The 288,358-nt window shown below is 41.1% G+C and overlaps 2 protein-coding genes across 4 annotated transcripts; one reads left to right on the forward strand and one right to left on the reverse strand.

Moving 5' to 3' along the window:
• The first annotated feature begins 48,217 nt into the window (after positions 1–48,217).
• BHLHE41 (basic helix-loop-helix family member e41) lies at positions 48,218–54,476 on the forward strand. Of its 2 annotated transcripts, none has more exons than XM_080659004.1 (6): positions 48,218–48,484; positions 49,213–49,927; positions 50,068–50,131; positions 50,460–50,567; positions 50,885–50,996; positions 51,472–54,476. In XM_080659004.1, the coding sequence occupies exons 2-6, from the start codon at positions 49,866–49,868 to the stop codon at positions 52,545–52,547; spliced, it is 1,422 nt and encodes a 473-aa protein (XP_080515130.1). In that variant the 5' UTR covers positions 48,218–48,484; positions 49,213–49,865; the 3' UTR covers positions 52,548–54,476. The 2 variants fall into 2 exon arrangements, with proteins under 2 accessions (XP_080515130.1, XP_080515131.1); XM_080659005.1 differs by lacking the exon at positions 48,218–48,484 and having other exon boundaries at positions 49,602–49,654; positions 49,808–49,927; positions 51,472–54,253.
• A 37,715-nt stretch (positions 54,477–92,191) lies between these two features.
• On the reverse strand, positions 92,192–201,735 carry RASSF8 (Ras association domain family member 8). Of its 2 annotated transcripts, XM_080660629.1 has the most exons (6): positions 201,177–201,735; positions 165,452–165,530; positions 106,617–106,821; positions 99,109–99,998; positions 96,959–97,103; positions 92,192–96,344 (listed from the first exon to the last, which is right to left on the reverse strand). In XM_080660629.1, exons 3-6 carry the CDS (start codon positions 106,717–106,719, stop codon positions 96,223–96,225), a joined length of 1,260 nt encoding a protein of 419 aa, XP_080516755.1. In that variant the 5' UTR covers positions 106,720–106,821; positions 165,452–165,530; positions 201,177–201,735; the 3' UTR covers positions 92,192–96,222. The 2 variants fall into 2 exon arrangements, with proteins under 2 accessions (XP_080516755.1, XP_080516756.1); XM_080660630.1 differs by lacking the exon at positions 165,452–165,530.
• Between the last annotated feature and the right edge of the window lie 86,623 nt (positions 201,736–288,358).

Raw genomic sequence — 288,358 nt, forward strand, 5'->3', positions numbered from 1 at the left:
AAAGTGGAAACAACCACAGGGAAGAACTGCAAAGTAATTAGTCCAAGAGAAAATATCCAGACCCAAAAGTACACACAGTGTTAAGATATCCTAGAAAGAAATGCACTAACCTATAGTGGCAGAAAGCAGATCAGTGGTTTCTTGGAGATGGCAGTGGAACTGAGGAGAGGCAGGAGAGTTGAACTGCAAAGAGAGGAGAAGTTTTTAGAGAGTGATGGATATGTTCATTATCTTGATTATGGTGATGATTTCATAGGTGTAAACATATGTCAAAACTTACTAAATTTCTGCTTTTAAGATTCCCTCTTTGTCTTTAACCTTTGGCATTTTAATTATAATGTGTATTTGAGTTCATCTTGTTTGGGACTCTGCATTTCCTGGACTTGTAAGCCTATTTATTTCACCAGGTAGGGGAAGTTTTCTATCATCATTTCTTCAAATAGCCTTTCAATCTCTCTCTCTCTCCCTCTCTCTCTCTCTCTCTCTCTCTCTCTCTCTCTCTCTCTCTCTCATCTCCTTCTGACACTCCCATGATGCAAAGAAGCAAGAAAAAAGCAGTTAGTTACCTACAATGAAGACCCATCTGACTGTCAGCTAATTTATCAACAGAAACTTTGCAGGCCAGAAAGGAGTGGCAAGAAATATTCAAAGTGATAAATATCAAGGACCGACAATCAAGATTACTATACCCAGCAAAGCTATCATTTAGAATTGAAGGTCAGATAAAGAGCTTCACAGACAAGAAAAAGCTAAAGGAGTTCATTACCACCAAACCAGTATTATGAAATGTTGAAGGGTATTCTTTAAGAAGAAAAAAAGAGATAAAAATATGAATAATACAATGGCAATAAATACATATCTATCAACAATTGAATCTAAAAATCAAAATAAATGAACAAGCAATCTAATGAACAAAATAAACTGATGAATAAAATAGATCCAGAGGCATGGAAACATGGAACAGATGGATGAATCTCAGAGGGAAGGAGAGATGGGGGCAGGAAGAGATTAACCAAAGAACTTATATGCATATATGCATTACCTATGGATGCAGAAAATAGGATGGTGAAGGCCTGGGGCTGCGGTAGGGGGAGAAAACCAGGTAGAACTGGGCAATGAGGGTAAAAAAGGGGGACATCTGTAATACTCTCAACAATAAAGATTAAAAAAATAAAAACTAAAACAAAAATAACTTATTAAATTATATGCTTGCAATATGTACCATTTATTATATATCAATCATATCTCAATAAAGCTGTTAAAAATGAAAAAAAAAATAGGTAGATGTGATCAGTACTTGTAGTTTAAGTGGAGCCTGAAGAACAATCAATATTTAAACAAGATAGTATTTAAAGATCAGGTGTGTAGAATAAATTAGTGATGATGCCCTGAAAGTGTGATTTCAACCTCCAAATAATGTCTAACATTTTTCTTGGCTACTGCAAGGAAGTTTCCTGATTTATTTTTACTTCATCTTTACTAGGTTGTAAACAAGGTATATTTATTTTCTTGGTGACCAATGAAACCCTGGCCATTTCCTCCCAAGCACTCTTTCAACCATGAGAGTTCTGCCTTCCATGTCCTATGATGTTCCACTGAAAGAAATTTGTGAACTTAAGACAGAAATCACATGTATCACATATTTTATTTGAGTTTTTGAGATGGATGCAAATAAATTTTTCCTTGTTTACAAGTTTTATAGTATTAAATAAATCTTCATTTCTTTATTTATCCTTGAACACACCATATAAGTTTAATCATCCACATGTGTGAGCCACCATCAACATAATACCAAAAAGAAATAAGAAAAATGATCAGGGAAATATATTTTAATGTTATTTTAATGTGCTGGGATTTAGCTTCTAAATTTCTTGAAACAGAAAATTTGAAGATACAATGGCTGGTCCATCAATTCCCTAAAAAAGCTGTCTAAGAGAAATACCAGGGGCTTCTGATACAAGATAATGATTAAGCATATGCATTTGCTTATCCTTCCCAAGACCCTATTTAATTGGCCATAAAGAAGTGTAAAAGAAGAAAAAGAATAAGCCTATAAGAGTAGAGAAAAAGGGGAAGAAAACATCTGCCTATGAAAGACATCAACAAATATCTGGACATTGGGAAGACTAAGTGAGCATGTTAACAGGAGTAGTAGACCTGGTTATCCCCCAAAAGAAGGGTTGTGAGTCAGGATTTCAAGTAGAGCTGTAGGCCCTAGGCTCTGAATCTGTAGGTATAGAGGGCAAAGTTCAGAGGTGGCCCTGAAAACTGGGGACTTAACTAAAGATCTCTTTATAGAACAGTTGCACCCATCATCCCTATCTCCACCTCCACTCTTCAATGCAGAAAAAACCTTCATTCCACCCTGAAATCTATCCCCACACTCTTTTATAAGGAAATGAAACAAACAGATTCCTAGGATGGCAGATCATGCTCCAGAGTAAAGTTTCCCCAATTCTGGAAGTTGGAAGTCACCCGAAGTCTGCCAGTCATTGTATCCTGTCCCTTTGTCTAAGTATGAACAGACACCCAAGGATCACAGAATCTATATATATAAAAGCTGAAGCGACTGGCTGATTAGCCGACCAGCCAACTGGCCGGTAACTATGATGTGCACTGACCACCAAGGGGCAGACGCTCAATGCAGGAGCAGAAACCACAAGCATGGAAACATGGAACAGACTGATGAATCTCAGAGGGAAGGGGGGAGGGAGGAGGATGGGAAGAGATTAACCAAAGATCTTATATGCATACTAGAGGTCTGGTGCACAGATTTGTGCACCCATGGGGTCCCTCGACCTGGCCTGCAGAGATCAGGCTGAAACCAGATCTCTGACATCCCCCGAGGGGTCCTGGATGCGAGAGGGTGTAGGCCAGGCCAAGGGACCCCACTGGTGCATGAATTCGTGCACCGGGCCTCTAGTGTATAAATAAAATCAACAGGACAAAACAGAAGGATGCAAATGAACAGCCCTCTAAAAGAACAGGGAGAATCTCAGAAACAGAAGAGAAGTAGCTAAAAATTTTCATCAGTGTCCTCACACCTATCAATAAAGATATGGCATCCAAAACATAAGAATTGGAAACAATCAAAATAGCAGATTAGAACAAGAGGTCTGATGATTCAGAGAGAGAATGAGCAAGAAATCACCCATATGACTGAATAAGTGGGAAAAGGACTTATTCAATAAGTATTTATTCAATGAATTCAAAACAAAATATCAGATTCTGAATTGAAGCAAATTTCCTCTAGCTTACTTGGAATTAGCAAATCATAGACCACAGAGAAAAATTAGAGTAATGACAATAGATGATTAGAGAACAAAAAGTGGAGCATACAATCCAGGGATGTTCATATAGAATTTTTTTTATAGTGCTTTGATATTTTGAAAGGATTTCCAATAGTGTTCATCAATCTACTTGTTTGGGTCTTAGTAAATACATGAAGACTTTTAAAATAGCACTATATTCTGAAGTCTATTTTTAATATAATTGGACAAAGATGATTTATTATTGGCATAGGATATTTCTTACTGAGAGCAATTGGAATTAATGCCATACATTTGAAGACAGGTTTCTTAGTGTAGCTTTATCCAAGATTTATAGAGTTACACTGAGCATAGTATATTCCAATCAATCCTCATTTAACTCCTAATTTTAAGGATGTGTAGCAGTGGTTAATATACACTAACATTGTATATACTCAGATATACGAAGAAATACAGTTTATTTCATTATAATTTTTCAGATTTTTTCCTGAGTCCCACATTGTTAAGGAATTGGAGATATGTGGGGTGGCTGGTGGGTACATATTTTGCTCAATCTGCAGATGTTTATCCTGTCCAATCATTTGCAGTCTTTTCAGATAACTCACCTCCTTCTTGGATGACCTCAGATAAGTGCTCAGGCATTCAGAAGTCAGCTCTGTCCTTCTGGGTGTAGGAAAGGGGCCTGAGGTTACTGCATCCTTAATAGATGCTTAGGAGAGATGCAGGGAGCTGGACTGCTTTCTGGACTGGTGACTGCTGAGGTGTGACAAATGCTACCTTGCTTTTGAACCTGGTGGGGGTGGGTACGGGAGGCAACCAACTGATCAATGTTTCTCTCTCACATCAATGTTTCTCTCTCTCTCTCCCTCTCACTTTCTCTCTCTCTAAAAAATCAATAAAAATATATTTTAATCGCTTTCTTTTTTTACCTTTTAATCTTGCTAATGGCACATTTCTCCAACATGTCTAAGGCACAAATTCTGCCCTCAGAGAAATTTGTATGTAATGTCCCCTATCTAATCAGTCACTAAATCATATATTCCTCTGAAATGTGTCTCATGGTCCTCTTATTCCTCTTTTCTATTGTCATCATCTCCTTATATCTGAATCACAGCCAGAGTAGTTCAATGCCCCACCCCCTCTACACTGCCCTCGTTCTGTCACTAAGAGCACAACACCATCTTCACTTATTTCTTGACCCCAATGTTGCTGGTGCTCAATAAATATTATTAGATATATTTCAGTTTCCCAGTCCCCACATGGATGTGTCTGAGAAGCATAGGAACTGCATCCACAGGGAGGGAGAGAGGGCTCTCTCTAACATCAGTGTCACTTCCCTCATGTGGAGCAGCTGTCAGTGATGGCCCTTACTCCCACTAGGTTGTCCCAATACCGCCCTGACAGCCTCAGAACACTGGGTTGGGTGGATCACTCTGGCATTTTTTTAAACTTCTTTTCTTCATCTTTCTACAGATGCCTTATAGGTGCATAATAATTCCTTAGTGCCTTTGCCTTCAGTGTTTTGTGCCAGTCATATAGTTCATCCTAAGAATGTTGCCCTTGTTATTAATTCCATCCTACTATGTCTTGAAATATTGAAAAAGCAATGTTAAGGAATGGTGATACGATTATTGTAAAGATACAGTGTAATTTCATGAATGGCCATTTTCCTGACAAAAGGGGAGGGGGAAACGAGCAGAGTGTTCAGTATCTAGGCTCCCGGACCAGTTCCCCTTCAGAAAAACCCCCATTCAGCTTTCCTCAGGACTGCCTTCTGTGGCCATTCATTGTGAAGGACACAGAACACTGCTTAAATCTCTTCAGAGAAGGAGTGGCAGTGTGCTCAGATGGTACAACTGTTGGTAAATAAGCCTGGTTGTGTATTTTGAATGAATACTGGCTCCCTGGGTTGCTGAGGATAGAAAGCAGGCAAGACTTTAACCGGAAGCTTGCTCTTTTCTTTTCTAAAGAGCAGTGTGGTAAAGGAGGAGATGGAGACTGGGAAACTGCTGAAGTGGAGCAGGCCGCGGTCCCCTGTGTCAGGGGTCCTCTGCGAGCCCCCCAGGCAGCTTCCGTCCGGTAGAGAGCTGCTCTATTGTCCTTTTGTGCAGTCTCATGCTTTTTCCAATCTTTCTTAGTAAGATTTTTAATATGCAAGCAATGTAAACATCCTACAGGGGAAAAAATTGAAATAAAGATATTTTTAAAATCAACGAAGTCGATCACTTCTACCCAGTCACTATAAACCACTTCTAGGTTTTTATTTCTCTCATGTATATGGTATATGACTCAATAATATTCTACCCTCTAATAAATGTTTGTTGGATAACGGAAAGTAATTGAATGATTAAAGGATATACTCATATACTTACATCAGTTTGTGCTCTGATTTTTTTTTCTACTGTAACAAAACCATTTTATTTTTCAATATTGGTAGATAGTCATTGCTTTCATTTTATGGTTTTGAAAAGTTCCATTGAGTGGCTATGACACAACTTACTGAATAATACCATAGACTGGGAAATGTTGACATTTTTCTCGATTTTTTTGATTATAGATAACACTGTGACAACATGCTTATTCCACATTTTGTGGTCCACTTCTTGATAGATTCTCTAGATCAGGGGGAGGGAAACTTTTCCTGTACAGGGACAGATAATGAATATTTCTGGCTTTGAAGGCCCTATGGTCTCTGTCTCAGCTACTCAGCTCTGCTGCTGTAGTGTAAAAACAGTTATAAACCATACATAAAAGAACAAGCATGTCTATGTTCAAGTAAAACGTTATGTATGTGCAATGAAATCTGAACGTATTTCGTTTTCAGAGGGTCATGAATGCTATTCTCTTTTGATTTTGTTTCAACCAGGTAAAAAATGTAAAACCATTTTTAGTCCACAAGTTGCACAAAAGTTGGCAGCAGGCTGGATGTGGCCGGCTGGCCTACAGTTTGCTCTATCGCCCAGGGATTTCTGGGTCAAATGATGTGCCATCGGTCAAGTCCTTGCTGGTAATTCTGATGGTTACCTTCAACTATAGCTCTTGGTTGTTAAATTTCTGCATTCAGGCATTTCAATAGTCAGCGTTCCCATCCTGGATCACATAATTATCAAGAGACTTAGGCCAAAGAACCACTCTTGCAGTTTATGATGTCTGGCCGGTAACTTAGAGTGACAAGACTGTAGGAGAGGTCATCTGATCCAACCTCCTGCGGTGGCCACCTGAAGCAAGAGCAGTTAAAATGTGTCAGAAAGGGCTCTCCAGGATTTCATCACCTAACCTAAAGCTTCCCAACTCAAGCACATTTCGTTCTAATGCTTCCGTTGAGCCTGAGCACACCTGGCCAGCTGCCACCTTCAGACACAGAGATAATTATGACGTTAATCTCTCTGCATTTCTTTCTCTATCCTGGGCTGATAATGGTGAACAAGAACTATTTCCTTTTGTGGATTGTGAAACTGAAGTACAAACGTGCCTTTTCTCTGCTAGGATGGTGACTCAGAGGAAAGGAAAACCACGTCCCCTGCCTCCAGGGATAACTGTCAGGATCATGTTCATATTTATTAAGCATCTACTGGTTGCATGCCACTGAGTGAGGCACAATGGCAATTAGTCCCATTCATTACTATATATTTTTATTTTTTTCCCCAACTTATTAAACTGTAGCCTGGGTGATTAGATTGCTTCGGGACATAAGTATAGAATTTAAAATATTCAATTAGGACACAGAATGAGGCAGCAGCAGTTAAAACACTGTGTATTAAAATATCAGCTTTACTTACCATTACGATTCTCTAAATCTAGGAGAGGCAGATTGTAAGATGTGCTGAAGGCCAGAGGACTTGGTCAGACCAGGAAGGAGAGCCCCCTGCTAGGAGGAAACCTTTCCCCAGCTCCCTGCAGATGGCATTTGCAAGTAGCTTATCTCATCTGCCAGTTTTCTAAATTATTTCTTCATTTTAAGATACAAAGCACAGTTCTCGTTCATATTCCAGCAAGTTAGTATTTTTCAACTCAAAATGCTCATTCAAGAACTCTTGCTTATATATCCCTCCACCAGCATGTTCTATGTATATTTTACAGCATGTTTGTACAAAACAGGTAATCAATTACATATGAAGAAAATAGCCATTTCTTTTTATTGGAATGTCATAGAATCTAAGGCCAAAGTTGCTCATGGCTGAGGGTCACTAATGGGTAGAGTGTTATTTCACTATTATTCCACAGTCTTGGGGGGGGGTAAGGTAAGGGAGGGGGTTGCTTGTCTTTATCTTTACAAATAAAAGAAGAGAAGAGATCAAATGTGGGCTTAGTGATGATGTGACTGGTTCTAAGTCACACAGGGCTGTTTAGGCTGCAGAGAAAAGAGGTGAATTCAAAATTGCTTTGACCAGATTTTTTAATGTTTTTCCAAAAACAGGATGAACTGTAATATGGACAAGTATAAAATGATATACCTTCAGGGGAAGGAAAAGTCAACCAAGAATACATACACAATATAGGAAAGAATCACCGATTAGACCTCAATACAATAGGAAAGAACTCGGGATCATGTTCCACAATACACTGACTGAAATCAACAACGATGCTCCTGGAAGGTAAGCCGATATAAATTTAGGATATTTTGATGTTTGCCATCATGTCATCGGTTCCGATGTACAAAAACCATTCTCTGTTAAACAGCAGGATTCTAAAACAGCACTTGAGAATATCACCTGGAGAGTCTTTAAAACAAAGACTCTGGCGCCCAACACTGTAAATATGATATAGTAAGCTCTTGAGAAGGGTCCCGAGAATCTGCATTTTAAACGCGCTGGCACCACGGTTCCTATGCAGGGTGCTTTCCGGAGCACACGCTGAGATCTAGAGGGGGGTGAATTCCTCCCAGTCCCTCTGCGCGCGGTTCAGGTGTTGGCCGTTAGTGTCAGTGCTGCTGACTGTCCATTGAGTGAGCTGCCTACTGGGCTTTGCACAGACCTCAGAATGAAGACAATGCATTCGTGTGCAGGCCACCCACTTCTGCTTTTCATCCCTTTAACCAATATAACTGTATTGTTTAACTGTTCACACGACATGCTCAAATGATCTGACCATTTCTCCGTTCTCTAAGCTTCTTGAACACGGGGAGTGTTTTGTTCACCCTCGTGGCCTTAGTGCTTCGCACGGTGGAGTCCAAATATATTTTTTATTTTTGGAATTTTTGGATGCTAAGTACAACATTATTGATTTTTTAATGTTATAAGATATGATGTGACATATATCTGTATTTAAAGGAATATAAATCTCTGAGTAACAAGTTCCACTTATATTCAATCTTTATCACCATGAATGGAAATCTTTTTCTCATTTATTCTTGTGCTTGGCTTTCCCCCAATTCTACCTGCTCCACCTCTTTTCTTCAGTCACATAATTACTAAGCCCGCATTTGATTTCTTCTCTTCTTTTATTTGTAAAGATAAAGACAAGCAACCCCCCTCCTAATCTTTCTTTCGAGCCATTTCAGATTACCTTCACAACTAATTACAATTGATCACAGAGAAGGTATTAATTGCCTTCTTAAAAACAGCACTGCGTTTCCTCCCCTTCCTCCAGTCAGGTTTAAACCTGTCTTCTCTCAAGAAACAACTGCTTTCAGTTTCTTCGTGCTGTGATCTGTGGCCACTTTTACATCTAGCTTCTATGGTCCTAGGCCTCAGGCTTTCTTCTCCTTTTGTGTATCTCTCTCTCTCTCTCTCTCTCTCTCTCTCTCTCTCTCTCTCTCTATCTATCTCTCTCTCTCTCTCTCTCTTACACACACACACACACACACACATTGAAGCATACCAGTACACTATTTGATTCTGCACATTCCTCTTCTTCTCTTGTCCATTCTAGTTAAATATCTTCTTACCCACTTAGCAACTTCATTTGGGTGTTACCTTGTATATTATTTTTCATATAATGTATAAGCTTTCCCATTATTTTGAAGTTGTAAGGTAATGGGATTTCTCCTTCTGACATGAACATTTTATGTTTAAACCAAGCGAAATTCTTTTAAATCAAGTTCTACTGTGGTTTCTTCAAAAAGGCAATCTTTGCTCACCACTGAGTTTGAGCTTCATTGAACTGTTGCATTCCTTAAGTTGCCATGGCATGCTGCAGAAAAAAAAATTATATCCCCTGGAGATAGATGAGTGATGTTGGGGAGCTGTTTCCTTTAGAGACCAGAATGTTGAGGGGCAGCTGTACTTTCTTCAGTTATACGAAGAGCTTTGGGGGACACAATGTTACTAGTTATCCATGTCTAGCAAGAATAAATACGAGAAATAAAATAAATAAAAATGAATAAAATAAATAAGGGTTTAAGTTAGAGAGCTGCAAGTTTAACAGCGGGAAGAACTCAGCTACAATAGTCACCTGAGGATGAGAATAGCAAACTCATGTGAAAACTTCGGATTTTCACTTGCCCAGAGCAAGGCCTGGCTGAGAGACTCTCCTGAAGCCTCGCTTAACTGAATGGATTCCAAAGAGGAAGCACGACTACGTGGATGAATATGAAAATGGTTTTTCTCAGGTTAAAACAAAACACAAAAAAGGAGTACTTGATATTATTTGCATACTAGTTCATCAACTGAGATGCAGCAGGTGCCCAACGAGTGAATGGGGTCGTGGCCAAAAGGACTGGCCAGGCATTTGTGACACAGAAGGACGACAGAGATGTGGATGGTCTAATATGCACTGAAAACACACATCTGTTCGCTTAGTCCTCCGCTGCCAGGGCTGACCAGCAGACCCTGAGCGGCGGAGGAACAGATTGCTCTGACACAGGTTTCTGTGAAAGAGAGGCTAAGGGACTGTTGTACTTTATAAGTAAAAAGCAGTCCTGTTCGCCTACCTTTTTAGGCTTTTATTGTCATAACAGCTCAATTAAAATTAACCTTTAGGTACAATTAGCAGGGTAGGTATTCTTGAGAAAGTATATGCTTTTACAAGGTCGGGTCTTTAAAGACTAAACATAGAATGCTAGCAAAACTTCCCGGGGGATTGGACTTGTTTGGAAAAGTCAAGGTAGGGGCTGTCGCCTTCGGCAAGGTCCCCTCAGAGGTCTCCCGACCTTTCAGAGAATTTTTCTTACAGACATTCCAACCAAGTCCCGTGCTTGTGCTTCCCCACAATCAACAACATGCACTGGGTGTGTATTGCATGCCCAGTACTATTCTAGGCACATGAACAAAATAGAGATCCCTGCAGTTTCCACGCAGTTTGAGAATAAAGAATAAATATAATAAGGAAATCATGAAGTATGTTAAGAAGTGATAAATAATGAGAAAGAATAATAAAGTAGGGCTAATTAAGGGGAGACAGGAGTGCAGAGGAAGGTGCTAAATTGCAGAATCAGAGTAGTTGGGACAGGCCTCACTGAGAACGAAGATGTGAGCAAAGATTTGCAGGAGAGAGAGAGCCCAGAGGCTGACCTGGGGGAAGACTAAAACAAAGACCCTCCCCATCCCCCACCCTTGCACAAGGCACTTGATGGGTTCAAGGAACAGGAAGGAGGCCACTGGCTGCAAGGGAGTAAGGAAAGAGAAGCAGAGGAGTCGGAGGTAAGAGGGGTGGAAGCAGATGAAGGGATGTGCAGACCTAGGTCAGTACTGTGAATTTTACTGTGAGTGAAATGGGAGCCATGGCAAGGTTGCAAGCGGAGGAGTGACAGGAGATGATTTTTATTCTAAATGCTCACTCCAACTGCTGTGTTGGGAACAGGTGGGAGAATGAAAGGGCAGAAGCAGAGAGACTTTCTGAGACGTAAGATGAGAGATGACAGTGGCTCTGGCCAGAGTGGCAGCAGGAGAGGTGAGAAGTCAGGGGGAACCAAGGGGATAGCAGATTACAAAAAGGAAGGAGGCCCAGCCGGTGTGGCTCAGCGATTGAGCATCGACCCAGGAACCAAGAGGTCACCAGTTCAATTCTAGATCAGGGCCAGGGTTTCCAGCTCAATTCCCAATTGGGGGGAGTGAGGGAGGCAGTCAATCAATTATGTTTTGTTTTCTTATGAATGTTTCTGTCTCTCTATCCCTCTCCCTTCCTCTATCTCTAAAATAAAATCAATTAAAAACATATGTGTTTTTTTATTAAAAAAAAAAAAAAGGAAGGAAAATGGTTGAAGAGCTGCCACAGACAAGTAGTACCTATAAAGCAAAAAATCAAGCATTCCCTTTTTTGTCAAGGAAACAAAGCAAACCACGATATTTGTATGGTTTCTGTTGAATGCTGCTGCTTGCATTTCTCCAAATGACTGACATCCTTTTGCTGTAAAGACAAGTTTGCTCCGGCAGCTATGGTTGAATAGCGGCGTAATTTATCTTACAACATAACACACCCATGGTAAGTGTGTGTTTCCATTGCAGTGATCACTGGGGTCTGCAAACAATGTAATCTTGACTTAAAAAGTAAAGTGGCAGCTCGTTTGAAAGGAAAAGCCCCTTTGGGGGCAGGGGTAAATGAGGAATAGAAAACACAGGTCCATTTGTCCACAAGGGCATTTTTCTGTTTTCTTTATCTTGATCAAATATTGACTGTCATGGACTGTCCAAAGGCACACACCATGCTCCCGGGTTCTCTCTTTCAAAATGGAATTCACATATTCTCTGCAGCCCACACATCCACCACAGCGCCTGCTCCACTCCCCAAGCAGGTCTGGTTTCACTTCCCACCCTTTCTGCACCCCCAGGCCTCCGTGCAGTCAGAGGGAAAGGATTCCTGCTGCAGGCAAGATGTTCACTGAGATCTGCAGAACCATCCAGGATTGCTCCTCAGGGCACAGATGTCAGACCCAATGCCTTCTTCACCCAGGCCCTTTCTGGGGGATCCTTTCTCAGCAACAGACCCTCATCGAGGGCCGTCCATTCCGTGAGTGGGGACTGTGTCCCAGGCACTGTGCTGGTGGCTGAGAATACCATTCAGGACGCACTTGTTGCTGCTGGAAGGTTAGAAAATCGGTTTTTCTCATTCAATCAACATATGTCTCTTGGTAAATTCTGCCTGCCTCTGAGATTCTTCTGGACATGAATATTCAAAGACCATGTCTATTCCTATTCCAATATCCACACATGAGCCCTTTCTGTGTCTGTAGACATGATCAACTTCAGGAATGGGTACAGAACGAACCCAGCTGGGCACTACCCCCTGTGCTGCTCTACCTGCCTGAGAGCACACACCCATCACTCCAGACAGACCCCTGAGACACTGCACCCACCCCCATGTTCCCCTGGTGGCCAATCTCTAGCTTGGTCATGTTGCCATAGGCTTCTGCCCTGCCTATCCCAGTTTCCTCATTTTTACTACCCATAATGCCTAGGGTATCAGCGAAACTCCTGCTTGAGTGACTCAGTTAATTCTTCGGACAGAGAGTTAGCCTGGGGGCCTCTCTGCTGCCCTATATGACCCTCCCGCCTACCAGGGCATGTTGCAGCAGGGTGAGACCTCTTGGCCTCAGTATCCTCTGCCGATCTGTTTATCACACCCTGGAGACTGATTCTGCACTCCAGCCAGCGCCCTGTCCCCTCCCCACTCAGTATGGCCAGGGCTGAGTGAAACTAGCCTCCAGCCATGGGGCAGTACTGCCTTTCCTGACCATAGCGCTGGTCACGTGGCTGTGGTGTCCATGAGGAGTTTTAATTAAAGGCAATAGAGCAGAGGAGACTGTGGCCCACCCCAGGTGCTGGCAGGCCACCCTTGGTCTTGTCAGTTGAAATGAAAGATATCCTGACCTCAGCTACCTACCCCTGTGCCTCTGAGCTGGACCACACTATGAACTATATTGGCAGGATAGATGTCAATGTCATGTCCATGGTATGAGGTCAGTCTTTCAACAGCATTCAACTGGGACTCCCAACCCCTGGTTTTCAAGGGGCCACTATGTGGCAGTGGGGAAATCAGAGAGTCCTAGACATAAAAAGTACATGGGACCCTAGGGGTCTGCAATGAGAGCAACCCTGTCTGTGAGGGCTCCTCAACTCTTTGTGCAGTGACCCGCCATCAAGCCTCCCTCAACTGGGGCCTTATCTGCCTTTCTGATTATAAAGGGAATTGCCAGGCCTTCTCAGAGTCAATAAGCATAGTCGGAGATCCTGTAATGCAGATTGTAAGAAACCCCTGTCATTCGGAGCCCGAAAATGTCACAACCAAGCTATTGGACCTGCTCCATCCTGACCAGCTTATTAGTGTCTGGGGATGTCAGGTGTGGCCAGGAAGGTTACATGTCTGTTTACAGAACCTGGGCAAGGTGGGCTCCTGCATGGCCATGTCCTGGGGAAGAGGAGGCCCAGAGCGGGAAGTAGGTGAGGCTGTGCAAATACAGAAGAATTAAAAAAAAAAAAAAAAGAAGGAAGACAGGGAGAGAGGAAGGGAGGGAAGGAGGGCAGGAGGGGAGGAGGAAGGGAGGAATCACACGTTTCAACATCACTGAACACTACGTGTGATGACTGACAGAAGTGTCTCTGTGGGCCTTTCTGAGCCACTTGATTTCTTTATTTTTTCACTCAGAGCCTTGACGTCCTCTTAGGCCAAAGGAAAAACAGGTGGTGTGGGCCTAATTATCACCCTGTGGTCCTCCCTTTCTCATTTCCCTTTTTTGTCTTTCTAGTCATGCCTTATTTGCATTTTTACCCCACCACTCGAAGGAGATGTCATTTCTGCTCTCTCACACCCAGTCTTAGCACTTCCTTTCCCAAGGCAGCTGTTCGAATGGAAATACTGTGGGCTTTCTAATGCTTGCTGCAGACGGGCCATTCTAATCCTGGCTCTGGTATTTATGAACTAAGTGGTTAACGGGTGACTTCTCTGCATTTCTATCCCTTCATCTGTGTAAGTGAAAATCATGTCTATTTCAACGGGTTCATGTGTGATGAAAGAGAATGTGCACCTGAGTCATTCAAGGTGATCAATAAGTGTTAGCTCCCTTACTCCTGTATAGATGCTTTCTTCTTTTTATTTTCGTGGTGTCTTACTTTTACTCTAAGATTCTTTAACATAAAATTCTTTGTACCTTTCCTTCCCAGTCCTTTCCCTATCTCATCACCTTCTCTCTGCCCTTTGGGGATCCCGGCTGAATGGTTAAGTATATGCGCTTTTGTAGAGAACCCAGAGGCAGAACTCAGATCCCCTACCTCCCAGCTCTCTCACCACAAACAAGACACCAACTTGCCCTGTTAAATGGGGATAAGCACAAAGTTCACCTTATAAGTTGGAATGGGTACAGAATGAACCCTGCTGCTTGAACGACACCTGAGCCACCCTCGAATAGCTCCTGTAGTTATCCAGAAAGACAGTCAAAGTGGCTCAGCTGGGCACCCCCTGTGCTGCTCTACCTGCCCCAAGATTTAATTTATTATTAAATCTTGCTCTTTGCTTTATAGTCATTGTGAATTATTTGCCTTCATGTTCTTCTAACCTCAAATTTCCTCTTTCAGGTTAACTCTTCCCCTTTCTGCCAAATTACTCTCTCGCCTACACATGTATTACAAAACCTTGCAAGGGGCGTTGGTCTATTACTACGCCAAAGGACATTTTCTTAAATGTTAAGATTTTTATTCCTTTTGAGGTCTTACAGTTGTATGCATGGCCATTTAAGGATAAAGCTAGGGTCATTTTTATATTGTTGAAGGCTTACTTATTTCTCATTTTTCCCTCTGCCCTCCCACAAGACAATACAATCCCCTTCTATTTCAGATACCTGCTCCCATCCCCTTCATCTGTGGCCCTCTATTGTGTTCACAATTATTTCTTTAATTTTCACCCCTTATCTACTGATTCACCCTTTCCTGATCAATCTGCTCCAGTAACTTTAACTCACGATCCACTCTCTATTATTTGATCTACCCAATATAAGAAGAAATAAGTGTTTCCCCAGTGGCCTTACATTATAGGATGAATACACTAGTCATTAGTTTAAAATCAGCCAGCTGCCAACTTCTAATTCAATGGTCATAGAACATGGTTTAGCTTTTTATTTTCTAATAAGTAGATATTCCATGAAGAACAGAGATTCTCCAGTAGTTTGAAAGAGATCCAGATATCGCTCCCAATAAAAGGTATCTCACCCATGAAAACTGATCTACTTCTGGGTCCAATGGGCTGTTCTCTCTATTATGATACTGTCATGCCCAGCTTCCTCACCACACCTACCATTGCAGTGCCCCAACTTCTAGGCCCAAACCCCACTTCTTCCCAAAAAAACTCTGGCTCCAGATCTTCTATGGCCCTATGTAATTGGACCCAATTCTACCCTGCTCTACATATACTCCACCTCTCAGTATGCTTGCTGATAACATGCAAACAAAAAGCAAAAAAGCACTCCACAAGATTCCTATCAACAGCTTCCAGTAATTGAACAAACAGTAGATACCACATTCTGGGCTAAAACATTTATTTACTCTGTCTCAGTTAGTTCTCATAGGTGCCATTTTATTTCCATGTTACAGATTAGAAAACTCAGAGATGTTAAGTACCTTCCTCAAAGCCATTTAACTAGTCATTTAACTCCTGTCAGAACCTGAAGCCCGATCTGTCTGATCCCAAGGTCTGCTCTTTTCTGCTCAGTGCTTCCTGAAAAAGAATTGGTGAAAAGGAGGAGGTGGGCTATTCAGAATTTCTGACCCCTAGAACTTTACAGAGCTTCACCAAAGCCCTGCTTTCTAGAATTTCAGGTGCCATATTGATGGTATTCAGAACATGGGAATCATGTCTTTCATCCTCAGGTTATTATTCATTGACTAGAGGCCCGGTGCATGAAATTTGTGCACGGGGGGGGAGGGATGTCCCTCAGCCCAGCCTGTACCCTCTCCAATCTGGGGCCCCTTGAGGGATGTCCAACTGCACGTTTAGGCCCTAAACGGGCAGTCAGACATCCCTCTCACAATCCAGGACTGCTGGCTCCCAATGGCTCGCCTGCCTGCCTTCCTGATTGCCCCTAACCACTTCTGCCTGCCAGCCTGATCACCCCCTAACCACTCCCCTGCCAGCCTGATTGATGCCTAACTGCTCCCCTGCCAGCCTGTTTGGCCCTAACTGCCCTCCCCTGCAGGATTGGTCCCCCCCAACTGCTCTCCTCTGCCGGCCTGGTCACCCCCAACTGCCCTCCCTTTCAGGCCTGATCACCCACAACTGCCCTCTCTTGCAGGCCTGGTCCCTCCCAACTGCCCTCCCCTGCTGGTCATCTTGTGGTGGCCATCTTTGACCACATGGGGGCAGCCATCTTGTGTGCTGGAGTGATGGTCAATTTGCATATTACTCTTTTATTAGATAGGATAGGTACAGAGTGCTAGGTACCCAGTATGCAATGATAAGGGAGATGTGCAGTCTAATCTCAAAAAGCTCACAGCAGTATGAAAAACACTTGGTTTTCCAGATCAACAGGGGGTGAGTTGCAGAAATCTTCATGAACCTTACCATCTTTGGACATATCAGGGATCTACATGAAAAATGAAAAATATGGAAACAGGCCTTTCTAAATTGCCTTCTTGAGCAACTGCTCAGGTTCAAGATAGGTGCATTCGAGATAAGGTTTTTGCCCTAGATAATCTATCTGCTCTAAATACAACCACTAAAAAGAAAACTTTGGAAACCTTCTTGAGGCTACGCCAAGATCTTCCACAAGATAACCATTGCAGAGCCTCTCCAATAGGGAGAACAAAGGTTCTGAGTCATTCCTGAAGCATCAGGCCTCAGAAATCTCAAAGTCCTTGTTCTGCCTCTGGACTCATTCATTACTATGGATGTAAGTTCTAGTTCTCACAACTTCAACTTTACTATACAAGCTGAGTCTAGCCACGATATGACTGATGATTGAGATCATAGGGGCATCACCGATGTGGCACTCATGAAGGACCAGTACCCAGGATTCATAGAAGCCCTGGCTGATAGGTGGCAGGAGTCAAGGAAATCTACCACATACAGATAAGGCTGTCCCTTTCAATAATGCTGATTATAAGCCTTTTTGATACTTTTTTCCTAAAAATAAACCAAGACTCTGAGTGGTGTCACCACCAGTTCTTGTGTTTATTCATTTAACAAACATTCATTCAGGAACTATTTAAGTACTTAGTGTGTGCCAGGCACTATTTTAGGTGATGGGATACAGCAATACATAAGTCATTTCAAGGTCACTGTTCTCCAGTGGAGGAGACAGAAAGTAAACATACAAACAAATAAGTGCACAAAATACTTTTAGGCAGCAATAAGTATTTTGAATACTTCAGTAACAATAATAACTGATAATATCAGTGCTTAATATGATTCAGGCAATGTTAAAAGTGGTTTACATAAATTAACTCATTTGATCTTCCACAACCCTATGAGGGAAGTATTACAGTTACTTCTGTTTAACAAATTATAAAATTGAGCCACGAAGAGGCTAAGTAATTTGCCTGAGTTCATGGAAATAAGATAATGTGACAGAGAGTGATGATATGGGAGAGAGGGCTACTTCGGATGAAATAGTCAGGGCAGACCTCTCCTAAGACATTTTATTAGACAGAATTCTCCAAAGAACTGAAGAAATAGGAGAGGAATGTTTGCACTCACACACATATAAATGTGTGTGTGTGTGTGTGTGTGTGGTGTTGTATGTGTGTTGGTGTGGGGAGAGAGACAGAGAGAGAGAGAGACACACACACACACACACACAGATTATTACCAGGTACTGAAACATGTGATTATGGAGGCTGAGAAGTCTCACGATCTGCCATCTGTAAACTGGAGACCAGGAAAGCCTGTGGGTGAGTTCAAAGGCCTGAGAGCCAGAGAGCTGATGGTGTAGGTCCAAGTCTGAAGGCCTGAGAACTAGGAGCACCAAAAACAGATGACCTATGTTCCAGCTCCAACAATCTGGCAGAGTGACTTCCTTGCCTTTTAGTTCCATTCATGTCCTCAATGGATTAGATGACGACCATCCACATTGGGGAGGGCCATTTGCTTTACTGCCAACCCATTCAAATGCTAATCTCTTCCAGAAACACCCTCACAAACACACCCAGAAATAGCGTTTAACCAGATGTCTGGGCATCCTATAGTCCAGTCAAACTGACCCGTAAAATTAACCATCACAGTGATGACAGATATTTCACTGGAACCCGATGAGAAGGAGTCAGCCCTGGAATGTTGGGAGGGAAGAGCATTCTTGGAAAGGGTGCATCTGTATTACTTTCAACAATAAAGATAATTTTTTAAAAAAGAACATTCTTGGCAGAGAGAACAAGCACAAAGGCCCTGAGGTTACTACAAAACTACGTGTGCTTTAGGAAAAGAAAGGCCAGTGTTGCTGGAATGTAGAGTTTGAATGAGATGGTGGCAGATGATGTAGAGCGGTATTGGACATGCTAAGAGCTTGGGTTTCTTCTAAGGACTATGGGAAGATGTTGAACAGTTTAAGATGAGAAGTGCTATGATATGGTGTACATTTTTAAAACATATGGAAAATGGGCTGTAGACCTATTAGGAGTGAAGACGGAGTAGTTAAGAGGCTTTTGCAGGAATATGAGTGAAAGGTGATGGTGATGAAAACTATGATGTAGTAGAGAAGTGAGCAATTCAAGATGTATTTTAGAGATAGAATTAACCTGATTTGCTTTTGGATTGAAGGACAGCAATAAAGAAATTAAAGAGATCATTTATGACTACTATGCTTTCAGCCTGACATAGTGTCTTGTGATAATCAATTATATTTTTAGAAAATTTCCAAGACAGTTATTAAACATATCATTAAAAGTTAAATTATATAAATGTATAAGGCCATAAATCATATTTTTAAAAAGTTGATAAATATTCAAAACATCACTTCCTAATTATTTACTTTTACTACATGTTTACTAGTATCTACGACCTTGAAGTTATTTATGATGATCTAACTGCTTGGTGGAAATATTACAGACTGGTGAGTGGTTGCACATCTTCTATACATTCGGTGACATCACATTGGTAGCGTGAAATCAGCTACAGCAGGAGTATTTACACCATGGAAATTGCAAATGCTCTAGTTAGGACTTGATTTATTGTTTTGTTGGTAGTCTAGACTTAAGAAAGTGATGGGGGAAACAATAATGCAGATTAGACTTGAAAGTATGTTGTGTCTATTGTCGCTGAATTATGAATAGCACAAAATGCTGAGTAGTCTTCCAGCATTCAGAAGTCTTGTCTGATGCACTGCCTCTTCCCTCTCCCTCTTTATTTCAACCTAGTGACTAAGTGCTATCCAAAAGCAATGGTTAAATGGTGGTTTACATTGAATGAGAAAAAAAAAAACTAGCTGTTTTTTTTAATTTCTTTATTGATTAAAGTATACATATGTGTCCTTATTCCCCCATTACCCCCCACCTCCCATTTATGACCCCACCCCCCTGTTTTCAGTGTCCATTGATTAGGCTTATATGCATGCATGTAAGTCCTTCGGTTGATCTCTCCCCCTTTCCCCCACCCTCTCCTACCTTCCCTGAGGTTTGACGTGCTGATTAATGTTTCTCTGTCTCTGGATCTATTTTTGTTCATTATATTCCACAAATGAGTGAGATCATGTGATATTTATCTTTCTCTGCCTGGCTTATTTCACTTAGCATAATGCTCTCCATCTCCATCCATGTTGTTGCAAATGGTAAGAACTCCTTCATTTTTACCGCAGCTTAGTATTCTGTTGTGTAGATGTACCACAGTTTTTTAATCCACTCATCTGCTGATGGGCACTTAGGCTGTTTCCAAATCTTAGCTATGGTGAATTGTGCTGCTATGAACATAGGGGTGCATATATCCTTTCTGATTTGTGTTTCTAGTTTCTTGGGATATATTCCTAGCAGTGGGATCACTGGGTCAAATGGGAGTTCCATTTTTAGTTTTTGAGGAAACTCCATACTGTTCTCCACAGTGGCTGCACCAGTCTGCATTCCCACCAGCAGTGCACGAGGGTTCCTTTTTCTCCACATCCTCGCCAGCACTTGTCATTTGTTGATTTGTTGATAATAGCCATTCTGACAGGTATGAGATGGTACCACATTGTCGTTTTGATTTGCATCTCTCTGATGATTAGTGACTTTGAGCAGGTTTTCATATGTCTCTTGGCCTTCCTTCTGTCTTCTTTCAAAAAGTGTCTATTTAGATCAGTTGCCCATTTTTTGATTGGGTTGTTTATCTTCTTTTTGTTAAACTGCATGAGTTCCCTGTAAATGTTGCAGATTAAACCCTTATCATTGATATCATTGGAAAATATGTTCTCCCATGCAGTCGGCTTTCTTGTTGTTTTATTGATGGTCTCCTTTGCTGTGCAAAAGCTTTTTATTTTGATGTAGTCCCATTTGTTTATTTTCTCTTTAGTTTCCATTGCCCTAGGAGCAGTATCAGTGAAGAAATTGCTTTGGCATATGTCAGAGATTTTTCTGCCTGTGGATTCCTCTAGTATTTTTATGGTTTCTCGTCGTATGTTTAAGTCCTTGATCCATTTTGAGTTTATTTTTGTGTATGGTGTAAGTTGGTGGTCTAGTTTCATTTTTTTGCATGTATCTGTCCAATTTTCCCAACACCATTTATTGAAGAGACTGTCTTGACTCCATTGTATGTTCATGACTCCTTTGTCAAATATTAATTGAGCATAGTGATTTGGGTCAATTTCTGAGTTCTCTATTCTATGCCATTGATCTATGTCTGTTCTTGTGCCAGTACCAGGCAGTTTTGAGAACAGTGGCTTTGTAGTACAGCTTGAAATCTGGTATTGAGATCCCATCTACTTTGTTCTTCTTTCTCAGGATTGCTGTGGCTATTCGGGGTCTTTTTTCATTCCAGACGAATTTTTGGAGAGTTCTTTCTAGGTCTGTAAAATATGTCGTTGGTATTTTAATGGGGAGTGCATTGAATCTATAGATTGCTTTGGGTAGTATGGACATTTTAATGATGTTGATTCTACCAATCCTTGGTATGTTCTTCCATCTGTTTACGTCTTCCTCTATCTCTTTTTTCAGTGTCCTGTAGTTTTCTGCATATAGGTCTTTTACCTCCTTAGTTAATTTTATTCCTAGGTATCTTAATTTTTTTGGTGTGATGGTAAATGGGATTGCTCTTTTAGTCTCTCTTTCTGTAAGTTCACTATTGGTGTATAGAAATGCCATAAATTTCTTGGCGTTAATTTTGTATCCTGCTACATTACCGAATTCATTTATTAAGTCTATTAGTTTTTGGATGGAGTCTTTTGGTTTTTTTATGTACAATATCATGTCATCTACAAAAAAGGACAGCTTTACTTCTTCTTTTCCAATTTGGATGCCTTTTATTTCTTCTCCTTGTCTAATTGCAAAGGCTAATACTTCCAGTACTATGTCGAACAGGAGTGGTGAGAGTGGGCATCCCTGCCTTGTTCCTGTTCTTAGGGGGAATGGTTTTAGTTTTTGCCCATTGAGTATGATGTTAGCTGTGGGTTTATCATATATGGCTTTTATTATGTTGAGATATGATCCTTCTATTCCCACCTTGTTGAGAGTTTTTATCAAGAAAGGGTGTTGGATTTTGTCAAATGCTTTTTCTGCATCAATTGATATGACTATGAGATTTTTATCTCTCAATTTGTTTATGTGATGTATCACGTTTATTGATTTGCAGATATTGTGCCATCCTTGCATTCCTGGGATAAATCCTACTTGGTCATGGTGTATGATCTTTCTGATGTACTGCTGGATCTGATTTGCTAGAATTTTGTTGAGGATTTTGGCATCATGTTCATGAGGGATATTGGCCTGTAATTCTCTTTCATTGTGTTGTCTTTATCTGGTTTTGGTATTAGGGTGATGCTGACTTCATAGAAGGAGCTTGGAAGTGTTCCTTCCTCTTGAATTTTTTGGAATTGTCTGAGGAGGATAGGTTTTAGTTATTCCTTGAATGTTTGGTAAAACTCCCCTGTGAAGCTGTCTGGCCCCGGGCTTTTGTTTGCTGGAAGCTTTTTGATGAGTGCTTCAATTTCTTCCATAGTTATTGGCCTATTGAGATGTTTAGATTCTTCCTGATTGAGTTTTGGAAGGTTATATTTTTCTAGTAATATGTTCATTTCCTCCAGGTTGTCCAGTTTGTTGGAATAGAGTTGTTCATAGTATTTTTTAACAATCCTTTGTATTTCAGTGGGTCTGTTGTTATTTCACCTCTTTCATTTCTGATTTTGTTTATTTGGGTCCTCTCTCTTTGCTTCTTGGTGAGCCTGGCTAGAGGTTCATCAATCTTGTTTATCCTTTCAAAGAACCAGCTCTTGGTTTTGTTGATCTTCTGTATTGTTGGTTTGGTCTCAATGTCATTTATCTCCACTCTGATCTTTATTATTTCCTTCCTTCTGCTTACACTGGGCTTTTCTTGTTGCTCTCTTTCTAACTCTTTGAGTTGTAAGGTTAGGTAATTTATTACCATTGTTTCTTGTTTTTTGCAGTAGGCTTGTAGAGCTATGAACTTCCCTCTCAAGACTGCTTTCACTGTGTCCCATAGATTTTGGATTGTTGTGTTTTTATTGTCATTTGTTGCCATGATGTTTTTTATTTCTTCCTTGATCTCTCTGGTAACCCAGTCATTGTTTAATAGCATGCTGTTTAGTCTCCATGAGTTTGATTTCTTTGGTTTTTATTGTAGTTTATTTCCAGTTTTATGCCACTGTGATCTGAGAAGATGCTTGATATGATTTCTATATTCTTGAATTTGAAGAGACTTTGCCTATGACCCAACATATGGTCTATCTTTGAAAATGACCTATGTGCACTTGAGAAGAATGTATATTCTGTGGCTTTGGGGTGAAATGTTCTGAAGATGTCAATTAATTCCATCTGGTCTAGTGAGTCATTTAGGATTGATGTTTCTTTGCTGATTTTTTTGTTTAGAGGATTTGTCCAATGGTGATAGTGGGGTATTAAAATCTCCTACTATTATTGTATTGCTGTCAATTTCTCCTTTGATATCCTCCAGGAGTTTTTTTATGTATTTGGGTGCTCCTGTATTGAGTGCATATATGTTTACCAGAGTTATTTCTTCTTGTTGGATTGTTACCTTTAGTATTATGAAGTGGCCTTCCTTATCTCTTGTTATGTCCTTCACTTTGAGATCTAATTTGTCAGATATAAGTATTGATACCCCAGCTTTTTTTTCATTTCCATTCACCTGAAATGCCTTTTTCCATCCCTTCACCCTCAGTCTGTGTGCGTCTTTTTTTCTGAGGTGGGTTTCTTGTAGACAGCAGATATATGGGTCGTGTTTTCTTATCCAATCCATTACCCTATGTCTTTTGATTGGGGCATTTAATCCATTTACATTTAAAGTTATTATTGATAGGTACTTATTTGTTGCCATTTTTATTCTTTACCCCTGTGTTCCTTCTTCACTTCCTATTTCTTTTTTTTACAGCAGACCCTTTAGCATTTCTTGCATTGCTGGTTTGGTGGTAATAAATTCCCTTAGTCCTTTTTTGTCTGTGAAGCTCCTGATTTCCCCTTCTGTTTTGATTGATAGCCTTGTTGGGTACAGTATTCTTGAATTCAGACCCTTCTTTTGCATGACTTTGTATATTTCATTCCATTCCCTTCTGGCCTGATGAGTTTCTGTTGAGAAATCAGTTGCTAGTCTGATGGGGGTTCCTTTATAGGTAACTTTCTGTCTCTCTCTGGTCGCTTTTAAGATTCTTACTTTGTCGTTGGTGTTTGCCAATTTAATTATAATGTGCCTTGGTGTCGGTTTTTTGGGGTTCATTTTGCTTGGGACTCTGTGAGCTTCTTGGATTTGTGTGGATTTTTTCTTCCCTATATCAGGGAAGTTTTCTGTCATTATTTCTTCAAACAGGTTTTCTATTCCTTGCTCAGTTTCCTCTCCTTCTGGAACCTTTATTATGTGGATGTTGTTTTATTTCGTGTTGTCCCAAAGTTCCCTTAGGCTCTCCTCCTGCTTTTTAATATTTTTTTCTAGAAGCTGCTCTACTTGGGTATTTTTTCCCATCTTGTCTTCTAGCTCACTGATACGGTCCTCTACTTCTTCTAGTCTACTCTTGATGCTTTCTATTGAATTCTTTACAGCAGCGATGTCATTTTTCATTTCTTCTTGGTTCTTCTTCATTTCCTCTTGGTTCTTACTCATATTGTTGAACAAGCTCCAGGAGGGCAGGCGGCTTTGTCTGTTCACTGACTGAGACCTGAAACACTGGCTGACACACACTAACTATTGAATAAATATGTGTTGGTTGAATAAATGATTTTTAAAATTGTGATAGTGAAAGTTTATATGAAAAAAGTGCCTCTGAGCAGAAGTTTAGGGACCCAACTGAGGATGTTAAGCAGCAGTCATGCTGGATGACAGGAAGAGAAGAATTAATACCATGTATATGACTATTTCTCATGGTAGAGAGGAAATCTGATATAAATATCCCAGAGTCACTCTATCTCCCTTCACTTTCTCCTCTTGCTTCCTTCTAGCATCTCCACAAGGATTTAGTCATGTTTGATGGTTTTGTTCAGGTGTTTTAACAAAAGCTGATCTCATGTTAGCATTATAGCAAGATTATTTAAAAACAACAACAACAAAAACCTGTTCAAAACAGGGTACTTACAAGTTATCTGAAAGAATAGTCATGGAGATTTCTAAAATACTAACCTCTTCATTTCCAAGTCCCACCTGAAAACCCCACTAGGATTTGACATTCAAGTGCCCAAAAAGCAATGTAGAATTTCTGTACCTTAAAATCCCTGGAAGTAATTGTCACAGCAAATTATTTCTCAACCATGGCTCACACTGGGCGATGAAGAGCATTCTTGAGTCCTCTGGGGAGCAGGGCCAAACCAGTGACTTCAGACTTCAAAACCCAGGAGTGATCGTGGCCTAGCTCTGACTTTCCCAAAGGCAGAATTATCCTCATGCAGCATACATCACAATCCCAGCGACATCTGTCTCTTTCCAGGTTTTAGGAAGGGTCTAAAAACACAAGAGCCTTATGCCTCCTTCCAAAATCCACCAGCACTCACAGCATTGAGCTTTTTGCTCATTTATTGCAAAGTATTCTGGGGTCTCAAGGGTCTCCCTGAACATATTTTTTTAGTAGGCACCTAGATTATAATGATTATTATAATCGATGAGTCCTCAAATTAAAAATTTACAAGGATTTTCCCTAAAAGGAAAAATAGAACTTTCACTGGACTTGCCTTTCTAAAAAGGACACACATGTAAACAAGCTCTTTCAGAAGCATATTTAAACCATATGCATTGGACAAAGAAATAACTTAGGCATTCCTGGGAAATAAAATCATTACCTTAAGTGAAAAAATGATTAAACCAGTTTTACAGCATCTATATGTTAAACTAGAACTGGTTAACAGACTAAAACGTGAGGGTGCCGCGAAACCGGTTTGGCTCAGTGGATAGAGCGTCAGCCTGCAGACTGAAAGGTCCCAGGTTCGATTCCGGTCAAGGGCATGTACCTTGGTTGCGGGCACATCCCCAGTAGGAGGTGTGCAGGAGGCAGCTGATCGATGTTTCTCTCTCATCGATGTTTCTGACTCTCTATCCCTCTCCCTTACTCTCTGTAAAATATCAATAAAATATATATAAAAAAATAATAATAAAATAAAATAAAACGTGAGGGTGCCATATTTGGGAAAGTGTTGTATAGACACTATCGAAAGCTTTCACTGGCCCAGCCAGCATGTCTCAGTGGTAGCGTTATCGACCTATGAACCAGGATGTCATGGTTCAATTCCCAGTCAGGGCTCAATTCCCGGGGGGGGGGGGGGGGGGGGCATGCAGGAGGCAGCCAATCAATGATCCTCTCTCATCATTGATGTTGTTATCTCTCTCTCCCTCTCCCTTCCTCTCTGAAATAAATTTTAAAAAATAATATTTTTTAAAAAGCTTTCACTGAAATATGTTGTTTCATGTTAAATTACTTAGCCACATGATGTGGCTAGCGGGCTTTGTGTGACATGCCATATGTGACCTGCCATGTGTGTGAGTTGGGTAGGCAAAACCGAGCCCCCTGTGCTGCCCCAGAGTCAAATCCCTTTTTTGCTCTCTCCACAGTGCTTTCTTTCTTACAGCTAATGCCAGTGTGGCCCTGAGCCCTTCCTGACACAATCAAGAGGGAGCTATAAACCATGGGTGCCCTGGGTTAAGATGGTGTTCAGTCAGCCGGAATTGGCTTCAAGTTTGAGACAGTACACCATACAGTAGAGTTATGTGCCCATGTTTCTTCCCACATTTGAGAAGACGGGCAAACGTACTGACCTTGAGAACATATATATCCAAATATGGGGGATTTAAATGCTAGAACCTCTCCTTAAAAACTTCAGGTGCAGTTTGTATGCACCTGTGTGTGTGTGCATGTGCATGTGCGTGTTTGTGTGTATGTGTGTGCGTGTGTGTGTGTGTGCATGCGCCTGTGTGTGGTCATACACACAAGGTATAGTAATTGAGTCATGGGATATCAGGTTTGGCTAATAAAAAATACAGTACTAGTATATGCCCCACATAGAATAATATTTCCAATGTATTACTGTTGTTGCCATTACTGTTATTGACAATAACAAGCAACATGTATTAAATACAAATTATGTGGTAGACATGTTCATTTACTTGCTTGTTTAATTCTCACAAGAAACCTATGACCTATGTGGGATTAGCAATAAAAGAGCGATATGAAACAATGAGGTTAAGAGAGGTTAACGATCTTGCTCAAGGTCAGAGCTAGAAAAAGGTGAAGCTGGGCTTAAAGTCTGGTGTATGGCTTCTCTGAAGCCTAATTTGTAACCTAAAATAAACTGAGTTAAATATTGATATCATCAGGGACACAATTTGATCTTTCTTTGATGATTTAAAAAATAAACCCTATTGGCCTGGCCGGTGTAATTCAATAGTTGAGCATTGACCTATGAACCAGGAAATCATGGTTCAAATTCTGGTCAGGGCACATGCCTGGGTTGCAGGTTCCATCCCCAGTGGGGGGCATGCAGGAAGCAGCCCATCAATGATTGTCTCTCATCATTGATGTTTCACTCTCTCCCTCTTCCTTCCTCTCTGAAATCAATAAAAATATATATAGCAACCAAAGGACTTGTATGCATGCATATTAGCATAACCAATGGACACAGACACAGGGGTGGTGGGGGCTTGCCCAGGGTGGGAATGGCTGGGGGGTGGGGGTGTCAAGCGGGAAAAAGGAGACATATGTAAAACTTTAGCCAATAAATTATATATATACTAGAGGCCCAGTGCATGAATTCATGCTAGGTGGGGTCCCATAGCCTGGCCAGCATCAGGGCCAATCAGGGCCATCTCACCCAGTCATCCCTCCCTGCAGGAGGTTAGCTGGCTGTGGGGAGGAACCATGGGAGGTTGGCTGTGGGAGTGCACTGACCACCAGGGGGGCAGCTCCTGCATTGAGCGTTTGCCCCCTGGTGGTCAGTGTGCATCATAGCTACCATCCAGTCATCCAGTCATTCGATTAACCAGTCATAATGGTCACTTAGGCTTTTATATATATATAGATATTTATTTATTTAATAACCCTATTGTGATAGTGACTCTGAATCAGCAAGTTAATCACTAATTGCTTCATGGTGGGTGTTTTAAAAAATACAAAGCATTAGGATTTTCAATCGTGAAAATCATGAATAAGTAAACTTCTATTGCATGTTGACAAATGCAGCAACACAAGCAAATAGACGTAGTATTTTTGAGGTGGAATTTATAAACTGCAACACATCTAGAGCCAATTTAAAAATAGTTTTCACATAAAAATAGTTTTCACATAGTAAAGGAAGTAAGCCCTATATTTGTCAACGTATGGTAAGTGTTTCTCCACATTAGATAACTATTCCAGAAGAAAAATCTACCATTATTTGAAAATCCAAGATGGCTTAAAGTTTTTCTAATTACAAACCTTAAATAGGGGTAATGCTTCATGGGAAATAAAGAGAATTTCTGATTTTTAAAATCCAGGCATTTACATGGGGCACCCAGCAGGTCTGAGGGTGTAACAATACAGATGAAAATGGTCATTGCACTAAGATTAGCCAGTAACAACTGGGCAGGTGCAGGATTTTGGGATTCCTATAAACTCCTCATTGATTTTCAAGACAGTTGTGAATGGAAATGTCACATAAGAGCACAACTCAGAGAATCTCATAATGATCAAGTAAGCTTTGGTTAAAAAAAATAAATAAATAAATAAATAAAAATTCACTGTGTTACAACCTTTCACTTGAATGAAGTAGACATAGTTTTAGAAAATCATGCTTGAAGCAAAGTGGAATTGAGTTTAATCAGAGTGCAAGGTGTCAAAATTGTAAAACCTGATGTAAAACCTTAACTATAGCTTGCTCCCACCCCTGAATTTTCCCCTTACATCCACTCTATTCTTCCTCATCACACAAGCCCACTGTGTTATATTTATCTCACAAGCCAGTTCTAAAGCATTCAATGGGGTGATTCACTGCCTCGGCTTTACTCAGATTGGTTTAGGGTCTCTTCCCCATCAGTGCCAGGAAGTACAATGCAGACTAGGCAGCATCTCACTTTATTCACACACACACCCATCCCCTCACACCCACCCCATAGCGAGAACCTAGGGCCATTCCACCTAATTAGAATCTGGGGAAGAAGCCAGGTGACACTAAAACAGCCTCAAGGTAAGGCTGAGACTGGGAGATAACCTGACACTCAGTGTGTAACAAGATTAGGAGAACGGCAAAGCAGCCAGGGCCTTAAGTGCACGGTGCTAATTTATGGGTTGTTATCCACCAATGAGGTCTGAGTCCCTTCCTCGACATGAATTTACATAATAGAACCCCAAACTACAGAATAATTGTACCAATTATCTACAATCCCTCAACCATTTCTATTTCATAAAATGTACTACTTCATTATATGAAATTAAAATCTATTCTAAAGTTCTAATAAGTTGTCTTACACACAATGTTTCTAAAACAATGGTTCTATGGGTGCAAAGACAGAGGTGTGAACACTCACCCCACCTCCTTAGATATGTTTAGAGACTTTTCAAACTACTATATATCAACCTTAACCACCCACCCATAAGGTCTATGGTTCTGCAAAAATTCACCCCATGATGGGAAGGGACAGATAACTGAAAAGCAAGCTCTTGCTCCTTTAAAAGCCTTGCGTTCTCAGGCTGGCTGAGGAAGGGTGGGGAGAGAAGAGGTGCCGTATCACTTAGAGTCATTTCTGATCACAAAGATGTTTCTATGTCCCATTAAGTCCTATTTTATAGCACCTCCATGCTTTTTTATCATCTCTAAATATTATTGTGCTTTATTTTTTCATACTGTAGCTAACATTGTTTATTGCTTTATTATATACTAGAGGCCCAGTGCACGAAATTCGTGCACGGGTGTGTGTGTGTGTGTGTGTGTGTGTGTGTGTCCCTCAGCCCAGCCTGCACCCTCTCCAATCTGGGACCCTTGAGAGATGTTCGACTGCCCTTTCACAATCCAGGACTGCTGGCCCCCAACCACTCGCCTGCCTGCCTGCCTGATTGCCCCTAATCACTTCTGCCTGCCAGCCTGATCACCCCCTAACCACTCCCCTGCCAGCCTGATTGACACCTAACTGCTCCCCTGCCGGCCTGATTGCCCCTAACTGCCCTCTCCTGCTGTCCTGGTCCCCCCCAACTGTCTCCCCTGTAGGCCTGTTTCCCCCCAACTGCCCTCCCCTGCAGGCCTGGTCACCCCCAACTGCCCTCCCCTGCAGGCCTGATCACCCCTAACTGCCCTCCCCTGCAGGCCTGATCACCCCTAACTGCCCTCCCCTGCCAGCCATCTTGTGGCGGCCATCTTGTGTCCACATGGGGGCAGCCATCTTTGACCACATGGGGGCAGCCATCTTGTGTGTTGGAGTGATGGTCAATTTGCATATTACCTCTTTATTAGATAGGATGTTATGGAATGTCTTGGCTGAGCTAAGGGTCAGATACAGATACTTCCAGGAAGTGGAATTAAGCAACACCCTTATCCCCACCTATGCAGTTGCATTTACTAATTTACTTATGTATTGAAGAGCATCTTGGGAAAAATAGTTTAGCCCTACCAACCTGAAATCTTTGTTCAGCTACATTAATCTTTGCTATTGGTCACTTTTTAAAATGTGTGGGATAAACTTGCTCTGCACATTGAGGTTTTATTCTTGTATGTTTATGAGTAAAAGTGTGCATTTTAAATACTGAGTTTTAGGTTGAATCAATCAAGTCTTAAAAGTTTAAAAGTTTACTAGTATTGAGCTTATTGCCAGTAAATAGAGATCGTGATTTCCTATTTCTCACTTTGACATTTACCGTGTCTTCTGTTAAAGCACCCCTTACAACATGGAGAAACTGGAAGCCTCATACATTTCTGATGGGAATGCAAAATGGTGCAGCCGCTTTGGAAAGGCAGTCTGGCCGTTACCACATGACCCAGGATTCAGCTCCCAAGAGAATGAAAGCATGTGTCTAAACAGAAACTTGTACATGAATGTTCACAGTGGATTATTCATAATAGCCCAAAGTGGAACCATCCCAAATGTCCATCAACTAATGAACAGATAAATAGAATGTGGCATGTCCACACAATGGAGTATCATTCAGCAATAAGAAGAATGAAGTACTGATACACATTACAAGATGGATGAAACTTGTAAAAGTTGTGCTTAAGTGAAAGAAATTAGTCACAAAGGACAACATCTTGTATGTTTCCATTTATAGATGTCCCTCACAGGCAAATCCATACAGACAGAAAGTACGTGGGTGGGCGCTTGGGGCTGGGAGGGTGGGGGAGGGAAAGCAAGAGCACCTAATAATGGGTAAGGGGTTTCTTTTTTGGGTGATGAATGGTCTAAAAGTGTGGTGACGGTTACACAACTATGTGAATACACTAAGAACTAATTGTACAACTTAAATAGGTGGATTTTATTTGAGTTGGCGATGTCTCCCATTATTAAAATTCCTCTTTTTCCCAATAATATAGTAAGATAATCATTTAAAGTTGCTGTATATTTCAATTAAATGAAATAATGGTTAGAACATACTTATATAGTGCCATACTTATATTTCAATAAAACTGTTATAAAAACAACTTACAAATCATAGGTTTGCCTTAACTCACTCTCCGCAAAGTTAACAGTGTATATGGAGAGGGTAAGGTTCCTGTAAGTACAAACGTTAAGGCGAATCTGCATTTTGAGGAATCATGCAGGTGACTAAATTAACTAATATCAAAGAATCACTGCTGGTGGTACAAGCTCTCAGCACAAAATGTCCCTTATACCTCTTAAATTGAAATAGCCCCAACAGAGGTCAGGATGAGGGTGAGCCTGGGGGTGCTCCAAGAACTCACCCTGAGAATGAAGGTCACTAGCTAGCACAATCACACAGCTGCATGTAACTTGACACCCGAGTCCATCCCATCCCAGAGTATCCAAAGCAGGCGGTGTATTCTGGAAGAGGGCTTGAAGACTGGTTTGGAAAGCTGCATTACTAAAACCTGTTGCATCATTTCTATTTGCTCTCTGCCACTCGCAGTGGGGTGAATCCTGCATAATACAGTAGTGCTGTCTGTCCGGTGAAGTCTGAGATATTCTGATTACACAAATGTAGATGTGACAGGAGTTTGACAGGCATGTCAATTTGAGTTCTTCTTAAACTGAACAATAGACAGACTATCTACAATTCATGGAATATGAATTTGAGTTGGTGATGTCTCCCATTATTAAAATTCCACTTTTTCCCAATAATATAGTAAGATAATCATTTAAAGTTGCTCTATATTTCAATTAAATGAAATAATTGTTAAAAACATACTTATATAGTGCCAATAAGAGATTATATATTAGCAAATTTAACATTATGTTGAATAATCTGAAAAGTAAACTTAAAAATGAATAGAGTTTGTACATTATTGGCAGAGAGGATATGACCACCTTATACTTTTTAATAGGAATTTAGGCAATGTATAATATATAATCACAGTCCTTGGAAATGGAAAGATTTAGTAGAAAATCCGTCTACCTGTCAGAAACTGCCCCATTCTGTACAACCATCCTTTCCACACAGATGACTGAGCTCAGGATCTGTGCTGAAGGTCAGTGGTAAACAAAAACGGCAAAACCCCCACCATCCTGGAGCTCACCTCGGCCTCACACGGCAGTAATTGCTTGCAGGTTGGATCCTAGTCATGGCCAGCCCTCGTTTTGTATTTGCTACAAAATAATGGGAAAACTGGGCCCTGTTCTTAGCGGTTCACAGTCTGAGAGAGACACAATGTACACCTTACAGGGGTCCTCAAACTACGGCCCGCGGGCCACATGCGGCCCGCCGAGGACATTTATCCAGCCCGCCGGGTGCCGCTGCCTGTCCTGCTTAGCAGCCGACTCGTCCCGGGCCTGCAGTGCGCATAGGAATTTGTTCATAGTTGTTTTTTTTTTAACTATAGTCCGACCCTCCAACGGTCTGAGGGACAGTGAACTGGCCCCCTGTTTAAAAAGTTTGAGGACCCCTGCACGAGTTACCATTTTAACAGGCCAGCTGGGGCAAAGACCACTCCCCACCTTGTTAAGCAAAGAACCAGGAGAAACTGGTATTACTGCTAGAGCTGCAATAACAGTATCTCCCACTTTGGGCACAAAAGTCTGTTTTTGGTCTTTTACTCCATGAGCTTCACCTGTTCCTGCCTTACTTAGGGCATGGTGGCCAGTATATGATTTTTGTGCAATGGTACACCATGGCAAAGTTCTAAAGCGCTTAGTCAATGAATTGCTTTTATCCTAGTATTTGTTTTACAGTACAACACAAAAATGTGACTATTTGTTTCACATGCAAATATGTCAAATATTTATTTCTAATCACTCATGCATACCTGACTATGGGCAATTAAATTAGCAAAATCCTTTTGCAGGTCTCTGAAGTGCCCCTCCTATACCCTACTTCCCTTGGCACAGGATTTTCTGTAATGTCACCTGAAGGGCACAAGCCCTGGAGGCAGGCTGCCCAACTTTAAAATCTTAGCCCTTTATTGGCTGTGTGATTTGGGGCAAGTTACTCTCCTCTCTAAGATCCCTATCCTCTATCTGTGAAATGGGAATAATAGTGTCAATCCCAGGGTTACTGTGAAGATTAAATGAAATCATGAATAAAGTACTTGACAGAATGCCTGAAATATTCAATAAATAATTCTCTGTTATGACTACATAGGAACTCCCAATGATCAAGTGTATCAATATAAATAAATGTTACTTCCCAAAATATTTGCTACACTCGGTGAGAACTACAAAGAATGAAAACTAAGTAAATCATAGACTGCTTTCAAAATATTTACAGTCTGGGAGGGAGATTATTAGACCAGAGTATAAAAAAAGTCTCAATGTGACAATTGCCATAAAATAGGTACAAATAAGGTGTGGTAGGGATTCAATGAAAAACAATTGCATCCATTTGAAAGGACCCGGGAGAGGAAACATTTGAAATAAACGCTTAATTACAGGTGCAGATGAAGGAGCTAGAAAGTTCTGGCCATGAGAGTGCATTCCTGATCCTTTCCTTCCTCTGACTATTCCTTCTTGGTCCCATTCTTGGACTTATTTTCTTCCATCCAATATGTAAAAATTGGTGTCCCCCAGGATTCTACCTTCAATCTACTTCTCTTTTAATCGCTATGTCTTTGGAAATAGCTCAACCTTTCACATCATGTATGCCATTGACTACCAAATCTAAATCTCTAGCCTTGATCTTGCCTCCAAGCTTCAGATTCAATTATTCAAGTGCCTCTGAGATGGCTCCTTCACCCGTGGCATCTCAAACATGTCCTACCAAAATCTGTCTCACATCCTCCTCCTGCATTCCCTATTCTAGTTTGTAGTATTCTCTACCCAGTCACCCAAGCCAGAATCCCAAGTCATTCCTAATCCTTCCTCTCCCTCACTCCACACAACAAATTGGTCACCAATCCCATGGAACCTACCTTTGAAATATTTAGCATCTTCATTGTTACTGCCCTGGGGTCTTTTATCTTGACAGTGGCCATATCCCCCAACTGGTGTCCTGCTCCAGCAGCCCTCCCCTGCAATCTATTCTCAATAGTGTCATCAGGATAAAATTTCGACAATGCCAAATGGATACTGCTGACAACCCTCCAAGGGCCCTAATTGCCACCTAGAAATATTTAAAAACTCTTGGTAGGTCATGCCAAGTCCCCTGTGATGAGGCATAGTCTTATATTTTACTTTGGGCTTCCAGGTAACCAAGCCACCTGCAGTACCTATAATACCTTTCCATCGAACACCTTTGCGCCTTTGCACTTTCAATATCTTCTGCCTGAAAATCCACCTGCTCCTTTTTACCTGGTGCTTGCCTTCCCATTGTTTCTTCAAGATTTACCCCAGTAGTCATTCCTCTGAAAAGCTTGCCAAGGTGCCTTTTTTATGGGTGCCCATAACACCCCAGATGAACCCCTTTCATAGCATTTGATACATTATTCTGTAATCATCCCTTTATTTTTCTTCTCTCCCATAGACTGTGCATATTCTGAGTCAGGACACCATGCTTTCATTCACTTTTTCAACAAATACCCATTGAGTACTTACTGTGAAACATAGTGGACTATTATGAAATTTATATTTTAATGATATGTATCTAGAAAGGGGCAACAAAGACAATAAACAAATTATTAAGACAATTTCGGATCTTGATAAAAGTTATTCAAAAATAAAACACAGGTTAAAAAGTTACTAGGGAATGGGACCAAGGATGAGTCTTAAATTTGGGGCTCAGTCAACTGGTGTGTGGTAGTGTTATTGACTGAGAATGCTGAAGAATAGAGGCAGAGTGAAGGATTTAGGGCAGAAAGTGGACGATAGTAAGTATCCGGCTGGGCCCTGGATGGTGTAGCTCAGTTGGTTGGTCATCATCCCAGGCACCAAGAGGTTGCCAATTCAGTTCCCAGTGGGAGTTGGCTGATCAATGTTTGCTCTCCCATCGATGTTTCTCTCTCTCTCCCTCTACCTTCCTCTCTCTCCAAATATCAATGAAAATATTTGGGGAAAAGAGGGGGGGGTTGTGGGGAGAAGAATCAGGCTGGAATGTCCACGCTAAGTTTAAGATAACTAAGATATCCAAGGGGAGTCATTAAGAAGGATGTTGGATTTATGAGTCTGGGACTTGCAGTAAGTAAGAGCATTGTAAACATAACTTTGGGAGTCATCAGCATAAAGATGGTATTAAAGCCTATATGAGGTCATACAGGGAGAAAAAAAAGGTACAGATGAGATGAAGAGTGAATCCTGGAAGGTACAAATATTGACAGGCCGATTCAAATTTATAGCCCTAGCACTTAGTCCTGGCACAGAATGGCCTCTCAATAAAATGTTGATGAACACAGGACTAATTCTGGGACTAGCCATTATTAGAAATTAAGTTCCATAAACTTATAACTAAATAAATTATATTAAGAACAATAAGTAATCAAAACTCATCACTTCCTAATTATGTCGCTACATTTTACTGTAAACTCTGCTCTTGAGGTTAGTTATGTCTATTATAGCTTGTCAACTCCCCCTTTCAGTGGCACTGGTAGCTTGAAATTGGCTGTGGTGTGAGTATTTATACCATGGAATTTGGCAAATGCTACAATTGGGGCTTGATTTATTATTTTGCCAAGTGTTAGACCCAAGAAAGTGATAGAGAAAATGTTGACTATAATGTTGGTAGTCATTATATTGTGAATAGCACAAAAAATTGAGGAAATTTTTTCCAGGATATGAAAATTATCTGATTTTGTAAAGAAGTTGTTCATATCATTGATGAATGAGTAGGGTGCTAATAAATGTCTTTATTGTTTCACTTTCACCTTATTAACATAAAAATATCAACCAACATTCATGTCAGCAATACACTGGTGAATTAATTGCTAAATATGGTAACAAGAAATAAAAAGAGTTTGGCAAAAATCAAAAGCATTCAGTGATGCCCTGCCGGCATGGCTCAGTGGTTGAGCGTCTACCTATGAACCAGGAGGTCATGATTCAATTTCCGGTCAGAGCACATGCCTGGGTTGTGGGCTCCATCCCTAGTGTGGAGCATGCAGGAGGCAGCCGATCAATGATTCTCTCTCATCATTGATGTTTCTATCTCTCTCTCTCACCACTCTCTCTCTCTCTCTCTTCCTCTCTGAAATCAATAAAAATATATTTTTTAAAAGAAGCATTCAGTGATAATCAATTGGTTATATAGATTTACAGGAGTAATGTGTAAGTATGTGCTTTACTACATATCCTTTATAATTGGAAAATGTATAATAAACTACACACACACATTTTTGTTGAGCAATTAAATGAGTTAAAACACATTTTTCCCAGAGGACCATTAAACATTTACCAGCATACCACTGCCTATATCCAAACCTAATAGACATGTGGTATTATATGCAGTATTAAAATAATATTACTATCTATTTATGGGAAGTGACTAAAATATTCATAGCAAATTCATAATCAGTGTTTTTTAAAATGTTGTTAAGTTATGTCATTTTGGGTTCCAGTAAAATTTAAATGGATCTGTCAAATGTCATAAAACTTAGAGAGGTCGTTGGTTGCAGTTTCTCTTTATTTGCTTGAATTTATGCTTGATAATTGATATTTTTTTTCTTCCTACACAGATGCTGATCATCAGAGACACCTTAGGAAAAGAGCAGGCTAAGAGACTGTCCTGGCTTCTCTATGGAATGACCTGTCAATCAGCTGGCGTTTGGACCTGATTTAAAGTATCCAGCCTTTCCCTGTACAATAGGAAAGCCACTGACCACATGGGGCTATTTAAACTTAAATTTAAAATAATTAAAATGAAATAAAATTAAAAATCAAATGCCGTAGCTAAACTAACCACATTTCCAGTGCTCAAGAACCACATGCAGCTCATAGTTATCATATTGGACAGCACCTGTGATAAAACCTGTCCATTGCCACAAACAGAGCCCTTGCACAGCACCAAGGCAAGAAGTGCCTTCCACATAGAAGATGCTTTACAATTATTAACTGAGTGATCAAATTTTACCCAATTTTTCTTAAAGCTGAAAATTTAAAAGAAATCAAGAATTTATTTTTCAGGAGAAAAGAAGTCACCCATAATTACATATTTGAATATTTTTAGATATTTGGTACTCAAGGTAGGGACTCATATATCTTGAGCATCTCTTATGTGTCAGACATGATATTAGTCACCCTCACAACAGGTCTATCCTATCCTCACTTTATTAGGAGTATTTTTAAAATATATTTTATTGATTTCAGAGAGGAAGGGAGAGGGAGAGAGAAATGAAAATATCAGTGATGAGAGAGAATAATGGATCGGCTGCATGCCCCTTACTGAGGATTGAGTGTACAACCTAGGCATGTGCCATGACCAGGAATTGAACCGTGACCTCCTGGTTCATAGGTCGACGCTCAACCACTGAGCCACGCTGGCCGGGCCCTATCCTCATTTTATACATGAGAACTCTCAGGTCTGCATAGGTTTAACACTTGCCTTTCACAGCCAAACAAATAGCAGCAAAGTTTATCCTTGTGCTCAGAATGTCAGATAGTCCTTCTGGCACCATGAACCCTCTCCTCTCTAAACAAAATCACGGGTAGTGGATAGATGTGTTCCATTTTTGTCTGGATGCTGGGGGGTCATTGTGCAGGGGGGCAGTAAAGGGAGAGATTGGGGGCAGTCGCTCTGTATCAGGTGCCAGCTGGAATCCTGGCTCTGCCACTCATTAGCTGTGCAACATGGACAGACCCTTCCCTGTGTGCCTCCGTCTCCTCCTTTCACAGAGGGCATTATCACAGTCCCTATGTCCAAGTGTTGTTGAGCAATTAAATGAGTTAAAACTCTAAAACAGATCACGGCACAGAGTAACTGCTATAATATTTCTTGCTATTATTCTTAGGCTAGCTGGCATAAAGAAGAAATAAGTCTATCTATCTCCCATGGCCAGCTAACAAAGTTTGAAACTTAATTCATCCATGTCATTCACTTAAGACCCGAACAAGGCTTGAACTTATGACCAAGCATGGACTGACAGCATTTCCCCTCATTTGTGTACAACTGTGGAACTGCGTGACCTCTCAGAAAAGTGTCTAGAGAATATGATGTAAAAGCATAAGGTTGTGGCCAGTATTGCCCATTTCCAAGGAGCACATGAAATATAATTATATCTCATTAGCAGAAAATCGTATTGACAGGCCTGGCCCTCTGTTTTATCCTCGTTCACCTATTAGTAAAGGAAAGGATAATAGAAAGCAATAGGTTTACCTTTTGAACTTAACATACGTTACTTATTTCATCAATTATTTTCAAACCATATTCCATGAGACTCATCATTTTGACCAGGCAGCTCAAATGGGGAAAATAATAGTTCCCATTTAGTGCTCGCTCACCTACGAGGCCTCAAGTGTTCTCCAACCCGTACAACCTCCGTTCAGAGGCGGGCACTGCTACCTCTGCGCTCCATTTGAGAAAATCGACACATTAATGCTTTGCCCAAGGTCACACAGCCGGTCAGGGGGAAACAGCATCTGAATCCAGGTCTTCCTGACCTTAAAGCCAGAGCACACACCATTCTGCCACCAGGAGCAGAAACATGAAATCATAGGGAACAGGACAGAAACATGCACTGTGTCTATTTCATTACCTTCAGCCTGTCTGAGGCAGAATTTCTAAAATACAATAAAAAACACAGGTTACAGAAAAACCATTAGCGTTGCCATCCAAAATCACAATTTGCTTGATCGCCATTGACAACGCAGGGCAGCTGACCAGGTGTGAACTCAGAGCCAGGGCTGCTACCGAGGGGCCGTGTTTGATCAAGGGAGTCTTATTTGGAAGCCTCATTATCAGGAAAATCAACGGTCTGTCTATCTGAATACATAATTAGGGAAATGGAAACTCTGCTTTGCAAGTGTAAGTGCCAGGAGTAAATGCAAAGTTGTTTGAGGGAAGAGCGTCCAAGTGGTGATGCCCCTGTTTCAGGAGCATGACTGATGACCCCAAAGGGGATTCCCACCAGCAGTGGCAGGGGCGCCAGATCCGGTCCCTGCCTCCCACGTCTTGCTCCAGCTCTGTCTGGTCTGCACTGACCCCTCCCTTCTTGCCTCCTCCGTGGCTACCCGTTTGGCATTCTGATGGATTGACGTTGTTGGCTCTCAACCCTCCCACTTTGTTCCCCAGGCTGAGGCTTGACTCCTACACCCTGGCAGGGCCCGCTCCTTTCTGCACTCCTGGTAACCAAGCTGGTTGGCACTGCCCCAGGACCCCCTCCTGCGACCCACTCAGCCCAACCGATCTGTAAACACAGCTTGCCGTGACGAAGTCTGCACTCCTCCCCAGGTCTGGCCTCTGAGCACGGTGCCATAGATGTCACCTCACCAACCCACAGGCTCTACAACACCTGTGGAGCTCAGCTGGACTAGGGCCAGCCCCAAAGTCTCCCTGCCTCGCTCATGCACATTGTGAAGGAAGCAAGATCATGTGAGGGAGAAACACCCACCTAGCAAGACTGTCAGGGAGCACGCCCATTGGCAGAGTTTACTGCCTTCTGGGCATAGGATATGTCCATCCTGGCACATGGCCAACAGCAATTCCAGAGGCAGAAGCCCTGCCCCCAGCAGAAATGCCCACCATGTCGCTAAAGACCCTGCCAGACTCCGGTGTTTCCTGCTCTATCAGGAGCACCTGACCATCCTTCATGCTCTCTGTTTCCTAATCTCCCATGCCTGGGGAGGCCAAGAAATACACAGTGAGGGTGCTCCTGCCCATAAGAGCAGTACCAATATATGAAGGCCTAGCAGCGGGATTGGAGGGTATCAGCAACATTATATTCCCCACCTCAAGCAGGTAGAGGACCTTCAAATGTTATGTGGCTGGGTTAGGAGTTGTCATTCAAGCTTTCCCTGATCCAGGGCTTCAGTTCATGCATGACATGGTGAAGCGCCTCCAGGAGTCATTCAGAAAAGCAGCCGAGGGTCCTGTGCTCAGCACTGTCCTGGGCCGTGGGGATATGGCAGCAAATAATTCAGGGGACTGTCCTCATGGGGCTTCCACACTAGCGGGGGATACAAACACAGAAAAGTCTTGGAATCTTCCAATCAGTGTGAGTGTGATGAAGAGAATTACAAGGTACAAAGGAGCTGAGAGAAGGAGACAAACCTGGTCTAGGAACTCAGAGGAAGCTTCCCGGAGAAAGCGATGCTTCAGATGCCACCTGAAGGAGGAGGAGGAGGAGGAGGAAGAAAAAGAGGTTTGGCAGATGTTGGGGAAGTGGGGGGAAAGCATTCCAATCAGTTGGGACAGCATTGGTAAAGGCCCTGAAAAAGCAGAGCATATTTTTAAAAAGTAAAAACTAAAAGAAAGCTGGTATGTTGGAGTATAGAAACAGAGGGAGAGAGATGAGATGAAAGATGTTGGCAGGGGCCAAATCACATACAGTGTCTTCCAGGCCACTGAAGAATTTTTTTAATATATTTTTATTGATTCCAAAGAAGAAGGGAGAGGGAGAGAGAGATAGAAATATCAATGAGAGAGAATCATTGATCGGCTGCCTCCTGCACGCCCCTGACTGGGGACAGAGCCTGCAACCCAGGCATCTGCCCTTAACCGGAATCAAACCTGGCCAATGCTCTATGCATTGAGCCAAACTGGCTAGGGCAAGAATTTTTATTTTTATTTTAACCTAATGGGAATGGGAAACAAAGGGTTTTGATCAAGGGGGTGACATGGACAGAAAAACTGATCTGGTCATAATATAGGACTGAAGTAGGTGTGATGGAGGGAGAAGGTAGGCACACACAGTAGAAATCAAGTGTGAGATGTCTGTAGTCAACTCAACCTCAGCTCCACTGACTTCTCTACCCGGCTCTCATCACAGGCGAGAGGCTGGGGAATGACATTCTCCATGCTCCCTTGCCCACGGGGCTCCAGCGTAGATTGTGCCAATGAGAGGCCCTGGTGCCAGATGTGGAAAGTGGAAGCAACACACCATATTTCTCCGGTGGCAGCTGCAGCTGTGTGCAGATGTGAGGTTGACAGTGGCTTCTAGGCAAGCTCCTGCAAGTCAGCTTCTTCAGCAAGGCAGGCCGCTGAGCTCAGTGGCACTCAGGTTGCCCTGAAATGTCTGACTCTCAACATTTCCTGAAAGTCAGCAGCAGTTCTTCCCAACCTGGATTCCCCCAGCTTATGGGTCCAAAGTTATGTATGCTTCTAATCCCCTCTGTTAAACCCTTCGTGCCCGAACTATCTAGAGTGGCTTCTGTTTTCCTTACCAAACCCCAACTGTTAGAGGCAGGTAAGACATTCTTACAGTATTGGGGGTGAGAAGTTACCGGGGTTTGGTCTAGAGTGTAGGCAGTGAGGATGGACAAAAAAGAGATGGATTTAATGTATATTTAAGAAGTGGAGCCAAAACCGGTTTGGCTCAGTGGATAGAGCGTCAGCCTGTGGACTGAAGGGTCCCAGGTTCGATTCCGGTCAAGGGCATGTGACTTGGTTGCGGGCACATCCCCGGTGGGAGGTGTGCAAGAGGCAGCTGATCGATGTTTCTCTCTCATCGATGTTTCTGACTATCTGTTCCTCTTCCTTCCTCTCTGTAAAAAATCAATAAAATATATTAAAAAAAAAAAGTGGAACCTACAACATATTGCTATTAATTCGATGGGGCAGTGAGGCACATGAAGGGGTCAAGGAGGACTACCATGTTTGTGGTTTTAAGGTCAGGCAAACTTGATACATTTGCCATCCAGGTCATGTAGCCGGAAGAGACATGACTATCGGGCTACCCAAGTTGCCAGCCTTGCTAGTCCCCTTTCCAGATTCAAAGGCGGAGGCCAAAGAAGAACGATGGAAGTCAATAGCATGAGAGTGAGGAAGAGGTTTCCTTGTGCAGGACATGAAATTCTCTATACCCTGGAGAATTTTAATTCTACTCATTTTTTATCATTTTCAAAACTGCCCCAGAGCAGAGAAAATTAGTTCAACCAAGTTCTGTCCAAATCTCCTCCCCAAAGAAACCTGCTAGGGCAATGACCACCCAGCTGGGTGAGGGCTGAGGGCAGGGATGGAGCAGGAGCTTCTTACTAGAGACTGTAGAGGGTAGGGAGCAAACTAACTTACAATCCACAGGGCAGAGTTTGCATTCAAATACCAAAGAGAGGAAGTTCAAACACTGAGCCATGAGAAGAGATCACAGCGTGTGTAATGGAAGCTGGCAGGTCTGGAGACAGAGCAGATCAAGAATATGTAAAATGAGTATGTTTTTGAGGGGGTGGGTGTTGAAAAGGCATTCCCACCAACATCAGGCAGTGAAGGCAAACTGGGGAAGGGTAATGATGGTGTAGGCAGCCTATGGGAGCAGGGCGGAGGACATTTTCCTTGCCCACCTTTCCATCCAGGGGTATTTTGATTATAGCAGGACAAGGCTTACCCAGGCTGAGGTCACTGCACTTTCCGGAATAATTACTACAGAATCATAGCTGCACGTGTATCTCAAATGCACCAAAGTACTGCCTTTGGAACATGAAATGGCTTTAGGACAACTACTCATCCTTCTTGGTGATCTCTCCTCTTTGAGAAATTATGACCCGTTAAATTGTAAGGTCCTTGAAGATAAGGACTCCCTAATGCCCATCACAGTACACGGCATCTAAAAGCACAGTAAATATTCATTTAATGGACGAGGACTGAATAGCAGATTCCAAGACATTGGTCATTTTTGTCCAGTGAACTAACCACAACCTTTATCCTGGTCCATCTGTAGAAAAATACCTCCAAAATTTCAACTCTAATATCAGGAACACCACTCCACAACTAGAATGGGAGCAAGAATGTCCCCTCCCACCATCCTCCTCATCTCTAAACAGCCTCTGGCAAAGGCTCCCATCACCTGAGGGGCTTTACCAAGGGAGGTGAAAGGCTTCGGGGGCCAAGAGGAGACTGCTAGAACCCTAGACTCCTGCAGGTGACAGCACCCAGCAACACACCTCACACCTTAGGTTCCCTCTGGCCTGGCTTTGCTATTTACTACGTGGCAAAGTCAAGTTCCCAAACTTGAGTTTGTCCGCCCATGAAGCGAAGTTAATGGAGCCTAGTTCAAAGAATTAAGAGAACTAAGCAATCTTCCTACGACGCCTGCCTGAATACCTGTCCACACTAAAGTGCTCCAAGATGCATTCTCTTCTGGAGTTCACCTCTGGATTCCAGTCTCAGGGACTGGCCCCTCTGCTACCATGCTATTGCACTCACCCGCCTCTTCTCTCCTCCTCCATCTACTCCAGAATCCAACTCAATCACAAAGCTCTTCTCCTCATCCTCTGACCCTAAAGCTGTTGTAGGCTCATCCATGTGGCCTGAAGTAGAGGGAGAGTGAAATCCTAGCTACATTCAGGTGGGAACTATCAGAGAGTGCGTTTCTGCTGGGAGTTTCTCTCTTCAGCTCAAATGGCAGGGCAGAAGGCACAGCCACAGACACAGAACAAACAGAGGACAGATGCGGCCACATAAAAAGGAAGACAATCATTTCCCAGAAAACATGCAGTTGCAATTTGCATTCTACAGGAAGAAGAGCAAACCCTGTTGAATTCCCTCCCTAAGCAGATTTCTGCAATTATTAGAACTGAAAAAATACAGATTTAAAAAGCATGTGCTTAAGGAGTTAGTTAAGTTTGTGCAATTGCAGATGGAAAGACTGAAATTGGTATTAAATACCCTCATACAATAAAGGGGCATTGCCAACACATATGGCATAGTTGGGGGAAAAGACACAGTGATGAAAAAAAGAAGAGGACCTGAACAAGCCATTTCCTTTCATCAGACCACCACCCAGACGGCTAGTGCCAACCCAATATCTGCTCTCTGCTCTCTCTTTCCTGAAAGAACCCTACATTGTTGGGGGAGCCTCAGCTAGGAAACTCTATTTTTCGCCCCCATGGAATGGGATTGGAGAGAAAATGTAATCGGAAGTCACTGGGTGGAACTCATAGGAAAGCTCTTTTTGGAGATTCGCTCAGCTAGGGGCACCCTTTTATCCTTCCCTGCAGGAGCTCCAGCAGCCACCTGATGACCAGGAGGCAATCTTGTGGGTGGATGGTGGAGAGTGGAGCAAAAAATTAGAAGTGTGGAGCACTAACATCCTTCTGTCTTTTGTAGATAAAAACTCCAGAAGCTTTGAGCATATGGTAAGTTCAGGACCATCCAAGTGAGTGTTTGTAGTGATCACATAAATACAAAAACACAGTGATTTCAGCAGTGAAACTCATTTCCTATACTTAACTTCATCTGTTCCCGGGTGCTGTGCAAACACTAAGTGTATCAATGTCTTGAGCAGTGGTACATAAATGTAAAATGTGATTCATGTATATGTTTACAACCATAAAAACACATTAGTTTGTAGTCTACAAAGACTTACGTTCTTTGACAAATTAAACAGGGATACTTGTACTGTTCCTAGTAACTGTCTGTAACTGGAAAACCCAACCTTCTATTCGGGGATTTTTAACTCTTGTATCTTCAGCAAATAGCATTATCAATACTTTAAAGTCAGACTTGACCTCTGGTGAGTAGCAGCTGGTTCTCCCTTCCTCTTGAGATCCTTCTATGAGTTGGCCTTCTTTCAGTGGTGTGCCCGACAACACTAACCTCCCTGCCTGGAAGCAGTGTGCACACCCAGGAAAGGGATTCCAAGGGGAGCTTTCCCACATCCCTCATCTACTAGTATCATCCCGCTCTGCCCAGCCCTCACTCTGCATCCCACCTTGATTTTAGCATCAACCCTAAATGTTCTTTTAGATTTTTATAAACTCCACTTAATGGGGTACATTCCTCTTTTGGGTGAAAATGATGTAGACTGTGTATAAATTCTTGTCCACCACACCAAAAAAAGGTGATTAAGAAAGGCATTTGCTGCCGGGCCGGTATGTCTCAGTGGTTGAGTGTCGACCTATGAACCAGGAGGTCATGGTTCAATTTCCAGTCAGGGCACATGCCCGGGTTGTGGCCTTGGTCCCTAGTGTGGGGTATGCTGTATGCAGCCAATCAATGATTCTCTCATATCATTGATGTTGCTATCTCTCTCTCCCTCTCCCTCCCGCTCTGATATCAATAAAAATATTTAATAATAAAAAAAGCATCTGCCCGTCTTGATGGGACATTTTCACAGCAGTAAATGTGAGGAGGCTCCACAACCCTGGGCAGATCTGGTGCCTCTGAGGCCACGAGAGCTGCACAGTTTCGATCAGACCCAGGGTCCCAAAACACCCTAGTCACCTCATCCCTCTAGGACAGCGGAAGGGCTTGCAGAACCCAAAAGAGGCAGAAAGCCTCTCTTCTCTGTGGAAACTAATCCTCTCAGGAGAGTTCTGTTTCTACTGGAAATCCAAGACTTTGCAAGCAAGCATGATAAGACTTTCCAAAGTCGCTAGATGAATATGAGTGTAGGGCTTAGAATACTTAGGTGGGTTGAGGGGAGGGAGGTGAGAACAGGGATAAGTGTTCCCTTTCACTAGAGTCTCTATAGGTAATGATTTCCCTACTTAACCAAAGAAAGGCAATGGAAGCTGCTTCTCTCTCACCTATTAAAAGGAGAAAGATGGGTATCTTTAATTGAAAGCAAGGCATCACAAAATTCTTTAATTATAGGCTCAAAGAGGCTTTGAGCTCATCTTGTATCTCCTTGGCTTTCAGCAGAATGGTATTAAACCTTCCTAAAAAGATAAGACTCAACCTATTTTTAAACATTCCCAAAGAGGGTATTCTGTCTTCTGTTCCTTTGTGAGACCAGGAATTTTTTTCCCCCTTTTCTAACCTCACCACAGGTGAACTTTTCCTATTACTCACCTGAGCCTTCACATTAGAATTTGGCTTCGTTTGCTCCATGGAAATGGTGACCAGCTGGTCACCATTAGCCTTTTCTAAACTGTACTTCCATCTGCCCCTCTATATGAAATTATAACAATTAAATAGGAATTAAATCAATAAATCTGGAGCTAGATGTCGAGTGACTCGTTCATTGACAAAAGACTGTCATCCTTCTTTTTCTCATATCTTTTTCTTTCTCTGTTATCTGCTCCAGTGCTGTTTCTCCCTTCCCATCTCTCTTCCAAATTGCACACGTGCACACACACATACATTACAACACACGGGCACATTCACACTCTGATAAATTTAAAGAACACCCCTTGGATAGCTGGATAACATTTAGACCTTGGCCTTCACTGGTCACAACAAGGGGTAATAGTTAAGGGCACAGACTCGGGAGCCCACTGTCAGGGCTTCTTCAATCATGGCTCTGGGTTCTTGGGCACATTTTGTAACCTCCCTATCTATTTCCTCATCTGTAGAATGGAGACAATAATAGTATCTATCTTATAGGGCTGTGGGAAGGGTTAATGAGTTAATCACATAAAAAGCCTTTAGAATGGTGTCTAGTGCTCCAGTTGCAAATGCTATATAGTTGTTAGCTATTGTTATGCCTTCCTTGAAGCAAAAGGACATTTGGAGGCATTAGACTATGCCTGATATTCAGAATGCATGAGTTTGAGAAAGAAAATGAGTAGGACTCAAGTTTAAGGGTAGTGGATAAGCAGGGAGTCATCAAGGTGAAAGATTTAAAAAAAAAAAGACAAAAAGCAAATAAGAGAGAACAAAATTACAGGGAAAGAGGAACAGCAGACATTTATCTTAACAGGAAATGTAGGAAGAGAAAAATATAAGGGAAAAGAAAAAGGGAGACAAGAGGAGAAAGATGGACATGAGAAAGAAAGACAGGAGAAAAGGACTGAGAATTAGAAAATTAGAAAAGATTCCATTTAAATTAGAAAAGACTCCTTTTACAGTTTGAGCTGGGTATCAGGAAAAGGATTGGAAGAGAAAACAAAAATGTTGGATATAGAAGCAGCAAAACTCAGGAAAAAGTGATAGGGGGAGAGGAGATAGAAGTGATAACATAAAGATTCCTTTGTAGCAACAGGCCTCTGTGATTTTATATCATGGGAAGTTTTTTCAAAAATGAACACGTCCATAGCCCACGAGGCTTCTTTCTCTCTCCTATTTTAACTTGCTTCCGAGTCTGCCACAGACTTAGTCATAAGGTTTGTCCTGACCAGATAGATGTCTGCCTTCTGTCTTGTCTACTCCACCCAACAAGGCCCAGATGCAGTGACCCAGTCTTCATTGCATTTTCACTAAATGCTCCAGCCATCAAGTGAAAATTTAGCTCCGGAAAAAATATTTACACCCTCTTCCTTACCCAAACATTTACAAACCTCTAAGGGAAACTGGTATTTTAATTTTTTTTTAATTTTCATCTTAACGGCATTCTTTCCATCCCCACCACTGTGGCTTTTTTGGTCAATTTAGAACGAGAACAAAATGATACAATACTGCAGGGATAGGCCACGTTTGGGCTCCAAACAGCCCTTCCCACCAAAAGGAATTCATCACCCAACCCCTTGGAAACAAGAGAAAGACTAGATTGAGGTTTAAAATAAAATCCATTTTTTAAAAAATACTTTTTCTTTTAAGTATTATTAAATTGTCTGTTGGTGCAAAATAAGTCCCCCTATTGGAGGAAGTCGAGCGACCTTAAAAGGTCCTCTAAAGTGGACGGACCGCGAGCGTCTCCTCACGCCGGGGTGAGCTTGGGCCGCCGCCGGAGTCACGAAGCCAGACGCGGCGCGCGTCTCCGCCCCGGACTCGGGAGACTGCGGCAGCGCGCACCGCGGCCGCGGCCGGGCGGCTCCGGGAGGTCGGGAGGAGACGCGACTCCCGCAGACACGTGACCGCCCAGCCGCCGCTTCCCGCGACCCAGATCTGTCCCCGGAACCCGCGCCCGGCGGGGCGAGCCGAGGGACACGTAGTGACTGCCCCAGCCCCCGCCGCGCCCATGTGCGTGTGCATTCGGCGTACTTCTCTTGGTTCACGTGCCACTGGCAATAATGACTGTTTCGGGGGAACACCCGGGAGAACGTAGGCACAGGAAGGGAAGACCTTTGGTTTTTAGATCTATCCATATATATCTCCACCCCACTCCCGCAGACCCAAGTAGTGGCACTGGGGCTGGAGACCTGGGATTCCCGCAGGATTTGCTTGCCCTTGGCCTCCAAGACCCTTTGCCGCTGGCCGGCGTCGGTGCACCTCCCGGTAACTCTCACTAGCAGTGAGTCACGTTCCCGGGCTGGCCCGGGGGGAAAAGGTAAGCCCGACTCCCGCTGGCCCGTGCTTCCTCTCGGAGTCGCCCGGGCTGCTAGGGGAGCGAGCGCGCCCGCCCGCGCGCGCGCGCACCGGGTTCCCCGCGCAGTGATGTGGCAGCCGCGGCAGGTCGGATCACGTTGCTGGCCCTGTGCTGGTACCCGTTTGAGACTGGATTAAGGAGGGAGGCTTTGGAGGTGCCAGCGGTAGTAAACGTGGGCTCCGCACGCTCCCGGCGTCGCTTATCGCACGAGGGGGGGAGGGGAGAGGAAGCACGCAGCGCCACCCCGGGGGCGGAGGGGCGGCGGAGTTTAGCGGGCGTGATAATGCTGCATAGCTTTTCCGCGGTAGCCCCTCTCGTGCCACCCCCTCGCTTCCCCTCCCTCCCTGCTGCGTTCCTCCAGGAGCACCAGAGGCCCCAAACGTCATCTGCTGCTGTGATTAGTGGCACCGCAATTCCGGCTGCTGCGGGAAGTTTGGGTGGCCCAGGGACACTGTCGCCAAAAGACTCTTGGATTGCGACATTCTGACCCAGTGACATTTCGATTTATCTTAAGTCTTTATGGGAGAGGATTTCAAGTTGTCTCTTGTCGGGGCAACCTCCAACCAAGGCCAAGGGGTCCCCCAGGCCACTGAGCGGTGTGCAAACAAGTCTCCAAAATTTCCTTCGGAACTGAAGTTTACCCACCGCGAATTCTCTTTCTCTTTCCTTTCTCTGGTCCAAACCAACAGCACAGTCGGTGGAAAAGCAAAAAGCCACGTTCACGTTCCTGCACCGTAATGACGGAAGGACTGAGGGAGTCACATTTCCGAGCTGAGGAAGCCCTGGCTGCCCCGCACCCCCGGCACCCCTCTTCCTCCCCCAGCTGACTGCAGCGCCTTTGGGAAGATGAATAGCTTGGCTGAAGTTGTTTTTCCTTTCCGGTGGCCCTGATCAGGTGTCCCCGCCCCCCTCCCGCCCCCCTCCCGCCGCTCGCTTTCCCTCGCAGACTTCTCCCGACGCCCCCTCCCGGCCCGGCCCCTCCTCTCCCGCCCCCCTCCGGGCTAGACCGCGGATGGTACGTTCCGCACGTGAGCTGGGTGCTGGTCTGGCCGGCGACGCGCGTGCCCTGTGGCCAAACACTGCCCGGAGTGAGAGCAAACTACCAGCGCTGAGGGGCCGGCGGGAGTGTGGGTGCGTGTGTATGCGTCTGTGTGCAAGAGAGCGAGCGCGGTGGTAGGGGGGACCAACTGCTTCACACTTTCAACACTGCACTGAAGAGGGAGAGAGAGAGAGACTGGAGACGCACAGATCCCCCCAAGATCTCTCAAAGCTACCGTCCCACAGATTATAGAACAGGACCCCCCAAAAAAACGAAACAGAGGAAAACGGACAGCGGTTGAACATGGACGAAGGAATTCCTCATTTGCAAGAGAGACAGTTACTGGAACATAGAGATTTTATAGGGTAAGGTGCACGCACCCTTGCGAATATCTGTCTGGGCTTCAGTTTGATTTTTTTTTTCTTCTTCTCAAGAAAGTGGTATGGAGCGGGCGAGGGCAGAGCCCCTCCCGAATGGGTGCCTGATGCTGATTTCTGTTTTGCAGCCTGGACTATTCCTCTTTGTATATGTGTAAACCCAAAAGGAGCATGAAGCGAGACGATAGCAAGGTAAGAGGAAGTTTCCGATGTTCCCTATAACCTGCCTGGATAGTTAATTAGGGCCATTGATTTCACAGCGAAGCTCTGCCAGCAAATATATTCCAGCCCTTGAGCTTTCCCAACTGTGAATTTTAAGTGGTTTGCTGGATACTCTCAGGGGGAGATTAAACATCATACCTGAATTTAAATTTCATTTCAGAACAGTCCAGAGGAAAGAGGTTTCTTGGGCATAGTTTATCACATGGTGTGTGTTTTGGGTGGTGGGGGATATTGCTATATCCAGTAAATGAATGTTTATCTTAGTGTTTTCTCTCTTCCATGACTCTCACATATTAAGGATACCTATAAATTACCGCATAGATTGATAGAAAAGAAAAGAAGAGACCGAATTAATGAATGCATTGCTCAGCTGAAAGATTTACTGCCTGAACATCTGAAGTTGACAGTAAGATGCACATTTTCCTTCTTTGCTGCTCTCCAAGGGCTTGTTAATAGCCTGGTACTTACTACTCCCAGATATATAAGAATAAATGTAAATATCAGATGCCTTACAAGTTATGCTATAGTGTAGAGTTTCCCACAAACTCAGGAGTAGGTGCTCATAACTGAAGGGGGGAAAATCATTTATAACCTGTATTGTAGAAAGCTCAAGAAGTATAGGAATAGTGTTTGCTTAAGTTGCTGTGCTGAATGGAGAGCCAGTCAAGCCAAATGTGTGTTTTTAAGTAACCAAGTGCCCCATTCTCTCTTGCACCAATGCAGACTCTGGGGCATCTGGAGAAAGCGGTAGTCTTGGAATTAACTTTGAAACACTTAAAAGCTTTAACAGCCTTAACCGAGCAGCAACATCAGAAGATAATTGCTTTACAGAATGGTAAGTCAGTTCAGGGAGGCCAATCCACCCTGATGAAGCCGGGCAGCCCACAGAGGAGCAGTGTTAGGACTCTTTCCCCACCCCCACCTCCTTCCGCGGGCCCACGAGCTCACTCTCATTTGTGAAATTGCTTAGACTTTCCCTTCATTGGAAAGTGCCCATTTCCTGAAGCATCCTAGAGGCTTTCAGCAGAACTCAGAGGAATAAAAAAAAAAAAAAATTTTTTTTTAAGTGGCGGTTGCACCCTCTCCACTTAGGTTTTTCAGCTGGGAGTAGAGCGCCCCCCTGCTCCCCACCCCCGCCACCGCCTCCCCTCCTCCTCTGCAACCGGTGGATTATATCACTGGAATACAGAGGAAAAACCAAGATCACTTTAGTCAGTGCAGGGCCCACGTGATAAGCAGATGTTTTAACGTCGGTGTTTTTTCTTCTTGCCTCCATTCCTGTCCCCTACCCCACCCCCTCCTCATTCTAGGGGAGCGATCTCTGAAATCGCCCATTCAGTCCGACTTGGACGCGTTCCACTCGGGATTTCAAACATGCGCCAAAGAAGTCTTGCAATACCTCTCCCGGTTTGAGAGCTGGACGCCCAGGGAGCCGCGGTGTGTCCAGCTGATAAACCACTTGCACGCCGTGGCCACCCAGTTCTTGCCCACCCCCCAGCTGTTGACTCAACAGGTCCCTCTGGGCAAAGGCACGGGTGTGTCCTCGGCCGCCGCCCCCGCAGGGTCCAAGGCCGCCCCCTGCCTGGAGCGCGCGGGGCAGAAGCTGGAGCCCCTCGCCCACTGCGTGCCGGTCATCCAGCGGACTCAGCCCAGCGCCGAGCTCACGGCCGAGAACGATACGGACACCGACAGCGGCTACGGCGGCGAGGCCGAGGCCCGGCCCGACCGCGAGAAGGGCAAAGGCGCGGGGGCGAGCCGCATCACCATCAAGCAAGAGCCCCCCGGGGAGGACTCGCCGGCGCCCAAGAGGATGAAGCTGGATTCCGGGGGCGGGGCGGCGGCCGCGCTCCTGGGGCCCGACCCCGCCGCCGCCGCCGCCGCGCTGCTGAGACCCGACGCCGCCCTGCTCAGCTCCCTGGTGGCGTTCGGCGGAGGCGGGGGCTCGCCCTTCGCGCAGCCCGCGGCCGCCGCGGCCCCCTTCTGCCTGCCGTTCTACTTCCTTTCGCCTTCGGCGGCCGCCGCCGCCTACATGCAGCCCTTCCTGGACAAGAGCGGCCTGGAGAAGTACCTGTACCCGGCGGCGGCCGCCGCCCCGTTCCCACTGCTGTACCCCGGCATCCATGCCCCGGCTGCCGCCGCCGCCGCCGCCGCCGCCGCTGCCGCCGCCGCCTTTCCCTGCCTGTCCTCGGTGTTGTCGCCCCCTCCCGAGAAGGCGAGCGCCGCCGCCGCGACCCTGCTGCCACACGAGGTTGCACCCCCAGGGGCGCTGCACCCCACGCACCCGCACGGCCGCACCCACCTGCCCTTCGCCGGCCCCCGCGAGCACGGGAAGCCGGAGAGCTCTGCTCAGGAAGATCCCTCGCAGCCAGGAAAGAAAGCCCCCTGAATCCTTGCGCTCCTTTCCTAGAAAGGACGAAGGTTCACGCGGAATAATAATATTAATACGTTAAAACACCCTTAACGTTTTTAAGGAAGGAAGTGTGATAGATGCACGCCAGGCTTTAAAAACAAACAGGTGTTTTGTGTACATTTGGAGTTCCTATTTTGCTCATCTTTCACCACCCCACCCTCCACACACTAACATCTCTTCCCCACCAGCTGTAAAAGGACCTCTGCGCTAGATATTTTTTTTTTTTTTTAAAGAACTCCCTCAAATAAGTTTTGCCTTCCTTTAGGCCTGTTTCATTATCTTTTAAAATACAGACCCTGATTCTCTAGGAAGTCAGAAGGGTCTGCTCTGCGGTGAGCCAATTGAACCTGGGTGGGAGGGGGGTGGGGGGGACGGTGGCCAAGGAGCTGACGTGGAACCGCAGTTATCTGTCAGTGACTCAAAGCTGTCCTGGCTGCTTCAGGAGGCTTTCCGCAAACAGAATGATCTTTTAGAATTGAGTTTACTCTTCAGTATTTTGTAATGTTTAGCTTTTTAAAAGACGTTATTTTTCAAAGAGGAAGAGGAGAGGATGCAGTTGCTCACGTCGTAACCTATTCTGAAGTGGTTTGAATGGTATCCCTTAGTAACTTGCACTTGTTTAAACAGACGCAGAGTTGGGCCGTTGTCAGAACTAAGTCAGAGAAGTGCATGGGTGAGGAAGGCCAGAATCATTCTTAGTACATTTGCTGGCACTTTAAGAAACTGACCATGAATCAATTGACCCATCTTCATTATATAAATACTTACATAGATCGAGAGAGCATCTATTCCCACCCTGCCATTATTTAATCCATCCTTTTCCTAAGTTTTTATAATCTTGCTGTTAAAAAAAAAAAAAAGGAATGTGCACTGAATCTGAAAAAAATACAAACAAAAAAAAGTCCAGAATGTTTTGTCCTATATTCTGTTAGATCACAGAAGTGGAGGAAAGCATTAAACTAGTCAGTTTTCATTGGAAATGCTGTAAAGATTTGAATGAAGTCCTGTGAGGCCTTCCTATCTCCAAGTCTATGTATTTTCTGGAGACCAAACCAGATACCAGATAATCACAAAGAAAGCTTTTTTAATAAGGCTTAAACCAAGACCTTGTCTAGATATTTTTAGTTTGTTGCCAAGGTAGCACTGTGAGAAATCTCACTTGAATGTTATGTAAGGGGTGAGACACAACAGTCTGACTATGAGTGAAGAAAATATCTGGGTCTTTTAGTCAGTTTGGTGCATTTGCTGCTGCTGTTGCTACTGTTTGCCTCAAACGCTGTGTTTAAACAACGTTAAACTCTTAGCCTACAAGGTGGCTCTTATGTACATAGTTGTTAATATATTCAATTAATGATGTCTGACATGCTATTTTTGTAGGGAGAAAATATGTGCTAATGATATTTTGAGTTAAAATATCTTTTGGGGAGGATTTGCTGAAAAGTTGCACTTTTGTTACAATGCTTATGCTTGGTACAAGCTTATGCTGTCTTAAATTATTTTAAAAAAATAAATACTGTCTGCAAGAAACCAGCTGGTTTAGAAAAATTTAGTATGTAAAGATAAACTACAAGTTACCTGGATATTCTAGTATTTTCAGCACTCCATAAATTCTATTACGTAAATATTGCCACACTATTTTGTGATCTTAAAATTCTTACCAAGGAATAAAAACTTTAATATGCAATATGAGATTGTCTAGTAATTAAAAAGGCATAATGGATGCTCGATTAATTTTAAAATGTCTATGAATACAGGGATGAAAGTCATCCTGTTTCTCAAATATACAACTTTGTCATTGGCATGATATCACACGTTTCCAATCTCTTGCGAGCCTACAGGCTCTGGCTGTGTTTACCTGCTTGTTCCCAATGTATCTTAATGAAAAGTGCAAAAGAAACAACTACCAATAACTTGTGTGGTTTGTTTATGTTAGCCCCAACTTGCTAATGTTTTTTAGGATTGGTGAATTTTTCACTTCTCATCTTTGACACCAGATAGCCTCTTTTGTAAAGATCTGGTACTATCTCTTTCACTGGGACCTGTATAAATATGCTACCATGTAGGGGTGCTGCATTTCTCAGTGTATGTGAGCTCCTTAACCTTTATAAACTAAATCTCTTGTGGGACTTCATCATGGAATTCAAATAACAGAAGTCATTTCTAGATTTTTCTCAAATTTATAATCAAATTTGTGATCTGATACCAACTGTGTGGCGGGTTGTCAATTTTTAGTTTCAATAATGTTCTTCACCAGCCCCTTAATTGTTGAAAGGTGTTGAAATAATAGTCAAAATTTATGAGAGGCAGAAAGAGTGCTCCCTCTGCTGACTTGATGACAACAGAACTGCAAGTCATAGAAAGTGGAGCCGGACAGAACCTCAGAGATGAGTTTGTCAGCTCCCTGCATTTTATAACATGAGGGAAATGAAGCCCAGAGATATCAGATATCTCCCAAAGTCACACACCTACCCGGAACCAGCATCAGGGGCCAGATACGTTGTATCCCCCTTGTCAGCAAACTCAGCGCTGTATGCGTCTTGAACCAAATAAATTCAATTTGGGCAGTATTCATGAAATGTCATGAATAAACTACAGGAACAGGTGAAATAAAAATTAGAAATCCAAAATGATAAAATGTTCCAACATTTGTATAACTTTCATATAATAAAAAACCTTGGGGTTGGACCAGCTATTATAGGTTAGTTTAGTCTGAATGTATATATCCCTGCAATGGTGAAATTTTAGCCAACTTTCTTTAGAGTATGGAATTTTTCAATTTAAGACAAATATGAATCTTGAGTCAACAATCCTTCTTACATACAGTATTACACCAGTCAAGTTTACATACATCTATTTCTCAGCAAACTTTATAATGAATCGATAAATGGCCTTTTCCCCCAGAAGAGCTAAGCATATTTTTAAGGCACTAGAAACTATAATTTAAGGGCTATTTAAAGTATTTAGTCCTATCATTGTGAAAACTTTTTTTCATTTAGTTCTCTGTGGCCGGTGATGCAGGCCAAAACTTTGGTGACTTCCCATCACCTGAGATTTGTTCAAATGTATGTAAAAGAAGCCTCAGCCTGTTTCTATATCAAGGGTCAATTCTGAACAACTCAGTGGGAGGTGATTGGCAATTGAGGGTCTAGGAAGGCATGGCTGGGCGAACAGACAAAGACCTTTTACTTTGTAGAAATGTACAGAGCCCTCGTGAATGAATTAAGACCACTTGAATGAATTAAGACCATTAGAATGCCAAAAGGCAGCTGTACTATTATGACAATAGTATTTCACTTCAGATTGCAATCTAATGTGTTTCATTAAAACAAAATCCTCAGATCAATATATGTAGGCATACCCACTGTTTTGTGTTGTTTTATGAAGTTCAAAATCATCATACAGTGCATGCTGAAGTCCAATGAAAGTTCCAGTTTTGCATAGAATTTAATAGGGGGCTGACATGGAAAATTATCACATATTTTCTGTGAGGAAGGTGGGGTTTATACTAAAAACCATGTGCAGCATGTACTATAAAAATATGCTCTTAGAAAGGAGTTGGACATTTGTCTTAAAATTAGATTTCTTGCACTTGTTCAGTGCTTCCATATTGAAAACTCGAAGCAAGTATAAAACTATACCTTTTTTAAAGTTGATACTAAAATATTCTCATTTTAGTAATGCCTAATTTATCTGACCTCAGAGAATGATATGTGCCCATGAAACACTGGTTCAGACATTGAACTTTCTGTGTTCAAGTGCCAACATTGTGGGGTTTTTTTTTTTTTTCCTTCTTATTGTAGTGGGGAAATATGTTACACATGTCCTGTAAGGTATCTTACACTATGTCTTAGAAAAAAATACCCTGTCCATAGCTAACCTCTCTCAATAATTCAGGGTCGTCATTATAAACATCACTTTTATACTCTGGGTGTCATCTGGGAGTATTGGCACCTGCATTAAATTCTTTTTTAGTTCTTCTATCTGCTTTTTATAGGTTTTTCAGTCTCTACTCATGGTCAGGCTGCCAGCTGTCACTTCTTGATGCGTCAGAGAGCCTGCCTCTAACTCTTATCTAATTTGCCACTTACCTCTGACTTACTGAGGCCTGAGAAACCATTTAACCAAAATCACACCCATTTAAAATATGTCTAAAATTAGAATAAATAGACTGTAACAGAGTACCTGTTGGGCACTTCTCTAAATTGTGTGAGCTTGCAGAAACAGTGAAATGTTTTTCCTCTCAACCTTTTTTTTCTTCATTTAACTTTCACATTCTTAGCAATGTTCCATATCAGAACACTATGCAAAAGCCTTCAGATATTTTATATTTTTTTGGTCATTTTATTTCATATAAAAAAAACAAAACAGCTTGCTCATGGTTTTTTTCCACAACTAACCACAAAATAAATTTCCATTCCAGAAACAAATTATTTGATTTGATGAACACTTCTGTCAGGTTGATGGGAGTAGGAGACTCAGGATCATTAGTGAAAACTGATTCAGCTTTCAGGTTGATTCATGGATGGCCCTGGACCCTGCTTCTGGTGTATAATCTCCACCTCTGGGTTTTGGACATCTTGATTGGCAGGTCCAGCGAAAGCATTCTGGGGAACTGGCAGGGAGGGTGTGTAGGCCCAGATGCTGCCTCTGAATTTAGACATACTCACTGGCCAGCCTCTGGAGAGAGGTGTCATACTCCCCCCCCCGCCCCCTCCCAACTACAACACACCCCTTTTCTCCTTGAGCCTGTAAATTCAATAAATGGGTGTGGGTTACAGATGTATGTTTTGCTCCTACTATAAGTCTTTTGCTGTGGTCAGTGAAGAATAAAATATTAATAATCTCAGAGGATCTCCAAGTCTAGTGGGGGTGACAGACCCACACTAAAATTGATTATAAGGAAACATGGTAAGTGCTTATTTGGGGGTGAATACAATACTTGGGAGTAAGGGTAGCTAACTTCATCTGGGTGGGTCAGAGGAGGCTGTTAGAATAGTTGGGTTTTACAGAACAAACAGGTGAGTCCATGGGGCTCTCTCCAAGGAGAAGGCTCTGGCACACTCTGGTCCCATACTAAGAACCAGGACAGTTTAATTGATTATATTTTACTTGAGTCTGAGCAAGGATCTCCTAACTTCTCAGTCTTTAGAACTTGACTGTCATACTGGTTCTCACCATCATCATCTCCTGAGGATCTGAACCATAAACTGGGACTAGGGGGTCATAGTATGTTCTATTGCAAAGGATATGACATTCATAGGAAAAAAAAATAAAATAAAAAAACAAACAGTATCTTGAAAGCAGCTGTCTCACCTCATCCACCTGTCTTACAAAGAAACTAAAGGTGACTTCTTTCCCTTCTAATAAGGGGAATAACATGATGATCCATGTTCTCCATTCACTACCCAAAGGGGAAATGGGGGGGGGGGGGGAGAGAGAGAGAGAGAGAGAGAGAGAGAGAGAGAGAGAGAGAGACCGACCTAGATCTAGATCTGGAGAAAGAAGGAATCCCAAGGCCTGTTTTCCAAAATCTCTTGGACAAAACTGAGGCAAGCAATTTAGCCCAAGGTCACAAAGCTCAGTAAGTAGCAGAACCAGGATTGGAACCAGATTATTTGGTCCTGAGTCCACTGGTCTTTATACTATTACCCCATAGTAATGGTAACAAGGAGGGGACAGGTTGAGGTTTTCTCAGGGAATGAGTTCAGTTAGTCCATGCCAGGTCCTAAGAGGCCAAAGTATACTCTGTTGGTGGTGAAGGAAAGATTATCAAGGTAATGGCCTTTCTAAATTATGGCATAGAACATGCAATAATTATGATAGAGAAATTCTGGAGTAACAATTTCCAAGGTCCCCTACAAAGAACCACATGATTTTACTGTCGACTCACTCTGGAGATACCCAGAAATGGGCCTTCCCTGGGTTGGAAGTCCCCACCTGGTCTGTCTGATGAGCTGTCCACCTCTGCCTCTAGCTCCCTTCCCCCCGCCACCTATTGTGTTCTGGTTGAACTCTAAAGGTTCTCCAGGAAAGAAGGGGTCAAAACAAGTTATGGAGCTGGACAGAGGGAATCGTTAGAAGTGAGGAAGTGGGAAAGAGAACGACTTGTGGCAGCTTCTATGGAATATTTAGGGTACTATAAAATTAGCTAGGGTTTCAACTGGAAGCCTTTTACATATGGATACGCACAAGTGTATACATAGAATATCAAATGCTTCACAACGGAGGTATTGAGTATCTGCCACATACCTCTTTACTATTGCCACTGTACAGGCTCCACACTGTGTTTCGAAAATTAGCTTTAACAGGGAAACTTCAGCCTGGATCCAATCCCTGAAGATTTGTTACATGGAGTAATCAGATAAGACTCTATAACATGACATTTTAAACTTCTCTTTCTATGATCCCTTAAGCAGAGCTTGTTTCCAAGTCTATCATTTTGAACAGGCTCATCTGCACAGCTCGAACATAGCTGTGTGATCCGCATATGACCGGACAGGTGAAGAACCCTGGCAGCATGCCCGCGCCCTGGCGAGCTCTGCAGACACACGCGGGCGTGATAAAGGATCTTGCTCAGAGCACTGTGTATGAAACCTGCTCATTTAAAAGCTGCTCAACCAACCCTAGCTCCCTAAATCGCACTTCCAGCGCGGCGTGTGGGGGAATTAAAGCAGAAGGGGGATAATACCAGCTCGGAGATCCTCAAGGAGCTCTGGGATTGGAAAGAGAGCAGCATTCTGAGGTTGCCTAGCGATCAATCTGCCCGTGACATTCTCTGGGAGGCCGGCCTCCCCCTCCCGTCCGCTCCCAGCCCGGCTTTCCTTCCTCCCTCCCCCCACTTCCCTCTCCCACGCCGGGGTTCAAAGTGCTGCCGCGCGGGGTGAGGGAGCCAGAGCCGGACGCGGCGCTATCACGTGCGCCCGCACATGCTGGGGTGCACGCTGCGCGGCACGTGAGAGGGGGCGGGGGCGGGGGGGCGAGGGGGGGGTACGGGCTCCCGGCCTAACGCGCGTGCGCGCTGGCCCCCGCGCCCGCCACCCTGGGGACGCGGGCGGGGAGGAGCGGGCGGGCTGCGGGAACGGCAGGGTCGGGGGTGGCGGGGCTGAGGCCCGGGCGGGGACCGGGACCGGGACCGGGACGCGCCCTCTGACAGCTGCGCCACACCCTGTCCCGCTGCGTCTTAGCGGGCCGGCCCGGGATAGTCATTCCTCCCGAATTAAAGCTGGCTCCCGGCGGGACTCCTGGGGCCAGCCTGACGCAGCAGTTTCTGAGCAACCCTCCTGGGCGCGGGTTAGAGGAAGGTCGGCAGCCCTGGGCGGGCCTCGGGGCGGGAACTTCTTCGAGCTGGGGGTGCCAGGCTGTGATGCACCCGGCGGCGCCAGGATGCGGGCCAGACCGCGGTCTGTCTAGGTACCTGGACCACGTCTTCTGGAGAGCCCCCGGCTGTGGGTGGGGGTGGGGGACTGTGCAAGAGCAGAGATCTGTGCAAAAGTGGGAGAACTACAGGCTGGTGGAGGCATTGCATCTTTCACTGGTTTCAGTTTTGCGAATTGAAATCCCACTGATTACGCACTAGGGAAATTATTTACTTGTGATACAATATATTGGGACTTCCCCTGCAAGGTGTGAAGTAAAAGAAATGATTTTCTGGCACTAATGGATTCTGCATGCTGCAGGAAAGTGGAGAAAATTAGTGTAGTCGGGCTGAAGGATGGATTTTTTTTAATTTATAGACTTTTAAAAAATGTACAAACCACTTCTCTTAGGAAAAATGATCAAGTCTTACAGTAACTTTTTTGAAGTGACCACGTTTTGTGATTTTGTAACACTTTTCAGAACGTGCATGTTTATAAACTATCTAAAATGAATAGATGGAATTTGGAGTTCATGATGCCCTTTAGTTATACCCAACCTTGTTACAAAAGTAGAGAAGCACCACCACCTGCAAATAGGGTTTTGGTCATGTGATGGAAAGCGATCTCGGCGTTGCCAGTGATATTTAGACAGGTCAGGTGCCAGTATTTGCTAAGATAGAGTGGTTGTGAACTCTCCAGTCTAAAGGGCACAGTGAACGCCGCCCTGGAGACAGACTGCTACAAGCTGACAGACATTCACAAAACACAAGACAAATTCATTGCTTTTTGTTTGTCTTTTAAGGATATGTATGCATACTGCCCTACGATTGAGTTTGAATAATTCTCCCATACCCCCCTCCCGGACCCCAACTGTTAGGCTGTTTGCAAGTGACAGCTTAGCTATTAATAATATCCTGAAAGTGTAAAAAGCAAAGATAGACTTCAGACATTCACTCAACAAATAGATATTGATCTCTCACTAGGTGCCAGGCATTGGGGATACAGCGGTGACCCATACAAACAAATTCATCACTCATCATGGTGCTTAAAACTCCTGGTAATCAAGCCTCACAAGCTCCCAGGCATTTGCCAAGCAGTTGTTATTTATGTCAACTAGTGATCATATCCCTCTGCACTGTTTTTTTTGTTTTTGTTTTTTTTTTTTTTGTGTGTGTGTGTGTGTGTGTGTGTGTGTGTGTGTGTGTTTCCCAACTGGTCCATTTGAAGAATGCCAGGTGAAAGTACTGAATCTCCGGTCCTATCAGTTGCCCCGCCCTTTCTCTTTCCCCCTCTCCTCTGCCCTCACCTCTTTGGAGCCCGCTAGCCTTCCTGCTGGCCTTCTAACAGGAGAGGCTTGATCCTTTCCCAGAATAGTTGTACTTGCTCTTCCATCTGTCTACAACACTCAACCCCCAGATGTCTGGATGGCTGATTCCACCCCCCCCCCAACCCTTTTTTTAGGTCTCTGCTCAAATGCCACTTCTTCAAAGAGCAGCCCATAGGCAAAATATAAAATACCACCCCACGACAGCATTCTTATTTTTACTTCCTTATTTCTTCAGAGCAGGTATCACTGTGTGGTGTCCTGTTGTGTGTATATTGATGCATATGTAAATACACACATATAAATAATTTGTTGATTGCTCGTCTCTCTCGCTAGGATGAACAGGGACTTTGTTTTGTTTATCGCTGCTTTGACCACTGCTAAGAACGGTGCCTGGCAATAAACAAGTATTTATTTATTTGCCTTTTATAAATAAACATGTATCCATTCTCAATACATATTTGCTGGATGAATAAATGAATATCTCTGACAGCACTTTGGCTTGATTACCTCACCAAAGGCAACAGCAAAACTCAAAGCATCCCCCTCCATATCATGAATCTGTTTCCTCAAAACACACCTGCTATGTTTCAGGCACTGTGTGACCTAGAGATGTCAACCGTGGCAAGGAGTCAAAGGCAGTTAACATCCCATACTTGCAAATGGGAAAAGACTTAGAGTGACCTGGAAACGGAATGAATTTTATTGTCGCAATAAAATTATAGATATGTTACTTAAGCATTAATAGAATTCTGCTAACAGTCCAGATGATTACAACTTCAATTGTCCATTTAACTGAAGTACCTTCTTTGAAATTTAAATGAAAGATTCTGATCGTTCCCCATCCTCTGAGTCAGAGAGAACAAGCTGCAGTAACCTCGTGGAAGTGAGTTTCAAAACAGGTTGAAACTCAGCTCCCAGATGGCCCTGGGCCTGTGTAGAACTGAGTGGGACCTTCTGAATGTGACCCATAAGGGAATACACAACACATGTAACTAAGGCTTGACAATCCCAGATGCTTCAGCTCTTTGCTGGCTCTGCCAGGTGTGGTAAACTTCGTCCCTTAGTCAACGATTTTCTTCAAGGCAAGAGCCAGTATCTGTATCAGTATATCCACAATGCCTGGTACACAGTAAGCACAAATCCCTATGTGTTGAAATCCAAACCTCCTCTCCATTCCCACAAACATTGTCCTAGTTCCAAGCTGTATCATCCCTCACCTGAATTATTGTAAGAACCTTCTCAGTGGCCTTTGTCCAGTCTTGGTCTCCCCAAGGCCACACCACTGGCACAATTAACTTCCTAAACACCAATGGTATGCTAAAGAATAAAGACTCCCCATTATACGAAGAAGGCATGAAGGCTTAAACCTTCCCTTCCAGTTCCTCCCTCCTTTACTCTCTCCTTTCTCCTGTACCCCCCAGCCAGAAAATGGGCCTCGAATGCCCTATTTGCAATGAACTACCACAAGTTCCTGAACATGCTTTGCACTCTCAAATGTTTGTCTTCGGGTGGAAAAACCACCTTTTGGAGGCCTCCTACTCATGCTACAAAGCTCAGCTCAAATTACATCTCTGTGAAGTTCCAAAAACCCATCTTAGTCAAAACTTTACCTCACCCACTTCTTTACTTTGTGTTCTGTTAGCCCTTTCTGTAAATCTCCACTTGGGTGTTTAAAATCTTATTCCACAAATGTTCATGTGCAAGAAGTGGTATGTGTCCTTATTTTCCCTCATTTAGTCTAATTTCAAGCTGCCTCCCCAAGGGCTGGTAGGAAATCATCTCAGTCACTGCAGCCTCTCCCACTCCCACCCCCTTTAGGACAAGCCAGGATAGCTGGGGAAGGGCCCCTTCATTCTTAGACTGTCCCAGGTAATTGTCAATGTCCAAGCCTGCTGCTCGGTATCCTGCCTCATCTTCTGTTTTCTAGGTACGAGTCTTGGCTGAGACTGGAAGATCTAGTCCTTAGGGGTATCGGGTCCCCATTCCCCTATGGGCCTTTGCCACACCCAAGGAACTGCAGACCTGTGACCCACGGCCTATTGCTTCTCTCTATTCTTTTCTCCTAACATAATTTCCAACTTTAGAGACGGTTACAGGGATCAGGCAGTTAACCCAAATGAGTGATTTTGGCTCCGTGTAAGACCAGAGAGTATGGTAAGGACCACAGTGAACTGGAGGCTGTGCCCCCTTAAAAGAGGCAGACATTACTCAGCTCCACCTAATGGTAGCCAGGTGAATATGTAGCCCAGTATTACCAGGTCATCTGATTTTCCCAGGAGAGGCTGAAATCTAGATTCTAATGTGAAATCTACTTTCAAAATGTTGGCAACTATTTTCTAAACCTTCAATATACTATTCATTACAAATGAAGCATATCTGTCAAAGTATTAGCCTGGAGAAGGCCACTTTGGGATCTCTGCTTGAAAAGAAAATGCCAGGCAAAAGGTTTCTTTCAAGCATTTAACCCAAAACTTCCCTGAAATCCGTCTTGAAAGTGGGTGGAGGGGAAAATGCAATGTGAACAGACACAGATTCCTGCCTCAATAAAGTATCCTGCCACACGAGGACTCTTCACATTGTATTGTAATTGTGTCTCTCACCTGGACACCCAAAGCCTGTTGCTACTGCAGCTGGCACCACCTCCAGCCTCTGCTTGGCCCTCTCTGCTGTGCGTCTGACTGTTTACTTGTCTTAGCTCCTTCTCAAGTTTCCTTAATGACTCTTCCAGACCTCTCTCTCCCACTTACCTCAAAGACCTCTGCTTATCTCCAGACTCCTCACTCTCCGGAAAACCCCAAGAGAATTCAGCTCACTCCATCTCCCTGAATCTCAACCCTTCCTACCTTCCTCCTCCCACACCCTCCTATTCCTTCCTACTGCTGCCCAGAGAAAGGTCGCCCTCCTGTTCAGAGCCAACTCTTCCATCTGTGCCATTGATAATGTGTTAAAACTATCTATTAAAACTCCACCTTCCTCTCCATGCAGTGAGACTAAATCTCAGTTAAGGAAGTTTTGTTACTCATTCATCATTGTATTCCTGGGGTACAGTACACTGCACACTAAACATTTATTGAAAAAGGCTTTTCTTTTTTTTAATCTGGGGCTGTACCACAGTCCCTAACAATTTTTCTGGAGACATAAAGCAAGAGTTGACACCTGATGCGTTGTAGGTTATTGATCTACAGAGAGTAGTTTCCCTTGACTCCCAAGCATGGGCTAAATTTAGAGGAGATAATCCAGGAGGGAATGTAGCTGGCAGGCTAGGGAGTTCTCCTGGGTCAGGTTGGTGCCATCCAGCTGTGAGTTTGCTGTATTAATACCTCCTATCTGTGGTCTCTGATTACTGCTGGTGAGGCTGGCCTTTGGCATTGCTGAGGGGAGCAAGAGGGAAGCCTCTGTGACCAAGGTGTCACATTGCTCTGTCCCCTTAGGTTCCACCCGAAGACACCACTGCTTCTTCAGCAGATAGTCTCTTGGAAAAAGACTGATAATTGCCAAGCCCTCTTACTCCTTGTATGTTTCAATAAATGTTTCTCTTCTCTTTTTTCTAACTCAAAAAATTTTTAAATACATTTTTATTGATTTCAGAGATGAAGGGAGAGAGAAAAAGAAATAGAAACATCAATGACGAGAGAATCATTGATCAGCTGCCTCCTGCACGCCCCCTTCTGGGGATTGAGCCTGCAGCACAGGCATGTGGCCTGACCAAGAATCAAACCATGACCTCCTGGTTCATAGATTGATGCTCAACCACTGAGCCACGCCGGCCAGGCCTAAGTTTTAAACTTTTAATATTTTTATATTTTGATGTTATTTTTAATCTATATAAATTATCTAAATATATTTATCTTTAATCCTATTCTCATGTTTTAAATAAGTATCTCATATTCTATTTTATATTTTCCTTATTGTTGGCTTTCAACAGTTACTTAATTTGAATTTCATCTATTTAAAATAATTTCATAACTGACTTTATTTTGATTTTAACAAGTTATATCAACCTTCTGATTTTCTTTTAACTTTTATTTTCTTTTTTTTTAACTTTATTGATTTTTTTTTTTTTTTTTACAGAGAAGAAGGAAGAGGGATAGAGAGTTAGAAACATCGATGACAGAGAAACATGGATCAGCTGCCTCCTGCACACCTCCCACTGGGGATGTGCCCGCAACCAAGGTACATGCCCTTGACCGGAATCAAACCTGGGACCCCTCAGTCCTCAGGCCGACGCTCTATCCACTGAGCCAAACTGGTTTCGGCTAACTTTGATTTTCTTGCTCTAATCTTTATTTGGGTTATTTGATAGCTCATGTGGTACTCCTGTTTTATGAGTTTTTATAATTCTCCTGGTTTAAAATTTTGCCTATTACTTTAAGATTTTTTTATTTCTCAATTGTCAGCTTTTAATTGGTTTCAAATCTTCCAAAATTCTTTGGCATCACATTTTAATCTTTATTCTCTCTTCCCTTCTTTGTGGTAATGTGACTTTTCCACCTTTTCTCTTGCTTGTTATCTGTCAATCAATCTAGTTCAAATAATGACTTGTAAGAAACACATTGAAATTAGGAATACTTCTCTGCTCCTGCCCTCCTTTCTGCTAACCATCACTGTAAGGACATTTTTTTTTTTGCATTAATATTGATTTTGATACATCATTCTATGCAACCATTATTGTCACACTGCCTATTTTTAAATCTATACTTTCTAATTGTTTTAATTAATTTCTTTTGGTTGCAAGGAACAGACTCATTCCAATTAGCTAAAGTGATGGACATTTTATTGTAAGAGTGAATGTGCAAAAGAGGAAACAAATCTCAGCCACTATGTGGGACAAGCATTCTGCCAGTCTTATAGGAAGAGCTGAACTGTTATGGATTTGGGCCTCACAGGCACTGGAACCAAAAAAGAAGAATCAGAAGCAGATGAAATATCAATGTGGGACTCTTCATTCTACTCTTTGTTAATACATGTAACCTTACTAAATCTGAATTTCAAAGGTAAGAAGGGAATCAGATGGACACCCAGGAAGAAGAATAAAGCCACCCAAAGGGGAAAAAGGTCCATAGCAGGTAGCTCCAGATTCCTCCATAGAAGAAGACAGAGAAATAAGGTTTATACTCGGAAGTGTGGCCTATGAACCAAGCAGCATTGACCTCACTTGGGAGTTTGTTAGAAGCACAGAATCTCAGTTGCCATTTCATACTCATTGAATCAGACTTTCAAGTAATTCCTATGCACATTAAAGTTCTGAGGGAACAAAACTGCAATTTTTAAAAACCCACCCAAGGAGTCTCTAGTATAGAGACAACAAACTAACATTCTCAAGTCCGAAATAACTACAGCAGTGGTTCTCAACTCAGGCTGATTCTTTGAACCTTGCTGGCAACTGTCTTTGGCCTTTTTATTTTCTAAGAGAGCCTATTTATGTAATTTCCTTGAGATTAGAGATATCTATCTGCCACATTAGAACCACTTGAGAAATTTTAAAAATTTTAATGCTGTTGCATGGATCACACCCTTAGAGAACTTGATTGAATTGGTCCAGAATGCATTGTAATGACCTTGGAAGTTTCTGAATAACTGTATGCTGTCAAGGTCATTATAATATGCAGCCAAAATCCAGAATCACTGAATCAAGGGAAACAAAATCCATGAACCCTTTTTGAAAAAGTTACTGAAAGATGAACACCAGACAACAATGAAGTGAATCAAAATAAAGAGCTAAAGATGAAGAAACTGTGTTGAGTGGTAATTATTGAATTCATTTAAAAATAAACTGCAGCCAAAACCGGTTTGGCTCAGTGGATAGAGTGTCAGCCTGCGGACTGAAAGGTCCCAGGTTCGATTCCGGTCAAGGGCATGTAACTTGGTTGCGGGCACGTCCCCAGTAGGAGGTGTGCAAGAGGCAGTTGATCGATGTTTCTCTCCCATCGATGTTTCTGACTATCTATCACTCTTCCTTCCTCTCTGTAAAAAATCAATAAAATATATTTAAAAAAAAATAAAAATAAAAATAAACTGCAACTAAATAACTTGGAATTTTGGTTAAAGAACATAATGATAGAGCTCTAGAAGGCAAATATGCTATTGTCTGCCCCCTATATTTGTTTTTTTAATATTTTTATTGATTTCAGAGAGGAAGGGAGAGGGAGAGAGAGAAATATCAATGATGAGAGAGAATTGATTGGCTGCCGGCCGCAGGCCCCACACTGGGGATCGAGCCCGAAACCCAGGCATGTGCCCTGACCGAGAATCAAACAGTGACCTCCTGGTTCATAGGTTGATGCTCAACCACTAAGCCACTCAGGCCAGGCTGCCCCCAATATTTGTATTAATGTTTGGTGCACTCTCCCACAAAACCCATTATTTTCTGTGTTTTAGCATCATTGGTTCTAGGGTTCCACACAGTGATGGTTGCTGCATGTCCCTCCGTTTGCCCACCTCACCACAGGCAGACTCTTCCTCAGGTGGGAGACTTGATAATGAAAACAGTGACTTAGCTTGTCATTCTGCTCTCAGACTGAGTTTCTGGAAAAATGGAATCGGAGAAGACCGGGAAAGCCTTGTGATGTTGGACCAGAATTAAAGGTATCACTATGAACTCATGATTATATTTATATAAACTGCACAGCTCCTGCCTCTCTGGGGCCTGCCTTGCAGATTCCAGCACTTCAGCTGCCTCGCCCTCGGGTCTCTACTTCCTCAGCTCAGAGGGACTGCCCTCTCTGCCTGGATTCCAGACTGCTACACAGCAGTCAGGGCATTTTCCCCAGGCCGAGGGCCAGGACGTCATGAGGTCCCTCTTATGTTTCCCTGCCTCCAGGGATTGAGTGCAGTCTTTCATTGCCTACTCTGCCTATGTGGCTTTTTCTCCAATGTCTGAAAACACTTGCCTTAAGCATTTTGTCTCGTCTTATAGTTAAGGCAAGAGGGTTGCTACCAGATACTCCATCATAGACAAAAGCAGAAATTCTGCTTTTGTTATCTCTTACTTGTTATCTGTCAATCAATTTGATTAAAAAAAAAACCTATATATTTGATAAGTTTATTTTGATTATATTGTTAAATTATTGAAATTGATCATTATATTGTGATCACAAAAGAACTTTTCTTCGATATATGCTGAAGTACTTGGGATAAAAAGTTACGTTGTCTACAACTCACTCTCAAGTGGTTTTGTCAATAATATGAATCACAATAATATGTAGATATATAGAAGGAGCAAGAGAGTGATAAAGAATATGTGACAAATGCTATCAGCTGCAAACCTAGATGGAGTGTAAATGGGAGTTCATCACACTGGTTTTTGTTAACTCTTCTAGAAGTTTGAAACATTTTCAGAATAAATAGTAAATGAATGTGAGCTGGACTTAGTGATTCACATCCAAAGTTAGAGTATGAAAAGGAAAAAAAAAAGTAACTTTACAATCAATGAAAAAATCTGGCACACACCACCTTTAACTAAGTGATCAAGGTTAACATCACCAGTGAGAAGTCATGTGGTTATTATGTACCCACTTCTATTATGTGTAAACAGATTTCCTTACTCACATTTACAACACAAATCAAATACAAATGAATACCCGTAAGTACACCTTTCCTTAAATACCTTTTCAAATTGGGTAAATGTTAGATATTTCACTTAATGTCTGCCTAATTTCAACAGCAACTATCTCTAGAGAAATGAGGATATGTGTTTATTTTTCAATTTTATTATAATATTATAGTCCAGAGAAATTTATAAGATTTATAGAATACACTAGAGGCTCGGTGCACATATTCATGCATGGCTGGGGTCCCTCTGGGTGGTCTGCGGGGATTGGGCTGAAACCTGCTGTCTGCAGCTCCTACCTGCAGCTCCCACTCATCCCAGCCCCACTGCGCCTGCCACCGCTCGCACCCAATCAGTCCCAATCGGGAGAGGCTTGCACCTCTGCAGCAGCGCTCACCAGCCATGAGCCCTGCCTCTGGCACCCTCCCGAGGGGAGTAGCCTGCAGGATGGGGCCAAAACCGGCTCTCTGACATCCCCTGAGGGGTCTGGGATTGCGAGAGGGCACAAGCCAGGCCGAGGGACCCCACCAGTGCCTGAGAACAGCAAGTGCAAAGGCCCTGAGTTCAGAGCATGTGCAGCATGCCCAAGGAAGAGCAAGAAGGCCAGCATGCCCAGTACAGAGTGCCTAGGAAAAGATTCATAGGAGATGACACCAGGTCAGGAGGGCTTGCCTTTTCTATTGATCTCTGAGAAATGAGGTGCTCGGGCCACTGTCCACCACTGCCCAATTTCATTCATGCCAGTGAGTTTGAAGCCACTCACTATTTGGCTACTTCACCTTTGAAAGCCCACTCTCATATAGTTGACCTAGTTAGAACCCACATTCCTCAGTTTCAAGGAGCTGGTTATCTGGCCTGAGTTGGCTTGCCACAGTGTGGGCCACTTTGAGGGTTAGTGTGGCTCTATTTCTTTATAGTCAGCTCTCTGCTACCTGCCTGTGGAGATGAGGATTCCTTTCCTGGAAAGTTGGTTGCGGTAAGAACTCTGATGTGCTGGTGTTCCTCACAGGATGTAGCATCAGCCCTCAAGACACCTAGAATTTTTAATATTCAACTCCCCTCCCCACACGTGTGGCTTTAGTCATGTTACCTTTCTGGCTGTCAGGGAATATCTGTTTTAGCAGAGGTTAAGGTGAATGGCCAATCTACATCTGTCAAGCTTCAAAGCACCCAAGGCCATGTTTTAGGAATCTCTTTCCTTCAATTTGGATCTAGGTCTATCATAAATTTTGTGATTTATCTTAACATTGACAGTTTCTGCCCAAGGCACATGTGGTTGGTTTAGAGTACATGCCACCCCTTTCCACACTCTGTGGCAGAATGTGTGTCCTCCAGCTCACATAGAGAACAAAATAATTGAACCAGAAAAAGATAAAAATAACATATCCTAAATTCTAGTTTTTCATTTTCCTTGGAATTCTCCAGTTAGGATACGTCTAATATTGACATTTCTTGTTCCTGTTCATAAAATGATATTGATGTCAAGGGTGTGTTATTGGGTTTTGGTTAATTATTAATTCAGGCATCTCCAGTGTCTAGCACCATACCTAGCATTCAGTAAATATTTTTTTAACTTAATTAGCTCATCTATTCACTCATTCACTCAAAATGACCTTTTAAATTTTGAATGTCTCCAGTATTGGACATAGCTAAAATTTGTTGGTACAGACCATTAGCTATGTAGTTGAGAAAAGCATTACATTACTTTTAACATCATGGGTTGAAAATATTTTTGCAGAAGTCTTATCTCATGAGAATAATATACTCTATATTTATTAGAAGTTGACAATAAATTAAGAGAAAGTTAAATTTTACAATTGAACCTAAAGGGATAAACTGGAAAATAAAATAGTGTTCTAAATGCATAGATTCAGTGCCCTGTGAGGTGAAAAATGAGGTAAAATGTGTGAGGTAACTGATCCCAGTAACTCTTCTTCCTCTTGTTGCTGAGGCCTCTGTATGATTGCAGACATTACCAAGCTCGCAGAACTTCTTGGGAATCCTGACAGAGTTATGAGACCAGTCAACACAGTGTCTCAAGTGCAGCTCAGTAGAGTGAACCTTGACAGAGATCTATATAGGTTATTTCCTTTCTCACACTGAACTTCTTATCAATCCAGCTACCCTCCTGCCAACTCAGCTACCATTCCTTCACCAGACCTTCTGAAATCCATAACAAGCAACAGGTAATTAGATAAAAGTAGTGGAGTAAGTCTGAAAATGGCATTCCCCCCGCCGCAAAATGTTTATCTTCAGAGAAGATGGAAAGTTCCCATCGTGTGATCCCCTTCTGGGTCTTGGCATCATGGACAGATAGTATTTGCTTACTAACCCTGGGGGAGGGGGTTCCGTGTGGACCTGAGTATTCTTGACATGTTACTTCAAGGATATTGCTTAAATCCAAAAGTGCTTTCTTCAATACTCATCTTCAACAGAGGAGACATTTCCAGATTATACAAACTCACATATCATCTAGAGAAAGGTGATATATCTAGAGTGGACAGTTGTAGTAATTGGGATGCAGGTTATCATCAGATAATTCTATTCATGTTAAAGCAGTGTCTGGGCAGACAAAGTAAAGACAAAAACAGGCTAAGGCCCTGACCTCAGAACTCTTTCCCCTTAAACTGGGAACTCAGCATGGCTGGCTCCATTCTGTTTCACTCCATGATGTTTGAGCATCCCTATGGTAAATTCTACTTCAATTCAAAAGACCTGGGGTGCAAATCCTGCCTCTGCTACCTAGTTGCATAAACTTGGGAAAACCACATGTATATATTTTGTCTGCTTCCTTATCTACATAATGGAAACGGTGATGAAATAAGGTCCCCGGGTGTCGGGAGCTTCGTGAATGTTAAAACCCTAAACAAACATTGGTTGTCATTTGTTCCTAGGAAACCATGGAGCAGAGAGGTCAAGAGCATGGAATCCGAAGTGAGATAGCCTGGTTTGAGTCTCACTTACCAGCTATGTGACCTTAAGTGTTATTTCTCTACATCTGTTTCCTTGCCTATTAAAAGGATGCTTTTAATGAGATGGGATAGTTATGAAGATTACATGACATAATCTAAAATCTCCTTGTATTTGCATTTCTTGCTGGGCGAGTTCAGTGGTCGTGTAATGCTGTAGAAAGACTAGGAGGTAAGACAGATGTAGTTTCCATTTGGTATACGGGCCTGCATGTCCCAGCTGCATTAGGTCCTTTCTGGGGCCATGAAACCGCACAGAGTTCTGGGCCCCGTTCCCTCCCCCTCCCGCCCCCCTGACCCCCCATTCAATGTATTCTACGCTGAGGCCCCTGTGAAATATAATGGCTCTGCTCTTCCTGCTCTCCAGACAATGTGACCAACCTTTAGCCACCTGATAGGTTGTAAAACTAGTTTTCTTGGTGTTGTGCCACCTAATCACTTCTCACGTGAGTTTTTTTCTGGGTCAGAGGAACATGAGTTCTTGAGTTCACTGTGGTAAGAGTCAATAGCCACTGATTAGGTAGTTGTTTCACTAATGAGATCATTCAGGATTTCTCCCTGAACTTCAGTCTGTTGCTGGGTAACAAACCCCAGTATCTAAAATCCACATAGCTTTCCCATTTTTCCAACTTGAACAATTAAATATAGCTTAGTCAGAAACATCTTAGGATTCCTGGACTGTCAAACACTCTGGATTATATTTGGACTGGCTGGCATTTTTCACATCTGGAGCCCTGAAGTACTAAGCAATTCACATGGCTGTCTAGTCCACGTGATGGCCTGCCTGTTAGGCAATTGTTCCCACGAATAGTCTTCATGTTTCCAGTATGGAAAAGAGATATGATAATGGGTATTTGCTATTTGCCTCTTACTATATATTCTGAACACTGTACTAAGCATGGAACATGAACTCATTTAATTTACGAGGTAGGTGCTGCCATATAAGAAAACCAGGCACTGAGAGGTTACACAGCTTATTCCTTAGTCACACAGCCACCCTTCCCTAAGCTGTTTTGCTTTTTGCTATTCCATACTTTATTTTAGCAACCAGTCAGAGGGAAGAAAAAATTGTTTCTAATAATTACAGAGGATCATTTCTTTTTATTACTAAATTTGCTATATAAAATTTGATTCCAGCAGTCATACAAAAGAGCTCTAACAGGGAAATAGTGTGGTGAATGCCCAGGGGTGGGTGTGGGATGGAGGAAGGTGAAGGAGGATGAAAGGAGACTTGGCATGGGCTGGTGACCACACAATGCAATGTATAGATAATGTGCTATGGAATTGTACACCCAAACCTATATAATTTTGTTAACCAGTATCACCCCAATAAATTAAATTAAAAGGAAAAGAAAAAAGGAGCTTTCAAAATGACTAATTTTACAGTCATATAATTCTGATTCTTAAAAAAATGCATATTTGGATAAAAAATAATGAGGTCCTCACTATTCTAAGAGTTTTTTCCCTTAATAATTGCTTTATTCCCCCTAACATGATTTTTTTTTTAAGTTTTAGCTTTATTTTTTCTTGCATAGCTACGCTGATTTGGCTTATTGGGATTTAACCTGCCTGATATGGATGGGATACAAATACATGCTCCCAAACTCTCCAGTTGAAAATTTCACCCAGTCCATTGTTTTGTCACCTATTGTAATGTCCTTGTTAAATTCATGCTTGTTTGGTCACTTTCCAGAAAGAAGTTTTCTTTAGGTTAGCAATGATTTTTTTGTGCTATTTGAACACTATCTGTTTAACAGCAAAATGCCTTACACCTAGTAAGGACTTAGTAATATTCAATGATTAAATAAATAAATAAATTTGTACTTTTCATAGCCCTATATTTACATCCATATCATACAAGAATGCTCAAGTTACAACTTGCCAGAGAGTCTATTTACCATTTCTTGTGACTGACCATTCCCTTCTGTGTAAATGGCAGGGGTTGGGTAGCGAGGCGGGAGGAATTGTGAGGGGAGCCTCTCAAACCTATGAGACCCAGAGTACCTTTCTATAATAAATATTTTGTCATGCTCCTTTACTACAATGAAATTAAATCTATAAAATATCCTATATAATAAAAGAGTAATATGCAAATTAACCATTACTCCACTACACCCAAAAGCCATGCCCACCAGCCAATCAGGAGCGAATATGCAAATAAACCCAACCAAGATGGCTACAGCCACAGAGAGCAGGAGGGAGGCTTGGGTTTCCCTGGCAATGGAGGAAGCCAAGCTTTCTGCCTGCCCTTGCTGGCCTAGGCCTCCACTCAAGGCTACAAAGTTTCATGAAAGAAGATACATAAATCCAAACAGAAATGGCGGCAGCCACGGAGCTGGAAAGAGCAGGAGGCTAGGATTGCCCCTGGTGATGGAGGAAGCCAAGCTTTCCGCACACCCTGGCCAGCCCAGGCCTCCGCTTAAGGCTACAAAGTTTCAATTATAGAAGATACATAAATCCCCCCAAAAATGGCTGCTGCCATGGAGCAAGCAGAAGGCTTGGCTCCGCTCAAGGCTACAAAGTTTCAATTGTAGAAGATAAATAAACCCCAAATACCAGGGCCTCCGCTTGGGTCGCCAGGGGGTGTGGCCGGCCTGCAAACCACCATAGGCCCCTCGCCCAGGCCGCCCCACGCCCCAAGGGAACCACCACCCTGATCCAGGACACCCTTCAGGGAAAACCAGCTGGCCCCCACCTGTGCACCAGGCCTCTATCCTATCTAATAAAAGAGTAATATACAGATTGACCATCACTCCAACACACAAGATGGCTGCCCCCATGTGGTCAAAGATGGCTGCCCCCATGTGGACACAAGATGGCCACCACAAGATGGCCAGCAGGGGAGGGCAGTTGGGAAGGACCAGGCCTGCAAGGGAGGGCAGTTGTGGGCAATCAGGCCAGCAGGGGAGGGCAGTTGGGGGGGACCCAGGCCTGCAGGGGAGAGCAGTTAGGGGGTACCAGGCCTGCAGGGGAGGGCAGTTAAGGGTGACCAGACCTGCAGGGGAGGGCAGTTGGGGGGGACCCAGGCCTGCAGAGGAGAGCAGTTGGGGGGGACCAGGCCTGCAGGGGAGGGCAGTTAGGGGTGACCAGGCCTGCAGGGGAGGGCAGTTAGGGGCAAACAGGCTGGCAGGGGAGCAGTTAGGTATCAGGCTGGCAGGGGAGTGGTTAGGGGGTGATCAGGCTGGCAGGCAGAAGGGGTTAGGGGCAATCAGGAAGGCAGGCAGGTGAGCAGTTGGGAGCCAGCAGTCCTGGATTGTGAGAAGGATCCCAGATTGGAGAGCGTGCAGGCTGGGCTGAGGGACACCCCCCCACCCCTGTGCATGAATTTTGTGCACTGGGCCTATAGTAGTATATTATACACATATATTTTTTTTAAATATATTTTATTGATATTTTTACAGAGAGGAAGGGAGAGGGATAGAAAGCTAGAAACATTGATGAGAGAGAAACATCGATCAGCTGCCTCCTGCACACCCCCCACTGGGGATGTGCCCGCAGCCAAGGTACATGCCCTTGACCGGAATCGAACCCGGGACCCTTCAGTCCGCAGGCCGACGCTCTATCCACTGAGCCAAACCGGTTTCGGCTATACACATATTTTAAAATATGTATAATTAATGCCAGACATTGGGCGTCATTTAATGCCAGTGGTCTTGACCCAGCATCTAGAAGGGTTCAGGAATGCCTAATTAAATAAGAGTCCAGAGACGAAACATAATTTTGAAAGGCATATTGGGGGCGCAGAGGAGCCTGGCTAAAGAAACCAAGATCCGCCCTAACCGGTTTGGCTCAGTGGATAGAGCATCGGCCTGAGGATTGAAGGGTCCCAGGTTCAATTCCGGTCAAGGGCATGTACCTTGGTTGTGGGCACATCCGCAGTAGGGGGTGTGCAGGAGGCAGCTGATCGATGTTTCTCTCTCATCGATGTTTCTAACTCTCTATTCCTCTCCCTTCCTCTCTGTAAAATATCAATAAAATATATATTAAAAAAAAAAAAGAAACCAAGATCTCCTTGTCTCAGGACCCATTGCTATTTATTAACACAAATTGTCCTAAGGCAAGGTGAAGATATACACATCAAAGGGTAGGGTTTCTACAGAATCCATTGTCAGATTGGGGAATTGCCTTCGGCTGTTCAGGTGTTTGGCCAGTAGGAGGCAATAACATGTAGATTAAGATGCCCTCAGCTGTCTGGCAGTAAACTATCATCCTTTTCAGGTTTGGGGAAATGCCTTCAGCCATTCCAGCAGGCGATAACACATGTGACTCAGCCCTTGTTGAGTTCCCAAGTTTCATCAACATTTCGATGAAACTCTTGCTGAAATTATGACATGCTGAAATTGGCTTCCGGCATATAATGCCTTCACTGTAATATAAAGGAGAAATAAGAGAAATAAATATATATTTAAGTATAGTCATACTGTGGAACACAATGAGATGATCAGGTGCTTATACTCAGAATGAATATGTTGGAATTGAAGAGATGCAGAATATCTTCAAGTTGATTCTTTTTGTTTTTTGTATTTGACATTTTGAATAAAGATAAATAGGTATACCTAAATGTGCACCTAGAAACACTGTGAATCAAGAGCTACAAACACAGACTGCTGACAGTAAGTTCTACTGGGGACTCAGTTCCACAAACTGAGATGCAGCTAGTGACACAATCTCTAGAGACAGTTAACAATTCTTCCTGGTCAAGGTCTGAAATGAAATATAATAAAACATAGTCTTCCTTGAGCTTACCTGGCAGTGATATGCCTGGAACACTCAATGTTATTAAAACCATTCTAAAAATGATGTGCTTATGTGTAAAATAGATTTAGTGCCTAAGCTTTAAAAATTACACAAAAGTTTCTCACCTTGTAAATTTAAGGCAGGGCATTGAAGGCCGTGAGAGATTGTGTGACCGTCCTTTTTCATTGTTTGGGGCTGCCCTATGCGTTGCAGAGGGTTCCTTGGAGGTTTGTGATAAGCTGGGATAAAAGGAACTTTTTTACTTTTTTGTCAGAGTGTCTGGAATTCACAACAGTGGTTTCCTAGCATATTGTTTCATAGAACTTTCAATTCACTTTTTATAAAATTTTTATTTGGAAAATCTTGTTGGAAGAATTGAATGCAATACTGCAAGTTATGTTTGATCCAACTCGTCTGGAAGGTGATGCTAATCTCATCTTTAGGCTAACTAAATAATTTTCCATATCTTGGCAAGTATAGTCATCTTTGCAAATTATTTCCTTTAAAATATGGACTTCTAGATTCTTGTTTCTGTTTAGGATAGTCTGACTCTTCAGCAGTTCAGGACAAGGCAAGGGACTGAGTGTGGGTTTTGTAAAGGTGAACTAATTCCTCGACTTGGCAGATTCCCTCGGAAACCTGCACACTGAATTGTCATCACTTGATGAGCTGTTAAGTGGCCTCAGTAAAATGAGTTGCTTCTTTTGATCAAATCCATAGTAGATAAAAATGATCAATCACTACTAAGTCGTACAGAGAAGCGAAGTCTAAAACGATCTTTCAGACGATGTTACTTTGTCACTTTACAAATGAGTCATAGAGTGAGAGAAGATGAAATGTGTTCACTGCTACTTCTTCTCAAGCAAAGAAACAACTCAAGTTTTTGTAGTAAGAGGCCCAGCCCCCACCCTCTCTCCTCTCTCTCTCCCCTTTAAAATACATTTGTTTTTTTAAATATATTTTTATTTATTTCAGAGAAAAAGGGAGAGGGAGAGAGATGGAAACATCAATGATGAGAGAGAATCATTGATTGACTGCCTTCTGCACACCCCCTACTGGGGATTGAGCCTGCACACCAGGCATCTGCCCTGACCAGGAATCTAACCTTGACCTCTTGGTTCATAGGTCGATACACAATCACTGAGCCACTGTGGCCAGGTGAGGCCCAGCCTCTCTTAAAAACAGTGCAGCAAAGCAAATTAATATAAAGATAAACAGCAAACTTCTTAGGTAGTGAGTCTATCTTCATTGTCTCAGGGTGTCAAGTGATCAGTCACCCCAAATCTGCTGCTTTGGAGCCTTAGGAGGTTTGCAAGGGTAGCTGCTGCCCCCTCGTGGAGGACTGCTTCCTGCAGACGTAGGGTTGAAACAGTCAGGAGCCCCTGGCCAATGCCTGGGGAATGAACAAAGGTGCTTTGTAAATGATGCAGGTAATTGAGGACTTTTTGTATATCATTCTCTTGGCACAAGTAGTTATAACACTTTCTTGTAATGGCCTGAAAAAGCAGTGTTTAAATATTTTCCTGTCATTGCTTTGAGTTTGACTTTCTCATCATTTTCTGCCTTTCCCAGTTCAGGGCTGGCTGTCTGATTCGCAGGGCCCACTGCTCCATGAAAACGTGGGACCCCCTATTAACAAAACAAGAAAATAGTGCCATTGGAGGTACTATAATACCTTTTCCTTTCTTCCACAATCTTTCTCTTGACTTGCTGTGGTATTTTTATTTGCTCTTGTGGGGGCACCAAAAATATAGCTTTTCTCCCACATTCTAAGTTTTTCTCTCTGGGATAATAACCAAATGAACAGAGAGAGACTAACAGGAGAAAATGTCCAAAGTTCATTATATGAATGTACGTTCCGGGGTCCATAAGAACGTGACACTGAGGTGTTGAGGCTTATATGCCATTCTGACCAAGGAGAAGGGGGCCCGGGGCCTGGGATTCCATGGGAAAGTACTTAATTTACAGGTAGGAGAAAGAGCAGACATGTGGGAGACAAATTCTTGCTGGGACAGGCTTTGCTAGATTTCTTCCTGTCTGCCACATACCTGCTAACCCATATGTGCTAAGGTTCCCTTCCTGAAGCAGCTTGTCCATCGGAATTCCTTTAGGCAGGAAGAGGAAGAGTCCAAGGTTCTTCCTGAATCCTCTGTTTCTAAATAACCAGCTTAAAATCAACACCTCCAGAGGCACATTTCAACACTTTGGCCCCTTCACTACTCAATGTCATTCTCCAGTTAAAACTTTTAAATATTAGCATGAATTTTATCCTTCATCTTTATCTTGTGCAATGCAAATTATACGTGCAAATACAAGAACAAATATGATTGTACTAGAGGCCCGGTGCACGAAATTCATACACGGGTGTGTGTGTCCCTCAGCCCAGCCTGCACCCTCTCCAATCTGGGACTCCTCAAGGGATGTCCGACTGCCCGTTTAGGCCCAATCCCGGTAGGATCGGGTCTAAATGGGCAGTCGGACATCCCTCTCACAATCCAGGACTGCTGGCTCCCAACTGCTTGCCTGCCTGCCTTCCTGATTGCCCCTAACTGCTTCTGCCTGCCAGCCTGATCACCCCCTAACCACTCCCCTGCCAGCCTGATTGATGCCTAACTGCTCCCTTGCCAGCCTGTTTGCCTCTAACTGCCCTCCCCTGCAGGCCTGGTCCCCCCCAACTGCCCTTCCCTGCAGGCCCGGTCTCCCCCAACTTCCCTCCTCTGCTGGCCTGGTCACCCCTAACTGCCCTCCCCTGCAGGCTTGATTGCCCACAACTGCCCTCCCTTTCAGGCCTGGTCCCTCCCAACTGCCCTCCCCTGCTGGCCATCTTGTGGTGGCCATCTTGTGTCCACATGGGGGCAGGATCTATGACCACATGGGGGCAGCCATCTTGTGTGTTGGAGTGATGGTCAATTTGCATATCACTCTTTTATTAGATAGGATAGAGGCCTGGGTGGGGGCCAGCTGGTTTGCCCTGAAGGGTGTCCTGGATCAGGGTGGGGGTTCCCTTGGGGCATGGAGCAGCCTGGGTGAGGGGCCTGTGGTGGTTGGCAGCCCGGCCACGCCCCCCGGCGACCCAAGCGGAGGCCCTGGTATCTGGGATTTATTTATCTTCTACAATTGAAACTTTGTAGCCTTAGCGGAGCCAAGCCTTCTGCTTGCTCCATGGCGGCAGCCATTTTTGTTGGGATTTATTTATCTTCTATAATTGAAACTTTGTAGCCTTGAGCAGAGGCCAAGGCAGGCCAGGGTGTGCAGAAAGCTTGGCTTCCTCTATTGCCAGGGAAACCCAAGCCTCCTGCTCGCTCCGTGGCCACAGCCATCTTGGTTGGGTTAATTTGCATACTTGCTCCTGATTGGCTGGTGGGCGTGGCTTGTGGGTGTAGCTGATGTACAGTCAATTTTCATATTACTCTTTTATTAGATAGGATTAGGGGCAAATATAACTCATACTGTGAAGTTACAGAGAGTACACAAATCATATTTTGCAGTGCCTACATGTATAATAGTATGTACATTGTTCTTTCAAGAATAGTGAATATGCTGAACAGCAGTATTTCAATTGTGTTTTTTTTATTAAGGTATTATATGTGTACATATCTTACCATTGCCCCCCCCCACCCCACTCCCATAGATGCCCTCACCCCCCAATATTTTGCATCCATTGGTTATTCTTATATGCATGCATATAAGTCCTTCGGTTGATCTCTTATTTCCCCCACCTCTCCCTAACCTTTCCGCTGTAATTTGACAGTCTGTTTGATGCTTTACTGACTCTGTATCTATCTTTTTGTTCATCAGTTTATAATGTTTTTTATTATCCACAAATGAGTGAGATCATGTGGTATTTTTCTTTCATTGACTGGCTTATTTCACTTAGCATAATGTTCTCCAATTCCTTCCAGGCTGCTAAAATGGTAAGAATTCCTTCTTTTTTATGGCAGCATAGTATTCCATTGTGTAGATGTACCATAGTTTTCTGATCCAGTCATCTGCTGACGGGCACAGTATTTCAATTGTTTTTATTGCACTTCCTGATTCATGCACATTAAATCAACACTCTACCTTTGCCTTACTGATAAGTAAGGACTGAAAGGTAAGGGGACTATGGGTTACCCTATCTTCTCCTTTTCTTCTGTGTCAAGAGAGGCAGCAGAAGTGGTTGGCTAAGTAAAATGAGTAAGAAAGACTATGATGGGGTTTCTCGGTCATTTGTTTTTCTTAAAACACCATTGCCTTCTCTCTGCGTTAGAAACAGGTTATGGTTCAAAAGGCAAGGACGGCCTCTCGAGGCTCCAGTTCCTCATTTACTCAGTCATAGACGCACCACACTGACCTTGTGCGTGCTGTGAGCCTTGCTAACTCCCTGGCGTCGTGGGCCCACTGGAGTTGTGTTGTGAATGCTACAGGTGGATAGGGAGTTCTGTGTTGTGAATGCTACAGGTGGATAGGGAAGTAAGAACTAGTGGACAAGAATGTTAAGCGCATCTCCTCTGCTCACACACACATCCCATTGTCCCATCAGACGTCACTTATAAAGTACAAGTTCAAAAAAAAATCATTGAGGATTCCATGACAGTGACTACAGAGCATTAAACCCAGCACTGAGCTCTTCTGAGTTCAGGGCCCGGTGTGACCACACAGGTAACACGCCCAGGAACCCAGCCCTGCGTAACTTCAATCACTTTCACAAAAAATTGACCTAAATCTGTTTGGCTTGTTTGGACTTCCAACAATTACAAATGGGAAAGTATGTCAGGCTCTTTGGAAGAACATGGAGAGGATTTTCTTAGTGGACAACCCCTGGTCCACAGTTACAGGCCGGGACAGCGTGAGTGGGGTAGTGCAGCGGGAGCCATGGGCTTGGGCCTCGCTTTCCGAGGGCCGTGACTGAACTGTGGTTTGCATTCAGAGCCATGGTTTTGAGGTGGAGATAAAGATGATTGCTGTGGGGATCACGGGGAAATGTTTACTATATCGAATGGGGCACACTCTAACAGACTAGAAGGGTATTTGCTGTAAAGAAACCAGAAAAAAGTTTTCTGACTCCTCAGCATCAGCACGTGAGAAGAGGCAAAATTAAGTTCACTTTTTAAAATATATACATATTTTTATTGATTTCAGGGAGGGAGGGAGGGAGGGAGGGAGGGAGGCAGGGAAGGAGGGAAGGAGGGAAGGAGGGAGAAGCATTAATGATGAGAATCATTGGTTGGCTGCCTCCTGCACGCCCCATCCTGGGGATCGAGCCCGCAACCTAGGCATGTGCCCTGATTAGTAATTGAACTGTGACCTCCTGATTCATAGGTCGAAGCTCAACCACTGAGCCACACCAGCTGGGCTTAAGTTTACTTTTAAAACTTTGTAGTGTTTAAGAATAGACAAGTGGTAGGGTTTCTTCAGCTTAACCTTTCGGAAGGTGACTGAATATACCTGGTAGCAGAACTGAATTTTAGTTGAAAATTTATGAAATTAAGTTATCGAAGGTTCAATCAAATTGCATTTGTTTAGTGAGCACTGGGCTTGGAGCATGTGCTCAGAGTGAAAGTGGGGAAAGGGTGTTTAGAGGTGGAAGGCACAGAGTTCCTGCCTTCCAGGCCCATCTGGTGGGGAAAATCAGACAATACAATCAAACTGGAAGAAAACAGCATAGGATTCAATTTTTTAAAAATGTATGCCCGGCTGGTGGTGCTCAGTAGTTGAGCCTCGACCTATGAACCAGGAGGTCTCGGTTCAATTCCAATCAGGGCACATGCCCAGGTTTCAGGCTCAATCCCTGGTGGGGTGGGGGGGTGTAGGAGAAAGCTGGTCAATGATTCTCTCTCATCATTGATGTTTCTCTCTCTCTTTCCTCTCTGAGGTCAATAAAAATATATAACATTTTTTTAAAAATAAAAATTTTACTAGTTTCTGGAGGGGGCAAAGGGGGGAAATGGGGGACATCTACGGTATAATATACTTTAACAATAAAGACAAATTTTGTAAAATTTACTAGTTTGATAATGAAATTTTATTTTTGCTCAATTTAGACAAAAATCTCTTAAAGACTTAACTATGTTTCAGCATTTCAAAGAGTATCCTGATTCTGATTTGATATTTTTCTTGATGGCCAACACCTGTTGACATTAGCCTGTTAGAATTTCAAAATTATTTCTTTTTTCTCCTTCTTTCTGCCCTTCCTCCAGTCAACTTTTCCCTTTCCTGTTTTCTTCCTGGAGTGTAGGGCCATCAGTTGTTCCGCCTCTGAATGATCAGTGTATCTGTCTCTACCAGACTGTCTACTCCGTTTCTACATTTGCAGCCTCTGACTGGGCAGAGGCTGGAGTGCCAGCTGATGAAAAAAATTTTTTTTTTTTAGTTTTGAGGGTTTTTATTGTTGACACTATTACAGATGTCCCCCAAGTTCCCCCTCCACCCGGCCCCACCCCCTGGCCTTTACCACACTGTATTCTATGTCCACCAGTCCCCTCCAAGGCCCCTTCCCTCTGAGATCTGTCTGTTACTTGCATCCATGTCTCTGGACCTATTTTGTTCATTAGGTTCCACATATAAGTGACAACGTGCTATTTGGCTTTCTCTGACTGGTTTATTTCGCTTAGCATAATAATCTCCAGGTCCATCCCTGCTATTGCAGAGGGAAAGAGTTTTGTGTGTGTTTTTTTGTTGTTTGTTTGTTTGTTTTGTTTTGTTTTGTGTGTTTTTTACAGCCATGTAGTATTCCATTGTGTAAATATACCACATATTTTTTTATCCACTCAGCTACTGATGGGCACCTGGGCTATTTCCAGAGCTTGGCTATTATAAATAACACTGCGATGAATATAGGGGTACATATATTCTTTCTGATTGGTGCTTCAGGATTCTTAGGCTATATTGCTAGAAGTGGGATTGCTGGGTCAAATGGAGGAGTTTTGAGTTTTAACAAGTCCCCAATTTTAAACAGACGGGAATGTGCAGGTTAATTAACGATAATTTCACAATGTCACCAGATCAAGGGTAAGTTTTATGAAGACCAAAGGAGCATAGCTTCAGGGAGCTCTTGCTACAACAGAGCCAAAATAGAGTCCTCCTGCAGAGGGCGTCAGATGACCAGGCAGGGGAGACGGCCTGTGGTCCGGTGAATCACCCTGGGAGGAGAAGCCCTTTAATCACACTGACCGAGAGCCCGACAATGCCTGTGGCAACTGGAGAAGAAGGGACCAGGCAGCATCAGGCTCTAACTGAGTGCTCTGTGCAGGCAAACACTCCCACTCGGCTACACACATTCTCCGTGCTGCAGGCTGGATTGGAGAATTAGGCCTTTTAAGTCAAACCAAGTTCACCCAGGTTAAGCAAAGTCTATTGAGAAGTCATTTTCTCTGTGTTGTGATAAATAGGACGTATACATAAGAGAATCATTAAAAAGTACTTTGAACTGTTCAAACTTTGAGAATTTGCTTTGATGACATTATAAAGTGATGAAAAGTAGGTAAGGTAAACATATTTACATTTGGGCAGGAGTGTTTATTCTGCTTATCTTAAATTAGAGATATTAAGCTTCATGGACTTTTGAAGAAATAATTCAATAAGAGGGAGCTGTGGGCATGGAAGAGAGAGCGGGATAAGACAGAGCAGATGGAGTGGACATGGTGAGGAATGTAGCTCTGGGCAAGAGAAAGGAAATTGAGGCAAAGTACACCTGGGCTCTGGAAATGGACCTAGAGTTTGGCATGGGTGGATCAAGGTGACCTCTGGTTCTATATCTCAAGGATCTGGGCAGAGATGGGATTGCTGCATTAGTAATGAGAGGTGAGCCTCCACTGAGCCCATAGGGAGAAATACAAATACCATATTTTCCCAACTTGGATGTTCATGTTCTGGAATCCATGATATAGATGAAGGCAAATGAGAGGTGAGAGGTCATAGCGGTGAATACCTCACTATGGTCTTCCCCATGAGAGTAAGACCAAATGCAGACGTCTAAGTAGGTGCCGAGTGTATCTGCATAAAGTATATACTGAGCATCGGTGAACAAGAAGAGCAAAGTCAAGTGAGAAGGGACCAGGGCCACAGCCATCTATTGTCATCGCCATGCCTGCTTCCCCCTCCTTACCTCCCCCAGCACCTGTGTCAGTGCAGGAGCGTGAGGTCTAGGAGACCTGGAGTGGAGAACGTATAGGCCGTGGAGCCAGTGCGAACAAACCCATGTTTTTGTTATCTCACTTGTTAGTGACTTGACTCAGCTAATGAGTCTTCATCTTTCATATGACAGATGGAATCCATTCATTTGTCTTTTCATTCAATTATTATTTAATGCATATCATATGCCAGGGTCTATGGTAGGTACTGGGAATGGACAGGTAACAAACAGTCGTAGTCCTTTTCCTTGTGGTGTGTACAGTATAGTGACGATAGATGTTAAGTAATTAGAAAATCACCCTCTAATTATGATAACTGCTGTGATAGGAGATAAAGGACACTATCCTATATAATAAAGAGCTAATATGCTTATTAGACCAAACAGCAGAATGACCTTCGGATGACCTTCCAGACAAAGCCGGAGCTGCGAGGGCCAAGCCCCTTGCACGAATTTCATGCATCGGGCCTCTAGTTAGCATATAATAGGTGAACCTAATAGAGGAAGGAAGAGAGGATATCAAATAAAGTTTTTTAGCTAAAAAACTGGCTCTAGGTCTGAGAATTGGAGACACAGGGGCCTCTTCATGCAGGATCAATTTTTTGTTTTAATCCCCACCCAAGGATATGTTTTTATTGAGTTTTAGAGAGGAAGTGAGAGAGAGAAAGATTGATCGGTTCCCTCCTATACACCTGTACACGTCCTAACCCATGCTCCTCAAGTCCAATTTGCCCTTTGTTTTGCTGGCCTGTTACCTTTAGAACATAAAGATCCTTTGCAGAACAGTCTACTCCTGTCTCAAAATTATCTTCACTCACCACCCAAAATCACCCACATATAAACATTAGCAATTTGCCATCCCAAGAGGTAAGGAGAGTCCAGATACGTGATGCTCTTTTCTCCTTTCTGGGGCTGGAGGCCGGAGGAGCAGGGGAGGGTGATACTGTCCATATTCTCTAGAAAACCTGGAGTTGCTAAAAACGAAAGCGAAAGAGACTGAAAATGAAAAGACATTGGTTACATGTATCCTCCTATCACCTTGTAAGCTAAATGCAATTCTGTGTAGTGTTCTATGCACCTGCTTTTCATTGGCCCTTCTCCCTAGATTTCTGTAGATTCCTCATGGTCTCCCTCTTTAGTCTCCTCTGTCAGCCTGGAAATGCAGATGTCTGTCCAGCTGCTGTCACCAGCCCTCTTCCTCGTGTCCTCCAGCATTCCTCCAACTTGATCATGCAGATGAATAATACGAAGACCTTGCCAAAATTCAAATTCTCAAGTCCAGGGTGGGACCTGAGACTCTGCATTTATGGCCACTCCTGGTGACACCAAGACTGCCAGTCCTCTGACTATACTGAGTAACACATGTTTACACTTCTCCCTGAAAAAATTTACCTCTTCTTTACTTTAAAACTAGAGGCCCAGTGCACGAAATTCGTGCACGGGGGTGGGGGAGGGTCCCTTAGCCCAGCCTGCACCCTCTCCAATCTGGTCCCCCACAACTGCCCCACAGGGATTGGGCCTAAACCGGCAGTCAGACATCCCTCTCACAATCTGGGACTGCTGGCTCCCAACCGCTCGCCTGCCTGCCAGCCTGATCACCCCTAACCACTCCCCTGCCAGCCTGATTGACACCTAACTGCTCCCCTGCTGGCCCGATTGCCCCCAATGCCCTCCCCTGCCAGCCTGATCGCCCCCAACTGCCCTCCCCTGCCAGCCCGATCACCCCCAAGTGCCCTCCCCTGCTGGCCTGGTCTCCCCTAACTGCCCTCCCCTGCTGGCCTGATCGCCCACAACTACCCTCCCCTGCCGGCCATCTTGTGGAAGCCATCTTTGACCACATGGGGGTGGTCATCTTGTGCGAGAGCATGAGGACCAATTTGCATATTACCTCTTTATTATATAGGATATATTCATACATATTTTTTTGGGGGGAGGGGTGTTTCTTCTTAATTTTTAACTATTCTTTTGGTACAAATAGTTTCTATATGTCCATCTTCAGCTCTGTGTCCTTCTCAAGCTTCAAATCTGCATGTTCAAATCCTACCAGATCTCAACAGGACATGTGCAGAACTTGACTCACATCCTCTCGCTACCTCCTTTCCCAGTGGATCCATGTCCATTGAAGACATCACAAAGTGGTAGAATTTCAGAACGATGTCCACCAGCATCCCAGCCCTAAACAGACCCCGCCCCCCAATACCAAATGTTTGTCTATTTAAAAGAACCATGGATATAACCTCGAGGTAACAGCAGCTGTAAAAAAGTGACTATCTGGTTTGGAAGCGTTCTCTCTGATTTGATGTGTCATAAAGAAACTGTCCAGGCAACAGGCCACTCATGGCGTGTTGAACAGTTCTACGTGAGCTGCTTCCTATAAAACAGATTTCAAGAACTTGCCCAGACTTCCGTAGCTCCATTTGAAGTTCCATTTGCCACGTTGCAGAGGGAAGCCCTCCATGGGCACTTGCATGGAGAGGACCCTGTAAATTGCTGATCCACTATGTTTTCTCTCACTCTTTAAGTTTATTTGGTGTTGAAGCTCTTGGCATGAGTGTTATGGTCAACCAGCAATGGCAGTATGGCAATTTCAGTGGTTTATTTGAGCATTCTAGAGACTGTACACAGTGGTGTTCAATAAGAAGAAAGGTTTTTATTTGGCTGCTATTATATGCATTATAATCTAAATGTTATGTACATAACATAATGTATATATAGATATATACACATAAATACATATGCACATATATGTACATATATATACACATACATATATACACATATATAGGTACATACATACTATGATAGTTAATTACATGTGTCTACTTGACTGGGCCTTAAGCCAGATGCCAGGCTTTGGGATCTTTGCTGTGCCATCATTTGGGCAATCCCTCTGTATTTGTCCTTGCACAGCATTCTACAACTTTTCCAATTAGGCCTAGCTGGTGTTTTCTCATGGGCTATGCTAGACATATGCTCAGGAAAAAATGGTGACACAAAGTGAAGAGTTGACAATGCAGGAGAGTTTGGAAGGGATGGGAGATCAGGACAGTTTTCACAGCAGGTGCATTACAGCTGCCTCGTCTCCTAGAAGCAACCTCCTCTAACTGCAGCCCAGTCACTGCGACTTGGCTATAGTATACTCTGTCTAAAGCAAATCTAATCTTCAGGGTCTTTTGACCTTGTTGGGCTCTGCATTGCCTCCTAGATGAAATTGAAGGTTCTTCACAATATGGTCCCATCTCCTATCACTCCCTCATCTTATCCCCATTCAGTGTACTCTCTACTTTTCTGTGACCTTCCAAATGTCCACAGTGGAAGACTCTATACAAGGAACCTCAGGAACCTTCCTCGGAGTCCATGGACCTCAAGTCATAGACTGTAACATTGATCACAATATAGTAGAGTACCTGACAATGGCTTGTTTTATTGAAGATCTTGAATTGAAAAACAGTTATCTTCAAGTTTTAAAGCTGCATTAAATTTGGAGGGGATGTCTAGCAAAGTAAAGCATCTTTAGACCTAAAGATATTCCTGTAGCCATGCCTTTGGAAAATAGAGTAGATCAAGTTTGAGAGAAGGGCATTTTCCCTATGAGTTTAATTTTAATTTGGGGAGGATTAAGGGTAATTCAATTCAGACAAAAAATTTAATATCTTTAAAATGTCCCCTCTCTTCACGTTATTTGATTTGAGAAGATTGATGGATTGAGTGAGTAATTGGGAGGAGGGGTTACTGGCTCACAGCCAGGAAAAAGCCTATGCATTCTGAGCCAGTTGCTTGGAAACAGGAAGCCAGGCCTCCCAAACCTTTTTTTTTTTTTTTTTTTTTTTTTTTTTTTTTTTTTTTGCCAAAGCAACATGGGCTGTGTCCAGAGAGCTCCCTTTAATTTCTGCAGACGCTTCCTTCAGGTCTTCAATGTCACCTTTTAAGAGCAGCCTCCCTAACTCACCTTTATAAACTTGCAATCGTCCCCTCAACTTCCAGCACTTCCTGCTGCTCTTTGCTGCTTAATATTTTTCTCCTTAGCTCTTCCCACAATACAAAATGCTATATATTTTTCTCTGTTCCCGTTTTCCCCTCTCAAATAGGAGCTCCACGTGGGCAGAGAATTTGGTCTTTTTTTTTTTTTTTTTGCTCACCACTGTATCTCCAGTGTCCACCACACATGAGGCATTCGATAGATAGCTGATTGCAGCTCCTCCGTGGAGCCTTTTCTAATTTTCTCCCTCACCTCCTGTGTGTGCTCCTGTAGCACTTTCCCTCGTCAAAATTAAACTCATTATTGATCTGACATTAAAACTCGCATCTTCCATCTGGGATTTATTACTTTCAAAGTGTTTGGAGATGATAAATATTTTGAGTTTCCCAAAACTCAGTTACACCTATACAAATTAGTAAAGATTTCAATGACAGCAGAATGTGAAAAAGACAGGATTTTAGTGAACAAATCAGCTTCAAAAATGAGTGAGGCTCGAAAAAAACGAACCAACCAGTCACCCCCCCTCCCACCCCATGGAGTTTCAGGCTCCGTAACAAGTGAATCAAGTTCCTCGGCGTGGACATGGTCCAATCTCAACGGAGCTTTGTGCTCAGTCCCGGTGCCATGCTCAGGAGTGGTCTGCAGCACACGCAGAAGAGGGGAGACCGGAAACAACACCATCAGGAAGAATTGGGAATATTTAGCCTGGGAACGAGAACACTAGGGGATAGAATAGAGGTCCTCAGATAGCTGAAGGACTGTCCTATTGCTGAGGAACTGTTTCTTCTGTGTGGTCTTAAAAGTTGGAAATTACAAGGAAATCTATTTTGGCTCAGTCTTTGAGGGTTCTGATGCAGGCTGGGTAGGGGCAGGGGTCAGGGTGCCACAAGTCCTATCGGCTGGGTGGGTGCCGCCTGTATCCTCTTGGCTGGGGCGGAGGGTGGCTCCTTGTGTACTTCCTGCACACATCCCTGCTCTCCTCAGCCTCCTGTTGTGCGATGCTTGCTGACACACAGCATCTTAGCTCATTGTGTCCTATGCTTAGAGTATCTATAATTTACTTTATGCTTGAAAAAAATCATGTGTGTCAGGCCAGCGTGACTCAGTGGTTGAGCGTCAACCCATTGTGACCAGGAGGTCATGATTTGATTCCCGGTCAGGGGACATGCCCTAGTTATGGGCTCGATACCCAGTGTGGGGCATGCAGGAGGCAGCTGATCAATCATTCTCTCCCATCAATGTTTTTAGCTCTCTCTCCCGCTCCCTTCCTCTCTGAATTCAATATAAAAATATTTTTAAAAAAATCATTTGTTACTATGTATTCTGCTTCACTTGACTTTCACACTGCCAGGTGTTACGAGAAGTTTTCATATATTGGCTTGGCATAGACAGAATGGCCCACCTTTTCACTTCCTTTCATTCTGGACCATGGTCAGATCCTTCCATCATTTTGGACACCTACTCATGGCAGATGCATGATAGTGGTTGATATCAAACACAAAGTCGAGTACAATGCTGGGAAAATGGGATTCCAGCATACCAAAGGCTGAGGAAACCTGGTGCTGCCAAGAGCTTTGCAAATCCATGCTATTCTTGCTCTCCACAAGGGGAGACCTCCTCCTGGCCCCCCAGCACATGGAACAGAGTGTGACTACTCGTCCAGACACCCCCAGTACCATCCCCACCAGCCTCTTGAGGCTGTGGATAGCTGTCAAACACCTGGGGCTTCTTCAGTGCTTCTATTTTGCCCCCACCATTTAAACATCAAGACCTTTTGTTACTGTCTACTTAGGATGTCTACAACATTTTTGGTTCTTGTCTTCTCCAAGCACAAAGTAGATGCTAAAAAAAGATTTGTTATCGAATAAAACCCAACAGCTGCTTTCTTAGTTCAGGTTACTACCGTGATTTACAAGCAGTGTGGCGCAAGAATTTTAAACATGCAATACCTGACTATTTAGTCAAGGGCAAAGACCTCTTTTCCTTTAGGTTGCCAAAAAAAAAAAAAAAAAAAAGACAACAGCCAACACAACAATTGCCATCTGTTGTGAATGAATCAAAATTATACTTTTAATTTTTTTTCATCAGTTCGGCAAAAAATATATTTTTTGGCTGTGCTACAGAATTTTAGTAATTAGTTTTATGTGCCATGAGATGAAAAAGGTTGAAAATTGCTGTGCTAACCCATATTTCATTACAGTATTTAAAAGTCTCCCATGGCATTCAGGATAAAGTGAAAGGTCCTCACCACGGCAACCAGGGCTCTTCATGATGTACCTGCCTACCTACCAGCCTTCCCTGGCCCTTCACCGTCTGGTCAGCCTCACAGGCTCATCTTTGCATCTTCTCGTCTGTTCCAGATACCACTCCCTGGCTCACATCCCTTCTCTAGGGTCTGCCAACACCGCCTGGGGTAGCAGCCTCCTGGTGTGTCTCCCTGGCACTCTGCTTTGGTTCCTTTACAGCACTCATTAGACTGTAATTTCTTGAGGTGCAAAGCACGTCGTGTTCATTTCAGTCCAGGGTCTGGCCAACAATAGGCTCATGTCTGCAGGAAGCATGGAGTTGTGTGTGGTGTCCATTTCACAGGACCCCCTTGGCAGCACAAATATGTGGAGCGGGCAGCATGGGAAGCGTTAAGTGAACAGTTTTTATTTCTTCCTCTGCCATTAACAAAACATAAGAACTTAGAGGAGGACAGGAAGAGTAATTAAAATTCTACAAGTCCCCCCAACTAGGACATAAAATAATATTTTGAATTACGTTGTTTCTCGTTTAATCTTTGCTTTTATAACTATTATTCATATATATAATTTCTTGATCAAGATCTAACTTGTATTAACCATATAAATGATACCCTGGTTGGTGGCTCAGCAAGTTGGAGCATCATCCCGTACACCATAAGGTTTTGGGTTCGATTCCAGGTCAGGGCACATATCTCGGTTGCAGGTTCTATCCCTGGTTGGGGCACATATGAAAGGCAACCAATTGATTGTTTCTCACGTTTCTCTCACCCTTCCTCTCTCTAAAAAATCAATAAGCATATTCTTGGGTGAGGATTAAAAAGCACACACACATAAACGACAATTTACAGGCTTCCATGTTAAAGAGCGATTAAATGCAGAAAATGGGCACTGGTAAGCTTATGCAGCTTTATCGTAGAATATAAGAAAGCACCCTGGTGTCTGAAAGGTACAAATTCAATTCCATGTAAACTACTACTCAGCTGTGTGATTTGGAGAAGTTCCCTGGGGGGCTGAATGTCCCTCCTATTGTACCCAACCCAGTAGGTACTAACGTGTTACTTCTCTTCTTCTCCCTTATGGTTTTGGAGATCTGGGAACACAGAGCTTGAGTGACAAGAATTTTTTCTTTTACTTTTGAAATTAAAAGGGAGGCATTTAGTTTCTTAATTCAGTTTCACTTGGATGAAACAGCTACCATTTCAGCAATAGATAATTTTTTAGTTATATTACTTTTAGAAAAATGTAATTTTGTGTTACCGATATACAGACTTACTGTCTTTGGCATCTTTTAAAGGAAATAAAATTATATTTTAAAATATTAAACACATAAGAAACAAGTCAGCAATGTAATGCCCCAATGAATCCTGAAAATTTATTACTTGGGAAATATCAGATATTGATCTTTTGTTTTACAGCTCATGATAATAATCAGAAAATATACACTTTGAAGTGAAAGTCGAAAGAAAAGAATAATTACATATCATATACAGACTACAGATATTTTATTTGTACATAAGCAAAGCAGTACTAAAAGCATATTTATGTGTCCACAATTAGTGAATGTGGTGATTTTCTGTTTAAAGCTGCAGCAACTCAAATCCTCCTGGGGTCAATAAAGAAAGACAGATTGAGAAATACATTTAGGGCTATCACCGTGTCTGGTTGTAAACCTTTTTAATCTTTCCCTTCCCCCCATATATATATGTATATACTTTATTGCCTTTATATTTCTGCTGGTTTAATATAATTAGTATACTAAATAGTTATTTGCATTTATTTGGTTTCTAAAAATATATAAAATGCATTGGAATAGAACTCCTGCAGCTTTCCAGCGGCCACTGTCCTGGCATCGAAAGCTCTTCTGGAAATGTAAAGCAGCAATTCTGAATAAATAGTGATTGTTCTGTCTTCTCCATACAGCTGATGGCCTTTACTCAAAACTCAACAATACTGTAGCAAAGAGTATAAACATGCAGTTAAAAAATGGACATAATACAAAAGTAATACTTATGAGTGAAATTTTACACAATAGAGACTAATAAAGACAACTCAGTAGGTAGAAGGGGGATGTGAACTCAGCATTGCTATTTACATATAAATTAAGGCCCAATTTTTCAAAGGCAGTGCACACGGGGAACTGCCCATCTGCCCACACCCTTTGCATACCTGAAATCAAGAGTTTTTGCTTTTTCTGTATTATTTCCTCAATCCATTATTATAGTTCTAATTTGGAAAGACGTTCACAGAAAAGGCTTTAACACAGTTTCTTTTTTCTACAGACTGTTTTGCTCTTATTCACAAAGAAAAAAAATTTTTTTGGAAAATTTTCTTTTAATGCAGGTAAAAATTGTATGCTCTGGAAGCAAATGCTTATTTGCTCTTATTGAACACTGTTAAAATTCACATTTCATGTCATCCTATATTTTTACTGTGTCAGTGTTGTCTAAGCTCTAGTTTATGACTATGACTAATCTGAAGTATGAGAACTGATGGTTAGCTCAGTGATGACCGGGGGAATTGAATGGGTAACTCCTATTAATACTAACCAAAGTCTCACATGTAAATTCTCTGTGCATCAAGACAAGAAACAAATGCTAACAAGCCATAGTATCACCTAAGAACAACAAAAGGACTCTGGCAACCCACCACAGATCATTCTGAGGACAGTAGATACTGAAAGGGTCATATATGTACTAATGCTATTTCAAATTATTCCTTGGTAAAAAACTTATCTTCTAATGTATTTAATACTTATAGAAAATTGCAATAAAAGAACTTGCAGTATAATAAACAAAGAACTTGTCATCTAATTTAGTATTTAGAACCTGAATATTCCCCAGATTCAAAGTTTTATATTCGGTGTTTTTGTATACTATTGTCCAGCCCCCACCAATGTATCCAAAGATGTGGCACTTAATCTATCTCATTTGTATTCACAATGAATAAAAACGATTAGGAACAACTAAAGTGTTTTTTAAGATGTTCTAGGGAAGTGAGTTTTCCTTGCGCTATTTTAAAAACAGACTTAGAAAATATTCCTTAGAGGTGTGCTTCCAGAGGTACTAGAATTGATTAAAAAGCACAGCTGCTTAATACATTCATCAAATTCATGTTTCTATCTCTCCTCATCTAGGAAATATTTTTATCCGTAATTAGATCTGCAGAGATTATTTGGCAGCCTGAGAACTCAGATGAAGTTATCAGAGAGGTCACCGTGATGCAAGGCTGGGGGACCCAGGGCCACTGCAGGGTGGAAGGTGCTGCCAGTCTCCCTTTAGAGTTACTAGATTAATGCCGGTAAGAATTTACAACAATTAATTTGGTGCTGACTTTGTGTTTCTCACGGCATGCCAAGCAGCTTTACAATTTATAACTGCAAAGTTTAACATACCTTTTAACATTTTTAAATAGAATGTGATCAATTTATAAAAATATTTTTCTTTGTGAATAAGATCACAATTTCTATGAATAACAATAACAAAATGACTCTTAGTATAGGATGGAACCCTTTAAAAATAAGGCATATATCAGGCATACACAAATCATTATTGTCACAAAATCTACAAATTATTTTGATTTTTTAATTCTCATAATTTCAACCACATGTAAATATGAAATAACTATTATAAATTGAGAGCAAATGTGTATAGGTTGTGGTTATTTAAGAACCAGTTATTTCTCAAGTCATTTGCAAAATAGTATAATGGCAAGGTCAACTCAGTAACTCCAAGAACCCAAAGAAAGTAATACCTTTAGTTGAGGTCTGCCATTTAGCTGGACTAGAAAAGGCAACTCTACATTTTACTTTCAGTTCTCTAGAAGCTTCTATATATTTTCATAGCCATCCTTATAATTTTCCTTTGGAAACCTAAATATAGCAGCATTCTCAGCATTCATTAAACCAAAAATAAGTCAAATGCATTTAAAACATCCCAAGTTGCCCTCATGCATAAGCTATAACTTACATCTTTTTATTGTTACCATGGCATTAATATACTAATCCACTGTTACTCTGTTACATGTGAGAAATAGAGAGATGTATTTTCCTCAGAATTAAAAACTAGAAATTTCAGAAAAAGATCTTAATTATATCAGAGGGAATGTAAAAATGGCGAAGAGGTATCTGACCACATCCATTTAGATATTACTTGTGAATCTTAAGTTAATCACTACTCATGAAAGGGGTGCTGACTCATTTTTGGTTTCATAAATAAAAAAATATATGTACAAATGGAGATTAATGTCCTATAAAAGTCAAGCTCAAAAACGAAAACGAACACTGAATTTAACTTTATTTCCTTGGTAAAAAGTACCTAAGTCCAACCCACTTTCTCACTCTCTAAGTGATTGGAGAAATGGCAATAGTCTATAAGGTACAGAGGAAATGATGTGCAAGTACTACCTTCCCCATGGGCACTTACACCAGAAGACTACACAAATGAAGTGGGCTATTTTAAAATATATCACTTAAAGCAAACGTCCTAAAGTAGACTGACCTGGTCCTCAGATATCTCTAACTTATATATAATGGCAACTCTGAGGACCCAGGAGAGTAAAAGGATAAGGTGGGGCAGGAACATAACGTAATGTATCAGGAACCCCCTTGCCTGTTTGAAGAGATATTCAGCATTCACATCTTTGTCCTACAGTGTCGGAAGCACTGCAAACCTTTTAAACATACAATTTACCTCATGAAAATATTTCTGTTCTGGTATGTGCTCCTTCATGTACTGAAAATATTGTAAAGAAAAAAATATTAAACTTCAGATTAAAAAGAAATGCTGAATTATTTCAACCAATTAAGCAATGGCAAGGACATGTCACAAAGCAAATCCAAGGGGGTTATTTCGGAGTCGTTTCGATGGTGGAGCACACTCTGACACTTGTAAGTCAGCATTCTACGGGGAAAGTCTGGCCACATGCGCACAGTCATAATCACAAGTACGTAATGTAATTCGGTCACAAGGTAAGTATTAATAAAAAACAGTAAAACACCAACATTCACACATTATTGGTTACATGGAATAAATTAAACTAAGCCAGTCACATACTTCTCTTCACTCTTAAGTCACTTTTTTTAAAAATGTATACACACAGAATAATACTTTCCTAATGCTCTCCAAAGGCCACACACAAAAATGAAGGCTTTGCATTACAGCTGCTGGATAAAAATGTCAACACTGCTCATGTGTGGAAACAGTTTCTTTGTTCTTTAGCATCAGTGCACAGGGTATGGCTCCAAGTGGTATGCTATTTATGACAGGAAAAGATATGGTGGCTTGTGAAATACATCTCTGTTTGTCATTGGCACAAATCAAAGAAAGAATCTTTACTGTCCGTGGTACCTTTATTGGGTCTCTCCCCCAAAGACAGATACTGTTATACATATATGCCTTCAGGATTAAAACCAGATGAGATAGGATTCTGCAGAATCCGAAGATTAGTGGGGAGTTGCCGGGATGAACCAGGCCGCTTCAGGGAGCCAGACTGGAATGCTGCCTCTAAACAGGAAACAAAGAGTCATCAGATGTACTCATCAGCTTGAGTACTTAGCAATATGAACAATTAGAACTTTTTCTGCCCCAAGGAATCAAAGAACACATAGAGGCAATTACAATATGCTGTGGGTACTGGGTGACGAGGCTAACTCTGCTGGCCCCTCTCAGCTGATACACCATGTTTCAGTGATTTGAGCAGTTACTGATCTTTTAAAGAAGGTGAGCACTTTGCTTCTCTTTCTTGGTTACTCAGACCACATTCATATACTGATTTAGAAGTGTCTTTTAAATATTAGGTCAAATTAATTAATTTTAGGAGGGGAAGAAGGGGCATTAGGAACAGAGAGAAGCTAAAACTCAAATAGACTATTACTCATACGTACTTCAGGAAAAGGATGTAAGATCTGGTAATTTCATGCTCACTCAAGTAAATAAATAATCTAAATATTATTGATTTTCCCCAGAAACAGTAAGTACATAAAAAAAAATTTTAAAATGGCCCAAGAGAATTAGCTTTGAATGGTTAGGATAACACTTTACTGAATGCCAAACGTTTATGCAAAGTTAACAGGTGAGAATAAAGTCAAAAAACAAAAACAGATTTCTCAACATCTTACCCCTTTCTATGTCTACGTGTGAGGCCTCTACTTCAGTGGGCTCCGCTGGTAAGACGGTCACTTTCGTCCCTGTCTGCTGGATAAACTGCTGGAGATTGACTTGCCGCAGCTCTTTCGTCAGCTGCTCCAGTTCCTGTTCTTTGTCCTGGAGAGAAGTGAGAGTTTTATTAATTGGAGGTTCAGTATTGGCCACCCATCCTGGTGACAGTCCGTCTGCTGCAGGGCTGAGGTGGGATGCTGGCTGTCACAGGAGCACACTGAACAAGTCAGGCTTAGAGCTACAACGGGTACAGAGGTCACTTTTAGTGTGGCCTGGGCCAAAAAAATAAGCAAATGAAGGACAGCCTGGACTCTTAAATGTGATGCTTTCCTCTGCTAGGATTACACTGTGTACCCAATGAAATAAGTGTAATAGGTCTATACACTTTCATCAATAAAATACTGACTTCCACCATCCCAGCTCTTACAGCAAGCTTGCTAAGCTGTTCACAATGAAATGTCCCTTTCATCCTCTTCATAACTGACTACAAAATGAAGAGCCCTTTGGTCCACGAGAGTCAGGGTTCTTGTTTTCTCTAAACTGTGGAAGTTCTCATGAGGTCCATTACTGAGATTTGTAGCAGAGCAGGAGGGAAGCAAGGTTCCCACAAGATTCTCACTGTGGGGGTTTTCAGTCTCTGAAGAGGAGTTTTGAGAAATGAAGAGCCCTAAAGAGATCAAGTCTGGACAGCTGGAAAGGTCTAAGGCAAGGAGAGCATTCTGTGATTTAAATGGATTTTCTCTTTCTCTCCTTCCCTGCCCCACCTGGGCTGGGGGTGCCTGAGGACTTGGTAGGGCAGGGAAAACACTGTAGGAAAGAGTGGTTGTTTACTTACTTAGAGGGTAGGACGTACTTGGAGATGTTACTAGTTTACTAGTATTAGGTATCTTTCACTAGGTAGTGGGATTTAATAGCAATGATTGTCATAAATTAGTGTTTCCTGTAAGTAATATCAAAGGCAACACAATTTCCAACTGTGCCCTTAAGTGTCAAAATGATCCAAATAGCAAAATACTGGCACATTGGAGGTTAACCTTCTACAGAGTGAGAAATTCCTGATTTTCAAAATTGGGGGAAGGGGTAGTTTTACCTCTCACGCTATAGTTAATGACAGAAATCATATCGGTTCTTCCTGGAACCTTAGCTTTCTCTGCTTTTGGAACGGTTCACACTCTAACGCAGCTCCTCTAGAGCTTCAGTGTGCACAGGTACTAACTGGAGACCTTGTTATAATGTGGATTGTGAATTTCTAACAAGTGTTAGGAGCCGCATGAACCGCACTCTGAACAGCAAGCAGGCTTCCACACCAGCACTGTCCAGTACAGGAGGCACTAGACACATGCTGTCGAGCACCTGAGATGTGGGCAAATTCCACTAAAAATAACCTTAAATTCACTTACTGCTTGTAAACAGCTTTACTGAATATTTAATTTAAATTTAAGTAGCCATGCTATAATCAATGGTGGGTCTTTCTCACATCAACTTCCATAACATCACCACCTTGTCTTTTCAAAAATGGATATCCAAGGAACCTAAGTTGAGTGACCAGGGTATATGTGAAGACATGTAAGTGCTCTTAGACGGAGACTGGAGAGGGGAAAGTCAGAGGTGGGCCTCTGTGCCCTTCTCCTCAGGAAAGCGAAGGAGAGTAATGGGGAGAGGGGAGAAGGGAAGGGACTATTTTCACCCCAGGAAAGAAGATGGGGTTTGCAACAATGAAGAAGCCACAGATCAGCAGCCAACTGGCCAGACAATCCTTGGTAAACCAATCCTTGGTAATCTCTTTCGGCTCTAAAAGAAACTAGAGATTCACTATCGCATCATTAGTGCCCATTCCAGCTGAGATTCTATTCTCAGATATCCAATTACCTACCGCTGCAACCGCCACGATGAGACAGCCTTTCCCTGCAGCAAGGATCAGTGTGGCTTTAGTTCTCTTTGGTTTCGTCTCACATTTAAGCTTTATGGTTAAGTCACAAGAATTCTAAAAAAGTTATAAACTAAGGCAGGTGCCTAACTTTAAATGTAAGGGAAAATGGACACTCATCAGAGATGTCAAAAATAGATGCTTTTAAATAGATGATCATTCTCTTTGTAAAAATGTGCCTACCTGTAAGCGTTTGGTGGCTTGTCCGAGAGATCTTTCCACAGCTTTAATACCATTTTCCAGCCTCAGACTCTGCTGTCCTTGAATGTCAATTTCCCCTTTGACCTTACCGATCTTTCCTTTAACCTCTTCTTCATTGACTTGTGCCTCCTGGACTTCCCGTTGCAATTTTTCTGCCTCAAGACCGTTTTCCATAGTCTGGATCTGGGCCAAATAGTCCTTTAATTTGCTCTCGCATTCTGTTATTTTCTGTCTTATTTCTTGAAGTTGATCCTTCAGCTGTTTTTCATTTTCCTGTTCAATCTGCAATTCATTTTCCCAAAATTCTTCCTCTTCAATTTCTACATCATTTCTTTTGATCTTTTGCTCCAGGCGGACAATTTCCTCTTCAAGGTTAGAATTATATTTTTGCTCCCAAAACTGTATTTCTATTTCATTTGATTTCAGCTCTTTCTCAATGGACTGAAGCTTCTCCGTCTGCAGGCGGATCAGCTTCTTTAGCTCGTCTGCTGTTGTTCTGCAGTTATTCAGCACTTTTTGCTTAAATTCAGTTTCTTTACCTTTTCCAAAAATGTCCATTAACCCTTTGGCACCGCCTGTAAATGTTAACGATTTCCTCTTAGGTTCTCTCCGTTTGATGGATTTGTCAACCTGAGGCCTCAGTTTGGCTAAGGGGGGCAAACTCTGCCTGTATAAAGTTCTTTCAGGAATTCGAGCCACGCTATCAGAAGTGGGCCGCTCACTGAGGGATGGCCCTGTCCGACGTAAAATAAGCTGCACGTCACTGGCATACTGCCCCCATTTGTTTAAGGATATGATGGGATTTTCATGAGGTGCCAAATGTCTTTCAGTATCTCTCCATTTTTCTATTAGAGTATACCTTCCAGTTCGACCTAGGTTAAAAAAAAATAAAGATATGAACAAACTGTCGAAATGGCACATGCGATACCTAAAATAATGAAATAAATGAGGCTATTCAATAATCATCTCTTTTTGATTAGCATCAAGGTTCAGTCCACACTACCTCTGAAACTTTCACTTGAAGACACTGAACTTCTTAACATATGTAACAGCATCAACTTATACAGGATGTGAACTGCATATGCTCTTCAGACTTGCTATGAAATTCAACTTAATTCTTTACACCTCAGTGAGAATCTTACACTCTTGTCAAATACCTGGTGGCCTAGACCTTCCTGCCGGGGGCAGGCAGCTGAAGCCAAGGAGGACACTAGGATGCCCCACTGGAAGCCTTGAGGACCTGGTCCTAAGGACCAGGTAGAACTCCAAAACCTAAATAAACCTCCACTTGGTAAATCATCTGCGTTCTCTGCACATCAGAACCTGCGAAGGTTGGAGGCCCACTTCTCCTGAAAGGAGACATGAAGCCAGCTGGACAGGTCTTTCCTGTCTCCCCATGGGGCTGGCAAACCCTCAGTTCACACCGAGGCTATCTCCCTGCACACCTGCGGCAAATAAAATAAATCACCTCACTAGAAACAACCCTTCAAAATAGTTTCCCATGAAAAGAGGGGCCTGAAGAGGTCTTGTTCTGTTTTGGTAGTAATAGCTTCAAAGATTAAAAAAAAAAAAAAATTTAAAAGGCAAAAATGGTATTAAAAGCAAAAAGAGAATAAAATCACATTTAAATAAAAAAAAATATACTGAGCCTAGCTAGAATTTATGGAAGATAAAAGTTTCAGAAGACAATATAATGCCATTAGCTTGAACTTCCTAAATATTTCCACTTAAGGTGAGTGGTTCAGAAGGATTATATTAATTTTGTTGAAAGTGTCCATTAGGTGACACTTGAAACTAATATGTTACATGTTAATTATATCTCAATAAAAAGAAGTGTCCATTAGCAGTTAATGTTATTACAAAAAAATAAACTAACCCTGCCATCTAGAAATTATAATGCTTGCATATATAGCTATTGATTTATCATCCCTGCATCTTTTTTTAAATTTTATGAGCTTCTGAACCAACAGTAGTATTTTCTCAATTACTGTGTCATTGAATGGAAATCTGGATATATAAATACGAATACCCAGGCATGCAATTCAGAAGCAGCACATGAAGAATGGTACTGCTTTAAGCATGTGCAATGTTCTCCTTTAAGGAAACCTGAATGGTGGGAGCAGCTGAAAAGTTGGAGCTTTGGAGGCAAACAGACTGGAGACTTAATTCTGGGTAAATTACCTACTGGAAGTAGCATAACTTTACTTCTGTATGAGGAGAGTAGCAGTTCGTCACAGGTTATAAGAGTCAGAGTCAAGTGCAGTAAGCACCTACTACCATATCTGGTCCACAGTAGGTCCTCAGTATGTGGTAGCCATTATTAAAGACACTAGAGGCCCAGTGCACGAATTCGTGCACGGGTGGGGTCCAGCCAGCCCGCCCCGATGGGGGCCCATCAGGGGTAGGGCCAGCCAGGGGGCGGGGCCATGGGAGGGCTCCAGGGCATGTCCGGCCCATCTTGCTCAGTCCTAATTAGCAGGACCCCAGCAGCAAGCTAACTTACCAGTCGGAGCATCTGCCCCCTAGTGGTCAGTGCACATCATAGCGACTGGTTGACTGGTCAACTGTCTGCCCCCTGATGGTCAGTGCACGTCATAGCGAATGGTTGAGCAGCCTTAGCATGTCATTAGCATATTACACTTTGATTGGTTGAACAGATGACCGGACATTTAGCATATTAGGCTTTTATTATATAGGATGGTTAATCACATAACATTAGGGCTGAGCAGAGACCTCTATTAAATAGGGATGTAATAAGACAATAACCTGACTTTAAAAAGATTCTTAAACACCTTTCCGCAACTCCCAACCATGTAAAGCTGGACAGAGTAGAAAGAACAAAAGCTCCGGAGTCAGAAGGTCTGTGTTCAATCCGGCTCTGCCATCTACTTACAATTTGCACACATCAGTACATTTCCTTTAGCTTCAGTTTCCTCATCAATACAGTGAGAGTATTTTCTTACCTGACAATGTTGTTGTGACAATCAAGTGAGATGTCAAATATAAAAATGTTTTGTAAAATTGAAAAGTGCTACAAAATATTTGTTATTATTACCAAAATATCTGGGCAAACGAAGGGAATGAAAAAGAAAGCCTTAGCATTTCGGATTGGCTTCTGAAATCTAATTGGTTTGTAATTATTTTCAGGTTAAAAATTACCAAAAAAAAGCCACATGACAAATCTTCAAGGAACACACTGTTTCACTGAAGACCACAGCACTTTGTGTTCTTGGCTCCACTGCTTTTTAACCAATTTTAGGACCCACTCCTGCTACTGGACCTCTGTGTTCTTCTCTCTCTCTCTCTCTCTCTCGACTAGATCAGTAGAGGCCCTCTAATTCCATCAGGCCAATGATGTTTAAAAAGAAAACGGAATCATTATATTACACAAGCTAAATTAAAAAATTTAAAGACTCTAATTTAATCCTAATTAAATATAAAGCTGATTTTTCCAATGCTTAATGGTTCTGCTGCCCTTTGAGAATGTCTTGGTAGATTACTTATTGCCAGCTTTCCATTTTTGTTAAATAATGCACATTTAGTGCAATTAAAAAAAAAATTCCATCCAGCAATATAAAAAAGCTTTTTAAAAAGATAAATGAATTAGTATCTTTGATTTTATTACAGAAATTGGGTTTTAGATAGTTTATGCAATTAAATCCCATAATCATTGTTGTTAATACCTATACTTGGCAAAGCTCTACAGATCCTATTTAATTTAGATAGATTCAAATTTCTCCTGCAAAAACTCCTTTTAATGCATTAAATGGACACACTTAGTTCTACCTTGCATAGCACCTTGATGTGCCTTAAAACTAACAAAAGGAACATCTATCAACCTGTTTGTGCCATTTGTAGTTTAAGCTGCTTTGGTACCTAAAACCAAGTAATGGTAAATAAAATACTGACTAGTCCTGGTCAGGTGGCTCAGTTGGAGTGTTGTTCCTTGCACCAAAAGGTTCTGGGCTTATTCCCCAGTTGGGGCGCGTATGGGAGGTAACCAAACCATTGTTTCTCCCCCCCAGCCCCCACCCCCGGCTCTCTCTAAAATCAATAAAAACATATTCTCTGTAAGGAATACACACACACACACACACACTATATATATATATATATATATATAGACCCCACTCTTTTTTAAGAGAGAGGAAGGGAGGGATGTGGGGGGGGGGGAAGAGAGAGAAAGGGAGAAGAGGGAGGGACGAGAAAGAGAGAGAAACACTGACTGGTTGCCTCCCGCATCGTCCTAGAAACTGTTTCACTGAATACCTACATTAGGCAAAGCAAGGGTGTAAGGACGGTAAACAAGCAGGACTCCTACTCTGGAGGGACTTTCAGAGAATAGAAAGAAGTGTTAGACACCAAACGAAACTACAGTTCAGTATAAAATGTGTTTGGAAACTGATTTTGTTGGGGCAAACTACACGTGGAACACGGCTTCTTAAGGAGAAAACGGGCTCCACCCTGGGCCCTCGCCTCAATCGATTTGCTTTTATTAAATGCTAGCTTTGGCCTCAGTTGAAGGAGATATGGGAACAAGATCACAAGACGTGAGAACAGAGGAAAAACTGAATCACTGAACTTTAAGTGACACGAGGCCCCAAAGTAGTGTAAAGCAGAAAACCTTTCCCTCAGTCTCCTTGACTTCTTCCTCCTCCTCTTTTCCTCTCTAATCTTTTGTTAGCTGTACTTTATTTAGAGAGAGAGGAAGGGAGAGCGGGGTGGAGAAAGAGAAACATTGAGGGGGGTGAGAGAGAACCGTTGATTGGTTGTCGCCCGTACATGCCCTGACCGGGGGTTGAACCCGCAACCTGGGTATGGGCCCTGACCAGGAATTGAACCCGCCACATTTTGGTGCAAGGGTGACGCTCCAACCAACTGTGCCACATTGGCCATGGCTTGTTAGCTGTACTTTAAATTCTAAGCTACTTGAGGGCAGAAATACATCTTTTCATACTTTTGGTTTAGCTTATTGTAAAAGCAAATGCATTTTTTCGACTATATCTTGGGCGGATGGTCTGCCAAAGGCTTTCTGCTTTATATACAAATTTGAGAAGCAAGTGCACTCTGAAATAACGACATCTCTGGAATAGTTTATGGCAGAAACAAGGTGCAATATTTGAAACTGGGAATGTTTCAGAAAGCCGGAGAGGTATAGGGACCAAGCACACACAGTGTCCTCATGCTGGGCAGTTGAACCAATTCATGCCCATTAACTATTTCAATCATGATTTCACTTTCAGTCATTCTGTCTCTTGTAATTTCAGAATAGGTTCTATTTCTACCACTTAAATCTAACCTGTCAACATAGTCAAAGGTCCGAGTAGAAAGTATTCTTTCTATACTACCAGTCACATTCAACAGCTTGTATCAAAGCATGTGCTATTTAGCTCCAGTTTGACTAGACTGCGTAGGAGCACTGCATCAGATTACCAACTTGGGTACATACGTTCATCTCGGTTGTTTCCTGAAGTAATCTCAGCTGCCCAGAAAACTCAACAATCCCGAATCCAGAATATATGTACCATGCAGCCATAAAGCATATAAGTGGCCTTAAACCCAAGAAACTAGTCTTTTAAAATTGCTTCACTATAAATTTTTTAGAAACATGCAGTCTATACTCTGCTAATAGTATAACTAAACTTTTGCTGTTGTTAAGCTGCAGAAATTCTGGGGTTGTTCGTTACAACAGCAATTTCCCCTAATTTAATAAATCCTCTATTATTTCTTATAGTAGAGATTAGGACAAATCCTATAAAATTTTCACTTGGTGTTTAGATTGAATATCAATAACTCTCATTACAAGACATATAAATATTTAAGTGCGCATCAGCATCCTGCATTTGATGCTGAGGCGATCTTATGCACGATGGAAGCAAGGATCTACAGCCCCTGGCTGGCTGCCAGGTGAGTCATCTCTTAGATGAATTCTTAATTCAATGAAGTATTTATGACACAAAAAGAGTTGTTAAGCCTTGGAGAAATATCATAAAACATCCTAATTCAAGTTGTCAACTTTTCAAAAACAGGTCTGGACTGAGATATTGAGGAAGCAAAAATGGAGAGCAGATTCTGTTAAAACTTCTTTTCAGCTTGTTCACAAACAAGTACACTCTTGAGTGCAAACGGATGAACTCACACCTGGGACACTTGGGCATTTTCCCTTTGAAATTCTGTGCAGAAATGTGGTTACCACGTAGACAAATGCAGCTTGCTATACTCCTCAAGTGCTATGCCTTTTGTTTGTTTTTTGTCGGTTTGTTTTACTACTGTCCATGGCTTGATTCCCAAATATAACAAAGTTAGGTTTGACACTTTCTAATCCTAGTTTTCAGTAAGGAAAAAAAAAAACACATGCTAATATTTAATTCAAATAAGTTATGTGAAACTCTGAAACTTTTAAAAGGGACAATTACTAAAATAAGTTGGTTGCAAAGAATATGAAATAAAATTAAATACCTGAATTCTCCCCTCTTTAATAGATAAACTTAAGTCCACAGCATAGTATTAATTCCAACTGCAAGAACGTTTTGTTAGATGTGAAAGCCTAGGATTTTCAGCATTGTTTGATATAGGAGTGTGCTATATAGTATTTACGGCAAAACCAAAAGAAATCCTCTATGTATATGGCATTGCCAACTTCTAACAGTGCATCTGCCACAGTGCAGGTGGTACACTTGTCTCTATAACATGTTAAACTGGCTTGTTTCAACCCTGAGCTAAATTGACATGATTTCAATATAAACTGGAATGACATAAAATAAACTTTTGATAAGAAGCTCAAAGACAAAGAGGCACCGAACACCTAGCATGGAGCTGAACACAGTTTCCTCTGAACACATGCTTGCTAAATAATGTATTTAAGATGCAAATATAAACTTGAACCCACATTACTGGCTTTCCCGGTGTAGATGTTTATGCCTTCATCATGTTCCAAAAGGGTTTTAGGCAACTAAAAAACACTCATACAATGTGATAAAATAAACTGGGAGTAAATAAGAAGAAAAAGTGCAACAGAGTAATTGAATAAGATGGAGCCAGTAAGCATATACTTGACAACTTCATCTTTACTATATGATACGATTTTAAAAGTACACATTACCTTCCTAGTAAAGAACCATGTTATTTAATTTGTTGCATTTTCTTTTCTAAATGTATATAGAATGAACAGTAAATAGGATTTTTCCAATGAGGGGCCTGGGAACTAGGACTCTAGGTTTTGACATCTTTCATTCCAGAAACCATTGTTTAGGATAAACAGCAGAAGGGAAGATAGTACAGACTTAAGATTAATAGAATCTGGGGGTAACCATTAGCAAAATGTGCTTTACAGATTTACCTAAGCACAGGGAACAGTGATAAGTAAAAGTGTGCTTGTGAGATATAGCATGAAAGCAAATGAACAAAACCCATTAGAAATCAATATTTAAGACAAACAAACAACAGGACCCATAAACCACTTTATCTCAGACACCAGGGAATTCACTTACCTATCGCTTGAGCTAAGGCTATTACAACTTCCTGGCAAGTTGTGACTTCGGTGACCCCACAAACAATCCTCTGAACTCCATCCACCCATACTTTAAGTTCCATGGTGCACCAGCCCGTCACCCAAGGGCCCTGAGACTGGTCATCAATAGTGTCAGGTCATGTCTCTGGCTATGCAAACACGGAGAAGGCAGTCTGTGCAGTCAGCTAAAAAGAGGAAAAAACATTTTTAATAGAATGAATCTTGGGATTTCTTCTAGTATGCAAATGTTACACAAATCACTTTTAATATATGATGATCCTACTACCATCAATGACCATGTGCTTCCTTATTTTACAGAACTGAATTCAGCCACATGAATGCAACTGAAGCCACCTGTCATGACATTGTTTCATATTACTGCTATTTTCATAATTATAATTTTAATCATAAGGCCACTCTCTATTGGGTAAATAAATCTTATTTACTTGACTAAGTCCTATTGCTCAACATGTAAGCTGTTTCTTTTTTAAAAAAATTATTTCATTAGAATCATTTCTGAGGTTAAAGGGAAATAAAAAAAAGTGTTTGTCATTTTAGGAATCGTAAATAATGGAACCAGTTTCCACAGCCTTGGCAGCATTTGCCGAGGTGTGTGCATAAATAACTCCATGGCATTCCTTTGTTCCGTGTGTCCCTTGCCTTCCTCTCGTCCCCGAGGGACCGAGTGCCGTCTTCACCCCTTGTGCTTCACAAAGCACAGCACAAGGCTCAGGTGTACAGAGAATATTAGTTAAAGGAAATGAATTCCTTTGATGGCTGACAACTGCCCCATAGATATCCTTTTCTCATTTACTTAATTAGGGTTTGACAAGTTTCTAAAATTATAAGTTATTCTAATAATACAAACCGTAACCTTTTGTTACACTTGCTGTTTCCCAGTGTTTGATTTTTTTGTTTAGCTGCACTGCACGTCAAGCAGAAATATTTACATTCTCCTACAGTCAAGCTGAATGCCTTGATTTCTTCTATTCGAGTGTCATTATGACCCTGTTAAAGATCAATTACACACGATTCTTTTTCCTATGGGTACTGAAAATCTCCACTTTTCCTGCATTAAATCTCTAATCAACTATGATTTGTTTGTCCATCATCCTGTGATTGTCCAATTTTTCTGTGATTTTAAAAAAAATGTTAAAGTTTATGAGGTGTAATACACACTGATTTAATTAGAAAGAACATGAAATTGAGGTTTACAATAGCATTGGTGTTTCGAGATTAATGCCTTATTAAAAAGCTTATTTTAAAAACCCTAAAAATTTTTCTTGTAAAGTAGTATTTACTACAAACAGTAACTTAGTTATGTACATTCTCTCAAAGGACCTAAGGCAGTTCTAGGCCACCTGGCCACTCCTACTTTCTCTAGGGAAGTTACAAAAATAGTTCTTGTCATCCTGAAAACAAGAGGAAGGACTGACCGAATGCTCATTTCCCAGCACGTGCCTTAGCTCTCTCGGCAGTGCTAAAAGGCAGTTTCATAAACCCCCATGCAACCAGAGAAAGGGGCAACTGCCATGACAAGCTGATCCCCGTAACTCTGTTCCTCAGTTACGAAGTCCTGTGAGCTGTTAAGAGTTTCTGGGGAAAACGGGTTCTGAAACCAAAGAATTCTAAGAAACACAGTAAATAAAATTTTAAAAGCTCCTTTAATGGGCTGGTGTGCACTCTACACTTCAAGTAAGAGGTTTATATGCTATTGTCCCCAATTCATGAGAAAAGTTAAAGAAAGGAAACAGAAGACTTAGGACTTAAAACAAAATTTGTTTCCTTCTCTGCTAGACACTCTCTACTAGAATTAGAATATGTATTAGTCTGTCTTGGAATAAAATTAAGTTTAAAAAATGGCCAAACAATATATATTGTGTTAAATTAATATATTAAATTGAATTATTTGATTTAAATAAGCGAGCTGAATTTAAAAAAACCTCAGTTGCATTAAAATCTATTGAATACCTAATTTCTTATCATTAAAAAAATTTAAACTTGGGAAGCCTAACAAGAAAGACAGCAAATCTCATTAAAAGTCCCTCTCCCCACCAAGAAACCTGTGGTTGCAAAGAAACTTACGAAGCACATTTTTAATGTCTACAAAGGTTTTAGTACACCACCACATATTTTCCTATCTAAATTACCACAGTTTCACCTTGAGCTTTTAATCATTAAGTGAATACAAATGAACATAAAACACATGTCCATCTGTTAACTATTACAGAGTTATAGTGACGTGAGAAAACACTGAGCACAAATAACACTGCCCAAGTTAATATCAACTTGCCGGGTATTTAACCACTGGGCCAGAGACTTCCTACCTCGGGTCATCACAGAGAAGACCCGAGTCTGTGTTTTTGTTTTAACACCACTAATATAACTCAACCTTGAATTGTTAAGGAGGGTAGGAAAAACGCCTTCATGGATCAGATCAATGAAGCCCATGGCCCCACATTTTATTTCTACAGGGGCCACTGGTTTCAGCACATGGCTCCTGTTAAGTTTGGGGCTGTACTGACAACGATCCCTAGGTCCCCTAGAACCATGAGAATCATTTAAAGAATCTATCTTCCCAGCAGAGGCCCCTAGAACTCCCCGTTCTTTCTTTCAGACCCTTCAAAGCCCAACTCCGAAAGCTCTGCTCCCAGCCCCAGAGCTAGACAGGAGGGGGAAAGTCCTACATTGTAGGCGCGTGTGATGGACAGGTCATCTTTGGAACTAAAGACTCAGGAAGCAAGCAGGCTTTGGAATCTCAGGTGGAATTTGGAATGGTTTTTGTCCATGGAAACTGTGATGCAGGTAGAAGTAAGGTTCTACTGTGAGGGTATTAATATAAGAAGTGTGTGTTTTCATTATGAAATTTCTATATTCAAAGCACTATCATTTTAATAATGTTGATAATAAAGAACTAAGTTTGTTAAGTAACATGCTACTGCTGAGCAAGTGTTCTTTAACTAAGAACCATTTACTATCTTAAAAGCCTATTGGAATTAAGCATCTGAATTTATGGAAACACTTTCCCAAGATCAGTGCAATTACATTCAATCCTCGTTATTCATGGTTTCCTTATTTGTGAATTCACCCACTCACTAAGATTTTTGTTGCTGTTAATCCTCACCTGAGGATATTTTCCCATTATTTTTAGAGAGAGTGGAAGGGAGGGGAGAGACACACAGAAACATTGATGTGAGAGAGTCATGTTGATTGGTTACCTACCACATGAGCCCCACCCAGGGCTGGGGATTGAGCCTGAAACCAAGGTACATGCCTTTACTGAAATCGAACCGGGGACTCCTCAGTACTCAGGCCGACACTCCATCTACTGAGCCAAACCAGCTAGGGCACTAAGATTTATTTTTAACCCCAAACTAACATTTGTGGCATGTTTAGTCATTTACAGACATGTACACAGCAGTGAAAAATTTGAGTTCCCAGCTGAGGCTGGACAAGTCATTGCTCTGCCTTCTTGTGTCTGCTTTCATACTGTCAACAATTTTTTGGGGGTTATTTCACTGATTAAAATGCCCCCCAAGCATTGTGATAAAGTACTATCTAGTGTTCCTAAATGCAAGAAAGCTGGGATGTGCCTTAGGGATGTGTGTTAGATAAGTTTTGTTCAGGCACAAGTTATAGTGCTGCTAGCTGTGAGTTCAATATTAATGAATCAACATTATATATTAAACTAGACGCCTGGTGCACAGATTTGTGCACCAGTGGAGTCCCTCAGCCTGGCCTGTGCCCTCTAGCAATCCGGAACCCCTGGGGGGATGTCCAACTGCCATTTCGGCCCGAAGCCGGCAGTCCGACATCCCCCGAGGTATGTAGTAGTGCGCGAAGCTGCAGGTGGCTGGGGAGGAGCCCAAGCCTGGGTCAGGCGCCGCTCCCGCTAATCCTGACCCCGCTGCACCTGCTGCCACCCCCACCGCTTGGTAGCACTACTGTGGAGGTGGGAGAGTCTCACGCCACAGCAGTTGCGCTTGCCAGCCATGAGCTAGGCATCTGGCACCCGTCGGTCAGCTGAGCAGCGCTCTTGCTCTGGGAGCACACTGACCACCAGGGGGCAGACACTCAACATAGGAACTGCCCCCTGGTGGTCAATGCGCATCGCAGTCAAATGGTCAACCAGTTGACCAGTTACTTAGGGTTTTATATATATAGACTAAAGGCCCAATGCATGAAATTCTGCATGGGTAGGATCCCTAGGCCTGGGCGGTGATCAGGGCCGATCGGGGCCTTCCGGCTGCCGGCCGGAGCCTTCCTTCTTTCTGCACCGCCTCCTAGTGGTCAGTGCACGTCACAGCAAGCAATCAAACTCTTGGTCTCCCAGTTGAACTCCCGAGGGGACACTTTCCATATGAGGCTTTTATATATATAGATAAGGTGTCTTTAAACAGAAAAAGATGTAAAACAAGGTGATGTATTGATCACTTGACAAAACTGTTGTGACCAAAGGCTCTGGTGAATAACAAGAGGTGACTGCATACTTTTACATAGTATAACTTCCTTTGATGGTAAACATCAAGCTACTGTGTAAATTCCATTATTTCCTGGACACTAGACACAAGTATACAGACAGATAGCTTATTGCCAATTTTAACATTTCCTTCATTGCTACTTTTGCTCAAGATCAAAGGTTACTCCATACCATAGCTTTCTTTGTAAAGCCAGTATACAGATAAACTGAGTTATAATAAAGTCCTCACAATCAGAGTAGCTACTTTAATTAAATGAAATGCTGATGCTAGCCACTAGTTGTTGTTGTTTTATTTTTTGCATCACAGAAATTCAGCACAATGAACACAGTATATTCTGAATAGTAGCTATTAGAATTACTAATAATCAGATAGCAAAACTTTTCTCATACCCAGAAGTGTTAACCAACAGATCGTAAAAAAGTATCAAAACCTTTTAGAAATAAAGTACTTTGCTAGGATGGTACTTATTTCTGAACCTACAATTTGGATAAATTCTGACCAGTCAATTATCGCTCTGAGCAAAAATACAGACTTAATATGCAATAATTATAATTTTAAAAGCAGGTTCTTTACAATTACCTATATAAGAAAACAAAGATATAGGTTTCCAATAACTAGGGCTAGTCTCAAAAGTAAGGTCAGCTTCAAAATAATTCCTTTTACCAATCTAATATACTAACTGACACCACCAAAAAGTCATTTCTTTCCTCTTTTGCCTCCCCCTCCCCCCGCTGCCCATGGTAACTATTTGTAAAATCATTCTAATAACTCAAGGTAACACAAGAATATTTATTAGATTGACTTGATTTTTTTTATGTCTAACTCATAGAACACTAATAAAGCCAGTGTTAGTAATAAAGCCTACAGCATCATACCTTGGAACGAGTGACCAGAGAAGAAGGCATGGAGAGGTCGGAGAGCCCATGGGTAGTAGGTATGAAGGGATGTCACAAAAATGATGGAAAGGAACAAGCAGACACACACAATTCAGTCTAGATCAAGGCCTCGATGGCCCTCACAGCCCTTATGAAAGCCAATTCCTGACGGTTGCAATCTCTCTAGTGGTGGTAGCCTGGGTCAACTTTAACAGGAAGGCCACATTCCACCACAAAATGCCACTAATTCTGCGTGGCACATGCAATTTCTCTTTTTACTTCCTTTCTACCATTCCAGCCTTGCCATATTCTTCTTCTCAAGACACAAGCCTACCAACAACACTAAAAAATATATTTTGTTCTATTTCGTTCTATGGAAGCTGTGGATTCCTCATACCTACAGAAGTCAGAGAGGGATGAACATATGCAGGTCCTTCCTTCAGGCATGTAAAGGTCACTCATTTCAAAGAGAGTCAGAGCTAGCAACCCACTGGCCATCAACTAGTACCATCATTTCACTGAACACAGAAGGCTGAGGCCTGGCCAGATTATATCATTGGATCAAAGCCATGTAGATAGATGCTAGCAGAGCCAACCTTTGGAATACCATATTAACTTAGATTATTCTGAAATCTGAAATTAAATGACTAAGCTTTACATATATTGAAATAAATCCAGTGCCCAGTATAGACGTTATTGAGGGAGTTGCTCTTGTAAAGAACTCTAGTTAAAACAGACCATAAAATGGGGGTTACCACTGGCATAAGAACATTAGCATAAAAAACCTATATGTGGTCTGTTCTTGCTAATTTTCTTAAATGTTTATGGTAGGTGGAACAGCCTTGCAACTTAATTTTATTGGCACAAAAATCTCTTAAGAAACATAAAAATAATAGATCACTGGGTTCCACTTCTTGCTAGAGTACTATAAAAAGCCATCTGTTTTGCAATTACATCTTCTGTTAGGTCCCAGCCTACTTTTTGGCCCAGCAGAAATAGTTGAAAGCATGTGTGTAAGTCCAAGTTCTGTGATGTTTAACTCCTGGTAAAGCTTAGTATGACAAGAGATCATACTTTCAAAATCTTAACGTGAAAAATTCTCAACTCTGGCATCAATTATATTGTGCTTTCTGCTACATGTGCTATTTCGTGCTCTCTTTCAGAATTGGTAGAAAACTGGCAATAAGAAGATAATGTTATAATGTGCTTCTACTGAAAAAAAATCAGTATAGGTGATATTTAAAAGACAGATTTAAGTACAAATAGATTTGTGATCTTTCTCCTTAAGAAGATATACTTTGCTACCTTCATTGTAAACCAACACTTCAAAGGAAAACATGTCCTTGTTTTTTACTGAATCTAGCCAGTAACAATAGTAAATAGCTAACACCTACTGAACTCTTACTATGTGATAGATGCAAAGGTAACTGTTATATACACATATAGAGTATTTTACGTAATCCTTTCTATATCCATCTGTAGCTCTATGTGACATAAGCTATTGAGCTAAATGAGGAAACAGAGGTATAGAGAAATCAGTAGCTCGTCCAATATTACTCAGCCAGCAAGAGGCAGATCCAAATGTGATAATGCTCAGAACCACTAAAAAGCTACTTATTTATAAGATAAAGTTATTGGTCAAGTCTACAAGGACATTTGGAATCACCAATCCTGGCTCAGGAGAGAAAGTAATCAAGCAGATGTGACCATGGGATCTATAAATTCCACTACTACTAAGCTAGATAATATATTTGACCTAACTGTTGCCACAGAACTGGGATGTAGCAAAGAGCAGATGTTCAATAATCAAACTGGACTTAATAGGGCATCCTTGGCCCTTGAGATTTCTGCTGGAATAGAGCTGGGATCTGAGGCAAATATCACCAGACCACCAGTGTCGATGTCCTTTCTACTACAGCAGGCTGTCTGCAAGGCAGGATCATTTCTTCTCCAAAACTGAGTATATGTGGGCTACTTCATTAGTGATTTTTTACCACTTAAGTGATAGCAAATTATGTTCAATATCTTAGATACCATTCAGGTATAATGAATCAGTTTCGTGATTTTAGTATTTATGTTATTCTGCAATGAAACCCACCATTTTACTTAATAGAGGATATAAAGAAATGTATTTTTCATCTATGAAGTCAAAATCACCATAGGCTTCTCACTCATAATATCATAAATATTGAGCCCATCAATTCTGACACACAATTTTTATAGTTACAATTATGTGTGTAAACTTTTCAAAAAAAACATTTTTTAACTTATAGCCACAATAGCGACTTCAAATAGCCAAACTTTATATATCAAAACATGTTCCTTAGCAGGTATATATTTCTAAGCTAAATTAATAGGTAAACATTTTGAAGCCAAAATAAAATAATTTGGGGAGGAAACAGTAATAAAATAAATATATGGAGAAACCAAGATGGTGGCATAGGTAAACACCTGAACTTGCTGCCTCGTACAACCACTTCAAAACTACAACTAAAAGACAAAACGGACATCATCCAGAACCACAGGAAGGCTAGCTGAGTGGAAATTCTACAACTAGAAGGAAAGAGAAAAGCACACTGAGACTCAGAGGAACTGCAGAGATACCAAGGTGCGTGCATGCAGAGAAGGCTGGCAACTGAGTACGCGGCTGGCTTTCTCAACTGGAAGGGAGACAAAAGCTCCCGACTGCTCTGAAGACCAGTTCTGGGCGAGAATGTGGGGACCCAGACTCATATGGGAGAAACTGGACTGTCTGGCAGTGGGCAGAACTCGAGGGCAGCTTTCTCTCAGAGGTGCTTGCAGTGATTACCGCGTGACACTGAGACACAGGGGCCTATTAGGGAAGGGCTGACAGGAAACCACTGCTGTCTGCTCTACCCTGAGACTCTGCCCCATCCAAGCTGAGCACAGAGGCTTTTGCAAGTCTTCTCCCATGAGGGTGTCTCCAGCACAGAAGTTCTCCCAGCGTAGACACAGCTGATCCTCACAGCCAGGTGGCCTGGAGGTCAATTCCTCCCAGTGATAACAACAACAATCAAGGCTTAACTACAACAAGACTGTGCACACAGCCCACAAAGGGGTGCACCAAGAGTCTCCACCTCAGGTAACTGGGGAGGCTGAGCCACTGGGCCCTATAGGACACCTAGCACACAAAGCCACTCTATCAACTCAGGGAAGCAACGAAAATGCAGAGACAAAGAAACAGGTCACAAATAAAAGAAATGGAGGAAAGTAAACAACTGGATATAGAGTTCAAAACCACAGTTACAAGGTTTTTCAAGAATTTTCTAGAAAAGGCTGATAAATTTAGCAAGACCCTCAAGGATATGAAAAAGGACCAACTAGAAATTAAGCATACACTGACTGAAATAAAAAATAATATACAGAGAACCAACAGCAGACTAGAGGATTGCAAGAATCAAGTCAAAGATGTGAAATACAAAGAAGCAAAAAACACCCAACCGGAAAAGCAAAAAGGGAAAAGAATCCAAAAATATGAAGGGAGTGTAAGGAGCCTCTGGGACAACTTTAAGCGTACCAACATCCAAATTATGGGGGTGCCAGAAGAAGAGAGAAAGCTATCATTCAGAATTGAAGGTCAGATCAAGAGCTTCACAGATAAGAAAAAGCTAAAGGAGTTCATCACCACCAAACCAGTATTATATGAAATGCTGAAAGGTATTCTTTAAGAAGAGGAAGAAGAAAAAAGCAAAGATAAAAAATATGAACAACAAATACATATCTATCAACAAGTGAATCTAAAAATCAAGTGAATAAAAAATCTGATGAACAGAATAAACTGGTGAATATAATAGAATGAGGAGCATAGAAAGGGAGTGGACTGACAATCCTTGGGGGAAAGAGATGTGGGGGTGCGGGAAGAGACTGGACAAAAATCGTACACCTATGGATGAGGACAGTGCGGGGGGGATAAGGGTTGGGGGTGGGGTGGGAACCGGGTGGAGGGGAGCTATGGGGGGAAAAAAGAGGAACAACTGTAATAATCTGAACAATAAAAATTTAATTTTAAAAAATATTCTGGGGTCAGGATTTAAAAAAGAAAGAAAGAAAATCAAAGCTGGTACTAACTAAAATACCCTGGTAGTTATATATTATGTCACTAAAGCTTCATGGTAATATTTTCAGGAGAATTTAAATGAACTCTCCTATATTTTGTATATTTAACCTATCAATCAGTTGTAGACTTTAACATATGTGTTAGTGTCCCAGGACTGCCATGACAAATTACCACACACTGAGTGGCTTAAAATAACAGAAACATATTGTCACAGTTCTGGAGACCAGAAGTCCAAAATCAAGGTGTCTGTAGATTTGGTTCCTTCTTGGGGATTCAAAGGGAAAATCTGTTCCATGTCTCTTTCCTAGCTTCTGGTGTTTGTTGCCAACTCTTGCAGTCTCTTGGCATATATACATATCACTCCAATCTCTGTCTATATCTCCATTCTCCCAGTGTGCGGTGTGTCTATGTGTATGTCCTGTCCTCTCCATTTAAGGACATTAGTCTTCTTATAAGGATCTTTTTAATCCAGTGTGACCTCATCTTAACGTACACCTTAAGATGTATTATTTGAACACTATCCTATCTAATAAAATAATAATATGCAAATTGACCATCACTCCAACACACAAGATGGCTGCCCCCATGTGGTCAAAGATGACTGCCCCCATGTGGACACAAGATGGCCACCACAAGATGGCCAGCAGGGGAGGGCAGTTGGGAGGGACAAGGTCTGCAAGGGAGGGCAGTGGTGGGCGATCAGGCCTTCAGGAGAGGGGAGTTGGGAGGGACCAGGCCTGCAAGGGAGGGCAGTTTGGGGCGATCAAGCCTGCAGGGGAGGGCAGTTAGAGGTGACCAGGTTGGCAGGGGAGGGCAGTTAGGGGTGACCAGGCCTGCAGGGGAGGGTAGTTAGGGGCAAACAGGCGGGCAGGGGAGCAGTTAGGCATCAATCAGGCTGGCAGGGGAGTGGTTAGGGGGTGATCAGGCTGGCAGGCAGAAGCAGTTAGGGGCAATCAGGAAGGCAGGCAGGCGAGCAGTTGGGAGCCAGCAGTCCTGGATTGTGAAAGGAATGTCCGACTGCCCGTTTAGGCCCGATCCTACTGGGATTGGGCCTAAACGGGCAGTCAGACATCCCTCGAGATGTCCCAGATTGGAGAGGGTGCAGGCTGGGCTGAGGGACACAACCCCCCTGCACAAATTTCATGCACCGGGCCTCTAGTTTCCAAATAAGATCCCATTCTGAGGTTCTGGCTGACTGTTAATTTTCAGGAGCAACTCAATATAGTATATTTTTCTTTGATATTTTAAGTTAGATAAATGCGTTATTAGTTAATTAGGCAAAATGAAACCTTGGAAGCAAAATACCTCTTAACATTTTTAATATGCCAGTAGTATTGAGGAAACATTAAAATATATTGTCTGTATCCAAAAATCTCATGTTGGGATTCAAAAATATTTAAATCACTAGCCTTGCCTCTATTAACTAAGAAATTGTTTTGGTAAAGAAATATGTTAATAAATATTCCTACTTAGATTCTAGTTATAATTTATATGCATGTTACTATTGTTTATTTATTGTTTGTTGTGTATTTAATCTTTGGTTGGAATAAAGATTATTCCATTATCTATTAAAAAAATAAATAAATAAAATAAATATATTACTAAAGGAAAATTTTAGCTCCTTAGATCAAAGGGGTTACCAGACTATAAAACTTGTACTAACTTTAATTTTAAAATTTAATTAATGCAGTAAATAAAGTAGAACAGTTTAAATGTTTTTTTAAAAAAGATTTCATTACTAAATTTATTCAGTGGATAAAGTACTAAATGCTTTAAGAGTATGAAAGCCAGAGAGTATATCTGGCAAAACTAAAGAAAGATGCCTAATTCCTAAGAATCTCTGTTAAACTTGAACTATGTCAATTCATAGAAAACCGGTGGCTCTCTCTATGGAGTACACCTCCTTCTTTCCAAAGAGCATGCTTTCCCCACCACCCAGCGGACCAAACCTCTCCTCTCTTTCATCTCTCAAGGCATCTCTCCCTCTCCCTCTCTCTCTCTCTCTCTCTCTCTCTCTCTCTCTTCCCCCTCCCTCCCCCACCTCTCTCCCTGTCCTTTTGCTGTAACTTGTTTCCTGAGCCCATTTCTTCCACGGTTCACTTCTATCTCTCTGACTTTCTAAACAGATTCTCATAAAAAAATTGAAAAAGTATCCAATCACACAACTTGAAAAGGTAGTTTTCCCCTTACCCTTTAAATAATAATTTTGCTTATTCTACTTATTTCCTGAAGAAAATCTAATTAAGTAATTAAATCCCTAGATGATATGCAAAAATAGGTGCATTTTTGGTGATATTTTGAAGTAATAGGGCCCAGCCAGTGTGGCTCAGTGGTTGAGTGTTTACCTATAAACCAGGAGGTCACGCTTTGATTCCTGGTCAGGGCACATGCCTGGTTGTGGGCTTGATCCCCAATGGGGGGTTATGCAGGAGGCAGTCGATCAATGATTCTCTCTCATCATTGATGTTTCTTATCTCTTTCTTCCTCTCTGAAATCAATAAAAATATATTTAAAATTCTTCTAAAAGTTATAGGTATTTTAATAGAGAGGTTAATTATTCAGTGTGACAAAACAAGTAATGCTATTGTCCCAAACTGCCACACTATTCCTCACCCTATCATTAGTGGCCACTCTCTTTAGATACTGTGTGCCCTCTGCATTTAGTTGGGGACGTTGTGAGCTTCAAATAACAGGAAGTGTTGCACTGTTTAGTGGGCCTTCAGTATTATTGAAGAAGATAGATACTAAGTTTGAGACGTGTACTGTGAAATTTCAGGGAAAAAGACCAGATGTTTATTGTAAATATTGTCAGTGATGCTGACTAAAGTGATACTCTACTTGATAGTATCCTATTTATTGGATTGTGCTTAGGCCTATTCCCTGCCCTTTACAGAAACCACAGCACCAGGAGAAGATGGCTGTGACCTGTCAATCAGCAGTCAGATTGAATGAGGAAAGCTACACACCTAACCTAGAGCACATGGATAAATATAAAAGGCTCAACTACAGGGTACTGCTACTGATGCAATTAACTGTTTAAAAATCCCAATACACTTTCCAAATCAAACTGCTTGCTTAAGGGGAAAACACCCTTTTGTTTGTTATGTTTAAATAAATTTATTTGCACTTCATTAGCATATCTGATTTCCATCATGTGTTTATGTTTTACCAAGTCCTACATTTTCAGAGTAGAGAGCGAAGCTCAAGCACTGATAATCCAGTGATAATCCTGGCCAAAGGTCACCTGTGGAAGTACCAACCCATGGAATGAAATGGGTAAAAAACAAGGCCAAGAATTCCTCCAGGGGTCACTAAAACCTGCCTCCTGCTCCCTCCTCAGCGAGAAGGAAAGCAGCAGCCAGGTAAGTCACTATTAGATAGTGACTAGGGATGACATTGGGATAGTGTACATGTCTAGGGTAAAATTGGACTTTTAAAGAAATGTTTTAACTGAAGCATAACATACAATTTAAGTGTGATGAATTTCAAACACACCCATCTAACCATACCCAAGATTAAGAAGAACCCCTCTCCAAGTCCCAACCCTGAAAGGCAACCATCATACTGACTCCATCATCACAGTCTAGTTGCGCCTGTTTCTGAATTTTGTATGAATGGATGACAGCTTTCGAAGTGGTGTCTGGTTTCTCTGGTCTAACAATATGTTTGCTGAGCTTTGTGGCTGCTCCTGTGCACAGTGGTTCATTCTTTCTCACTGCAGTAGAGCTATCCATTGTATAAATATACCACAACTTGTTCACCATCTACTGGTTTGTGGCATTCGGGTTGTTCCTAGTTTGGGGCTATTATAAATAATCCTGCTTTGAACACTTACAGCTGAGTGCATTTCCTGCATCCTGCACCTGCCTGCTAACTGATCCATTCCCCTGTCTTCCCATCCTGCCTCTCCCCACCTGTGTATCCATTTTTATCTGTTGTTGCTAAAGAAAATCTTTCTTAAATTCAGATTTGACTCCACATTCCTGCTCAGAATCCTATAATGGCTCCCCATTGCCTCCAGGATAAAATCCAAACTCTTCACAGGTCATGGAGGTATGTATGACCTCTTGATCACCTTGCAACTGCTGCAGTTGCTCTGAACAATGCCAAAGCATTTCAGGTTTTAATATGTCATTCTCTCCAGCATCTCTGTGCTGCATATGCTGCTCCCCCTCCTTGGAAAATGCTTCTGATTCTTGCACATCCTTCAAACTCACTTCAGCCTCCATCCAGGCATCCTTCCCCAATCTTTTGGCCTCTCTTCTGACCTGGAGGTGGCCACTCTCCCCTGAGCTTCCAAAGTACTGTATTTTTGTTTTATCTAAAAAGTTCTTATCTGCCTAACCCCTCTGATTCCCATACTACTGCTTGAAGCCCTGGCACAGTAGCTGACATATGTCATACCTTACGTGTTTGCAGAATAGCACAGGTGCTAACTGCACAGGACAGAAACGGACAGTTTGCATTTAACTGGGGAGAAAAGCACAGAACTAATGCAAAAGTGTCAGTGTGAACCCAGAGGTAACAAAATCAGTATTCAAGTACTTTAAGCCTAGAAAAGCCCTGTAGTATGGATTTAAACTCCTGAATAAACGTTAAATCTTACCATTAGAGACACCATTGTAAATATTATACCACATTGTAAAATTCTTCAATATATCCTAAGGCAATACTTAAAGAAGGAATACTATTGTTCTAATCTACAATTTGTGATTTCAATGTGATCATAAATAAAATGTTTAATTGAAATAATTTGTATAGATATTTTTAAATACTCAATGAAAGAAAATGTGCAAGTAAATTGTACTTATGAAAAAGTCTATAGGAAAATGACCACAAAAAAATAATACTAATGTTGAGGAATTGGAAAAAATTCAAAGTATAAATTCTCCTGACACAGCTCTTTTTCAACACTTTATCACTTAAGCAAAGCTTTTTGCCTCCCTGAAAACAAATTAATCAAAATAGGCTAAATGTCACCAGTCACGTGGAAGACATGTTCCACCCTAAAAACTCAGAGGGTTTTAGTAAAAAGAATGTAAGGAATCTAATGAAATCAAAACAAAAGAATTGATAAAGTAAATAGCACAGACTTCTCAAGCTATTTTCAGATTCCGGTTTGTAAATTACCTACCTAAATAAATTGTCTAAGATTATGAAGACACACACACACACACACACACACACACACACACACACACACTGCTGTGGTTAATATTCTCTCCCATTTATAGCTTGGGAATATACAGAGTAAACGCAACATATGCTTTTTGCCCAACTGCTCCTTCAAATATATTATTTGTTTTCTCAGTCAACAAGTTCTTAAATTGTTTGTTTAGCTCCTTTAGATGGGGAAAACATAAAGTAACCTTTTTGATTTATGTCTATATTATTTCAGAAAAGAGTTAAGTTAAATAAACACATATCTCATTTCATTTTTATTTATTTAAAATATATTTTTATTGATTTCAAAGAGGAAGGGAGAGGAAAGATAGAAACATTAATGATGAGAGAAGCACTGATCGGCAGCCTCCTGCACACCCCCCTACTGGGGATCGAGTCCACACCAGGGCATGTGCCCTGAACAATGGGGAATAGAACAATGACCTCTTGATTCACAAGTTGATGCTCAACTACTGAGCCACACCAGGTGGGCCCTCATTTTTTCATTTTTAAAACTAGACTCTAAAAGTTCCAAACCATTTATAATAACTAGTAATTATTTTTCTTAGTATGATTTAGCCACATATAAAAAGTTAGTAATTAAGTTTTGGATATTTTGAATTTGTAAAAGCAATAAACATTTCTGTAGAGCTATCCAGCAAAATTAGAAATTTGCATCTAGAGCTGAGAAGATGGATCCAACACATCCAAGTATCAGAGAGGTGACATAAAGCTATAAAACTCACTTACCTGTACTCTAATTACACTCTTCAGCATTACTGTACAAGTTTACATCAGGGTGACCTGTAATTCCTTTTTGAGGCTGATCTAGACTTGCAATTTAGTATTTTAATATATGTACATATGTATGTGTGTGTATATGTGTGTGTGTGTATATGCACACATGCATTCACACACAGACACTCTCTGCTTCCTTAACTACTGTTTAAATTAGAAGTCAGGGTTCCCTCCTTTCTTCATAACTGCTAATCTTGTGAGCACAGTGCACACTCATTAAATTACTAAATTACCCAGTAGCTAACTGTTCAAGTTATATAGCAATCCAGTGTCAAAGCCAGGAGATTGCCTAAATTTCCACAAATCTACAATAATATCAATGCATCTAAGTTATCAAAGAAGCAAAATATTATAGATCTCTCAGGAACAAATTTAAAATGAAATACTCTAAAAGCTGTACATATGAACACTAATGTAAGAAATCCTCAAAAACTCACATGTTTCAATGTGATGGATAACAACATATTCAGGGGAAGAGGTAGATTAAATAATTAAATTTTAGACTAAAAAATCACACAGAATAAAACAATGCAAATCATGGTCTAACAAACAAAAATAAAATATTCATGCTAGTTCTGTATGAATACATTTAGTGCTCAGAAAACAATAAAAAGTTGAAGTCCAAAAAAGAGTCAGCAGTTTCCTTACTTATAAAATGGGAATCAAAGATTCAAGGCCTAAGCATTTACTACGGAGCAGATGTTAAGGTGGGGGGCGGGAGAGGGACATGTAAAGAGGTTTCAGCATGGTAGCATGGGGTCAATGTTTTCACAATCAAGAGGATATCTATAGACAGTCAACTGGAGCACTCCTAGAAGCATTATTTGGACTCTTTCAGGAAGTGTTTGCACTGCTCAAAATTTACCTAGTGGCAGAATGACTAAGAATAAAGTTACTACTTTTTAAAAATTCAAATCCAAACAATCAATTTTGTGTACTATTTGTTGCTACTTAACCAAAAAAAACGTATTAAGGAGATAAACAATGTCCTAATTTCCTTTTTTAAAATAAAGAATACTAACATATTAAAATTATGACTCAACTACACAAGCAAAAACAATGAGACTACCAAAAACAAAAAGGCCACTGTTTAAATAAATCCAATACTGAAATAAATTTGTGGAGAGAATGATCAAAGTCAAGAAAATAAAATTATGACTTAACTTTAAATATATGATTTAATTCACATGCTCTGTTAATCACTGCACCACCAGGGTCAGACATTCAGCAACACGTGATTAAATAGAAAAAAAAACAAACCCATACATAACAAATATTTTTTTCTTTCTATAGTTATTCATTAAATCTAGGCAAATCAATTGATTTCTCTAAACCAAGTCAAAAGTTATACCTTTTATTAAAATAAATCACTCAAGAACTAAATAAAAAGTAAAAGCAAAAGTAATCGCCTCAACTTCCAGGTCACAGAGTGATTCCTTCAAAGGTAACAGGGAAAGAACATTGACGTGAAAATCGTCAATTACTAGTACTGTTTACACACCATCAAGTTTTACACAGTGGGCAACGGGTTGTAGTGTGAGAATCATTACAACTCTGAAATAGCACGTTCTATTTTTTACCCTTAAAAATTCAAATAGTGTTGACAAGTGTTAGATAACTTATAAAATTAGGCAAAAAAAAACAGTTAGCATTATTTTTTGTAACAATCTCCTCACCACCACTATAAAAATAAAATTGAAACAAAACACCCAATAGCTGAGGTTAACGGATCTGTTCAAGAGTTAAGGTACAAAACTAGGTAAAGAACTCAGGTCTCTAATCTTCGGTCCTGTAACACCCAGCCTCAACAGGAGTCTACCATAGGCCTCTACCCACTCAGACCCTTACTATCATCCGCCCCCGCTCCCCCTGACCACCAGATTTATCACAAGGAAACTATTAGCAGCAGAAAAACAAGGAGGCCACTTTAACCTGCCTAACCAAAACCAAGGAATGACTGTCCTATCTACGTAGCAAAGCTAATTCTTCCGGGGATCCTATGAAAGTCACCCTAGGAATTCACCTTTTGAGCCGGAGCTGTATGCTAAATTTCATGAGGAGAAGCCTTAGAAACACAAGGCCTTGGATCATGTTCCCGCCCAATCACAAGGAACACCCACCATGATGTCCCTTCCAGTTCTGATTCTAATGCCATTGAAATAGTTATTGTTTTTTAAAAAACAACTCAAAATCAAACTTCAAGAATGCAAACATTTTCTAGGAAAATAAGGGGGGAAAGTCCTACAATTATGTAGGAAGAATAAACATCTGTGAATGTTCCAAAAATCGCTAAGTAAAAAAGACTGACATAGACCTGAGAGATAGGAAAGAATTGTCTTTAAAAACAAAGGAGTAATTTATCAGGCCAATAAATTCATTGTGAAGACACTAACGTCGGATTAAATAAAACCAACGAGACAAAGCAATGTCCTAGTTTTGTGCATTGGGAGTTGAGGCTTCACTGAGCACTAATTATATCTAGTTGGAAATGAAGCAAGTTAAATAGGTTCCGTTTTAAATAGTGCTTTTTTAAAAAAAACAAGAACATTTTAAAGAACAAAGCATTTTGAATTATTTTCCCAAATTAATCTTGGGAATTAAAGAGTAGGTTATATAAGTAATTATTTTTCTAATGTTTCCTGGGTAACAATGATGAAGGTATATGCTGAAGATATATTTAAAAGCCAAATATCTAGCTCTATAGTTTGGGTTTTCTAACATGCCTCAATAGCTAGGGTTCTAAATACAAAATATAAAAACCATAAGTAATGCCCTGGCCTGTGTGACTTAGTGGGTTGGGCGTCATCCCGTCACCAAAAGGTTGCCATTTTGATTCCTGGTACATGCCTGGGTTGCAGGCTCGGTCCCCAGTGGGGGACATGCAGAAGGTGTGCAGGAGGCAGCCGATTGATGTTTCTCTCTCTCTTTCCCTCCCTCCCTCCCTTTCTAAAAATCGATAAAAACACGTAAGTATGTAGCATCTAGGGTGCTCATAGTTGAGAATGTAAAATACTTTCAGGAAATTGTTAAAACCACATATTTTAGTTTATTTATCTTTGTGGTCTTTGCTGCATTTTTAAAACGTCTAATCAGTTCTATTTCCAAAGGAACTGAGTATAGTCTCCTTTGAGACTTTGATCTTGAAACAAAGCTTGGCCCTAAGAACAAAGATATAAAACAGGAAAACATTATTCAGAAAGCAAACTATCATATTACAGTGACATTAGTTCATCCAAAACACATATGCTATGTACAACCTGTTTATAGACCATCACAGCTCGATATGATAACTGATAGTGAAGGCAGGTAACAGGGTAGAAAGACAAGGTACCACAGAGGAGGTGAGATGGTAAAGATACTATACGTCACAGGCACTCAAGCACAGTTCAAGAGCTGAGCGGGGCTTGGTGAATCGTATCTGCTTTCTCTGTTGGAAAAAAACTTTTACATTGTTTCCCACTCAGTCTGGCTGGGGCATTGTTTTCCTTTCCTCTCTGATTCTTGGGGGGAAACGCAGGTTGTGGTGGCTTAAAGGGCAACTCTTCCTTTCAGGACACGGCCACCCTGAAGCGCTTTCCCTGCATCCCTTAGGCTCGTGTGAATGCGTGTGCGAGCACACACCCCACAAATGAAGAGGCGCCCACTGAGCAGTCACGCAGGCCCACCAGCCACGTAAGGGCTGTCCATGCTATGAAATACCTTTGCTTTTGAAAACAGTTACCTAAATTTCTACGCTAATCTGATGGCTGGTTATAAAGTCTAATAAAAAATAAGAAAATTATTAATCAAATACAACTTAGTAATAAAATGTTTAAAAATGGCGTGAAGATTTGACAAAAGATATAATAAAATGGAATCTTGATAGTGAAAGTTATAAACTTACTCATGCACTTAACACTAAAAAAATAAGTTATTTATATAGGGGAGGCGGTGGAAACATCAGAAAGGATTGAAAAGATAAAAATATAAAGCCATCCATAATCTCATTCCCCTAACCCAGAAGGCTCAAACTCAGTCATAGCAAGTATCCTGACAACCTAGCAACCCAGTTCATTTCCTCATTCATTCATTCATTCATTCATTCATTCATTCATTCACTCTTGAAGTGTGTGTGTGTGTGTGTGTGTGTGTGTGCCTCTCTTGCCTATATCCATGAATGTTCCTCACTGAATTTAGGATAAAATCTGTGTTCCTATCACTGCCCACCTCACTTCAGCCCCTTCCTCAGTTATACTTGCCCTGTGGGAGGTAGCCGTATATCCTTGCCCCGCTGTGTACTGTTTTCTTTGCTTGGAACAGCTTCTTCCTTCCTACTCACTGGTCCCTGCTTGATGAGGTGGTGATAGGAGGAGGCACCAGCAGATGCCAATGCCAGGCACATATGCTAACTTAACCCACTGAAGAAATGTTACTATTATCGTGCCCATTTTACAAATGAGAATGTAGAGGCTTTGAAAGGTTAACTTGATACAACTAGTACAAGATGAAGCTGGGATTTGAATTGAGTCTAACCTCAGTCCTTGCTCTTAATCTTTACCTGGAGGTGGCAAACCCCACAGCAACCTGGCAGGTTTGCATATTAAATGAAAGAAAAGTTTTCACCTTCAAAGAGGAATACGCTTTAAAAAAAAAAAAACCACATGGACCTTTGAGTTTATTTCTTTCTATGAAGATGAGTAATATTCACTTTCACCTTATCTCTGTCATAAAAAAACAACAGCCCCTTATATTACTCATTTTCCCTCCAAAATAAAAATTGGGATAATTATATTAATGCCATTTTTCTAAAGAAAACATTCATATTCTGGAAAATTTTAATGTGCTTTAGAATGAAAGTGTGAGATAATATCTCACTATGTGTGAAGATGGAATATAGTTGAAAAATATAAAAGATTATGGAAAAGCTCACTGTTCTTGTCATTTTATATTGCAAAAACCCAGAGTGTTATGAACAATTTGTGGTTTTTCTATTGCAATGAGAAAGATCACAAGTTTTACTTAGAGCTTCAATATTTACATGAGTTGATACCAAATTCTTTTGATCAAAAAAGGTCCAACATCTTCTGTAATGGCCTGGGACCTGAGCCACATAGTTTTGGTAAGAACTGGATCTCTCACTGATCTCATTCTACCTCACTGCAGACTATCTGGGGTTCAACTGAATTCTTTAGCAACATCTAAACTGTCCTTAATTTATACCTTAAAGGAAAGTCAAATTTCAAGGATGGCTGAAGTATCTGATATATTGAGTTCCTAACACACGTCTGCTTCATCTGCTGTAAAGTAAGATTACACAAAGACATTGCTCTCTGTAGTACATCTATGGGTGAGAAGCTCTGTGAACTTATTATGTAATATTTTTGTTTTGGTTGTAAAAGATTCCAGATGTTTACCCTAATGGCTTTTGTAGACACGCGGGATTAATGTTCAACACAATCGCTGGTGTTGGAACAGGGCCAATGTATGTACAGATGTTGTTTAATTGTGTTGGCACCCCAGGCATTTCAAACAGCAACATAATTCCTCAGCTGATATTCCCATTACTAATTCTGTTTTATATAATTATAGAGTAGTAAGGAAATTGGGCATTGCACACACTAATAAAATCTATCTACTTCCTTTTACTTTTAACAGATTTGGAGATTTTATGGATTAAAATTCTCTTACACTACACACTGCAGGTAAATACAAAAACTTCCAGGAAATATTTCCTTCAAAATTCTTTGCTGAACACCAGTGGAGCAATTTCTGTATCCTTTTTTATTATTGTTCTTCTTTCAAAAAATTCATCTCTCCCAAGGGAACCTTTGATGCAGCCATGAAAGTTCCCCATGAGTCCGGGAACTTGCCTTGGGGTATGCGTCTCTGCAGAAAAGGCTCTAGAGGTTTGTTTTGAATGAACATTCCAAAGCTCCTCACCCAGATGACTCTGAACAACCTGCTGTGAACCTAAAAGCATACACACAGGAGAATTATTTTATATTAATGACTCCAATTTCTCCCACTGCCCCTTGGGAAAAACGAGGCAACAATATAAATAATATTTCCACATCTTTTCCAAAGGACATTTGAAAGTTTCATATGTGAAAATAAAAGAGTAAGTCACTACGAAAATGGTTAAGAGCCTGGCTAACAAAACACTCCGGACTATCTTAGAGGAAGGATCTTTTCAGGGAAGCAAGCTCAATGGAAAAATTTCTAATCCAGTTTTCCAGACATAAAATTTCCAAACTTCCCAAGACCATATGTTAGTCACTAGCTCTCCTGCGATAGGGGAAGTTTCCTTCACGTGCTGTAGGCCGCTGCTATCATGCACATACATTTAAACTATACACACAGAAATACATATTTCATTAAAATAGCATGTGATGATGAGAAACAAGGTACTTTGGTAAATTTGGAACACGTGTAAAATATATAAAAGGTACTGCAGCAAGCATCTTTTCAGATTTCTTGAATTTCTCTAAGAAATATTTTCAGTGACGATGGGAACTGCTGTAGTTTTACATGCCTATCTGGGGGATGTTGAAATCTCTTCTCCCACCCCACTCTGATCACTGACTCCACTTAACAAGCACCTTTTAGAATCAGTCACTCATTTTCTAGACCTTTATTTAAAAATCTCTCAATCAACTGTTTGCCATTTTCACCACCAGTAGTTCAAAATCTTGATTATCGCAGGCATGCATAATTTTATACCTGCTGCGTCTCTCGACACCCACCTGGCTCACTGCCACCCAGAGCCCATCTCCCCTCAGCCTGGCTCAAGGCCGGCTGGACTTCTGTTATCCACATGAAGAGGTTTAACAAAAGGGATTAATCTTGATCAAGAACTCTATATTGTTTTCCTACCATCATGATGAGAAAGGATGTGTTTCAAGTGTAACACAGAGCCAAAATACACCCAGATAATCCAAGTAAGTGATATAGCTAAACAAACAAACATAAAACCCCAAACAACTAAATCTTGAAGTATTGACATTTTAAAGGTTTGGTAGTAAGTAAAGTCAAAGTAACCCAGAAATCTAGCATAATACAACTTCCTGAATTCACATCTGAGGTTCAGAAATCGTAATGCTGTCAAAATCAAAGTAATATGGAAAGGAGCCTAGCACTGTAAAATGCTTCATTGGTGTAGAAATGCCTCAAAAAATGGAAGAAAAGTCTGCAAGTAAATTAATTGGACACCTAGCTACTGGTTGTGAAAGAAAGCGTATTGCATTATTTTGTCAGGTAAGAATCTTCATTTATGCTGAAAGCAGCAGCAGATAGCTGGTCAGAAGTCAGATTTTTAAGAGGGTCCCTTGTATCTTCTACTACTCCAACTTACTCTCTATGACCATAATGCAGGGGTCTGCAGGCCATGGCCTGCTGCCTGCTTTTGTAAATAAAGTTTTATTGGAACACAGTCATGCTCGTTCATTTGTCTACTGTCTATGGCTGCTATGTGCTACAGTGTGAGAGTTGAGTTGATATGATATGGCCAGAAAAGCCTAAAACATTTATTACCTGGCCCTCCTCAGAAACAGTTTGCAGACCCCTGACTGGACGATAATATGGAAGAAGATAACCCTGAGGATGCCGTGGCTGTATACTTGCCATCAGAAGTGCAGACAAAAGAGGTAGCAAAGAGGCCATTTTTTCTCTTTATATTAAGAGTATAAAGGATTTTCTAACAGTATTTGTCAATAGTGAATATTTTTGGTAGGATTAAGAAACAAGTCATTAAAATAAAACATTTTATTTTAAAAATTCTATAAACACAGTAGTTGGATGTATGCTTTCTGCATAGTCCATAGTATCAATAGTAGAGAGAATATTTGTACTTTATAGGTCATCTCCATGGTACTTATACTTTATAAGAAAACACTTGTGAATATTGAGTAATTATTATATTGTTTCCATAACCAACTACTGAATATCTGTATTTTTACTATGGGACATAGTAAAATACCAAGTTTCTATAGAATGTTACAATAGTGCATCATAAGTACTTTTGAAAATAACATGTCTTGGATTATCAACAGAATAGTGGTAAATGGTCCAGGAAATGTAACAATTAAGCACAATTTGGTCTTTGACTGTATTGCTTTCTTTGTGCCATAGTTTGAATATGTTTTGTGATACACAATTAACCTTAAAAACTAACCACTTGTCTGTATAGTATGTGTGAGGAGATGCTTTTTGAGTTCTCCCTTTATTTCAGACATTAATCTGGGGTTGCTTACCTATTAAAATCTAATTTTAGGAAAAAAGAAGAAATAAAAGACACCTATTTGGTTTACAAGAGAAGTGAAATATTACCCATGAGAATAACACATTTTCCTACTTCATTTAAAGTAACATGAGAATTTCTGTTTCAAACCAAAAACCTCAGCAAAATGCCTCCGGCATTAGTGATAACTCTGTAGAGCATCACGGGCTGTAAAAACAACAATTTTGTGTATGACAGTCAAAAATTCAATCCATTTAATACTGTAGGGTTGTTTCAAAGATAAATAGTAGCCAAAACTATATATCAGACAGCATAGTTTGAGACTGATAGTTTCTTTAACCAGCAGGTAGAACTGTTTTTCTGTAATAATTATTTAAACAGAAAAATTTTAATTTTAATAATATAAAAGAGTACCAAGAAGACAGTCATGTTAAGAATTATGTATTCTGTTAAGAAAGTATTTGGCCCTGGCTGGTTTGGCTCAGTGGATTAGAGCGTCAGACTGTGGACTGAAGGGTCCCGGGTTCGATTCCGGTCAGGGGCACATGCCCAGGTTGCATGCTCAATCCCAAATAGGGGGCATGCAAGAGGCAGCTGATCAATGATTCTCTCTCATCATTGATGTTTCTACCTCTCCCTCTCCCTCTCCCTTCCTCTCTGAAATCAATAAAAATATATTTAAAAAAAGAGAAAGTATTTGGATCTTGAATTAAGGCCAATCATAAATACAGAGAATAGCTGATGAGTAACAAAAGATGCAGCATTTAAACATGGTGGCAAGAGATACTGATTTACTTGTAATGAGTATATAGGATATTATAAAAATGACAAAGCATGAACATATGTACACAATTTGAGCAGAGATCATTAAAGCTTTGTAGCTCTTGAATTTGGGGCTTATCATTTTAGCCACCAGAGGTCACCCTTTCCCCAGAGAGATGAAAGCATGGTTTGTGAAGCACAAGTCACTTTCAGTGTATGTTATAAGGCTACAACAACAAATCCATGTGTTTACAATATTCTCCTCTCTCCACCCAAACCATATCTAACAATAGACCCTCCCACCTTTCGCCTTAATGCAGACATCCAGGCAATGGAGAACAGAACAGAAAAAATGTGCATATAACACCCGAGTCAAACAGTAATCAACAGGCGGAGGGGGAACCAGTTCCCTGGGAGAAAAGAGATTTGTGGAACAGTTACCATGCTACTGAAATATAATGACGAGAATTGAATGAAAGAGGTTTCAGGATTTTTTTTTTTAATATATTTTATTGATATTTTACAGAGAGGAAGGGAGAGGGATAGAGAGTCAGAAACATCGATGAGAGAGAAACATCGATCAGCTGCCTCCTGCACACCTCCCACTGGGGATGTGCCCGCAACCAAGGTACATGCCCTTGACCGGAACCGAACCCGGGACCCTTCAGTCCACAGGCCGACGCTCTATCCACTGAGCCAAACCGGTTTCGGCGGTTTCAGGAATTTTTACTGAATATTATAAATACAATCATTCCTGGACAATTTTCAGCTTAAGACTGCAGTAAAGATTTATACTGCTTTTTAAATTAGCTTTGTACTTAAGTTCTAAATTACCTTTATACAAATCTGGCTTTAAAGAAAAGGCAAATTAGCCAGGGCTCCTTCAAGGTTCAATATATATACATATATCTGCAATTAAGTTGGAAAGAAAGAGACCCTAGTATCTTGAACAAAATATTTGGTCAGTAAAAACACTCTTCCTCATTCACATATAATACAAGGAGCTGACAACCAAAAGTTTCAACCTCTTTTGTTTCAATTCTATTGAGTAAGAGATGGCCCAATTCTCTCTATTCACTGCCACTTTACTGTAGCCACAGATAGAAATAAAATTCAAAGGTTAGCACAGGCTTATATCATTTCATGTATGTGGATTACAGTAGCCAAGAGACACTTTAGCATAGACCCTTTATAATAACTACCAAGGAGTATAGAACCTTCCAAGACACAATCTTTCTTATTTCATGCAGCACTAAGGAAATCCCAAAGAAATGGGTATGTAGTAGCCCAGCAGAAGTCTTTAGCAGCTTGTGAAATATGTGTTCAGAAAATGTTGTTTTGTATTCCAGCATATTGGCAAATATATTTTTTGAATATCTAATAATTTTCTTTCCCAACTACAAAGGTAAAATGTGTTCATTACAGAATATTTAGTAAATGGAGGAAGGCTACAAGAAGACAAAATTACTTATAATCCCACATAATATGAAGAAAGAGAATGAAGTTCTGAATGACACATTTTTTAAATGTGTAAAAATTTAAAATTACACATGGCTTCAAATTCTAACAATTATAATTCATCTCCACTCAGCTCATAAAATCCGCTATAATCTGTCCTCCCTTTACTTTCAACAAGTTCACAAGAAACTCATGCTTGGTGGGGCCTATTTTCATATTCAGGTTGTTCTCTCCTTATATCTCCTTTAATGTCTCTACAGCATTGGCACTGCTGGCCATTCCTTTGCAAACACTCTGCTGTCCTGGTTTCTTAGATCCTATTTCTGTGGCTTGTCCCACCCACCTGGTCATTCTCCAGTAGTCATCAATGCGGCTGGTTCTTGCTCAGGTTAGCATTAACTACTGAATTTCTGGCTCTGTCTTTTAAACCACTCATCTACACCCTCTCCCCGAGTCATCAAAGTAATTCTCACAGTAGCAACTACTGGCCACATGTTGACAGGATTAACACACAATAGATGCTTAATAAATGTTTAACTTTATTATTGACTTCATGACATTCAAATCTGATCTCCAGGAACTTCTTAGCTCCAACGCCAGAACCACACAGCAGAAGCCTATTATCCACTACAGCTGAGAATGGTAATTGGCTAGATAATTGTAGAAGTGAGTCAAGCAGTGAATCATAAGAAAATGATAAATACCTTACACTTTAATTTTAATCAAATTAAGTGTCCAACCACTTGCCAATATTTTTAGAGTCAAGGGCATTATATAATGTAATGGGTCAATTCACCAGGAAGACATAATTATATATGCACTAAAAATCATGGTATCTAACTATATGAAGCAGCCCTAACTGGTTTGGCTCAGTGGATAGAGCATTGGCCTGTAGACTGAAAGGTCCCAGGTTCGATTCCAGTCAAGGGCATGTACCTTGGTTGTGGGCACATCCCCAGTAGGAGGTGTGCAGGAGGCAGCTGATCGATGTTTCTCTCTCATTGATGTTTCTAACTCTCTATCCCTCTCCCTTCCTCTCTGTAAAAAATCAATAAAATATATTTATAGCCCTAACCGGTTTGGCTCAGTGGAGAGAGCATTGGCCTGCGGACTCAAGGGTCCCAGGTTCGATTCCGATCAAGGGCATGTACCTTGGTTGTGGGCACATCCCCAGTAGGAGGTGTGCAGGAGGCAGCTGATCGATGTTTCTCTCTCATCGATGTTTCTAACTCTCTATCCCTCTCCTTTCCTCTCTGTAAAAAATCAATAAAATATATTAAAAATATATATATATATTTATAAAAAAAACACACTAAATATATGAAGCAAACAGGTAACAATGATAGTAGGGGACTTGATATCCTATGTTCAACAACAGATCACCAGAGAATTTGAACAACATTATAGATCAAATGGATCTAAAAAACATATAAAGAACATTCTACCCAACAAGAGTAGAATATATACTTTTCTCAAATGCACATGAAACATTCTCCAGGATAGGTCAGATGTTAAGTCACAAAGAGTCTTAAATTTAAGATTGAAATCATAACAAATACCTTTTCTAACCACAATGGAATAAAACTAGAGATCAATAACAGAAGGAAAACTGGAAAATCCACAATTTGTGGAAATGAAACAGAACTCTCTTAACAACCAGTGGGTCCAAAAGCAAAAAGAAATCAGAGAATATCTTGAGACAAATGAAAACACAATACAGAGAGTCCTCGGGTTACTCAACGTACGTTGTTTCGTGGTTACGTCACCATCTCCCATTTATTTATTAAAAAAAAAAGTTCCATCACTTTGACTAAGTACATATGTGCTTTATGTTTTTTATTATTTATTTACCACAAGTAAAGGTCAGGAATTGTTATCTTTCTTTTAAATTTTTCTTACTGTTTCACTTCATTACTGCTGTGTATGTGCTCCATGTGAGTGACAAAGGTGCTTATGTAGGTGGGGTCTGACTTACGGCGAAAATCGCGTTAAGTTGCGCCGTAGGAACGGATCTCTGACGTAACCAGAGGACCTACTGTATATCAAAATTTATTGATGCAGCAAAACTGGTAACTACTAAGAGGGATGTTTGTAATAATAAACACCTACATTAAAATTTTTTTTAAATAAACAACCTAACTTTTATGCCTTAAGGAACTAGAAAAAGAATAAACTAGGTACAAAGTTAGCAGAAGAAAGGAACTAATAAACATTAGAACAGAATAACATTAGAAAAAACTCAACAGTTGTTTTTTAGAAATTAACAAAATTGACAAACCTTCAGCTAGACTAAGCAAAAAAGAGAAAAGACTCAAATAAAATTAGAAATTAAAGAGAAGATATAAGAACTAATACCAACAAAATACAAGTATCAAAGACTACTATAAACAATTACTTATCAACAAACTGGAAAACCCAGAAGAAATAAATAAACTACTAGAAATATACAATCTACCAAGATTGATTAATGAGGAAATAGAAAATCCAAACAGGCCAATAATGATAAGAAAACTGAATCTGTAATAAAAATATCTTCCAACAAAGAAAACCTGAACACTAGATAGTTTCAATGGTGAATTCTACCAAACACTTAAAGAATTAATGCCAGTCCTTCTCAAATGCTTACTAGTACCAAAAAACTGAAGAGGAGGGAACACATCCAAGCTCATTTTACAAGGCCGCATTACCCTGATACCAAAGCCAGACAAAAATAATGCAAAAAAAAAAAAATTATAGGCCAATATCTCAGGTGAACATAGATACAAAAATCTTTAACATTATACTAGCAAACTGAATTCAAAAGCATGTTGATTATACAATAATTTCTTGGATATGACATTAGAATCACAGGTAACAAAAGCAAAATTAGACAAGTTGGAGTACATCAAACTAAAAAGCTTCTGCACAATATATGTAAAAATCAACAGAGTGAAAAGGCAATCTTCAAAATGGGAGAAATTTGCAAACCATATATATACATACTAGAGGCCCGGTGCACGAATTCGTGCATGGGTGGGGTCCAGCCGGTCTGTCCTGATCAGCAGGGCCAGCCATGGGGAGGGGACGCGGGCGGTTGGCGGGCTGGCCACGCCCCCTGGTCAAACTCCCAGTGGAAGAGACAGTTTGTATATTAGCCTTTTTATTATATAGGATGTATATTAATCCTCACCCAAGAATATGCTTATTGATTTTAGAGAGGGGGGAGAGAGGGAAAGAGAGGGAAAGAGAGGGAGAGAGAGATTAATGTGAGAATCTCAACTGGTTTCCTTCCATAGATGCCCTGACTAGGGATTGAACCCACAACCTAGGTATGTGCCCTGACCTGGAAATGGAAAACTGAACCCACAACCTTTTGATATATGGGATGATGCTCCAACCAACTGAACCACACCAGCCAGGACACAAAGCATATACCCCAAATATATAAGGAACTCTTACAACACAGCAACTAAACAAAAACAAAAATGGGTAAGGGACCTGAATAGATGTTTTTTCAAAGATGATATACAAATAAGAAAAATATATGAAAAGAAGCTCAACATCACTCATCATCAGGGATACACAAAACCACAATGAGGTATTACCTAATACTTTTCGAATGGTCATTATTTTTTTTTTAATATATTTTATTGATTTTTTACAGAGAGGAAGGGAGAGGGATAGAGAGCTAGAAACATCGATGAGAGAGAAACATCGATCAGCTGCCTCCTGCACACCTCCCACTGGGGATGTGCCCGCAACCAAGGTACATGCCCTTGACTGGAATCGAACCCGGGACCCTTCAGTCCGCAGGCCGACGCTCTATCCACTGAGCCAAACCGGTTTCGGCTGGTCATTATTTTAAAAAGCAACAACAATAAACCAAACACCACAAAATAAGTGTTGGTGAGGATGCAGAGAAAATGGAGTCCTTGTGCACTGATGCTGGGTGCACTGCTGTAAAATGTGCAGTCGCTAAGAAGCAGAATGGAGGTTCCTCCAAAAATTAAAAATAGAACTACCATATGATTCAGCAACTCCACTTCTAGGTATTTATCCAAAATAATTAAAATCAGGGTCCCAAAGAGATATTTGTACTCCTAAGTCCATTGCAACAATATAACCAAGAGCTGAAAATAACCCAAATGTTCATAAATAAATAAATATACATGCAATAAAAAATTATTCTGCCATAAAAAATAAAGATATCCTGTCATATGTTACAATATGAATGAATCGGGAAACCAATTATATTAAGTGAAAAAAAGCCAGTCACAGAAGGACAAATTCCATTATGTGAGGAATGTGTCATAGTCAAAATCATAGAAGCAGAAAGTAAAAAAGCGATTGCCAGGAAATGGGGGAGTTGCCATTCAATAGGTATAAAACCTTAGTCATGCAAGATGAAAAAATTCTAGTGATCTGTAGCATAACATTGTGTTTACAGTTAACATTACAGTAATGAATACTTGGAAGTTTGTTGTGTAGCTCTAATGTTACTTCAAATTTATTTATTTTATTTTATTTTTTTTTAAAGAACTCCCTTCAGGATTACTCGCAAGGTGAATATGTGAGCAACAAATTCTCTCACAAATTTTTGATATGGAAGTCCACAATCAGTTTTGATTTTGAACCAAAATCAAAGTATCATCAGGACCTCACTCCTTCCAAAGGTTCTAGGAGAGAACCCTCTTCAAGCTTTTGATAGATCCAGGCATCCTTGGCTTGTGACCTTATCACTGCAATCTCTGCCTCCCTAGTTCCATTACCTCATCATCTTCTGTCTCAAATACTCCCTCCCTCTCCCTCTTGTAAGGACAGATATGATTATATTAGGGCGATCCAAATAATCCAGGAAAAAATTTAAGATCCTTAACTCATTTCTTTCGCCATATAAGGTAATATTTACTCTTTTACCATATTATATGACAAGAATATACTTGTGATATGCACTGAATGAGATCCTTATGTTCATTTTTTTCCTGTTACATCTTAGACAAATGCTATAAAGCTGCAAATTTTAAACTACAGCTCTGGTACCTCCAGAGACACAATTTAAAAATCATTATCAAACAATAAATATCCAGAAAATTAAATTCCCCTTTATAAGAGAACTAGAGGCCTGATGCACAAAAGTCATGCAAGAGTAGGCCTTCCTTCCCCTGGCTGCTGGCATTGGCTTCCCTCGGGCACCCGGAACCCAGGCTTCCCTCGCAGCCCCGGCTTCGTCCGGATGTCTGGTCTAATTAGCATATTACACTTTTATTATAGATTGTTTTTAAAAATCAGTTAAAAATGTGGTGTTATCAGCAGGCGAGGGGATCCCAAGGCAGGTGCTGGGCGTGGAGGTCACGGGGGCATAGGCCACCAAGGAGACAGAACTGAACCTCACATCACCCTGGTTGGCCCTGGAGGATGGCTGGTTAGCCAGAGACGGGTAAGATTCCTCAGGGAAGGAACAACCTAAGACAGGCACAGTCGCAGAGGGGCCATCAGGAGAGAACTAGGGGGTCAACAGAGGTGGGACACAGACCCTCACCCCCCCAACTTTGCAGGGGCCTGAACCCTCACCCCTTCTGAGGGAGGTCTCCTGCCCCCATGGCTGCCTCGCTTCCCATGCCCAGCTCAAATCGGGACCCAGGCAACAGACAGAGACTTGGCCGACAGCAGCTGCCCTCTCACTGCAATAAGACTTGTTTGAGTTGTCTTGTACCCATGGTGTGGGGAAGTGGGTTTTCGATATCTAAATCCAGCCTAGCACCAGGAATGCTCAGGGCCTACTCAAGAAGGCAAATTATCCTTTCCACTAATATTTACAGGGTAAAATAAGATTGCTGTTAGAGTATTAAATTTGACAGTAAAATAGTAGTCAAGTTCTCAGACTAATTTAAATTGGCTAATTGAAATAAGCGAATATTCTAGAAAAATTAATGGTACTGGACAAAAAGCTGTTCCTAAAGCGTTAACTAAAATTTTTATTGGTAGTTCATCTCATGGTAAAATTGCGTAACATGTAATGAACCTAAAGCAGTCATATTTTAGTGCAAAAATTTAAAATTTAAAAGCTATCAAGACTACATTATAAAATTTCCAAAAGCCTCCTAATATTTAAATCAAAAAAGGGGGGATAGTAGAAGAATATCATGTAAGGAAAAATATCCTGTAAGTAAATTACATCTAGAAAATTTTTACTTTAGAAAATTAACTTTCATTTGAAATGCTAACAGCAAGACACCCATTAAAAACACACATGGTGTCAAAACAAGCCAAAGGAAAATGGTTTGGGCAAAAAATGAAAAAGGATCCCAAGTCAAATTTATAGAAAGGATTCCTTTATTAACTTTTGGTTGAGAATATGTTTGTATATTTTCAGAAAACAACTCCAAGACCATGTGGATTCCTGCAACAGAGAGGAATTGACAGGACTGCTCCAGCCATGAAGACAGAAGAGAAACAGTCCAGAGATGGAAGACGCTGACGATGCCTTGCCATACTAGCAGTCAGCAGCTGTGCATCACTGCAGGTTACCCAGGACCAAACCAGAGAGGGTCGGACCTGCATTACCACCATTTGTCCACCATCCAGAACTGAAATATCATTGCTGACATGTACACATAAGGAACTGTTTAACATTGAAATTGGGACTCAAAGAACTGTTGGCCCAGAAAGAAACTCACTACAGACTGATTCATTTGCCTCTCAGCATAACCATTATTGCTTGTCTCATTTTCAGTTCTTATAAGTGTATTTCTAGTATCACATGATCTCACTCATCTAGGGGAAATAATGAACAACATAAACTGATGAACAAAAACAGACCCGGAGACAGGGAAGCATCGATCAGACTATCAAACCTCAGAGGGAATGTAGGGGAGGGTGGGGGTAAGGGGGAGAGATCAACCAAAGGACTTGTATGCATGCATATAAGCCTAACCAGTGGTCACAGGCAACAGGGGGGTGGGTGATGTGTGGGGAGGGGTTTGGGATGGGAATGGGGGGATGAGGACAAATATGTGATACCTTAATCAATAAAGAAATTTTTAAAAATAAAATAAAATGCTTCTACCCTTTGAAAAAAAAAGTGGTGTTAAAATCGTAGTACATTTTTACTTAACCCAAGCATTCCTTTAAAAGAGCAATAACTCAGGGCTCTTCTGTATAATTACAAATATTTTTCTATAGTCAGAAACTTTTAAAAATTAAGCTAATTTAGTAACACACACACACACACACACACACACACACACACACACAACTCACACACTTCTACTTAAGCCTATGCATGAAAAACATTTATGTTAGTCTGTCCTGGGAGGCAAAAGTTTGGATTTTGCTGCACTAAAGCCATTTTTGAGAGTTATGGGTATAAAGTAATGAGACTACACTTTTCTTTAATATATAATTTCATACTTCACATGCATATGGGTATTGTACCCATTAGTGTAGGCAATTTGAGAAATATATACTTATTCATATTTTGCTACTTCTCGAACTATATTTGGAATCCTTTTAGAAATTTCTGCTACATCAGTTTATTATATACCCATGTTGTATTTTTAATGGCCATACTTACTTTAAAAAGTATGGGTTTAGCATCCCTAAACTCACTCATAATTATATTCATTGAACTTGAGAGTTATCTCTAATTTTTTATTTTTAAAATATATTATTTATATTTGATAGTATCACAGATATCTCCCATTTTCTCCCCCCTTTCCCACCCATTTCTCTTCAGAATGTATAAATCTTTTGCCTTTTACCTCTTACTTTTAAAAAGCAAGCTTACCCCATGTGACAGGTTTTTGTTTTTACCAAGATTATTTTAAAAGAACATCCCACAACAGAGTATATGCTGCTCAATTCGCGTGAAAAGGCTAGCACCAGTGCTGGTGCACTGTAAACTGGAACCAATTGTGTCAAGCAGATCCGTTGGTCACACTGGAGACACTGTCCAAGGCCTAGTTATGACCACCACATAAAAGCCTGAGCCGGCCAGCTCTCCAGTCACCCTGCGTAGTCCATCCAGTGATTCAAGGGCAGCATACCATGTCACCACTATGGCCCAGCCAAACCAGGGAGAACACAACAGTCTCACTTTTCCACGATGCAAGAGTAGTTCAGATTCACCAGAATTTAGTCCAGTTCTTAAGAAAAAAGGGCTTATTGGGCAGTTTTGGATGTATCTACTTAAGCCATTCATGACCTAGTTATTCTAAATAACTGACTACACAGAAGCCAACATCAGACATCAGGTCTGGGACCGTATCTAATTTTCCAAATCCCCTGAAAGGCTCCTCTGGTAGGTAGGTCAACATCCTTAGTTTGGCGCACCATCCGCTCAATGCCCACTCTCCTCTGGGAGTGGGCAGAACTGGAGCAACTGGTCCACCTACAGACACTTTCCCCGGTTCTCCATACTCTGTCCTCCTCAGTGAGTTCAAGTTTTGAATAATTTTAAGTGTTCAGTTTCCATGCATCTTTCTGATTGTCTAAGAAATTAAAATCATGTTCTCTAGTTGGCTACTCATGCTGAGATACATACTTGAGTTTAGAAACTTTTCCTTTTTTTAGTTTTTTATTTTTTTTTAGCACATGAATTTTATTTGTCAGTAAGACACATTAAAGCAGAATGTTATAAAATTTCAGTCAAGAATTTTAAAGTAAGTTTCCAGAGCTATTTTCAAAGATACTTTAAGCAAGAATAAAGTCTTCAAATAAAGTCTTCAAATTACCCGTGTAACATTTATATGGACATTTATATTCTAATGGATACAGGTAAGAAGCGTGATGAAATGAAGCAACACTTTTAAAAAAATAATAAACAAAAATTAGCTTTTAAAGTGACACAGACATCCTTAAGTGTCCTTCATAAGAGTAAAGGTTTGCTCTTTACCTTTACAAGTAAGAAGTATTAATATATTACATTAGAAGTTAAAGCAATTATGTCTAACAATTCACATGCTTCTTACAGACATTTTAGTAGAAATGAAGTCAAGCTATCCCATAGACCAGTGGTCGGCAAACCGCGGCTCGCGAGCCGCTGTTTGCCACTCTGTTGACTAATGAGTTTGCCGACCACTGACCTAAGCATTTAAAAGAGGAACACTGTGGCTCAGTAGTTGAACTTCGATCTATGAACTAGGACAGTGGTCGGCAAACTCATTAGTCAACAGAGCGGCAAACTGCGGCTCACGAGCCGCATGTGGCTCGCGAGCTGTGGTTTGCCGACCACTGGCATAGACTATTGCAGTCCACGGAGAAGGGAAAATGTTTTTCTCATGAATGACCTCACAGGTTGTGTTGGTTATTATTGCTTCTCAGCTCCAAATTGATCCTTTTGGCCTGCTCTATGAAAATGAATCTGGGTCCTTACGTATCTTTTGACGATTGCACCATGTCCAGGAGCAGCTCCTACAGCAGGGCACGGGTGGCTCCGTGTGCCAGTCCCACAGCAAATGCCCAGCTCCTGCAAGTGCAGAGAGGCCAGCAGAACTGGCAGCTTCCCAGCACCAGCTTTGCTGGTTTCATAGGATAGTATTTCTGGTAAGATGCCTCCTCAGCAAGTTCCAGGGGGTGGGTTTCTGGTATGTTCCATCAAGGAGGCACCCAGGGAACCACAACCAGCTTCTCTGCAACAAGGTCTGAATCTCCGTTCCAAGAGGCCTTTTCTTTGAGTATTCTACCTCTGCCTTGGATAGGGTAGTAGCTATAAAGATAATATTACATCTGCTATTTATGTATCCGATAGAGGTCTCTTTATCTCTTATCAACCTCTTACTTACAATCCTCTGTTACAGTTACAGTCCTTTACAATAAACTTTCCCTGTTCAAATGACCATGCAGTTCCTCTCTCCTGACTGGACCTAAACTTAAACTTGTCCAGCAATAGAAAGCATTATTTTCCAATTCTTCTTAGGATAAAATATCTCTACGAACAGTTAACAATACTGAACAATACTGATGTAATAAAAAGACAAAATCAATTAGAAAAAATATTTTATTTACCTAATCCCATATGAATTTTCACTGCTATATGAACCAAAGAAAAACAAGTAAGAAAGTTTTCTCAGTTAATATTATTCATCTTTAGGAAAAAATATTCCAGTTGAAATATTAATATTGTGAAGCCAGTACTTACATGAAAACACCTGTCTAGTTTGTGCACTGTACATAGCAAAGAAAAAAAATCAAGTAAATTTTACAAACAACTAGAAAGAAAAGGGAAAGATCTCAAGTAATAAATGAGCTTCAGATAATATTTTCATGATCTATCCTGTCTTGTTAATATGAGTAAAAAATATAAATGAACATCTATATAACAAATACAAATCAAATAGCAGGAAACAGGAAAGAGGGAAAGAAAATATTTTCACACTTCATTAAATGGCTGACATGAACAACTGCCAGCAAACATTATAAGCAACTTAAATTCTAAAAATGAGTTTATTGCCCTTTGGCTCAGTGGATAGGGCACTGGCCTATGGACTGAAGGGTCCCAGGTTTGATTCCAGCCAAGGGCACGTACTTCGGTTGCAGGCTCGATCCTCCGGGCGATGTGTGAGGCAACCAATTGATGTGTCTCTCTCTGTGTCTCTCCCCGCCCTTCCACTCTCTATAAAAATCAATGGAAAAATATCCTCTGGTAAAGATTAACAACAACAGCAAAAGTTTGTTAATTTTATATATTATCTTTGTAACTACCTAAAATAATCTTCTCATTCTATTTAAAACCTGCACAGATGCCCTGACCGGTTTGGCTCAGTGGATAGAGCGTCGGCCTGCGGACTCAAGGGTCCCAGGTTCGATTCTGGTCAAGGGCATGTACCTTGGTTGCGGACACATCCCCAGTAGGAGGTGTGCAGGAGGCAGCTGATCGATGTTTCTCTCTCATTGATGATGTTTCTAGCTCTCTCTCCCTCTCCCTTCCTCTCTGTAAAAAATCAATAAAAATATAAAAAAAAATAAAATAAAATAAAATAAAAAAAATAAAACCTGCACAGAATTTTGCAATTTATAAAACTCTTTCCTATAGATTTCTTTATGTAGATAACAATATCAATAAAAAAATTCTCCTAAAATGAACTATCACAAAGAGAAATTAAAAAAAAAATTATAACTGCAGCAAAAAGAATAAAATACATAGGAATAAATTTAACTAAAGAGTTGAGAGACCAGCCAAAACCGGTTTGGCTCAGTGGATAGAGCGTCGGCCTGCGGACTGAAGGGTCCCGGGTTCGATTCCGGTCAAGGGCATGTACCTTGGTTGCGGGCACATCCCCAGTGGGAGGTGTGCAGGAGGCAGCTGATCGATGTTTCTCTCTCATCGATGTTTCTAGCTCTCTATCCCTCTCCCTTCCTCTCTGTAAAATATCAATAAAATATATATTTAAAAAAAAAAAGAGTTGAGAGACCAGATTATCAAAAACTATAACACACTAATGAAAAAATTAAGGAAGACAGAATAAATGAAAATATATTGTGTTCATAAATTAAAATAATAGTGTTAAAATGTTCATAGTACTCTAAACAATCTACAGATTCGATGTTATGCCTATGAAAACCCTAATGACATTTTTCACAATAATAGAACAAACCTAAAATCTGCATGGAACCATGAAAGACCTTAACAGACAAAGCAATACTGAGAAAAAAGAACAAAGCTGGAGGCATCACAATCCCTGATTTCAAATTATATTACAAAGCTATAGTAATCAAAACAGTATGGTACTGGCATAAAAACAGACATATCACTGGAACAGAATGAAGAGCCCAGAAATAAACCCATGCATATATGGTCAATTAATTAAGTCAAAGGAGCCCAGAATATTCAATGGGGAAAGGATAGTCTGTTCAATAAGTGGTACTGAGAAAACTGGATAGCCACATGCAGAAGAATGAAACTAGACTACACCCTATCAAAAATGAACTCAAAATGGATTAAAGACTTGAATGTAAGACCTGAAACCATAAAACTAGAAGAAAATATAGGCAGAGTAAGCTCTTTGACACTGGTCATGGTGATGAATTTTTTTTGAAATGGCTCCAAAAGCAAGGCAACAAAAGCAAAAATAAACAATTGGGACTACATCAAACTAAAAAAACTTCTTCAGAGCAAAGAAAACCATCAACAAAATGAAAACGCAACCTAATGAATGGAAGAAAATATTTACAAATCATATATCTGATGAGGGGTCAATACAAATACTCATACAACTCGAGCAAAGAATCAAACAATCCAATAAAAAAAATGGGCAGAGAATCTGAATAGATATTTTTCCAAAGAAGATATACAGATGACCAACAGGTACATGAAAAGATGCTCAATATCACTAATCATTAGGGAAAATGCAAATCAAAACCACAATGAGATTCAAACACCTGTTTGAATGGCTACTATCAAAAAAAGAAAAAATAACAAGTGTTGCAAGAATATAGAGAAAAGGGAACCCTTGTGCACTGCTGGTGGGAATGTAAATTGGTGCAGCCACTATGGAAAACAGTATTGAGGTTCCTCAAAACATATTAAACACTTATGATCCAGCAATTCCACTTCTGGTTATTTATCTGAAGAAAGTGAAAAGAGTAACTCAAAAATACATATGCACCCCCATGTTATTTACCCCATTATTTATAATAGCCGAGACATAAAAACAACCTAAGTTTCCATTCATGGGTGAATGAATAAAGAAAATGTGGTTGCCAGAGGTAGAGGGTGGGCAAGATGAGTTAAGGGGGTCAAAAGGTGCAAACTTCAAATTATAAATTTAAAAAGTCATGGTGTTTTAATATACAGTATGGTGACTATAGTTAATAATACTGTATTGCATATTTGAAAGTTGCTAACAGAGTAGATCTTAAAAGTCCTCATTGCAAAAAAAAACACCAAAACTGTAACTATATAAGGGGTCAGATGTTAACTAGACTTAACGTGGTTATTGTTTCTCAATAAATACAAATACAGAATTATTATGCTGTACAGGTGAAACTAATATAATGTAAAACACCCTCCCCCCGCACCCATGCTATCCCTCATCTCCCAAATTGTGACTTCCTTGAACAGACAATGAGGATATCAAATGAGATAATATTACAAGTAAAATCTTGGACATGTGAACTACGGGGTAACATTACTGGGAAATCTTAAAATCTCAGGTCAGGTAGAAGCTAATTCTTAACCTGAAGGACCACTATAAATGAAACAAAGAAAAAGCACCAGTTAGACTTCAGAACCAGGGATAGTCATTAGACAATCCAAAAATAAAACAAAACAAAAATACCAGCCAATTAATCAATCAAACAAACCCCCAAAACAACCCTTAATCACTTCCAGGCTTTTAAAAGTTTAAAACAAATCAAAATGAATAAATTTCCCATGTGTTTCAAGGGAAAAGAGGCCCTAGTTAAACTCTATAGTTGAAGGTTCTGATGCTCCAATTTTGGAGAATACGACTGCTTGACAGGCAAAATATAGGGTGAAAAAAAGATAATAGTAATTTGGTAACAAATTATAAACTCCAACTGGCCACCAGCACTTCAAAGTAATCATTAACTAGAGTTAGTGGGGTCTGTGGTCACAGTGTTACAGAGAAGTACTGTCTCCTGCTTTCAAAGTATAAACAGCTAGGACCCTATCGATAAAGAAAAAACAGAAACATATTACTGAGAACAAGCAGAGTGACTGCAGAAACACTACTGAGTTATTTCTCTTAATTTTATTTATTTTTCCAAAAAGCACACTCAAATCAGCATTTCTTTCAAAACAATAATAGATCATCTACCGTTAGGTATTATGTAATTTCTTCTCATAACTACATCAGTACAAAAATAAGGAAAATTTTCATTTCTTTTCAAACTGAGATAAGTAACTTAAAGTATAATGTTATTTAACTTTAAGATACACATAAAATATAAGCAATTTTCCATAGTCTCACAGTTTAATTTGGATTAAATCTCACCTCAATCTCTATACTGGTCAATGGCCTATCTTTGAAGATATATTTTTATATAAATTACTTTTCTATTTCTCAGTTTTGTGTCTCAGATTTCAGAGAGAAAAAAAAATAACACATTTCTAGAAATTTTGACACTAAGCAGCAGGCAGGAAGACAATTTATTATTATAGATATGACTGCTCTTTGGCTCAAACACTCCAGCCCTGAATCCTGTGCCAAGAGGTTCTTCAATAATCCTACAGTGGGTGGAGCCCTTTATATCAAAGGGCCAAGAGAAACACTGGAACATCTATTTGGCCATATGTGAATTTTTTAAAGCATTATTTTCAGTTGAAGTAGCAGTAAGGTCTGAAAGAAAAAAAGGACTGAAATAAACAAATAAACAAATAAATCGAATCCTGACAAATTTTTATTTCCACAATTGCAGCCATAAGACAGTTTTAAATTTAATTCTTAAAGGATCAGAATTTTGATCTATGATAAAAATTTAATGAAGACTTCACAGTCAGTTTCTGCTTTCTGTATTTAAAAAAATCTAGTTTCATTATAACAAACTCAGAGTACCACCAAAATTTTTTATTTCAAATATCAATTTGAGAAAAATTTCAAATAAGTAAATATTATAAATCAGTAATCAACTTGCCTTAGGTTTTTTTTAAATGGAGATGACTTTTTATGCTATTTTAAATGGAATTTAACCTGCATTAAATTCAGTTATCCAGACCAATCAAGACTTCTATAGAAAAATATTGGATGCCTGTTTCTGGTATAGAACATGCAATTATTTATTTACTAGAGGCCCAGTGCACGAATTCGTGCACAGGTGGGGTCCACCCGATTGGGGGCAGGGCTGGCCGGCCAGGGGGAGGGGCCGCAGGAGGCTGGCTGGCCAGCCCCACCCCCGATTGGGACAGTTGGCAGGCTGCAGTGCGCGTCATAGCGACCGGTCATTCTGGTTGTTTCAGTCGCTTGGCTTTTATATATATACATTATTTTCTTTTTTCTTTTAATATATTTTTATTGATTTCAGAGAGGAACGGTGTGTGTGTGGGGGAGAGAGAGAGAGAGAGAGAGAGAGAGAGAGAGAGAGAGAGAGAGAAACATCAATGATGAGAGCGAATCATTGGTTGGCTGCCTCCCACACACCCCCACATTGGGATTGAGTCCACAACCCGGGCATGTGTCCTGATGGGGAATCAAACCATGACCTCCTGGTTCATAGGTCAACGCTCAACCACTGAGCAATGTCAGCTAGGCTATTTATTATTTTCTAAAAGCAAATAAGCTCAATTTAAACACACACTAGAATTTAGAAGAAAGTTAATACAGACACATTTACAGTCAAGGATAGCAGAGATGTTTCATCTTGCTACCATGTGGCTGCCTAGAGATGCCAAGAATGCAATGCCATAAAGGATAATCAGTATTATCAGCATGAACACGCACCACAATCAATTAATTATGTCTGCCATGGGCACAGGTACCATACACATGACCTATTTTGCCATCCCTCATATGGGAGCTGTTGGTCAGGTAGCCCTGAGTTCAAATCCTGACCTCTCCATTTAATAACTGTATGACTTCAGACAATTTACTAGATTCCTTGGCTCTAAAATGGGAATAATAATTCTTAAATTTGTCAGAGCTAAATAACAATGAGCATGAAGATTTAAATACAACCTGACATACAATAATTACTTAATAAAAACAGCTATTTGGTATTACCACAGGACTTTGGGTCTTTCAGAAACCAGTAATGATGATCACTGACTATGATCTTGGAACACACAGGTCGCTGTCAAAGTGAATGCTGCTGGAGTGAATGAGCTCTCAGCATGTCACTGGACATATGGCACCAGCCAGCTGTGGCTGCATCTGCTGAGCAGAGGCACAAACACAACACCATAAGCAACATAGGTCCACTCTCTCATATTCCTCAGACCAATGCTACAGGTCTGAGGTTTGTCCATGCAACAGAGAAATGTGCTATTTGCTTAGACTGAGGTTTAGAAAAATAATGGTTTCAAAAATAGAACCATTTTATTCTTCCTGAGACCACTCACCTACCTAGCAAGTACAGGATAAGAACTGGTAATTACACTCTTCCAAGAATTTCAGAAAGAGTTTTAATCTAGGTCTATTCAACACTAGCCACATTGAAAGAAAAAGGACATCTATCAACATGAAATCTACTTTAATGACAAAGTGTACATGTAATGAAAAAAAAACCCATCCTCTAATCTTAACCTTTAAAAGTTAGTTCGAAACTGCTTATAATACATAACCAGGAAGAATGAACAATATAGCTAAAAGGAAACTAGATCCTTTTATTATAAAAAGTGAAATTTTCAACAATTAACATCAGGGTTAAATCTTAGGATATTATTTGAACTTCTAACTCTGTGATTATAGTTTCTAATGAACAGGCAGCTTGGCTACTAGTCCAGGTCCCATGACAGGATCTCAGTGAGCTCGGTGACTCTGGAAAGCAATAAAAGTGGAAGGACACAGGATTTCAAGAGTCAGCGGACCTGGGCTCACTGCTAATTTTAACCCTGTATCCCTGAACTCCCTTAAACTCAGGTAAGGGCATTTCTTCATCTGTAGAACACTGATAAGAATATTTTTCTCATTAGTTTGCTTAGGAGCACCAACCTAGTCTCATCTATTTAAAGAGTTTTATGAGCACTAAAGAGCTGTCCCACCAGGTGGCTCTCAACAGAGAAGCCACGTTTTCCCATGGTTTATCAAATATACTCGAATTACTGTATATAAGGAAACAAGAGAAGCTGGGAGGGAAGTCCTGTGGGCACACCACACAAGGAGAACTCTGCTCTTTTTATAGGGTGAACATTGCCAAGCTCCCTGAGGATGAGTTCATGCCAACAAAGAACGCCACGGGTAACGTGCTGCTGACTACATGGAAACATCATCCTGGGACATACACTCTCCTTCATTTTGATTCTGTAAATTTGGGTGGAGGGACAGAGTGCAGAGATGGAACTGAACAGCTGGAAGGAAGACATCATGGACACAGAATGTCCAAGAAAAAACAAATGTGGATGCTAACCACAGTCCTCACACATTTTTGAAAATTCAACTCACATAATTAGTAATAATATAAATAACATACGAGCACAGTTCTGTTTAGGTGTCAAGAGTGATAGACTGATATGAGGCCAGATGGGAAGATTTCTTCTATTCTTCCATCTTCAAAAATACATGAAGCCATTTCCAGCCACTGAAAAAAGGCTAAATAACTGCAATTCACACAATCAACACTCAAATATTCATTGGCAATTATAATGTTATTTGGGGAAGAAGAACAGATTTGGTTTTCTCACTTTTAAAATATTAAATGCCTGACAGCTCTTTAAAAAGCATTGGTAATATTTACTAAGCACTTACCATATGCCAGGAACTATTCAAGGTGCTTTGCACATATCATTCTATTTAATTCTCATAATAATCTCAAGAGGTAGAAAATGTTATTAACCCTACTCTTAGAAAAAGAAACCATGACAAAGAGAAGTTCCAAAAAGTGCCCAAGATCACACCTCATTAGGGGAAAGCCAAGATCTGAACCAAGGCAGTCTGCAACCAGAGCGCAAACCTTGAACTAATACACGCTCCCATTTAATAAACAATGAAGCCGGATATGCATTATACGTAATTGTTTCAAGAGCTTTAAGGATGCTAGATTATCACTGAAGTGCATGGGTCAGTCTCAATTAATTAATCGTGTTATCACATTTACTTGATTAGCTCAGGTGTTTGTGGGACTGAAGGTGAAGAGGAAGCAAGGGCCTGGAAGAGTAACTAACATTATCAAAAATTATATTGCTCATCAGGATTGAGGAAAGCTATTCTGGGAAACATGTGACTAATCTTTTTGGAAAAGAGGTTCTGAGGAAATTTTCAAGGGCCTCTTGATTATGTAACACTGACCAAAGTCAAAGTCTACCACTTTCAACGGGGGCTTCGTTTCACAGACACATGGCTGCATCAGTCCTTAGAAATGGAGCTGACACAAACCAAAACATCCTCAGGCCTCACCCCAAAGAAACTGCAATAAAGACTTAGGTCATACTGCTACCAGATTCATTCATACGTGGATGCAATATATAAAGATATAACTTTTGCAATGAAATACCAAGATCTACAAAACTGGGCTCATTATTTCTTCCATAATTAGTCATGCCCTTCTTGCCATTCCAATTCTCACTGTGAAGCACTGTTCACTAGGGCTCTTCCTCAGTCTCATAGTCATCAACTTCCTAATTACGGAAGAATCACTGACCATACCCCCAACTACCTCCTTCCTTTCTAAATGTGTCTGCTGCCTGCCCCTCTGGACACCTCCTCATGATGGAAGTTCCTTAGAGCCATCTTTGTACATCTCTCCCCACTATTCCTTCAGATGACTATTCATCTTGTACACATTTGGTCCTAAATGTTCTTCCTATGAGAATCTGTCAACTCAAATAGCAAGATCAAGACAGGCCATGGTTCTCTGTTATACCTTTCCTGCTGCAGCTCCCTCTGAGGGACAATCCCAGGACCATGTGACAATATTATCCAGGACACAAAGCCAAGGAATTCTCTGGGTCCTGTGCATGTTGCTGTGGGCTTTTGATTTCTTAGGGACAAAGATGGCTAATTCCTCAGATGACCTCAGGAGATCTTTCTCAGATCTGTACTGGACAGAACAAGAAATTCAATTCTTCAGATTAAAAAAAAAAAAAAAAGCAATAAACCTCCTTTGGATTCCAAAGAGGGAAAGATATGATGATACTAGGGCACTTAAAAATGACAAAAGTACTAATCTGGAGAAAGGCAATTTCTAGTTTGGTCTTCATAAGTAGGACTGATCCCAACCAGTCTCCCTTTTTATCTCCCTGTTCCCTCTCTCCTGCTTCTTGGGTAACCAAAAGTCCCTCATTATTACCCTTTGATTAGTTGTCCAAAGGCCCCAACCAATCATTCCCCCCTCTGTCCCATCACTAACAATGAAATTGTACAGCCAAGAACATTTTTTTCTTCTTCACCAAGTCTTCCTCATGTTTGTTAAGTCACTTAAGTCAGTAAAATATTAAGGATAGAGGGGAATATCATGCTAACTAAAGCACATTAAATTAATCTCAAATTGGTAATATGAGATAATTAGGGCAAGAGAGCTTTTCTATTGCCCCCCCCCTTTACTTTCTTTTAAATATGTTTTTCCTGATTTTTAAAAATTTCTTTTCTTTTCTTTTTTGAGAGAGAGGGGGGCGGGTAAGGGAGAGACGAAAACATCGATGAGAGAAAAACACTGGCTGCCTCCTGCATGCCCCCTACAAGAGATCAAGCCTGAAACCCGGACATGTGCCCTGATTCAGAATTGAACCAGGGACCTCTTGGTTCTTGTGTTGATGCTCAACTACTGAGCAACAATGTCCGGGCTCTACTGTCCCTTAAAAAGACTAGAGTGGCCCTAGCTGATTTGGCTCAGTGGATAGAGCGTCGGCCTGCCTGCAGACTGAAGATCCCAGGTTCCATTCTGGTCAAGGGCACATGCCCGGGTTGTGGGCTCAGTCCCCAGTAGTGGGCGTGCAGAAGGCAGTGGATCAATTATTCTCTCTCATCATTGATGTTTCTCTCTCTCTCTCTCTCTCTCTCTCTCTCTCTCTCTCTCTCTCCCTCTCCCTCTCCCTCTCCCTCTCCCTCTCCCTCTCCCTTCCTCTCTGAAATAAATAAAAATATATATATATTAAAAAAAAAAAAAGACTAGAGTGCCCATTCTCAGGGCCAGGGGGACAAGGGAGTGCAAGCACAGTGTAAACGTAAGGAGGCATCATTCTCAAGTGCCAATACTGTACTTGCATGACTCTGAGAGTGAGTGCCGCCATTCATCTTGTGCCCTGTAAGAGCCTCACTCTCCTTATTCCACAGGCCCTGCGCCATTCTGCCTACAAGTCAAATGGTTTAGAAGCCCCGGTGGACAAGAAGGAAAAACTTCAGCTGTTTTCAAGTCACTGCCCAGGGAGAAGCAATTGGTTCTACCTTACCTTCTAATTTTCCACTAATTTCTAGTTCAGTTTCTGGCTAAAATCTAAGCCCTTGGCTGGTGCCTGACCAACTTTCCTAAACAAAAAAGGAATAACACTGGAGAGTGAGAAAGTCTTCTGTTCTCCAAATCAATTACGTATCAGTCAGCTACTCCAGGCTATGGCAAGCCAGATGCATGGGAAGCTACTGGTGTGGTCACAGCAGCCCCCTCATATCAACTTCAATGAGCATCATCACTCTCCCCACTGATTTTTACACTGAAGCAGAGAATAAATAAATAGCTTTATTATCCATCTTAAGACAAAAACAAAAAAGCAAAATAGCTTTAGTTTTATTTTACTTCCTCTACCAGCTATCTTTCATTCTTGTTCCATTTCATTTTCTCACCTCCGACCTCTACTGAGCTCATTCCTGTTAGGCTCTCACCTCTATCACTCCACTAAACTATTTTATGAGGATCACCAATCACCTTTATGTTGCTAAATCTAAGAATCAATGTATATCACGCCATGTTCCTGATGCACTTTCTTCATTTGGCTTTCCTCCAACCTCACTAGTTAGTAATCCTTCTCAATCTCCTATTCTCGGTGCTTTACTAATGCTTGAGTATTCCAAATCTCAATCATCTATATATATAAAAGCCCAGCGACTGGAATGGCAGAACGACCAGAACGACCAGTGGCTATGACACGCACTGCGGCAGCCAACTAGTGTGATCCAGGCCCTGATCAGCCTGGCTGGCCTGGCCCCCAATCAGCCACCAACACCCCGATCGGGGGCAGGGCCAGCTGGCCAACCGCCTGCCCTGCCCCGCTGGCCCAGCCAGATGGGTCCCCATTGGGACGTGCCAGCTGGACCCTACCCATGAACGAATTAATGTACCAGGCCTCTAGTTACTATATAAGTCCTCTAGTATTTTCCCTGGTGATTTATTCAACTTGACCATAACTTGAAATACTTGACAATTCCCATATTTATATTTCTAGCTCAGACCTCTCTCTGACTTCAACCTCATATTCAGATACCTAGTTAACCTTGCCACTTGGACATCCAGTAGACATTTCAAACTCAGCATGCCTTAAAAGGAACTCTTGATCTGATGCCCCTAATCTCTTGCACCCACACTTTCAGTAAAAAGTTATGTTCACTGTGGTTTTTTGTTAGGAAAGTAGAGTGGATCATTTTTAACTCCACTATGTAGGACTGTCCTGTTCACAACAGGATGCCTGGCACCTGGCCCCATTCACTAAATGCCAGGAGCATCCCTTCAATCACAAACTGCTCTCACAAATTTCCCACCTGCTTAGAAACACTAGTCTACAAATAAAGCCTATGGTCCTAATGCAAGTTTTGACTCTGTGGTTTTATCAAAAGAAGTGTGGTCCTGACCGGTTTGACTCACTAGTCAGAGCATCCCTTGTACCAAAGGGTCACGGGTTCAATTTCCAACCAAGGGTACGTGCCTCAATTGCAGGTTTGATCCCCAGTCCTGGTTGGTCGGGATGCATGCAGGAGACAACCAATAGACTTGTCTCTCTCACACAGATCTCTCTCTCTTTTTCCCTCCATCCTTTCCTTCCACTCTCTCTAAAATTCAATGGGAAAAATATCCTCAGGTAAGCATTAGCAACAACAACAAAAAGTGTGAACAATATACTGAATAGCACAAAGTGCTATCCATCATTGAGTGTGGAATTCTACTTCATTCAGGAATACCCTAGCATTGTCATTGGTTCTCAGCCCAGATAGGCCACTTGTCCTCACATATTAAGCTTAGATTTCTTGGGGGGGGGGAAGGGGGTTATGATAGCTGGCAACTCTGCATTATACATAACTTGAAACCCTGGGAATGCTGCTGCTTTATAAATCCATTTTGCAGTAGTAAATCAGAGGAGAAAGTACCAGTGACTAGGAAAGAACACTGGACTAATTGGAAGTAAAAAAAAAAAAAGAGTGTAATTCAGGCTCTGAGAATAAAGAGATATATTCACCTATTTGATCTTTATCTACTTGGCTAGGCACTGGGTCCACAAAGATGAGCAGAAGAGTTTTTGCCCGAGAGAATATATTTAGAGGAAGCAAACCAGTCTCCAACTCGGTCTTGGTTTCTTTAACATCAAATCCAAATCTTCAAAGTGCTTTCCAAGTGAAAAATAAAATTAAGATTTTATGTATATGCTTGAAATATGTGGTGGTGTAGCACTGGGGAAATACAAAATGAAGCAGGCAAAACAGTACTAGAGCTAAGGTAAGTCATCCACATGACATTATTTTATTTTTCACATTAGAATGTAAATATTTCTAGATGAAATAACTATTTTATTAACAGTAAAAATTACAATTTACATTTCTATTTCTTGATATAGTAAAAAAGATTGAGAGTATACATTCTAACAATCTTTGGAAGCAAAGTGGGGGAAAAATGGCAGTAAATATCAGTCTGTTTTTCTAAAAGCATTATTTGCTGTACAAAAAAAAAGAGCAATCTTTAATTATTTCATCCCCACACAATTCACATTCTGATAAGGCAAAATCTGCAAAGAATCTGTACAATGAAAGTGGCTCGAGCAGCTCACAGGAGAAAATATTAACAAAGTGAATGGAACATTCAATCAACTTGCTGAAGACAGTATAGCTTTTAATGTTATTTATTTTTATCTAATTTTAAAAGAATAGTTTAAAGTAGCAACATCTTTTTGAAGCATGAGAATATGTTACATATTTAATTTCTTGAGATTATACACAAATTATCAAGAATAAAAAGCAGGAACAACTTTCTGCTTACAGAGATATCTGAAGTTTAGGTTACTTCAAATCATTAATACTTCTACTTATCCTCCAACTACAACTTTGTCTACTTCTAAATAATTTTGATCCTTTCAAGTAATTACCATAATTCCCACACCCAGCTGTACTTGTCTGCCCCAAACACATCATGCTCCTATGCTCCTTTCTAGGCTTTGCCAGGCTGTTCTAGGCGGCCTTCTCCCACTCCTTAAAAATCTACTCACCTTTGAACACTTGCTCAAGTGATATCCATAAGCAGCCTTCCTTAACCTCTATCTACCCAGTTAAAGTGCTCCCACAGCACCTTCTTCATTCCACTATTGCATAATTTACGACATGACTATAATTAGTTACTACCTGTCTAACTCCCAGTAGATTCTCGGCAAACCTAAAGACAGCAATACTAGGTGTGAATACAAATGTGCTAATAAAGAGAACTATGGAAGGTGAAAAGGCTTTGATCCTTTTGCAAATGATCCAAACCCTGAGATATATTACTTCCTCACATTTTGTAGAATTAGAATTTATTTATAAATTATAAGAAAAACACATTTGTTAAGTATATTATCAATTATTCTATCTATTTTCAAGGTGCAGCTAGACTTTTCCCCCAAGGAAGTAAAACAGCTCTACAGCGGATGCACAAAACAAATGTTCTTGATTCACACAGTCTACTAGATGCATGTAAAAATTCATACTTGAAATATTTACCAAAAAATTTCTCCTATTTAGATTATGATTCATCCAAAAAACAGGAAAGCACAAAGGAAAAACTGCATACCACAGGAGAGTTTACAGGAAAAAGTGGGTGTGGTTCAACAGTATCACTCATGCCTTTCAATGCCAAAAAAGTGCTTAATTCAAATATAGATCAACCCTCCACTGTAAACTGAGGAACCACATGTGCAGTGTGTTATGATCACCAACTACAATGTCAGTCCAATGGACTATAAAGATCCTTTAAGGAAGTATGAGAAGTAAGTACATAACACAGCAGAAACATCTACACATAAAACTTACCCAATAGCCCAGCTGACGTAATTTATACAGACAGACAGAAAAATTAACTGGTGTGAAATTTCCAGATATATTAAACACAGGGACACAATGCTCTTTTTATCATTCCCAGGGATGCTGGGCCCCACATTCCCAGGAAGCACGATACCAGATGCACAGGTACACACCACAGTCTAATATGAATGGCAGCCAGGAATGCAGTCTGTTCAGCCCTGCCCAGTGACTCTGCAGATGCCTTATCAATTTCTGCGTATAGTTCATCACAAAAAATATGTCTTTACAGTAAGTACATTCTTTTCAAAAAGGTATATAATGAAATATTAGATATTTGTTTTTTTTAACCTGAATCCATTTTCAACTTTCTGAATATAAGTACATTTTAGAAAATCTGTAATAATAATTTAAAGTTAACAAAAATTATTATTGTCCTGTAGTTCTTAGAGATAATCATTATTAGTACTTTTGTATACTGCCTTCTAATTTATTGTCTATGTAAATATGCTTTAAAAATATGTGATATAAGGATATTATAATTCGCACTAGAGGCCTGGATTTGTGCACCGGTGGGGTCCCTCGGCCTGGCCTGTGGGGATAGGGCCGAAACCAGCTCTCCAACATCCCCCGAGAGGTCCCGGATTGCAAGAGGGCACAAGCCAGGCCAAGGGATCCCACTAGTATGCATAAAAGATCTTTGGTTAATCTCTTCCTGCCCTCCCCTCCCGCTCTGAGATTCATCAGCCTGTTCCATGTTTCCATGCCTGTGGTTTCCACTCCTGCATTGAGCATCTGGCCCCTGGTGGTCAGTGCATGTCATAGCTATTGGTTGGCCGGTCAGATGGTCAGCCAGACTCTTAGGTTTTTATATATATAGACTAGAGGCCCAGTGCACAGTTTCATGCACCAGTGGGGTCCCTTGGCCTGGCCAGGGAGGGACCGTAGGAGGTTGGCTGGCCAGGAGGGACCACGGGAGGGCTCAAGGGCGTGTCCGGCTCATCTCACCCAGTCCTGATCGGCCAAACCCAGCAACAAGCTAACCTACTGGTCACAGCATCTGCCCCTTGGTGGTCAGTGCGCATCATAGCGGCTGGTCGAACAGTCGAACGGTCGGATACTTAGCATATTAGGCTTTTATATATATATAGACTAGAGACCCGGTGCACAAAATTTGTGCATGGGGGGGGGCACGGAGGGAGGGTCCCCTCAGCCCAATCTAAACCCTCTCCAATCTGGGACCCCTCGGGGGATGTCCGACTGCCAGGATCGGGCCTAAACCGGCAGTTGGACATCCCCCTCACAATCCTGGACCACTGGCTCCTAAGTGCTCACCTGTCTGCCTGTCTGATCACCCCTAACTGCTCCCACCCTGCCAGCCTGATCACCCCTAACTGCCTCTGCCTGCTGGCCTGATCGCCCCCAACTTCTCCCCCCCACCCCACCGGCCTGGTTGCCCCCAACTGCCTCCCCTGCCGGCCTGGTAGCCCCACGCAGCCTGCTGTTCAGTCGTTTGGTTGCCCCTCACTGGTCCTCCCACCCCCCGCCGGCCTGGTCGCCCCACCCAGCCTGCTGCTTGGTCATTTGGTCGTCCCTCACCCCCCTGCTGGCCTGGTCGCCCCCCACAGCCTGCTGCTTGGTCGTATGGTCGTCCCTCCCTAACCCCCCTGCCGGCCTGGTCACCCCACGCAGCCTGCTGCTCAGTTGTTTGGTTGTCCCTCACAAACCCCCCTGCCAGCTGGTCACCCCATGCAGCCTGTTCGGTCGTCCATTCAGTTGCGATGGTCACTTAGGCTTTTATATAGATAGATTATGTCCTTATATAGTTACTTTTTAAGTTACTATTATTTTTCCATTTAATTAAATATTAAACAAACTAGATAAGTAGGTGGGTAAATAGGTAAACAAACAGATTCTGTTATTGGCTACAGAGTAGTCTACCTTCTAGTTGCATTATTTGAACACTAGAGGCCCGGAGCACAAATTCGTGCACAGGTGGGGTTCCTTGGCCTGGCCGGCAATTGGAGCCGATCGGGGGAAGGAACCGTGGGAGGTTGGCTGGCCGTGGGAGGTTGGCTGTGAGAGCACACTGACCACCCAGCTGGCCAGGGGGAGGGACCGCAGGAGGTTGGCTGTGGGAGCGCACTGACCACCAGGGGGCAGATCCTGCATTGAGCGTCTGCCCCCTGGTGGTCAGTGCGCGTCATAGTGACCAGTCTACCAGTTGTTCGATTGACCGGTCATTCAGTCAACCAGTAGTAATGGTCGCTTAGGCTTTTATATATATAGACTAGAGACCCGGTGCATGAAATTCTTGCACTGGGGTCGGGGGTCCCTCAGCCCAGCCTGCATCCTCTCACAGTCCAGGAGCCCTCTCCTGGGATGTCCGACTGCCAGCTTAGGCCCGCTTCTTAGTGCTGCCATGGAGGTGGGAGAGGCTCCCACCACCGCTGCTGCACTCACCAGCCCTAAGCCTGGCTTCTGGCTGAGCAGCACTCCCCCTGTGGGAGCACACTGATCACCAGGGGGCAGCTCCTGCATTGCACGTCTGCCCCCTCGTGGTCAGTGCATGTCATAGTGACCATTTGTTTCACCATCAGGCCAAAACTGGTTCTCCAACATCCCCCGAGGGGTCCCAGATTGCGAGAGGGTACAGGCCAGGCCGAGGGACCCCACCAATGCATGATTAGGGGCCGGGGAGGGACACAGGAGGGCTCCAGAGTGTGTCCGGCCCATCTCGCTCAGTCCTGATCAGCCGGACCCCAGCAGCAAGCTAACCTACCAGTCGGAGCATCTGCCCCAGTGCACCTCATAGTGAGTGGTTGCGTGGCCTTAGCATATCATTAGCATATTAGAGGCCCAGTGCATGAAATTCATGCACGGGGGGGGGGGTGTCCCTCAGCCCAGCCTGCACCCTCTCCAATCTGGGACACCTAGAGGGATGTCCGACTGCCCGTTTAGGCCCGATCCTGGTAGGATTGAGCCTAAACGGGCAGTCAGACATCCCTCTCACAATCCAGGACTGCTGGCTCCCAATTGCTCATCTGCCTGCCTTCCTGACTGCCCCTAACCGCTTCTGCCTGCCAGCCTGATCACTCCCTAACCACTCCCCTGACAGCCTGATTGATGCCCAACTGCTCCCATGCCAGCCTGTTTGCCCCTAACTGCCCTCCACTGCAGGCCTGGTCCCCCCCAACTACTCTCCTCTGTAGGCCTGGGTCCCTCCCCAACTGCCCTTCCCTGCAGGCCCGGTTGCCCCCAACTTCCCTCCTCTGCCGGGCTGGTCATCCCTAACTGCCCTCCCCTGCAGGCTTGATCGCCCCCAACTGCCCTCCCTTGCAGGCCTGGTCCTTCCCAACAGCCCTCCCATGCTGGCCATCTTGTGGCGGCCATCTTGTGTCCAGATAGGGGCAGGATCTTTGACCACATAGGGGCAGCCATCTTGTGTGTTGGAGTGACAGTCAATTTGCATATTACTCTTTTATTAGATAGGATAGAGGCCTGGTGCATGGGTGGGGGCCAGCTGGTTTGCCCTAAAGGGTGTCCCGGATCAGGGTGGGGTTCCCTTGGGGCGTGGGGCGGCCTGGGCAAGGTTCCTGTGGTGGTTTTCAGGCCGGCCACACCCCCTGGTGACCCAAGCGGAGGCCCTGGTATCTGGGATTTATTTATCTTCTACAACTGAAACTTTGTATCCTGGAACAGAGCCAAGTTTCCTGCTCGCTCTATGGCCACAGCCATTTTTGTTGGGATTTATTTATCTTCTATAATTGAAACTTCGTAGCCTTGAGTGGAGGCCTGGGCCCGCCAGGGTGTGTGGAAAGCTTGGCTTCCTCCATTGCTGGTGAAACCCAAGCCTCCTTCTTGCTCCGTGGCCGCAGCCATCTTGGTTGGGGTTAATTTGCATACTCGCTCCTGATTGGCTGGTGGGCATGGCTTGTGGGAGTAGTGGAGTGATGGTTAATTTGCATATTACTGTTTTATTAGATAGGATTATGCTTTGATTGGTTGAACGGCCAACCAGACACTTAGCATATTAGGCTTTTATTATATAGAATAGATTCTTAACTCTCCCACTGCCAATATTAGGAATTATGTAGGTCTGCTTATGTGACATTTTATGTATAGGTCATGTGCATGTTTTTGAGTCTTTAATAATATAACACACAAGATATAACATTTCTTTGTTAATATAACATTTTTTGTCAAATATTAATATTAAACAAATCTTTAGGTCTATATCTGTTTATTTTCTTTATTAAACTGTCTACCAAGAACTACAAAACTAATTTTTAATTTGGCATTGAGTATTTTCTTACTAATTTGAAATAATTCTTTACATATAGGTATTATATACAGAGTGAATACTTTTAGTGATTTGGCATATGCTAAATTTATTTTCAATGCAATTATATATAAATCATTCCTTTTTAACCTTTGCAACTGCATTTTAGTTTATCTTTTCCCAAATCCAGCAGATATTCATGGGCATTCTCATCTGGTATATTTATTACTATACTTTTATATTAATTATTTACAATGGCATTTTATCAATACAACATTCTTCTGAGCTTTCTATTCTCTTCCAAATATTTGTCTGTTTTATAACATCATACTATTTTTTATTAATATCTAGCATTATAGGTTCTCCTACATTATTATTCCTCTGTATATAAGCATTTTGTAGCTCTGATTTTTTCTATGAAAATGAAATTCAGAATCAATGACCTGTAAAAGATTACTGCTGAGATTTTGATTAAAATTATATTAAACTTACAAACATAAAGAGAATGAAAATAATTAACTGTCTTTGTATCTAGAAAGTGTGTCCACATCTTCCCAGTAAAGTTTAATAGTTTCCTTCCTACATGCCATTCACATTTCTTACAAAGTTTAATCTTCAGCATACTTTTTGTTGCTACTATGAATAGGCTCCTTTTTTCCTCATATTTTTGAACTGGTTATTACTACTATATAGGTCACATTACATTATATATAATGAAAACTTACTACACTCTATTCGTTTCAGTTTATCATCTTGGTGACTTTTTTATTAACTATAAAATTTATCCTTTCCAATTCTCTCTTTCAGTCCTTTTTCTTTTCTTAATTCACTCTCTTAATATTTCAACACCATTTTAGTTAGTAGTGATGATAGCTGGTTATGCTGTTATTCTAACAGAAGATAAAATTCTAGTGTTTCACCATTATTAGTATTTTTGCTATTGATAGCTTGATTCCAATTCTGTTTTAAAAATTACAGATACTTCTCATAAAATATTAACTGAGGAATTTTTTAAACAGTGAGATAATGGGTGATTTTATTTTCCTTTACATTTTGCAAGTAAATGGATTGCTTAGGCTTTCTAAATATACCTTTATACTTTCTAAAATTTAAATTTTGTTATGTTTTTAAAAGAATTATTCATTTAAGATTCTCATACATAAGATTATTAACACTTTTTATCTACAGTTACATCCCATAACTTCTAGTTTTGTATTTTTTTTTATTAGACTAGCCATAAACTCTTCCAATTTACTTTCTAAGTTTCCTAAAATGAATGGGCACTCACACCCTTACCTCCTATTTCTCTTAACATTCCTTACTCATGAAGAACAATTTTAACTGCATATTATCTTAATAAACAAACAGTATTTTGCAAAAGGCAAGAGAGAACCAAAACAAAAAAGCTTTTTCTTTAGAAAAAAAAATTCTACTATTCTCTGTGAAAGATAGCCCATCTAAAAATAATATCTGGATACAATTTCTCAAAGTAAACTCATTCTGCTAGTAAAAATGATATCTCATCTTTTTTATTTAAGTACACTTAAGCTTAAGATAAAAACCCAAAATGACATAAAATAAAAATATTAACAATTTGACATTAGGAAAATAAAAACATTCCCAGATCAGCATTCCGTAAAAACCAGATTCCAATACTCTTAACATTAGCCTTGCATTTAACAAATGTATATATCAATTTTTTCAAATCCTGTTTTTTTTCCTTCATTAAGTAACCATATATTGAACCTACCTTGCCACCTAAAATGAATTTGAGATTATCAAAAAATGTCAACTTCAAATATACAGCTAAACTTCTCTTTTTTACTCTACCAGGGAAGTTTCAAAATGCTAAAAAATGCAAACTGCTACCCATGCTCTAAAAACAGAAATGAAATAATTAGGTCACAATAGATGGCTCCTTTCTTGAAAGAAAAAAAAAAAGGATGATGAATGCGATTGGAATGTTTATTGTCACTGAAATTCTTCAGGCCTGGATTCCAAGTACGTGTCTTGATGCAGGTTACTATGACAACTTAAATTACAGAAAATGGCCCCCTTCTACCAAGCTGTTTTCTCCCCAAGATCATTTCAAGCCTCCTAAAATCTGTGTGCATGAATTACCTGTAACAGCAATAAACCATCGCTTTACCAGTTTTACTCAGAAATGTCCCAATCTGAACCAAGAAGAAGCATATAAAAATAAGTTTCATTAAGTCTACATGGGACATAAAACTAACCTGAAAACACACACATACACAGCTTAAAATATGAAATGTGGAGAGTATTTTGAAACTACTCTTCATTACCAGAGGCACAGTATATTACCACCATATGCTTCATCACAGAAACTATAGGAAATTACTTGCAAGGCCATTTTGAAAGAAATGTATAGAGCTAAATCCTGTTTATTGTTATTTCTCCTCACTAATGGTTTTACAGGAAGGTACAAGAAAAGGGGATTGGGGGAAGTTCTATTTCAAATAGAAAGAGAAGCAAATAAACAATATGTAAAGTCTTATTGTTTTATCCAATCTGTCTTTTTTAACAGAAAATACGGGTTTGCTCTCATAGTTTCAAATTTATAAACCTAACAAAGATGCCTTGTAATAAACTGAATTATTCTCTATCATCATGCTTTAAAAGAATAATGGCGGGGAAGATTGCATCTTTATGAAGAAAATGTGATTTAGTAGAGATAATCTGATTGCAAGACATTAAAAATTTAAAATAGCTCCATGAAAAAAGCTTAAAGTCGTTTACAGTATAGCAATACCGAGAATTACAAGCTGGTTTTGTTGCTCATCAAAGTTAGCATGTCTAAAATTAGATGCCTCATTCATATAGTCTTGGGGAACTCACATACCCTCCCCTCTATGAGTAAGCTGGGTTACTTCAGTAACCAGCACAGGCAAAAAGTTTTATAAATTTCATGCATAGCTAGCTATACCCTAACCTAGGAGCCCTTCATTTATGTAAAACAAACAAAACTTAATTTCAAAAGGAAAACAAAGCAGTGTGCTGAAGGAGCCTCTTTGCACTTGAAGTCAAGAATCAGTCATTTAATTTTTAGTGTACTGAGCCTTTGAGCAGAAACAATGAAAACTCCAGCAGCTAACTCCAAGCAACTCATACATCTCCTACCTGTATTAGCGGATAACCAGTAGCTTTCAAAAAGAAACAAAATAATTAAACTGTTCAAACTCAATGTACACAATCCCGCAATATTAAACTTGAACTGCAATTCCTTCTTGGTATAATTTAATACTATATAAATCCGCCTGAACAGAAATAATTGATGTATAAAAGAAAGATTTCTGAAACAGCTTTATCAGCAATGGAAGCTAAAACTAAAATTTAAGTGCCTATCCAATCATGGAGAGAACTTTAGTCAGTTTAGCTACATAATACTTTTTTTTTATTTTTTTTTTATGTTTTAGACTGTATTACAAATAGGTGCTACAACAACCAGGGCTCAAGTAGGATTTTTCAGGTCTCACATGGACATACACAACTGCCTTATTACAATCAGACTATCATTGACTCTCAACACTAGTGGCCTAGTCCTGGTTTCCTAACCCACAAACAATGTAACAGAGTCCAGAACAAGTGAATCAATGAGAATACAGACTTGTGCTTCCAGAAATCCATTCCTTCCACAGTCTAGTAATTACTAGAAGGCTCTACGGTTATACTTTTTTATTCCATGGGGGAATGAATGTATGTGAGACCCCTGAAATTCATTATCTAGGCAAAAATGCATGCACATAACTTTTACAAATGAGGGACTAAGGAATTTATGAGACAGCATGCTGGTTGGTACCCTTACACAGTTTATTCACTTGTAAAATGTGAACACAGTTTATTCGTAAGTATTTCACTTACTACAAACAAAGTCAAATTATTTTCCCTCCTGGGACCAGCAAGTCACTTGAATGTTCAAGATAAGAGATTACACATATCAAACATATGAAAAGCAAGTGGAAAATAATTTAGTTGTGTATTCTCACTCCAAGGATTCTATGTGCCCTTTACTTAATGAAGCCAACTAGTAACACTACTAAAGAGATGGAAGCTCAAATATAGGATGTATTTCAGACTTATCGAAACCTTCTAGCCTTTCACTGTTAGAAATGCGTAGGTCTCTGGTTTATAAGAGCCTGTCCATTTAAAGCAGGGGTGGGAACCTTTTTTCTGCCAAAGGCCATTTGGATATTTATAACATCATTCGTGGGCCATACAAAATTATCAACTTAAAAATTAGCCTGCCATATTTGGTCAAACATTTAATTAACTCAACTCTAATGCCTTGGCAGAGCTGGACCAAATGATTTTGTTTTGTTTTGTTTTTTTGTTAATCCTCACTCGAGGATATTTTCTCCATTGATTTTTTAGAGAGAGTGGAAGGGAGGGGGAGAAACACAAAGAGAGAAACATCGATGTGAGATGGAGCCTGCAACCAAGATACGTGCCCTTGACGGGAAGTGAACCTGGAACCCTTCAGTTCGCCAGCCAACACTCTATCCATTGAGCCAAACTGATTAGGGCTAGACCAAATGATTTTGCAGGCCTAATATGGCCTGTGGGCAGGATGTTTCCCATCCCTGGTTTAAAGCATTAGTAGAATAGTGTTCAGAAAGCCCAAGAGTGGTGATATAATTTGTAAAATTTTGCCTCAGATTCCAAATTTGAAACCCAATGCTAGCAGCGTCAACCCAATTTGAACCTAGGATTTACATTACAGTGGCCAAAGATACCACTATTAACCACATTGGCACTTACCTAAATAAAGGGCTTACAAATGACGATTCTTAAGAGTTCACAGTGAATGCAATTCTTAAAACCTACCAAACTTTGAAAAAAATTTTTTTAAGTCCCTGTAAGTGATGCTCTTCTAGGATGCAGTAAGGAGCACAAACTTAACAGACTTACCTTCTTGAGCCGGAGTCTGTCCTCAAGCGGGAAGAGTGTGAGGTAGTCTTGAGGGAGGGAGAGCACCAGGCACAGGCACCTGAAAGGGTACACAGTGTTCTCATCGGCCTGGCTAACTTTTATCTTAAAAATGCTAAACCACCCCGTTGTAACTTCTAATCATTAAAGAGCAAAAATACACAAGCTTTCAGCTTCAAATAGTTTTCCCAAGAATTTTCCCTCCCCTTGCTGACCCTCCCCTTTAGCCATCTGAATTGCAGTGCTTGTGGGGTGGGTTTGTTTGGTTTGGTTTCAATTAGTATTTTTGTGCCTTTGGGAAAGGAATTTCAGTTGTTTCTTAAAAAGGTCATTTGATGGGCCTAGGGCAGTGGTCGGCAAACTCATTAGTCAACAGAGCCAAATATCAATAGTACAACGATTGAAATTTCTTTTGAGAGCCAAATTTTTTAAACTTAAACTTCTTCTAACGCCACTTCTTCAAAATAGACTCACCCAGGCCGTGGTATTTTGTGGAAGAGCCACACTCAAGGGGCCACACTCGCGAGCCGCAGTTTGCCGACCACTGGCCTAGGGTGTTCTAGGAAAGACTCCCTGCCTTCTTTTTCTCCTGACCAAAGCTCCCTGCGATCCCACAATAATTTCTTGAAAGCAGTTTAACAGACATTTGGAAAATTGCCTAAGGACAGGGCCTAAAAATGAAGCTGAAGGAGAGAGTCAAGCTTTCGGTACTAAAAAATACAAACAAAAAGCACGCCACACTTTTCCTTGGTGAGTGCAAATTACAACCACTGGGTAGCAAAGAGGTAACTTGGCACCAGTTCTTTGACCACTCTATCGCCTAATGCTGTGAGAATGCGAAACTCTGCCATGATGTTAGAGTTAGAAAGAAAGCCTAAGAAAGAAATCTTGGCTACACGGCAAGAATTGACGCAATTCTTATGTCTGCTACATTCAGACTATGCCCTTAACAGATGTTTCTGCATTTATTTATAGAAAGGTTTACTTTAGTAACAATACCATCCTCCTTCAACTATTTTTTTTAATATACCAAGAAACCGAACTACTTTTATTAAGAATAGAAAATGCCACCAAAAAGTTACAATCAAATTCTTAGTTATAAAATAATATGAAATATCAAATTAGAGTGAAAAAATGAAAGAGCTGGAAGTCCCCAAATCTGATGCAAGCTACCATAAAATGTATAAACTTCAAACACAACTGAGGAAGGGAGAAGTGAGACCAAACATCCCCTTCCTTACCTGGGTTCTCCCTACTCAGCTACTATAACCCTGAATGGAGACATTGTCTCCAAATCTGGTTACTAGACTAACACTTCATATAACTTAATAGTTTTTAAAAATGCCATTCATTTCCATATTATTTTTTTACATAGTGTTACAGTTGCAGTGCAAAGATGACTTACTGCATGCTTCCAAGTTTTACAAGAAAAAGAGACCAGAAGTCACATTAAATTTTTTTTCTAATAAAAATGAGTAGGCTTGAAGCCAACTAGATATCACAGAATTCCTGTTTCACCCTCTTATATCAGATGGGTTAGAGCAGTGGTTCTCAACCTTTCTAATGCCGCGAGCCTTTAACACAGTTCCTCATGTTGTGGTGACCCCCAACCATAAAATTATTTTCGTTGCTACTTCATAACTGTAATTTTGCTACTGTTATGAATCGTAATGTAAATATCTGTGTTTTCCGATGGTCTTAGGCGACCCTGCTAGCGAGAACCGCTGCTGTAGAGCCTAAGACCATCGGAAAACACAGATATTTACATTACAATTCATAACAGTAGCAAAATTACAGTTATGACGTAGCAACGAAAATAATTTTATGGTTGGGGGTCACCACAACATGAGGAACTGTGTTAAAGGCTCGCGGCACTAGAAAGGTTGAGAACCACTGGGTTAGAGCCTCCTGGCTTCAATGGACCTACTACGTATCTCCTAAAGAAGCCAGAGGAGCCTGGCTGGTGTGGCTCAGTGGACTGCGCATCATCACAGGCACCGAGAGGTCACTGGTTCAATTCCCAAGTTGCAAGCTCAGTCACCGGTGGGGGGCATAAAGAGGCAGCTGATGTATGCCCTGACAGGGAATCTAACTGTGGCCTCCTAGTTCATATGCCAATACTCAACCACTGAGCCACGATGCTGGCCGGACTGCTCTTGAGTTCTTAATCATCCAGAGAGGGAGGGAGAGGGAGTGAGAAATAGAAACATCAATCATGAGAGAGAATCACTGATCCGCTGCCTCCTGCACACCCCACACTGGGAACTGAAGTTCAGAAAGATGAGGTGACTTGATCAGAACCCAGATCCTGCCTTTAGAGAATAGTAGGCACTCAGTAAGTAAGTGCCAGGCAACACTGCACAACTCAGAGACTGCTCACAACCTTGTGACGGTAAAGCCTAGAACAGCCTTTTTGCGGATGAGGAAACTAAGATTTCAGAAGATTTCTAGGCTCACATGGCCAGTGAATGGTGGACCCCTGATTTGAACTCAGGTGTTTGCTTTCTTCCTACCAGACTCCCATCCCAGGGTAGTTCACATAACCCACGCTGTTCCCACTTTTTCCTGCACCTTTCCCTTTTGGGCTCATAAGCTGACTCATAAACCATAGGAACTGAAATGCATTGTTAGTCTTACGATTTGTCATTAAATGTCATGCAGGAAATCAAGAGCAAAGGAGAAAGATAAGTCAAGCAAATGATATGATCAATTATTTTTCAATAGCCACGCAATCATTTTTGTTTAGACCAGTTTGAAAAATACATGTCCTAAACTTTACTAGACAAGCTATCCATTGATTACTTGGATGGGGGTCCCCTTTCCCTGGCTAACACTTCAATATTCCATACACCAGAAAGCTGTTTTCAGAGTTTTGATAAATATTCATCAAATAAATGAGGTGTCTTTATTGAAGATCTGTTACTCCAATTTGAGTCAGCCAAAAGAACCACTGTTAAGTGCATATAGATTAAAGGACAAGATAACCATATTAATAGAAGCTGTATTTTCGTACAGAACACACATCAGACAAATGCAACATTGGGACATCAAGCAAGCACTGAGAAAGGAATAGCATGATCTTTGATGTGGTCCAGTGATAAGAACACATGGCGGGGCCAAAGTTTTAAGAGAAAACATCAAACTGATGGTAATGTTGGGAGAGAAAAAGACCTGAAGAACTGAAAGGGAAGAAGGTGCCTTCTGCAAAGCAGACATTATAAAGCTGCCTTTACTGTGGCTCAGAGAGTGCAGGCTCTGTGGGAGGCACGGTGCACTGGCAGAAGAGTTTTGGTAGGGTAAGTATACCCCTGGAAGAGCTGCTTTCTAAGACCAGGAAAATTTAAAAAGTTAACTGATTTTTAATTTAAATTAAGTAAACTACAAAGGTAATAAAACCGATGAAGTTATAAATAGTGCTTCAAGAGATAGTTTCTCTAAACATAATAAAAGGACACTGTTTTGTGTTGTATGTGAGATCCATTCCCCTACTGTACAATGAATCCCGTCTCATTTCTTACAGTCCCAGCACCTGGCACCGACTTTGGCACTCTCAGTAAATGAGGGTAAAGGATGGCCAGGAGGAGGGTCTAAGCAGGACTTTGACATGCTATTTCCCATGGTGGCAATGCAGGCAGCTAGGCAATACAAATTTCTCTTTTCCTTCCCCCATACAAGGAAGGATTCATTGGGGGATAGAAGGACAATTTTTTTAAATGGAAAAATAAAAGATAAAACAAACTTGTGGATAATTAAGTTGTATTTTTGTATTAACACAAATGAAATCCTAAATATTGATTTTGACCACCACTTACCTGAGAAATTTTTCTAAGTATTAAACGTTACTCTAGTTAACCATTGTTCAATACTACAAGACGGTAAGAAAATTCCCAACACTGTGGTTAAAGACCTGGCAGTTCTGACTAGAGGTCGTCTGCACAGATGTTCTAAAATTCCTCCCAATTTTTCCTAATGGTCTCAGAGAACTAGTATTAAAAAGACTCCACCATAACAAAGAGTAAGTTCAAACGTGAGGAAGAGATTCATTTTTAAAATAACACTAATTAATTTCAAGTGACAATGATTTTCATTGTTTAAAACAGAAGTTGATGGGAAATTTGCAGCATACATTAAAAAAAAGCAAAAAATATAGAGCAAAGATTCCACTACTGAAGTTGAAAAATATTACAGTATGTTGGCACAGTCAAGCATGCTTTAAACAATTATCTAATTCCTAAATTGAGCCGTTTCATAATGTATGTTAATCTTGAATAAATGTCCTCATTTCAGTTCAAAGACAAGCATAAGCAATAAAGCTACCTTAAGTTGAAGAAAAGAGTATCCTTATGTTTAAACACTATTTATGCCAGGCACTCGTGCAGATTATACTTTACATATTTCTGAAACCTTATCATTTCCTGTCTTAGTGCCTGAAGGAAGGAAAGTCCTTAGATGGTATCTGGAGTTATATGTAGTCTCCCACAGTTTTTGGTTTAGTTTGGTGTACTCTTTCCCATTGCAGGTAGCATATGGAGCCATGCATTACGGATTTCTATCAGTTCATACCATGTTCCAGTTCATACCAGTTCACTGCCTAACAATGGCTCTAAAAGTCAGGAGTCCAACTCCTGCCTGGCCAATGTGGTTCAATGGGTGAGCATCAACCTCTGAACCAGGAGGTCACGGTTTGATTCCTAGTCAACCAACATACTTGGGTTGTGGACTCAATCCCCAGTAGGGGGCATGCAGGAGGCAGCCAATAAATGATTCTCTCATGATTGATGTTTCTATCTCCCTCTCCCTTCCTCTCTGAAATAAATAAATAAATATTTACATATATACAAATATATATATATATATATATTTAAAGGTTGGTTATCTTCAGATGGAACAACCCATCCCAACCTGGTTTAAAAAAAAAAAAAAAGTCTACTCCTAAGCCCCAGGTACAGGGAAAACGACATAAGCACATATGGGCCAGTGTATAAGAATAAATAAGGGGGGAGGGATAACGAAAGGAAATTATTAAAGCAAACCAAAGGGAAATAAGTCAGAATCATGAGAAACACACAGAAGCCAATGGACATCTAATCCCTGCACAATTCAGAGAGAAACTGTGTTAAGAGGAGTGGCCAGCAGAGGTGCTCACAGAAGAGGCACGCTGACCTGGCATGATGCGGAAACTGGCAGCAGCCTGCACATCACAGGTCCCAGTGGGCACACTGAACCCACGAGTCTCAATGGTCCAGCCTACATAAGTGTGGACCCTGAGAAAGAAGGTAACTACTAAGGGCTCCTGGTGGTTAACTGGGCTCAAATTAAAAACAAACAAAAACAGAGGCTAGTGGCCATTTCTAAATAAGGGTCTCTCATGCAAGTTGCACTTCAGGGAGAAGCCTGTACTGAACTGCCTGTCGGCACTGTGTTCCTGCCATCTGAGCCAGGCCTTATAAAGGAGTTCCAGAAATTTTATTTCAACCCATAGGCCTGAGGCATTCCCTGTCCAATCGGAGTTGTGCAGCTGTATTCCCATCAGCATCTTCACTGACCAATCAGAGCAGCTCCATTATAACCAATCAGGACAGTGAGAACCAAACTGTGAGGATTAGGAGTCCTCATTTGCACAGGACAGACCAATCAGAGGTCAGGGTGGGACATCGCTCTCTATAAGTCAACTCCCCTAGGCTCAGGGAGCACACTCCCTTTCCACTGAAAACAGAAGACTGCATTTCCCATAGGAAAGACGTCTTGCCAAAGCAGAGCAAGCAGAGTGGAGCAGACAGGTGCAGAGCAAGGCAGAGAGAAGCATGTAGGAGCAGGTGGAGCAGAGCAGGCTGCCTCACAGCTGCGCTGTTCCACAGCCGTGCTGCTTCATAATTGAGCTGTAACACAACTAAGCTGTTCTAGAGCCATGCTGTATCACACCTGAGCTGTCTGAACTGAATCAAGTTTCCTTCTTCACTGCACCCCAAATTGGGGGTTCCTGTTGCTGTTGAATTGGTGCCAGGGAACACAAGTTGACGCAAGAAACGTGAGTTCATTCACATTATCTGAAATCAAGGCTCCAAAAAGAAAACTGGCCTTGTCTTCTATGTGTTCTGGAGCAGCACAGACTCCAGACAAACAGCAAACTCCTTCATCCCAGCTCTGCTGGGAAGTGAATTAGGAGTGGTCATAACCTCCTTGACCCTGTTTCTCACCTGCAGAGCTCTTGGAAATAAGTGCACCTGGTGCATCTTTTTAATAACTAACATTGGCAACAGCTCTATGGCCCTGGGAGATGCAGGGTCTTGGAGGATGACGACTTGATAAACAAAAATCATCAGGTCCACTCCGGCCTTGGGATGCTGGGGAAACCAGCCTGGATACAACTATCTCACCCTTTAAGAGGACTGTGCTACAGGGTCACAGAGACAGGTGAATCAGTTGCTAGAAGCCAGAGCTAGAAAAAAAATTTGTCTAAACACTTCATTTAATAGCACTTTCTATGTGTCAAGCCACTGTTCTATATATTTTATGCATGTTAATTCATCTTTCATTTTCTGATGAGGCAAGAGGCACAGGAAGGTTAAATAACCTATGACCCAGGTTACCAGCTAGTAAATGGTGAAGTCTGTACATGAGTCCAGCCCTGTCTACTGCAATCTGTGCTCCCAACCACCTGCTACACTGCCTCTAACCGGGACTCACAGCTCGCCTCCTGGCAGGAAGGTCTTCTCTCCCCAAAATATAATTTTAGCCACCCCTCCCTAAATTCCACATCTGTAAGATGGGTACAAGATCACTTCCTTCCCAATGAAAAATAGTATTTCTGTGTGAAAATGCCCAATAAACATATGAAAAGATGCTCTATATCACATATTATCATGAAAATGCAAATTAAAACAAGGAGATTCTACACACCTATTAGAATGGCCAAAATCCAAAACACTGACAACCCCAAATGTGGGTGAGACTGTGGGACAACAGGAAATCTCACTCACTGCTGGAGGGAATGCAAAATAAAAGACAGTTTGCCAGTTTCTTACAAAACTAAATATACTCTTTCCAGGAACTGTGCTCCTTGGTATTTACCCAAAATATAGCATTGATCCTTGAAGTTTGCATTGCTACGCCTCCCTTACATATCACAAATTAAATTTGATACAGACATAAGAGTAGTTTAACGTTAACAAGGAGAATGCCTTGGAAAACTATGGCATAGAAATAATCAATCATGCTTTATATGGTGCTGACAAAACCCTGACTGCAACAGCAAATATCCTTCACCAGTCACTCTACGGCAGTGGTCGGCAAAATGCGGCTCGCGAGCCACATGTGGCTCTTTGGCCCCTTGAGTGTGGCTCTTCCACAAAATACCACGGCCTGGGCGAGTCTATTTTGAAGAAGTGGCGTTAGAAGAAGTTTAAGTTTAAAAAATTTGGCTCTCAAAAGAAATTTCAATCGTACTGTTGATATTTGGCTCTGTTGACTAATGAGTTTGCTGACCACTGCTCTACGGCTACAGTCGCCAACCGGTGGTCCATGGACCACTGGTGGTCCGTGAGGTCTGAAAGGTTGGCGACCGCTGCTCTAAGGTGAGGACTGGGTTAGCCTATCTTCAGCAAAGCAGTGTTACAGCTCAGTCATGAAGCAGCAAGGTCACGCAGCATACCTGCCTGACTCCCCCTTCATGAGAAAGGGACCAGCAACTAACACACATTACCATTATACGGGTGACTGACCCTGTACTTTACCACCCAGGAGGAAAGGCCCTATTATGCCAGAACGAGGGTGGACCCAGGAACCAGGACATATGTCACCCTAACAACACACCTATTTTTTTTTCTCTTAATAAAGCAACTGCCTCAGTATCTCCTAATACTGCCCATAAAAACTACCTATTCCCTGCCTTTTTCCTACTAGACAAAATCTAAATTTATGAGATAATATGCTAATAATATCTTTCAACATCCCCCCTCAAACATTGTTTAATGTAGTTTGTTAAAGCAGGTAGTTTGAACAGACTTTTAATTATATAAAAATTCACTGAATTAAAATATTTCCTAATTTAAAAAATTAGCTTGAATTTAAATTATTCTTTCAACAAGACTATCAAAACAGTTTGACATCTGCATCTCCTTTTATGCAAAAGTTAAAATCAGGGCATTTATAACTACCGGCCTTGCCTGCTCAGTAGTAGCTGGCTGAGGCTACCAGGTACCCAGAAATCCTCTCTCACAAGCTTAAGAGCTTAATACTACCCCCACCTACTCCCACCAGCTAATAGGAAGACACTGATACAATTTAAAAACAAATCCATAATCATAGTGTTTTTGATGCTTTTAAAATTATGGAAATCACCCAAAAAATCAAAATACATAACTTCTCTAAAAAAAACTTGAAGATTTGCCAAAAGCTGGTCCACCCACATTTCCTAAGGGCAGTAATCAGCAGGAGCTGAGTGGGGACCGCCCCCTTTAGGTAATTCAAGTACTCTCTAATTTGCCATAGTCCTAACCACTCATCCTTTACAACCAACCCACTTCACCCCTTAATGCCATCTGCCTTACTGTGGTAATGAGTTTGCAAACACTGTCATAAAGCATTTGTAAATACCACCCACTCCCCCGTATACACAGCAGGCTAAACATACCCATGGTAAGCACATTGTGTACCCAGAGCCTCAGGGATTGTGGCTGATTGATCTGATGTCTCATTCTTTAGCTCACTTGAACTGCTCTCCCTCATCTCTGATTTTTCTCCTTATGTTGGCCTCATACTCTGAGGCCAGGTTTTCCCACCAGGTTCTTAAGTTAACTTTCTGCAGTTAAAAAACAACAACTCTCCAAGCCTATTTTCTCACTCATTAAAATGAGTAAATTTACCTTGCAGAGTTGTAAAGAGTAAATGAAAATGTGGGTAAAGGACTTAGCACAGCCCTGCACATATATAGCCACTTAGTTATTTAAGTAAAAAAAAAATAATAATAATAAAATATATATATACTTATATATATATATTTTATTATTATTATTTATTATATATATATATATTATATATATAACCAATAGTGAGTCAGTGCAATAATAATAATGATGATGATGATGACGACGACAACAACATTGTTTATGGAATTTATTTTTAGTTTTTAAAGGTTATAATTTTCGCCCTAGCTGGTTTGGCTCAGTGGATAGTGTCAGCCTGCAGACTGAAGGGTCATAGGTTCAATTCCAGTCAAGGGCACATGCCCGGGTTGCGGGCTCGATCCCCAGTAGGGGGCATCCAGGAGGCAGCCTATCAATGATTCTCTCTCATCATTGATGTTTCTCTCTCTCTCTCCCTCTCCCTTTCTCTCTGAAATCAACAAAAAAAATATATTAAGAAAAAAAAAGAATAGGTACCAAAACTATTACACATACAAGAAATAATAAATTCAGCTACATCACATAACCACTTAGTAGAGAGAGCATCTGAGGCAGTCCCTGAGAAGGGGCCTGCTGGACTTCAGCACTCCCTTGCTAATTTCCCTGTTCTTATTTAGGCAACGATTTCATTTCTTATAAGGTGCTTTCAATGAAAGGCACAGAAATGATTACAGAGGAAGGGTCTTTCCCAGTCTATACAGGAAGTATAATAGTGTCAACGTAAGAATGTCCAAACCTGTAGAGAATTTTTACGAGTTTATTTGAGCCAAACCTGAAGACAATGCTGGAAAGCCAGATCTTAAATGCTCCACAGAATGGCAGTCTGCAGCTTCTTTTATGCATTTGGAATTAAGGGGGAAATTTAAGAAAGATTACACATAGGTTGGATTATAGGATAGTTAAGATTATGTGTTCAGTAGAGAGGGTGGTTATGCCTTCAAGGGGTATTACTTCTGGCATTTCAAAGGTGTGTAAAACTAGATTCACAAGAACAATGGACAGGGCTTAAAATTAAAAACCTTTCACTAAAGAAGTTATTGGCCTGAGGTGTGACTACGCACATGACCTGCCCAGTTAGGAATTTATGATTATAGCAACACTTTTCATCCACAAGTTACAGCATTTATTTTTTTAATTACTTTTTTTTAAAGCCCAAATTACTGCCCATGTTGTTGCATATATGTGTGCTTTTCCTTAAAATAGAATATGTGAGGGAAGTCTTTGGTTTCCCTTCCCTAAATAGAATGCTGCATGTAATTACATTATTAGTATTACAACATAATGTCCCACCTAGCCAAAACAAATAACAATAATGTGTTCACATTTGTGAGTTAAATAGGACAAATTCACTGGAGACTTTTAAAGACCTGGTATATTTGCTTAAATTAACAGGAGTGTGTGTGTGTGTGTGTGTGTGTGTGTGTGTGTTTGTGTGTGTGTGTGTGTTTTAATCCGGGGAAAGGTATTTAGAAAGTTTGATGAAAACAGAAGTAGACCTGGTGAAATCCAGCTTCTCATACCTAAATTTTTTCAACCACCACTCTTTTTCATCTTTATTGATGAAAGTATTACATAGGTCCCCTTTTGTCTCCCATTGATCCCTTATTCAACCACCACTCTTGAATTTTGCCACTCTGAATCTCAGTTTAAAGGGTCACCTTCCTCAAGAGACCTTTCCTGATTCCTCCCTCCCACCTCCAACAATTAAAAACTGGCCACTGCTTTCCTGTGTCCTGCCTACCTGTGATATTCTTCCACCACAGCACCAAAAACTGCACGTGTTGACTCATCTCCCCCTAGCCTTGTAAAAATTCAAGGGTACAGAGAACACAACAGTCCCCAACCTCTCTCCTCCACAGTGAAGCTTCAGCATGGAATGGTAGTTAAAATCAAAAGTGGGTTAGAATCCTGGCTCTGCCTCACTCGTCCTACCCATGTGAGTTTGGGCAAATTATTCTGTGCCTAGGTAAAATGGGGGATAAAAAATGTATAGACTCTAGAAGGTTGTTGAGATTTAAATGAGTTAATACATGTAAAGTGCTTAGGACTTGGCAGACTGCATTCCGATATTATTATAAACTAGAGGCCTGGTGCATGAAATTCTTGCAGGGGGGGGGCGGTGTGTCCCTCAGCCCAGCCTGCACCCTCTCCAATCTGAGACATCCCTCTTACAATCCAGGACTGCTGGCTCCCAACCACTCGCCCGCCTGCCTGCCTGATTGCCCCTAACTGCTTCTGCCTGCCAGCCTGATCACCCCCTAACCACTCCCCTGCCAGCCTGATCAATGCTTAACTGCTCCCCTGCTGGCCTGAATGCCCCTAACTGCCCTCCCCTGCAGGGCTGGTTACCCCTAACTGCCCTCCCCTACCGGCCTGGTCACCCCTAACTGCCCTCCCCTGCCGGCCTAGTCACCCCTAACTGTCCTCCCCTGCAGGCCTGATCCCCCCCAACTGCCCTTCCCTGCAGGCCTGGTCACCCCCAACTTCCCTTCTCTGCCAGCCCGGTCACCCCTAACTGCCCTCCCCTACAGGCCTGATTGCCTCCAACTGCCCTCCCTTGCAGGCCTGGTCCCTCCCAACTGCCCTCCCTTGCAGGCCTGGTCCCTCCCAACTGCCCTCCCTGCTGGCCATCTTGTGGTGGCCATCTTGTGTCCACATGGGGGCGGCCATCTTTGACCACATAGGGGCGGCCATCTTGTGTGTTGGAGTGATGGTCAATTTGCATATTACCTCTTTATTATATAGGCTAACCATTATTCTTTAAAAATCAGCCACATTTCCTCACTCTTCTTGAGAAGATCATCAATGATCTCATCGTCAGAAGTCAAATCCTTGACTTCCATCTTCACTCCAATCCTGCTGTCCACCTCTATGTTCCTGAGGCTTTCCCCTTTGCTTCCAGAGAGGGCAGTGCTCTCATTTTTTCTCTCTGGCTTCTCTTGCAGCCTGGGCCAGCTGTTAAGAGCCTCCTGCTGCTGCTTGACTCCCTTCTTACTCTACCTGCTTCCAGGACAAGCTTATCTATTAATTGGTCTTCAGCTACCGCCACGTGTGTCAACTGCCACTACCTGTGGGAAAGCAGAGTGGAAATTTCAATATATTTCTATCTTTAGAGACAGCTAGAGATAATAGGTACACATAGGTTAAGTTTAAGTTAAATTTAGGAGAAAAATATATATAGGTATACCACTGCCTCACATTTATTCCATAGGTAATATATTCTAATCTATCAAAAAAATCTATATTAACTACCAAACTGCATCTGTTATATGCTTGAGTATGTAAATATCTGCACATAACATTCACACATGTATGTATGCATGTGTGGATGGGTGTCAAAACCTTAGCCTTACCTTGGCATTAGAAATCTTTAGCCCTCGTTTCTTCTTAGAAAAGTATACCTGAGATTCACTCAGTATCTGGGCTGTATGAAGTTGATAAATATTCAAACAAGCAGTAAGCAGATACAACACACATGCTCCAAGCATACTGCATTAATATGGGCAAAAATAACATCACCACAAACCCACTTTCTACATTTTGTTAAGACTATTCTATACTCAAACTAATGTGCCTGCTAACAAGCACACTTCTCTCTTATATCAAACAAAATACACAAATAACAATGTAACCTCCCTAGATATCTCAACGGCTTAGATGTGTTTCAATATGGGTTATTTTTGAGTCATTTCAGCATAAACAGCCTGTGATATTCTGGACACTATTTGACTATAGCAGGAGTGCACTATCCAGGATGGAGCTAGTCGGCTCCGATCAGGAGTGGTTAACACAGACAAATGCTTTGAGACACTTTGCCCATTACCCACTGGAGAAATGTTCGTTGGTGCAATCAGCAGCTTGCAAATGAGCATGATGAATGTTAGAAATAGATCATATTGGTGAAATGAAAGGATTCAAGTATGTGGGCATGCTAAAATGTTTTAGAGACCCTTCCACCCTCAAATGAACAAAGTATGAGTCTGGTGAAGCCTGAACCCCTGATAGCAACTAAAAGACCAACAGCCTTTCCTCTGCCATCCTGTTGTGTTTCAAGTAAATGCTCCTTGAAATGTACACCAGAACACCTGAAACACAAAGATCAGAGCTCTCCTCAAGCTTATAAGCCAGGTTGTACCAACCCTTTGGGGCTATTGGCTAGGGAATATTTATCTAAAAATTATCTCTATGTGTGTACGATTAGAGGAAACTTGCTTTCATTATAAACTAGTAGTGAGGTTGTAAGAGAGCAGGTAACCACCACCTGCTTCAAGCTTCTTTAGTAGGTACCATTATCTACCTACTCCCTCAGAAGACACCTAGGAATTGGGCAAGACCAAAGTGACTGTGGAAGAATGGTCTAGATACCTGTTATAATAGACAATGCACAGTCGTTCTATGACTTAACTTAGCATGGAGAATGTGAATGATGTTTAGTCTACCATTCTCACAGGTTTGCTGTGACAACCAAATGATTTAAAATATGTGAAAATAATCTGAAAACTATAAGGCACCATAATTATGTGCAATATTATTGTAGCCTTTTGACTGATTATACTTTGAAATTGAAGAATGCTGGTCTTGATGTCCCTCCTCCTACCTGTATATCAGTTTTATCTAAGTGCCTGTTTTTTAAAGCCTTCATCACCAAATACATGCGCATACACACAGGTCTTATGCTTATTATTTATTACAGAAATCAATATAATAAATACAATATTAATAAGAATTAATAAAGATAGGAATGAGGAAGTATGAAGGCAGGTACTCTTATTAGACAGGTGAGGTTGGCCAGCCTGACTTCCAGATATATAAAGATATTATATTTAGGCCTAGACCCAGTCATTTAGGTGCTTAAAAATAACTTGATTTGGGCCCTTGCTGGGTACTCAGTTGGTTAAAACGTTGTCTCGATACACCAAGGTTGTGTTCAATCTCTGGTCAGGGCGCATGCAAGAGTCAACCAATGAACGAACACACAACTAAGTGGAACAACAACTTGGCATTTCTATCGGTCTCTCTCTCAAATCAATAATAAAAAATTTTGAATAAAGTAGGAGGGATCTCAATACCAGATTTCAAGCTGTATTACAAAGCCACTGTCCTCAAAACAGCCTGGTACTGGCACAAGAACAGACATATAGATCAATGGAATAGAATAGAGAATCCAGATATCGACCCAAACCAATATGCGCAATTAGTATTTGACAAAGGAGGCATGAGCATACAATGGAGTCAAGACAGTCTCTTCAATAAATGGTGTTGGGAAAATTGGACAGATACATGCAAAAAAATGAAACTAGATCACCAACTTACACCATACACAAAAATAAACTCAAAATGGATACAGGACTTAAATATAAGACGGGAAACCATAAAAATACTAGAGGAATCCACAGGCAGCAAAATCTCAGACATATGCCAAAAGAACTTTTTCAGTGATACTGCCCCTAGGGCAATGGAAGCCAAAGAGAAAATAAACAAATGGGACTACATCAAAATAAAAAGCTTTTGCACAGCAAAAGAAACCATCAACAAAACAACAAGAAACCCCACTGTATGGGAGAACATATTTGCAAATGGTATCACTGATAAAGGTTTAATTTCCAACATCTACAGGCAGCTTATACAACTTAATAAAAGGAAGATAAAGGATCCAATAAAAAAATGGGCAACGGACCTAAATAGAATCTTTTCGAAAGAAGACAGAAGGAAGGCCAAGAGACACATGAAAACATGCTCAAAGTCACTTATTATCCGAGAGATGCAAATCAAAACGACAATGCGATACCATCTCACACCTGTCAGAATGGCTATCATCAACAAATCAACAAACGACAAGTGTTGGCGAGGATGTGGAGAAAAAGGAACCCTCGTGCACTGCTGGTGGGAATGCAGACTGGAGCAGCCACTGTGGAGAACAGTATGGAGTTTCCTCAAAAAACTGAAAATGGAACTCCCATTTGACCCAGTAATCCCACTCCTAGGAATATATCCTAAGAAACCAGAAACACCAATCAGAAAGGATATATGCACCCCTATGTTCATAGCAGCACAATTTACAATAGCTAAGATTTGGAAACAGCCTAGGTGCCCGTCAGCAGATGACTGGATCAGAAAACTATGGTACATCTACACAATGGAATACTATGCTGCCATAAAAAAGAAGGAATTACTACCATTTGTAGACACCTGGATGGAATTAGAGAACATTATGCTAAGTGAAATAAGCCAGTCAATGAAAGAAAAATACCACATGATCTCACTCATTTAGGGATAATGAAAAACATTATAAACTGATGAACCAAAAGATAGTTACAGAGGCAGTAAAGCATCAAACAGAGTGTCTAATTACAGCGGGAAGGTTAGGGAGAGGTGGGGGAAATAAGAGATCAACTGAAGGACTTGTATGCATGCATATAAGAGTAACCAACGGATGCAAAACATTGGGGGGTGAGGGCAGGTATGGGAGTGGGGTGGGGGGGGGCAATGGTAAGATATGTACACATATAATACCTTAATAAAAATTTGAAAAAGAAAAAAAAAATAATAAAAAATTTTTTAAAAAACTTGATTTGACCTTAGAATTGAACAAAGTGTTCCAGATTGGTTCTATCAGAAGCCTCTGCATAGCCAACTAAAGTGTATTGTATGTTGTTGTGTTTCTAAATAGAACGTTAGAAGAGTTCCATCTTCCTTTCCACCACAGATCTGAAACTTACTGTCATCAATATAATGCCATCAAACCGCATTGGCGCAGTGCCAATAAACAAGTACTTACTTTTGCTTACTTGCTCTTCTGCGCCTTTGCTTATGAGACTCAGGGAAATGTCTCCATCTCCACACTCCCCCAGAGACAGAAAGACCAGAGGCGTTCAGTCCTGATCCTACTGTCAAAAGGGAGCGGCTAAGGATTTTAACCCAAGGAGTGTCACAAGTACTAGAGCCACATCCTACCACTGACTATGTGAACTTCCACATCTATTCTTCAGTGACTGCTCTTCTGAAAGGAAACATGGCACAACCACCTCCAAAACTCTCCTGGGGTCAACGTCACCAGGTCTCTGTAGGAAGTCTACAGGTTAGAATTTGGCATCAGTGGTTCTTACTTATAAAAACTAGTATTTCTGCCCATCCTATAAGCTGCCTCACAACCTAGTTGTTCTTTTTTGTTTGTTTGTTTTAATCTTTATTGTTGAAAATATTACATATATAACTTAGTTGTTCTTAATCATGACTTTTAAAAAGGCCAATTCTGGCCCAGCTGGTGTGGCTCAGTGGTTGAGCATCAACCTATGAACCAAGAGGTCCCTGGTTCGATTCCCAGTCAGGGCATAAGCACAGATTGTAGGCTTGATCCCCAGTAGGAGGTGTGCAGGAGGCAGCCAACCAATGTGTCTCTCACAGATGTTTCTCTCTATCCCTCTCCCTTCCCTTCTCTCTAAAGTAATAAAAATATATTTTTTAAAAAAGGGAAAAAAAAGAAAGGTCACCTCTGTTGCTCTTGGCAAAGTTAAGCAGTATATAGCTGACCCATGAACAATGTTATTTTGAAGTGCACGGGGCAACCTATATACAGATTTTGTTCAGTCAACCCGCACAGACAGTTCAAGCCCACATTGTTTAAGTCACCTGTATTTGTTAAGCAAGATTCTTAATTTTTAAAACAAATATTTGAAGTTGTGCACTTAACTTAGTAAGTCATAGTGCTTAAAAATGATTCACAAAATTATTAACTTAATTACTTTGTTAACTTGCTGAATATCTGAAAGATAAAAAACAATATTCCTGCTAAATATATGAAGGCACGAATAGAATCTCCAATGATTGGGTGGATTATTTCCAGGAAAACACACACACTCCAAAAATAATCAGTTGAATGAAAGAGGCTTGTAAGAAATTAGGCTATTTCTTAAATGGAGAAAAAAATAAGTAACAAGAAGGCTATGGGCAAACTCCCATAAAGGCCAGTTAGTTTCATTGTGTAATGATTATAGACAACCCACAATCTCAGCCATTTCAAAATACTTAAGTCACACCCAACAGGGAGGAACCTATGCAAACATCTCACAAATACCATAACAGCATGGCTGTTGTGCATTCGTTGGTAGTCAGAATCACTGAAATGGAAGGCCCCGGCATAATGACGTAATGGAGGGAACGGAACCCTGGACCAAACAGGGTCCTGAAGTTGCTGCTTCTAATCTCACGTTGAATCCTCACTGCTGAGTGATCTTCAACTATTCATTTTAGACTTTCTTGAAAGACAGAGGCCAATTCCTATCTTTGTAAAACCACCCACAGCAAGTATAATCCTTTTGACATAACATGGGCTTTATAAATGTTTGTGGACTGAATATAAACAAGGTGATCTCAATACATTGAACTGGAAGACAATGAACAGTACTCCAATCCCCAGTTCAGAGCGGAGATAAACGACATTGAGACCAAAAATACAATACAAAAGATCAACAAAACCAAGAGCTGGTTCTTTGAAAGAATAAACAAGATTGATGACCTCTAGCCAGGCTCACCAACAAGCAAAGAAAGAGGACCCAAATAAACAAAATCAGAAATGAAAGAGGTGAAATAACAACAGACCCCACCGAAATACAAAGGATTGTTAAAAAATACTATGAACAACTCTATTCCAACAAACTGGACAACCTGGAAGAAATGGACATATTCCTAGAAAAATATAACCTTCCAAAACTCAATCAGGAAGAATCTAAACATCTCAATAGGCCGATAACTATGGAAGAAATTGAAGCAGTCATCAAAAAGCTTCCAGCAAACAAAAGCCCGGGGCAAGACAGCTTCACAGGGGAGTTTTACCAAACATTCAAGGAAGAACTAAAACCTATCCTCCTCAGACTATTCCAAAAAATTCAAGAGGAAGGAACACTTCCAAGCTCCTTCTATGAAACCAGCATCACCCTAATACCAAAACCAGATAAAGACAACACAATGAAAGAGAATTACAGGCCAATATCCCTCATGAACACAGATGCCAAAATCCTCAACAAAATTCTAGCAAATCGGATCCAGCACTTCATCAGAAAGATCATACACCATGACCAAGTAGGATTTATCCCAGGAATGCAAGGATGGTACAATATCCGCAAATCAATAAACGTGATACATCACATAAACAAATTGAGAGATAAAAATCACATAGTCATATCAATTGATGCAGAAAAAGCATTTGACAAAATCCAACACCCTTTCTTGATAAAAAATCTCAACAAGGTGGGAATAGAAGGATCATACCTCAACATATTAAAAGCTATATATGATAAACCCACAGCTAACATCATACTCAATGGGCAAAAACTAAAACCATTTCCCCTAAGAACAGGAACAAGACAGGAATGCCCACTCTCACCACTCCTGTTTAAACATAGTACTGGAAGGGAGAAACCAAGATGGCGGCATAGGTAAACACCTAAACTGCTGCCTCGCACAACAATTTCAAAACTACAACTAAAAGACAGAACGGACACCATCCAGAACCACAGGAAAGCTGGCTGAGTGAAAATTCTACAACTAGAAGGAAAGAGGAAAGCTCACAGAGAATTGGAGGTACGGCAAAGGGGCTTTGTGCGCGCAGAGAGGAAGGGCGGCTGAGAGCCTGGCTGACTTTCTCTGGCGGAAGGGGGAAGGAAGCTTCCGACCGCACTGAACCCCAGTTCTGACAGCACTGAACCCCAGTTCCGGGCGAACCCCTGGGGACCCACGCTCTTAGGGGGGGAGTCTGGACTCTCGGGCGGAGACTCGGGAGCCGGGGAAGGCGGAGGACTGAAAGTGCCCGCGCACGTGCGCCAGTGCGCACAAAGGCTGTGGAAGTTGCCACAGGCTTTCCCTAGTGGAAGGGAGTCAGAGGATTCTGACTGCACTGAGCCCCAGTTCTGACTGCAGTGAACCCCAGTTCCAGGCGAGCCCCTGGGGACCCACGCTCTTGTGGGGGAGTCTGGACTCTCGGGCGGAGACTCGGGAGCCGGGGAAGGCGGAGGACTGAAAGTGCGCACGCGCGCGTGTGCCAGTGCGCACAAAGGCTGCGGAGGTTGCCACAGGCTTTCCCTAGTGAAAGGGAGTCAGAGGCTCCTGACAGCACTGAGCCCCAGTTCTGACTGCAGTGAACCCCAGTTCCAGGCGAGCCCCTGGGGACCCACGCTCTTGTGGGGGGAGTCTGGACTCTCAGGCAGAGACTCGAGCTGGGGAAGGCGGAGGACTGAAAGCGCACGTGCGTGCAAGGGCAAGCCTGACAGGAAGCCAAAACTGAGACTCCACCCCATCCAAGCTGAGCACAGAGGCTATTGCAATTTGGCAAGTCTAATCCTATAAGGCTGTCTCCAGCACCGAACTTCTCCCAGCATAGACACAGCTGATCCTTACAGCCAACTGGCCCGGAGGTGAATTCTTCCCAGTGATACCAACAACAATAAAGACTTAATTACAACAAGGCTGTACACACAGTCCACAAAGGGGTGCACCAAGAGTGTCAACCTCAGGTTAACTGGGGAAGCAGACCCACTGGGCCATATTGGAAACCTAGCACAAATATCTACCTTACCAACTCAGGGAATCAGTGAAAATGCGGGGTCAAAGAATCAGATCACAAACGAAAGAAATGGAGGAAAACAAACGACTGGATATAGAATTCAAAACCACGGTTATAAGACTTTTTAAGAATATCCTAGAAAAGGCCGATAAATATAACGAGACCCTTGAAGATATGAAAAAGGACCAACTAGAAATTAAACATACACTGACTGAAATAAAAAATATTATACAGAGACCCAGAAACAGAATAGAGGAACCCAAGAATCAAGTCAAAGAATTGAAATACAAAGAAGCAAAAAACACTCAACCGAAAAAGCAAAAAGCAAAAAAAAAATCCAAAAAGTTGAAGATAATGTAAGAAGACTCTGGAACAACTTCAAGCGTACCAACATCAGAATTATGGGGGTGCCAGAAGAAGAGAGAGAGCAAGATACTGAAAACCTATTTGAAGAAATAATGACCGAAAACTTCCCCCACCTGGTGAAAGAAATAGACTTACAAGTCCAGGAAGCGCAGAGAACCTCAAACAAAAGGAATCCAAAGAGGACCACACCAAGACACATCATAATTAAAATGCCAAGGGCAAAAGACAAGGAGAGAATATTAAAAGCAGCAAGAGAAAAACAGTTAGTTACCTACAAGGGAGCACCCATACAACTGTCAGCTGACTTCTCAACAGAAACTATGCAGGCCAGACGGGAGTGGCAAGAAATTTTCAGCCGAAACCGGTTTGGCTCAGTGGATAGAGCGTCGGCCTGCGGACTGAAGGGTCCCGGGTTCGATTCCGGTCAAGGGCATGTATGTACCTTGGTTGCCGGCACATCCCCAGTGGGAGGTGTGCAGGAGGCAGCTGATCGATGTTTCTCTCTCATCGATGTTTCTAGCTCTCTATCCCTCTCCCTTCCTCTCTGTAAAATATCAATAAAATATATTTAAAAAAAAAAAAAAAAAAGAAATTTTCAATGTGATGAATAGCAAGAACCTACAACCAAGATTACTCTACCCAGCAAAGCTATCATTCAGAATTGAAGGGCAGATAAAGAGCTTCACAGATAAGAAAAAGCTGAAGGAGTTCATCACCACCAAACCAGTATTATATGAAATGCTGAAAGGTATTCTTAAAGAAGAGGAAGAAGAAAAAAGTAAAGAGAAAAATTATGAACAACAAATACATATCTATCAACAAGCGAACCTAAAAATCAAGTGAATTAAAAACCTGAGGAACAGAATAATCTGGTGAATATAATAGAATCAGGGGCATAGAAAGGGAGTGGACTGATAACTCTCAGGGGGAAAGGGGTATGGGGGGTTCATGAAGAGAATGGACAAAAATCATACACCTATGGATGAGGACAGTGGGGGGGAGGTAAGGGCAGAAGGTGGGGTGGGAAATGGGTGGAGGGGAGCTATGGGGGGAAAAAGGAGAAATAATTGTAATAATCTGAATAAAGATGTATTTAAAAAAAAAAAAAGAAGTTTAAGTTTAAAAAATTTGGCTCTCTCGACGAAACCGGTTTGGCCCAGTGGATAGAGCGTCGGCCTGCGGACTGAAGGGTCCCGGGTTCGATTCCGGTCAAGGGCACGTACCTTGGTTGCGGGCACATCCCCAGTAGGAGGTGTGCAGGAGGCAGCTGATCGATGTTTCTAACTCTCTATCCCTCTCCCTTCCTCTCTGTAAAATATCAATAAAATATATTTAAAAAAAATAAATAAATAAACATAGTACTGGAAGTATTAGCCACTGCAATTAGACAAGAAGAAGAAATAAAAGGCATCCAAATTGGAAAAGAAGAAGTAAAGCTGTCCTTATTTGCAGATGACATGATATTGTACATAAAAAACCCGAAAGACTCCATCCAAAAACTAATAGACTTAATAAATGAATTCAGCAATGTAGCAGGATACAAAATTAACACCAAGAAATCTATGGCATTTCTATACACCAATAGTGAACTTACAGAAAGAGAGACTAAAAAAGCAATCCCATTTACCATCGCACCAAAAAAATTAAGATACCTAGGAATAAACTTAACTAAGGAGGTAAAAGACCTATACGCGGAAAACTACAGGACACTTAAAAAAGAGATAGAGGAAGACGTAAACAGACGGAAGAACACACCATGTTCATGGATTGGGAGAATCAACATCATTAAAATGTCCATACTACCCAAAGCAATCTATAGATTCAATGCAATCCCCATTAAAATATCAACGGCATATTTCACAGACCTAGAAAGAACTCTCCAAAAATTCATCTGGAATAAAAAAAGACCCCGGATAGCTGCAGCAATCCTGAGAAAGAAGAACAAAGTAGGTGGGATCTTAATACCAGATTTCAAGCTGTACTACAAAGCCACTGTTCTCAAAACTGCCTGGTACTGGCACAAGAACAGACATATAGACCAATGAAATAGAATAGAGAACCCAGAAATCGACCCAAATCACTACGCTCAATTAATATTTGACAACGGAGGCACGAACATACAATGGAGTCAAGACAGTCTCTTCAATAAATGGTGTTGGGAAAATTAGACAGATACATGCAAAAAAATGAAACTAGACCACCAACTTACACCATACACAAAAATAAACTCAAAATGGATCAAGGACTTAAACATACACGAGAAACCATAAAAATACTAGAGGAATCCACAGGCAGAAAAATCTCTGACATACGCCAAAGCAAATTCTTCACTGATACTGCTCCTAGGGCAATGGAAACTAAAGAGAAAATACACAAATGGGACTACATCAAAATAAAAAGCTTTTGCACAGCAAAGGAGACCATCAATAAAACAACAAGAAAGCCCACTGCATGGGAGAACATATTTGCCAATGATATCAACGATAAGGGTTTAATCTCCATCCAACATTTACAGGGAACTCATACAGCTTAACAAAAAGAAGATAAACAACCCAATCAAAAAATGGGCAACTGATCTAAATAGACACTTTTCGAAACAAGACAGAAGGAAGGCCAAGAGACATGAAAACCTGCTCAAAGTCACTAATCATCAGAGAGATGCAAATCAAAACGACAATGCAGTACCATCTCACACCTATCAGAATGGCAATCATCAACAAATCAACAAACGACAAGTGCTGGCGAGGATGTGGAGAAAAAGGAACCCTCGTGCACTGCTGGTGGGAATGCATACTGGTGCAGCCACTGTGGAGAACAGTATGGAGTTTCCTCAAAAACTAAAAATGGAACTTCCATTTGACCCAGTGATCCCACTTCTAGGAATATATCCCAAGAAACTAGAAACACAAATCAGAAAGGATATATGCACCCCTATGTTCATAGCAGCACAATTCACCATAGGTAAGATTTGGAAATGACCTAAGTGCCCATCAGCAGATGAGTGGATTAAAAAACTGTGGTACATCTACACAATGGAATACTACGCTGTGGTAAAAAAGGAGTTCTTAACATTTGCAACAACATGAATGGAGATGGAGAGCATTATGCTAAGTGAAATAAGCCAGTCAGAGAAAGATAAATATCACATGATCTCACTCATTTGTGGAATATAATGAACAACATAAACTGATAAACAAAAATAGATCCAAAGACAGAGAAACATCAATCAGAATGTCATACTTCAGGGAAGGTTGGCGAGGGTGGGGGTAAGGGGGAGAGATCAACCAAAGGACTTATATGCAATGCATGTAAGCCTAATCAATGGACACAGACAACAGGGGGGTGGGGGCATGAATTGGAGGTGGGGGGTAATGGGGGAATAAGGACACATATGTAATACCTTAATCAATAAAGAAATTAAAAAAAAAAACATTTCAACATTTCCTAATGTAAAACCTGAATAAGTATACATCTTAATTCAGGACAGTGACAGAATAACTGTGCTCCTCATACTCAATGAGCAGAAAGCTAAACAAACTTTAGGACAATGTGATATCTTTCCCCCCTCGTCCCCCCTCCTCCGGAGGGACGGGGGATTATTCCACACCCTGGCTCCTTCCCCACCCCACTGCTAAATTTAGTGATATCAAGACTATTTGTAGTTCTTCAACAGACCTTGTCTTCCTTATATACTGTGGCTTTGTGCCTACTGTTTTATCTGTATGGAGTACCCGCCCAGAAAATGCCTTTTCATTCTCAAGTCTTAGCTTGAGTGAATTTCCCTCTTAAACCCCACTTAGCAACGTGTTTCCTGGAGCTCTCACTTCCAACCCCACCCCAGGAACGCACATCTACATTTTATCCATTATCACATTCCAAGAAATATTTCTTTAAATGCATGACCTAGATAAAAAGTATCTGGGAGATAAGATTTAAAAAAAAAAATTATTTGTCAGATCCACCTTACAGGCACTCAACAGATACTGTTTGAATGGAACAATGATGAGTAAAGGCGCCACCCAATCTACCAACATCTTTTATCTACAAATAGCTAACCTCCCCACATTGGGTTCAAGATAGAGTGCTTATCCATCACTGTGTTTGGAAGAGGCAGGCAAGCTTGGAGTGCAGCCCCAGCAGTTTTCACCGCATTTGAATATTATTCCTATAGAAACAATACCAGTAATGAATGGAGTTACAGGCTGGGCCATCAAGCCCTATATAATTTAAAGCAAGCATGTCAAACTCAAAGGCTAACACGGGCCAAATAGATGAGGCATGCGGCCCTCCGGCCGCAAGTTTGACATGCTTGATTTAAAGGATCTAAATCTACTAGTGATTGTAGGACTCTCAGAGTTAGAAAATATTAGTAAAAGTTTCCTGCACATGTTGTAGGCTGTTGTGGTCTAGACTAAAATCTTGGCACTGCCTTGTAGTGTAAATATCCTTGGAAAAAGATATCTGAAGTTCCAGACCACCATGGACTCCTGTAATACTCCCACTGACATTTTAAATCAGATGATCTCAATAGTGACAACACTGCCTTTGAATAGTGTTGTCTTTGTAGATTAGGCATTCCTCATGCGTCAGATGGGCTTTCCTTCTTCCTTTTTCTTTCTGTTTCTGCCTATTGCATTGGTATGATCAGGAAAAACTGGTTTAATGTTAGTAAAAATAAAACATAACAAACAAATACCCTGCGGGGAAAACCAACAATCCACACTGACGTCTTCGCTCCAACCTCAGATGGGCCTTAGCACTGCTGAGCTCTCCTCCATTCTCCCTGGCCCCTTCTCACTGGGCACCTAGGGCTGCCTGCCCCAGAACTTCTCTCCTTTGCTCAAACCCCCACCTCAAAGTCATGTGCTTTCATTTACAAATAACCAACTCCCCTCATTTCATAGAGAAAATTAATGGCAATTGGACATAACTTCCCTCCCTGTGCCCCATCCTCTCTAACCCAGATTTTTAAATAAAGGATCTCACCATCTGGCAGACCTTCTCACTAATTGTCTCAAGTTAATCCTCATGGCCAAGTATCATCTCAGGATGATACCATCACACCCAGCTGAAGAATGGATGAGCAAACGGAGGATCCAAGGGACTGAAGGGCTCGTCACAGTCCCATGACTACTGAATGGTAGAACAGATAGAATCTTGCTCTCCTGCTGTGTTCACACTGCACAGCAGTGCACAGTCCAGCACAGCCCCAACTTACAGCACTCTCCTTCATGTGTCACACGGTCTAGCCGAGGTGGCCAACTGAATCTACTCAAGCACTTTACAAACAAACTTGCCTTTGCCTCTTTAAAAAAACAAACAGCCAAAACCGGTTTGGCTCAGTGGATAGAGCATCAGCCTGTGGACTGAAAGGTCCCAGGTTCGATTCCGGTCAAGGGCACGTAACTTGGCTGCGGGCACATCCCCAGTAGGGGGTGTGCAAGAGGCAGCTGATCGATGTTTCTCTCTCATCGATGTTTCTAACTCTCTGTAAAAAATCAAAATATATTTTAAAAAAATAAAAAAACAAACAATCTTTTTGGTTATAAAATACATGCTCAGTACAGAAAATTTTGAAGACATTAAAAAGATGAAAGTGTAAGATTAAGTCATCCATGAGAATGAACAATCTACAACTATAAGCAATATAGATGAATCAGGTAACGCTGAGTGTGAAAAATCAGAAACAAGATAGCACATGCTATGAGTCCATTTACATGATTCCAAAATTACAGAATGCCATTAGAAGCTAGGAACATGGGGGGAGAGGGCTGTGGGAATGCAGATAATGTCCTATTTCTTAACCTAGGCACTTGCTGCATGAGTATGTTCAGTGTGTGAAAATTCAATGAAGTGTATAATTATGATATGTACACATACATGTACATACAGGGTGGTACAAAAGTAGGTTTACAGTTGTGAGTATGAGATAGTTTATTCTTGTGTTATTTATCAATTATTACATTGTTTTCCATATGAACAACTGTATACCTATTTTTGTACCACCTATATTCACATATGCATAGATATATACATGTGCACATACATAATATCATATACTTGAAGTAAAACACAATATTTATACTTTGGTGTATTTTCTTCCGGGTGCTTTTTTTCCTTGTGGTATGCCCATTTAAAAAAATTTGTGGTCACTCTATAAGCTTATATTCTTACACTTCACCTAACATAAAAGTACATAAAAGTATATGAATTTACCCAAACTACTGTAAATGTTCCATTAACACTTTTAATGGCTGTATAACAGTCAACAGGGTGCCTATACCATAATTTACTTAACTAGTGCCCTATCAACCATTTACAAGTTTCCAATGTTTATTATTATAAACTAGAGGCCCAGTGCACAAAAATTCGTGCACTTGGGGGGAGGGGGAGGTCCTTCAGCTGGGCCTGTGCCCTCTCCCAGTCCGGGAGCCCTCAGGGGATGTCCGACTTGACGGCTTAGGCCCGCTCCCCCAGCAGCAGGCCTAAGCCGCAGTCTGGCCTCCCTCTGCAGGAGGCAACTGGGCAGGCCAATCAGGGGCTGGCACCAGCCAGCCTTGCCCCCCCCCTCCACCCCAATTGCCCCTCCACCGCCACTGGTCACCACCACCCCTTGATCGCCATCCCCTCCCTCTGCCCACTGGCATGCACCTTGGCTGGCCTGGCGCTGCCTGCTCACCGGCCCCGCCCCCCGCCAACTGGTCGTTCTGCTGTTCATTTTGTACATTACACTTTTATTATATAGGATACTGTTGTAGTGAATACTTTTACCCTTTAAATCACTTAGCCATTCTCTCCTCATACTCTGCTTTATATATTTACTAGAGGCCCAGTGCATGGCTTCATGCACTGGTAGGGCCCCTCAGCCTGGCCTGAGGGGATCAGGTCAAAACCATCAGTCCGACATCCCTCGAGTGGTCCCGGATTGCGAGGGGGCGCAGGCCAGGCCAAGGGACCCCACCCGTTCACAAATCCGTGCACCAGGCCTCTAGTATGTATATAAGATTTGGTTAATCTCTTCCCACCCTCCCTCCTACCCCCTCCCTCCTTCCTTCTGAGATTCATCAGTCTATTCCATGTTTCCATGCCTGTGCGTTGAGCGTCTGCCCCCTGGTGGTCAATGCGCGTCATAGTTGCCAGTTGAATGGTCAAACGGTTGAATGGTTGCTTAGGCTTTTATATATATAGATAAAATTGTATACTATAGCATATTTATAGCATTCTCATTGCTCAATAACCTTTCCAAAATCACAGACCACATCACCCCTCCTCATGTCCTCCACAGACCCTACTCCTGAACATGATAGATACTACTATTTGTTGAAGCCAAGTCAAACCTAACCATCTGAAGTTCAGTACCACCTCAGTCGTCCATGTCTATGAATGTTTTAGTCAGCTGTTTCCCCAACTCTGTTTAGTCTGCACAGCTAAATGCTTGGAGGTAGGTTAGCCTGGTTCCCCTCGAGGTTGTAAACAGTAGCTAGCACAACTAACAGTGATCCAATGAGAATCAGACAAGTTCCTGCCGTCAAAGAGCTAAAAGTTGGTGGACAATTAAATATGAATCGTGCTTCACAAAGTCTAGCAGGAAAGGCAACAGGAAACAAAGCCTGACCCTTCCACTTCTGAGCTTTCCAATCACAACAGTCCAGATGGGAACAAAGACCCGCCTCAGAGCCCAACTCTGGAAACTCTGCCTGGTGAGTGCCTTCATGTTCCTTAGTCTGTGGATGGATGTGCTTGCTGTATTTAAAGTATGTTTTCAAGTATTTTACAAACATTACTAATCCCATCATATCTGATAATGCAAAAGAATGGTACATGTTTAAAGTGCTAATAAAAGAGACACAATTATGTTAGAAACAAAAGAAGAGCTTTTACAAATAGTTGAGAGTGGAGAAAATATTTTTTTTAATTTTTGCATATGCAGTAAAGATTGGGAAGAACCCTGAAGAGCAAAGGCTGAATGGGGCTGAGGGTGAAAAGGGCTAACCGATACTTGTTATAACCTAGCACAGATAATCAGTCAGAACAGAGAAGAGAGATCTTTTTCCATTTTGAATATACAACAAAATGATCAGGGCCAAAGGTGGAAACTTGGCCCAATGGTAGTTTAGGAAATTGTTCTCGAACAGAATGGCTGGACATAGCCAGGGCTGAGCCCACTCAGGCTTCTGCAATTCAAGGTGAGGAGTGAACTTGGACACTAAGGGGCTCCCAAGGGCTCCAAAGAGACCATAAAGGAGCCACCTGCCTCCGGAGATTTTTAATGTAGACAAAGCTGCTCCGCTTTAGGAAAAGGTGACCTACAGAACATCCAGCAGCAAGGGCATAACTGGTTATAAAGCTTCAAAGAACCAACTTAGGCTCCTTGAACTGCATCGGGGGACTGCAAGCTTCAAGTCCTCTTCGTCACTTTGAACTTGTGAACAAATGAGCTTAAGAAGAGCCTCTCAGAAGCTCATCTGTTTGAAGTAGAGAGCTTCTGAAATTAAAATGCACAGGGAGAAGGGACATATGCATGAGTATGGTATAGGAAGAAGGCAAGGTGGACTCCCAAGGGAGTGAGCCCCTCCTCAGGAAGAAAGGAGACCCAGGCTGGGATTTAGAGCTATGTAGTCTTTTGTAGGTAAGGGAGAGGCTGAACCACATGTTTGCTTATACACCACTGGCAAGAAAGTAAAATGGTATAATCACTTTGGAAAACAGTTTGGCAGTTTCTGAAAGAGCTAGACATACAGCTAACATGATCTAGCCATTTCACTCCTAGGTACTTACCCAAGAGAAATGAAAGTATATGCTCATGCAAAGATTGTGTGCAAATGTAGCAGATTTATTTGAAAGAGCAAGTAATTAAAAACAACCCAATGTCCATCAATAGGTACACGGATAAATTGTTGTACATATATCCATACAACAGAATACTATTCAGCAACAAGAAGAAGTAAACTACTGCTACATATATCAATATAAATGAATCTCTCCAAATTATTATTCTGGAAGAAACCAGACCAAAAATGAGTACATACTATATATGATCCCATTAATTTAAAATTCTAGAAAATGCAAACTACTCTTTATATACGTGTGTGTGTGTGTGTGTGTGTGTGTGTGTGTGTGTGTGTGTGTAGTGCTTTGAGATAGAAAGGAAGGGAGAGGGAGAGAGTGAAAGAAACATCTATGTGAGAAACACTGATTGCCTGAAACTCCAGGCATGTGCCCTGACTGAGAATCCAACCAGCAACCTTTTGGTGCATGGGATGATGCTCGACCAACTAAGCCACCCTGGCCAGGGCCAAGCTACTGTTATAGGGGAAAGGGATGATGAAAAGGAAACAGTTTATGAAGGGGAGTGGGGAAATTTGGGGAGGATGCTGGATATGTTCACCTTCTTGGTTGTGGTGATGGTTTCATATTTATATACATAGTCAAAGCTTCTGAAATGATACACTTAAATGTGTTCAGTTTAGTGCATGTCAACTATATCTCAATAAAGCTATTTTTAAAAAAAAGAAATACAAGGGGAAAAGTGATTATATTTAAAAAAAAAAAAGGGGGGGGGGAATATAGCACAGAGAAGCCACTTTAGGTTTCCTGACATCTAAGGCATCTGGAACTAGAACTTGTTCTAGAAGTAGCCAAATGTTACCTTGAACATTGCAAAACATTCCCAACCTACCTTTCAATAGTATTTCTACAGTAGGGTTTCAGAGATCATAAATCTGCACAAATATTTTAAGCAAAAATAAGAGTAAGAGTTTACTTTGCTGTCCAATATCTATCCATTAAGAAGGACACACTAATTTTTCAATGTATATACTTATATCTGGAAGAATAATTTAATTTTAAGTGATTTTCCAATAATAAAATTTTTAGAATTAAAGGTAAAATTACTTGGCACTCAGAAGCCAATGACAGTCAACAGGAGTGACAAAGTCCATCAACCCCATGAATAAAACCTGGTGGAAACAATCACCTCTTCTCTTGTTACACCTATCTGTCTGCTTTCTTATGAAAACAAGGAGTAAAACATATGCTACTGAGTAACAACACATCTTTTTTCTTTTATTTATTCCAAGTAAGAAAAGGTTTATTAATCGAGAAGGTGCCAACCAAGAGGATGGGAGACCTAGGTGCCTCAAAGCCATGTTGCTGGAGTAGGTTAAGGGGTTTTAAGGGGCAAGGGGAACAGATATGTGGGAGTGCTGGTGGGGCAAGTTTTAATTGGAAGACCTTGGAACCTGGCATTTATGACAAAAGGTGTCAGCCCGGGATCTTTCTGGACAACGGACCCTTGGCTTCTGAAAGAGTTCCGGTCTTTTAGTTCTGGATAGGTTCTGCTTGTGGGGTGGGCGTAGGGGGGAAAGACATTGGTTCTGGGTGCAGCTGGAGGTCAAATTTCTCTCACAACATTTTTCTAAATGCATAAAACTTGGACAGCACTGAAATTAATTGTAATAAGCTTTATGAAATACCTGAATGTGACACACACACACAAAAAAAACTGCCAAAAACAAGTCTTATAAATCCTATAACAAGGCTGTGAAATAAATAGGTAATATTATTGGTGTTAAAGAGCTTCAGGCAACTTGCACAAGGTCATCCAAAGTAACTACTAAGTCCTATGTACACGAGGGAAAAAATAACCAGCTCTCCCAGCTATAACTTGTTTCTCCACAGTGGTGGCGATTTGTGATGCAAATGTCCAGGGGATACGCACAGAGGCAAATCATATAATGTGCCCCCCTCTAGCCTCACTCCCAATATTTTTATACAAATAAAATCAGGTCTAATAAAAACCAAAATCAGGTCTAAATAAACACCAAGGCAGGGTAAAGGATCTGGCTAGAGAGGACATCTCAATCTTGTCAAGCCTTCCTGACTAGAAAGCAAAGGGTGGGGAAATTAGGGTATCATAGGAACAATTTCCTTGAGTGAATCAAATGTATGAAAAGCTTAAGGTTCCTTTTTATTATTTTGAAGAGGTGAACTATTCACTCATCTTCTGTGAGAACATTTGCCCAGAGCTCAGCACATAATAGGAGCTTTAAAATGCTGCTTTAATCCTCCTGTTCTCCCAACCGAAAGGCATTTAGCTTCTGGCTGGCAAAATCTCAGGGTCCAGACCACTCAGAGATACAAATTTTGGGGGAAATCCAGAGGTTGAGTGCAAACTGCCAAGTTCCCTATATACTTAGTGATCTACAAGATACAAAACTAGAAAATAACTGGGATTATCCTCTAAGGCTGTGCAGAAAAATTCTAAAAGGAAACAGAAGTCCTAAAAAAACAAGTCAAAAGAAAATGCGGGTGATTATGTAAGAACTAGAGACGAGAAACGTTAGTAATAAAGACAAAAGTACTTCCGAGTTATAGTGCATCAAACTATATCCCACATATCTGTTCCCCTTGCCCTTTAAAAACCCTTAACCTACTCCAGCAACATGGGTTTGAGGCACCACATGACAAAAATACTCAAACAAAGCTTTAAACCTTCTTTGGCCTTGTAAAGTCATGAGACTTTTTGGCTTTAGTTAGTGAGAAAGAGAAAAAGAACTTCCAGACCTCTAGGTGGCTCCCATTTTTAAACAACTACAGTACTCCTCTACCTTAATGTTTAAAAAAAATCTATTTCTGCAAGTCACATCAACAGCTGGACAATACTAAAATCCTTAGAGCTATAACTTTCATTTTTCTACTACAGTTTTCCCTCCTTTCCTTCTAGTACGTTATCACATGTCATGTGTAAGAATTTTTTCTTTCAGTAATCCTGTGATGAAAAAAGCATAATTACTTTAATGATGTACTTAGAAAAAGGATTATCTACAACAGAAAAATCACAAGGGTAACACTAATTTAAAGATGTCTCAATTTATTATTATGAATATTTTCACAGAGTCCAAATGCATTAATTTTACCTGGTATCTGCAAAAGTTGTTTCATATTATACATAAAACCAGTCTGGCCCTAGCTAGTTTGGCTCAGTGGATAGAGCATTGGCCTGTGGACTGAAGTGTCCCAGGTTCGATTCTGGTCAAGGGCACATGCCTGGGTTGCGGGCTCAATCCCCAGTAGGGGGCATCCAGGAGGCAGCCTATCAATGATTCTCTCTCATCATTGATGTTTCTATCTCTCTCTCTCTCCCTTACACTCTGAAATCAATAAAAAACATATAAAAAACAAACAAACAAAAAATAAATAAAACCAGTCTAGCTTTTCTGTTATGAAAAGCAGATTTAATAGTGCTAAGAAGGCAATCAAAACTCAAATATAAAACTGATGTCACTATCTTATTTATTATAACAATAACTATTTACTGCATACCTCCTATACACACACACGTGCACATACACACACAACAGGCACTGGGTACAAACTGGTGAATAAACCAGGCATTATTCCTGCCCTCAAGAACAAGAGAGAAACATTAAACAATGAAATAATATCTAATTATAAACTGTGGAAAATATTAAGGAAAATGGTGATGGTGCTATAAGGGAGAAAATCAAGGTGTTCCAAGTTACATGATGCTAAGGATGGGCTTCTCAAAGACTTTATAAAGGACACTTGAACCAGCATTCAGGACAAGAAAGTACTCAATGAGATGGTCATAAGATAGAAAGACCAACAGCATGAGCAACAGCCCTCAGGTGAGTCCGCTGGATAACTGCCACTGTGACCAGAGATAAAGGCAGCAGGCAGGGGACAAATCACGCAGGACCTTGTAGGTTTGACGAGAATTTTACGTTTCATCCTAAATATAGATGTGTTTCCTAAGAGCTTTGACGACTTTAAGGAGCAAGTGACTTTTTTCTTTTTCAGGATGTGTGGGAAAAGGGATGGAAATGTGTGTAGAGTGCGTGCAGGAGGCCTCCAATGGGGAAAGATAATGGTGGCTAGAACTAGGATGGTAGTATAATGACTGAAATATCGGACAGGTTTGAGAGAGGGTTTGCCAGAAGAGTGGATAGGACTTTGTGACAAACTGGTTGGTTGGGGGTCATAGAACAAAAGAAAGAGTGAAGGATAATTTCAGCCTTCTGGCCTGAGCCAAGCCACACTTTGGATGGATGAGATGAAAAAAATAGCAGAAACAATTGGAAAAGTTAGGTAATCAAAAGCTCAGTTCTGGGACGTCTGAGATGCTGCCATTCATTGGCCATGATACATTAGGTGTTCTACTTTACCCAATATCCCTTTTAGTGGCAAACTGTAGATCACAGAAGCTGAAGTAGCATAGCCAAACTCAGTCAGCTCAGAGTGACAAAGTCATACCTGCCACCCAAGTCTGGCTGGCTGGCTGTGGGGTAAGCATTCTTTCTACTATACAGAGTTCTTGGAAACTATCTCTACACTTTGAATTTTCAAGATTATTTATGGTTGGAGCAAGCTAGCACCTAAGGAGAGTAAACAGGTGCTACCTTATTTTTTAAATCCGAATCCTCAGATTTAATGCATAATGTTTTCTTCTCCCACTCACATCCCTATTCCACTTCTACATGCAAAGAGTCTTGTAACCGTTTGGATACTAGCAAGATATCTAGGACCTTAATGTTTTACCATAAATAGCAAAACCATTATGCCAGGAATCAACCATAATGAAAAGAGCAAGAATATTCAGCAGCAAATAATGTTTTTACTCTCAAGTCATTACACACATCAACGTAAGATAGGTCAATTAATGAGCAAGAACTCTGAAAAACTAATCATTTCTCAAAATGACAAAGGCATTCAAGTAGAAAATGCAAGACACCCAGGACAGAAGGCTACAAAAGCCAAGCATGGAGATTCACATAGAAAAATCAAAACCTTAAAAAAATTAGGCGCCCTGGCGGGTGTGGCTCAGTTGGTTGGTGCACTGAAAGGTGGCCAGTCCATTCACAGTCAGGGCACATGCCCAAGTGGTGGGCTCAATCGCCAGTAGGGGGCGTGCAGGAGGCAGCCGATAGATGTCAGGCTCTCACATCAATGTTTCTCTCTTCCTCTCCCTTCCTCTCTAAAAATCAAGTTTAAAAATCTTTTTTTAAAAATAGGCAAAAAGAACACCATAACCACATAGAATTTGAAATCTGCAATTCCCAGATATCTAAATCAAATGCCAAATTCAGAGATCTCAACCAAATACACCTAAAAACAACTTAAACATTCTCTCCTTTTCAACTGCCTTCCCCTGCATGTTGACACTGAAGTGTCTTCCCTATCGCCACATGGTTTATGCTCTCCTGCCCCCACCCCCGCCCTGAGCTCTTTGATGTCCCCCTCAAGCTACTGAAACCCAGAAATTAGGCTTGATCAATGAGCCTAGAAAGAATGAACTCAAATGCATTACTGCCAATTGTGTCTATTATTGAAAGTACCAGCTAGACTCTAGAGGCTCTTAAAAGGAGAGAAAATGAGGGAGGGAGATTTTTGAAAGGTTTTATCATCTACATTATGAATTACACTTGGTTGGGTCTGATTCTTCAATAGAACAATCATCAAATTATGTTCAGTCTTCTTAAAGTGGGATATGGTCACATGTAATTTTTATGGCTTGGGGAGAGTTCTCCATAGAGATAAATAAAATTAAAAGTATCATTAATATGCCCACTAAAAGATAAATACTCACAAACCACTCTCCTAAATGATAGTGCTGTGTCCTGTGCCCTGATTCTTGTGTCCACCTCTCCCTGCCGAGGGCTAGCTGGCATTCACTAATGCCTCAACGACGCAAAGGACAGGATGCTGAAAATCCATAAAGAAAGCTTCCTATTTTCTGTTCCTTCAAAACATGATCACTAACTCTTGGCAACCCAAGGGTGAAAGAAAAGAAAGAAAAAACAACCTGTGGTCTCCTACCAACATGAGTACTCAATCCTTAACTGACAGAAAAACAGAGATCCGTACATATTAAAAGACACTTCCTGGGGACACAACAGATCTAATGAAATGCTGAGCCACATTATACTGGAAAATCCTGGCATCACCAAGCTGTAGTAATTTTTTTAATGCAATGCTTTGACGTATTGACAGGGCTAACCTGACGGATTTAAGCTATGAAAACGTGCGCTGCATATTTATTTCCCTTCTAAATCCCTAAAGACCAGGGGCAACACTGACCCGCAATTCCATCCGATGCTTGCACAGCTCGTTGCCTTTTGATGCTGAGAAAGGAGTGGTTTAGCAACACCAGGCGGCTCTGCGATGCTAACACAACAACGCAACGCCCGACTACAAACCAGGTACTCGGCTTGCGAGACACAGTGCCGCCCAAGGACCCACATTCAAAGCTCACGTCCCTTCAGGTGGAATCTTAAGTTTTCTGCGATTTACCCTCTCAAAGTTTCGAGTGTGCAAAACGGAATTACTTTGAAAGTCACCTCTTCGGGACCCCTCCCTATACAGATCGGCAGCCGGCGGGGGGGCGGGGGGAGCAGGAATAGAGACGGAGGAGGGTTCATCGTTCAGACAAAATTTTAAAACCTATAAACAAATCATTGTTTCAGAGGAGAAAAATAAAGCGTTTCACCAAACCGCCACCCGGCAAGCGAGCATCCGATTTCCATTTGGAGGAAAAAAACATTAGAGAAACTAGACATACATTTCCCTTCCCAACAAAAGTGGCCTCTAAACTCCCCTGCCAAGGACACTGGGAGGAAACGGAGAAGCGAGGAACAAGCGCCTACTTTTCAGGCAGACGCGTGTGTGCGGCGGGGAGATCGCGCAGCAGGGACACCGCGGGGAAAGGTGAACCGGAGGGAGTGGGGTGGGGGCGGATCGGACGGAGAAGCCCCAGGTGCGGAGGGGGAGCGGGCTCGGAGGCTCGGGGAGCAGGCGGGAGGGGTCCCGGACGCTGCCCAGAAATCGTGGCCGCCAAGGAAAGTTAATACTCAATACTCACTCAGTTTCGCAACTGCGCCGCCCCCGCAGGCCGCCCGGCCGGGACGCTGGGGACGCGGCGGCGCCCGGAGCCCGGCGGCCGCCCAGCGCCCGTCCCCGCCGCGCAGCCCCGCGCGCCTGGTTCCGCGGGCCGCGCGCCCCGCACCGGACGGAGGCCCGGGCGCCCTCTCCGCGCACCTCCCGGCGGCGCTAGGTGAGTGAGGACGCCCCAGGCTGGGCTGCGGGCGTGTGCGAGGCGCGGGCAGCGACGCCGCCAGCAGAAGCCGCCCCCTGCACCGCCGCCGCCACCGCGGGTGGACGGGCGAGCGAGGCTGGGCGAGGAGCCGGGCGGCGGGCGCAGTGCGGGCACCGGCGAGCGCGGCAGCGGACTTGGCGGCCGGCTGGCTCCCGCGGCCGGCGTCTGGGCGGGGGGCCGGGCTGGGGGCCGGCCGGGCGGCGGCGGCTCCGCCCCTTGGCCGTGCTGCGGTCTGCGCGCGCTAGAGGAGCGGTGCGGGGGCGCCCCCCTCGGCCGGCGCTCGGGTTACAGCCGCCGCTCCGGTCCCTGGCCCGCGCCTCGCCGGTTCGCCGGCGCCGGGGGAGACCTTGTAACGGAACTGGGACGCCAGCGCTGCATTGTGGGAGCTTTTGCAGCGGCGGGAGTGCGGCGGGAGTGCGGCGGGGCCGCTCACTCCCCGGGCCCCGCTCGTCTGGCCTCGCCGCCGCTGGGCCCGCCTCACCCCGGCCCCGAGGCCTGAGGGCCAGAGGCCACCGTGGAGAGGTGACCGGTGTCGCACTGACTTTCAGGAGAGCAAAATCTTCCATAGCCCGGGGTGACTGGTGAAACGGCCCTCCACGGTCACCCCGGAAAGTAGGAAGCTTTTCCCGCAGACGCTTAAAAAAAAAAAAAAAAAAGCCCTTCCAAGCCCCAAGAACCGGGTTTGAATCGCTTTCGTCTGGAGTGGCAGTGATTCAGCGACCCCCTTCTCAGCAGCAGGCAATGACAGAGACCGGAATCCAGAGAAAGTGAATGAATCAGACGTGAATAACCAAGTTTAGGAAGAGCTGGGCTCAGATTCAGGAGCACCCCCTTCACCCTTTCGTGCCCCCCCCCCCTTACCTCCCTTTAAACATAGCAACTAGTCGAGAAAGGAAAATAGTGCTTTCATCTAGAAATGCATATATGTATGTTGTTTCCACTATTCCACTTTGGTGTGTGTGTTTGTGTGTGGCGGAGGGCGGGGGGGCACATGCAGTTACTCTAGCCACTGGACAAAATTCAGCCTTTGGTCCAGCTTGTGCTCACACATGCCCACACCTCTGCAACAGCTATTAATTTGGAGGGAGGTGGGGTGAAGATAATGGGTGAGATGCAAGAAAGCATTCCGGTTATAAAACGCCGCTTTTAATTCTCCAGATACTTTTTTTATTAATCATCAAAACAAGGATATTAAATTTGAAGCACAACTTGTTACAGCTCATCTTACTCGGGGCCTGATCTGTTTTGTTTGGGTTTGTAGTAGGCCTTTTGTTTCTTCCGCTTGTTTTTTGACCTTTAGTTACTGCGCAGCTCATTAGTTCCTCTACCTCAGAGGTTAACTGAGGAGAGAGAAATGGTAAGACTCACATTTGGCTAATCAACATTTGGAGGGTTTGGGGAGGAGAATTCTCTTTGATTCAAATGTAAAAACCAAGGGAACTTTATTTAGAGATGACAGTAGGGCATGGATCCTTTGCCCAGAGTTTTCCAACCTTAACGTTACCATTTCCTAAGCTCTCATTCCCTTGTCAGCCTTTCACTCCACTGAACATCAGTCACCACCTAATTGCCAAATCTAATGGAAAATTTTAATCTCCATCCTGTGCCTTTTGTGGCATTTGCAAATGTTGACTTCTCTCTCCTTCCTTCTTGGAACTACCCCCCCCCTTTTTTTTTTTGCTGTGATAGTCATCCCTGTTTTTTTGGTGATCTTGAACAGGGGTGAGTGATAGCAGGCAGGAGTGTGTCTTGTTAAACCAGGATTCTAGATCTTACCAAGTAGAAAAACCTTAATATAGTTCCTGTGATCACCAGTAGGGTCCTGAGGTCGATTTTAGTATGCATCTGGAGGTGAACAAGATGACTGATAACAACCAACTCTCATGTGACCAGCATGTAAATCAGGAAGAAATTTACTATGATTGAATAACCATGGTCACCATTAAGGAGAAGCATTACTAGCATCGGGGTACCTGGTGAGGTATCCCCACCTGTAAACCAGAGTGTGCCTTACTGATGGCTATTGAAGTCCGTGAACTTACCCCTATCCAGTTGTGGCTAGATCCAGATAAATCTATTCCCTACCTCAGCTCCATGTGGTTAACGCATTCCTTTCTTCAGTGCATAGTTCAATTTGTTTTAAGCTTTCTTAGCTATTTTCACACCCCTGTTAAGCCTTCCTGAGATCATACCAAATGTCCTTAATGAGAGTTGTAAACAACTCTTATTTCTGGTTTCTAATTATATTCCCAAAAAGTAACCTAACTAGAAATCAGTGAGTGCTCATGCACTTCGAGCCCTGTGACATAATCAGATTTGATTTTCAAGAAAACAATCTGAGAGGATAGATTCAGAAAAGACGAGACTACCAAGGGAGAGAGACTTATGTGGAAAGCATTGGGAATGAAAGGGGTGGGGGATAGCACCTGGAGATATGTAATTACGTATAATTGCTTTCCTATTGCTAACTAGAAACAAGTTACCACGAACTTAGTGGCTAAAAGCAACAAGAATGTGTTACCTGAAATATACAGGAAACCAAGATGGCGGCATAGGTAAACACCTAAACTGCTGCCTCGCACAACAATTTCAAAACTACAACTAAAAGACAGAACGGACACCATCCAGAACCACAGGAAAGCTGGCTGAGTGAAAATTCTACAACTAGAAGGAAAAAGAAAAGCTCACAGAGAATTGGAGGTACGGCAAAGGGGCTTTGTGCGCGCAGAGAGGAAGGGCGGCTGAGAGCCTGGCTGACTTTCTCTGGCGGAAGGGGGAAGGAAGCCCCCGACCGCACTGAACCCCAGTTCTGACAGCACTGAACCCCAGTTCCGGGTGAGCCCCTGGGGACCCACGCTCTTACGGGGGGAGTCTGGACTCTCAGGCGGAGACTCGGGAGCCAGGGAAGGCAGAGGTCTGGAGGCGCACGCGGGCCAGTGCGCACAAAGGCTGCGGAGGTTGCCACAGGCTTTCCCTAGTGGAAGGGAGTCAGAGGATTCTGACTGCACTGAGCCCCAGTTCTGACTGCAGTGAACCCCAGTTCTAGGCGAGACCCTGGGGACCCACGCTCTTGTGGGGGGAGTCTGGACTCTTGGGCGGAGACTCGGGAGCCGGGGAAGGCAGAGGTCTGGAGGCGCACGCGGGCCAGTGTGCACAAAGGCTGCGGAGGTTGCCACAGGCTTTCCCTAGTGGAAGGGAGTCAGAGGATTCTGACTGCACTGAGCCCCAGTTCTGACTGCAGTGAACCCCAGTTCCAGGCGAGCCCCTGGGGACCCACGCTCTTGTGGGGGGAGTCTGGACTCTCGGACGGAGACTCGGGAGCCAGGGAAGGCGGAGGACTGAAAGTGCGCACGCGCGCGTGTGCCAGTGCGCACAAAGGCTGCGGAGGTTGCCACAGACTTTCCCTAGTGGAAGGGAGTCAGAGGCTCCTAACGGCACTGAGCCCCAGTTCTGACTGCAGTGAACCCCAGTTCCAGGCGAGCCCCTGGGGACCCACGCTCTTGTGGGGGGAGTCTGGACTCTCAGGCAGAGACTCGGGCTGGGGAAGGCGGAGGACTGAAGGCGCACATGCGCGCAAGGGCAAGGCTGACAGGAAGCCAAGACTGAGACTCCACCCCATCCAAGCTGAGCACAGAGCCTATTGCAATTTGGCAAGTCTAATCCTATAAGGCTGTCTCCAGCACCGAACTTCTCCCAGCATAGACACAGCTGATCCTTACAGCCAACTGGCCCAGAGGTCAATTCTTCCCAGTGATACCAACAACAATAAAGACTTAATTACAACAAGGCTGTACACACAGTCCACAAAGGGGTGCACCAAGAGTGTCCACCTCAGGTTAACTGGGGAAGCAGACCCACTGGGCCATATTGGAAACCTAGCACAAATATCTACCTTACCAACTCAGGGAAGCAGTGAAAATGCGGGGTCAAAGAATCAGATCACAAACGAAAGAAATGGAGGAAAACAAACGACTGGATATAGAATTCAAAACCACGGTTATAAGACTTTTTAAGAATATCCTAGAAAAGGCCGATAAATATAACGAGACCCTCGAAGATATGAAAAAGGACCAACTAGAAATTAAACATACACTGACTGAAATAAAAAATATTATACAGAGACCCAGAAACAGAATAGAGGAACACAAGAATCAAGTCAAAGAATTGAAATACAAAGAAGCAAAAAACACTCAACCGAAAAAGCAAAAAGCAAAAAAAAAAATTCAAAAAGTTGAAGATAATGTAAGAAGACTCTGGGATAACTTCAAGCGTACCAACATCAGAATTATGGGGGTGCCAGAAGAAGAGAGAGAGCAAGATACTGAAAACCTATTTGAAGAAATAATGATGGAAAACTTCCCCCACCTGGTGAAAGAAATAGACTTACAAGTCCAGGAAGCACACAGAACCCCAAACAAAAGGAATCCAAAGAGGACCACACCAAGACACATCATAATTAAAATGCCAAGAGCAAAAGACAAAGAGAGAATATTAAAAGCAGCAAGAGAAAAACAGTTAATTACCTTCAAGGGAGCACCCATACGACTGTCAGCTGACTTCTCAACAGAAACTATGCAGGCCAGACGAGAGTGGCAAGAAATTTTCAATGTGATGAATAGCAAGAACCTACAACCAAGATTACTCTACCCAGCAAAGCTATCATTCAGAATTGAAGGGCAGATAAAGAGCTTCACAGATAAGAAAAAGCTGAAGGAGTTCATCACCACCAAACCAGTATTATATGAAATGCTGAAAGGTATTCTTAAAGAAGAGGAAGAAGAAAAAAGTAAAGAGAAAAATTATGAACAACAAATACATATCTATCAACAAGCGAACCTAAAAATCAAGTGAATTAAAAACCTGAGGAACAGAATAATCTGGTGAATATAATAGAATCAGGGGCATAGAAAGGGAGTGGACTGATAATTCTCAGGGGGAAATGGGTATGGGGGGTTCATGAAGAGAATGGACAAAAATCATACACCTATGGATGAGGACAGTGGGGGGGAGGTAAGGGCAGAAGGTGGGGTGGGAACTGGGTGGAGGGGAGCTATGGGGGGAAAAAGGAGAAATAATTGTAATAATCTGAATAAAGATTTATTTTAAAAAAATAAAAAAATAAGTATACACACATGTAAAAAAAAAAAAAAGAATGTGTTACCTTACAGTTGTGGAGGTCAGAAATCCTAAAACCAAGGTGTGGGCTATGTCCTGGCTGGAAGCTCCAGGGGAGAATCCATTTCCTTGCCTTTTCCAGTGTCGCACGATGCCATCTGCATTTCTTGGCTTGTGGTGTCTTCCACTATCTTCAAAGCCAATGACATAACATCTTCAAATTTCTCTTTGTCACCTCTGCTTCATGATTAGAGGGCCATCTCTTAATCTAGGCTAAGAAAATGGGAACAGGTGTAGCCACATTTCTAGCCCTCTATGCGATGAACTGAATTGAATTATTTGCAGGAAGAGATGCTAGTGTCTCTATTACTAGTCAAACCATCAGTGGAATTTTAGTGCTGCAGTGGTGACGCATTAGTTCAGCTAAATCATGGGTCCCTCAGTGACTTACGTATGTAACTGAAATCCAAGGTATTATCCACACTAAGAAAACCAGGTTCACATCTGCAGTCCTTGGGTATAAATCCCTTTCTCTGGAAATCCCTGGCAAGTCATAGTGCCGAGTTTGAGATATACATGTCTAGACAAGCATTTCCCAAACTGGTCCATCAGCAACAGCACCCTGTAAGATGGGAGGCAGGGAAGATGGTTGTTCCATGCTTAAATACAGTCCATGGGACTACGGTTTAGGCCAGACTAGAAGCTCGTCTATGGGTCAGATACTTCCAGGGCAAAGGATCGGGAAATCCTTTCATGAGAAAGTCCAAGGGAGAGACAAACATTTTGTCACAGCAAACAGGTATGTGTGCTAGGAGGAATAAATTATGGACTTCTGCCTGTAACATCAGTTTTTTTATGCTGTAGCCCTCCCTATCTTGCTTTCGTTTTCCCTCCTTCTTTACCCACTCAGTGTTTCTCCCAGACTGCTTAACAGCTTCCTACTCTTTCAAACGGTGGTTCAGGACCCCTTCTCAGTTCTCTTACTACATTACCCGGAAATTGCTCCTTTATTTGGGGAGCCCTCACTGGCCGTCCCCAACCTCACCCCTTCCCACTTCTTGAAGCCAGGAACTATGTTGTACTTAGCAGTGTATCCCCCATGCCTGACACAGGGCCTGGTTCAGACTGGGGGAACTCAGTTAATATTAGTTGAAATAATTAAGTGAGTGAATGACAATATCAGTGGATTAAACTAATGCCACCTACTCACCTTTTATATACTTTTCTTTGGTCTTCCTTCTAAGCTATAACTAGCTAAGATTTTCATTGTCTTCTTTAACAAATAAACACACACACACACACACACACACACACACACACACACACACACCATCATAAGCTATGGTGTTGTGCTAGGTTTCAGGATTACAAAAATTAATTTGACATAATTTCATCCCTCTAGGAGCTCACAGTTCATCTAAGGAAACATATTCTAAAAAAGAAAATGAGACAGATAATTCTAGGTGCCTATTCCATTCCCTTTTTCTCATTCTTTCTTAGTAACAAAAAACTGATTTTGTGCCCAGTGAAAATTTTTATTTCACAACCTTCCTTGCAGATAGGTTTTACTAAGTATAGACGAATGGTAGGTGGATGGAGGGTGCTGTATAGGATTCCCAGGAAAACTCGTTACTTGTGGTGGGGTACTGGCTGGGCTAGTACCTAGTCTTGCCTGGAACATGGATGTGGTAGCTGGAGCTACAGCAGTAATCTTGTGACATCAAGACTGTCTTGAAGCCCAGTTATATGCTAAAATTTGTACAAATAGGGTCATTTAGGGTTCTTCAGCCCATCTTACCACGCCTTGATTTAGTCACTATTAGTGATAAGTTTGGAAGGGAAAGAAAAAAAGTATTCTCTCCCCATTTGGTATATGTGTGTGTGGAAAGCAAGTATAAATGGTATTATTTCTCACTAGTGGCCCGGTGCACGAAATTCGTGCACAGAGTGGGGGTTCCCTCAGCCCAGCCTGCACCCTCTCCAATCGGGGGCCCCTTGAGGGATGTCCGACTGCAGTTTAGGCCCAATCCAGAGACATCCCTCTCTCAATCTGGAACCGCTGGCTCCTAAGCGCTTGCTTGCCTGCCTGATCGCCCCTAACTGCCTCTGCCTGCCTGCCTGATCACCCCTAATCTCTCACCCCTAATCTGCCTGCCTGCCTGATCACCCCTAACTGCCTCTGCCTGCCTGCTTGATTGCCCTTCACTGCCCTCCCCTGCTGGCCTGATCTGGCCCCCAACTGACCTCCCCTGCTGGCCTGATCTCGCCCCCAACTGCTCTCCCCTGCTGGCCTGATCACCCCTAACTGCCCTCCCCTGCCAGCCAATTTGGTTCTGATTGGTCAGTTTCTATGCCAGTCAGCGTCAAAAGCTCCGCCTCCTAGGCAGCCATTGGCTCCTCACAGTTCACCCAGATTTGGTTCTGATTGGTCGGTTTCTATGCCAGTCATTGTCTCTGGGCCTGATCAGAGAGGCGGGGCTGATCAGCAGCCCCCACAGAGGCCCAGAGAGAAAGAGAGGCGCAGCTGCTGGCGAAGCCTGGAGAGAAAGAGAGAGGCAATGGCTGATCAACAGGGGCCACAGAGGCTGGCTCAGACCCTGCCTCTCTCTCCAGGCCTCTCTCTGGGCCTGATCCGCAGCCTCCTCAGCATTCAGTGCTGGGTCGCCACGGCAACCCAGCACTGACTGCAGGACTGAATACCGGTGTTTGGTTGAGTCTTTGGTCGGTCATTACGGACCCTGGGTTTTTATATATTAGGATTCCTGATGAAAATCTTGTATGCATATTGAAACACTGCAAAGCTCTATAAATATTGTGATTTATATGACCAACAGGCTTTTTAGAAACAACCAACAGTCACCAGATCTGTAGAAATTTTTAATTTAATAATAGTTTCTTCTTTAAAAAATGTTTAGTTACTAAATTTTAAAGAACCCCTTAAAAGACCCTCCAATAATCTGATGGGGCATGAGGGTGATGATCAGTATATTTTGTTAAACAAAGAAGTGCAGTATGGAAAGAAAAGAAAGCATAAGTTATAAATGGAAACTACAACAGGTTCTACCAAAAGGAATACAACCAAATATATCCAGAAATAGGATTTAAAATAGGATTGGGTCTTTTTTAGGTAGATGTTTTGGGGGATGATAATCCCATGAAAATGGAACAGTCTTGTTTGTGTGTGTGTGTGTGTGTGTGTTTACTATAGGCTAGACGAATGGATTTAGTCAGCTGAAATTAACTATGGGGATTCTACCAGAGCTTATACTAGGATCAGTATATTGGGGAAATCAATGAATGTGGTACTTGATGTTATAAAGACATGGAGTAAAATCTGGTCTAACTGGCATTCTTTCAACCTGAATGCCACTCACCAATCTCCCTACACTTCTCAATACTATAATTGAGGTTTATAATGATGACCCTGATATGACTTCTGAATCATAGCAGAAAGATAGATTATCTTCTGTGTTGCTTTTATGTACTTAATTATATTTTTATTAATTTCAGACTGGAAATTTGTTCTGTTTAATGATACTGCTAGATTAATCAGAGCCTCCTTATTAGGGACCCAGCCATCTATAATAGGAGATTCTGCAGTTCATGTGGGGCAAAAATACAGCTGATTAAAAATGTGAGATTTATATGATCATAGTAAGGATAATTATTGCAAAATAGTTTAGAATCATTCAGCCACATTTTTAAGAATTGTAACAAATGTATTGATGAATGGTAAATGCATGCTACATAGCAGGGAAGGCTCTAAGAATGTTAGGAAATTGTGGGATAGACCTAGAGAGGCTGGGATGGAACAGGGACTCTTGGGTAAAGGCTTATGTCTGAGGCTCACCTGCTAGTCTCCCCCTTTCTGTTCTCCCACTGGCCGTAGAAATAGACTTACCTACTTACCTTTCCTCTGCTGGTCTCTTTCCTGCCCACCAGGATTTCTATCTCCACTGGCCTCCTCTGGAGCCGTACTTAGAGTCTGCCTTCAAGCAGCTTTTCTGCCCCTCTTCATATAACAAAGATTCATGTTCAGCTTCTCTGGCATTTTCTAGTAGTTTGATAGCTAAATATGATGGTGGGTGTGGAGAGAAGAAATAGAGGAAAAATCCTTCCCATGTTATTCTTCTTCCCAAATTTAGCCCAATGAGCCAAGCCCAGCATGGATGCTACTGGTGGGTCTTTGGGAAAAACAGAGGCCATGGAGCTGATTCACCTGCATTCAGCAGAGCACCCAGAGGTTGTCCTGGAAGGTTCTGAGTGAAGGTTCTGGGGTGCAAGGTAGGGGTGAAGGAGGCAGACAGCTCCAGAGGAGAAACAGGAATGGGCAGATGGTACAGGAGCAGAGACAAGGCAGTGTATGGTGTTCCTCTAACACAGTGGACAGCAAACTCATGAGTCAACAGAGCCAAATATCAACAGTACAACGATTGAAATTGCTTTTGAGAGCCAAATTTTTTAAACTTAAACTTCTTCTAACGCCACTTCTTCAAAATAGACTCACCCAGGCTGTGGTATTTTGTGGAAGCGCCACACTCAAGGGGCCAAAGAGCCGCATGTGGCTCGCGAGCCGCAGTTTGCCGACCACGGCTCTAACAAAATAGAGACTTCCCTTCCCTCCCCTCCCCTAGCCCTTTAGTCCCAGACCTCCCACTAAAGACATCATTTTAGACAAATGGAAGAAAAGTTGATGACTGGGAACAGGGGTGGGACAAGACTGGTGAGATACTGGCTACTGTAGGCTCTGAAGGAAGAGAGAAAAATCACATTTTGTTTTTAATCTCGGAAAGAAAGAGACATTTCCTGTACCCTAAGGCTGGGGTAAAATAAATGATTGCAAGAACTACTGATATTGAAATGATAAATACTACCACTTTGACCAGAATCAGAACTCTGTACTCAAATAAGCAAGGGGTTGGGGGTGGCCTCGAGCAGTACAGCCCAAGTGGATGCTGTGTGGCACAGAGGAAGGCGGGGTGGACGGGTTAAGACACTGATAGTGTCGTCATTCCCATGCCTGATACCTTCCAGGAGAGACCATTCCCTTCCTGCTGCTGCCCTTCAGCCTCTGACCTATATGGGAGGCACGGCGATCCACTTAAATAAAAGAACTTGAAAAGAACTCTAAGGCTCTTTTCTCAGAGAGATTGAAAAGACACCAAGACAGACCTTGGTTCAAGTCCTGACTCTGTTTCTTACTACCTGAATGACTGTGGGCATGGTATTTAAGTTCTCTGACTTTAGTTTTCTTGTCTGCAAAAACAACAAAAAAACAAAACAAAACAAAAAACAAAAAACTAAAAAATATGAGGGCCAGGAGAAGAGAGAATAATATTAGCAGCACATAAGGAATAGTTGTGATTCGCTGGTGTAATGTGTGTGTAAAGCATTCAGTACAATGCCTGGTACATAACTGTTTTTAATATCTTCAGACTGTTGGGTCAGAAGATACTTTCAACAAAGCCAATAATTTTTCTGTTTCAGTATACTCTGTGGCAGGCTGTGTTCTAAATGCTTCTCATATATTAAGTTTTAAATACAACTGCTGTACCAGATAGAGACTATTATTATACCCATTTTATAGATTGGGAAGTCACAGCACAGAGAGATTAAGCAATTTAATCAAGGTTCCAACATTAGATAGTAGCAGAGCAAAGATTCAAACCCAGGAAGTCTGGCCTCAAAGTCTGCATTTTCTACCACTGCAATATGTAGTCAATAAAAAGTGAGGCAAGAATTAAAAGTAGCTGAGGAAATGAAGCATAGGATTGGCACAGGTTCAAGTTGAAAAGATTAGAATGAAATCGGGAATTGTGATCTGGGTTCGGCAGGTTCCTTTCACCTGGTGCCCAGAGTGTGCAGAGGGTGTGGGATGGGAAGGGAGGATTGGGCTGGCCCAGCAGCATCAACACCCCCTCATTATGGGCTATAGTAACAAAATAAGTTAGCCTACTATTTTAGGATGATTGATGTTTCCAAGGTAATATACAAGCCAATTGGGAAAGTAGCCCACAGATGACTGATTAAGATAACTATGTGCATTTTATTTTATTTTTTTTATTGATGAGAGAGAGAGAGAGAAACATTGATTTGTTGTTCCACTTATATATGCATTCATTGATTGCTTCTTGTATGTGCTGTGACTGGAGATCGAACCCACAACCCTGGTGTATTGGGACTGTGTTCTAAGCAACTGAGCTCTCAGGCTCAGGGCAACTATGTGCATTGTAAAGGCGTTCCTGGATTTCTGTCTTTTACCAGGTAATGGGACATCCTAGGAAGTGAGCCAGCGAGTGCTAGTTCTCCTAGTTACATGAACTTTGTGGCTCTGGGCAAGTCCCTTTGCCTTCCCTGGCCTCTCTAAGATAGAAGGGTGATCTGCCAGTGGTTCTTTGAACCCCAGCATTAACGGGCAGATCTGGCTGCCTAATAAGAGTCTGCTTCCACTCCCCCTGTCTCCTGTGTGTCCCCCAGGTGTGGTTATTCCGAGAGGCTGCATCTCCATGGGGGCTGCATTGTTCTTGTGGCAAGGCTTATAAAATTACCTCAAATGTCACATCTAGCTCTAACATTCTGAATATATGAATCATGCATTAAAGTAGTTGGTGCCATTGAAAGAGAAGAGACATGGCAAAATAGGCTTGCTCCAGCAATTCAAAAACCAACTAAAAAAATCCAGGAAAAAACAACAACAACAAAAAACGTAGGCGAGGCTTTAAGATAGTTTTGCACTAGGATCATAATGAGTGAATATAATTCTATTACGTATTTTTACTTTACTTTGTGACTTCACTCCTTGCTTTTATATAGTATCAATTTCTGAGCATCAGTTTCCAAAAAAGTCGTTATCCTATGTATTCTACAAGATGTTGGAGCTTTATAACAAATAAATGAACAAAGAGTGGCTACCCTAAGAAGAAATAGCCTCAAATTACTGGTTGCCCTAAAAACTGGAAAGTCCATGTACTAATAGGGGTCATGACAGCTTGTCAAAGTGAAGAAAAAAACGCATAATACTCCAGTGATTCTAGACGGAAGTAGATAATCAATTCAGCCCTAGGTAGTTTCAGAGAGGAAACCAAGAAAAGGAAATCTTGTTCTTCTCCTCAGGGCAGAGATGTTTTTGTTTTAATTTTAGCACCTGGTGTTCCCTAGAGACATGTTGGCTAAAACAAAAAAACACTTTATTAGAATCCAAGTGTTAGAAATTAATCAAAGGTGGCGGACAAGTCAGACTCCCTTCTCCTGTAATAAGTAATCATGATTGTATGCTGGGGTCCTTGTGGGTAAGGCCTCTAATTCTGTCTGACCGTTTTATGCAGGAGCAAATAAAGGAATAAAAAGGAGTTCTTAGGAAAAAATTAAGTTAAATTAAAGCAAAACAAGCATGACAATGATATATGGGATCCTAAAATGCTAGACCTTGACAGTGCACACCCAAGCCTGAGGGCTGTGTCAGTCCAGGCAGGTGACCTTAATTACTGTCTTTCCAGTAGGCTGGACTAGGAAAAGGGAAGAAGTGGTGATTTGGGTGAGGAACTACTTTGTACATAAATATTTATTTTACTGTGAGAGCTCAAGGACATCCTTGGGTCATATTTTAGAGATAGTGCAGAATTCACATGAATGATTCAAATTCCTGAAATTGAGAGAAAATAGACTATAAATGATTTCCTAATTTTTAAATATAGGCAGAAAGTAATATAGGCAGAAGGGAAGAGGCATTAGAAGGTAACATGAGTATGAAATGGGTTTGAAAGGCTTCAGGTACTGGGTTATAATCCTCCTAGCTCATGGACAACATCTTAAGAGTTCTTTTCTGTTTTTTCTTTGAAAAAAAAATGTTCTTATTGATTTTAAAGAGAGAGGAATGAGAGGGAGAAAGAGAGAGAGAAGGAGAGAGAAAGAAACATGGATCGGCTGAATGGAACCGGCAACTCTTCAGTGCATGGGACAGTGCTCAAGCAAGGGAGCCACTCTGGCCAGGGCTTTGTGGTGTTTTTTTTCAAACCTACTCTTCAGTAGTCAGTTCAGTAGTTACTATGCATGTAAGAGGTGCTTGAGTGAGTCTTTTTTGTTAGAAAAATGAAAAGCAAATTAATACAGTTTCTAGAGCTCTCTTCAGAGATCCGAGCCTAAGTCAGGACAATTCTAAAAAAGATAGAATATTCGCAAATGAAACATACTGAAGTCTTCTAATGCTGTCAGTTTAAAATTTAACCCTTCTTCATTCTCCTGGCTACCCTACCCCCACCCTTGATGGCAAGATAACATGTAAATGGCTGCAGGCAAACTGTGAAGTGCATGGATTAGCATCTAGAGTAGGGATGGCGGTGCTGGCTTCCAGGCAATTTATTTAATCTGTTTAGACGTCAATTTCTGCCTGTGTAAAAAGGGATGATGATAATGAGTGTTTACCAAATGCAGTGGTTGAAGGATTAACTGTGTCTGACCTAGAATAAGCCTCAGTTCAAATTAGCTCTTGCCCTTAATCTTTCCACTGAAATCAGAAGTTTCAGGCTGGAAGCCTGATCTTTTAGGGAGATGCTTTCCCTTACGTGGTGTACCAGAAATGACGGCCAGTACCAGCTGTAGCGCTTAGCTCCAGGTGGGTGAATATTAGACAGAAACGTTGCTCCATGTACAGTTGTTTTTGTTTTTGGTCCATTCTGCTGATAAATATCCTGTGAGAATTCTGTACAGCAGGGCAGAGGCTGAGCAGGAGAATAATATTGAAGGGCTGCCAGTGGATAGAGCATTGGCCTGCGGACTGAAGGGTCCAGGGTTCAGTTCCTGTCAAGGGCATGTACCTTGGTTGCAGGCTCCGCCCCCGCCCAGGCCCCGGTCAGGGCATGTGTTTCTCTCAGATCGATGTTTCTCTCTGTCTTTCCCTCTCTCTTCCACTCTCCCTAAAAATCAATGGAAAAATATCCTCAGGTGAGGATAAACAACAACAACATTGAAGGGTTTCTTGGTGTTGACTTTGAATGCCTGTTTGTCACTTTGTAAAGTTGACTTAGTGTAGTCAGTTTGTATTTTTTAAAAATATATTTTTATTGATTTCAGAGAGGAAAGGAGAGGGAGAGATAGAAACACCCATGATGAGAGAGAATCATTGATAGGCTGCCTCCCGCACTCCCCTCTTCCCCTCCCCACCCCCGCACTGGGGATCGAGCCCAAAACTTGGGCATGTGCCCTGACTGGGAATTGAACTGTGACCTCATGGTTCATAGGTTGATGCCCAACCACTGAGCCACACTGGCCAGGCTCAGCTTGTATTTTTGAGTCACATAGCAGCTTTTCAAAAACTCTCTAGATGTGGACACAGAATTTCCATGGCCTCACCCCCATCCAAGTGGCTTGTAACAGAAGGAATCAGAGCAGCTGGGAGGGCTAGTATGGCATAGGCCTGAAGCAGTATGCTGCATCGTCGAGTAATCCAAGACTGCCAATAAAGTTTCCTGTCACAGCACAAGTGAAGCCAGAAAATTTTGAATTATAGCCTATTGAGCTGGAGGGGGTCATCTCATCCAATCCTTTCAATTTCCAGTTGAGGAGTCAAATCCAGAGAGGTCTAAGAACCTGATTAAGATAATGCAACTAATTAGACTCAGAGTTAAGACTCAAGACAGAATAGGGGGGAAAAATTATATTTAAACTTTACATCATTTCTACCCTTTGTCTCATTAACTTTGATCTCTCTGCAAAATAGGTAACACAGCAATTAGCTGGAATAAGTGAAATTTGTGAGTGAAATTGTGCTGACATGTTTGGGTTTGTATTAATATTCCCGGAAACCACAAAGAGCACTTATTAAAGAGCTTGCAGCCAATTTGAGAATTTATGTTTAATTTCAAAGGGTGCTTTCATTTTCAGAAGTTAGAGCAATCTTTGTTCCGTGTTCAGGCTTTAAAGGCTGGGCTCTCAAAACCCATGGCGATGGTTCATTGTTGCCGGTGCCACCGTTAGATCAAGTACTGCTTGGGAAGCAATTGGAGGCGATTGTAGAGGAGCTCAGTGGCACGTCTGTGATTACAGTACGTGCAGTTGTCAAGTGAGAGGAACCAGTATTCCTTGGTGACTCCCACCCTCAGTGGGCTGTGAGCAGTCGTCAGATGCACAGAGAACAGCCCTCCACTGTATTTAAGACACAGGACTTACACCCAGATCAAGCTGCTCAAAATTGCCTTTTTTGCTCAAGATCAAGCATCTTCAGAAAGTCATATTGTAAGCACTAGGGGAACCATTAAGTTGTACTGAAATAGAACAGCTAGGACGAAGAAAACAAACGTGTACTTGAAAGACGCAAGGAGGCTTATACTGGGTATAGTCATAGGGCCCCTGTTCAGATGTATCTTTTCGGCCATGGAGATTGTTCTCATTTGCATCTTGGTATGTTTTCCCTTCTTCATTTTAAACCATGAACTCTCCTTGTGCCAATTAAAAAAAAAAAAAAAAAATAGCAGTCAGTCACTCCCTAAATTCCTCTGAGCTTGTGAACATTCTTTCTCTCCACGTGGTCACTTGCTGCCTCTCCTAATCCGAGACCCTCACTGCAGGCTGTAATCAAATTCCTGGAGGTGGGACCAGGGAAGAAAAGTTAATCCCAAACTGTTCTCATCCTTTCCCACAAGAGATCCAGCATATGTCAGTCTTGCTTTCTTTCCCCCTGCTTATCTCTTCCTTTACAAATACTTGTAGATATGAGCACATGAGACTTTTACTCCCTTTCCCTTCTGTTTCCTGTGGATGAAAAAAAAGGGGGTTCTATAGAAAGTAACCTCAAGAGTGATCTGATCATAAATTCCTAAGTGGGCAGGTCTTGGTGGGTAGTCAGTCACACCCCAGGCCTATAACTTCTTTACTAAAAGGATTATCTTTGCCTTAATTGTCCTGCCCATTGTTTCTGTGCACTAGGTTGGTACATCTTTGAAACGTCCCCTTTCAGAACCCTGCTTGTAATACCTGACCACCCTTTCAGACCCCTCCTTCAAAAGTGTGCAAGATAGCACTTAATCTTAACTCTCCTGTAATCATCTTGCTTTCTCCCACCTTCCTGTAACCTTCCTTACGTCCCCTCCCTAATCTCAAATGCATAAAAGAAGAATTTATCTCAGTCCATTGAGATCTTGCTTGCAGGTATATCCTCTGTTTGGCTCAAATACATTTTTATTAACAAATTCTCTACAGCCCTGGTCATGTAGTTCAGTTGGTTAGAGCATCATCCCAATACTCCAAGGTTGTGGATTTGATCCTTGGTCAGAGCACATATAAGAATCAACCAATGGAAAAAAAAAAAAAAAAAAAAGAATCAACCAATGAATGCAGAAATAAGTGGAATAACAAATCAATGTCTCTCTCTCTCTCTCTCTCTCTCTCTCTCTCTCTCTCTCTCTCAAATCAATAAGTAAATATTTAAAAAAATTCTCTACAGGTTTGGATGTTCTTACGTTGGCATTCCCAACTCTTTCCCGTTTTCTTTGTAGAATCCTCTCCTCCTGCAACTGTTCATTATTTTCTCACTCCCATTTTGTTTCCAAAAATCTACAGGTAACTCTGGGCTGATCAGCATTTTCATTTTGCTTGTGATAAACCTTGAAGGAGGAAAAGCACTGTCCATGCATTTTGGTGTTGTGTCAAAGTGAAGAACCTCGGCCGGGACGCTTCTGAAAGTCCACTTTGACTGCCCATTGAAGTGTTCATTCCCTTCCCCATCACGTCCTCCTCCAATTAAATGTAATTCCCTTATTAAAATGATTTCTTAAAAAGTGTTTCTAGCCAACAGTTTCATTTTGAGTGCTACAGTACAGTATTGTCTTCCACTAGTTTTCATTGCAGATGCACCCCAGGAGGTAAATGAGCCCCTTTGAAATCATTTTGGAACCTGGCCATGTTTAGAACATTGTTTCTATGAGAAAATGAATTCCCAACTTTTAGACATAATTTATTTTAAGTTGGGTATTTCCTCTGTGTATTTGGTAACAAAAATCTTTTTGATGTGGTGACATAAAATCGGAGACCTGCCTTGGTTTTCACCTTGTTGAATATTTTCATAATAGAAAAAATTAACCCATTTATTTCTTATATTTTGTGTGTGTGTTTGTATAACATTCTAGAGATCTTGCAATGCATATTGTTGGTTGTGTATAATTTTCCACTATCAGAGAGTACATGGAGGTTGTAGTTGTCCACTGTTTCTGCTTTTCCCCTCTTCCTGGGCACAGGGAGAGACTATGCTCTCCAGCCTCCCTTGTAGCCAGGTGTGGCTGAGTACAAGTGATGTGAGGAACTTCTGCCTTATCTGCTTATCCCTGGCCTGAGGCTCCCTCTCTTCCCTCTGTTTAGCCAGCGGGAATGGTGAGGACCAGAGCAACCCTGCCAGCCAACTGTTGATGGCAGAGCTGCTGCCAGCCTGGGTCTCCAATGACTGACCGGAGCAGGGCTGCCCACCCAGCTGGAATGCTTGTCTTGGATTATTACCTGGGAGACAAATAAACTCATTGTTCTTCAAGCCACTGAATTTGGGGCCTTTCTTTCTTACAGCAGCTTGGCCTATTCAATAATACTATTACAAAACTTATTTTACAAGGTTTCCTATGGTGAAGTGTCTTACCTCAATATCTGAATCAAACCATATAAGCAAAAACGTAATTTTCTTCAGAAAACAAAACTCTAGATTCTTCAGCTGTTTTCCTCTGATTCTGATAGTGAATTTCCCTATACATTAAGAAATTGATAAGGCTAATTTAATCTTCCATTCAAACATGAAAATCTGTTTACCAAAGAGCTGTTATTTGAAAGGGGTAGTATGTTTTGGCCTTCATTTAATATACATATATATTTTATTATATGTATGTATATATATAATAAGTAAAAGAATACCACCTCAGAAGCACATTTCTTTGCTATAGTATGTATCCTGTGATAATCCCATTTTAATTAGGGACAAATCCTGCTTATGATCAAATGTACTCTCAGGAAACAAGATTCTTTAGGGTTTACTTTTATTATAATACTAGAATGAAAGAAACATGAAGCAAGTTTAAATCAATGAATTAAAAAAATGTATAATTGAGTTGAGGGTAGAATCACACACACACACACATGCCTATTCATGCTTTTTTTTTTTTAAATACCCACAATTGGTGTCATACCTGATGGTACTTCTTTGCTGAATATTTTTGTGTATTTGTTGGCTTGCTTTTCCTCCTCACAAAGCAAAATAACACTTAGAATTTAGATTTTTTTGTAAAGTTTTTAATCAGAATAGATATTCAGATATGGAAATTAAATAGTGCCAAATTGGCTTATGGCTAAAAAACAAACATGTAGTCTCAGAACCAAAAAGGATGAATTCATTTCTCACAATTCTAAAATTGAGGAGGTAGGAAAGGAGTTATAAAAGAACCTATGATCTTCATAACCTCATAAAAGCTAAGTGAATATTACAGTATTCTTAGAATTCTGTGTGAGTTCTGAGAAAATGCAACTTAAGAGGATAAAATGGGCATTAGCTACAGGAAAATAATCCATTTTCTCAACATATTTGAACTAATAGCAAATACATCTCACTTTTTTCTTTCTCTTTAATGCAGTATGAGGCTTTACTACTCTCTTGGCCAGTACCAAAATTATGATAGTTGTTATCTAGATCTTCATTGTGCATATGAAGATTTCTACTTCAACCTTAAAGTGACATCTATGAAACTTTGTCTTAGTAAGCATTGTTTCTCTCTTCCACCAGTTTCTGGCCATCAGACTAAGCTAGGTGGGAGCATTATAATTGGGGACTGCAGTGTCATATGGGTTGTAGATCTGAAAAGAACCTTGCTAAGTTTTCTGTGTTGAAAGATATAAACCCAGTATTATCGCAGTTAACTGCTGTGTGACAATTCATCTAAAGTCTTGGTCCAAAAAATTTGGAGAACTGAATCCTAATGCTGGCTTTAGCACTACTTAACTTTGACAAATCCAAGCTGGGCCTCACCTTCGTATCTGAAGCAGAATACTGTACGGATACATTTTCCCCAAGCCCACTCTAGAGGAAGTCTGTGCCTTCAGGAAATGGCACAGCACACAACTCTTTATTTTAAAATAAAAATAAAGACAGTCTTAAAGAGGAAACTGCCACAATGGGGAGGGAGGAGTAAATGGCTGAGGAATGTGTAACTCTGGGACAGGGATCAGCAAACTGGACCCAGCAAGCCAAATCCAGCCTGCTGCCTGTCTTATTTTAAGAGCTAAGAATGACTTTTTAATTTTTTAAAAATATAGTTTTATTGATTTCAGAGAGGAAGGAAGAGGGAGAGAGAGCTAGAAACATCAATGATGAGAGAGAATCATCAATCAGCTGCTTCCTGCACTCCCCACACTGGGTATCGAGCCCCCAACCTGGGCATGTGCCCTGACTGGGAATCAAAGTGACCTCCTAGTTCATAGGTCAACACTTAACCACTGAGCCATGTCCAGCCGGATGACTTTTTAATTTTTATGGTTTCCTTTAGTCCAAATAATAATAATATTTTAATACATGAAAATGTTATGAAATTCAAATATCAGTGCTCATAAGTTAAGTTTTGTTGAAACATAGCCATGCTCATTCATTTACACAGTGTAGCTGCTTTCACACTACAATAAAAGAGTTTATTAGTCATAACAGAGATCTGCAAAGCCGAAAATATTTACTATTTGTCCTTTATGGAAATAGTTTTACAACCCTTCCTCTAAAATATCCAAGGTAGAAATGTCCAGTGGCAGTTGGAATTTAGATTTTGGAACGATCCATAAGAAGAAGTGGTTTAAAATGTGAGAGTTGATGAAATCAAGAAAGAGCAAAGAGGTCTGGAGAAAGCACCTGGTGGAAGATCACTTTTTAAAAATATTATTTTCTTTATTGATTAAGGTATTACATATGTGTCCTTATCCCCCCCATTGCCCTCCCACCCCCGACCCCCACACATGTCCCTCACCCCCCTAGTGCCTGTGTCCATTGGTTATGCTCATATACATGCATACAAGTTCTTTGGTTGATCTCTTCCCCTTACCCCCATCCTCCCCTGCCTTCCCTCTGAGGTTTGACAGTCTGATTGATGCTTCTCTGTCTCTGGATCTGTTTTTGTTCATCAGTTTATGTTGTTCATTATATTCCACAAATGAGTGAGATCACTTTTGACAACCGGGAGAGGAAGGAATCCCTGAAGGGAGTGAAGAAGGCATAGTTAGAGCATGGTATGTTTCCCAAAGAAAAGCAAGGAGTGAGTTCAAGATGAGTTGGTAAGAGCAGACATGTCAGAGAAATCAGGTAAACTGAATAATAAAACAGTACATTGGACTTGGTGATTAGAGGTTATTGGTAGCCTCTGAGAAAAGCATTTCTAGGAAACCATGTGACATTAGTCCATTTCAAGAAGTCCAGCAGCAAACAGATTTACTCTGGATAGGAAACCAAGAAGATAATAATCTGAAGAGGTTGCAAAACCAAGGGAAGTTGACTGTTGTTTGCTTGCTTGTTTGTTGATTTTTTAGGAGAGAATTGAATATTTGTAGGCCTAACAAAAGCATAGAGATGAGAAAATGCAGAGACAGAAAGCTGAGCAAACACCAGGAAAAGGAAGAGAGAAGAGGTTGAAGGTATGACTAAAAGTTGAATATGGAAAGGGTGAAGCTCCCTCTGAAGCAATAAGGAAGAAAGAAAAAAATGGAAGCACAAAGAAAATTTGGAGGGGGAGGTGAAAAAGGGTGTAATGGCAGGAAGTGACAAGGTCACCTACATAGAATAAGGGAGCTGGGATTATGATGGGACATTCCAGGAGGATAAACCAATAACTTCCTGTATAAAGCTGTATAGTCCTCTGAAGGGTTTGAACGGACTGCTGGGGAGGGCGGGGGAGGGAGTATTTGATATGGTTTTGTAATCTTTCCCAAAATTTTGGTAGCTTAGGTGTAGAGATGATCAGAGACTGAGATTACTGTGGAAGACTCAAGAAACGTTAAGGGGTGGAATGAGTGTTCAAGCAGACAGTGTTTAAATAATTTCTCCAAACTGGTTGGTAGACAAGAGACACCAGAAGGAACTTGAGCAGCTAGGATTTAAAAAAAGGCTTCAGACAACTGAGCCCAAAATGCCATTTAAGAGGAAGGGAGTACAAAAGATAGAAATCAATAAAGATAAGTAAAAGGGACCCCTATCATCACCACCACCAAATTTAAGATCTTGGAGAATTGAAAATAAGGTACCTGGCCATTGTAGGTACTATGGGAATCTCAGAAGAAATCTGAAAATGAAACTCTAGAAATATATGCTTTACCTTGGAAGGCCCTCATTCCTCAGGAAGGTTTTTTGTTCCACGAATGCTTCCCAGGGTCCTGTAGGTGGAGGGGATCAGAAAGACCAGACAAGCGATGTCTGAGCTCTTACCAATGGGACTGGGCCACAAAGAATATCCTTAGCCAGAGAACGTTAACCTCAACCTAAGGTTGAAAGTGAGTAGTCCTTTGGAATGGAGTTGAACAATGACTCAACTCACTGGCTTTGGCTCACTGGGGTCCCTTTCCTTCCCTTCCAGGGAAACAGTTTGAATGAATAGCAGCTGTGAAATACGCCCTTGAGAACAAGACTCCTCCTATACACTAATAAATACTAAATGCTTTCACTACAATTTAAATGAATGACTTGCTTCCCTCCCCCTTCTTCCCCCCATGCCTCACAATGAATGGCATGAGAATGACATTTTTTTCCAAAATGTTACACATTAATACGAATTTGTTGTAAAATCATGAATGTCTACCAGTTTTGTTGTGTGGGTTTTTGTTTTTTTGTTTTTTGGTATTGTTGTTGTTTTATATTTTTATTGATTTCAGAGAGGAAGAAAGAGGGAGATAGAAACATCAATGGTGAGAGAGAATAATTGATCAGCTGCATGTTGCCACTGGGGACCAAGCCGGAAACCTGGGCATGTACCCTGACTGGGATTCAAACTGTGACCTCCTGGTTCATAGGTCGATGCTCAACAACTGAGCCACACCGGCTGTGCTCTACCAGTTTTGTTGATTAAAAATTAATTTGCATAAACATTTGAGGAATGGTGGGAGGGAAATTAATAAATACCTGAACCATTCAATTATTTGAAGTACCTAGGTATTAAAATTTACTAAAGGACCATTTCAAAGTGTATTTAACACATTAGTGATTTGGGGGGGTTATTTGAAATGAAAAACATTTTTTTTTTCAGCTCCCATTTTACCTCTTCTCCCCTTGCTCCTAGCCCAAAAATATTCCGTCAGAGATTCAGCAAAAATAGGAAGGAAAGGATTCACATATTCCAGAAAGCAGATAATTTCCTAGTCTTCATGACATAAGAATACTAGCTCTCCCACAGAGAACCAAATTGGATGACAATTTTAGGATAATTGAATTGCTTGATGCTTTTCAAGTTGTTGGGAAACCAGTGCTGTAAAAACCAGTTTTCCCCCCAGTGCTACCTGTAGTTTCCTGTGATGGGAGATTTTCTGTTTACCCATTAAAACAAAACACAGAGCCAAGCTTTGCAGGTTGGTAGTGGGTTTGTTATACAATGACCATGAAAAGGAACCACCCGGTAATCTAAATGAAAACAAACGAAGTTGCCTGAATGTTCCATAAATCAGGTATAATAATTGGGAGTGGACAAAAAATACCTGTATAAAAGAGACTTGTAGATCCTAATTATAAATCATGTAAGGGTAAAGAGTTACCATTGTTTCCCTTTCTGGATGGAGATTTGGGCTTTCAGGTATGAAACAATTGATAATGATACTAAACAAAATGATTGGTAATTACGAAAGAGACTAACACAGAGAAAGAAAAGTCTCTGGCTGTGACCAGCCATGGAGCTGAACAGAAAGGCAATGATTTAGGCTTCTGGCTCTTAAGATTGAATGTGCCCCTAGAACCGCCTTCGTGGCTGGTTAAAACAGGTTGCTGGACTCCCACCCCCAGAGTTTGAGTTTCTGATTCAGTGGATCTGAGGGGGCCATGGGAATGGGCTGTGAGTTTCCATTTCCAACAAATTCCCAGAAGATGCTGCTGCTGGCACTACGCTTTAAGAACCAAATTTAGGTTAATTTAGAGCAATATCTAGAGACAGAAAGGTTTAATAAGAAAACATTGAAGACAGTGAGGAGAGCTAGAAGAAACTTTATTGGAGGAAGTTAAAGGGAAGAAGGAATTAAAACTAAATTAAACTTAAAATAATAGCAAGGGAAGGTAAACTTTCATGGAAAGCAAAGGTCTGTCTGAACTAGGCACTTTGCACTCACAGTCCTGCAATCTGTGTTTTAACCACGTTGGTAAAGTGATAACATCCATAAGAGGAACCAGGGGATACTCAAAGACATAACGATTATGAATGGATAATGATCACTGTAGCACAATTACTGGGATGTGCTTGCTGCCCAGCAGGAGCCCAAGAAGAGTGGAAGGCCAGGCGCAGTTCCTCTCTGTGGGCCCCCGTTGGGGCCCAGGCAAGGAGCCTCAGACCTGCCCTGCTGCCCTTCACTGAGCTTTGCAGCTGGGACTTTGTGTCTAAAGACTGATCAAGGCAGGCTCACAGGTAAATAATAAGTGAAACTACAAAATGTTCTCCACTGATCAACATTTTCAGGAATTGAAGTTAAGGTGCTTATTTTATAACACTGTTCATGAGAGCTTAGCCCTTTGCCCTTCAAAGGGAAACATACTTTAGCTAGTCCCTTCTCCCTGTTGCTGATGAAAAGTGCTTAGCTGTTCAGCAAGCTTCAGCTTGAGCTCCCCCTCAGCAGAGCAGTGCAGAGGAAGATGGACGAGCACAGAGATGCTCCTATGGTAAGTGCTTTGTTGCTTCCTTTCTCAAATCATCTCCAGAGCAAATAGCAATGCCGCCCTGGTGCACACCAGCCTTCTGGGACCTCCCCAGGCCACTGCGGGACGCTGGAGAGTGGCTGCTTGGGAATGACAAGCGAGCCTCAGTGGAGTGGTCCACCAGAAAGGATGTGACATGTATCCCCTCACTTATTTGTTAATGCAGTGCATCTCAGAGCCAGACACTAGAGCTCAGACTCCTCCCTGGCCACTGGGAAGCATTCTTGGGATGTCATTTCCACCTCCTTGCCCATCACCTCTTTAGAACACTCTGGCCCAGGGTGTCTTAAGTTTGTAGAACTTAAAGCATTCACGTGTGTACATGTGTGCAAGCGTACATACACAGGAGAAAGGCCAACTTTGCCCCCTACACACCCGACAGGACAAGGACAGCACAGTCAAAAAGTGGACCTGAGTTCTAAGCCACTTAAAAGTAGACAAGGAATAGGACAGATGGAGATCATAATACCATTCTTATTACCTATTAAGGCTGGGAGGGATAATGTGGCTTAGGAACGCAGCAACTGAGTTTCTTAATACTGCAGCTCAGAAACAGGCAGACTTATCCATCAGTCCAGGCCAGATGCACACACGTGTCCTCCTGTGGGGCTCTCCTTATAAAACGTAGTGTGTAAGAGAAGACGTGAATATTTGCATTACTGTCGTCATTCCTCCAGGAAGGATGAAGTCTGGAAGCAAGGGTCGAGTTCTGAAAGCCCTGCTTACTCTCCTCAGATTTACCAATCAAATACTTTGTTCCTCCTTCCCTGAGGCAGAGTGATAGAAGAGTGAAGAGGCCAGGAGGTTACACTGGCTGAGGTCTCTCTAGATACAAGAAAACACCAGGAGCAGGAATACATAACCTCTCCTCACAGGTGGGAGAAACCTAGGTTAAAAGAAGACTTGTACTCTAAAGCCTGCATGATTCTGTGGTCTCTAGAAAGAAAACACGCCAAGATTAGGGAAAACAGAATGGTATTTGAAAAGCTAAGATTCTTTGAAATCTTACCATTTGGCTAAGTGAAATAAGTCAGTCAGAGAAAGACAAATACCATTTGATTTCACTTATATGTGGAATCTACTGAACAATATCAATGAACAAACAAAACAGAAACAGACTCATAGATACAGAGGACAGACTGATGGTTGCCAGATGGGAGGGCAGTTAGGGGATTGGGTGAAAAAGGTGAAGGGATTGAGAAGTACAAATTGGTAGTTACACAATAATCACAGAGATGTCAAGTACAGCATAGGAAATATAGTCAATAATATTGTAATAACTATGTATGGTGTCAGATGGGTACTTGAAATATTGGGAGGAACACTTTGTAAAGTATAAGGTTGTGTGAACTCTATGCTGTACACCTGAAACTAATTATAAAATAAGATTGAATTCGTAAACTGTAATTGAAAAAAATTATTTAACAAAAAGCTAGGAGTCTTACTAAAGAATCCCAGGAAGATGCAAGATGAAGGAAGTACATATTGTATGTCGGTAGCACAGTACTTTGAGTCACTGGTGCTCAACAGCTGTTCATTGCCTTCAAGATTCAACATTGGAGTTGGGCCTGGCTGGTGGCCGAGTCAGTATCCCAAGGAGCGGCTGGTTGATCTAATTTTCGTACATGGCTTTGCAGTCTGTTCCTCTCTGCGTAAAGGCTAGTTTTCATTTTCTACATATTGATGTCCATTAGTTTGTTCTGTAGGAAAATGGCTCAAATTGGCATTTGGACACATTCAGAAAGGAAAAGAGAAACGAAAGAGCGAGATCATTCTACTCAAACAAAATGTGTGGTCAGGTTAATGTTTCCAGTAGTCCAACCTGCTACGAGTGAGACCCAACTCATCCAACCACCAAGGGTGTTCTCTCCATTTCCCACACAGGTCCAGAGGCTCTTTGGCTCTCCCTCGGCCCTGTCACATCTCCCATCACCCTCCAATGAGAGCTGCATCGGTGGTGCATGCTTCCATGTGCACAGGATGAAGGGCAGAGTGTCTGCTGGAGAGCTCTCACCATGTGATTGTTCAATGTACTCGGGCTCCGCAGAGCCCTTCCGTGGCACAGAGAAAGTTCTTTAAATTGGGCTATGGTAATTATTCATGCTGGGTCAAGTAGCATGTCAGGAAAACATTTTCTACTTTCCAAGTCCATTATCATTTGCTCTTTCCTTCTTTTGCACTCCCTCCCTCCTCACCTTCCCCTTCGGACTGACTGTCTCTTATCCTTCGGTCCTCACCTCAGCCTCTCCTCCTTCTTGAAACCCACCCTGACCTTCCCAGCCTGGATGAGATGATCCTGTAAGGGCTCCTTCATCTCCTCTATCATGATTTGTGTCACCCAGCATGGAAATATTGCTGCACATGTTCATCTTCTGTTTTCCATTGTGAGCTCCTTGAGAACAAGAATGGTTTCTCGTATTTCTTTGCATACCTATTGCCTAAACATGTTTGGCATAGTAGTCCCTCGGCAAATGTTGGTTGAATGAACAATTAAAAATGAGGTCATTTATTCAAGGTCTATAGTGAGTTAAAGGAAGAACAAGAATTTGAATTGTTTTGTTTTGAAATTAATTGTTTCCCCTCACAATTTTTCTGGGTTAAGCATTTTGTTTAAGCTAAAACAAAAGTAATGGATTTTTCATACTTGGTTTAGATAAAGAGAGAAACTGGTAAATCCCTAAAGGTTAGATGTGAGTATTCCAGAGACAAATAGTGGGGCCAGAAGTGCAATCATTGGATTCCTGTGTGGATACACAGTAAAAACTGTGGGCCCAGGACTGTAAGGGAGCCTGGGGAGTGAGGCGGGTAAAAGGTGAGAGCAGGACCCATGGGGATGGGGATCTCTGGGGACACTGGACCTCTTCCCCGGGGCTGCTCTTGCTAATGGGGACAGAATACTAGCATCAGTCACAGCAGCAGATACAATACAATTTTAACCCATGTTCTGTATTTGAAGTCCCTTGGGCAGATTTTTTTAGTACCTATGGTGATGGGTTGATCTACTGATTCCATGTCTGGATTTTGCTGGAGGGGAAAGGGCTGTAAGATGTTTAACAGTATTTATAGACAGACCTGTGTGGACAATAATATCGTTGTCAATCGCTGTCAAATAAAACAAACTTTATTGTTGTTTCTCTTTCATTACCATTGTTCTAAGTGATATTTCAGGCTTTTAAAAGCCAAGAGTATGGTGTTCAGTATTCTTTAGTTCCTGTTGAGATTGAAATGGAATGCTAGCTGTTCAGAGTTTAGAATGGGACCAACAAACTAACAAAACAAAACAACCCCCCCCCCCCAAATGCTAAACATGACATCAAAGCTCCTAATCAATTCATATTCTGTCATCTAACTTTTATTTCTCACATTGTTTTAGACTTCAGTAGAGTTGACTGAGTTGAAGGGATTAATAAGTACAAATTGGTAGTTAGAAAATAGTCATGGGATGTAAAGTATAGCATATGGAAAACAGTCAATAATATCCTAATAACTATGTATGGTGTCAGATGGGTAGGAGATTTATCAGGATGATCACTCTGTAAGTAATATAATGTCTAATCACTGGGTTATACAGCTGAAACTAATGCAATAATGTATGTCAACTGTAATTTAAAAATTATTTAAAGTAAAAAAAAGAAACACAAAAACCACCAAACTCATTTTTAAAGAGATCAGATGTGTGGTTGCCAGAGGTGAGAATATCGGGAGGTTGAGGGGGAATTGGAGGAAGGTGGTCAAAATGAATAAATTTTCACTTATAAGATAAATAAGTACTAGGGATGTAATGTACATATGATGACTATAGTTAACACTGCTGTGTGATATATAGGAAAGTTGTTAAGATAGTAGATTTTTTTTTTAAGTTCTCATCATTAGGGAAAATAGTTTTAATTATGAGATGACAGATGGTAAATCAGCCTATTGTGGTAATCATTTAACAATATATATAAATCAAACCATCATACTATACACCTTAACCTTATACAATGATGTCTATCAATTATTTCTCAATAAAATTGGGGGGAAAAAGGCCACATTAAAAAAAAGGGGGGGAAGATAATTATGAAAACATTTCAGGGTTTTGTCAAAGAAGGGTCTTACTAACAATCTTAAGTCCTTTATACCTTAATTTTATCAATCCTAATAATTCTCAAGTTCGAATAAAATCCCATTATACATTTTTAGCGCCCTATTCCTCAACTGAGTATTTCTGGAGAGACCCACAGTGCATTATTTATCTAATCTCTGCTAAACCCTTAATGAATTTTGGTAGTCCTTTCATTTGGTTAAATTAGATCTCTTTGATTTTCTATCAAATTTGCCATTGTTTGTGAACCCTCTATCACATCACAGAGAAGATGGGGAGTCAGGTACATCCAATGAGCCTCATGAGAACTACTGAAAGGCAATGGGGTGGGACGCGAAGCTGGAGGGCACAGTTCATGGATCGTATACTAGTAGGGACCCATCAATTCAACCTAGAGAATGAGATCACAGTCACAACTTCAAACTCAGGATCAGATGGAGAGCTAGAATTAACATTTAACAGCAAAATTATCTGGAAAATACCCAAATATTTGGAATTTAAACAACATTCTAAATAATCTAAATGTGAAAAAAGAAATCATAGGAAATTTAGAAGATATTTTGAACTGAATGAAAATGAGCATGTGACATAAAACTCGTGGGACGAAGCCACAGAAGTGTTCAGAAACAAATACAGAACATTACATGCTTATATTAAACAAGAAGAAAGGTGTCAAATTACTGATCTTAAGAAACTAGAGGCCCTGGCCTGGTAGCTCAGTTGGTTAGAGCATTATCCCAATACATTAAGCTTGCAATTCAATCCCTGATCATGGCGCAGGGGAGGGACCAGGCCTGCAAGGGAGGGTAGTTGGGGGCGATCAAACCTGCAAAGGAGGGCAGTTAGGGGTGACCAGGCCAGCAGAGGAGGGAAGTTGGGGGTGACCGGGTCTGCAGGGGAGGGCAGGTCGTGGGGGACCCAGGCCTGCAGGGGAGAGCAGTTAGGGGTGAGCAGGCCTGCAGGAGAGGGCAGTTAGGGGCAAACAGGCTGGCAGGGGAGCAGTTAGGCATCAATCAGGCTGGCAGGGGAGTGGTTAGGGGGTGATCAGGCTGGCAGGCAGAAGCAGTTAGGGGCAATCAGGAAGGCAAGCAGGCGAGCAGTTGGGAGCCAGCAGTCCTGGATTATGAGAGGGATCCCAGATTGGAGATGGTGCAGGCTGGGCTGAGGGATACCCCCCCCCCCCCCCCCCGTGCACGAATTTCGTGCCCCAGGCCTCTAGTAAGAGAATAAACTGGAAAACAATAGAGAAAGTCAATGAAATTAAAAACTGGTTCTTTGAAAAGATCAATAAAATTAATAAAACTTTATCCAGACTGAACAGACTGATACTGGTGACCAATATCTCAAATGAAAGGAGGAAACTCACACTACAGATGCAACAAATTTAATTATAGTTCTTATACATTGAATGAGTCTATTCTTAATTTTGGTTTTCATCAGCACCAACATTTAAGGATAGTAAAGGTTTATTATGAACAACTCATATGAAATTGACAAATTCCAAAAGAGAAACAAACTATAAAGCTTATTCAAGAAAAAACAGAGTACATGAATAGCCTGCATCTATAAAAGTAATTAACTTTGTATTCATTTAGCTGAGTCTACACTGGATTTTTTTACTCCAAAGCTATTGTGCAATTAGGTGGTCAAGATTTATACTCCTACTATTCTACCTATTTACCTTAAAATGTCTCCATGAGCCCGTCCAACCAGTTTTCCATCCCACTTGATTCTGAGGATAAAGTGATCCTAGTCACTGATTTCCAAATATACTTGGTTTTGCTCAAGCAAGCAGATGAGTTAATTCTCAAACAGGAATGGGATAAATCACAGAAAACTTCACAGAGGAAATAAAGTTTGATTTGTATATTAAAGGATAAGGATTAGTGTACATGGGGGAAAGGTAGGAAAAGGTTTCCCTGTTGTAGTGCCATGCCAGAGCACTTTTTATGGATTTCCAGAATGGCCTCCACTCACTGGAAGGGTTACAGAAAAAAAACTACAGTCTAGCATACTTAACTTCTCTATCTGGATAGCTAGCTGTTGGAAGCCAAGATCAAGTTGAGACTAATTAAATCCTAAGAAGCATAAGTGCTTGGGGGGGAAAGTTTTATTTTCCTCTAAGGATACAAATAAGCATTTGGTTAGAGTAAAGGTTTGAGAAAGATATTTTAAAAGTTATCGGAATTGATGAAAAAATTCTGTCATGGACAAATGACTAGCTTGGAGACCTAAAACAAGAAGAATAAATAAGTATTTTCTAAATAATACAGAGGTAGAAATAGTGGGGTTACCTGGGGTCAGTACTAGATATGGGTTTATTTAATATTTTTACAAATAAGTGAAAATTTCAAATTAAACAATGATATATTTTTCCAGGTGCAAATATGGCTGTTAAAATCTGAGGCAGTGACTCAGAGGCTGAATTAATGGACAGAAAAGTGACAAATAAGCTTCTTTCTGACAAATATAGGTTATCTTGCACTTATTTTAAAAAGTCAAACTATATTTATAAAATAATGAGTTTCCACATTCAGTCACACTAAAAACAATTCAGGAGTCATTGTAGACTATTACTATTCTGTTTTTTAAAATATAAATAAATAAATAGAAAAGGAGAGAAAAGGAGAGACATTTTTTTTTTTCTGTATGCTGTGAAAATATTTTAATGTCATTAGAATGGTTCCTCAAGTTCCAACCAATATCACCAAGCATTATTAATTGCCTGGAAATGATAGTATCACATTATACTCAAAATTCCATTCAATTACAGAAATAAGGAGTCATCATTTTAAGAAATCCTGCAAAGACTCTAAGAAGATGGTAGTGATGATCTACAGGTTGTAATTTGTAATTACATCTGTGAGTAGAGTCACATATACCTTCTTCCTGATTTCAGTGAACATGAAATAATTATGTGTTCCAGACTGGAGGGTATTCACAGTTCTGATTTATTTATTTATTTATTTATTTATTTATTTATTTATTTATTTATTTTAATAAATCTTTATTGTTCACATTATTACAATTGTTCCTCTTTTTCCCCCCATAGCTCCCCTCCACCTAGTTTCCACCCCACCCTCTGCCCTTATCTCCCCCCACTGTCCTCATCCATAGGTGTACGGTTTTTGTCCAGTCTCTTTCCGCACCCCTGAGAATTGTCAGTCCACTCCCTTTCTATGCCCTATGCCCCTGATTCTATTATAGTTACCAGTTTATTCTGTTCATCAGATTTTTTTTCACTTGATTTTTAAATTCACTTGTCGATAGATGTGTATTTGTTGTTCATAATTTTTATCTTTACCTTTTTCTTCTTCTTCCTCTTCTTAAAGAATACCTTTCAGTATTTCATATAATACTGGTTTGGTGGTGATGAACTCCTTTAGCTTTTTCTTATCTGTGAAGCTCTTTATCTGCCATTCAATTCTGAATGATAGCTTTGCTGGGTAGAGTAATTGGGTTGTAGGTTCTTGCTATTCATCATTTTGAATATGTCTTGCCACTCCCTTCTGGCCTGCATAGTTTCTGTTGAGAAATCAGCTGACAATCATATGGGTGCTCCCTTGTAGGTAACTAACTGTTTTTCTCTTGCTGCTTTTAATATTCTCTCTTTGTCTTTTGCCATTGGCATTTTAATTATGATGTGTCTTGGTGTGGTCCTCTTTGGATTACTTTTTTTTTTTAAATATGTATATATTTTTATTGATATTTTACAGAGAGGAAGGGAGAGGGATAGAGAGCTAGAAACATCGATGAGAGAGAAACATCGATCAGCTGCCTCCTGCACACCTCCCACTGGGGATGTGCCCGCAACCAAGGTACATGCCCTTGACCGGAATTGAACCCGGGACCCTTCAGTCCGCAGGCCGATGCTCTATCCACTGAGCCAAACCGGTTTCGGCCTCTTTGGATTACTTTTGTTTGGGGTTCTCTGTGCTTCCTGGACTTGTAAGTCTATTTCTTTCACCAGGTGGGGGAAGTTTTCTGTCATTATTTCTTCAAATAGGTTTTCAGTATCTTGCTCTCTCTCTTCTTCTGGCACCCCCATAATTTGGATGTTGGTACACTTGAAGTTGTCCCAGAGGCTCCTTACACTATCTTCATATTTTTGGATTTTTTTTTCTTTTTGCTTTTCCAGTTGGGTGTTTTTTGCTGCTTTGTATTTCAAATCTTTGACTTGATTCTTGTGATCCTCTAGTCTGCTGTTGGATCTCTGTATATTATTTTTTATTTCAGTCAGTGTATGCTTAATTTCTAGTTGGTCCTTTTTCATATCCTCGAGGGTCTCACTAAATTTATCGGCCTTTTCTAGAAAATTCTTGAAAAACCTTATAACCGTGGTTTTGAACTCTATATCCAGTCGTTTGTTTTCCTCCATTTCTTTCATTTGTGACCTGTTTCTTTGTTTCCGCATTTTGGTTGCTTCCCTGAACTGATAGAATGGCTTTGTGTGCTAGGTGTCCTATGGGGCCCAGTGGCTCAGCCTCCCCAGTTACCTGAGGTGGACACTCTTGGTACACCCCTTTGTGGGCTGTGTGCACAGTCTTTTTGTAGTTTAGCCTTGATTGTTGTTGGTATCACTGGGAGGAATTGACCTCCAGGCCAACTGACTGTGAGGATCAGCTGTGTCTATGCTGGGAGAACTTCTGTGCTGGAGACACCCTTATGGGGCAAGACTTGCTTCAGTGGGGCTTTGGTGCTCACTGAGTCTGCCCCCTGAGTGTGTCCCTTATGGATCTGAGGAATTGTAATCTGCATGGTCCTACTCTGACCCCTGGGTACACTGGCTCTTGGATCTCCAAGGAGGTGCTAATTTAGCCTCTGCCTGAGGCCACCCAACAGGAGCTACAGAGAGATCTGCAGATTTCTCCTCTTTGTTTGGGCTTAGGAGGTGCCCAGATGAGGCCCAGCTGTGAAGCAATGCAAGCTGCTGTGGGGCCTTAAGCCTTCTTTTGGATGTTCTGGGTCTCACTGACTCAGCTGCAGTTTGTTAGGTAAGTTTAGAATTAAAAGGACCAGGCCATTCATATGCAAAAGCCTCTGCACTCAGCTTGGATGGGGCGGAGTCTCAGGGTAGAGCAAACAGCAATGGCTTCCCATCAGCCCTTCCCTAAGAGTCCCCTGGGTCTCAGTGTCCTATGGTAATCGCTGCAAGCATCTCTGAGAGAAAGCCGCCCTCGAGTTTTGCCCACTGCCAGACAGCCCAGTTTCTCCCTGTATGAGTCTGGGTCCCCAGAATCTTGCCTGGAACTGAAGTTAAGAGCAGTCAGGAGCTTGTGTCTCCCACCCACTTGAAAAAGACAGCCGCGTACTCAGTTGCCATCCCTCTCCGTGCGCACACCTCTGTACCTCTGCACTTTACTTCCACAGCTCCTGTGAGTCTCAGTATGCTTTTCTCTTTCCTTCTAGTTGTAGAATTTCCACTCAGCTAGCCTTCCTGTGGTTCTGGATGATGTCCATTTTGTCTTTTAGTTGTAGTTTTGAAATTGTTGTGCGAGGCAGCAGTTCAGGTGTTTACCTATGCCGCCATCTTGGTTTCTCCTCAAAGTTCTGTTTTAAAAGCTCATGTGGATTTACCACTTTGCTGTTAGAAAAATCTGCTCCTAATGCTATGCTTCCCTCTGGCCTGCCATAAATGGACACCCTGAATGTCAGAAAAACTAATAAGTAGAACAACTTAAGAATAGCTTCTCACAAATCAAACTGGAACCAATGTGAGATCCACCTAGCAGTAACCAAATATATGCTTCCCCCAAATCATATAATGCACTTTTAAGCTTTGAGTATATCCTATTAACAAATTTAGGTTTAGTCCTCTCTGTGGGCTCAAGGAATGGAGTTTAAGGAATGAAAATGGCTTTGTAATTTCAAGAAAACTAAGTAGAGTATTAAACAAAGAATATTTAACCCACATTTCCTCATGAAATATGATAGCCATAATTTTTCTTTGGTTGAGGCCTCATATACTTCAATGCAACATTTAGGTCAGCATAACAATCCTTTCTAGATTTTTTAAAGCTTTTTATTTTTTTCAGCAGCCTGTACATTTATGAGATTATGAAAAAACAAATCTACTTGAAAACCGCTGTCATGGCTGCTGCTTCAGATTGATCCACGCTTCAGTCAGGCAGTAAAAACAGCAAATGTTCCTGGGGTTGGTAGGGCATGAGGAGATTAAATCATGAAAGCAGTTACTGGGGATAAAATTCTTCATTTTCCCTACTCAGAATTCTGAGGAGATCATTATTCAGTTGCCCTACCCCTTACTCTAATCTCTTCACCTTCCCATTCTGAAGAAGTTTGTTTCTCTTACTTCAAGAAAAGTTCTTAAGGACAGTCTGAGCGGTTTTGGTCTCAGACAAAATAAAGGCTGATATATGTACGTATCTTTATTGATTTCAGAGAGGAAGGGAGAGGGTGAGAAAGATAGAAACATCAATGATGAGAGAGAATAATTGATTGGCTGCCTCCTGTATGCCCCACATTGGGGATCGAGACTGCAACCCTGACCTCCTGGTTCATACGTTGACATTCAACCACTGAGCTACATTGGCAGGGAACAAAGGCTGAGTCTGCACAAAAGTGTCATAGGTGCACACCATGCTCTCTACTTCAATGGCTTGAATCAGATAGTCTCAAGAGAATCTCAGATTTGGTCCTTCACAACACCCATAAAATATTTGATCCCGAATGAGTGGCCTTGTTCTGGGAAGAGAGGTCATCTGTCTTTATGAAGTCAGTAGCTCATATTTCTGACTTTACTCTTTATCTTGCTTACACAATTGTCTGTGATGAAATTCCTTATGAGAGAGCATTGTGCTGCTACTACTGGGATAAACATCTTTGAACAGGGGAATGTGCCCAGGGCTTGGAGTGACCACTGCATGTGCATCCTGGCTCAGGTGTGTGACGTGGAGAAGTTCTCTGAACGAATCTACATCTCCTTCTTTGGAGATAGTAGTAAGAACAACAATGAGCCGACTCATCTGGTGGTTTTCCATCACGAAGACGGAAGGGCTGTGTTTGAAAATGCTTGGTAACCTGTGAAGCACCCGACTAATGCTCATGTTTGTGATTGTTTCCTGTATTCGATAACAATGTTCATGTCGTTATTTCCCAAGCCAGTTGTCAGCTGGCCTCAGGGTGGACTCAGAATTGTTTGAAGTGGACAATGACTGGCATTTTATCATCCCGCTCTGCTTTCTATTCACATGTCATCCAGAAGTACACACTGTAAAACCCTTGGCCGATGTCCAATCATTGTTTTAAGAGCTGGAGCCGAGTTTCTCTTTCACATCCTGCAGCACTAACATAAGCTCAGATTCCCCTGGGACTCTCTACAGTCCCATCTCCAATTGCATCACTTAAGCTATACAGAAGTGGTTAAGTATTTGATTATTTATTTATCTTTTTTTTTACTTGATCTTCAGAACCATTTGCAGACTGAGTTTTTGCACAAAGGCTCAGGGATGGAGACTTGCATGCAGGAAGCTAATTGGAGAGATCCTTAAGGAACACCTGTTAGGGAGTGAGGGAAAAGAGGAGTCAGCATCCTTTGAGAGGAGACAGAGGGAAACTTGAATGGTGATGCAGTTGCCTGAGCAGTTCCCTTGCAGAATTCTAGAGCTGGAATGGCCCTTCCTGAATTGAGGCAAGGGTGCAGGGCCTTGGTACCTTCACCGCCAGTAGTCACTGGATGCAGGCTGCCCTAGGAGAGCAAGGCAGCTCCCTTTGACTGAGGGCAGTGCCTGTGAGTCATCAGCAGGCAACTCCCCTTGCAGCAGAGGGAATGAGAGGCTCAGCCTGCAGGGGGATCTGGGCATGCATCATGTACCCTCTATAGACTCTCAGAGTCATGGTGAAATATCAGGCTCTGAAGTATTTTAAGAAAGGAGGTCCCTGCTTTGTTTTTCTGTCTTGGAAAGGTAGGTAATATATGGAGAATGACATGTATGCCTAGTATATGGTTGGGGGTAGTGAGCAGGAGTGAGGGAGAGAATGTTCACCTGCTCACTCCCCTTCACATATCCCACTTGTTTTCATTCTATGGCCCTATTGCTAAAGCTCTTGCAAATAGAGCTCAGGTGGACTCATACTGGTCAGCCTCTTGAGGAGGATATGACTGATGGGCACTCCTGCTCCTGCTCCCTCTGTCTCCCCCGTCCCTCTCCCACGCTCTCCCTCTCACTCCTGGAGAATATTTCTTGCCCATTCTCTGAGAAATTAAAGTAATATGTCCCTCTGAATGCAAGCTCACTTGATGTAAAATCCATATATTATACCTGGAATGGTAAAATGATAAAGGAACAAAAATATGTTTCTACAGACCACCTCTTTCTCAACAGCATAGAATTATTGCCCCATTCTCCCCCCGCCCTTACTTCTACCCCCACCCTTGTGTGTGTACTTTGGGGGAAACATGGAGATGCTATATTTATAGCAACATTTATCATGTATTGAAACCCTCCTAAATGCCAGATACTTTATGTATATTACTGCTAAATATCTCAGTAACCTTGCACAGTAGGTATTATTCACACTGGTTTATAGAATGGGAAATTGCTGCTCAAGGAGTTTAAGTGAATTGCTCATGACCCACAGCCGGTAAGGGATAGAGATTTGAAGCTCTCTGTGTAGATCCAAACCCATATTGACTCTCTGTGAAAAGGGGTTTGAAGTTCTTTGCACCTCTTTGGGGTGTCTTGGGGTAGATGTTAACCTTAAAAGGCAGAAAAAATGTGTTTAGATGTGGCTAAATAAGACTCTACTTAAGCCCTGGCCCACACTCTACAATCCACTTTATGTATCCTGTGTGTGATGGCAGGAGCTAATTGCTTACACACCCCATCGACACAAAAAGTCTTTATTTAGCTAGAAAACTTTAATAACTGGTTTTTGCCTTGCTGGAAACAGCCTCTAATGTTCCTGGTAGAAAGTGGTGAATTTTCTTCTCACAGCTGGCATGGGCTTCAATTACAATAGAAGAGTTAACTTTTCATTTGTTGTAAAATCTTGAATAGGAAGAGTTGGTGTTCAATTGTACCATGTCATAGTCCAAATTAAAAAAATTTTGCCTTTAAGTTTTTATAGGATTTCCCCCTCATACCTAACATCGAATTTGGTAAACTTACTGGTTTTTAATAGGGGCCATCTGACCATCTGAAGAGAATGCTCTTACCTAAGTGATTGATCCTCAGAATTAAAATGTTCAGGTTTAATGCCTTGCAATTAGAGAAGGACCCCAATCTTCACCACCAACCCTCAATGGGAGCAAAAACAAAGTAAGTGTAGGGGCTTCAGTCCTTATCTTGGGGCAGGAGTGAATAAAGATCTGTTTTCTGCCTGGTGGCGTGGCTCAGTGGTTGAGCATTGACCTATGAACCAAGAGGTCACGGTTTGATTCCTGGTGAGGGCACAGGCCCAGGTTGCAGGCTCGATCCCTAGGGAGGAACATGCAGAAAGCAGCCGATCAATGATTCTGATTCTCTCTCATCACTGATGTTTTTTTCTAGCTCTCCCTCCTCTCTCAAATCAATACAAATATATTTAAAAGAATTGTTCTCTCCCATTTCCCAAGAGTCTTCCCAAAGACCTTCTTCCACAGGTTATATAAATGTGGTATCTGATGTGTCCAGCACACAGCCTGTGGTATATTTTTAAAATGCTACCAGTTTTAGAAAATGAAGTCAGGTCATCAAAATTAAAACAGGCTAAGAGTGTTTGTGCAGGTTAAGGCCTTTATTTAAGGCATTGAGTTACTGAAAGATTAGCCCTGCACCAAAACACTAAATGACTGCAGAAGAAATCTGAGACCCAGCATTTAATAATATTAAAGACTTGAAGAGACAGGAACTGACTCATGAGAAAAGAAAGGATTGAAAAAAAGGGTCAGTGAACGAAGGCTTAGAGACATTAGGATTCGTACTGGAGAGAAAAGGGAGAAATAGAAATGTGTTAGTTTTTACCTTAGTCAGCTTTTTAAAAAACACATATATTTTATTGATTTTTTACAGAGAGGAAGGGAGAGGGATAGAGTTAGAAACATCAATGAGAGAGAAACATTGATCAGCTGCCTCCTGCACACCCCCTACTGGGGATGTGCCCACAACCAAGGTACATGCCCTTGACCGGAATCGAACCCAGGACCCTTCAGTCCGCAGACCGACGCTCTATCCACTGAGCCAAACCGGTCAGGGCTTGCTTTTTTTTTTTTTTTTTTTTTTTTACATAAGTGGTACACAGATGGTTAAATATTGCCTACAGGTAACTTAAGTAACTGACTAGCCAGTGTGGCTCTCTGAACTGTGACCATAGGAAGATGAGAGTATCTGGTTATGCTATTGTTTGGTAGAAGATTACCACAAGACCTTTGGTGACAGCATGATCCAATACAGCACAAAAGGACAAATGCATAGTAAGGCCCACTCACTGAGGAGAGGAAGCCATAGGCAGCTTCCTCCATGCCAGAGCGGACTCAGTGAACTACACCATGAAGAGTGATTTCCTTCAGCACAAATGCCATAGGCACGAGCTGACAAGTTAGGACGTGAAGGCGCAGGGCTGTGAATATTATTAATGACACATAATTGTTATTCTTACAACAACCTTATGAAGAAAGGCCAATGTTACAATAATAGAATTACAATAATAGAACCCCTGTGCCGCTGACAATGCTGTACTGAGTTCAACCAGCAATCTCCAGGCCGGCTATGCACATGTGGGATTTCTGGAAGGGGGGAAGCTCCAGAACAGAGAGGCTTGCTGTCTTACCAGAAGGAATCCAGCCAGACACTGGCCCTTAGTATCTTGAACTTAACAAGTTTTATCTTTCTTTCTGATCCACTGCCCGCAGTTTTCCTCCCAGCATGAAGAGAAATGCTTTATTAAGCCTCCCCCCAACCCTCTTTTTTTTTCAAGTTCAACTCAAGCCTCATCACCTTCTTTGTCAATCACCACATCCTACATCTCACCTCTGCCATCTTTTATAACCCAACATGCTTGTTGCCTATACTTTTTAGTGCATTTGAAAAATATCATAAGTTCATCTTGCAAGATATATCTGTCTTTCTTTTAATAGAAGAAACAGGGGTTGTGTTGTACTCTAAAACTGTTTTTATCCTTTTTCTGTTTTTACCCAAACTTATTACATAATGCTGAACTCAAAACAGGCAGTCAGCAAATACATGGTAGTGAATGAATGAAATAGTGTGTTTATTAGGAACTGCCAAATTATTAGTAACACTTACCTGATAACAGTGACTTTAAAAAAGGATTGAAGTTAATTTTCTTTCATAAAAAAAAAAAAAAGTCTGCAAGCAGATGGTTCTGGGCTAGGTTGTGACTGTACAATATTTTCAATGCCCCCAAGCTCCTTCTAGGTTTCTGTTCCACTATCCTCAGCACACAGAGCCCTTTTCTGAAAATGTTTCCTCATGGCTGTAAAATTTGTGCTGAAGCTCCAGCTATCATATGAAGAGGGAAGAAGGGGAAAAACCCAAAGAAGCATACCTCCCTTTAAAGAGCTTTTTGGGACACCTAAGCAGATGACGACTGCATCTGTCTCATTGGTTACCTCTATTTGTAAGACTGAAAAATGGCATCTTTGGCTATGTGTATTGTCATGCTAATGAGAATTAGATTCTATTGGTGAGGAAGAAGGATGCTGAGGAGGCATTTGCCAGTCTCTGCCAGAAGCAGTGGTCAATGTTGCCTCTTGATTGGGATTCAGTCTCTTGATACACCTGTAAGATTAGAGGTTCTCCCAAGATATAAGGTGATGCATCTGGAGGGTGGGATCAATGCTTTGGATTTTAGACAAAGAAAGATGAAAAGAAGTTATATTGATGAGTCAAGGTCCTGGAGATGTCAAGGCAAGAGAAATAGGGTGAATAAATAAGACTGAGGAACTGGAGCTCTTGATGACGTTGAAAAGCAGGTACCATGGGAAAGGTATGAAAGAGCTAGAAAGCTAGGCAGGAGGAAATATGTGGTTTAAGTTTCCAGAGGCTTAGCTGTCCCGGGGAGTGAGGGACACACTTCAGAGCCTGGTTTGTAGAGTCCAGCTGAGGGTCGTTAGAGTGGGAAGGATTACCAGACTCCCATGGCAGAGAAGCGTATCTAATGAATGAGCTTTATGTATTTGTTAGCTGTGCCAAACACAAACGGGTTTTCTTTTTTGTTGTAAAAACAATATAACTACATTTTGGGAAACAAGGAGGGAGAACCTTCACATTCCCACCATCTACACAACTCCTGTCTAAATTGGTGTATTGCTTGCCGAAACCGGTTTGGCTCAGTGGATAGAGCGTCGGCCTGCGGACTGAGGGGTCCCGGGTTCGATTCCGGTCAAGGGCGTGTACCTTGGTTGCGGGCACGTCCCCAGTGGGAGGTGTGCAGGAGGCAGCTGATGGATGTTTCTCTCTCATCAATGTTTCTAGCTCTCTATCCCTCTCCCTTCCTCTCTGTAAAATATCAATAAAATATATTTAAAAAAAAAAATTTTTAAATTGGTGTATTGCTTTCCACATGATGTACATAATTATAACCATAGCCTTACTTATGATTATCTATAGTTTTATTTTAATTTAACATTAACATTTAACATTATAATGTAAGCATGTTGATGTTGTAACATATCTATTATAATGAATCAATGAGTTCTTGATAAATGTTTCCAATTACAGTTTTGGGATACTCCAGGTCACCTATCAAGACCACGTTTCTAAAGACTCATTAACACAGAACTCACCATAAAAAACACAGGCTCGAGAATTTGAGTGTATGTTTTGATTTTTGCAAATTTTATTACACCTTTAATTCTAATTTGAACAACGAGAATTTTTCATGTATCGTTGGATCTGCTTTTTCCAAAGAAAACTTGCAGGGGTTCAGCAATAAGGCAAAGTAAATTCTTACTCTACTAAATCATCCAGTCTTTTGGCAAACTTAAATCTTTTCCAATCCAGAAGGAAACCAGAGATGCCCTTTACCCCCAGGTAGAGAAATGCAAACCAATGGAAGTTTATAATTTTCTCATGTTGTATTTAGGGTAAGAATAAATAGAGTATCTTCTTAGTGTGCTTCTAAAGGGAAACCCTGGGTCTGGAGGTGGAGGAAGAGCCATCTAATGTAATCCTTGTACTTACTAGATACTGACCTTGATTTGTACTCCGAACAAATTTATGTTACTATCTCTCACTTCAAGTGGTTGAGGAGTGCAGCTGGCAAAAGAGAAGAGCAATGTTTTGCAACATTAAGATAAGAGCAATAGGAATATTATGGTCTCTAACAGTAAGACAAAAATGAGACATGTCCCTCTTTATTTTTGATAATTTGGTTGAAGTTTCACAATCCTCTTGTTTGGTTTCACAAAAATGAGGATCTTGATCTTTGATCTGGAGTATCCCAAAATTTCAATTTGAAATACTTTATAGAACAACACGAAAAATGCTTACATTAGAAGGTTACATAAAAATAAAAGGGTAGATGATCATATGTAAGATATGGTTGTAATTATGTAGTACATCATACAGACATGAGTTGTGTAGATAGCGGCAATGTGAAGATTCTCCCTCTCTCTTCTCCAAAATGTAGTTATGTTGTTTTTATAACAAAAAGATTTGTACCCTCAAATCTCTTGTCATTGCTTCCTCCAGACTTCTGTGCCCCACCATGGTTCAATTCACTTATTGTTTTCGTTCCTTTAACATTGCTACATAAACTCATACAGCCTTATGGATAGAACCCCTACAAAAGTAAGCTTTCCACTGTAGGCCAGGCTGAATAATCTTCATACTTTTCCCTGGCCTTTTCTCCCTCTCATTTCACACAATAGAGTGTCCAAACACTTGCCACTTCTGCAGCCCCGTGCATGTGTATTCTCCAGGGTTCTGTCCTCAGTCCCTTCTCTCAGTGTTCATGCTCCTGTGTTATCTGCTATTTGCTCCAATGCAGGACAATTTTGCAGGGCCATTCCAGCTCCACTTTGCCATAGGACTGGTTGAGGCTCTGTTGGGATTTCACTCAGCCCACTTGCTTCCTCTGCTCAATCCTCCTTCCTTCACATCTGTACAGATGTTGACCCCAAGAGCACACCCTGTAACATCCTGTGTGCATCAGCATCATTTTGTGAAGGATGAGAGTCCAGTAAATTACATTTTAGATATGATATATATATATATATGTGTGTGTGTGTGTGTGTGTGTGTGTGTATATATATATATATATATATATATATATATATATATATATGAAATTACACCAAAATGGAAGTAGAGATGATATTATTATTTTGAGGGGTGATAGGATTTAGAAGGGGGTGCCAATGATAGAAGTGGCTGCTTAATCCCTGGCTCACCCTGTACCTTAAACATTGTAAATTGTGTGTTCTTTAGGCTCTGTGCCCACATACATGTATTTTCCATTACTTGTGTCCTATTGGGAAATTTGCAAGGAAAGTGAAAGAAATCCTGAAGTCTCCTGCCTACATGCTCTTGGGGAAATTGGTAAAGCCTGTATTGTGATCCCCTGGCAGGCAATGATTAAGTACTAGGCTTCATTTTTATTAATAGAAAAAGGGCAGTAATATTAAAAACAATATATTACCTGTCCATATTACATTAGAATTTCACTTTAAAATGATTTGTTCTAGAGAAAAATCCATTGAATAACTAAAGCTAAGAGGTTTTAGTTATTAAACTTGCCACAAGGGTCTAGCTCAGCTTCAATTAATTATTAACATGGATGGCCAGGACAGGTTTTTTGTTGTTTTTAACCATAGGGTATATCATAATTTATCTTTATGAATTATAAAGGAAACAGATATACATTTTACTACATGAAATACATGCACATAAAAATTAAAGAATATAGAAATATACAAATTAAAAAGTGGGTGCCCCAGAATTTCGCTCCTCTGAAACCACTCACCATGAAGAGTTTGGTGTATATCTGAGAGAATATATCTTACATATATTTATAATAAAACTGTGAAAATACTACAAAAACGTGAGTAGTGAATCTAACTGTTAAATTTCTTAAGCTAATATATAGGTAGATAAGAAAATCTCTGTTCTCTCACTCATCCTTCTGCTCAGGTGGATCTCCTGTGTACATAACCCAAGAGCCTCAGTTATTTCTAGAATATTAACAGTTTTCTTCTTGCTTCTTTCCTGGGAGAACACCAATGGAATCATGTGTTTCCTTGGAAGTTCAACTTCTTTTGAGAATGGTGATGACTTATCATATTGCAACCTAGTCAGAAGGACTTCCTATTTTCCCCTTTTTAATATTTTGAGTCCCCCTATTCATGTCACAGCTGGATTTGCTTCTTTCATGTGTTCATATCACTATCAATTCAGTAACAACAGAGAATTAGGAAGTCTCTGCTTCTTACACCAGTGCTGGTATATTTTTTAGTTCACAGGTACCTGTCAATACTTGTTTTCTCTCCCACCCTGATACAACTGCATTTCCTGTGTAAATGACAACAGAAGGCCTCAGGCATTGCTGCAGGAATGATTAACAAAGAACTGCAGTTTTTGTGGTTTGTAAATCATAAAATATACTACCATTGAAAATGATACCTGCTTCCTTGAGAATTCTGAAATGTAGAAAGTTTGAACACAAAAGATTAGGAATCACCCAATCTCATTTTACTGGGAGAATGAATTGTTAATAGCACAGCAGAATAATCTAATATGTAAACAGAAACTGTGTCAGAACTAGGAGTGGCTTAGATTCAAATGTATTTAGAGACAAGAATCTAGACAGATAAATCTAGATAAATAGGTTCAGCGATTTGATGACAAGACTGAGCCCTTTGCATTAAGAAAGCAAATGTTGCCTGGCCGGCATGGCTCAGTGGTTGAGTGTAGACCTAAGAACCAGGAAGTCAGGGTTTGATTCCCAGTCAGGCCACATGCCTAGGTTGTGGGTTCAGTCCCCAGTGGGGGAATGGGGGAAGGGGGAGAAGCAAGAGGCTGCCAATGGAACATTCTCTCTCATATTGATGTTTCTATCTCTCCCTCTCCCTTCCTCTCTGAAATCAATAAAAATATATTAAAAAAGAAAGAAAGCAAGTGTCATTACTGCTTTTGAACATTTCCAGCAAACTGGACAGAAACTAGCCAATCTTAAATAATGCCAGTTATGTGAAGAAATTTTTTGGAAAAAGGGTTAGCCATAGCTACAATATTTTATTTGCGTGATCCATTTAGATTTTTCAAGTTTAAATAAAAATATATAGTCCTTAATTATAGACAGCCACTGTTCTTCCTCTAGGAAATAAAGGGATAAGTTCTATTCATGTTTCCTTTCTCATAAAAAAGTAGATATAAACACCAAATTGTTCTATCTGCAGCACTGACTGTAAGCGTGACATTTCCCCAGTTTTTAATGAGTCATTTGCAAGTCTTTAAATCCTTGCTTTGGAATTAGCCCTCTCATTAAAGCCCCTCCTGTAAAGCAAGTGGGATCTCACTTCACAGAAGAGCATTCTCAGGGGAGCTGAAATGTGTGCTTTTTCTCTGCCCTGCAGAAAACGCTATAACATCTACCAACAACTAAAGGATGCAACTGGGATAGGAATTTAATGTAAAAGGAATCTGCAAAATAAAACTGAAAAACATCAACCTACTGAAAGCTTGGTGTACAATACGGTAGAACTCCTGAGAGGAAAAAACATAAAGCTGCAATGAGTTGGACAAGTAGTGTCTCTGAGATTGTAGAACTGATAAACAACCCTTCACATCTGTATCCCACAGGCCCAGAACTTTTATCTTAAAATGGTCCTCCTTCTTTTTTTTTTTTTTTTTTTTTTTTTTTTTTTTTTTTTTTTTTCAAATTTTTATTAAGGTATTATATGTGTACATATCTTATCATTGCCCCCGACCCCCACCCCACTCCCATACATGCCCTCACCCCCCAATGTTTTGCATCCGCTGGCCACTCTTATATACATGCATATAAGTCCTTCAGTTGATCTCTTATTTCCCCCACCTCTCCCTAACCTTACCACTGTAATTTGACAGTCTGTTTGATGCTTTACTGCCTCTGTAACTATCTTTTTGTTCATCAGTTTATAATGTTTTTCATTATCCCCAAATGAGTGGGATCATGTGGTATTTTTCTTTCATTGACTGGCTTATTTCACTTAGCATAATGTTCTCTAATTCCATCCAAGTGCCTACAAATGGTAGTAATTCCTTCTTTTTTACGGCAGCATAGTATTCCATTGTGTTGATGTACCATAGTTTTCTGATCCAGTCATCTGCTGATGGGCATTTAGGCTGTTTCCAAATCTTAGCTATTGTAAATTGTGCTGCTATGAACATAGGGGTGCATATATCCTTTCTGATTGGTGTTTCTGGTTTCTTAGGATATATTCCTAGGAGTGGGATTACTGGGTCAAATGGGAGTTCCATTTTCAGTTTTTTGAGGAAACTCCATACTGTTCTCCACAGTGGCTGCACCAGTCTGCATTCCCACCAGCAGTGCACGAGGGTTCCTTTTTCTCCGCATCCTCGCCAACACTTGTCGTTTGTTGATTTGTTGATGATAGCCATTCTGACAGGTGTGAGATGGTATCGCATTGTTGTTTTGATTTGCATCTCTCGGATAATTAGTGACTTTGAGCATGTTTTCATGTGTCTCTTGGCCTTCCTTCTGTCTTCTTTCGAAAAGCTTCTATTTAGGTCCGTTGCCCATTTTTTTATTGGATCATTTATCTTCCTTTTATTAAGTTGTATAAGCTGCCTGTAGATGTTGGAAATTAAACCTTTATCAGTGATACCATTTGCAAATATGTTCTCCCATACAGTGGGGTTTCTTGTTGTTTTGTTGATGGTTTCTTTTGCTGTGCAAAAGCTTTTTATTTTGATGTAGTCCCATTTGTTTATTTTCTGTTTGGCTTCCATTACCCTAGGGGCAGTATCACTGAAAAAGTTCTTTTGGCATATGTCTGAGATTTTGCTGCCTGTGGATTCCTCTAGTATTTTTATGGTTTCCCGTCTTATATTTAAGTCCTGTACCCATTTTGAGTTTATTTTTGTGTATGGTGTAAGTTGGTGATCTAGTTTCATTTTTTTGCATGTATCTGTCCAATTTTCCCAACACCATTTATTAAAGAGACTGTCTTGACTCCATTGTATGCTCATGCCTCCTTTGTCAAATATTAAATGCGCATATTGGTTTGGGTCGATATCTGGATTCTCTATTCTGTTCCATTGATCTATATGTCTGTTCTTGTGCCAGTACCAGGCTGTTTTGAGGACAGTGGCTTTGTAATACAGCTTGAAATCTGGTATTGAGATCCCTCCTACTTTATTCTTCTTTCTCAGGATTGCTGTGGCTATTCGGGGTCTTTTTTTATTCCAGATGAATTTTTGGAGAGTTCTTTCTAGGTCTGTGAAATACGCCGTTGGTATTTTAATGGGGAGTGCATTGAATCTATAGATTGCTTTGGGTAGTATGGACATTTTAATGATGTTGATTCTACCAATCCATGAACATGGTATGTTCTTCCATCTGTTTACATCTTCCTCTATCTCTTTTTTCAGTGTCCTGTAGTTTTCCGCATATAGGTCTTTTACCTCCTTGGTTAGGTTTATTCCTAAGTATCTTAATTTTTTTGGTGCGATGGAAAATGGGATTGCTTTTTTAGTCTCTCTTTCTGTAAGTTCATTGTTGGTGTATAGAAATGCCATAGATTTCTTGGTGTTAATTTTGTATCCTGCTACATTGCCGAATTCATTTATTAAATCTGTTAGTTTTTTGATGGAGTCTTTCGGGTTTTTTATGTACAATATCATGTCATCTGCAAATAAGGACAGCTTTACTTCTTCTTTTCCAATTTGGATGCCTTTTATTTCTTCTTCTTGTCTAATTGCAGTGGCTAATACTTCCAGTACTATGTCAAACAGGAGTGGTGAGAGTGGGCATCCCTGTCTTGTTCCTGTTCTTAGGGGAAATGGTTTTAGTTTTTGCCCATTGAGTATGATGTTAGCTGTGGGTTTATCATATATAGCTTTTATGATGTTGAGGTATGATCCTTCTATTCCCACCTTGTTGAGAGTTTTTATCAAGAAAGGGTGTTGGATTTTGTCAAATGCTTTTTCTGCATCAATTGATATGACTATGTGATTTTTATCTCTCAATTTGTTTATGTGATGTATCACATTTATTGATTTGCGGATATTGAACCATCCTTGCATTCCTGGGATAAATCCTACTTGGTCATGGTGTATGATCTTTCTGATGTACTGCTGGATCCTATTTGCTAGAATTTTATTGAGGATTTTGGCATCTACATTCATGAGAGATATTGGCCTGTAATTCTCCTTCATTGTGTTGTCTTTATCTGGTTTTTGTATTAGGGTGATGCTGGCTTCATAGAAGGAGCTGGGAAGTGTTCCTTCCTCTTGAATTTTTTGGAATAGTCTGAGGAGGATAGGTTTTAGTTCTTCCTTGAATGTTTGGTAGAACTCTCCTGTGAAGCCGTCTGGCCCCGGGCTTTTGTTTGCCGGAAGCTCTTTGATGACTGCTTCAATTTCTTCCATAGTTACTGGCATGTTGAGCTGTTTAGATTCTTCCTGATTGAGTTTTGGAAGGTTATATTTTTCTAGGAATATGTCCATTTCCTCCAGGTTGTCCAGTTTGTTGGAATAGAGTTGTTCGTAGTATTTTTTAACAATCCTTTGTATTTCGGCGGGATCTGTTGTTATTTCACCTCTTTCATTTCTGATCTTGTTTATTTGGGTCCTCTCCCTTTGCTTCTTAGTGAGCCTGGCTAGAGGTTCATCAATCTTGTTTATCCTTTCAAAGAACCAGCTCTTGGTTTTGTTGATCTTTTGTATTGTTTCTTTGGTCTCTATGTCGTTTATCTGTGCTCTGATCTTTATTATTTCCTTCCTTCTGCTTACACTGGGCTTTTCTTGTTGCTCTTTTTCTAACTCTTTGAGTTGTTGGGTTAGGTAATTTATTACCCCTGTTTCTTGTTTTTTGCAGTAGGCTTGTAGAGCTATGAACTTCCCTCTCAAGACTGCTTTCGCTGTGTCCCATAGATTTTGGATTGTAGTGTTTTCATTGTCATTTGTTGTCATGATGTTTTTTATTTCTTCTTTGATCTCTCTGGTAACCCAGTCATGGTTTAATAGCATGCTGTTTAGTCTCCATGTGTTTGATTTCTTTGGGTTGTTTTTATTGTAGTTGATTTCCAGTTTTATGCCACTGTGGTCTGAGAAGATGCTTGATATGATTTCTATCTTCTTGAATTTGAAGAGACTTTGCCTATGTCCCAACATATGGTCTATCTTTGAAAATGACCCATGTGCGCTTGAGAAGAATGTATATTCTGTGGCTTTGGGGTGAAATGTTCTGAAGATGTCAATTAATTCCATCTGGTCTAGTGAGTCATTTAGGATTGATGTTTCTTTGCTGATGTTTTGTTTAGAGGATTTGTCCAATGGTGATAGTGGGGTATTAAAGTCTCCTACTATGATTGCATTGCTGTCAATGTCTCCCTTAATATCCTCCAGGAGTTTTTTTATGTATTTGGGTGCTCCTGTATTGGGTGCATATATGTTTACCAGAGTTATTTCTTCTTGTTGGATTGCTCCTTTTAGTATTATGAAATGGCCTTCCTTATCTCTTGTTATGTCCTTCAGTTTGAGATCTAATTTGTCAGAAATAAGTATTGCTACCCCAGCTTTTTTTTCAGTTCCATTTGCCTGGAAAACCTTTTTCCATCCCTTCACCCTCAGTCTGTGTGCGTCTTTTTTTCTGAGGTGGGTTTCTTGTAGACAGCAGATATATGGGTCGTGTTTTCTTATCCAATCTGTTACCCTATGTCTTTTGATTGGGGCATTTAATCCATTTACATTTAAAGTTATTATTGATAGGTACTTATTTGTCGCCATTCCTATTCTTTACCCCTGTGTTACTTCTTCGCTTCCTGTTTCTTTCTTTCTTTCTTTTTTTTTTTTACAGTAGACCCTTTAGCATTTCTTGCATTGCTGGTTTGGTGGTAATAAATTCCCTTAGTCCTTTTTTGTCTGTGAAGCTCCTGATTTCACCTTCAATTTTGATTGACAGCCTTGCTGGGTACAGTATTCTTGGATTCAGCCCCTTCCTTTGCATGACTTTGTATATTTCATTCCATTCCCTTCTGGCCTGATGAGTTTCTGTTGAGAAATCAGTTGCTAGTCTGATGGGGGTTCCTTTGTATGTAACTTTCTGTCTCTCTCTTGCTGCTTTTAAGATTCTTACTTTGTCGTTGGTGTTTGCCAATTTAATTATAATGTGCCTTGGCGTCGGTCTTTTGGGGTTCATTTTGCTTGGGACTCTGTGAGCTTCTTGGATTTGTGTGGGTTTTTTCTTCCCTATATCTGGGAAATTTTCTGTCATTATTTCTTCAAAGAGGTTTTCTATTCCTTGCTCAGCTTCCTTTCCTTCTGGAACCCCTATTATGCGGATGTTGTTTTGTTTCGTGTTGTCCCAAAGTTCCCTTAGACTCTCCTCCTGCCTTTTAATTTTTTTTTCTAGAAGTTGCTTTTCTTGGGTATTTTTTTCCATCTTGTCTTCTAGCTCACTGATGCGGTCCTCTGCTTCTTCTAGTCTACTCTTGATGCTTTCTATTGAGTTCTTTACAGCAGCGATGTCATTTTTCATTTCTTCTTGGTTCTTCTTCATTTCCTCTTGGTTCTTGCTCATATTGTCGAATTTGTCTTCCATTCTTTTCAGCCACCTTATGACCATTTCTCTGAATTCTTTTTCTGGAAGGTTGCTTGCCTCCATTTCGTTTACTTCCTTTTCTGGTGATGCCTGCTTTTCTTTCATATGCGGGCTGCTTCTTTGTCTCCCCATGGTCTCTCTTCTCTGGGTGTCTGGTTATGTAGTTCTCTCTCTCCTGGGTTGATTTAAAGGCACAAAATACAGCACTACCAGGTACAACTCACAAGGCACTGAACAGAAATGTATTCACGATATTAATAACCTCCATTAAAGGTGACCACCAGAGAAAGGCAAATTAGGTGATAGGAGAGAAAGAAGAAGAGGAAAAAAGAAAGAAAGAAAGAAAAAAAGAAAAAAGGAGTGTGAAAATGAAATTGGGAAAAGGGAAAGTAAAGAGAAAAAAAAAAGTAAGAGAGACAAGAAAGTGACTAAGAGAGAAAGGGGAACAGACTATATATATTGGGGATAAAACTCCAATAGAACAATCACTAATCCCAGCAAATGCCAGCAACAAGTGCCTGGGGATTAATACAAACTACAACACCAACTAATATGGATTGAGGCAAGGGAAAGCTGAAGCACAAAACAAACAAAAAAATAAACAAAAGAAGAATAAGCAAAACAATCTCACAAAAACAGCATAAAAATTGGATATAATCTACATTCAAGCAAACAACAACAAAAGGACAGAGAGAAGGACAAGTTTATGGATAGCTCAGACAGCGAAGGGAGAGGTGTATGTGGACTTGGAGCAGGGGATTAGAGATTAGATATGTAAGTAGGGTGAAATTTTAACAAGGGGTAAACAGAAAGAATAGGGAAAATCTAAAGCAGTAAAAGGGTAAGACAAACAGGACACTGAAAAGGGGGAGGTTAGGAAGAGAGTGATGGCCTAAAGGTAGAGTTGAGATAGAGTAAAACGATGCTAAAGGAAAGATAAAAAATAGAATGTAGAACCCTAATCCCAAAATAAAATGAAGAGAAAATAAAATGACACTTTAAAAAAAAAAAGATAAAATAGCAGTAGTAATAATACGGATTGAAAATAAAAATGTAATCATTAAAAAGGTAAAATCAAGTGATGAAAAAAGAAAAAAAAGTTTCTTGATTAAAGGATGCAAAAAATGAAAATAAAAAAAAATAAAAAAATAAAAAAATAAAAGGTAAAAATAAAATGTGAAGTAGTGAAGGTCATTCACTTCCTCTGTTTTTCTGTTTGGCACGCCTGTTTCTCAGTCCAGACAGTATTGCAGTTCCCTGCGATCCACTGCTCTTCGGTGTTGTAAGCCAGTCCTGATTTTAAGCAGGCGGTGTGTCTTAATTTCTCGTATTCCTTTATTTTTGATTACGCAAGAGTCAATTTGTGATTCAGCCCCTGGGTGGCAGTGTTTCTGGATTGACTTCCGGGTCTATCTATGGCCTCTCTAGGCAGTGTTAGAGCCTTCTTTCCCTGTGGCACTGCCACCGGCCTGTGGGCGTGGTCTGCCTCAGAGCTGACTCTCTGATGGTCACTCCCCGCTCCGATCCCCAGGTTCCAGAAAAACAACTTTCCCCTGCAGTCTCCCAGGGTGTCCCCAACTGGGTGATCCTATGTATTGGGCTTAGTAATCAGAAGCAAGGATTTGAAGAGGAAAAAGCCCAAGTGTGCGAACTCCAGGACTGCGAGTAAACCCAGGCACAAAGGGAGCGCACGGGCTGCGCGTAAGTCTGGACGGCCTGAAATTCTTAGGGTGTCCCTGCACTTCAGATCAAAATGGGTTGCTTTTTAGAGTGCCCTTCTCTTAGCAGCTCTGAGGACCCCTTTCCACAATCACAGATCACGCCAGCCCCTACAGCCACGGATTTTTCTAGGCACAGACTTCCCTGGTCCTCCAGCTCCCGCAAAACGCGCGTTCCTCTCTCCCGCTGGGACCAGAGACCTCACCTTATCCCAGGCGAAATCTGACCTTTCCGTGGTGGAGTGTAGAGCTCCTCTGAACCCGTGTGCTTGCGCCAGTTGGGGAGCGTTGTTCTGGGGCTCGCAGCTGTTCCTGGGGTGCCGCCGTTGTGGATTCTCAGGCTTCAGATAAGCTCCACTTTCCGGATCAAGATGGCGCAGACTCCGCGTCCAAGCCCGCAGCTCCGGGAGGGGACCCAGCCGCAGTTGGTGCTGCCAGGTCAGGGGAACCCCGTTCAGCAGTCCCCCACCTCCTTCTGGAATTCAGCTGTCTCCCAACCAGCCAACAAACACTCCTTGTGCGTCCCTCAGCTGTTCTTTCTTTCTGCTCCGGGACAAGGCTCGGAACACGTCTGTCTATTCCGCCGCCATTATTCCCTCTCTCGGTCCTCCTTCTTAACACAGAGGAGTTGGTAGTCAAGAGGGTGGGTAGTGATCTGAGGACTAAAGTAAACTACAGATTTCTCAGTTGCCACCATACCTTTGTAACCAGATACCATCTGAATGTTTTTTCTTAGTCTGTTATAATAAGCATACTTGAGCCAGTCAAGCACGAACTTTCATACAATAAATGTTTTGAATGCAGTGGCTATTCAACCTTAGCCCATTATTTACTCAGACCTCAGCAGTTGACCAGGCCCGATGTAGTGGAGAACATTCCCCACTGTAACTATCAGCACTGCCGCTGCCTGGGACGACCCACCACAAATCTGGCTGCTGCTGCCCTGGAGATCCAAGGCTGAAAGAATGGCGATTTTTATATTGATGTTCTGCAGAAATTTCCTGGCACCTGTGAGGTTAACATCTGAGAACACCTAGAAAGAAAACCAGTAAGTACTCCTAAAACAATGCTGGAAAGGGGCTAATAAATTCATCAGGATCAACACCGAAGACTAATGCAAATGAATTTAATCCTCTTGATGTTCAGGGAGAAATTAAAACGAATGAATTATATATGCAAGTCTTCTTTTGTTGCAGTTTTCTTTTGCAAATATTTTGATAATCTTGCATTGTCAGCATTATTGGAAATCTACTTTCTAGCTATTTTGGACATATTTCCCTACTGAGCATCTGTGCACTTAGAATTTTGATGATGACTGCATTAATTAGTTTTCAAGATCCTAAATTTATTCCCTCATAAAGTTTTGATTTAGGAAACAGACAAAAAAGTGTGTGTGTGTGTGTGTGTGTGTGTGTGTGTGTGTAGGTGTGTATCACTACTAATAGCTTTGGAAATAGACAAAAAACTTTGATTTTGACATAAGCTTATTGAAAGCTTTTTCTATTTTAAAAAAGATACGTTAACCATAACATTTTCTTAGAAAACAAAAGAGATTAGGAGTTTTTAGACTTCCTATCCAATACCAAAGTAATCACAAGACAATTAGAAATATGATCTCATAGTAAATATTTTCTGTTATTTTCCATAGCCAAATGTTTCAATAATATATTTCAAAGTCTGGAATCACTCCCACTCATCTGGAGTCTAAATATGTATATCTCAAGCCATTAATTTGTTAACATATTGGTGGTTATATTTATGCAATTGGATGCATTACACTTGCCACTTGGTAGCAAGCAAAGGATTCAGAGAGGATGAGCTAGTTTTTGTAAAGAGGTTGTCCTGATGCAACATGGATTTGAATTTAGTCTAGGGCTCTGCCTTTGAACTACAGAGGGACGTATTTTTTTTTTTTTATTGTTTGAAGTATTACAAATAGTAGTACAATGTCTCTTTTTTTCCCCCATTGACCTCCCCCCTGGCTTCCCCCTATCCCCCAGTACATGCCTTTACCTGCCCCCCCACCCCAGTGTCTTGTATCCATTGGTTATGCTTATATGCATGCGTACAAGTCCTCCGGTTGATCTCTTACAGCCCCCCCACCCCCACCTCCCCTGCCTTCCCGCTGTAGTTTGACAGTCTGTTCAATGCTTCTTTGCCTCTGTATCTATTTTTTCCCCCTTTTCTTTCCTTTAAAAAATCTTGCCTCTGCAGACTAGAAATAAACATATAATAACAAAAAATGTTTGAGTCCCAATTTCAATGTCCAACAGTTCTGAGTCCCCGTTTCAATGTCAAACAGTTCCTTATGTGTACATGTCAGCAATGATATCTGGATGGTGGGCACATGGTGGCAATGCTAGAGGGGGGTATTTTTGGTTTTGTAATGTAGCTTGAGATAAAGGCAGAACATGTCCCTTTTCTACCACCATATTTAAAAAAATTAGTATCTTTGATCATAGCAGGTCTAGGATTGGTTGATTTGTCCGGTTAAATTTCTTAATTCAGGTTCAGAGGGACCAGAGATTCTATTATCTGGAAAAGGCCCATGGAAAGCTGGGAGATAAGGTTTTCCCCTAAGGAGACTTATGCAATACTTTAAACAATAAAGAATTTAAATTTTAAAAAAAAAGATTTCCCCCCAGAGTGTGTATAAATACTATACCTAATAAAATAGTCAACGTAGGGATATTTTAGCCAAGTTTCACCAGGCATTGCATTCCTTGGTTGGGCTGCATGGTTGTGGATGGGTTCATTTGAGTTTGCAGGGATTCTCCGGAAGCCTCAGCATACCAAGGCTAGCCTACAGATAAGAAACAGTCCTGCCTGGGATTATTGTATTTGCATCAGTGAGGTCATATAAAGGAGCTTTAAAAAACTTAAGATGTGTCCTAGCTGGTTTGGATCAGTGGATAGAGCGTCAGCCTGAGAACTGAAAGGTCCTGGTTTCAATTCCAGTCAAGGGCACATGCGTGGGTTGCAGACTGGATTCCCAGTAGGGGACGTGCAGGAGCAGCCAATCAGTGATTCTCTCTCATCATTGATGTTTCTATCTCTCTTTCCCTCTGCCTTCCTCTCTGAAATCAACAAAAATATTTTCAAAAAGAAAAAAAACTTAAGATGCAAACAATGGTCTCTTCTCCCCACCTTTTTTCTTTTCTTTTCTTTCTTCTTCATTTTAATTTTTTTAATTTTTGTTTTTTTGTTAATCCTCACCTGAGGATATTTTTCCATTGATTTTTAGAGAGTGGAAGGGAGGGGGAGAGACAGAGACAGAAAAACATGGATGTGAGAGAGGCACATCAGTTAATTGCCTCCTGCATAAGCCCGGACTGTTGTGGAGCGAGCACGAGTGAATGACCACTGGAGCCCAGACCAAATTAAAATTTAGGGAGCCTTTATTAGCCGGCCGGCGACTGCTCTGCCTTTCTCCACGCAGGGAGTCCAGAGAGCAGCCCCGACCCTTTGTGCAGAACCACTTTTAAGCACATTAACCACATCCTGTTTTTGCAGAGCAAGTAACCCAAGACAAAACAGTTTTTCCCAAACAACGTCAGGATCATGCCATTGACGACCATGTTATTCACAGGGTCATCTTGTTCTTCAGAAAGCTGACAGTGTTTTATGAAAGAAGGCCTACGTGCTGGGAAGGGGCCATGAGACCGTATCTCAAGGCCTGGCCTGGTGTCAGCACTGACAACTCTATCTGGGGCATAGTCCACGGCCTCAGTAGTGCTCAAAAATTCCCACTCTCTCAGGGCTGGGGATCGAACCTGCAAGTTAGGTACATGCCCTTGAACAGAATTGAACCCAGGACCCTTCAGTCCGAGGGCTGATGCTCTATCCACTGAGCCAAACCAGCTAGGGCTCTTCTTCATTAAAAAAGAAACACACCAAAAAAACAAAAACTAAAAATGCCCCACATAAATCCTTCCCTAGAGCAATCCAGGGAATGGTAAACAGTCTCCACCATTTATTAACTCCTTCAGTGCTACCAACAATGGACTTGGGGGCGGGGCGGGGGGTTCCTAAAAGACCTGGTGGCAGAGCTCTCTGTGTGCTTTTCAAAAATGAATTTCTCACCACACACTCCACACAAGATGGTCCTGAAAAATCTGGGCGGGGGGTGGGGGGGTGGGCAACCTCCCTCCAGTGTGACACCTTGTCCTGACCAGTTAACTAAAGACTGGGAGTTGTTTTCTCTACAGCTGATAGGAGAGCATCCTGACCAAAGGTCTACCACATGGCCCATGCTCACTGGCATTATTCAGTACATTCTTCTCATGCTCAGTGTTGAAGAATCGGACTGCTTTTCTTCTCAGTTATTGCTCTCAGGAGTCCTCTGAGTAATCCAAATAGTCTGGAGAACAAAACTAGATTTGGGGAAATATCAATCCTCTATAGAACATTTTCTTAATTCTTCCTTCCTCCGGAAGGTGAGTCATAATGAATGATATTCTAAAAGGGAAAATAGTGTTTAAAAAGGAAGCGGGGAAGCAATTTTCTCAGTTTCAGCATACAAATGAGCCCTGGTTCGTGTGGCTTGGTTGACTGGGCTTCATCCCATGCACTGAAAGGTTGCCGGTCGGGACATGTGCCTGGGTTGCAGGCCCAATCCCTGAGGAGGCATGCAGGAGGCAGCTGATCAATGTTTCACTCTCATAGATTTTCTCCCCCTCCCTTCCTCTTTCTCTAAAAATGAATAAAAAAATCTTAAAAAAAGACAATACAAGTTAAAAGGATTATTTCTTTCCTCCAAAGTGAGAATTCAGGGTTTTAGGGTGCAGCATCTGATGGGCAAGAGAGGCACATAATGGACACTTCCAAAAATGTGGCAAGGATATGATTGAATTGTTCCCAGGGTGCTCTGGGAATCCAGAGGAAAGATTCTAAGTTTAGTCTGAGGATGGATGGGTGGATGAATGCTCTCTGAACTGTATATATAGCATGAAAATGAGGTTGCAGGCTAAAGAAGCTTGGATGAGGAAGGGGGAAAGGAGTGTAGAGGGCAATTCAGGCCAAAGAGACAGCATGATGGGAAGATGCAGAATAGAATTTGCTAATTGTGAACAGCTATGGACCATGAGTAAGCATTATGAGGAAGGGAATGGTAGAGAGAGTATGGAGTTAGGGACAGGTATACTCAGGTCACCCAGGGCCTCATATGCTAGGCTAAGTGCCTGGACTTCAGTCTATAGGTGATGGAGAGAAATAGAATGGGGCTGAATGTTAAGAACTGTGAAGAGTCTGAGATTTTTAACCTCCTTACAAGCTAACAAGTTAGGTTGCTATAGTTTCATGAACACTTGGAGACGAGACTCCTGGCTAAGAGACAAAAGACTTTGTTACTCATCACACAACAAGCAGCATGAGGTTCAAGTTCATATTGGTTCTTCTTGCCCTCTAAGTTCCATGGATGAAACAGGAAGGTGGGCACAGGTGGATATTGTGCACACAGTGGGTTTGTATCACTGCCAAAAAAACCCAAGCTTCAGATTCCCCAATCTATAATAATAAAAGCGTAATATGCTAATTAGTACAGATGTCCTTCCAGATGACCTTCCGGACGAAGCTGGGCTGCTAAGAAAGCCCGGGTCCCGGGTGCCTGCTGGCGGCCGGAGGGAAGCTGGTGCCAGCAGCAGGGGGAAGGAAGGCCTACTCTTGCACGAATTTTATAAGGGAGATGTGTGCAAACCTGCCCAATCTTTGCCCTGAAGGGAGATATTATCTTTTTTATGCTGGACAGCAAACAAATCTGTTCTCTATCCTGGAGGGAGACACTGTGTCTTCCAAGGATGTTTGCAATACGAATATTCTTGAGAAGACAGTATGAAACAAAAACTGTCAGTACTTCTGCTTACAAGACGCACAGATACAAAAGAGACCCACGAAGAATTGTATCCCAACAGTATAGTAATCAAAAGTGTGTTTTATTTTATTTTTTAAAATATATTTTCATTGATTTCAGAGAGGAAGGGAGAGAGAGATAGGGAGAGAAACATCAATGATGAGAGAGAACCATTGATCAGCTGTCTATGCACTCTCCACACTGGGGATTGAGCCCGCAGCCAGCAGCCTGGATAAGTGCCCTGACCAGGAATCAAATGGTGAATAGGTCGACGTTCAACCACTGAGCCACGCGGGCTGGGCCTAAAGTGTGTTTTAAATGTATCACTCTGGTGGTAGGAGAAGGATGGGGTTAGGACACTGTTGCATTCATCCAGGTAAGAGATGATGAACCCCCAAGTTTGAGAAGTGGTGTAGGGATGAATTTGAGAAATATATAGGAGGGAAAAATAGGCAGCTTTTGACTTTTGAGAGAGAACAAGAATGATGTAAAACGAGGTCAGCAAAGTTTTTTGGTAGAGGGCCAGATAGAAATATTGTAGGCTTGGTGGGCCATACGTCCTCTATTGCACTCGACTCTGTCATTGTACTGTGAAAGTATCCATCAACAATACATAAACGAATGGGCATTGCTGTGTTCCAATAAAACTTTATTTATGAAAATAGATGCATGACTTAGCTTTTTAGCACCACACCTAAAATAAACCCTAGGTTTTTGTCTTTTATGACTCGATAAATGGAAATGCTAATAATTGAGAGAAGAGATTTAGGCAGTTTTTTTGGGGTGTGTGTGTGTGTGTGTTTGTGTGTGTGGGTGAGTTAAGGAGTGGGGAGCTGAGTTTTTGAAAGTTTTGAATTTAGAAAAGTAAGAAATATCCAGACATAGATATTACTAAGCAGCTAGATATATACATTTGAAGTTCAAGACAAAGTCAGTGTTAGAGATAATGATTCATAAGTTTTAAGCATACAGCTGGAAATTAAAAGCATAGAGAAATGAATATCATCAATGAGAACATGAAGAATAGTTAGAGAGGTGGGCCAAAGACAAAACCCTCGGCCTGGCCGGTGTGGTCCAGTGGTTGAGCATCAACCTATGAACCAAGAGGTCATGGTTCGATTCCTTGTCGGGGCACATGACAGGGTTGTGGGCTTGATCCCCAGTGTGGGGAGTGTAGGAGGCAGCTGATCAATGATTTCTCTCATCATGGATGTTTCTATCTCTCTTTACCTCTCCTTTCCTCTCTGAAATCAATAAAAAATATATTTAAAAAACGAAGACAAAATCCTAGGAAGCACCAACACTTAAGAACCAGGTTTAAATTAGAAGGTACTCTAAAATTTCAGATGTAACATCTTATTTGAGTGTGTGTGTGTGTGTGTGTGTGTGTGTGTGTGTGTGTGTAAAGAAAGAATTAGAGCATGCACTTCAATGTTTAAATATAACAACCCTTTCCAAGACCTTTAACTCTGAGCAACATCCCCTCCCCAAACTTTGTCATTCATTCTTAATCAGAATAATAAAAAGCTTCTAAGAAACTGAGGCACAGTCACACATTTTTCTCTTTTTTATTTTTAAATTTTATAATTTTTAAAATCTTTGTTGTTGAAGGTAGGGGGATGTTTCGTGTGTGTGTGTGTGTGTGTGTGTGTGTGTGTGTGTGTGGTGGGGTGGGGGTGATTAACTGGGGAACTTATACGCATATATGAATTTTTCTCTTTTCAATGTGTGATTTTGAGTGTAAAGTTAATTGAGAGGGAATTTAATTAGTCATGGTGAAATCCAAACTATTTCCATTAGAATCTAGTTTTTCATTTAGTCTGGGAAAGTATAGAGATGGGTTTGTTCCTTTTTTCTCTTTTGAATAGAAGTATGGCTGCAGTCATCATTTATTCATTTATTTGGTCAGTTGCTTAACACATATTTAGTGAGCACCTACAATGTGCATAGCTAGGTGCAGTGGAGGATAGAAAGATGAACAAGACACAGCTTGCCTGTGTTTAAACAAAATAATGGTAACCAAGGATGGAAGATGAACAAGACACAACCTGCTTCTGTTTAAACAAAACACCAAACAGAACATGATCAGTGTCTAAATAGATGGTCACTAAAGCTATAGCAATATTATTGGTGTGTTTTCTCTTTGTAATTATGCTTAGAATCTTCCAGAAGGAAAGAAAAAAAGCATGAGGCCTTGCTTTTAAGTCATAGTGATCTATGGATGCAGGAAGGGGAAATTGTAAATAAAAAATTCCACGTGAGTACATATGCTCTATCAGCAGAATTTGGAGTAGGCTGGGTGAAATTCAGGCAATATTATCGCCATCTATTTGGTAGTTCACTCTGGTATCTTATTAAATATATTTATATTTCAAGAATAGAAAATACCTGCTTTTAAAAAAAGAAATATAAAATCCTGTGGTGAAGATAATGAGTTTGTCTACATACACAAAATGGGGTTGACTTCAGTTCAAACAACTATTTTTTAATCTATATGTCAACAAATAATTTTAAATCTTTAAAAATATTTTTAAAATTAAAAAATCTTTTGAAGTGGTTTAGAGTTTTGTAAAAAGCAAACATTCTTTCTTGCTTGCTTTAGCTCCAAAATGGAAAATTCTAATACTTAAGAGATAGGATGTTGCATTGACCCAGAGGTTTCTTATTTCATTGTCAGTGCAAAACAAGCCAAATCAGTAGCCAATTTCTTAATGTCACAATTATATATCTACATTTGAATGTGAAACAAATCCACATATTTCCTTTCTTGAGTTGTTACTCTTTGGATCAGATATAATGTCTTGTTTATACAAATCAGTGAAAATTAGTTTACTGTGAGTACATTCTTTGGTAGTTTACTGTTAACCCTACAGAGAAAGAAGCTATGATTTTTTACTCCTCAATTTTGATTTTAATTCAAATAACTGAGGAAGCTCCCAGATTATTAAATGCTATTACATCTTCAAGTAGAGGGACTATTGATTCATCCATTTGAACACTCGTTATGGAAACAGGTAGTGTTAAACCCCAGCTGAGTTTATATTCCACACAGGGTTTGCATCTGTAAATAATGATGATTATGAAAAATGCCTTTTTGTGTTCATCAAAGTAAATTTCTTTGACCTACTATTTGGGTAAAAGATCTGACAGGTGAGGGAGTTCTTTCAAGACTTGAGAGAAGATGGCTTGATGGCCACTTGCCACCACCCTCACCCCCTAACCTTGTTATCTTGAAAGCCTATTTGGAAATTGTCGGCTAACTCCATAGCAACAATAATCTGGTTCAGCATGATCACAATCTCGTAGAAAACTAATGTATTATTAACTGAATTTGTAAAAGGAAAAGAAGTGCTCTAATTGTTTTATTGTTTAAAATTTTTTACTTTCAATTTAGCTATTCATACCTGTAGGAAATTTAGACGAACACTAGAGTGTAAACAATCATTATAATTGATTTGGCTTATTTGCATTTTTTTTTGGTTAATCCTAATCCGAGGATTCTTTCCATTGATATTTTTAGAGAGAATAGAAGGGATGGGGAGACACACAGAGAGAGAAACATCAATGTGAGAGAGACACATCCATATGCCCTCAGACCAAGCCTGCAAGTGAGGTACAGATCCTTGACCAGAATTGAACCCTCCACCCTTCAGTCTGCAGGCTGATGCTATAACCACTGAGAAAAACCATCTAGGGTGTATATTTGTTTTCAGACTTATTTTTATGCATATAGTTTGCATATAGTTGAACATACACAGACTATACAATTTTGCTTTCAGCTTTTTCCCTTAATATTATCACTTTGCCTATATCATTAAAAATTATTGTTCTTAATTTCTGTTGACATTTGTAACTGTTTTGTTGAGATTTAATTGACATATCATATAATTCACCCATTTAAAGTAGATAGTTCAATGATTTGTAATATATTCACAGAACTGTGCATCAATCACCACACTCAATTACAGAACATTTTTATCACCCCAAGAGAAGACCTCATCCCTATTAATAATTCCAGCCCATTCCTCCCATCTCTCCCAACCCTCTGCAGCTCCCCAGCCCCATGCAGTCATCAGTCTACTTTCACTTCTTCTGGACTCTTACTGTAAATGAAATAATAAAATGTGTGATATTTTGTGCCTGGTTTCTTTCATTCAGCACCATGTTTTCAAGGCTCATCCATGTGTGGCATGTGTCAGTATTTTATTTTTTAATTGTCAAATAGTATTCCATCATATGGATATATCACATTTTATTTATCCACATATCAGTTGATGAGTATGTGGATTGTCCCCACTTTTTTGCTACTATGACTATTCCTGCTTTACAAACACTTGTGTAAAAGTTTTTGTGGAGATGTATGTTTTCTTTTCTCTTGGGTATATACTTTGGAGTGAAATCGCTGGATCATATGGTAACTCTATGGTTAAATTTTGACGAACTGCCAGTTTTCCTAATTGACTGAACCACTTTATATACTCTCCAACAATGTTTGAGGGTTCCAATTTCTCTGCATTTTTGCTAATATTTGTTATTTTCTGTTCTTAAAAAAATAATATAGTCATTCTAATGAACTGGTTTTGATTTGCATTTCTGTAAATACTAATCATGTTGAGCATCTTTATTTTATTTTTTTAAAAAATATTTTATTGATTTTTTAGAGAGGAAGGCAGAGGGAGAGGGATAGAGAGTTAGAAACATCGATGAGAGAGAAACATCGATTCAGCTGCCTCCTGCACACCTCCTACTGGGGATGAGTCCGCATCAAGGTACATGCCCTTGACCGGAATCGAACCTGGGACCCTTCAGTCTGCGGGCTGACGCTCTATCTACTGAGCCACACCAGCCAGGGCAAGCATCTTTAAATGTACTTATTGACCATTTGTATATCTTCTTTGAAAATATATTTAGGTACTTAGCCTATTTTTAAATTGGTTATCTTTTTATTATTGAGTTGTAAGATAGATATATATTTACTTATAAATATATATTTTAATATATAAAGTATATATTTATCTCTATATATCTATAAGTATATATTTATAGTGGATATGTGCCTTTTATGATTTGCTAATATTTCCTCCAATTCTAAAGATTTTCTTTTTACTTTTTTGATGATATCATTCATAGCACAAAGTTTTAAATTTTGATTGCCTTTTTTTTTCTTTTATTACTTGTGCTTTTAGTGTCATATCTTAAAAGACTTTGCCTAACCAAAAGTCACAAATATTTACTCCTGTTTTCTTTTAAGATTTTTATAATTTTAACACTCATATTCAGGGGTATGATCCATTTTGGGTTGATTTCTGTGTATGAGGTAAGGAAGGGTTCCATCTTCCTTTTTTTTTGCATGTGGATATCTGGTTGTTCAGCACCATTTGTTGAAAAGATTATTCTTTCCCCATTGAATTGTTTTGGCTCCTTTGTCAAAAAGTAATTGACCATATCTCTGGCTAGTTTGGCTCACTGGATAGAGCATTGGCCTGTGGATTGAAGTGTCCCAGGTTTGATTACCATCAAGGGCATAGGCCTGGGTTTAGGCCTGTGTAATGTCAGTGTAATATCCCCAGTAGGGGGCGTGCAGTAGGCAGCCAATCAATGATTTTCTCTCATCATTGATGTTTCTATCTCTCTCTCCCTCTCCCTTCCTCTCTGAAATCAATAAAAAAAATTTTTTAAAGAAGTAATTAACTATAAATTTATTTCTGGATTCTCAATTCTATTCCATATATATATATGTACGTACACTAGAGGCCTGGTGCTCGAAATTCATGCACTGGGGGGGGGGGGCCCTCAGCCCAGCTTGTGCCCTCTCACAGTCTGGGACCCCTCAGGGGACGTCCAAGTGCTAGGTTAAGCCAGATCCGGGATCCCTTGCACTTTACCACCCACCTGCTCGCTCCTTATCACTCAGGTCGCTGCTCCTTAGTGCTGCCATGGATGTGGGAGAGGCTTTCGCCACCACTGCTGCGCTAGCCAGCCATGAGCCTGGCTCCTGGCTGAGTGGTGCTGCCACTGTGGGAGCCTGTATTGAGAATCTGCCCCCTGGTGGTCAGTGCATGTCATAGCAACTGGTCATTCTGGTCATTGTGCCATAATGGTCGCTGGGCTTTTTTATATATATATATATATATATATATATATATATATATATATATATATATATATATATATATATATGAAATCTTTTATTAGTACCACACTGACTTGATTAATGTAGTTTTTTATTAAGTTTTGAAATCAGAAAGTGTGATTCCTCCAATGTTGGTGGGTTTTTTTTTTTTAAATATATTTTATTGATTTTTTACAGAGAGGAAGGGAGAGGGATAGAGAGCTAGAAACATCGATGAGAGAGAAACATCGATCAGCTGCCTCCTGCACATCCCCCACTGGGGATGTGCCCGCAACCAAGGTACATGCCCTTGACCGGAATCGAACCCGGGACCCTTCAGTCCGCAGGCCGACGCTCTATCCATTGAGCCAAACCGGTTTCGGCTGGTGGGTTTTATTTTTCAAGATTGTTTTGGCAATTCCATATGAACTTTAGGATCAGTTTATTAATTTCTGCCAAAAAAAAAAAATCCAGTTAGGATTTTAATGGGAATTGCATTGGGGATTTATAGATAGTTTTACGTCTTCCTCTTCAATCTAGATTACTTTAATTATTTTTATTGACTCTGTGCCCTGGTTAGAACTTCCAGGACAATCTTGAATAAAAATAATGAGAGTGACCATTCTTATCTTGTTCCAGATTTCAGGGGGAAAACATTAATATGTTAGTTGTGTGGTGTGTGTTTTTTTTTTGTGTGTGTGTGTGTGTTTTTTGTTGTTGTTTTTTTTTTTTTAGATTCATTTGAGAAAGTTCCCATCTATTCCTAGTTGGTTGAATGTTCATCATGAAAGGTTGTCATATTTTTTCAAATGCTTTTCATTCATCTATTACGATGGTAACATGATTTTTGCCCTCTATTCTGTTAAATTAGTAACATACTTATATGTTACTAATTTTGGCTAGCTGTGTTGATGAAGATTTTTGTATCTATATTTATTTATAAGATACTGTTTTCCAGTTTGTTTTTTTTGTAATCTCTTGGTCTAGTTTTGATATCAGGGTAAACTGGCTTCATAGAATGAGTTCTGCCTATTCTTTTACATACATACATTTAAAAATATATATGTATATACATAAAAAATTAAACAATGTTGTCATTTTTGTTTCAACAGTTAAACACAATTTTAAAAAATCAAGAAATATAGTCTATTGTATGCACTTATATTTTTACGCGATCATTATTCTTCATTCCGGATGTTCCAAGATATTTTCATTATTTACTGTTCCAGGCACTTCCTATAGTCATTTTTTTTGAGTAAGTCTATCACAAATTCTCTTTGGTTTTCCTCTGTTTTACTGAAAGATTCTTTTGCTGGGTGCAGAATTCTAGGTTGACGGTTCTTTACTTTCAGCACCTGAAAAATGTGTGGCACCTCCTACACGCCCTCATAATTTCTGATGAAACATCCCCTGTCATTTGAATAGCTTTCCCCTATAGGTAAGGTATCATTTGTCTCTTGCTGCTCTTAAGATCTTTTTCTTTGCCTTTAGTTTTCAGAAATTTGACTATGGAATTGACTTGTGAAATTCCTTGAGTTTCTATTTGGAGTTTGTTCAGTTTCTTGAAAATGTAAGTACTTTGCCAGATTGGGAAATTTTCAGTCATTATATAAAAATGCTTTTGCAGTCCTGCCTCTTTCTCCTCTCCTTCTGGGACTCCAATGACATAAATGTTAGCTCTTTTGTAATTTTCACACAGGTCCCAGAGGCCATGTTCATTGTTTTAAAAGTCTATTTTCTTTCCATTGTTCAGATTGTGCTATTTCTGTTGTTCTAACTTCAAATTTACTGTTTATTTTCTCTGTTCTCTTTATAGCTTATCCATTGTTTTTCTTTTCTTTGGTTATTGCATTTTTCAGTTCCAAAATTTCCATTTGGTTCTAATTCATATCAACAATTTCTTTGCTGATAATTTCCATTGTTTTCATTTGTTTTAAGAATAGTTGTGATTATGGAAGTATTTTTATGATGGCTGCTATAAAATCTTTGTCAGATAATTCAGCCTCTGTGTAATATCAGTGTTGACATCTGTTGATTGCTTTTTTTTCCTTTCAAGTTGAGAATCTCCTGCTTCTTGGGATGATTAGAGACTTTTGATTGTGTCCTAGACAATTAGATATTATATTGTGAGACCCTGGATCTTATTTAAATTTTCTGGTTTATAAAACTGTATCTGATACTGCTCTAGAGGGGAAGTGTGAGGGAAGCCATTACTTACTGCCAGGTGGTAGTGGAAATCTAGATTCCCTGCTTGGCCTGTGTTGACACCTGGGGGTGGGGGGGATGGTGTCCATAGGAGTCATGCTCCTTACTAGATGACCAGTAACATCATCTTAGCCCAAGGGAGAGGGGTGCCTTATTACTGTTCCCTACTTGATCTCCTCCAACACTTATGGAGGAGGGGTTGCCTTGTTAACACTGAGGGGGAGTTCAGTCCACATGGCCTCCACTGACACCACTCCAATGGGGAGTGAAGGGGTGCTTTATTACTGCCAGGTGGGGTCTGAAGTCCAGGCTTACCTGTGATCTATACTGACACTGAGGGAGGGGGTTGGTGACTGTCAGCAAGGATGAAAGTCCTGGCTGCACTAGGGGAGAGGGTGTGCCTTGCCCCAGCCCAGCAAGGTCTGCAATCCTCACTCAGCCTTGGCTGACAGGGTTGAATTGGGTGGTGTCACAGGAGGCCATGTGGATTGCCACCCCAACTTAGTGGTAACAAACCCCTCCCCCCAGCAGTATTGGTGGGAACTAGGTGGGGAGCAATAAGGAGGAACTGCTCTCCCTGGGGCCAGGTTGGTTGGGAGTAGGGCAGTTATTCTGTCCTGCCAGGCTCTTTCTTTCCCAGCCCTTGAGAATTGGCTCTTCTGGGGGATATCTTTTTGTTTTCTGTCTCTGCCTATTGGCACTTACTAGCTACTGCTTCTTCAGCAAAACAAAACCCCAGGGAATTCACTGCCAAGTCTTTCCTCAGGTCCTGAGCTGGTCTGCCTTCTCTCTACCTTTCATAGTCTTCCTTTGTTTAATTTATAAGTAATGTCTAGAGTTTCAGTCGTACTTCTTTTTTGCCTAACTAGTGAATATATAAGTTGATTCTGACTTTTGGTATTATATATAACTAGAGGCCCAGTGCACGAAAATCATGCACGGGGTGGGGGGTGTCCCTCAGCCTCTGGCCTGCACCCTCTCCAATCTGGGACCCCTCAAAAGATGTCCTATTGCCGGTTTACAGTGATTGGGCCTAAACTGGCAGTTGGACATCCCTCTCACAATCCAGGACTGCTGGCTCCTAACCGCTCACCTGCCTGCCTGCCAGCCTGATTGCCCCTAACCACTCTGCCTGCCTGCCTGCTCATCCCCAACTGCCCCCTGCCACTGGCCTGCTTGCCTCCAAATGCCCCCCCCACCAGCCTGATCACCCCCAACTGCCCCCTGTGTCAGTGTGCTCACCCCTAACTGCCTCCCCTGCCAGCCTGCTCACCCCCAACTGCCCCCCTGCTGGCCTGCTCACTCCAATCTGCTGCCCCCGCTGTCCTGATCACCTCCAACTGACCTCCACTGATGGGGTGAGGGGCTGAGGGCTGTTTTCAGGCTGGCCAAACCCCCCCAGCGGGGACCCTCACCCCATGGGAGTGTGGACAGCCTGGGTGAGGAGCTGAGGGCTGTTTCAGGCTGGCCATGCCCCCCAATGATCCAGGCTCTCAGCCCCTCCTTTTTTTCTTTTCTTTCTTTTTTTTCAGCGCCTCCTTGAGCAGAGGCCAGGGCTGGCTGGAAGCAGGTATCTGGGATTTATTTATCTTCTACAATTGAAACTTTGTAGCATTGAGCGGAGGCCAGGGCTGGCCAGAGTGGGCAGGAAGCTTGGCTTCCTCCATCACTGGGGGCAACCCAAGCCTCCTGCTTGCTCCAGCTCCGTGGCTGATGCCATCTTAGTTGGGCTAATTTGCATACTCACTCCTGATTGGCTGTGGGTGTAGCGGAGTAATGGTCAATTTGCATGTTTCTCTTTTATTAGTGTAGATTATTCAGTGAACATCTATATGACTTAAACCTTAGAATAGATTATTAGGAAAGGAAATACTGACCTGAAGTATGTGACTATATTTAAGATACTTCACATATTTTGCCAAATTGCTTTTCAGCAGGAACATGACCATGTGTACTTTTACCAGCAATGTGTACAAGTACTCATTTGAAAGATAACCTAGCCAATTAGACTTTACAATTTTCCCAATTGTATAACTGCATATTGGAATGAGAGTTAAATTTCTACCATGGTTTTAAAAGATATGAAGGATCACCATAATTTATTGTAAATGAATCCAACAAAGAAAAGATATAATAATAAAACATCACTTTTTGGAGGCACTCTGCTGAACACTTAAAGTTTTATTTTCACAACAAATAATGAGGTATTACTATCTCCTTTTTTATAAGCCTTGGAGAGTGGAGGCAATTTGCTGAGGCCACAGTCTTCCCCAGCTCCAAATCCCTTGCAGTGATTCACTGTGGGCAGCAATAGTCTAAATGATTAACAGACTTTTTCAATGTCACAAATGAAGGGCGGAATTAAAACATTTTCTTTGTCAGTATCAGCAGATGGCATACAAGATAAACCATTCAGTCTCCTGATTCCAATTTCAATATACAGCTATTAATAATTGGTGATGGAAGAAACCATTCCAGGCTGCCAAATTTTCACCTTAATTGCAGACTATTAAAAACCTTCAGATCAATATCTAGTTTTCAGACAAAAATGATTTCTCTCCTAAGAACTGCGTTCTAGAAATAGTGATAAAATCTGAAAACAAACTGAGCTCAAATTGAGGTTTGGTTGAGGTTGGCTGTGACTAATGCTCTATTACTTTAAGGGATTAAAAAAAGATTTTTTTGCCTTTGGAAAATTTTCACTCAAGTCCTTTACAGATAGACCATGATTCCTGTTAAAGCTTCTGCTATGATGTTGATGCTTTGAATACTCAGAGGAATGAGCCAGCAAGATATTGCATTTCCAACCTCATCTTCTAATTACAACTTGGGTCTGAGCCAAGAGAATTGTAACAATTACACAGAGTCAAATCCCAGGAAAACCAAGTTTTATTCCTCACGCCAAGACTGTCATTAGTGAACCCCTGTAGAGAGTCTTGGAGTAAGAAGAATGTCGTAAATGAGTGCAGGCAGTCTTTATGCAAAGTGGACAGATGTATGGGATTACTGTAGAAAGAATATTTATCGAATAATTTGGAAGTCTTATGTGAGAATACGTCTGCACATGTATAAAGACTAGAGGCCCGATGCACGAAATTCATGCAAGAGTAGGCCTTCCTTTCCCCAGCTGCCGGCACCAGCTTCCCTCTGGCACCCAGGACCCGGGCTTCCCTCATAGCCCTGGCTTCATCCAGGAGGTCATCTGGAAGGACATCCAGTCTAATTAGCATATTATGCTTTTATTATTATATACTAGAGGCCCAGTGCATGAAATTTGTGCATGGTCGGGGGGATGTCCCTCAGCCCAGCCTGCACCCTCTCCAATCCGGGATCCTGTGGAATCGGGCCTAAACCAGCAGTCGGACATCCCTCTCGCAATCTGGGACCACTGGCTCCTAACTGCTCACCTGCCTGCCTGATCACCCCTAACCACTCTGCCTGCCTGCCTGATCGCCCCTAACTGCTCGCCTGCCTGCCTGATTGCTCCTAACCGCCTCTGCCTCAGCCCCCGCCACCGTGGCTTTGTCTGGAAGGACATCCGGAAGGATGTTCAGAAGATGTCTGGTCTATCCAATCTAATTAGCATATTACCCTTTTATTAGTATAGATAAATTAGACAGGCCTGAAAGCTTTAGTTCATCTAATTTACCACAGTTTATTAAGTTGACCCTGAATATGGACAGTTATTTCCAGTTGCTGTTTTATGGTATCATTTGAACAGCCCAGATTTGGCCTTTCTGTCACTTGTTAAAAGGTATGGAAATGACGAGGTCTTGTTAGACATAAATCATGTTATGAGGAAAATCTAAAAATCCAATTTTAATGCCCATTTTAGTTGCAATGCAATTTTGATAAAACACAAAGCCTAGTACATGTAAAGGATGAATTCATGTTATTAATCAGAATTCCTGCTGCTGTTAATTTGTTTTTATATTTAGTTTCTGTTAATTAATGAACAGTGTATTTATTTAGAGAAAAGGCAATATCTCACTAAATAGCTTTTCATACAACCAAAAGAGAAAGATTATTTGACAACTGTGGCAAACAGCATGTATTTATTTGAGATAGTGTTTCAGGGAAATCTTTTGCCTACAGAATATTGAAAAGAGTATTTGTTTATGTGTATATAATTTTTTTTATTTAAAAAAACTGGTCATCCTCTGTTGCTCTGGAAATTATTAAATGCTTCAGGTGAGAAAGCCTGTTATTTGTATTTCTTCATGCATTTTTGAAAAAAATGATATAAGTAACACTTCAGGTGTCCATTTCATGCTAGGATGACATATGTTGTAATCCATTGTGACTTTGATGTGAAGGTTAACTCAACCCTGATGAAATTTTTTGAAGATAAAAGTCAAAACATGAAAAATGCGAAAGAATCTGATTAAGTTTTGCTTCCTCCAAAGAGATGACATTTTAAGTGCAAGAGTTAGAATAATTTACATTTAATACATATTTGTTTGTTGTATTCAAAACTTTAAATAAAATACTTACTTTTGTAAAAATAAGGAGTTAATATAAAATTTGGAGAAATGATATATACAAGTAAAATTACTCACAATATATTCAGTTGGCAGATTAAACCTGTCCATAATGCATAATACTTGTATATATGTATATATACACTTTGGAAGATAAAGTTTGATGCTGTGCTTTGAGTTACATATATTTTAATCATTTTGGGGGAATCAAAATATTGGTGGGTGTAGCTGTGGAATTAGCACATTTTTCCCCCTGCTATTGAGAAAAATAAGTAAAATACTGGGAGGAAATATTTACAACTTACATATTACACTTACAATTAAAGAATACCTATACATTAATGAGAGAAAAAATAATCTCATTGAAAAGTGTGCAAAGGATATGAAGTAATATGAAAAAATATTTAACCTCAATTGTAATCAGTGAAACATAAATTCTTTTCTTAAAAAATGTATTTTTATTTATTTCAGAGAGGAAGGGAGAGGGAAAGAGAGATAGAAACATCAATGATGAGAGAGAATAATTGATTGGCTGCCTCCTGCATGCCTCCTACTAGGGATGGAGCCCGCAATCCAGGCATGTGCCCTGATTGGGAATCCATCTGTGACCTCCTGGTTTATAGGTTGACACTCAACCACTGAGCCATGCCGGCTGGGCAGTGAAACATAAATTTAAAGAAAAATGAAGTATGATATTTTTCTCGTTCAATTGGCCAGAAAAATATATAATATTTAATGTTGGTTAGTAAAAGTATGGAGACATGGGTACTATTGATGGAAGTAGAAAATTATATAACTTTTTAGAAAACAAATTGATAGTACATAAATAAAGTATATACCTTTTACCCTCACAATTGGACTTATGGAACTTATCCTATAGAATTATTCATGCACGTGAACATATGTATATGGATGTTCATTGCAGCCTGGTTCATAATACCAAATGGGTGATATCTAAATGTTCACTTATAGGGTGATGACAAAATTATGGCCTTATAGACTGCTATGAATTCATTAATCAGATAGATTTCTATTAGGGGAACATATAATTTACTAGAGGCCCAGTGCACGAAATTCGTGCACTCGGGAGGTAGGGGTCCCCCAGCCTGGCCTGTGCCCTGTCACAGTGCAGTAGTCCCACGATCAATTGCCCCAAAGAGGTAGGCCAGAGCTGGGGGTCCTGCCTCTGCGCTGTTTGGAGCTGGGAGGTGGGACCCACAGGACCCCCAGGCAGGCCTTGCTGTGTGGAACTGGGAGGAGGTGGGACCCCCAGGCAGGCCTTGCCACGCAGAGCCAGGGGACCCCCAGGAAGGCCTCACGGGACCCCCAGGCAGGCCTCGCCAAGCGGAGCCAGGAGGAGGCGGGACCCCCAGGCAGACCTCACCTCATGGAGCCGGGTAACCTGGGAGGAGGTGGGACTCCCAGGCAGGCTCTGTGCTGTGCACACAGCAACAAGCCCAGCCCCACCCACCTGCACGCACCTACTGTGCATGCAGCCATCTTGTAATGGTGTGAGGGCATCACGGCGTAATGACCACTTGGGCTTTTATTAGTAAGGATTATCCAAACTAGGCTACTTTTGATAGTGAAAGAGGACACTGTTAATCATTAATCCAAGAAAATGGGATAAACCTAGACATATGATTGCTGAAATCCATGTGCACTGATGTGGAAAAATGCCCAAAACACACTGCTAGATTAAAAAAAATAATACTTTACAAAGATACATCTTCCCAAGCTAAAACTGCATTTGTATTTGTGTAAATGCATAGAAAGAGACATGGAAAAATACATGCCAGACTTCTAATATTTGTTACTTCTGGGAAGAGTGTGGAACTGGGAGAAAGATGAAGGTAAACTTGTTCTGTTTATTTCTTTATTAACTGATTTTTACAATGAGCAGTCATTTATATTATTAAAAAATCAAATAGCAATAAAGCCTTCCAAAATTTAAGATCCTCAAAAAAGTGTCTTTGGATGCATTACCCAATAATGTAGCTTTGTTAGTTATGATGATTGCTTCAGCTGACATGGTCACCTTCAAGTGAAGATCCTAGGATGTCTAACTACAAAGCAGAAGGCAATGGAATCATTCTCAACAAAAAGCTTTCTCAGTGGGAAAGAGCAATGAGCACTTTATTGTTACCAGGTAGAGTAAGAAGTCTCAGTACAGGTTCTGTTAGCTAAAGAATTTAATGCAGCTTTTTAGTCATTAAATGTTAGTTGGAGACTGATTATAAAGTAATTATTCTTATAAACCAACTCCTAATTCTAGTGCCTTATACAAAGTCCTGTGTTGATGGAAACAGTTCAGACTATATCTGACTTTGCTAGTGGCTTCCTGATGGAAAAAAATAATAACTAATGGCAGGTTTTTCCCATGGTGATGATTTTGCTTTTCAGTTGGTGAGGTCTTTGGAACACCAAGAATGACAGTCATGTTGAACTAGCAATTTATTTATTTGACTTCTACCATGTGCCTGGCACTGTTCTAAGAACTAGAGATACAGGAAGAAAAAAAAAGCATTAACAATCTCTGCCCTTGTGGGACTTATTTTTTAGATGTTGGAAATTAGGGGATGGTTTAGAGCAGGGGTGGGCAAACTTTTTGACTCGAGGGCCACAATGGGTTCTTAAACTGGACCGGAGGGCCGGAACAAAAGCATGGATGGAGTGTTTGTGTGAACTAATATAAATTCAAAGTAAAGGAGAGGAGGGGAGAGCAAGAGAACCGGATAGAACAGCCGGATCCGGCCCACGGGCCGTAGTTTGCCCAAGGCTGGATTAGAGAGTGCTGAGTGGGAGGAATATTTTATTTTTACTTAAAGTGATAAGGTTAGGTGATAAAGTGATAAAGACCTAAAGGAGGGGAAACAAGAGGGGCAGGTGCACAACCCCGAAATGTGCCTCCAAACTTTGAGGAACAGCAAGGAGGCCAGTGTGGCCACCCCAAGTGAGTGAGGGGAGATAGTAGTAGGAGTTGAAGAATCAAATTCAGAGAGTAAGTAGCCTACTCTTGTAGGGTCTGGTAGGTCATTATAAAGACTGGATTTCACTCAAAGCAAGATGAAAAGACAATGAAGGACTTTGAGTAGGAGTGAGATGATTTAATTTGCATTTTAAGAGGCTCATTCTTCAAGCCTTTTCCTCTACCAACTGTTTTCATTCATTTGAGAAGACAGCCCACTCACTACAGTTGTGATTGATTGTTAAATTCTTTTATATCATATACTTCCAGGTAAGAGTTGATAAAAAGTGTGCTTAAAAAGGTACTTTTCATTAGATCTTAATCTCAACCACAGATGAAAAAAACAGACAATTTTATTCAGTCCATGGAGCAAGAAAGCCAACAGGTTCTACTTATATATACTTAGATTCTAGGGAGAAACTCAAAACAATAGGCATGCTGTATAGCAATCCTATATAATAAAAGCCTAATATGCAAATTATCCGACTGGGAGTTTGACCGAAAGTTCGATTGCTCACTATGACGTGTGCTGACCACCAGGGGGCGGCACAGAACATGGCTGGCATCGGTGATGCGGTGCTGGCAGCAGGAGGCAGTGGAGGCACAGCCGGCCCCAATGGGCCCCAATGAGAGCGGGACCGCAGCGGGATGGTGGGTGGTGCCAGGCCAAGGTGGGTGTGAGCAGGGGCCTGACTGCCCCGCTGATAGCCCTGCAGATGGTGACCAGTGGCGGTGGTGGGGGGTAGGGCTGCCACCCAGCTCCCAGGTGCTGAGGGAGCTGGGCAGGGGGCCTGGCCCTGATCAATCGCCCCAGAGACAGGATAGTGGAGCAGGTGTGGTGGCGATGCCAGACAAAGTCGGGGTGCCAGGCAGGGCTGCGGGGCTGTGAGACTGGGGGTGTGAGCTGGGGCCCGATTCCTGCAGGCCACCCCAAGGGACCTCACCCGTGCATGAATTCATGCACTGGGTCTCTAGTTGAGAAGTAAAATTTCTTAAATTTGTCTCCATTTTTTTCTCTTTTCTGTCTCCACTGCCCCAGCATTGGTTCAGGACAACATCATTTCTTTCAGGGAGGACTGCGATAATCTCCTCCTAGCCGGTTAGGGTACTTTGAACTAAACTTCCCTCTGTTAAGTACCATAGTTCAGATATCATTTCTTTTCTAAAGTACTACAATAGCTTCCCCTAACCTGTCGTTCTGCCTGCATTCTTGCTCTGCCTTCAGTATATTTTCAATGTGTTATCAAAGAACTTTTTTTTTTTTTTATTACAGAAACGCTATTCTCAACTTAAATGTTTCCATGGCTTTGAGGAAGGTTCAGGTTAAAGTGGAACTCCGTAGGATGGCATAGAGGCTTAATGATCTTACCTAGTCCTGCCTACCTCTGTCTAGTCTGCTGACCTCATCTCACTATATCTATGTCCATCTTTGAAGAACTCTTGATATCCATGCCTTCCCACCTGCTACTTTCCTGGTTCATTTCTACTTGTCATTCGAGATTCAGTCCATGTGCTACCTCTTTTGGGAAGTCAGGGTTACCTGCCTTTCATATATGCAACCACAGCACATTGTACAATTATTATAACTGTTGATTTACTTCATAGGTTTGCAAACTATTTGAGAGGGGAGTCTAAATATTATCTGCTTTAGCATTTCCAAGACCTAATATATCAGGTGATAAATAATTGAACTCTGAAGGAGATAAAGAAAGAATCATGAAGTACAAAGCAAGGAGGGAAGATTGGAATGTAGTGTAAGTATGACCTCTGTCCTGGATTGTAAAGACAAATGGAATAGAGATGCCAACAATTGACTGAAGTGTGTAAGGCAAAAGAAACTGATTCAGCACTTTCCCTTGCCCAGAATTTATTAGCTACTTTGAAAAATGAAACAATTTTTAAGTTATGGCTGCTTTTACTATCATTGTCAATAGTTTTTAGATGAAGATTTTTTTTACAGTGCATACACACATCTGTTATATATATATATTTTTTCCCCCTTAAAATTCCAAAGAATATGAAGGCATCATGGTACCCTCTTGATCAGTTATACTGGAGGAAGAATTGCTTATGTAATAGCTTTTGCTATGTTGATTAAAGATCTTTCAGTTGCTCTGGGAATCCAGAGTAGGTTTGCAAAGGAATTATGGGAGAACTTCTTGTGACAGTTAAAGTCTGTGACAGTTAAATGAAGTTAGGTATAGAAAACAAAATACATTAATTTAATGTAACAAATTTGACCAGCTACAAATGGGCCAAGTGCTGACCTCGGTACTGGAGATTCAATTTTAAAGTAAACAAAATTCTGCCCTTATGTAAATTGTATTAGAATGTCTTCACTTTCCATTCTATAAGTGAGCATGGGGTTAGAAATGGTGTGAGACCAAATGATTCAACAGGCCTGGTTTGCTCGTGAAAATGGCAGTAGAGTGGGAGAAATCTGAAAGCTTAGCTTTCATAATACCCCTGGCCATTTTCCTGTAGAGTCTGAGCTGAACCAGAGGAAACTTCATTCAAACCCGTTTCCCTTGTGGCTGAGCTTCCCACATGAAAGAGACGTATTTACTTTCAACACGACGTTTTGCAATTCTGCTTTGCCTGAATTCTTTCTCCCATATATGGTTTTTGGTGTCTGTGTTGGAATTTTCAGAAACTCTTGTTTTTTAAATTTTTTATCATCATGAATTATACCACTTTGTATTTATGTTAAAATATTTGAAAAGAGAGTGATACTACTTCCAGTTAAAAGAGTGACATCTTGAGGACATTAAATTTCTTTAGTTTATATTAAATTCAATGAGAAACTAAAAAATTAAATTACCAATAACTTTTATAACCAAGTTATAAAGTAAGTGAATAGTCTGCTCACAGAAATAAGAAATCAGTTGTACATTTTGCCCATTATTCCTTTGTCACACATAAATATCCAATGTAAAAATCCAACTAACATAACCAGTTGCTAGGTCATCAGCAAAGTAATAACTGCAACTTACAATACATTAAATTAGTAATGGGTACAAAGATTTGGCCAATTCAGTTAGAAGTATCTGAAGTATTTATTGATTTTAGTCTTCATCTAATTTCTAGGGAAGATATGGAGGAATATTAACAAAAATGTTTGAAAAGTATGATTCAGAACAAGGATCATAAATATTAAAGTGTGCTGGAGTTGGCATTCTTGACCTAAACTTGTATTATGATATATATTTTTTCTATTCTACTATTACATTTTTTATCATCCACCATTTTATAGTCTGTTCTTTCTGTTATTTTTCTATTACTATTAATATTTTATTTCTATTACTAATGTTTTCTATTACAATTACTTTTCCTATATATTTTTTCATTACTGGCCTGTTAAAATAGATCAGTAAATTTTAAAAATTGTTCCTAGTTTTACCTCCTCTTTGAAAGAGTGTTTAAGACACACTGCCCACTTATTTATGTCTCATTAATTTCTCAATCCATATCAAACTTTGCTCCCACGACCTTAACAATTGCTCATAGTTATGTTTATTTAGTTTTTTTCTTTTGGGCTTACACTGATAATTCTCACAGCTTATAGGGCACTTTCACTTAAATAGCCTACCGCTACCTCAAAATTTATATTTGCAAAATTTAATTCATTATCATCAGTCCCAACACCCAAACCTGTTGCCATCTCCAGAATTCCTAATCTCAGTCTTCACCATTCATTAGTAAACCCATAAGTCAGAGTCATTCTTGAATCCTACCTTTTCTCATTTCCCATATCCTAATGGTCAGTGAACCCTATAGGTTTTAACTCTATGAATTGTCTTCTAACTCCATATTCACTTCTTTATTATTAGTGCTGTTGCCTTAATTTAGGCTTTACATGTGTGTTCATACCTCTATGCTTTTGCACAAAATCCTCTGTCTTCCTGTATGTAGCCTTCTTTCTTGCTTGCCTGGTCAACTCCAATTTATTTCTAAAATCCCAGATTTTGTCTTCTATTAACCTTTCGTACTTGTATCCACTACTCTGCTACCCACCAGAGTAAGTCATTCTTCTTTGCTGCTCCCATATCATTTGTAACATAGTTTTATGTAATACTTATCAATTTAAATTATGGACACCCTAGCCACAGAGTAATAATAAATTACTGTAAAATTTAATAAATTAATCTTTAACAACTCAATCTCTAGATAATAAGGAAATATTTATTGGATAAATTAGTGAATTAATTAATGAAGCCAGAAAATTAGCAAATTGTTTATTCTTGAACAGAAAATGGACGCTGACAAATGATCAGGGACTGTAAATGTTTAGGCAGGAAACCAGTGGAGTATAGGTCATGTTTCCATTGTTTCCTTTTCCCGGTAGTAGGACATTTGAAGGATACAGGACTCTCTGGGAAGGATACTAGAGCTAGTGTTGATAAAATGGGCAATTAGTGTTGATAAAATGGTCTTAGATACCTGGACCATGACTTAATATCCTCATATGATAGGCTTTTGGCTAGGGTGACATGCATAAGGCAAAATGGGGACGGACAAACATATTTTCCCAGAGGTTAGCTGATCTATTCAAGAAAAAGTAGAGCGAAAGCAGAACAAACTCCCAGATAAAGCCATGATGCTGATTTCTTTGGAGGACAACAGATAGGACATGGAAAGAAAAATAAGACTGAAGGAACTCTCAGCGATTCACATGAGAAAATAATTAGAAGAGACTGAAAATATCAAGTACCAAAACAAATGTACAGCACATGGGTTGTAAATAAAATGAATACACATTGCAATGTGTAAACACATACAGGGTGGGGCAAAAGTAGGTTTACAGTTGTTTATATGGAGAATAATATAATAATTAATAGACCAAGAATAAACTCTGTGTTTCACATACAATTGTAAACCTACTTTTGGCCCACCCTGTATATAAGTGGATGGGAAATACAAAGAATTGTTGTAAATATTTTCATGAAATAGCTTATCTCATGCACCAAATATATAAATAATAACAAAATCTGGTAGAGGGAATATATAACAGTACTCTATGTTAAGATACACCTTTAAGAAATCCATAAACTACATACCTTACAAATCTATAAGAGACAGAAATGATGTTGAACTGACCTTAGAGAAGAAACAGATGATGTATTCTTTTTAAAATATATATATTTTTATTGATTGCAGAAAGGAATGGAAAAGGAGAGAGAGATAGAAACATCAATGATGAGAGAGAATCATTGATTGGCTGCCTTCTGCATGCCCCCCACTGGGGATCTAGCCTGCAACCCAGGCATGTGCCCTTAACCGGAATTGAACCTGGGACCCTTCAGTCCACAGGCCAATGCTCTATCCACTGAGCCAAACTGGCTAGGGCTAGATGATGTGTTCTTGATAGATTTTATGAAACTGGCTCAGAATCAAGATATAGCAGTAATGGGGATATAATCGGGCCATCTGCTGGAAGCCTTAGTCAGCTAAACACAGAGCATCTGACAAGTTCTTGACCTGCTTGATGAAAATTCTACCTCCAGAGGGTGAAAGAAAATGCCAAAACTCATCCTAGAAGCAGCAGTACTAGTATGCTAACATGTTGTATTTTTACAAAAAGGAAAAGAAAGAATGTGCATGACTGTGTGTTTGATATGTTTGTATATTCATTTTAAAAACCTTTGTATGGCCACAGAAGGAACTGGTAACATTGGTCGCTCTGGGAAATGGGGCTGGTGGCTGGGGAACAGGGATATCAGAGATATTTTTCACTGTTTGTTTTACTTTAGAAATTCTGAACTACAGAACTATATTGCTTATTCCAAAAGATAAATTAAAATAATCAAAGCCAAAAAAAAAAAAAAAAAAAAAAAAGCCAGTAAGAAAAAAATTCCAAAACAAAGCTCATGGGATCAGGGAAGGATCCTTTTAAGATGTCACATTTTGCATGAGCCTTTATTAAACCATTTATACTGTATTGCAATAACATATTCTGAGTAGATCTCTTAAGCAACTTGCAAGGGTAACCAGAGAATCCCTTGCAGTTGTAGACACCCAAGGCTCCCTGAAGGCTCCTAACACGGGTCCTCATGCCTTTTGCCTCCCTCCACGTGGGGGAAGTGGGATGGATGTTTACTAAGAGTCAGTTGTGCTTGTTCTCAAACCTAATTATGTCCATTGTACTTGATATTTTAAAATGTGTAATTTAATTACATATTAAACTGATCAAATATTAAGTGAAAAAGAGTGGTTCCTTTTTTTTTGTTTTTGTTTTTTTTGTTTTTTTTTGTTTGAGAGTGGTTTCTTGAAAATGCATTTGAATAGTTTGGAAAGACTATACAACTGAGATGCTAAAACCAAGGGCTCTCAGATTAACTATCAGCAAGACAATGGTAAAAGACTGGAGGGAAATTTATAAAAATAAATGGTGCCAGTACTTAGATACTTCTACAAGGTTGTTACATTTTCACTCTATTTTAAATAACCTGAAACTAGCACTAGCGGGTTTGGCTCAGTGGATAGATCGTGAGCCTATGGACTGAAGGGTCCTGGGTTTCATTCCAGTCAAAGGCGTGTACCTTGATCCGATCCCCGGCCCTGATGGGGCACATGTAGGAGGCAAACAATCGATGTTGTCACTCTCACATTGATGTTTCTTCCTCTATAAACATCCTTCCACTCCCTCTAAAAATCAATGGAAAAATATCCTCGGGTAAGGATTAAAATAAATAAATAACCTGAAACCAGAAATTATAAATGAGGCATTATGGCTGTGCAAGAAAGACTATGCCAAATTCCAATCAGCAATGAGAGAAAGGGCCTTGATCCTTGTCTAGACTTTGGTGAGTGAATGTATAGTTAAGGGTTTAAAGTTCAAGTTAAAATTTCAGTTATTTGTGTGATGTTCCACTTTCATAGTTTTTGTTTCACCAGCTGACCAGAGACTTTATCCTGTGCTGGCCTAAGTTCCTGACTCGCCCACAGCACTGTGGACTTCTTTCGAAGAGGGGCCATATCTTGTTATCTTTGTCACTGCTGGGTATCGTATATGGATCTTAGAACACAGTAGATGGTCAATAACTGTTTGTTGAGTAATTACTATGCCAACAGAGTTGAAAGTAACATATATTTTTGTTGAGTCCTGATCCTGGGGAGCCACCAGGCCTCTTAACAAAACTTGAGAAGGGTAGAGTGAAAATGGCATGAGGCAAACTGAACTCAGGAGCTGAGTTAAGGGAAAGAATATCCAGGTAAATGGAAGGAGATAGAAAATCTCATCTTAGGCTAGACCTAATTCTATAGGGGTTTGTTGGTAAGGGGGAAATCAAAGATTTCCAGGGAAAAGATAACTAAGTCTTTTTAGAGTTTGTTGTAACCAGGGTAAAGGAATCTATTTAGATGCACATAAGAAACCAGAATTTCCCAAAGTGTGTCCCATGGAATATAAGATTGCAACATGTCACATTCTGTACTAGACTGAGTGCTTTTTCTTGTTTACTTGTCCTTTATTCTCTTTCTCTCCCTCTGAAGTACAGTCTTCAGGAGAGAACTGGCTCTTCCGGCTGGTCTTGCTCACTGCCACGGGTCCACTGTCTTAAGTAGTGCCTGCCACGTATTAGGTGCCTTAGGGATGTTTATCAGATGAGGGTCCAATGAGCAGCATGGAGAAGCAGGAACCCAGACAGACCCAGAAACAGCAGGGGCAGAAGTTTACAAACAGGATCAGCTGCAAGTCACTATGAAACAGGAGGAGATGTTGGTTACCCAAACCCTCACTACCAATGGGGGCATTTTTATTCATAAATTGAAAATAAAATTAGCTCGATTTTTTTGGCCTATTGAAATAGGAATTATTAGGGGTGAAATAGGCAGGTTTAGGGAATTTTTTTAAATTGAGGGGGTCCATGGAAAAACCACAGGCTGCAAAGCTGCAAAAGGTTACATTTCCATAAGACAAGGGAGTTGGGAGAGGCAGAAGTTACATTTCCATAAGACAAGGGAATTGGGAGTAGCAAAAGGTATACATTTACAGAATAAAGGGAAGGAGGAAGAAAGCCCAGAGGGAATAGGAGAACAATGAGGGAGGAGGGCCTCATATGTCCCACGTGAGGTTTTGAGCTTTGAGCTCTGGAGTTACTATAGTGACCAAATCAAAGGGGAATAGCGCCCAATCAGAGGGGATATTAAGGCACAAAGATCTGCAGCCTTTATAAACCATAGGGAAAAGGGATTCAGTGGGACTCTTTCCCCCTCCCCACTTGGGGGCCTGTACTGTGAGGTTCTTTCCTCTTCCCCATGTGGGAGTCTGTACTTGTTCTTCAATAAATTTCCACCTTTATGATGCCATCTTCCGTCCATGGTTTCATTCTTCAACTCCACCAGACAAGAGCCCAGGAGACCATCCTGCCCAGGGAAACACTTCAGGTTTCCAGTCCAAAAATCCCGTTTCACTAGAAGGCACTGTGGTAGAGAAGCAAGAATCAGGCATGGATTCCTGGGCAGCTAGTGGTAGCGTTATTAGAAACAGGGAAGACATCTCTGGATGGAAGGTCAAAAATGCTCTTTAATTACTTTTATAGAAATTCTTGTCTGCTTTGGTTTATAGCAAAGAAAAAATTTTTAACTGGTGAACACAGTTTCACTGAATTAAAGATACAATTTATGAAGCCATTTCATAGTTACTGTAGGAGTTACTATATTATTCCTCTCTAAATCACTCAAATGAAGAGACAGAATCATTATGCAATCATTTCAGTATTCATAATTAAGGAGATAATATTCATCTCATTGTTCTTAAATTGACTAAGTTGTGAAGGTAAAAGACAAAAGAAAGAAAAAAGTATTTCATGCCTTTGTATGTATAATGTGGCTCTACTCTGCTAGAATCACTTGAAAATTTTAAGGAACAAATCAATGACAAGATTCTGCCCCCCCCATACCCCTCCCCCTGCCCCAGGGCCAATTAACTCAGAATCACTGGGGGTGGGGCTCTGGCAGCAGAAAGCTCCCTGGTGATTCTAAGGTGCAGAATGGCTGAGGACAATGAAACCAAGCCCTGCTAGGGAGGGGAGAATAAGAGTCTGTCTTAGACAAACTGTAATGAGAAGTTGGAACTTAAATTCATGTCCATGTATTCAAATCTGAATGCTCTAAATACAACATTTTATGTGGAACTTATACATTTTTCTTATGAAGAATTCAATGTACTGATCCAGAAGTTGGTTAAAGAGAATAAGCCCTTCCCAAGAGTAAGATCTGACCATGAGAGGTGGAATATTATTTTGCATTAGAAATGGTCACAATATACTCTATACCAAATCAGACTTTTTATCTTCTCGAGTTAAAGATTGTGAGCACGTCAGGCGAGATTGTGAAAATTGTTTCTCTGCAGATACTTGATATTAAAGTCATGTTATATCTCTTGAGGTGTTTAAATTGAGTTCTGCCTAGTGAAAGGGAGATAGACCTGATGATTTAAAGAAATTATTTTCAAACCAGCGGTTTATTTATTTTATTTTTATTTATTTATTTTTTTAATATATTTTATTGATATTTCACAGAGAGGAAGGGAGAGGGATAGAGAGCTAGAAACATCGATGAGAGAGAAACATCGATCAGCTGCCTCCTGCACACCTCCCACTGGGGATGTGCCTGCAACCAAGGTACATGCCCTTGACCGGAATCGAACCCGGGACCTTTCAGTTCGCAGGCTGACGCTCTATCCACTGAGCCAAACCGGTTTCGGCTATTTGTTTTATTTTTAAGTCTGCGATTAAGCCTTGCTGGAGGACTCTCGGAGTGCTGTCAGTGCTGTCTTGCATGGCAACCACATGTTCCATTTTTAGAAAGATGGCTGACTGGCTACCCAGCTGCCCAGTGTAGCTGTGGATGGTGTCTGTTCCGACACTCCTTCTCTTTATTCAACTCCTCCCTTACCCTGCCAATCAGCTTTCCCAACATTACTGTCAGTTTTCTGGTCACTGTTTCACCCCTTCTCTAGATTGAATACTTAATTATGTGCAAGGAACTCACAATACCCCAACAATCCTATATAATAAAAGGCTAATATGCAAATGGTTGCCATGCCCTCATGCATAACGACCGATCAGCAGTAGGCGTGCACGGGTGGGTGAGGCTGCGTGCAGGGCGAGGCGTGTGCAGTTGGGTGGGGCTGCATGTGCGACCAGTCACCAGGAGGAGATGCATGAAGCACCGCTCGGTCCCTCCCTCCCACCCGGGCTCCCACGGGCGGCTGCGGCTCCTTCCTGCCTCCCTCCCGCAGAAGCAGCCGGTGGCCTACTGTGCGCGCTTTCGCGTGCTGGGCCACTAGTAGAGATGCTATTATCATCTCTACTTTCCAGATGAGGAAAGAGGGTTCTGGAAATGTGGGACAACTTTCCGCAGTCACTTAGTTAGTGGATGGTAAAGCCACCCTTGGATTTTAGGTTGATCTGACCCAAGCTTGTAAGCACTGTCCTTGGTCCTTCATCCTTTCTCTGTGGATGGGTTTCCCTGGTCATACTCTGGGCTGCTGCCCATTGGAGCAGCTCTTGTCTATCTGGTCTGTAAAGTGGAAAGATCCTGTCCTTTCTTATCCCCCACTGTGTGGATCAGTCCCTCTGATCACAGATACCACACCAGGACAAGTGGCACACAGGCAAATCCCTCCCAAGGGGAAAACTGAGATGAGGCTGGAAAGTCAAACCATTTCCTGCTGCCCACAGCCTTCGGATTTGCTCTAAGGGCCATTCCAACGGTACTTTGGTCTCTCTCCACAGTAATCTTCTCTTCTGCCTCCTGGAGAGGCAGTCAGGGTCACCCTCTGGCTATTCTCATTAGGCTTTCCTTCATGCAATGGATCTGAACACTTTTGCTAAGATTTCTTCCATGAGAATGTCTCAGGAGCCTTCTTCATAATCAGTAGGTCAGGTCTTCCCACAATTTTATCACCATATATGATGGCTGTTACCATTGCTTCCCTAAAAGTGTTAAGGTTCCATGAAAAGGAGGTGGCTGGCTTCTATCTAGCATTACAAATATTTCAAGTTAGAACCATTGAGTTATTGAATGACTTTCCATATTTGCCCACAGAAGCCAAAAGTCACCCACTCAGAACCTGGTTAACTGCCAGGAGAAATAAATGCCATGTTCCTTAAAAAAAAAAGGGGGGGGGGGAAGGTGTGACTTGTTCTTAAAGCTGACTAACCTGGTAAATTGGTCTCTAAATAGCCTAAAGGTATCCACATAAAACTATTTGGAGACTCAGAATATCTGCTGCAGTTAGACTCCAATCTATTCTCATTTGCATCTGAAGTGAAACTATTCACCTGGAGCACCATAGGTCTCGTCTGATAGGCTCACTTAGGTGAAGGGTTCTCTAAAGAACTTAATACCTTACAGTAAAAATATTTTGGATAAATAATAATAAATATCAATTATATACAGTTAAAATGCTGAGGGAAATAGAGGTATGAGTTTGAACGAGGGTACTAAATTTGTTTTTGTTATGGACAATTTCAAATATATTTTAAAGACACTTAAAAGCTCTAGTTGCCCCAAATTAATTTTTTTTTAGAAGTGATAAGCACATTAAAATCTAGCTACTGACAAGTATATGTCTGCCTTGGATCTTATACCAGGCTCTTTAGTTGATAATGTAAGAATTTTTTTTTTATCATAAATAAGTGAGTGGTATAAGTGGATTTCATAAAGAAGATCCTTGAGGAGAACATGGTAGCTAATGTCTGAAAAGTTTTTTCCTATGAAGAGCTTAGTAATAAAATTTGTGGATAAGTAGAAAATTTACTGGGCCCCAACAGTTAAAACTTTGAAACAATCTGATCTATTCATCATATTAAATTATACATTACATAATGCAGATGTAGAGGAGTTAAAAACAATGTGTAAAGTATGAATAAGAGAAATTTCTGTAACAGACTGTATTTTATACATGTGTTTAAAAATGCTTTATAACTACGTATAAGGTTCTATACTATGGAACATGTCAAGTCAATGCCATAAAATAAACTGCATTAACCACAGCTGAATAGACAGATTAGATACTAGTGTGCTGTTTTGGGATTCAGCACACCAGACATAGGGCAGTTTTGGCACACCTCAAACATGGCACACCTCATCTTTTGGGGAATCATTTCTCCACTCTTGAGTCCACATGATTCCAATCAGAGTGACTATCCTAGTGACTATTGCAGTTGACCTCAGGGACAGGGTATGTGATCCAGGTCTGGCCAGTGAGAATACAAATCCTTTTGGCCTGGAATCCTACCTAATAAAGAGAGCATATGCTAATTGACCATCACGCCCTCACAAAGATGGCGGCCCCCACAGCCACAAGATGGCAGCGCTCAGCCCCACCGGAGTCCCCCAGTCCCCTCAGTCCCCCAGCTGCCCAGGGCCGGCCCGAAATGCAGGCAAGCCTCAGATGGCAGCTGCCCAGCCGCCCAGGGCCCCCTGAGGCTCAGGTAACCAGGGCCGGCCGAGGCTTGCACTGTCAGCAGTGGCTGCAGCAGAGGTGTGATGGGGGCGTCGTCTTCCCCTGATCGCCGGGTCGCCTCCCCCCCCTGAGGGCTCCTGGACTGTGAGAGGGGGCAGGTCAGGCTGAGGGACGCCCCCCTCCAGTGCATGAATTTTCATGCACTGGGCCTCTAGTTGGTTCAGATTTGGCTACATGATCCGTCAGTCCAGTTGGAGTCAATCCCAGGGCTTCTGGAACTATCAATATGCTTTTGCAACAGTGAGGTTGCCTACTTCATGGGATGTAAAGACCAATGAAGCCTGTCTTCCCAGATTTCTAATGATTTTTCTTTGAATGCTTTCCATAAAGTATATGGCTGGAAATAAACCCAAAACAAAGAAAAGCAGAGCTCAGACATGGAGAGAGACAAATACCTGAGGACATTTGAACACTTGGATTTTGCTCCACTCAAACCTAGCAAGTCCTTGAATCTCCCTGATATGTGAGTCACCTTTTTTAAAAAAAAAAACACACAAAAAAACAAACTTGATGCTATGTTTCTGCCCCTTGTAAATAGGTGTCTTATTAATATACCTAAGTCAAATAGTGGCAGTAATAAGTAGTTAATTTGTAACAGTGGCAGAGAAATGTGGTAATTAGGCAGACGTCTTAAAAGAAAAGATTTATGCATAACGAATAGCACATGAAATAAGAATATATTTCTATTAGACCATTTCAAAATTTAGATAGGATTAAAAGAAAAGATTTATGCATAACAAATAGCACATGAAATAAGAATATATTTCTATTAGACCATTTCAAAATTTAGATAGGATTATATGATTTTAAGACTGTAGAGGTTAAATACAAAGAGAGAATTTTAAAAGCAGCAAGAGAAAAGCAGTTAGTTACCTACAAGGGAGCTCCCATTAGATTATCAGCAGAAATTTTGCAGGCCAGAAGGGATTGTCAAGAAATAGTCAAAGTGATGAAAAGCAAGGACCTACAACCAAGATTACTCTACCCAGCAAAGCTATCATTTAGAATCAAAGGACATATAAAGAGCTTCCTAGAAAAGGAAAAGCTAAAGAAGTTATTACATGAACTGTTAAAGGGTCTTCTTTAAGAAGAAAAGATAAAAAATACAAACAAGAAAATGGCAATAAACACATATCTATCAACAAGTGAATCTAAGAAAAACACCAAAAACAAAAAGATGAAGAAGCAGAACAGAAATAGACTCATAGAATCAGAGAATATTTTGATGGTTGCCACATGGGAGGAGGATGGGGGACTGGGTGAAAAAGGTGAAGGGATTAAGAACTACAGATTGGTTGTTGCAGAATAGTCACAGGATGTAAAGTGCAGCATA

The sequence above is a fragment of the Plecotus auritus genome (assembly GCF_963455305.1).
Source record: "Plecotus auritus genome assembly, chromosome: 3".
Taxonomy (NCBI): Eukaryota; Metazoa; Chordata; class Mammalia; order Chiroptera; family Vespertilionidae; genus Plecotus; species Plecotus auritus.

Excerpts from the sequence above, each read along its gene's own strand:
- BHLHE41 (XM_080659004.1), top strand. The coding sequence starts at position 49,866 with ATGGACGAAGGAATTCCTCATTTGCAAGAGAGACAGTTACTGGAACAT. Across the intron at positions 49,928-50,067 it reads GAACATAGAGATTTTATAGG|CCTGGACTATTCCTCTTTGT; the intron begins GTAAGGTGCACG and ends TCTGTTTTGCAG. Across the intron at positions 50,997-51,471 it reads GATAATTGCTTTACAGAATG|GGGAGCGATCTCTGAAATCG; the intron begins GTAAGTCAGTTC and ends TCCTCATTCTAG.
- RASSF8 (XM_080660630.1), bottom strand. The coding sequence starts at position 106,719 with ATGGAACTTAAAGTATGGGTGGATGGAGTTCAGAGGATTGTTTGTGGG. Across the intron at positions 99,999-106,616 it reads AGCCTTAGCTCAAGCGATAG|GTCGAACTGGAAGGTATACT; the intron begins GTAAGTGAATTC and ends TTTTTAACCTAG. Across the intron at positions 96,345-96,958 it reads ACACGTAGACATAGAAAGGG|AGGCAGCATTCCAGTCTGGC; the intron begins GTAAGATGTTGA and ends TTTCCTGTTTAG.